Source organism: Chenopodium album, chromosome 8, assembly GCF_948465745.1.
Source record: "Chenopodium album chromosome 8, dcCheAlbu1.1, whole genome shotgun sequence".
Lineage (NCBI taxonomy): Eukaryota > Viridiplantae > Streptophyta > Magnoliopsida > Caryophyllales > Amaranthaceae > Chenopodium > Chenopodium album.
The window spans coordinates 2,492,632-2,771,455 of NC_137841.1; the positions used below are offsets into that span (position 1 = coordinate 2,492,632).

Consider the following 278,824-nt stretch of genomic DNA (forward strand, 5'->3'; position numbering starts at 1 on the left):
ATTTAAAAATGGAGGGACTATTTCATGAAATACTTTTGTTGACGTTTTTTAGTTGAATAATTTAGTAATTTGATAATATTTTTCATTTTGAGATTAAGGAGTTTAATTTAACTAAAAGCGTATGTAAATCAAGCATGTTTGGTGGAGTTGGTGGAAGACACCTTTAGTGACCTTCAAAAAAATTAAAAAACTTCAAGTCTTACCAACTATAATTGTCTATGATTAGGGCAATCTCTGACCTCCCTTTTTCTTAAGCGTTGACCCGTGTAGCTAAGCTAGCTTTACTTGTGAGAGGTCCTAGTTTATTAGTGTCTTTTAGTAATTTTTTTTTAAAAGGTGCACATATTTAAAAAAAATTATAATAAAATTACAAAATCAAGGATCGATGAAATGGAATGACAGTTAAAAATCATTGGCAGGATGATGGAAGATTCAACCACCATATAAAGGAGTCAAAAATCTCTGATGGGTAGCAGTATTACACGTGTCAGAAGCCCACAAGCTTTCTCAAAAAAACTTCAAGAAACAGGGGAAAAAAAATGATCCCAATCTTAGATCAATATTTCGAGTGCAAATTATAGAGGGCTGTATTTGATAATTTTCCTGAAAAATTAAAACAAATTTGTAAGATTTTTATTTTACATTTTTTAATATTGATTTTAAGGTTATTACATGCATTTTATTTACATTAAAAGTAACTGTATCATTCTTTCAAAAAACAAGTAATGTATATCATCTTCATACAGATTAATTATGCAGATTTAATATTTTTAGGTTCATCGTTAAAGGTATGTTAATTGTATGGAGACATTGCATTATGTCATCTTATGTTGCAGGAATATTGTTAGATTTTGTATTTATTGATCTTCATGATCACATGTTTTTGATTTTTATTCTTCTAAAGTTCTAGGAGTTTGGTTAAGACAACGTTTTTAAAATATAGCTTTCATTTGCTAGAATAACCACATTTTAGGTATGGCCTCGAACCAGCCTCGAGTAGGAGGATTACTTGTGCATGATGTTTGTTCTACATTACGAGGGAAATTCAGATCTTTCAAAGCTGATATGTTTGTAATTTTTAGTTGTTCGCATTGTCTTGACTCTTGAAGCCCCCTGTGTACTCATACGATCTCATTTGCTTTTACTCCCCCCGGTCCTTAGGTTCTTACTAATGAAATCAATTTGTTGTATGCAGTTTGCGTTCTTTATGAATTGCAATGGACACACCAACCATCCCGTTTGAAGGTATAGCTAGAGATTTTAAGGGACGATTACCTTTCTATAGACATGATTGGCTTGGAGAAACTAGTATAAAGTAAGTTTTTTTTACTCTTAATACCTCAGAACAAGATCCTCTTCAGTTATTTAAATGAAGTTTTCTGCTGTTTCAATCTCATTCTAGTAAAGAAATGGTCTAGTAATTGGAAAGGATTCTCACCCCTTTTTCCTCGAAAAGAGGCTATAAGATGATTTATATCCCCTGGCTCAACATATGCAGGATATTGGCTCCAACAACTTGTATATTTTTTGCGTCTGCTCTTCCTGTAATTGCATTTGGAGAGCAATTAAGTAGGGATACAGGTATGTTGCCTAGTGAACTATAGTCATTTGAAAAAAAAAACTCGATCTTCTGCATTTCATGTTGCTGAATTGGTAATATTCCTTTGTTGTTAGATGGAAGTTTAAGCACAGTGGAAACACTTATTTCAACGTCTATTTGTGGAATCATTTTCTCTATATTTGGAGGGCAGCCGCTGCTGATTTTAGGTGTGGCTGAACCTACAATAATCATGTACACTTACCTGTACAATATATCGAAAAAGAATGATAAAGTGGGGAAGGAGCTTTTCTTAGCTTGGGCAGCATGGTGAGCTAGAAACTTCTGACAGTTGAAATGGTTAGGCTTCAGTATCATGCTTGACTAAATATATTACTGATATATTTCTTCTGTTTGTTATAGGGTATGCATTTGGACATCCCTCTTCCTGTTCCTTCTTGCAATTTTTAATGCTTGCAATCTCATTAGTAGATTTACGAGGCTAGCTGGGGAGCTCTTTGGCATGTTGATTTCTGTTCTTTTTATGCAACAGGCGGTTGAGGTATGCATGGATGTAAACAAGAGGAATATGCATGCGTAAGTATATTAGTTTGAATTGATCATTTGATTGAATTGGCTTGTTTATTTGGCCAATGGCAGGGTTTGCTTGATGAATTCCGCGCACCTCATGGGAGAGAGCATAAGGAAAGGGGTGATGATTTCCTGATGATTTACGTGAATGGCTTGCTTGCTCTAGTCTTCTCCGTTGGGGTACTCTTTACTTCTTTGAAAAGCATAAAAGCACGATCATGGAAATATGGCACAGGTATTCTGAATTTCCCAAGGGGTTTGTCTAGTTTATTGTGAAAGCTTAAATTTGTCTTTAGCCACCTCAATTTCTCCTTTTGCTGCAAAACCTCCCTTGATTTTTCACAGTAACAGTTGGTATTTTGTCTTGTGAATAACAGGATGGTTTCGGAGCTTTATAGCAGATTATGGGGTTCCCTTCATGATCGTTGTATGGACAGCATTGTCATATGCTATCCCTAGCAGACTGTCTTCTGATATACCCAGGCGGCTTGATATTCCATCCCCTTGGGACTCTGCCTCGCAATCCCATTGGACAGTTTTTAAGGTCAGTGTTCTTACAGAGAAAATGCCATTAGCCTAAGTGACTGAGAACTATCTGCAGCAATTTTTGTTGATAACTGGATACATGCTGCAGATTTGATTAATTTACGTGTAAATACTTCACAAAATAGATTTTTTTGGAATGCAGGATATGCCAAAGGTCCCCATTGTCTACATCCTTGCTGCTTCTATACCTGCAGTGATGATTGCAGGACTTTATTTCTTTGATCACAGTGTCGCGTCTCAGATGGCTCAGCAGCAGGAGTTTAACCTTAAGAAACCTTCTGCTTTCCACTATGATCTTTTTTTACTTGGATTTACAGTAAGATTATTTGTAAGCATTTTCAGTGCTCACTGTTTCGAAAAAAAAAAGCACCTTGGCTGAATAATCTCTGTTACTATTGTCTTTACAGACTTTGATCTGTGGGTTACTAGGACTCCCTCCGTGTAATGGAGTCTTACCGCAAGCTCCTATGCACACAAAGAGCCTTGCTGTTCTGAGGAGGCAGGTTAGTGAGCATCTTGAGAGGAATAAGAAAGGTAAAAATAATCAGCTTCTCATATGATTTGAGTTCAGTTCTTATACACTGTTAATGGACCACAGTTGATCCGAAAGAAGATGATAGCCAAAGCTAAAGAATGCATACAGCAGGATGCTAGCAACACAGAACTGTATCAGAACTTGAAAGATGCCTTTTTAGAGACAGAACCTGTTCCTAATGTAGGTGTTTGGTCTCATGTATAAGTATGTTTTACAAAGTAAATTTAGAAAAATCTCGGTATGACACGGAGGAGGCTGATATCGTACAACTTTTTATTGACAAGTAATGTCATTTCTCTTCTCGCAGGAGGCTGCTGTCTCAAGAGAACTAAGAGGGTTAAAAGAGGCTATAATGAGTCACAATGGGTATGTGAAGAAAATTGATCCGGCTAAGCAGATTGACATTCACTTACCCATCAGGGTATCTGAACAGAGATGGAGCAACCTGTTGCAATCCTTACTTGTTGGCCTCGCTGTTGGAGCAATTCCCATCATAAAAAAGATACCTACATCAGTTCTATGGGGATACTTTGCATTCATGTCGCTTGATAGCCTTCCTGGAAATCAGTTTTGGGAAAGATTGCCACTGCTACTTGTCACCCCAAGTCGTCGATACAAGTAAGTCTCCTTTGTGTTTAAATTTATAATACAGGTAAACATGGGAATTCCGAATTCAGTTTGTTTGGTCAACAATTTTTTTTTTCTTGTGCTTATTTTTGGAACGATGTTTGACAGAGTTTTTGAAGGAAACCATGCTTCATTTGTAGAGTCAGTGCCATTCAAGTATATCATGACATTTACAGTGTTCCAATTAGTATACTTCCTATTCTGCTTCGGAGTAACATGGATACCTATAGTCGGAATTTTGTTCCCATTGCCATTCATCTTTCTAATACCTATCAGAGAATACTTGCTTCCTAAGCTGTTTCCATCTGAGTATCTGCAAGAACTGGATGCTGCTGAGTACGAAGAAGTCATCGCTGTACCTCACATGTCAATGAACGCCAGAGATAAACGATCTATATCTATAAATGTAAGTCCTTTCATCTGATGTTTTCTTACAATGTCATCTTACACATCTTTCCTGCTCAATCAGAGCTAATAATTTCGGATTTCCCATCCTTTTTTTTTGCAGGATTGTTTAGCTGAATACCAGGAAATGGTTCTCTCCAATGCCTAGCATTCCAGCAACGGTATGTTTGCTGCTATGCTCATGCTCTCTTAAGTGATACATGATCATCCTTACTGAACTAATTCTGACTAAATTAGCCCTCTTTTGTTCAGCCGAGTATAATACTTTCTGCATCATGAAGTGTTTTCTAATGAGCTCGACTTGATTAACAATATGCTTTCTGTAGCCTGAAGGCTTAATTGCTCAGAAACAGCAAAACAATACAACAGGATACACCCTCTTAGATCTATATTAAATTAGTCTCACCAATTTTTTTCATGATTACATTCATATTTGGGTTTTTCTATATAGTAACCCTATTTTTTTTTACTTTTCTACGTTGTGCCCTAACATATATCACTTTCTACACTGTAACCCCAATATGTTTTTTGTTTCCATACGGTAACCTTGCCGCTATCCTGCCGTTAAAAAATTCTGTTAGTGGGGCTCACTCTCCATTATTAATATTTTTTATCGATTTGCGCGTTAAAAAATATTCCGTCAAAGGTTTCGGGGGCTATTTTGGTTCTTTGGGGACTAAATTGAGCTCAGATTTGGCAAAAAAATAACGTAAATGCCTCGTTTTGTGTGTTAAAATGTGAACACGTAAATCGAGACATTTCTTAATAAGCAATTTTTTTCATGATTACATTCATATTTTGTGTGTAGCATTCATTAATGACACGGTGCATGACTTTGTGTAAAAACAGGAACCAGAACCAATTGATGTAATCGATGATGGTGATAGGACTCTGTATGACGGGGAAGTATTTGATGCCATGACAACTCGAAGAGGCGAACTGAAGCATAGAAGTATGAGTTCTCGTAGGTTCCGAGGAAACTCTTTTACTAGATATGAATAGTTACTCATGTACAGAGCTGTGTAATACTGAGAATCTGAGATGTTCAGAAGTAGTTACTAATTCTAGAGATGTTCAGAAGTAGATACTAATTCTAAAGTTCTAAACATTAATGATTCGTGATCTAACTTCTTGATATGCCCCTACTAACATCGCGACAGGAAATAGAAACGTAACTATTGTAAATGGTATCAGTTAAATCATATCAGGTCCTTAATAACAAGAGCTTAGGACAACCAGTTCCAAATATGGTTATGAATTCTCAGTTTCAAACTTGTGGTGTTAATTCTGTCAAAGTGGAATCAAAATAGAGCAATAACAAATGAATTGAGACCACAAGCAAAGAAGCAAAATTCTTTTGACATTTGAACTAGTAGATTACATTTCCAAAATCATCATACTATACATGATACAAGAACTGAAGTATAGAAAGGATAACTTTTCCTTTGCCTTATTCAGTTGAGCCGTTCCGAGAATGCCCTTACACATATCCCAATCTACGTAAAACTACACCAAAGAGGGTGTATCTACCCTTCAAGTATGGAGTATAATTTTGTGAGCTAGAAACTGGAATTTGTACTTGGAAAATAACAAATAAAAAATGGAAAAAATTACAAAAACATGTAAGCAGAACAAATCTATTCTATAGGTATTTCCTGTTTCTAAGAATATACGGCGCTCCAAATCCACAAAGCCATCCCTGGTAATGATCGGGGACACCAATTTAATCTCGGTATTTAGTAATCAGTATAGTACCATTCCTGAATAGGTCATTTTATAACGCCTTTTGATTTCCATTGGCTTTGCCAGGGTAATCTTCCGATCAATTATTGGCCAGGATTATGAATACTGTGACAGTCATGGTTTCTAGAGAAGATAGATGTTAATGGAAAGCTTACCGAGAATGAGCTTTCAAGGAATTTGTTTTTACGAACAGATGAGTGAGAGTTGATCACCATCTCTTATAAGATCGATTTCATCAATTTCAGCACCTTCTAGAGTGACTACTTTCGTACAATGACAATTAAATTTTTTGCTTCCGGTTTCAAGCAGTTCTTGCAGAGTCTTTGGCAACATTACAAGTTTTGTAGTCTCACTTTTCTCTGGGCATCTAAGAATTACTCTAGCAACTTGGTTCCCCAACATACTCGAGAAACCATTGAGATCAGTAGATTCACCTGCAAGTTTTTAGAAGTTTGTGATTAGTAACACAGACAGTGGGCAAACAATCAAATGAGCTCAATGTGTACATTCTGAATCTCTGATCATATCAATTAACAAAAGTCCTCTTTTATAAGCAGTTGACATAAAGACAAGAACTCTGTAACTCGTATTTTTATAAAGAAATCCATAAAATGCAGCATTTTTCATTCTTATGATTATTAGTTCATGGCTAATTTGGTATAAGGTGATTAAACAAATGGCCAGTTGATGCACTAAGTTGACAGTATTGAGGCCCAATTCACTTCAACTTATTAATAATAAGCTCCAGTTTAAATCATTTACTCATTAATTATCAGTTTTATTAAGCAAAATCTAGTTCTGATTGCTGCATACTAATTTTTTTTTTTTTTTTTTCCTTTTCTTTTTGTGTGTGTTTAAAAGAGCCTAAGATAAACTCATGTATTATTAGCCTATATAAAATAAACTGTAAAAATTCAAAGCTGGATACCAAAAACTATAAATAAATACAGAAGTTTGATTCAACCAATGCTCACCTCTAGTGGCAGCTGAGACAAAACCAAATAGTGAGTTTTGAAATGTGTCAACCTGACGCCTAGGGTGATTATCAACCTGCGTCATTTGAATTGTGTTTGGAGGAACATCTATTGTACCAGTACTCGGATACTTCATGATCCGAGCAGGACCAGCTCCCTTATCAGGAAATCTTACAGTTGATTCTAGGCTAGCTGCCTTTTTCTTAGATTCAAATAATGCCTTTATATCTTCTTTCCCTTGAAAATCTGCCAAACTTCTTGCTGTCCATCCATCCTCATCATACTTGTCAATATCTGCCCCTAGCTCTAAAAGGAAATTGACAGCTTTAATATCTCCATTAGAAACTGCAGCATGAAGTGGTGTAGATCCGTCACTCCCAGGCAATGTCAGATCTCCACCATGACGAACAATAACCTTTAGCAAATCCAGGTCACCCTGCTCTAATGCATAGCAAGCATATCGATATACATCACCCAAAGCTATATTGGAACCACGGTCTTTGAGTAGCTTGATCATGGAGTCATTCTTGGCTACTAGTGCATCCCAAAGGGGAATGCTCCCTTCAGAGTCTGTTTTAAAATAAAAATCGCATATAGTGGCTCATCAGAAGATTGATTTATAACAATAAAATTAGACTAATAAAAAGTATGAATCTCAATTGAGCATTAGGTGTGCATATTCTGGTCCACAACAGAAAATGAAGAGGAACAAAAGGCTCATGTTGGGCCAGACCAAATGTCTTGTATTTCCTCGTTTAAAAATATTTAAATTTGCACTTTATATACTCATTCATTTCTTTCTTTGTATTTTTTTTTAGTTACAATCACAATATATAGTTTGAATTCTATAAGAAACCTTAAAATGACAGGAGAAAAAATTGTGAAAATAATATAACCGCCCAATCCTCCAATTTCTGGTCTAGTGTTTCTTAATGGACAGCTATCCTTGCAAATCTCTACAGTTAATAAGAACATCCTCAACGCATCTATTAAGAAAAGAAGTATACAAATGGAAAGACCAACACCACCAACTATTCTAAGTCAAGTTTTACAGAATCGGCCAACATTTAGTCCAATGGGCCAGAGGCCACTGTTCCAAAGTACAACAGAAAATCAAAGAACACAGAACAAGCTTGAAATGAAGATTGCCAAGTGTTGTTTCACATATACCTTTGATATTTGGTTCTGCTCCATGTGCAAATAGGATATTTGCAATACTTTCGTTTCCGTTGGCAGCAGCGATGTGCTGGTGTATACATTAGCAGAAAAGGATAGTGAGTGTCTGAGTGATATAAAAAGGGTAAAAAGAGAAAGTCGTAGATCAACCACACAAACTTAGTATTGATAGTGTGTGCAATGTCATGAGTTAAGTGCACTGCATACCAGGGCAGTGCGGCCATTCATGTCTCTCTCATCAGGATGACAGCCTCGTTTCAGCAAGTGTTGCAACAATGGCTCATCATCTCTTGCAGCCGCAAAACATAAACTAAGAGGCAAATCCATTTGACCTTGAGCAAGCATTTTCTCAACATCTACCAGAACAGCTTGCATAATTGGATCCTCCTGAGTTTTTAAATGCTGCATTAACAAGCAAACATAAAACTAATGTTAATAAAATTGACTTTCTAATGTAGTGAAAACTTCACTACTTTTTCTAACATTCGGAATATCATGAACAAAATCAAAATAGGGTTGTTAAACTGTCATAAATTCCTATTTACTGTGATTATTGTGAATTATCAACTAATTGTTGCACATTAGATTACATGTCAATAAAAAAACTATCGCATATTAGATGACATGTCAATTAAAAACAACCTCCCAGTTTATCAAAGTGTAAACCTGTTTATATAATAAATCATAAATTCATAAGCACAAAAACCTCTAGAAAATCTGCAATGTAATATTGTAACCATCATACTGAGCCACTTGTATTATATATCTAACCCAACTTCCTAAGCTCCTACTGCCGAGACCCTACTCTTCATAATTTAATGCTTTTTGAGATAAAATTCTTGTGCTGATAAATATATTAATAGTGAAAAACAACTCAAAAACACAAACCTCGAGGAGGTTATTCATGATAATAGCTCCATCTCCAACATTAGCTTGGACAAGATTCAAAAGGGCAGTTCGATTTAGACGCAGTAGCTGACACAATCTCTTGGTGCGAACAGTAAAGAGCTGCGGTCTGTAGCAAAGAACACCTATCTCCCCACATACATCTCCAGCTTTAACCTCCTTAACAACCTGTAAATAGAAGTCTTCAATTAAAAACAGTAGGCATTACACAGAGTCTACCAGCATCACGTAAAGATAATTTGCAATATTAAATATCAAAAGCTTGCCTGTTCAACTCCAAGTTTCTGCACAATAAACTCCTGCAAGAAAAGCCTCAGTCAAATGCCAGAAAGTCTACATTATTTACTTCAGAAAGAAAACGAGTTTACAAGACAGTAACTATTTACAGCAACTTTTTTGGGATCTATATTGTGTTCTAATATTAAAAGAGCTACAGAAATCCAAATCCCTTTCTCGTGCTCAAAATCCTGATAAAACATCACTTGTGCAAAATGGACTGCATGGAACTTTTTTTTTATTTTATTATGGGTCTAGAGGAATAAAGAACTACTGTTCCAGATAGATGGGTTTAGAACCTCTGAACCTGTTTTTGAGAAAATGCCTTCCACTTTACCAGCTAATCTAGTTGTATATGCAGGCTTGCTTAGTGTTACCAGTAACATGCATTATAAATGAGAGTTCATTCTCACCATTGTGCCATGGACCAGCACATAGAGATCTGTAGGGGCTTCATTTTGTAAAATCACATCTTCTTTGGGAGGGAAGTACTCAGCTTTCATCTCTGAAACCTTAATTAGATAGGAAAGAAAATACACAGTTAGCAGCAAAATTAAGAGACAAGAATGAAAATTAGCAAAAATAAAAAAATAAAAAAATAAAAATCCTCAAGCATACAAGTATTTTAAAATAAACAAAGTATGAGATTAGAATTAATGTCAGAAAAGGACATCTCTAGTATATAGGACAAAAATCCTGTCGTATGATACTACGTATAGTGGAAATTCAGGCTAGCAACAAGAAGGGATTTTAAACATACCAGCTGGAAAAGCAGGTCGTTTGATACTCCGCGAAATAAGTACACCTTATCAAGCAGAGAATAGAAGAGATAATGTGACACACTTGATTTAATTGCCTTAGGAAGGGATTCGAGAACCTCTTGCTGTTGCAACCCTTCTGAATCAGCTCTGTATTTCAAACACAAGTGAGAGATCATTTGATCTTGGAGGCGAACAGGAAGCCTATTCCTTTGAGCAAAATTTGAAGCAGCTTGTATTTTGTCCCTCTATGAGTACACAAAACCAAAAATATATAACAAATTAGCAGCACACTCAAAAATCTGAATGCATTGCTATAACCATTGAGTTAATGAATAAGGAAAACACATCATCAGGTATTTGATTACTATTTGCTTCAAATAAATTTCTTAAGACCAACCTTGAAAGAAAGCACACAAGAAAGCAAGCAAGACTACAAGAGCAGTGAGAGAACAAAAGTAGCAAAGTGCACACTTACAAAATTTCTAGTTCGGCTAGTCCCATGAACCACCAAGTTTGTCATATTTCCTATCAAATATGCAGTCAATCCAAGATTGAAGAGCATAAAGAAAATGTCGAAGACCATCTCCCTTATATTAACAGGGTGCAAATCACCATAACCCACTGTTGTGAGAGTGGTTATTGACCAATAAATTGATGTCACATAAAGTAGCCAAAAATTTGCAGTCTGAAAGTTCGGAAATGAAAGAGCAATCCAAGTCTTTTTCGGGTCAGGATAATGGGCTGCAAGGAAAAAGTAGAAGCAGGCAGCACAGTGAACCGAAAAAAGAGTCACCTGCAAAAGAACAAGTTTATAAAATATTAAGCTGGATAAAAGTGAAATCTATCAACACCAATTCAGTTTGAACTTCTAAATTATACTTACACAAATTAGCTTAATGCATCGGATCCAAAAGTAGTTGATATTTCGATCTTTCTCTAATCTGTATATGAAGGTGGCTAACATAAGTGTGTAGAAATTTTGGTAATGTAGTTTCCATACTCCCAAGTTACAATGCCAAGAATTTACCTGGAGAACATCTTACTGACTCTACGAAGACGCCAAAGACGTAACATATTGAAGAGGCCATAGGCATGAATGCTGTCGGGGATGATTTTGTCAACAAGTTCAGAAGGGACGGTTGATATGAAATCGAACAAAAACCAGGTTCTTATGTACTTCCAAGCAATCAACCTTCGGTCATCAACCAGGAGATACGTTTGTGGATCTTGATATGCGACGAAGAAGGTCAAAATGATATCAATAGCAAAAAATCCATTAACAATATTATCGAGAATAGCTAGGCTTTTGATTGGTTTGTCAAGGAATCCAAATTCGAATGGAGACACCCATGATGTATAAAAGACCAAAATTACCAGAAACATTTCCCATATTCTGCACAAAAAAACTTGTCAGGATATATATAAGTATGCAAAATAATATAACCTTCATAAAATACTACATTACTGGAACAAATCTTTGTTTCACGCCTTGTGAAAGAATGAAAATCGATTCCAGATGCAAGCAAATCAATTCATGGTGCATATAGGCAGTGTCATGGGTGGTGGTCCAATAGTACCCTAGATGAAATAAAAACCTATAGAAGATTGTTTCTTGCCTGTTTTCCCTCGCTTTACAATATCACATCTTGCTTCTTATAACTCCAAAAAGTATTTTAAATTGACACATTGATAAGTTTCCATGAGAAGTCACAAAATCCAACAAATACTGGTGATCACAACAAGCCAAGTTCAACTAGCCTTTTGATCAACTTAACTGGACTTGTTAATTATGCTTAACTCAAGTTTGAAACAAGCTTAAACCAAATCAACTTCAGGCAGATCAAGGGTTGGAATGTTGGATTGACTCATTAAATTATTCTAAACTACATAAAGTTATTGTAAAATCCAAAAGATTATATTGTTAAAAACAGAGGTGAAGGGGACTGGATACCTAGTCAAAGTTGTACAAACCAGTCCCAGAACCATTTCTATCAGCCGAAGTCTAGTTCATAATGAGCTCGTCGAGATTTTTAGAATTTATTTATCCTACACTTATTGCTATGTACTCTTTCACTTTATTTTGGTTATTTTAAATTGAAATGTAACAATATTGATGCAACAAACTTACTCATTTTCAAATTAACTTCGTTTTACTTTCTAATGCTCTTCTGATTTATCCCATAAATTGCACACTTCTTCCTTTATAATCCCTCCGTTTCTTTTATTTGTCTTGTTAGCTTTTTTCACAATTCTCAATGCAATATTGTTATAATAGCAATATTTCTAAGAACGTATTACAAAAAATTATAAAATTTATAATGGTTCAAGCCATTATAGTCTTTCTAATGGTGTTCTTCCTTCACTTGGAGCTCGTAGAAATTGTGGTGTCCACTACGAATTTGGGAACTACAAATTCAGAAGAATCTAACTAGAACATAACTACGATTTGAAGACTATATATTCCGAAAAAAAAAAAGAAAAAAAAAATTTAAGCTGATTCCATTTATCTTTAAAAAAAACAAATTCTCATATTTTAAAATCCATCAAAGCAATTAGATGGCCCATGAAGGGTCTCAAAAACCACAAAAAATACATTGTCTAAGCAACTAAATAAAATACAAGTCCTGCTCCTGTCTTATTATGGTTTCTAGTAGACTTGCCAAACCTAGTCCAACCCTGATCACTCGACCCAAAACTAAACCATATTTGAAATTGGAAACACGATTGTAACCCGAACAAAAGTTTGATGTGCTGCCTTAAATTGACAATTTTGATGACTATCATTGAATATCTATAACAACAAATTAAAAAGCATACATTAAGATTATATTTTATACTAGTTTCAAACTTTCAACCACTAAACTGAAAATATATTGACCCAGAACTTACCAAACCCAACCCGGATATTTCTAGCACCCGCGTATGACCAAATCACCTAGACTAACTGACTCAAAAAACCCAGTTCAATTGACCACTTTACTTCATTTACTAGCTTATTAGTTGACCAGTATTTTCTGTTTTGGACCTGAAATTGAAAAAGGCTTAGCCATTTTTAGAGGTTCAAACCTTGATACTAATTTTTGATTACCCCTACACAAATCAGAGTTCATAACTTTATTTAGCTAGTTAAAATCCCAAATTATAAGCATAATTCATACGGAGTAATTCATAACTCATAACATCAACCTTAATTAAAAGCCAAAAATCACACAGAAAATTAAAACCCACCAAAAATAATTCAATTCCAAACAACCTGAACTAATGTAGTAAAATTACTCTAAAACCCCAGATCAATTCTAACATATTACATGCAAAAAACAATACAAATGCTCAAAAGATTCAAAACCCAGATGAAATTTCATACTAAAATCAACAAAACTATACAAAAAAAATAAGATTAAGATTAAAGATTAAACCTATAACGATGATTAAAGGGTGAAACAGTAGAACGATGGAGAAAAGCACCCCGATTGCTACGAGCTCCAAGTGAAGGAAGAACACCATTAGAAAGACTATAATGGCTTGAACCATCAATTGAAGTTGGGTCAATTTCAACTTCCATAATATTTTTACCACAAATTGGAGAATTAAACCATGTTTTCATCTCTCAATTTAGCAATTTTTCTCTCTCCTCTGTTTCTGTTTTTTTTTTTTTTGGTAATTCAAAATACCCTGTTTTCTGCAATATTGCTACTGTCCGAGTTCAGTGGTACGGAGTATCATTTTTCTGGCATTGTTTTTGTAGGAAAAGTAGAGAATTATTTTTTGTCTTAAATCTGAAAATACTTTTTTTGTTTTATTCTTAAAATAACCTTAAATGGGGTATATTAAAGGCTGCCTTTTTAAGAAATAATAATAATAATAAAAAAATTAAAAAATGGGTATCAATTTTTTGACTTGGGGTCTAATGGGCGGCTATCTTAGTTGAAATGAAATTACGAGGAAACTCAGAATAATGGCATCGATGGACTTCCATGTTGCTTCCATTAAGCCGAATTTATTTGGGTAATGATTCGATTCTAAACTCGAAAACATAATCTTTCAAAAAAAAAAAAACTCGAAATCGTAATTTACTAGAATTTATTTAAAATCACGTGTTTTTCGTTATAATAAGTACTGATATAAAGAATCTAATTTGAGTTATTGTCAATGTGTGTGAAATGTAACTGTTACGTACGTTAATTTGTAGTTCTTATTGATATAACTACTCATTGATAATCGGAGAAAAAATTGTGATTATTGTATTCAGTAATATAATTTTGTTAAGAAAAATAAATAAAAATGCATGCTTATTATTAATTTATCATTAAGCAAGTATAAAAAAATGTATTTGTAATTGATTGGGAGTATTGTGGAAATACTATTGAAACAATTAATGTTTGGTGAGAAGTGTCTTTCCTCTTATTAGAAAAATATGTAGTGTAATTGACATAGGCCAATTAAGGACTGGCATATATGAGTTGAACTAGATCCCAAATTTTGGAGTTTGTGATGAGCTATTAATACTATTATCTTTTGGGTTGATTTTTCGTAATATTAAATGACACCGTTACTAAATCTCTACTTCTATTAAAGTAACATGAAAGGATTTATTATTTGATAAGGTAGATTGAATTGAAACCAAATCTAATCTAGTAAAGGGTGTGTGCTTGAATGGGTTCATTGATTGTGAAGCCATGTTTAAGGTTAACGAACTCTTTTATAAAAAGTAATGTAACGTACGGAGTACTAAACTTTCTACTTCTTTTATTTTCTTTTACTTATGAAATAAAATTTAGGATGTGTATTTTTAGGATGTATTTAGAGAAGGTAAACAAGCGACATTATCAAAATAATTTTAATGTCGAGCTAGGTATTCTGCATATAAATCAATATATTGTATGTCATGTGGTTGTGTTGTAAGTAAAATAAAATGGATAAAGCGTGTGTTAAAGATTAGATTTTTTTTTTAATTTTTAAAAGCACATTGAATGTTTTATTCATCTTCAATTTCATTTGACAAATCTAAAATACGAGAAAATTCCAAGTCCTAATCATGTGATTTTTTATTTGACCCATTAATTATGTGTATTATTGCAACACAGTATAGTGAATTGAATCTACAAGAAGTTGTTTATTTTGTGTTGGTAATTGGTTGATGAATTAAAAAAATGGAAAATTGAATTTCTTAGAAATTAGATGCATTCATGTCAAAGTAGAAATGTATACATGCAACGTAACCCAAAAAAAATTGGCATTTACAAGTACATAAATTTCGTAGGCATTGGAACTTGAAAGAATTTTAATCAAGATGGCTAGTAGAGTAGGAAGTCCTAATACATCACCGTTAGACACAAACAAAATTGCATAACAGCCTTTTATACTAAGATGTTTTTTTAGAATGACGTAATATTTATGAGATCCTTTGTAAGACATGTTTTGTTTGTTCAAGGTATTGAACCCATGATCTCACTCTAAAATACTACACCGCCTTTATATTTTTATACGGAGTAACAATTATGAAACTAATATAGATATATCCTAAAATTGGGCCTTCTAAAATTTAATATCGAAGTCTGTTTCGTCGATCACTTTGCACATCCCAAAATCGCTACTTGGTTAGTCTCCTCAAGTCATACAAATACGTGCGTGCAAATACATCTATACATGTATTATTTTTAGGGTGAAAAAGTCAACTTAATAAGAAACCAATTATCTATCTTTCTATAATAAATGATGATTAAGTTTGAATAATACAAAACCTATTGTTACAAATTTACCTAATGATTTCTATACGAGGATCATATTTGTAATAATAGCGTCTTGTAATTTTAAAAAAATAACTTTTTAAATGACTACTTTTGTGAGTCATTGTAACCCTGCAAGCATGTGATCATATCTTAATTCCCCTCTCTCTTTGATCCATCTTACGTATAAGGTGTTTTTATGATGGTGAGATATCCCGATAATCTTATAATTAGGAATAATTTTCACGTTGGTCAAATAATTCATACTCAAACTCAATTAAACCTGAATTTAGACTTCTAATCCAAAATAAAATTCATACCCAATACCCAAAACACCCAAGCTTTTGTACGTGTTGAAATACACGTAATGTTCCAATCTAAACAAGCCGGACGATACTTGATCAACTCAATGCAATTACCATTTTTCATGTCAAATGTCATATACACATAAATGCAAACAATTTCAATTGAAGTGCAAAGTAAAAATTACAAATCACAAAAACGACGACGACAACAACGAAGAGGTACCTATAACGGGGATCAAAAGGGGCAACAATGAAGCGGCCAAGGGCATTACCGCGATTGCTACGTGCACCAAGAGAAGGAAGAATGCCATTCGAATAATGGCTTGTTCCATCTATTGAAGTTGGAGCAACATCACTTAGTTTATCTGCACATACTGAACTCTTCCAAAAATTGTTCATTTTTACTCCCAAAATTTTTTCTATATATTATTGTTATCTACTTCTAATTCTCTCTCCCTTTTTTTTCCCAATATTTCTTTCTCCCATTGTTCATTTATATGTCTAGTGGTTTTTTCAAATAATACAGCTATTTTCTTTTTAAATTTGTGAGATAAGTAACTAACTCAGATCATCTTAACTTAAAAAATAAAAAAGGGGAGGTTTTTCTGATAAACTATTGTAAATGATTGAGTTGACTTCTCCCAGACAGGTAGGTGTTAACTGCTGCTAAGTCAAGCTACAAAGAAATTATTTACATATAATGTAAGATTATTAGCAATACGTAATTATTAGTTTCTCTGTCCCCTATTTATTTGTTTGCCCCATTGCGTTTAGTGAGCCGTATTTTAAAACTTTGAACACATATTATCACAATCATGTTAGATTTTGCTCGGAGGATGCCCCATTTTCTCATGATGAGAAACAAATTTTGTTTCTCATATAGTATTTTCGTAAATAAACCAGCAATAACTTCATTCAATTAAAGTTGTTGATTTATTCACAAAAATGCCCCCATGAGAAACAAATTTCGCTTCTCACCATGAAAAACAGGGAATTTCCCTTTTGCTCGATTTGTTTCAATATCTACAAAAATGTTTTAAGTCGTGTCCAGGAAGCTAAGGGTATGTTCTTATTTATTGAACTGAGCTGATCGAAATGAACTGAACTTAATATTTTATGAGAGAAGGAAATTAGGAACTGAACTGAAAACAAGCTGAAGAGAACATGCCCTAACTATTAAGAGCTAAGAAGGGAAACTTACAGGAGCGCTATTCTAAAAGAGTTGCTTTTTATTAATGTTAAAAAATAAATTATATCTATATTATCTTTCAAATGAAAGTTAAACTCGGTTGTCAAAATTTTTTTTAAAAAAATTAAACTCAATGTCAAACAAATTAAACATTCAGCTCGCGACCAACTCGTTCAATTAATACCCACAAGACAACTTATTAATATATTTTTTTTGAGGCGATATGCAAAGTTGTCTAAACTTCAACAAGAGGTAGTCAAGAGCATTTGTCTAATTAATACTCTAATTAGGTCCATGGGAGCAACTTATATGTATTCTTTTCTTACGTTAATTTTTGGGTTTTGCATTGTACAATAATAAAACCTTAAAAATTAAAATAATGACGATTAATTAGGAGCGAAATTATTAGATTATGGAAGCTATGTGAGCTAATAATAATATTTGAAAGAGCATTAGCAATGTCCAATAGTTTATAAGTGCGTGTCAATCTAATAAAAGATGGTAAGTAGTACTGATTCAAAGATTTTACAAAATTTTCAATGCTTCGAAGAAGATTCTGTGTGCTGTGTTGAAAAGGTGTAGTTTAGTGCTCCCCACTTTTTGCCCCTTAAAATTAAATAATCTTATCTATATTTCACGATTTTGTACATATTCTAAATTGTTTTAATAAAATAAAGTGTAATTTAACTAAATAATTCATTATTATATTTGGAAATTGATACCAAGAAGTCCAAGATTGAATAGTGTTGCTAAAAAATAATAATAATATTACTGTTTTTCTTTTATTTACAATAAAGGGGTATTTTATGTGAGAAATTTAAAATTTATTTGTTGCAAATAAAAAGAAACAAAGGTAGTAATATCATTTCAATTATCGTTAGTATCTTTATTTAATTTTCAATGTTCAATTTTTTTTTAAATGTATTACGAAAATGCAATTGTGATGAATCTAATAGGATCACAACCTGTAAAATTGAGATTTAGTGGGAAATAAAAAGAGCAGATCAAGAGAATGGGAAAATAGTTAACGAACAAAATTAAAGAGGAGAAGTGGATTCCAAAACTGAGTTTGGGGTAAATTTTAGGTAAAAATTAAAAGACACCGTCACTCAAAGCATTTGAAAATATTACTAGAATTTAAATTTTTTGAGATTCTCTACAAAAATTGATATTATTCCTAATGGGTTATAATTACTAGAACTGGTTTATACTTACAGATTTTATTTTGACTCTAGCTACTAAATACAAGATATAATTTCTAGTTCCATATATATTGGCCTCGTATTTTTTTAATTGCATGGTCGTAATGATGACACTAGGTCGGACTTATCCGAGGAATGACACAACCTAACACGAAAAAAAAACACGAAAGGACACGGCACAACACAACATGATACGATGAGAGAAGCACAATAAGGTATGTATGGCTTGGCACAGCACGGCACAACACATTATAATCAATGAAATTTAATTGGTTTAATTAGGAACACAAGCATATATAACCCAAACCGACAAAGTGTAGTGGCACGTGGGTTTGGGTCATGCATGAGCAGGCTGCCTATTCAAAAACTCCAACTCGACACGACAACGACACGTAACTTTTGGGCTAGCTAGGCCGTGTATTAGGCCTTACCAATTTCAAAGCACATGATTTGTCACGAGGCATGATTCACAACTATCTTTATATGACCGTGTATAAAGAGTGTGAGACTTGGTTGCAAGTAGTGACCTAAGGTTGTTGCCGTAGTTGGAATTGGTTGAGATCATGACCATTATTTTCTTGTTTGCACATGTAACTAACAATTGCATGCTAAACGTACATTATTGTTGTGTAATGGTGGAAAAATCTCTCTACTTTGTTTGTGCTAAATTTAAGATTCAAGTCAAGGTTTCAAATTGTCTGCAGTTGTATCTTTGTCTTCTAACAGTTTGACCATTGAATTGCAACTTGTCTCTTCTTTAAAGAGCTATATTACTTCGTTTGCGTGTAATTGATGAGACAATGCCTAGTTACTCTCAATTTGTATCTTTGGTGATGGGTGGCATTTATCCATACTCCCTCCATTAGTCATTGCCTCACTATTAGTCGTAGCCTTGTAGGTCAAAATTAAAGCACACACTAGTCTAACAAGATCATCTGTGACTATATATATTTTGAGTTATATAGAGTTTTTTATCGAGTGTCACTATCACTTTAACACTCTTAACACTTTAAAGATTCTTCATTAACATAATTATATTAATTAAAATAATTGTGTAACTTAGTATGTGCCTATAGACACACATTGACAAACCGTTTAATTACTATTAAAATATTATATTTCATATTTATTCAAAAAAAATAAACATATTCCATAAGCATTGGAATGTCAACATATTCTTGAAGGCATGAAAATGTTATTCTGGGTCAAAAAGTCAAAAAAAAATGTGTTTACATCTAAATAAAACAGTCAAATAGAATCAAACTGCGTATAATTGTGATAAAAATATAAGTAAAAAAGTAAATGCCGTCAAAATATTATTATTGTTATCATCAAACAATGAATTGGAAAAACTATATAAGTACACCAAAGTATGATACACTGCATTTAATTTTTGAAAGGAACAGAGTTGAAGTTGTTGGCCTTTATCAAATATTCATTTTTGTCGACCTAATTGAGTGCAAGTTGCCTATTTATTGTACATGCATACGAGAACGACTGTGATTTTGACATTATATTGGTGGTTGACTTTTATTTTCATAAAATTGGATTCAGGACAGAATATCTTTTATGCAATTTTCAGATTAGATAATGATCCATGCACCATTTTAGAATGAAAGGAAATAAAAATAGCTAGGCTTCTTATTATGGATAAAAACCTATTACTCCATTTTAAAAATATAATTTTTAAAAAAATATATGCTCATCAACATGAACAATTACCGCGGTCGTAATTGTAATATGCTGACTACCATATTATTTCAAAGATAAACCCATTATGATCGTTTTTTTTTTAATTATTATTATATGGACACAATTAGTTTTCTAATATTTACAATGCAAAAATAATTTTTGAAAATTGTAATCCAACGTAAAATAAATATTTTTTAAAAAAATTATACGATTATAATAAAATTTATATAAATGAAACTAAAAGTTTGGTTAATAAAAAAAAATGTTGACAATTCTATACCAAAAATAAGTTATACTTCGTATAACTTATTACTTGGAGGAAATACATCAGTTATAAATTATATGATCATTAAAATATCATATTTGTCATATTTCAAACTATCACTATTATTAACTTTAGAAAATTGATGGAGAAAGCACCACGTCAAAGAAGAAAAGAGAAAGTTTACTTGAAAGGGAAAATTTTATGGAGTAATAATTTAAAATTCTATTTTAGAAATGTTTGTATTGCTTTTGAAATGTGAAGTTAGATGCAAGGAATTGACTAGTAAATTCTTCACCGCCCTAAATAGTAAATACAACGACCACATGCAACTTCATGGCACACTTTCCTTTGCTTATGTAACTTGCACCAAAATTCTTGCAAATACGTACCAACAATTCCAAGAATGGCATCACCAACAATTAACAAATCAATAACCAAGCAAAGCTTAATGGAGTTAGTGGGAATTCATCTTGTAACTTTAAGATCACAAGTTTGAGCGAGGGCTGTTTAATTATAAATTGGTCTAGACCGAAAAAATGGACCGGACCATCTCGGACTGGAGTCCGATATCCGGATGTAGAAATTTATTTTTTCAGTTTTCGGTCCGGTCCGATCCAAAACCCTATAAAACTGGTCTTGGACTGGAACGATTTTTTTTATTAAAATTGTGCGTGAAACCTTAAATAATGGTTAAAATTATCCTTAACAATCTTAGAAAACTCTAAATTTATGAGCTTTTTTGTACTAAATACACACAAAAAAAACACGTTAAAGTGTAGATTTTCCTTTACTTTTTTCGAGTTTTTCATAAAATTATTAAAAAATTACAATTATTTTACAAAAATTCTTATTATCAGTCCAAAGTGGTCCGGTCCGGGTTTTGGATCGATTCTTTCGGTCCTGTCCGGTTTTGGTTCTAGCTTAATCAGTCCGATTTTCGGTTCTTAAAATTCTAATTTTTAGTCCGGTCTTGGATCGATGAACATCCACTAACTACAAAATGCTTGAAAGTAGAGGGATTTCCTTACCTCCCCGCTATACTCTCAAGCGCTGACTAAACTTGTGAGAGATGCCGGTTCGGTAGGATCCTTATCTTACCTTATAAAAGTAATTAAATAAGGAGCTCCATATTACAATATTATTTTACCTCCTTAAATTTGTAAGGAGTATTATTTTGTCTTGGTAATTTTTTACAAAAAAATTAACAATCATTTTGATTAGATGAGGGTAAAAGGTGGGATCGTTTTGGGAATTCGAAAAGGTGGGATTGTTTTGAGCAGAAAAGGTAAAGGTGGATTATTAGTTACCAATTTTCCAATAAATTAAAAGAAATTGGACAAGATTTACAAATAGTACGTCATTATTGTATATTTAATCTATTTTGCAAGAACGTATATATAATATAACCATAAGATTAAATGGACTTAAAAATCCAATCATGCAATTGAATATGTATATAAGGCATCTAAAATGCTTCATATTATAATGACATGCTTTTTACAATTGTATATGTACTTATCATAAATATTACAGATAGCTAGGAAAATTTTAAATAATTTCTACAAAGTATAACATATATTCTTTTTTTTTTTTTTTTTTTTTAACATTATTTTTGAGGGAAAAGTATAACATATTCTTCGTACTATCATATGCTATTCTAAATTAAAACAAAGATAATGTCGTAATTAACTACTAGGTTAGCACCCGTGCAATGCACGGGTTTCACAAAAATTTAACTTTGGATTTTTGTTTTCACATTTTTTTTTTGAGCGCAAAATGTTTATAAGCTCACTTTAATTGACCTCAATTATGCTAATAACGCTTATTATTTTATTAATAAATGTCAATTTTTTGTTGTCAAATTTTTTTTAAAAAAATGCTAATAACTCCTATAAAAACTCCAACTACCTACTATCAACCTAAATTACCAAAATAATAGGTACCTATTTAAAATTAATTACCTAAAAAATACTTCCTCTGTTTTCTTTTACTTGCAACACTTCCCTAAAAAGGACTTGTCACAATACTTGCAACACATTATAAAAGGAAAGTTCCTTTAGGGAAAACTATGTTATATCCTTTATTTAAAGCACATGACACATTAAATTACAATCCTAACAACCACTCATTTTATTTTAAAGTTTATTATATCATGTAAACCCCACCTTTCTTAATTACCGTGCTAAAGGGTGTGTTGCATCTAAAAGAAAACGGAGGAAGTAGTTATTACCTATTTAAAATTAAATAGCATTTTGTTTAAAAAAAAAGCAAAAATTAATTGAGCGGGAAATCTTTTCATGAGATAGCGCCACGTATACAACTTTGAAAAAAGATGACATCAGCGGTTGCTACTTTAGTATTAGTTATAGATAGATTAAATAATTATTAAAATTTGTAAAGAACTAAAGACAATGTACTAGTAAATGATGTACGGAGCCAACGGAGGTACATTGAAAGATAGAGACCATTATTAGAAGTATATGGACTACCGGTACAAGTAAAATTGACAATAGTACAAAAAAACAATTTCCTTTTTAATGACAATTAATTTAATTAAAAAGAAAAGGATTTGATGACAATGCATGTTTTTTTAATTATCTTTTTTTGTAATTGTATTTTAAATTATTAACATAGTTTGTATTACAACACTATATGTTGGCCACTCGATTAAAGTTGACTAATAAGAGATTAACTGTCAACCTGATAATGATCTTATAATATAATAATAGTGATCATATATTTTTAGGGCGGCAATTAATTTTATAAATTATACAAAGATTAATTATGATTTAGCCATTACTAGTAGGATTTGGACATGTGAATGAATGTATTATATGGCCTCTCATTTCAAGAAAGATCAATATCAATATCAATTTTTTATTTTATTTTTATGTTTTCTTTTTATTTTATTTTTGTATAATAAATTTAAGGACATTATTAATAAGGCTAAAGGTGAAGGAAGCCGTTGACATTTCCTTATAAACGTAGGGCAATAATAAGGCCATCCCATCCACATGATGACTAAACATACTATTCTCTAATTATGAGCTCATTTATAGAGTGGATAATATATCCTAAATCATAATGTCATTTTCTTACCAAATCAAGTTGTTCTAGGCTATATCTAGTACAATGCCTTATTTGTTTGCTTAAGACGTGGATCTGGCCATACGTGTTATAATGTTATATACAATTTTATATTTGAAATAACAGATATGTGTTTTTTACTTAGTTTGATGAGCTACTTCTTAATTCTTATATTGTTATTTGTTAATTGATTGTATGATGTAATTATTTTTTGTTAGGCTTACAAGTGACTGAAATTTTTGGCATTCTTCTAGGGTAACTGAAATTTATCAATTTTAGTATTACGTAGAGATTTAATAAATGATCTTAATGCAAATTCCTTTTGTTAATAAACCTATTGTTCCAACTCAAAAGAAAGGATATGATTGGGATGGTTAAGATGGATTGACTTTAATAAACAAGGTTTAATTTCTTGTTGATCTCAAGTATCAGTAGTAATGGTTTTATGGAAATGTAGAGCAATACAACATTGTGACAAACCAAAAGATCAATCTTAAAAATCTTATGTTTGTTTGTTTTGTTAGTGAACTTTGTCCAAAAAAAAATAAAAAATAAAATAAAAAATAAAAGATAAAAAATAAATAAAAAATAAAAAAAATCTTGAAAGCTAGATACAACTTATATGGATAAAGTTGTCTAGCTACAAGCCTTCTTGATAGAGCTAGCTCAAGTTGAGAATCATGAGATATTAAGCACGGATTACTAAGATTAGGAGTGTGTAGGCTTCGAATTGAATGGACTCATCCAAAGAGCTTAGAGATAAGACTTTTTTTAGTATGAAATGGCTAAAGCCCAAATCAAGACAAGTATGAAGTGGCTAGCTAAAGCCCGAATCAAGACTTATTAATTCCAGTTAAAGAACTAATTAACATGTCAAATGGTTCAAATCAAGTTAATTAATGCCATATACCTTTCCCGTTCCTTTTTACTTAATCAATTGAGACTACATACACTAACAAAATCTCACATACTAGTACATAATCTCATTTGCTCATTTAATTAACAAATGAGTAAATAATATTTTTACTTATTTATTGACCGAATGAGCAAATGACCCCGGGAGTATGGTACATCCGGCTGTACATAACAAACTCTCCATATATATGCTTTCCTTATGTATATACAATGAAAGATGGTCAAAGCCTTATATGTAAGTAGCTAGTGCAAAAGTCAAAGCGAAACAAGAGCATAAAAATAAACATAACAAGTCCTATAGAAGTCCGGTGGACCAAACAATATTACGAAGAATACATACTTGACGAGTACTATACTCGTACTAGCTAGTTAATTTAACTTGATAGTTGGTTAGGTATGTTGTATGTGTAAATTTATTTATTTATTTATTTATTTAAGGATGTTGCATGTGTAAATAAATTTAAAAATAATCCGATTCAATATGATTTGAAAATTCCGATTTAAATTTTGATTTTTATGGACATAATAATTTGGCAACCCAACTATAATACCCGAAGGGTTGAATCAACACCTTTTTGTTAATCCGTGGTTTATACACACGGGTGTACAGTGCTCATCATACACCCGGATAAATAAAAAAAGGCGGAAAGAACATCCTGTGTTTCATAAAGAACATACATGTATTTAATAAAGAACATGTTTGTATTTGACAAAAACATGCATTACCAAAGAACATAAAGATATAATTAAAAGAACGAGATAAAAACTTAATTAAATTTTCTGAAAAATTACACATTATTAACGGAAAAAAATTAGAGGTGATAAAAAATCTAGTAGGGCCGGGCCATATCATAATTTATCGTGCCCAAACCCGTAGAAAAGTAGCGGGTTTTCGGGTTTTTTTCTAACCCGATTTGAGTTTTAACTAAAAATGCATTTTTAGGTTTGCCCAAACCCACCCTATTTCGGGCCGGATCGGGTCGGGATGCGAGTCATGCCAATGTTGATCACCTCTTAAAAAATCCTTACCAAAGATATCATTTTTCCAAAAAATAGTTTTCTATCTCTCCAAAAAAAATTCAACTTCCCTTAATAATTTAGTTTTTTTTTACTCTAATATTATTTTCAATTAAAAATAATTTAAGATTCAATATCAAATTTCAAAATACCATATGTTAAAAGAACATAATTTATATTGTAAAGTACATATAGTTAATACCTAAATAACACACTAATCAAACTCAAAGAATATACGATAATAAAAGTAATTTAAATATGACATATGATAATAAAAATAGAATTTGGGCGTCACTACGACCTTAAAGAACATACACACCAAATTCAAAGAACATACTTTGTATTATTAAACCCAAAAAAACATATATGTTTATCAACATATGTTAAATAACATAAGTTATAATGTAAAGAACATATAATTTTACTCAAAGAACACACTGATCACACTCAAAGAACATATTAAAGGTATGTTCTTTGCCAAACATTGGTATGTTCTTTATCAAACAATATATGTTCTTTCCGCCTTTTTTTGTTTATCCGGGTGCACTATGAGCATGGAGCACCCGGGTGTATCATCTAATTTTCACCTCTTTGTGCAATGGGTATATAATTAATGCAATAATATATGCGTGTCTTGCTTGCCACTTTTAACGCATTATTTCATCCCTTCATTGCTAATGTTCGTTCTCTATTTTAGAAATTTATAGCTGCGGAGTACATATGGTTAATAAACTCATATTATTAGAATGTTTGTGGGAATTTGTCATATCAGATCTTAAATCAGAAATTGAATACAGTACATATCAAATTTACAAGATATACTAGCTATAAATGTTAGATGATAGATGGTATAATACAAATGTTAGATTAGTAGATTATGAGGTGTTGTTATACAACGGTGTACTGTGATAAATTGATAATCAAGCGTATCTGTTATCCAAATCAAGCTAAGGAAATTATTATAATAAATTAATATTAAGTATAATAAGTAGGTACTAATTAATAAACATGCAACAAATAATGACTTGTATCACCAATCACCATGGCTTGGCCTGCTAGTTCGTAGACGGTTATACCTAATCCTTGAAGCTATGGAATCCCATGCACTCCACATGACTTGGATGAAAAGCGAGTGATGGCTTCTCTCCTCATTATACTCGGGCTCGGCATTTTTTAGCACAACCTTAATGCCTTGATTAACAGTATAGATGCCACCAGACGTGAGGGCAGCGATTGAGGCAGAACGAATACCACGTGGTGCCCACATGGTAGCACCACCAATGGCGAGTGAGATTGCTTTATCCGTCCAAACGGTCCTCTGACCACGGTATTCATAAAAGAGATAAGACGGAATGTCAATTGCCAAGAAAAGACCAGCAAAAAATCCTCCTGTGCGTAAAGTGTTAAAACGCATTGCATTGATTCCGCCACCAAATTTTGTTCTGATTGACGGTGCTCTATGGGCAAAACCCTTGAAGAAGTGGCAGAAACTCCCGCCCAAGGTGCCAACCATGAACCCTGAGCCGGCACTTTCAGCAAAGTATTCAAAGTTATATTCTCGTCTTTCTACATCAAACTCCAAATAGATGAAAGATCTATCCATAGGTTTTTAACCTGTCGAGGAGTAACATGAAAGGGTTGCTATAAAAATTTCAATTATCAAACAAATTTTAAGCTCATAATTTTCTTTTCTAGCAATATAATCGATGGTTTTGATATCTTTCATACGTAGTAATATTAGTAATTAGAATCAATAATTGAGATTCTCGAACCCTACCTACACTTAATAAATTAAATTAAATTAAATTAAATTAGATCACTAGATTGTCAAATTGATAAGATGAATACTAAAACAAACCAACGCTAACTTACCTCAGAATCAGCTTCGATAGGGTATACAAGTATCAGAAGGCCTCGATAGACAACGTCAAGTGCGATGTGAGTGCGCTTCAATGGTGAACTGAGAGAGAGAGAGAGAGGGGCAATATGACGAGGCACTTAGGCAGGGTTATGCATGTTCACCCCTTTTTTTTTCCTTAACAGAACAGTTCAATGGGTTTATTTATAAACGAAAAATTTGCCTAAAACTATCTTTTAAATACAAGATTTTGCAAAAAATTACCTTATTAATTTTTTTAGGGTTTTTCTACACAATAACCCTCCTTATTTCACTTTTTTTACGTTGTGCCCCTCCACATTGTAACCCGCAGGTCAGTGGCGGATCCAGGTTTTAGGGAATGGGGTACAAAATTAAAAATTAAAAAAAAATCACAAAAAATACTTTTTTTACAAAAATTTACAAAGTATAATAAGGGCCTGTTCTCTTCCGTTGAAATTCAGTTCAGTTCAGCTCTTAATTTATGTCTAATGATATTGCTAATGATATAAAGCCAAATTTCATTCTTATAAGCTCTTATTACAACGACGACGACGACAACAACATCAACAACAACAACAACAACAACAACAACAACAACAATAATAATAATAACAATAATAATAATAATAATAATAATAATAATAATAATAATAATCAATAAGTAATAAATAATAATAATAATAATAATAATAATAATTGAAATAATAATAATAATAATAATAATAATAATAATAATAATAATAATAATAATAATAATAATAATAACAACAATAATAATAATAATACTAATAATAATAATCAATAAAAAACAATAATAATAATAATAATAACAACAATAATAATAATAATAATAATAATAATAATAATAATAATAATAATAATAATAATAATAATAATAATATTGATATTGATACAATTCATTGTTCAAATGGGTTAGATACATGTAAGTGTTTTGTGTTCTTTTGTCATAATACTATTTTATTTTTAAATTAAATAGTATATGTGTTTAAAATGTTTAGAGGTTTCAAGTTTTTAATATATTTTCCATAAATTTTATAATTATATAGTATATTTTTCGTAAATATTTTAATATGTACATTTGTATATACACATATGTATAGTAATAAATAATCAATAAATAATCAAAGATCACTAATCCATAGTTAAAAATCACTAATTAATCAGTTCATCAGTTCAGTTCAGTTGAGTTCAGTCGTCAATCGGAATAGCCCTAAGTAGGAACTTCGTACTAATTAATAAACATGCAACAAATAATGACTTGTATCACCAATCACCATGGATGAAATGATGAACGAGTGGATCGGGTGATAATTCTGGTGAAATAAATATATAAATACAACTTTGCACTTTCATAATTAAAATCAAGATTTGAAAAAAAAATGATCAATTTATTTTAACTTTGTTACATCCTTCTAATACTTTTTCCTTTTTACTAAATAAAAAACAAATGTCAATTCCTGGTAAAAAAAAAATGTCAGATCCTAACATTATAATAGACATTAAATTATTAAAAAAGATATATATTTTTATTTATATATATATAAATTTAATGGGTGGATGGATGGGTCGGGTGATGGATCGGGTGATGGGTTGGATGAATCATCATCTGAATCCGACACGATCCGTCTCCCGACACATTCGATCATCATCCATCCATCACCCGCTTAACTTCGGATTTTCATCCATATATTTGGATCGGGTGGATGGTTATCCATCGGATTTGGATGATATTGTCACCCTTATGGCTGATTAGGTTGTTGTGGCAGACTATTGATAACAGTACCTAAGAGACCGCCTATTATATTTAGGCGGTCTCTTTTTGTATCAGTTTTTTTTTTTTTTTTTTTTTTTTTTTTTCACGGAATGGCTGGGGGTATAGCTATACCAAGACTTCGAAAATGGGTTGTTCGGGTCAGGTATGGTCGGGTTAGTCAATTTCGGGTCGGTCAATTTCAGGTCAATCAATATTCGGGTCAGGTTTGGGTTGGGTTGGGTCAATTCAGGTCAATGGTAATTCGGGTCGGGTCGGATATCGGGTCAACCCTTCGGGTTGGGGCGAGTTCGGCTCGGGTCAATTCGAGTCGGGTTAGTCTTCGGGGACAATTAACGGGTCAAGTTCGGGTCGGGTTGAGTCCGGGTCAGGTCAATTTTCGTCTATGTTAATGTAGAAATTTGACCAATAATATATTATAATTATTAATATGTATAAACTATAATAGTTGAATATTAATAATATATTCATTAGACAATTCCAACAGTACTATATACACAAGACGGTATTGTTTCATGTGTATGATCACTATCATTAATTGGTCAAAAATTCAAATTAGACAAAGTGAATAGTAGAAAAAAAAATCAATTTAACACTTAAAAGAAGAAGCTAAGAGTAAAAGTAGTAATAATAATAATAACAAAAACTAGTGTTCCTAATCAAATGGAACTCTTTATGAATTACGAGTAATAAATTACATACACAGTTCAATAGTATTATTATTATACACATAATACTATCCTATTTAATTTAGGTTATTTTTTATAAGTGTTTATTTAGGTAAAGTAACTAAGCCCTAAATCAGTTAGGTCATTTTTGAGTATTTATTAATTTTGGGTCAGGTCATTTTGGATATAGTTCGGGTCGCTTTGAGTTTCGGGTGTGTTCGGGACAATCAATTCGGGTCAAAATAGGGTCGGGTCACTTCAGTTTCGTGTCACTACGAGTATCGGGTCAATTTCAGGTCAGGTCAAATCGAGTATCGGCTTTAGTTCGGGTCAACTCCACTTCTGGTCGGGCATGGGTCGGGTCGGGTCAGCTTTATGTTTGTGTCAATTTCGAGTTTACGTATTCGAGTCAACTTTGGGTCACGGATCAGGTCATTTGGGTTGGGTGTGAATTGTCAGCTCTACGCATGTACCTTACTCTGTGTACGTACCCCCTAGATCTGCCACTGTCGTACGTACATTGTACATGTATTAATTAATCAAAAAGATCAGTTTTTTTCAACATTAGGAACCCTAATGATACATGTTATGTTATTATGTATATGTATCCTTGTAATTTATCATATCTAGATAATTTTTAAAGCAAAAGTAATCTATAGTACTAATCAATCATCATATAGCTAACATAAGTTGTGAGGGTTTACAAGGAAGCATCTCAATCCATGATTTGGACCCTAGGGTTGATAAATCTCAAGATTGTAGGAAATGCATATTAAGATCATATAATATGAACACTAGACAGTCATATAAATTCCCATGACAGCCTTGAGTTGATGGTGGAGGCGTATGCTGTAGAATAAAATTTTGATAGTTAAAACTTAAAAGCAAAGTGGTCTAAATTTTTATAGTTAAAAGCAAAGTGTTCAAACCACCGAGATGGACTCTCAAAGCTGTCGTTGGGGTGTATCGGAGCAACTTCGGCATGTCGGGTTCATAATGGTCTATAACTAAAGATTATATTCTCGATTATGGACTAATTTTCATAAGGTTTCAAGAAATGTTATTTGGAATCATATATAACCACTATTTGGTCATATAAATTTGTGTGGTGACCTTGAGTTTTATGGAGGCATAAGCTGTAAAAATAAATTTGATATTTTAAATGCAAAGTGAAGAGTTATGACTATCAGGGAGTCTTGAGGTCTATCGGAGCAACTACAACATGTTTCTTTAATGGACCCGCAATAGGTAAAAGAAATTCAAAATTAAAGGCGTCCACGATATTGAATTAATTTTAGAAGTTTTGAAACCTGGTGTAAATTTTTTTTCGAGATTATAAGGAATATATCATAGGATCATATACTGTTTTTTAGAACCGTATATGACCTCTAGTCAGTCATACAATGTCTAAAGTTAGCACGACACAAACTTAATAACGGGGTCTCAAAAACCAGTCTAGTTTCAGTTACATGGGTTAACCTTATTAGTTATTATAGCTTACATGCATGTCCACATAAGCCAGGCCCAATTACAGAATACAAAAACACTCGTAATGATTTCAAGAAAGTTAGTTATGTTTTTAACACAAAAGGGAAACTATATTAGATTAGGATGGTATTAGCAAAAGATAGATAATTAGAGCGCATGTGTAGCAACCCCTAATTATCTATAGTAGCCTTAAAGCTATCCGAAGGAACAAAAATAAGAGTTTGAAAGTACAAGCCAAAAGAAATACTAGCAATAAGAACTAAGTTAACTAACATCGGACAACACATGCTTATCAAAAGGTGCTGATGGAGAAGATTTTTTTTTTTTTTTTGATGGAGAAGAGTTGATCACCAGATTAGGCTGCTGGTAGGTTGGGAATCTCTGATGCATAAGCTTTAAAGACAGTATAAGGAGGGTATTTATAAGGGACTCTTTCACCCACCTTAAACCTTGTCTTCCCATGATAGCTAAGATATCGGCCACAAAATTACAAGACCTGTTAGCATGGAAGACAAAAACAATCCAGTTTCTTTTGAGCAGAGATCGAAGCAACATCCCTAATGACATTTCCAAGGTCACTGTCTTCAAAGGATTTAGGATCCTAGAGCATTTTAGTCAGAGCTTCAGCATCAGTTTTCAACTCTAGCTGTTTGGTATCTTTACTCCAAGAAGTGATCAAACCCTCCCTAATGGCAAGAAGTTCAGCAGTAGCTGCAGACATAGCATTGAACCTTATTGCAAAACCAACAATCCATATTTCTTTATCCGACCTTATAACACCTTCTCCTCCTGCATTATCAAAGTTCATCCAAGAACCATCTATATTGAGCTTGTAAAAGCCTTGCTAAGGTGGAACCCAAATCCTAGCTGATGAGTTCACTGAAGAAGAGGAAGGTCTATCTATACTTCCCTAAGTTAAACTGTTAAAGCCAAAGTATAATTGTAATCCACAAAAAACTTGTTATATGTGGACTGGAGAAAATCCAATTTTTGTTCAAAAATTGCTACATTTCCGGTATTCCAAATGTGCTAAATAACCACAGCAAATAAACTTTTCCATTTTGAAGTATTAGTCAAGTTGAAATGTAACCAATATAATCAGAGAGATTAGTATTGTAAGACTTTTGAAGATCAATGTTAAGATGACTGAAAATTTTGAAAATCAAAGACCAAAAAGCACTAGAATTTGGGCAATGTCAAAAGATATGAATTGAGTCTTCCATTGGAGCTTTACATCTTATGCAAATTGGGTCAAAAAAATTCAATTTCCTCCTAAGAATAGCACCACGAGGTAAAATATCTCTAATTAAGTTCCAAAGGAGCAGTTTATACTTGTAGGAGACTTTAATTTTCCACATATTTTTCCAACAGACTCTAGAGAGGAAAGTAATGTTTAAAATGAAAGAGGGAGAGGTAGAATTACAAGCAGATTTTATAGTGAATTTTCCAGACTTATCAAGATTCCATTGTAAAAGATCAGAAACTTGAACAAGTTAGGAATAGCTAGAATTAAAGAACAAATAGAGGTAGGGATTATATGAGCAACACTGTCAAGTTGCCATTCATTGTTTCGAATTATATCAGAAACTCTCCAATACCCTTTAGAGTTAGGAATTTTTAGATTAGGAATGAGGTATAAAGGAGAATCACCAATCTAATGATGATACCAAAGGGAAGTGTCCCTCCCATCTCCTATATTAATTATAATTCCTTTCTTAAGAATATCTAATCTCTACCTTTTAATATATCCTTCCAGATGATAGAATTAGTTTTTTTAACATTGTAGTCTATAAAGTTAGAGTAATTTAAGTACTTATTTGTCATGATCTGATCTTAACCCATAACTTAGTATGGTTAGTTAAAACTTTCTAGCCAAGTTTAATCATAAAAGACAAATTCCATCTTTTTAAATCCCTAACACCTAAACCTCCTTTGGCCATAGGGTAGCAAATTAAACTACATTCCAGTTGGTTCTGGGAATGTATTTTGAACGATTAACCCTATTCCAAAGAAAGTGTTTACATTTTTTTTGAAGATCATTGATGACGTGGTCGGGTCTAAATCTACCGCAAGTGTACGGGTCAATTACAGTAAATATAGGGTGAGCAAGGTATCGTATCCACAAGGAGGTCTACTCAAGTACCAAATTAAGAAACTAGAATATTATTTAGACGACGAAAATATGAGAAAAGTAGTACTAAACTATAAACGATTAAGGCTTGCAAACTAATAAAACGATAGACAATAATAAGAAGTAGTTCTAGGTTTCGGGTTTCGCCAATTACTCTCTATAATGAAATTAAACTAATTGCAGGGTTGAACATATATAATATAACAATGATCGAATTACCAATAGTATGTAATCTCCTCTTCCAAGGTAGAAAACGCATATTTAAATCAACATTATGTCTACTTCCGTGATCACAACAATTGAAATAAACTCATTAAGAATAAGAATTCAGAAGGACCACCCCAAGTGTATAACTATTCCTAAAATTATACTACTTGACGTTTGGTAATCCCACGAACTAGTATTGAAATTTCACTTCCGCTAATAATCCAATACCTTAAACATACAATCAATTGGCCAGATTAAAAGTACGAATTAAAACAAGATTATCAAATTGCATTCATATAAATCAAACCCAAACAATATAATTCAATTCATTGATAAAATATAATGGACTACATCCCTAACCTAGAACAAAGAGATTTAGCTAGACATGGAGATTAAGAAAACACAACTAATTGATGAAGAATTGATACTAATAAACATATTAAATCAAACCAAAATCAACCAATTGCATAAACTAGAAGGATGAAGAGTAAACTCCAATTGAAGTGGTTGAACGCTGCTCTTCGTCTCCTGCGTGTGTGTTGCTGCTTCCTTCCCCCCCTGCTGCTGCCCTCGATCCTCCTTATATCAGTAGGTCGATCTTGAGGGTTTTTCTACCAATCCTTCGTGCGTGTGCAGCTTCTGTTTCTTGGGCCTTTAGGAGTTGGTGGGTATTAAATCCCACTACTACTACTTTGGCTTATATTGTTGCACGTGAGTATATAGTGGGCTTTTGTTTCTATTGTTTTGTTTAGTCTTTGTAAGTAATAAACCTGAAACAATATGAAAGTTGAAATTTTAGTAATTCCTTTGTCAAAATCGTATATAAGGGGTATAATTAAGTAAATGTTATCAATTAAGCTCAACAAAGTAAATTTCATGATAAGCTATTAATATCTATATATAAACACATAATTTATACTCTAAAATAGAGTAACAATGATACTATTAAGTATATAAAATATGAACTTATCAACTCCCCCACACTTGAGATTTGCTAGTCCTCGAGCAAATAATAATAGATCATATCAAGAATTTCAATTTCATTTCAATATTAGTTTATTGTCACAATCAACAAGAATGGATCAAATGTGATATGAAACAAGAATTAGCACCCTCATTGACCAATCATTCTTACCGCTTCTTTTCCCCAAATTTGAATTCACCCTAGGGATGCTCAACCATTTAGCTCATGCCTCTCTTCGGTTTGATGACCCTCGTCAAGACTTGTACAAAATCTAACCCTCCACCAATTTGTAGACCAATAGCATATATAGATCAAAAGGACTTTCATATGGTTGTAGCGAGGCTAGGGTTAAGGGTGTGAATATTTAGGAATGTGGTGGTAAAAATGCCAAGCTAAAAGAGTAGTACACAACCTTCAAAAATAGAGATCATATTCAACTCTTACGAAAATAACATCACCGTACTCCAATTTTTTAAACTATAACCCTTTTTTCATCATATATTCATCATTTTCAACTTATTTCGATTATATGACATTTTTTTTTCTTTTTTTTTTTTTATCAACCCTTTTCATTTTTTTTCTTTCAGGGCTCATTTTCATTTTTCCCTTCTTTTCATACTTTCAATTTTTTTTTCTATTACAAAACTTACGACATAACTCAATAATAACTTCACTCATTTTAGCAAGGCATAGGTAAAGGCCATAAGCTTGTAATGTAGGATTAGCCAAAAGATGGATATTACGGCACAACAGGGCTAAGCAACGGGTAAATATGTAAAAGAAAAAAAAAATGAGTGAGCCTAAATTCTGAAGGTTCTAATCATGAAAGAAAAAAAATAATGCCTTTATCATTTCTCATACACCTTGGTCTTTGATCTCAGGAAGCTAAAATGCAAGTCCCAATTTGAGCGATCAAGAAGAAGGATAAATATGTAGAAAATTGAGTCTTACGAGGTTCGTGGCCCTCCTTTCGGGATTCATCGCATAAGGGAAAAGCAATCCATCTTACCACAAAGTCACAAAAATTGTCACAACCAATGTCAATGAAGGACTTATGCTATCTTTGCATACCATGTATATTTTTATTGATCCAAAACAAGTCAATTAGTGACAATAAAAACAAAACTCTTTTTTTTTTTTCAAGGAAAATTCTGCAGAAAATTTGGCAGCACTTCCCTTGAAACAGGCAAAAATCGAAATTTTAAACTCATTGGAAACCTGCACAAAATCCCAGCCATGCTTCATACATGGCAACACATAACAAAACTAAGTATAACTCAAAACACAGAGGGAATTTGCAGCAATTTCTGACCTCTCCCCCACACTTAGGGACAAACATTGTCCTCAATGTAAATAAACAAAACTGAAAGGCAGGAAGTAGGTGTATTTATAGCAGCCAAGGACACAAGAATTTTGAAAAATAAGCAAAGAAAGAGACAACCTGATGGAATTTTAGGCTTATTGTTTGTAGCAGCTACTCTGGTTAACAGCAGGTACACCACATAAGCAGATTCTACCAGGCTATAGCTTGCAAAGCAGTAGTTCCTTTCTCTTCATTTAAAAGTGTCCAGATCACCATCTTATTTTCAAAGCTGAAAGAAAACAAAACAAAAAAAACAGAAAAGAAAAAAAAAAGGAATGTGAAAAACAAACAAAAACCAATAAAGGAAATGGAAAAGAAAAAGGAAAAGAACTTGGGTTGCCTCCCAAGAAGCGCGTGTTTTAAGTCACGAGCTTGACTATTTTGGTGCTTAATCTTCAGTGGGTTCTTCTAAGGAGTAAGTCACTCCTGTAGGCACCATCTCATCAACCAAGTAAGGTTTAAGTCGCTGACCATTCACCTTGAAAACTTCAGATTTTCCTTGTATTTCAACTGCACCGTATGGATAAACTTTCACAACAGTAAATGGACCAGACCATCTAGATCGCAACTTTCCAGGAAACAATTTCAAGCGTGAGTTAAAGAGTAAAACTTTCTGTCCCACTTCAAAAGTCTTGTGATTAATGTGCTTATCATGCCAAAGTTTAGTTTTCTCTTTATATGTTTTAGCACTCTCATAAGCATCTAACCTAAACTCTTCTAATTCACTCAATTGTAGCAATCTCTTAGCCCCAGCAGTCTTAAGGTTCATGTTTAACTCTCTTATAGCCCAAAATGCCTTATGCTCTATTTCTACGGGAAGATGGCAAGATTTTCCATAAACTAGCCTATAAGGAGACATGCCTAAAGGTGTTTTGAAGGCTGTCCTATACGCCCATAATGAATCATCAATCTTATTAGCCCAATCCTTCCTAGAAATGTTCACGGTTTTCTCTAGAATTTGTTTTAACTCTCTATTAGCAAGCTCTGCTTGACCATTGGTTTGAGGATGATAAGCTAATGCAACTTTATGTTTAACCCCATACTTTCTTAAAAGAGAATCAAGCGGCTTATTACAAAAATGAGAGCCTCCATCACTTAAAATCGCTCTAGGAACACCAAATCTAGAAAAAATATTCTTTTTAAGAAATTTCATAACAACTTTAGAATCATCAGTGTGAGTAGCTATAGCTTCCACCCATTTAGAAACATAATCAACAGCGACTAAAATGTATCTATTGTTATGGGAAGAAGGAAAGGGGCCCATAAAATCAATTCCCCACACATCAAACAACTCAACTTCAAGCATAATATTCATAGGCATTTCATTTCTTTTAGATATGTTACCTACTCGTTGGCACCTATCACATTTGCTAACATGATCTCTAGCATCTTTGTACATAGTAGGCCAATAAAAACCAGATTGCCAAACTTTAGCTACTGTCTTATTCGTACTAAAATGACCACCACACTCTAAAGAGTGACAATGATACAATATGTTATGAAATTCTTCTTCAGGCACACATCTTCTAATGAAACTATCAGCACAAAATTTATATAACAAAGGCTCTTCCCAAAAATAATGTTTAACATCCCACAAAAATTTCTTTTTCTGGTGATAGCTTAGATTTGAAGGAATAATACCACTTACCAGATAGTTTACTAAATCAGCATACCAAGGAATACTAGCAATTGCCATCAATTGTTCATCAGGAAATGATTCATTTATAGGTATATCAGAATTATTATCAACTTCCAATCTAGATAAGTGATCTGCAACAGTATTTTCAATGCCTTTTTTATCTTTAATTTCTAAATTAAAATCTTGTAGTAAAAGAATCCAACGAATTAATCTAGGCTTAGGTTCCTCTTTACTTAACAAGTATTTTAAGGCAGAGTGATCTGTGAAGACAATTACTTTAGACCCTATAAGATAAGATCTAAATTTATCCATGGCAAACACAACAGCAAGCATTTCTTTTTCAGTAGTTGTGTAATTTAATTGAGCATCATTAAGCATTTTACTAGCATAATAAATTACATGTAGCTTTTTATCTTTTCTCTGCCCTAAAACAGCACCAACAGCATAATCACTTGCATCACACATTAATTCAAAAGGAAAATTCCAATCTGGAGCTATCACAATAGGTGCTGAAATTAACTCTTGCTTTAATTTGTTAAATGCATGCAAACATTCAGAATTAAAATCAAAGGGAGCATCTTTATTTAACAAATCACATAGGGGTTTAGAAATCTTAGAAAAATCCTTAATGAAACGTCTATAAAAACCCGCATGGCCTAAGAAACTTCTAATTCCCTTAACATTAATTGGAGGTGGGAGCTTTTCAATTACTTCTATTTTCGCACGATCTACCTCAATTCCTTTTCCGGAAATTTTATGTCCAAGCACTATACCTTCTTGTACCATGAAATGACACTTTTCCCAGTTTAAAACTAAATTAGTCTCTTCACAACGTTGCAAAATCAGAGAAAGGTTACCTAGACAGTTATCAAAAGATGATCCAAAAACAGAAAAATCATCCATAAACACTTCCATAATTTTCTCTATATAATCAGAAAAAATAGACATCATACAACGCTGAAAAGTAGCTGGAGCATTACATAAACCGAAAGGCATACGACGAAAAGCAAATGTACCATAAGGACAAGTAAAGGTAGTCTTCTCCTGATCATTAGGAGCAACAGGAATTTGATTGAAACCAGAATATCCATCAAGAAAACAATAATAGTCATAACCTGCAACTCTCTCTAACATTTGATCTAAAAATGGCAAAGGAAAGTGATCTTTTCGAGTTACACTATTAAGTTTTCTATAGTCTATGCAAACTCTCCAACCAGTCACTGTTCTAGTGGGAATTAATTCATTATTATCATTAGGCACAACAGTCATTCCACATTTTTTAGGTACCACTTGTACAGGACTAATCCAAGGACTATCAGAAATAGGATAAATTATTCCTGCATCTAACCATTTTAAAACTTCTTTCTTAACTACTTCTTGCATGTTAGGGTTCAATCTTCTTTGACTTTGAACAACAGGTTTATAATCTTCTTCTAGCAAAATTTTATGCATACAAACAGATGGGCTTATTCCATTAAGATCAGAAATAGTCCAACCAATTGCTTTCTTTCTTTCTCTTAAAACACGCAAAAGTTTATCTAATTGTTCATCAGATAGTGAAGCATCTACAATCACAGGCAAGGAATCATTTTCACCTAGAAAAGCATATTTTAGATGTGATGGTAGAGGCTTTAACTCTAAAGTAGGTGCTTGCACAGTAGAGGGAGGAGGAAGAGGATTACCTTTCTCAAGTTTCTCAAATTGATTACCTCTTTTCTTCCATGGAGGGCATGCCTCTAAAGCATTGGCCATTTCCAACACCTCAATATCATCATTATGGGATGTACCTGCACTTGTTAGACATACTTCAAGGGTATCTTTAGAAATAGAATCAATCATTTCTTTATTTAATTCATCAAGCACATCAACTCTAAACACATGGTCAGTAAAAGAAGGATATTTGGCAGATTTAAATAAATTGAATTGCACTTCTTCTTCACCAATTTTAAAAGTTAACTTGCCATTTTTAACATCAATTACAGTACCAGCAGTAGCCAAAAATGGTCTTCCGAGAATAATAGGCACGTCAACATCCTCATCCATATCAAGAATAACGAAATCAACAGGTATAATGAATTTACCAACTTTCATTAGCACATTTTCTACTACACCTAGAGGATATTTAACAGACCTATCAGCAAGTTGCAAAGAAATAGTAGTGCGTTTTAAATCATTTAAACCAAGCTTCTTGTAAATAGACAATGGCATTAGAGACACACTTGCACCTAAGTCACATAAAGCTTTAGAAAAATTAACATCACCAATAGTGCAAGGAATAGAAAAGCTGCCAGGATCTTTTAATTTAGGAGGAAGCTTATTCTGAATTACAGCACTACATTCTTCACTCAAAGCAATAGTTTCATAATCTTCCAATTTCCTCTTTTTAGACATGATTTCTTTAAGAAATTTAGAATATGAAGGAATTTGCATCAATGCATCAGCAAACGGAATATTAACTTGCAATTGCTTAAACATTTTAAGAAATTTTTCAAATTGATGATCCACTTTATTTTGCTTAAGCCTTTGGGGAAAAGGAATGGGAGGTACATAAGGCTTAACAGGAATAGGGGTAGGATTAGAACCATCACTGCCTAGTTCAGGTTGCTTTTCAGGTTCAACTTCAGCATTTTCATCAATTAGTTCTTTAGCTTTGGCTTGAACACTTACATCATCAAGGGTTTTACCACTTCTTAAGGTTACAACTTTGCATTGCTCTTTAGGGTTAACCTCAGTTTGACTAGGCAGTGTTCCTTGGTTTCTAGAATTAATAGCATTAGCCAATTGGCCTAACTGAACTTCCACATTTTTGTTTGAATTAGCTAATTGATCAACCTTATTTTCCAATTTTATGATTCTCTCAGAAGTAGCATTAGCAAGTTTTTCAATAGCCAATTCCCATGAGGGTCTCTCTTGTTGTGGTTGTTGTCTTTGAGGGAAACCAGGTGGATTTTGTGGTCTAAGGTTATTACCTTGGTTTCCTTGATCTCTCCAAGAAAAATTGGGATGGTTCTTCCAGCCAGGGTTATAAGTATTAGAGTAGGGGTCATTTTGTGATCGATTATAATTAGAAACATATTGAGCTTGTTCAAAATTAAGACAATCATTACTAGCATGTGCACCCCCACAATTATCACAAGATAAATCAGGACTAGAAATAAGACTAACATTACTCATTTTACTGAAAATTTTAGTCAAGTTATCAACCTTAGCATTTAACATGTTAATACCATCCACATCATACATCCATGTACTCTTTTTAGCAACTGACCTTTCACTAGAACAACCATAATTATTAAAAGCAAGTTCTTCTAATAACTTATTAGCCTCTTCAGTAGTCTTACTCATTAAAGCACCACCTGCTGCAGCATCTATAGTACTTCTAATAGAGTGATTTAAGCCATTATAAAAAGTTTGAACAAGTAGCCAATCAGGTATTCCATGGTGAGGACATTGGTGTTGCAAATCTTTAAACCTTTCCCAAGACTCATATAATGACTCTAATTCATTTTGAGTGAAATTAGTAATATCATTACGCAATTTAGCCGTTTTAGCAGGTGGGAAAAATTTATTTAGAAAAGCTTGAGATAAAGAAGTCCAAGTGGTAAAAGGATCAGACGATTTAGAGGACAACCATTTTCTTGCCTTATCTCTAAGTGAAAATGAAAACAACCTAAGTCTAATAGCATCTTCACTTACACCATTCATCTTAATGGTATCACATTTTTCAAGAAAATTAGCTAAATGTTCTAATGGACATTCCACAGGTGACCCACTAAACTGATCTTGCTGAACAATATGAATTAACGCAGGCTTAAGTTCAAAATTATTAGCTTGGACAGAAGGTCTTACTATACTTGCAGAGGTTGAACTAGCATCGGGCATTGCATACTCCCGTAGCATCTTGGGCGGTGAATCTCCCATGTTTTCTGTTTCTGAGAAAAGCGACTCCAAGTTAGGAATTACAAATTCTTGTTCAGAGATTTGGAGTCTCCTTAACGCGTGCAACGTTCTTTCGATTTCTGGATCAAAAGGAATTAGAGGACGATTAGTGCGTGGCATACACTAATATAAAATAACAATTAAAAAGTAAACTAAAATACTGTAACTAAAACAGAAACTGAAACTCAGAGATAGCAAAATTATAGAGTAGGCAAAATTTTTTTTTTTTTTTTTTTTTTTTTTTTTTTTTTTTGTAAACTGCTGCTGTGTGTACAGTAGCAATCTAACAGTGATATAATTTCCAGACTACCAAATACAGAAAACAGAAAATACCAGCAGCAAAATTTATTTTATTTTTTTCAGACTCTAAACGACACAAAACAGAAAATAAATAACTAATAGAAACAAAATAAAACTGGCAGAAACTAAAATAGAGTCTAAACTAATACGAAAGTTTCTATGGTATGATATTGAATTATTGCCTCCCCGGCAACGGCGCCAAAAACTTGGTCGGGTCTAAATCTACCGCAAGTGTACGGGTCAATTACAGTAAATATAGGGTGAGCAAGGTATCGTATCCACAAGGAGGTCTACTCAAGTACCAAATTAAGAAACTAGAATATTATTTAGACGACGAAAATATGAGAAAAGTAGTACTAAACTATAAACGATTAAGGCTTGCAAACTAATAAAACGATAGACAATAATAAGAAGTAGTTCTAGGTTTCGGGTTTCGCCAATTACTCTCTATAATGAAATTAAACTAATTGCAGGGTTGAACATATATAATATAACAATGATCGAATTACCAATAGTATGTAATCTCCTCTTCCAAGGTAGAAAACGCATATTTAAATCAACATTATGTCTACTTCCGTGATCACAACAATTGAAATAAACTCATTAAGAATAAGAATTCAGAAGGACCACCCCAAGTGTATAACTATTCCTAAAATTATACTACTTGACGTTTGGTAATCCCACGAACTAGTATTGAAATTTCACTTCCGCTAATAATCCAATACCTTAAACATACAATCAATTGGCCAGATTAAAAGTACGAATTAAAACAAGATTATCAAATTGCATTCATATAAATCAAACCCAAACAATATAATTCAATTCATTGATAAAATATAATGGACTACATCCCTAACCTAGAACAAAGAGATTTAGCTAGACATGGAGATTAAGAAAACACAACTAATTGATGAAGAATTGATACTAATAAACATATTAAATCAAACCAAAATCAACCAATTGCATAAACTAGAAGGATGAAGAGTAAACTCCAATTGAAGTGGTTGAACGCTGCTCTTCGTCTCCTGCGTGTGTGTTGCTGCTTCCTTCCCCCCCTGCTGCTGCCCTCGATCCTCCTTATATCAGTAGGTCGATCTTGAGGGTTTTTCTACCAATCCTTCGTGCGTGTGCAGCTTCTGTTTCTTGGGCCTTTAGGAGTTGGTGGGTATTAAATCCCACTACTACTACTTTGGCTTATATTGTTGCACGTGAGTATATAGTGGGCTTTTGTTTCTATTGTTTTGTTTAGTCTTTGTAAGTAATAAACCTGAAACAATATGAAAGTTGAAATTTTAGTAATTCCTTTGTCAAAATCGTATATAAGGGGTATAATTAAGTAAATGTTATCAATTAAGCTCAACAAAGTAAATTTCATGATAAGCTATTAATATCTATATATAAACACATAATTTATACTCTAAAATAGAGTAACAATGATACTATTAAGTATATAAAATATGAACTTATCATGACGCTATTAGGTAATTGGTTTGCATGGCGTAGACAGGATAAGAATTTAGATCAGATTTAATAAGGCTACATCTTCCTACCATATTTAAAAGTTTAGCTTGCCACCCTCTAATCCTAGAACAAGTCTTATCTAGAAGAGGGAAATAATCAAGATTGTTTAAACGTTTGTGAGAGATAATACCACCAAGATACTTACCAAAATTAGTAGTATTGGTAATGTTACAAATGTCACAAATAGATTTTCGAACATTATAATTCATTTTCCTAGGAAAGATCGATAGCCGGAGATTTAAGGATATTAATAGATAGACCTGAAATTTGTTTAAAGTGATCAAGAACATCCATCATGACTTGAATATTAGAGGAGTCAGCTTTACCAAAGAGAAACACATCATCCGCATAAAGAAGATGAGAGATGTTAATGTCTTTGGCAATTTTCATTGGCTTCCAATCTCCTGAGTTAACCTTATCTTGAATCATTTTAGATAATCTATCCAAACATAAAACAAAAATGTAAGGAGATAGAGGGTGTCCCTGACGAATACCTTTAGAGGGAGAAAAGGAGTTAGTTATCTCACCATTCCAAAGAAGGGAGATATAAGGAGTACATATACAACTAAGGATAAGATTAACAATGTTTGAGGGAATGTTGATACTAAGAAGGGTGTCTTTGATGAAGTTCCTTTCCAAATTATCAAAAGCCTTAGATAAATCAGTTTTTAAGGCCATCAAATTGACTTTTTTAGAAGCTTTATTAAAATGATGGGCAATCTCTTTAATAATTATAACATTATCTTCTGTAGATCTACTAGGAATAAAACTGGATTGAAAAGGATAATGAGATCATCCATAATAGGTTTCAGCCTATTAGAGATACATTTGGTAATTAGTTTATGGTAAAATTGGTATAAACCATCTTTTTTGTCCTACTTTTTTGAAAAAACCACCTTTTATGTATTTTTTATTTACCAAACCACCTTTTAAGCACCTAAATTTTTTATTGCACCACCCCTATTTCAAATCTAACAGATTGCATCTCAACCATCCACTTCCAAATCATCAACCACAGCAAAACCTTCCCTTCTATCTCAATCATCCACATCAATGATCTCAATTTAGAGTTTGAGAATAACCAAATACCACAATTTAATTTTTGTAGCAAAATTAGTTTGGTTTTTTTTTTTAGAATTTTTACTCAATTTAGTCATGCATTTATATAGAGGGAAGGGTCAAATGTTTTTGGGGTGAAAAAAATACATGATTTAGGAGTGAAAGACACAAGTTATGGGCCCCTTTGACGTCTTAGTTAAATTTTTCTTCAAATTTTGAAGTAGGATGGTGCAATAATAAAAAATTTAGGTACTTAAAAGGTGGTTTAGTAAATAAAAAAACATAAAAGATGGCTTTTTCAAAAAAGTTGGACAAAAAAGATGGTTTAGACCAATTTTGCCTTAATTTAAAAAAAAATAAATAATATAACCCAATAGGCCTAAAATCTTTTATAGTTAAAGGACTATCACACTTGGGGATAAGAGAGATGTATGAATCATTAATAGAAGAAGGGATAGCCCCTTTAGTGAAACAGTCTGCTATAAAACTAATTATGGTAGTGCTTAGAGAAGTCCAATGTTTCCGAAGAAAGATAGGTTGAATCCCATTAGGGGACTTGATGGGATCCATTTGTAACAAAAGAATATTAATCTTAGAATCAGTTAGAGGAAGACTAAAGCTAGGGCTAGAGCAAATAAGATGAACCTTAGGAAAAGAATAAAAAGCAAGCAAATAAGAATTAACAATAGTGCATTTGAAGAAATCTATGTAATAAGACCTAGCCATAGATTTTAAAACATTTCTGTAATCCATATTCCTTCATTATTTTAAAGAGTTAAAACTTTGCCCCTGGTTTTTTTTTAATATTAGCAATTAAATGGAAATACCTAGTATTACTATCTGCATTTTTCCTCCAATCAAGACCTGATTTTAAAGCCCAAATGATTATCTCAATTTTGTAAATATGATTTAGATTAAAAAGCAGTTCTTTTTCCAAATTAGCTAAAAAGGAAGAAAACTTTTTGGCTAGGGCAATTTGGATACCATCAATCCTAGCAATTAATCTTCTTTTTTTATTAGTTATATTACCAAATATATCATGATTCCAAGGCTTAATATTCATTAAAAATTCATCTCTTCCTTTAACAAAATCATGATTATAAAGATCCCAATTATGCACAAAAAAAACTATTAAAATCCAACCAAGCTGCTTTACATCTAAAAGGGTAAGGGCCCCCTTTACATTCACCAAATAAAGAAATTAAAATGGGATAATGATCAGAATGATTTCTGGCAAGGTGAGTTACCTGAGTATTTGGGTAGGTGTTTAGCCAGCTCGGGTTCCCCATTTCCCTGTCCAAGCGCTCATGAATTAATTGAAGCCCCTCCTTAACATTATGCAGGTGAAGGGGTTTCCAGAGAAACCCAAATCGACTAGGCATGCAGCATCAGCAAGCTTGTTCAAATCAGAACACTAGGATTGTCTGAATTTGAGCCCTCTAGATTTTTCAAATTGGCTAGTTACCTCGTTTAAGTCTCCCAAAAATAACCAAGGAGTGTCATCAGGAGGAAGATAGGATCTCATCCCAGTCCATAATTTATGCATTTCAGAGGGCGAGGAAGGAGCATGAACAACAGTAAGAAGAACTTCTTTACTGTTTGGAGAAAATTTGAAGAGAGCATGAAAATAATTTCTAGTGATACCCTCTTGGTATTGGATAAGCTCAATACAGCTCTTGTACATAATCCAAATACCACCACGAAGACCATTGGGTTTGATAAACTCAAAAGCATCAAAACCAAGCAATTTAGCAACATCCTTAGCTCGACATCCATCACTCTTAGTTTCAAGAATGATGAAGATACTAGGTTTGTGAGTAGCAATTACCTCCCATGCATGGAGGACAAACTCATTTCTAGTAGCTCCACGAACATTCCACAATACAATCTTCATATCAAGATCAAGAAAAGGGGGAATCGGCTTACCATTACAAAAGAGGGGATCAAATTTATCCCATTCTTCCATGACATTGTTCGACCCATCAAGACAACGTCGTGCATCTTCAATGGAATTATCATGGAGTCTAATTCCCTGGTCGTGTTCGTTGTCTCCCAAAAGTTGACTTCAACCGGCAGACCCACCACTCCCTTTCTGATTCTGAAGATTTTCATAAGGTGATCTGGGCTTTCGAGGTCTTGCTCGCTGTTTGCCGACGAGAGAGTGATTACTGGTGGGTTGAGAGAGGGAGGAATAAGAGGATGATTGGGGTATGATGGCCATGCAACCTGTTGCTGATACCAAGGGCGGAGAGTTGGTTGCAGGTTTGTCAATGGTGGTAGGGAAGGCGGAGATGGGGCTATTTGTTGGTTCATTAGCTTTGTTATTTGAAGTTGAGTGTTGTACATCAATTCGATCTTCGCTGGAGTTGGTTGAGATTCGATCGATGACCATAGAAGAGAAGAGTGGTAGTGGGGGGGGGGGATTATGAGCAATCTCCCTGATTTGAGCTGGAGTCAGAGAGTTGTTGAACGGGAAGGTCGAAGTTGGAGTAGGGGATTTAGAAAGGGATTGAATGGCATCCTCATGGGAATTGGTTAAACAGGGGTTACAAGGAATCTCTGTAGAGGGCGGAGAAAAGGAGATGAAAGGGGGTTTTGAGGAGATGGTAGACGGATTCGTGATGACGGAGAACCCCAGCGGGGAATCTTCACCGATATCCGCGATGGGCGAATTGGGGTCATTTTCTGTTTGTTCTTTTCCATGGCAAAGGGGTTTCAAAGGTTTGGTTTTCTTTGAGTGATTGATACTATGAGTTTAAATTCTGAGAATTGAGGTTTAAATGGACGGAATTGGTAAAGCTTTTGGTTTTCGCCATTGTTAAAGGCGAGTTAGTGTTTGCCAAATGGCAAGAAAGTTCTGAAGAGAAGGAAATGGAAGGGGAAGAGGAAGCGTGTAGGTGAATTAGGGAAGATAAAATTGGGAGATTTTGTTTGTAATTTTCAAGGAGGGACTCATCATTGCTATTGATTATTTTAGTTGTAGAATTGTTTTCATCGGTATTTCAGTGGAGTTTAAGATACTAAAGGAAGTGACCTGCTAAACAACGCTCCTTTTTACATACTAACGCCTCCTTTTTGACATGAAAGGACGATATTGCCCTTTGTGTAAGTTGTAGTGTATAATGGTACAATATCATTTCAGACTCCTCCACCTACTACGACGTGGTAAAAAAAAAAAAAAAAAAAAGCCCAACACTATCACATCCAACACTGAAAGCTTCGTCAGAGGATTTTGTAAGTCGTCGTACTTTTTTTTAAAAAATTTTGAAACGGATGTTTTTTTTTTTTTTAATTGATTAATTAATCAAATTTTATTATTGTAATGAGGTTTTTAGATTTTGTAGGAGAGTTTTTTTTTAATTTTTGGCTACTGGATTGGATTTGGGTAGAGAGGTGGTGGTGTGGGCCGGGTCTTGTTTGGGGTTTGGCAGAAGCCCATTTTTTTTCTCGACAGAATTTTAGTTATGTTACGAAATGTAACTAACTCATGCTGAGTCACCCTTATATTAACCGATTTCTAATCATTTAATGGAGTTGATAATCATTTTGTACTGCTTAAACCTCTCTGTTTCCTCTGTTTTCTTCTACTTACAACCATGGCAGAACCTTCAAAACAAAACCCAGAAAAAATCTTTAACTTCAAAATAACCCCATTAAACAAGTTTAAACTAGCAATTGATGTAAATGTAGTTGATCTTACACCTCCAAACGTCAATTCTAATGATGCTGGTTATCTCGTCCTCAATTCTGCTGCATTGCAGGATAATTTCCAAGGTCGCAGTAATCACCAAGTTGCAGAAAGTTCTAAGGATGATTCCAACACCATCTTTCATGATAAAGATTCTAACAAACTAAGCTTCAAAATTGGTAAAATCTTTACATTCAAATTCAAGATTTTTTTTTTCTTTTTTTTTTTTTTTAATGTAGTGCAACATACTAATGCTTGAATTCTTGTGGATGGTATGATAATAATATGTATTGTTGTTGCATTCTGTACTTATATTTAGATGCAATAGTTTTTTATAGTCAATATAAATTTGGATATCGAATGCTCAAATCAATTGGAGCAAATCATAGTTATATTGTTAACAAATATGTGTTTTTTTTAACTTAATTTAACGAGATACAACTGATATTGTTAATTGATTGTATGATGTAATTAATTTTTGTAAGGCTTACAAGTGATTCAATTTTTTCGACACAAGGTTATCCAAATTCAATTTTAGTATTATATGTAATTTTAATGGGTGATCTTAATGCACATTCCTAATTTTAATAAACCTTTTAATCCAACTCAAAAGCGACTATTTGGGATGGTTAAGATGGATTAAAAAACAAGGTTTAAATTCCTAATGATCTTAAGTATCAATAGTATGTGTCAAAAAAAAAGTATCAATAGTAATGGTTTTATGGAAATGTAAGGCTATACAACTTGTGATAAACCAAAAGATCAATCTTAAATCTAGAATCCTTGAAACAACTTATATAGTTATATCTTATATGCATGAAGTTGTCTAGCTACATGTCTTCTTGATAGAGCTAGCTTGAGTTGAGAAACTTGAGATATCAAGCACGAATTACTAAGATTAGGAGTGTATAGGCTTCGAATTTACTCACCCAAAGAGCTTAATTATTAGCTAATAGTTAGAGATCACACTTTTCGAGTATGAAGTGGCTAAAGCCCAAACCAAGACGAGTATGAAGTGGCTAAAGCCAGAATCAAGACCTATAAAATTCCAGTTATGAATCTTATGATCCTAGCTAGACTCATTTTCCCTAGCCAATTAGCCATAAAGCCAAGAGCTTACCTGAGGAGCAAGTTGGCCATTAAGGTTCATGTCAGATTGTCAGGAACTGTTTATGTCAAATGGTTCAAATCAAGTGAAGTGGTTTGGTCTCAAAATACTCGCCAAAATAAACTTCCCCTGTTCATTTTTACTTAATCTGTTTCAATTATCATGTTTGGTGATGCATAAATTTAACCATATTACTAAGACCAATATACACTAACAATAACCCACATGAATATGCTTTCCTTGTGTATATACAATGAAAGATAGTCAACGGACAATATGTAAATAATGCAAAAGCCCAAAAAAAAAAAAAAAAAAAAAAAGTCTTATAGAAGTCCGGTGCTGTACGCCTGTGTTTGGACCAAACAATAGAATACATACTTGACGAGTTCTATTATCTTTGAATCACATTGCTCTTCAGCTCTTGTTATCACATACAAGAGAAACCTGATCGCCAGCTCTAACAAGTTCAATCTGATCAATTTCGGCTCCTTGTATGGACAATAGTTTAGTGCAATAGCACCCAAATTTTTTGCTACCAATTTCGAGTATTTCCTCAATTGTGTCGGGCAACATGACGAGCTTCACAATTTCACTTTTTTCTGGGCATCTAAGTGTTATTCTAGCAGGTTGCTTTCCAGTCCTAACGGATTTGTTAACAAGAGCAGATGTTTCACCTGAAAAATAAGAGTTTTGTAATTTGGAACTCACATAAAACCAAGTATGCATGCTACTTTTTGAAAGGGGTTAGGTTTCATTATTATTGTAAGACAAATTTGTGTACGGCCTACAATACCATGCGGTATGGTTCAGGCCGACATAAGGCCTACACCTTCCTGTAATAACCATCAAAGGAGAGTAACTAACAAGCATCCATGATAGCGGTCTAATATACAGTCTAACTCTTATTGGTGGTGATTGAGAATATACACATACATAATTGTAAGGATAATTACAAAAACACTCATTATATTCTGCTTATATTCTCTACCATGCGGCCTCAGGATTGGTTCTTTCCCGTACCATTTTAAATTATCAATAAGTAGATAGGAATATGAACCTTCAACCTAGCTCATCTATATACAAGCTATGCCATCATAAAGGCTATGTCCAAAAAGTCCATGCAATTCATGTTTGAGAAATGGAGTAGAGATAAGTATAGCAAGAAAAGATTATGCACCAATAATACTCACCTCTAGCAGAAGTAGATACAACTCCGAGCAGTTCGTTATGAAGTACATTACCACGATCTCTAGGGTGCTTGTGAACGTTAGACATCTCATGCGCACTAGGAATTGGAGTAGCATCAAATAATGCTTTAATTTCTTTATTCCCAGAAAGATCTACCATTATTCTTGGTGTCAGCCCATTTTCACCATCTTTGTCAATGTCAGCCCCTAGCTCCAACAAGAACCTAACAATAGCAGGGTTTCCTAAAAGAGCACCTAAAATATCATGAATGTTGTAATAGCACCTAAAAGAGCTTTGTAATTAATAACAAAATACCTTTAATGTTTGGATCTGCTCCGAAAGCCAACAGGATAGCAACACAATTTTCATTTCCATTTGCAACTGCAATGTGCTGGAGAAGGAACAACAGAAAAGGAATGCAGAAAAGATTGAATATCAACATTCTACTTTCACAACCAATTCAATATCCAAAGATATATATAGGAAATATTTTCAAAGAGTATACAAGAGGTCAAGTTCACAATAACGGGTAGCATTATGTACATACTAGAGAAATGCGGTCTTCTGTGCCTCTTTCATTTGGATTGAAGCCTCGTTCTAACAGAAGTTGCAAAAACCGCTTGTTTCCTCTTGCAGTTGCAAACAATAAACCAAGAGGCCAATCGATTTGACTTTGAGCTAACATTCTTTCAATGTCAATATGTAGAGATTGCATCACTGGATGATCCTGTATATTCAAATGCTGTGCCAACAAGAAAATTGGTGTTAGTACTCTTACACATGCATGCTAAAGTACCAGTTATATGTTATGAAACATGCAAGAGAAAGATTAATGAAAAAATCAAGCAAGAATACAAATTTTACTTGGTTCACCAAAGATGAGTTGAATCGTCTACATGACTGTGAGATAAGAGTTTTATCGATCATATTACATATTACAAAGCAATGTAAAACCTACCTACCTATTGGAGTTTATGTAGTACTACCTTTAAAAAAAAAAAAAAAAAAAAAGCAAACCCATGGGAGTCTTCAAACTTTTTGATGGGGACTAATTATTTCAAGGCATATTCTAACACAGTATTTGCTAATTACACAGTGTAATATACGAATAATATAAAACCCATGTCATGATGATTATCTTGTTTTGTAATGTAATCAACATATAAAACCCATAACCCCATAATTCTGTACAAACCTCAAGGAAATTATTCATGATAATTTGTCCATCTCCGGCATTTTCTTGAACAAGATTCATAAGGACAGTACGATTTAAACGCAGCAGCTTGCACATTCTCTTGGTGCGAAAAGTAAAGGGTTGTGATCTGAAACAAATAACACATTTAACAACCTGTCGATTATATAAAATGAGGGCTTAAAAATATATAGAATTTGCAAATCAAACCCATTTATAAGAACAAAAAAATCTTGCCTCGTAGACTCCTTGTCTGCAAACAATTAAATTCTGCAAGGAATACAAGCAAGTTAAAAGCCAAAAATAATGTACGTGTTTAAATGTTATATGTTCTTTGAGGCAAAAATATGCAAGAATAACAATAACAATAATATGGGTAGTTCTCACCATTGCACCAGCGACTACCACATAAAGATCTGTAGGTGATTCATCCTGCAAAATTACATCTTCATTGGGAGGGAAGTACTCCACTTTCACCTCCGAAACCTTGTATTATGAGATGGTATTATTATAATACAGTTATAATCTATGTTAGTAAAGAGGCAACAACAAAACAAGAATACAAGGTGCATGTTGGAGGAATGGCTGATCAATCTTGTTCTTGATGCGCAGATGATTAAAGCTTGTCATTAGTCCATCTAGCTAACTCCTTATAACCCCTCTGGAAGATGGCCTCTTAGGCTCTATTTTATTCAGCTAATTTTGTGTGATTTTATTTTCAGTACTCAAACTATTCTGGACTTATATTATTTGAACTTGTTGGAGCAGAAGTTATTAGTAAGTGTGACTGAATTTGTTTTTGTTGCATCATATGGAGTAAATTTTTATGTCCAAACTCATCTGAATTTACTTTTTTTTTTTTTCTTAACCTCAATATTGACTTATTTAGACTTATTTGTATGATAAAACAAGAAAAAATATTAACTACATGGTGGTTTAGGTAACAACGTTATATGCAATTTGTCTTATAACTTCTCATCACCACTCTATATTTCCTCTTAATAAATGGAAACACATGACGTTAGATAATTACTACCTCCATTACAGGTTATGTGCAACGATTAGACATTTTCCCTCTCTGCTTTATGTCAAATCGTTGCACATAACCTGTAACGCATGTAGTAAAAATGATTAAAATGTTTCAAGATAAATCTGCATTAGCATAGACATCAGCATATCAATCAATCAATCAATCAAAGCCTTAATCCCAAAAGTGGGGTCGGCTAACATGAACCAAATTTGATTATTCCGTGTAGTCATCAACATAAATCTTTCTCCTCCATCCCTTACGATCCAAAACTTCATCCTCACGTAAATCCATGCACTTCATATCCTTCCTCACTCCTTCCAACCAAGTCATCTTTGGTCTCCCTCTTCCTCGTTTAATCCCTCCATGGTCCCACTCTTCCACTCTTCGCACCGGTGCACCCTCGGGTCTCCGTCTTACATGTCCAAACCAACGCAGAGACATCAGCATGAAGTTTCTTAATAAAATTACTTATAATCTCATTAGCATTGCCTACCAAACAAGCCGTGAGAGATTAAAAGTGATGATCCAGGAAACATACCAGTTGGCAAAATACGTCATTTGATATCCCGCGAAACAAGTATACCTTATCAAGTAGTGAGTAGAAGAGAAAATGTGAAATACTTGATTTAATTGCCTTAGGAAAGGATTCAAGAACCTCTTGTTTTTGTAGCCCTTCTGAATCAACTCTGTATTTCAAGCACAAGTGACTAACTATTTGAGCTTGGAGGTAAACGGGAAGCCTATTCCTTTTAGCAAATTTCGAAGCAGCTTGAAGTTTGTTCCTCTGGCATTCAAGAACCCCATATATATGTAAGTCATGAATATCATTTTAACTCTAGCTATTTTGTTTAAATATAAGAATTCAATTTTTTGAACTAACTAGGATGTAATAAATCAGTTAAGACCAGGAAACTTTTGCTAAAAAAAAGTGACCTCGATGTAAGCTAGATAAAGTGGCCAAATGTGTAAACATTGCAGGGTAAAAAGATTTTGAAGACAGGGATAGTTTGTCAAACATAGAACAATACAGCAAAGTGAGTAGAACAAAAAATAAAATTTATACTTACGAAGTTCATGTTTACGCTGATCTGATGACTGACTAAGCTTGTCATAATTGCTACCCAATATATAAACAATCCAACACTAAATATCATGTAGAAGATGACAAAGATCTTCTCCCTTGTATTCACAGGATGAATATCACCATAGCCAACTTTTGTTAGTGTACTCATTGACCAGTACATGGATACCACAGCACAATGTACCACAAAAATTGTAACCTACAAAAATGATAACATAAAATCTTGTTCAGGTTGGATTGTTATTTGTTATAACAGATGGTGGAGAGGCAAGGGGGAGAAACCCACTAACAATGCCACCTAAAGTAAGCTTTTATACTAATATCAACTATCTATTGCCCCTATTGGAGGACTGGAGGAGTAGCCTACTTGAGTTATAAAGTGAAAGGTTTTTACTTTATCTTTCAGCGTGGGACACCTAAGACTCACTTCAGTTAACAGTGTATTAAATGATTAAGAGATTACTGGCACTGAAAACTTCCAATACCACTTACGAAAATCACTTTGCAGATTCGAATGAAACTGTAATTAAACATTCGGTCTTTCTCCAACCTGTAAATGAACAAACCAAGTTAAATACTTCCTCTGTTTTCTTTTGTGCGCAACATACACTTTTGCACACTTCAAGGAGGAGTGAGCAGTAGCACAAGTGTTTATTGTACACACTTCAGTCAATAATTAGCCTTAGTCGAAAAAAAGAGTACCTGGAAAATTTTTTACTAACTTTACTAAGACGCCAAAGACGAAGCATAGTGTTAAGTCCATAGGCATGGACATTGTCCGGAAGTATCGTCACCACAAGTTCTTATGTATCGCCAAGCAATCTTCTTTCGCTCATTCACTGTAATATAGGAGTATCTATCGATGTAGATGTAGGCGATAGAGTTTAAAAAGATATCAATGGCAAAAATTCCATTTACAATGTTATCGGCGATAGCAAGGCCTCTAATTGATGGTTTTTCTAAGAAACCAAATTCGAACAGAGATGTCCATGCTGTGTACAAAACCAACATTGCCAAAAACATTTCCCATGCTCTACATGCATTGGAAAAGAAAAAAAAAAAGAGTGTTAGATCATGCCATTTCACTACATGTAGTTGCCAAATGATTGCTAATGGTCTCTTGCACAGGAAAGATCAAAAGCTGATAAAATATAATGAATAATTCTCTCTGTATTGAATACAAAACGATAAAGTGTGCTCGGAATTAGTATTTTCTCATTAGATATGATCAGAACTTATATTTTTAGTTTAAAATCCTTTAATAAGGTGAATTAAATAAGGCCTAAGTTTTAGTTAAGTAAATTGGTGAGAGAGTCAATGGTGGACTTAAAGTTACTTTTGCAACAGTAAAGCAGTGATCTTAAATAAGGAGTATCAATAGTGGGGAGTATTTTAAACGAGGGTTCTTAATCTCTCTCCTATTCCACGTCATTAACAACTCTTAATAAGAGTCACCCTTCATATAAGTATATAACCAAGTGAATACACTAGCTCCTACTTAAGAGTTACTTTGGCTAGTTTTGTACAGATTTTTATGTTTTTTACTTATATAAAATCGCATGCAAAATACAACAATAGTAGTAATAGTCATTTTTTGCTTAGTCAACATATCTCTTATTTACAAAAGTTGTGCCTTCATCAATTGTAAACTCCAAACTAGAAACTCCCATTTCATTACCTCTTAAACTAGAAACTTGAAATTACTTTGTGATTACTTTGGGTCTGAAATAAGGGTTTCATAAGGGGGAAATTGAGGGAAAAAGAAAAAAAAGGTAACTTAAGTTGTCATTTTTTTTTTTTAAATGTCCTTTCTCACAAGGTCGACCACTTAAAAGGACCTTTCTCGCAAATTTTCCTAAATGTAATCCCTCATCAAAGTCCAAACTAACTAAAATAATTTACTATCTATGTATTTTTTTTAATTCATGAAAGCATTTTTTTTTTTTTTTTTTAATATAGGCAGGGGCCGGGTTATAACATATGGAGGAACAAATTGTTAAAGATTACCTTTCAAGCAACACAAATAGTTGCTTCGTATAAGAGACTTAAACACTTTATAAGATTAATTAAGAGGTACTATTTATATTATCATATATTTTGAAATTTAAACTCCTCAAACTTATAAAGCGGACTATTTTGATGCCACAACTGCGCAACCTATAGTTAGCTAATTTTTTCGTTTTTATATTCAAGATTAATGGCGTTGAATGTTTCAGTATGCTCCAAAGAGATTTCTATTGTCAAATACTTAAAAACCAATCGCCTACTTTTCATTTGATTAGTGCCAGTTTAGTATGGTTGCATTATACAAGTAGCTATTAAAATTGGAGGTTTGCGTTTTAAAGTAACTTAGGTCAATACGACAAAACAGATTAATTTTATATTAGGAAATGTATACAATGTTTGTTTATGACCTTGAAATTAGGGATGTGGGCAAAATATTCTAATCCGATCCCTCCATCCCTAAATAATCTTTTCATTTGTACCGTGTACGTTTGTCGAAGAAAACCTTTGACAATAAATATCGTTAATTATCCATTATATAACAATTAAATATTAATAAATTATTTATTAAGACGAATAAAATAAGACCCAACATGACTATGTTATATTTTAAATATGAAGAATAATTTAAAAAATTCTCTCACCTTATAAATAGTGTCAAAAATTACAAATGAGAAAAACAAAAAGAGACGGAGAGCGTAAAACCGAAATCTGACCCCCAAAAAAAAAAAAAAAAAACAAACCAAACAGAAAAAACAGGCAACCAAACCAAAATAATAGGGCATGTGTGGGTTGTTTTTCTTTAAAAGTTAAAACGTGTCAATCACCATGTAAAAAAGAACTAGGAAACTCGCCATCTTTGCAAAACTTTAAACTTCTTATGTCGCACACTATTCCAATTTTGTACAAGATAATATGGTTCACAATCTTCACACCATAAAAAGAGAAAGCTTGAAGAAATTCTGAGAATGTACACGAGTAATTTCTCCTTCAAAAAGATGTTTTACATACCATGTATGTAAGTATGATAATATATGTGAGCAGTTTCATAATCACTAAGTTCATTCCACAAGTATTTTTGCTCATGTACGAACTTTGGACTCAATCAACAAAGACGAATACAAGACTCAAGCCTGGACTGGCTTTTGCTAGCTTAGCTTACATTATTAGTCTTGTCGTCGCATACTAGATTAAGATGATCACCATCTCTAATGAGTTCGATCTCATCAATCTCAGCTCCGAGTGCAGAGACTATTTTAGTGCAATGGCATCCGAATTTTGTGCTACCAATTTCGAGTAGTTCTTGAATTGTTTCGGGCAGCCTAACGAGCTTTGAAGTCTCACTCTTTGCTGGGCATTTGAGTATCACTCTGGCAGATGGATTTCTCAACGTCGTAGTGCTTGTAAAATTGTTTATACTAGTAGATGTTTCACCTGCAATACGTAGGAAGTTTGTGATTTAGATGTAGCAACAATCAATAATATGAATTCGTTTTGTGTCATATTCTAGTGTTGAGTCACTTAGCAATTAGGTCACTTTTGAGTCTATTGGATTAATATTAGAAAAAGTATATTAACTAGCCATATTAATTTTCAAGTGCAGTGTTCACATGGGCCGGGTCAAATAAACTTCGTCGAGTTGAGACAGACAGTTTTTTCCAAGTCTATTTGTTATGGGCTAGGCCGCTAGAGTGTGTTATATTAACCTGATTTTCCCTTATTAGAACTTATAAAAATTTATTTTAGTTGTAATTTGTACTTAGATAACCTTATCAAAACTTATTTTTCCTGAATTTAAATTATCTGAACTTATTAGATTTGAAATAAGTGAAAATAAGGTGAACAGAACATTATGAACCTAGCATTTTCTAGAATGATTTAATGCTTCATTTTGAAGGCATGTATATATGATCTTATTGAAAAAAAATGGATGATCAATTGTTTGAAATGGAGTAAAGAATAGGAAAACATGTAATATGAAATGCTTGTTGTGCACACTCATGCTCACCTCTAGTAGCAGCAGACACAACTCCAAATAGCGAATTTTGAAAGACATTAGGCCGACCTCTCGTGTGAGTGTGAGTTTCAGGCATCTCATCATGAACACTAGGAACCAAATTAACCTTCTCCAATAATGTGCCAGTACTTGGGAACTTCACTAGGGAAGTAGTAGAACCAACGTTTTTATCAATGATCACTTCATGATCTGATTTGAGGCTAACCCTCTTTGTAGTAGTAGTACCAAATAATGCTTTAATCTCTGCGTTTCCATGAAGATGAGCCAATATCCTTGGTGTCACCCCATCTTTATCATGCTTGTCAATGTCCGCGCCATGCTCCAAAAGGAACCTTACAACAGCTACGTTTCCATTTGTAACCGCGGCATGAAGTGGTGTAGTCCCATCGCTCTTAGGCAACGTTACATCTCCCCCATGTCGTACAATGTTTTGTAGTAGCTCTAGGTTGTCTTGCTCTACAGCATAGCAAGCATAATGAGGTACATCACCGGATGCTAGAGTTGCGCCGTGGTCAACTAGTAACTTAATCAAAGATTCAGGGTGCTTTCCCATTATTGCATCCCATAATGGAACATATCCTTCTGAGTCTGTATATATGAAAAAATAAGTTAATCATCAATCACTCATCAAGTCATCAGGAAAGCCCGTGCCCTTTTTGTCATGCTGACTCTTAATACCATGTTAAATGAGTAATTCCACTAAAAGTTTAAGCTGATGCGTGGTTGATGCCTAGAAATAAGTTTTTATACTCTTTATCATATAGCACATTGATTTCAAAATATACCTCGGATATTTGGATCAGCCCCATATGCTAGGAGGTGAGTCACACAGTTTTCGTTTCCATTGGCAGCTGCAATATGCTGGAGAAGGTATTTCATAGAATCACAACTAATGTATGAGTAGTGGAGATTATATCATATGATAAACTGTGTACAAAAATACTAATAGAAAGTGTTGGATAACTCGTTGTAGACTCAGAGTAATCTCAACATACCAGAGCAGTGCGGTCTTTGAGGCCTCGTTCATTTGGATTGGAGCCTTGTTTCAACAAACGTTGTAGCAATGGCTCTTCTCCTCTTCCAGCAGCAAAACATAAATCAAGAGGCAGATCTGTTTGACCTTGAGCTACCATCTTTTCGACATCATTGACAACAGATTGCATTAATTCATCATCCTGTGCAGTTGTTTTCAGACGCTGTGACAGCAAGAAAAACAATGTTAGCAGTTAAAGAATGCAGGGGTAAGTATCTGCAAGATCGACGATAAATAAGATCAACATCAGCACTTGTCGAATTTCAGCATAAATCCTGTAGTGTTGCAAAACAAATTATGGAAACTACAGAGTTACAGCTTTAGTACTTTGTTCAAAAGTCACAACATTTTAACGTGTGTATATAAATTAGTGTGAGATGATCTCGCCTAAAACAGGCTCCAGCAATTTACAAACCTCTAGGAGATTACTCATAATAATTGCTCCATCTCCAACATTTGCCTGGATAAGATTCAGAAGCGAAGTACGATTCAAACGCAGCAGCTGACACAGTCTCTTGGTACGGACAGTAAAGAGCTGTGGTCTGTAACAAAGAACACCAATCTCTCCACACACCTCACCAGATCTAACCTCTCTAACAACCTGTAAAAAAAAAACTTCCAACAATAAACCAAGATCTTGAAAAATGATTTTTTGAGTAATATATATGCAATTATATCTTTAACAAAGTGTTACCTCTTCATATCCATTTTTGTTGATAATCAACTCCTGCAAGGAATAAGCGCGTAAATCAGATGCCAAAATTAATCTTGTTTCTATAAGCTATCAATATCTTATAATGATTGAACTCGGATAAAATAAATGTCTGTAAGAGAATGTAAAATAAGGTTTTCGTCTTACCATTGAACCAGTGACTAGCACATACAGATCTGTAGGTGCTTCATTCTGTAAAATTACATCTTCCTTGGGTGGGAAGTACTCTGCTTTCATCTCCGAAACCTAACAACACCAAAAATAATGTCATAAGTAATTAACAAGGACTTATTACACAATGTGCCTGTCAAAATGTCGTTAACAAGATGATAACAACAACAACGAAGCCTTAATAAGTTATGATTCAAGAGACTAACCAGCTGAAAAAGCAAGTCATTGGACACTTCGCGAAATAGGTACACCTTATCAAGCAGTGAGTAGAAGAGGTAATGTGAAATACTTGATTTGATTGCCTTAGGAAGAGATTCAAGAACCTCTTGTTGTTGTAACCCTTCTGAATCCGCTCTGTACTTCAAACACAAGTGACTAACCATTTGATCTTGGAGACGAACCGGAATCTTATTTCTTTGTCCAAAACTAGAAGCAGCTTGAAGTTTATCCCTCTATTGTTGGTACAAGAAATATACATATTTAGTCGTACTAATTGGAGACGCATGAAAATATTACTCAGACTCTTCATTTTACTTCAAGTGCCCAACTCATATCTGTGACACGAGTATGAGCACTTGACACTATACCAAATCAAATTAATAAATAAATTAACCGAGTCTGACACTTGAACACGTGCCTAGTAAATAAATTAGCAGACTTACAAAGTTTCTGGTACGGCTAGTTCGATGAACCACTAAGTTAGTCATATTTCCTATCAAATATGCAGTCAGTCCAAGATTGAAGAGCATGTAGAATATGACAAAGATCATCTCCCTTAAATTCACAGGATGTAAATCACCATATCCGACTGTCGTGACAGTGGTTATCGAAAAGTAAATTGATGTAACATACAATAACCATAGATTCTGAGTCTCAAAGTTCTCGACTGTAAGACCAATCCATGTATTTTTCGGGTCAGGGTAACTGGCAGCTAGGAGATAGTAAAAGCAGGCCGCCGAATGAACCGTGAAAAGAGTTGTCTACAATGAAGCAAGTATATCATACAAATTTAGATACACAAACACATAAAATTTTAATCCGAAAGAAAAATAATAAGGCGTCATTGAGTTCTAATTACTCACACAAATTAGCTTGCAGCTTCGAATGAAAAAATAGTTGATTTTTGGATCTTTCTCTAATCTGTGAATGAATGATAAAAAAAATTTCAATTAGATTACTATCGTGCACCATATATACTTGTTTCACGACCTCTTTAGCAGGCAGTAATAAAAAGCAGTAAAGAAAATGAATATGTGTGAATTACATTGATATAAATTCTTTTATATCACGTTAATGAACCAACTCAACTAAATATTTAAATTTATGGTTGAAGTTCGTGATTAATTTATTTACTGTATCAGATCTACTAAATGAGTCGTAAGCGTAATACACAAAACTTACCTCGAAATCATTTTACTGACTCTACGAAGACGCCAAAGACGTAGCATACTAAACAATCCATAGACTCGAACGTTGTGAGGGAGGATTTTTAGAACAAGTTCAGAAGGAATCGTCGATATAGTATCGAAAACAAACCATGTTCTAAGGTACCTCCAAGCAATCTTCTTTTTGTCATCGACTAGAAGGTATGTTTTCTTATCGAGGTACGCGACGAAGAAGCTCAAAAATATATCGACAGCAAAAAATCCATTGACAATGTTATCGGCGATAGCAATGGCCTTAATTGATGGGTTTTGTAGGAAGCCGAATTCGAATGGAGATGCCCATGCCGTATAGAAAACCAACAATACCAGAAACATTTCCCATGATCTGTATACATAAAATTGTTGAGATTAAATTTAAATAATTGATCATAAGAGTATTTGATTTGTCCCAAAATACCATAATAATGCTTGTTTTGTTGTGTGCACACATGTTGAGCTTCGAGTTTGTTGACTACTCTTGTGTTGAACCTGACTCGAATTGACCTGACCTTAGCGTGCTTAATCAAATGGTTAACTCCTTAAGACTTTAGCTAGAAACTAAAGTTAGTTAGTTACCTTACATTACTCCTTCCACTTCATAATGATTGATTGATTATCTAGTTGACTTTTCTTTAAATTTTATTGAAAACAAAATTAATTTAAATTTCATTGAAAAATGGATTTGTAATCATATATACCAGGTAGAAATAATACAATCATCTAACTCTAAAAATAATCATCATTAATGTGTTAATTATCAAATACTACATATAATATTTAAACATACCTGTAATTTTTTTTTTCATTGAAACAAATTTAAACATACTTGTATAATTTCAAAATGTTCCGTATATATTTCCCCTAGGAAATACGTATAACAACCAAGATGATGAAGCCAATTAAAGTCGAAGTCAAAGTCTACGAACATAGGAAAAAGGCTCAATTTGAAAATTCATACAATTCTTTTTAGCCATTTGTAATTTGTAATATCCTTGTGACTCATTTGGACCAAAAAATTAAAAATAAAACATACATGAAAGAAATGTTACCTATAACGGGGATCACGGGGGGCGATGATGAAGCGACGGAGGGCGATGCCTCGGTTGCTTTGAGCACCCAAAGAGGGCAAGATGCCATTGGTGAGACTAAACTGAGTGGTTGTACCACCAGTTGAAGATCGGTCTCCCTCGTTCAAATTTTTCCCACACACTGAACTCTTTACCCAACTATTCATCGTTTTTAAAACAAAAATAAAAATACAATTATTTCCCTCCTTTTTTTTGCCACATCTTTTATCACAAACTACAATTTCATTTTCTTTATATTGGTATCTTTTTATGTGAACTTGAAAGAGACTAAAAAGAATTTTTGAAATAGTCAACTTGTATAGTTGTACACTTGTACTTCATTATTTAGAAAGATTAAAAAGATGCCTTAACATTATTTTATTTTATTTTTTTTTATAAAAAAAATCTCTATGTAATGTTGATTTTGATGGGTTATAGTTGACTTAATTTGATCTGTTAAATATTTACTAAACTCTTTTGGGGACGGCTTATTTCTTGTCAATTACGTGTATGTAATTAGGATGAATGATCTAAGAGTTAGTAAGTGTTCCATACAAAGTGTAGAAGTTTAATTTATAATCTTATACTTGAATACTTAACTAAGTAATGTATGTTTGTGTGAAATGAAAATTATATATGAAAATTATATAATAGTCGTTTGAAGTATGAATACCATAATGTTTTAATGAATATGCAGTCAATTTAATTGACTTATTTTTCTCAAATTATAAAGTATATTTCTTTATTTTTGGTATAAAATAGTATCATCAACAATTTTTATTTATCTAATTTTTAGTTTCATTCATATAATTTTGTCCATATTTTATAATTTTTAAAATATAATTTATTTTGTGTTAGATTAAAATTTTAAAAAATTATATTTGCATTGTATATATAATGTGTTCATATTATATTGTAAAAAAAGAGACCTATTATGATAGTCATATGTTAAAAGACCAACTCAACCAAAAGCTTAATCTGATGGTTGAGGCCCAGGACTATGTTTTATACTCTATTGGTATCAGAGCTAGGTTTAAATGGTTGAGACCCATGAATATGTTTTATTTATTTGTTCTCTGTTATAACCTCTATTGGTAGTAGACGTAATAGTAGAAAACAGATTAATAAATTCCTTCCTAAATATTTTTCTCTGGTTTGGTTGGTTATTTGAAGCTTTAATTGCTAAAAGTTGATGTATTAGCTAGATGTCGGTGGTATCAGAACCAAGTTGGGTTGTGTCGTGATCTGAGCTAGTATTATGGACAACTCACATGTGGGGGGGAGGGGGGAGTGTTGAGCCTATGAGAAAAACCACATGTGAGTGAAAGTATTGTCCCACATTGAAAGAATATAAAAGTGAAGAGAAATATTGGGATGTGTATCCCACATTGAAGAAAAGAGAAAGTCGTGTCCACTTTATAAGGCTAAGGGGCTACTCCTCTAATTGTCATATGGTTTTGAGGTGGAACCTCCTTGGTCGTATAAAGTGGACAGTTGTAATGGGTGTGGCCCAGGCCCGTTTATCATCATATCATATTTCAAATACACGAGACTTGATTCTATTAACCAGTTTCGGGACTGATGCTTGAATTACAATGCTTTGTAAATTAGCTATTTATACCTAAGGATTTCTAGTTTATGGGAAAATACAAGTTAATCTGCCACATAAACGAATTTTTGTTAATCTGATGACATTTTTGTAAATATATCGAAAAAGCAGGGTCATTTATTCAGTACTTTTGGTGAGCTGTTCAATTACTGTTTGCTTTTTGCTTTTACTATTTGGTGAGGAAATTACACATGTACCCCTCAACTAGTATATGAAAAGACGCATATACCCCTCCACTGCTATTTGAAAAGACAATTATACCCCCAAATAAACAAAAATTTGTTTATCTGAAAAATTGACTGGATATCCCTCCTAGTTTAAATGGATATTGGAATAATACTGGTTGACTTTGGCTTGCTTTCTTAAATTCTTTGAGTGTGCCCTACAACTTCTAGGCTTCTTAGCAGTCTGGGCCCAACACTGACTAACCTGTAAAAATTACTTTCTCTGTTACACATTATGTGCAACAAATTAAAGAGGTGTGCACATTTCCCAAGACAAAAAATTAAAAGGCATGATTAACAAAGTGGGGGCATGTAATTAGAGTAAAGTGGATGGTTATTTAATTCATCCCACAAACCACCCACCAGGCCACTAAACCGCCCACACCACCACCCAGCAGGCCACCCGACGCCCACCCCACCGAATAAAACCACCTTAGCCACCACCAAGATCCCAACATCCGCCCCGGCCACCTCGTAAACCACCAAGAAATCACCCATAACCAAATAAACACATCCAAAGAACCTCACCCATCATCTCGAAATCGTCGTACCCGCCTCGAAATACCCATCTTCCCTCCTCGAAGGTGGTGGTTGAATTTGAGGGGAGATGAACAAAAAGAGGGGAGATCGGTGCGGTGGTAGTGGTAGTGGTGGTGGCGGTTGAGTGGTGATAGTGGACTGGTGGTGGTGGTGGTGATGTTAGCCATTGAAGGTGATGGTTGAAGAAGATGGTTGAACGAAGGAGGTGCTGAGAAATAAGTGAGAATAAAACTACAGGGGGTTGATTGGGGTTGATTGGTTGAATATGATTAGTTTAGGGATGAATTAGGTAAAAATCATTAGATTAATTTGAGTTATTAATAACTTAATAATATTTGCTTTAATGTATACCTTAATAGTCTAAAATAGCCGCCTCCCTCTTCTCTCTTTTCTCTCTTCTCTCTCCTCTCTTTAGGGTTTCAATTTTCTTGGTCGTTTAGGCCGAAAATAGTCTAATTTCTTCGGAAATTAGACTATTTCTGACCCTTTTCTTCAATTTAATTTGCTTTTTTGTTATTTGATTTGTTTTGCTTTGATTTGTTCTCTCTGTTTGTGAGAGTCTGTCCCAATTTTTTTGGGTTTTTCCCAATTTTTTGGGATTTTGATTCTCATCTATGGATGAGAATTTTATTTTTAGGGTTTTAATAATAATTGAGAAGGTGATTTGGATTCATATGGGTTTAGGGTTCGCCATTAACTCTACGATCAAAACATCAGCGCAGATTGCGAAGGTCTCTACTTGGAAAGATGCAAAGACATCGAAAATCACTACTCGCGTCAAGTTTGAAGCGGTGGAGTGTGAGCTATGCCCGATATGCAAAATAGTTATGATTTTGATTGTAAAAGTTATGTTATTTTCTCTAGATTTGTGGTTTACAAATCTTTATTATTGTTGTAGATGTCGTATGGCTATTTATTAATGATAACATTCTTCTTCTTGTAAAAAAAAAAAAAATTATTTGCTTTAATGTGTTAATTGAATTTTAGTAAGGGCATGTTGGTAATTTTATTTTTAAAAGTTTACTAAAATAGAAAAGTTTCAGTTTGTTGCACATAATGTATAACTTCCGTTTTTAGAAAATGTTGCACATAATACGTAACGGAGGAAGTATTTCGGTACTAATATTAGAGTACTCCGTATAAATAAAACGTTGTAAATTTCGTACTCCGTACTATGAATTAGCTAGTATGGTCAACATTTAACCAAAGATAGGGGTGGACAAAGTAATTTCTCGGTCATTGTCTCTGCTTGTGTTTATGGGGCAGCGACCCCAAACTAAGAATGAGTTAATGATGGCTATATTAGTACTGTACTATTTAGTATGATTAAGTCATAAATATGGCCTCCCAGATTGAGGAGGGCCAAATTAGACTGTTATGGACTATGGATATATTTGAAATATAGAATTGTATGATAAACAATTGGTCAAAGTTAGCAATTTAGCAGAAATCCAAACAATTGTTTGGTGCAATGCTGTGATCAATGCTTGCAAGTTCTCCCAGTATACCAGATTGTGTTTTAATTTTGAGACATTGTTAGATTCGTCTTAATGTGTGATGTATATCAAAGTACAGTATTACGTCAAATCTTGCTTTGAAATGCAACGGGATATGTGGTAGTCCGGTTGAGGTAAAAGTCACCATTACTAAGTACTAACTATCAAGTATATTGTTTTCTTCACATAGAGGCAAATTAAAGTTGATCACTATATCTAATTAGCTCGGTCTCAATGACATTAGCTCTGCCTAAAGTACGAGTAATAAATTTTAATTTGATCACAATGGAATGGACATAAACAAACAAAAATATTAGCATTATATTTTGAAATTTAAATTATTACATCTCTAAATAATAATAAAAAAAAAAACTACTTTCCTAAAGCTAAGTCCACAACTTTATCTAACAACTTTCCTAAAACTCTTCCTAAACTTGCCATTAGAACACTTGGTACAACATAGTTGTACATACATTATAGACACAATTAATCACAAACTGTTTATTTGTGTTATCTTATAACCTCATGATTAATTTTACATTTCCTCGTAATTTTTTCATTATACAAGAAGTATGGATCATTTAGAGATCGAATTGTGGTAACAATGCAATATTACACAATAAAATTGGACCACCAATCCCTATATTGGTGATAATATACACGAATCCTACAAAACTTGTACCAAATAATATTGGTGATAAACATTATCATTGCTAGCTTTCAGGCATATTGATTTCTTCACATACGAGGCAAAGTTGATCGCCATCTCTAATTAGCTCAATCTCGTCGATTTCAGCTCCGTCTAAAGTTGTTACTTTAGTACAATGCCGTCCAAATTTTTTGATACCAAAATCAAGAAGTTCTTGGATGGTCTCAGGCAAAATAACAAGCTTGGTTGCATCGCCCGTTCCAGGGCATCGAAGTATCACTCTAGCCGGTTGGCTTCCGGAGAACGGGGTGCTTAAGTAATTACCCCCATCATTTTGTGATTCAACTGAAAATACAAAGCATTTCACAAAAATTTACACATCATGCATAATTCTCATCTTATATAAAAATGTACTTATTCCCGGACTTTAACTAAAAGCTTACTCGGATTGTTTTTATATTACCTCTAGAGGCAGCAGACATGAACCCAAACAGGGAATTCCGAAACGAGTTAACCCTACGACGAGGCTGCTTGTCAGCCCAAGTCACTTCTCGTGTACGTGGAGTGACATCCATAGACAAATCAGCACTATTAATCTTCTTCAAAGTAGGACTTGCTTCTTTCTCAGACCCCTTAACATTAGATTGTACACTACTCTCGTCTTTGGAACAAACTACCGCCTTTATATCTTCATTCTTAGCATCATTAGCCAAATCCCTTGGTGTTGTACCTTGAATGTCTTGCCTGTCCATATCCGCCCCGTGTTTTAATAGGAACTTGACCATTGTAGAGTTTCCATTATGAACCGCGGCATGAAGTGCAGTGCAACCATTGCTCAAAGGCAAGGTTACGTCTCCACCATATCGAACAACATCCTTTAGTAGCTCAAAATTGTCTTGCTCTACTGCATAGTAGGCATATTGAGCCGCATCGCCTGATGCTAGTGTAGCACCCTGGTCTACTAGAAGCTTGATCAAGGCCTCTTGCCTCCCTACTATAGCATCCCATAGTGGAACATTCCCTTCTCTATCTGTATAGCGAAAACTATGTAAATGGCATGGTTTTTATAATTAAGCATAATCTACACAGAAAAGTCGAAACACAAAAAAAAATATACTGGTAAACCCAAAATTGCTGATTTATTTACGAAAATATCATACTAACTGAGATTTTTTGATAATTTATTTACAAAAATGTCACTGGATAACCGATTTTTGTTTATCATGATAGTAAACTGAGGCTTCCTCCACTGAATATGTAAGTCTAGCAGGTTGTTAACGTACCTTTAAGGTTTGGATCGGCCCCATATGCAAGAAGGACAAGGGCACAATTTTCGCTTCCATTAGCAGCTGCTGTGTGCTGGTCATATGCATAACCAGAAAAGAGGCAACATTCAGAGTCAGTTAAGTAACAACATGATATGTATGTCGTAAAATGCAGACTTGGAGATGAGTAAATTCTACATACCAGAGCAGTACGCCCATTAGTATCTGCCTCATTTGGATCAGACCCTCGTCTCAGCAAATGTTGCAACAACGGTTCATCTCCTCTTGCAGCTGCAAAAGATAAACTGAGTGGCAAATCCATTCGGCCTTGAGCTAGCATGTTCTCTATATCTCTGAGAACAGATTGCATCAGAGGATCTTCCTGCGCTTTTAAATGCTGCGCCAGCCATCGAATAGGAATGTCAAAGATCAGTAACTACTAACTATAATATGTTTTCATTTATACTATTAATCAACCATTGAATTGAAAGCAGCTAAATATAAGTGCAAGCATACAAACCGCTAGAAGATTGTTCATGATAATTGCCCCATCCCCAACATTAGCCTGAACAAGATTCAGAAGAGCAGTACGATTCAGACGCAACAGCTGACACAATCTCTTGGTACGAACAGTAAAGAGCTGTGGCCTATAACAAAGAACACCTATCTCCCCGCATACGCCTCCTGAGAAAACCTCGTGACCAACAGACTGCAAGATATATCTTCTATCAGAAAAGTAGCCCTATCAGCTCGAAAAAAAAATTACAAAAAGAAAGGTCTAAAGACATGCCTGGTGAATTCCATTTTTTTCGACGATAGATTCCTGCAAGGGTTGCTTAAATCAGAGGCCAGAGATATGATAAAACTAGTAATAGGCATAACAGGATTGTAAAATATTAGATTAAAAACATTAGTATCACTCCAATAGTGATTGTGTTCAAAGTACTGAGATGATGAATTCGTCTGTTTAATTATATGCATAGGTTCGGAGAGAAACTTTACTCACCATGGCACCAGAGACAAGTACATATAGATCAGTAGGCGCTTCATTCTGCAAGATCACGTCTTCTTTGGGAGGGTAGTACTCGGCTTTCATCTCTGAAACCTTAAATAGATGAAATAAAATCATCATTCAAGCAAATGTATTTAAGAAATAAACACAAGATTGAGATTTATACGCTTTACTCGAATAAAAAGCACATAGTTTACAGTCAAAACATTCCAGTAAACTTTCAATTATAGTTTTGATTAAATCGGGGACATACCAGCTGGAAAAGCAAGTCATCTGATACTCCGCGAAACAGATAAACTTGATAAAGCAGCGAATAGAAGAGATGGTGTGAAATACTTGACTTGATTGCCTTTGGAAGAGAATCAAGAATCTCTTGCTGTTGCAAACCTTCTGAATCAGTTCTGTGTTTTAAACACAAGTGAGCAACCATTTGCTCTTGTAAGCGAACAGGAAGCCTATTCCTCAGTGCAAAACTGGAAGCAGCTTGAATTGTGTCCCTCTAACTCCAACAAAAACCCGAAAAACAAATGACAAGTTAGCATCAGAACAAACTATACATAAAAAATTGACAGTCCTTAAATATTCTGTTTCTGAAATCAATTATTTTTTGCAGCATTTGTGTCCCTGTAACTCAAACAAAAACCGGAAAACAAATGACAAGTTAGCATCAGAACAAACTACAGATAAAAATTGACAGTGCCTTAAATATTCTGTTTCTGAAATCAATTATTTTTTGCAGCATTTCTCAAACAAAAACCCGAAAACGAATGACAAGTTAGCATCAGAACAAACTACAAATTAAAATTGACAGTCCTTGAATATTCTGTTTCTGCAATCAATGATTTTTTGGCTGCATTTAGTTGAATTTAAGCATTTGATAGGGCAGTTAAGATAATTGCATTCAACTTTGCAACAATTTGTTTTTTAATTCATACAAAGTGTCATATTTGAACAACAAACAAAGGGAATGTTTTAAGGAAAAATATTGAAAACAGCAAAAAAAAAAACCAAAAACAGAAGTAATGCAAGGGCTGCCATACAATACATAGTATGTGTGCTGTAATAAAGAAGAAGAGCAACGAGCATACTCACGAATTTTCTAGTTCGGCTAGTCCCATGAACAACTAAGTTTGTCATATTTCCTATCAAATACGCGGTCAGTCCAAGATTGAAGAGCATATAAAAAATATCAAACACCATCTCCCACGTATTCACAGGATGCAAATCACCATAACCAGTTGTTGTGAGTGTTGTGATTGACCAGTAGATTGATGTCACGTAACGCAACCACAGATCTGCATTGTGGAAGTTGTCCATTTCAAGACCAATCCATGTTTTTTTGGGGTCAGGATAATGGGCTGCAATGTAATAATAGAAGCAGGCAGCACAGTGAACCGCGAAAAGAGTCACCTATTAGGACACATACAGCAGTAAGCTAAATGAGAAAATTCCCGGTAATAGAGAATTCATTCTTCTCCTAACAAGAATCAATGTAGAGCTTCTGAAATGTACTCACAGAAACTAGCTTCAAGCATCGAATCCAAAAATAGTTAACATTTTTATCCTTCTCTAATCTGTCCAAAAATGAAGGCAAAAATGTTTTAAATTTTCTAACACATTCACATGTCAAATAAAACATTAGTTTCCGCTTTATAACAAGGCTAAGAAGATTACTTGGAGAACATCTTACTAACTCTGCGAAGCCTCCAAAGGCGTAGCATGTTGAATAGTCCATAGGCCTGGACACTGTCAGGGAGAATCTTCTCCACAACTTCAGAAGGGACTGTTGACACGAAATCAAACACGAACCAGGATTTCACATACCTCCAAGCAATCATCTTATGATCATCAACAAGGTTGAAAGTTTGTGGATCTTGATATGCAACAAAAAAGGTCAAAATAATATCAATAGCAAAAAATCCATTCACAATGTTATCTGCAATAGCAAGGCCTTCAATTGGTCTTTGTAGGAATCCGAATTCGTATGGAGACACCCATGATGTATACACCACCAAACATACCAGAAATGACTCCCAAATTCTGCATAAAAATATAATTCAAAAAAAAAATTAGTCCAATAATATGCAAACTCAATAAACTAGTACATAAAAATTGTAAGAATCTAATTAGAATTAACATTATTATAGTATTAATCATGAACACAACTTTAAAACCCTATAATAAAAATGATCAAATTAGATCAAACAAAAGATTTACAAATCAAGATAACAAGAAACCATTATGAATACCCAATATTTCAACATTCTAAGATTTTTCTTTTTTTTCTACATACCCAATAAATCAAACAAAAACCCAATCATCATAACCAAAAAAAAAATGATTATAACACCAATAGAATGAGGTCAGCTACATGAACCAAGAATTTATCTCGTGTCAACTCTTTCACAAACATTCTCTTACACCATAAGGATCAATCATTCAAACATGCCAATCTCCATGCAATCAAAACAAAAACAAAAACAAAAAAAATTCCCAAGAACAAAAAAGAACACCACCCTACCTATATTCGTGAAGAAAAGGGGAGACAATGTAGGATCGAAGCGCGATACGACGGTGGCTTCGAGCACCAAGCGAAGGAAGAACACCATTAGAGAAACTATATGTGCTACTTCCATCAATGGAGGTTAACTCAACACTTTCATCTATGCCTTTCTTTTCTCTTCCTTCACCCCCACATATAAATGTTGAACTTAACCAATTTTTCATCATTTTTTTTTTCTTGTAATAATTTTCTTCTCTCAAAATTTGTGATTTTATTTCTCTAATTCTCTTTCTTTTTTTTTTTCTCAAACCTTAGATCCCCTGTTTCTGTTTTCCCTCCATCTTACACGCTTAGTCTCTCTTTAAGAGTCACTATTTTGTGGTAAGATCACGGGAAATAAAATCTTGGTTTATGTTACCGACTTACCAATTCTAATTTTAATTTTACAATTTAAGTTTAATTTATTTGTGTATTGTTGTTACAATAATTCTCGAATTTTTCATGGTTTATATAACTAATTAAAACCGACCCTTTATTCTTCGATTAATGATTTGAAATTGTTGATGCTATTCTCGATATTTTCTTAAGACATGATGAAAATTGGACCAAAAAATAAAAGGAGAAATTATGTGTAGTTGGAATCTCTTTTGGATTTTTTTTAAAGGGTGGACGATGATTTCCGTGAGTGTATTCTAATTCTATATGTATGTGATGATTCTTGCTTGTTTGATTTTGATGGTTGTGATATTTTTGGTTATTTGTTAATTTAATGTTATCACCTGATATTAGTGATTTGTTAGCTACTACGTACGAATTTGTAAAGTTGGCCAATGATGATGGCAAAAAGTAAGGGTACACGGATGATCAATGATCAAAAGCAATGGGAAAGTTACCAATTTAGTGTTTTGGTGCTTTGGAAAGAAATGAGTTATGCCATCCTAACGCAAAGGCACTATACTATTTCGGTGAGCCGTGAGGTCCGCTTAACCGTGCCAACTCTATATTTCGTGGTTGCATTTTGGCTCACCTCGTTATTATGAAAATAATTCACATACAATGATACAAATTTGAACCAATTATCATTTTATATAAAAGAAAAAAAAAAGTTAAAGGATATAATAGTCCAAGCACTAGTCATAACAGTTATTTCAAACTTTTTAAAAGACGAAAATTAATTTTTATGCTTCAATCAGTCAATTCACATATCGGGTGTATTATATTGAAAGTTTGTAACTAATAATAAGTAAGAAGGAATAATATAGCTTTGAGACAAAGTTGGAAAACTTTTTATTTGGCTTGTTGGACAAAAAAAAGTTGATCTTTTTTAGATAAAGTTTGGATGACTTTTGAAACATTGGGGTATGGCCAACTCACAAAAACTATCACTAAATTGAGCATATAACATAAGACTAGAGGTGGTATGCACAATGCAGGGCAACAAATATCAATCGTCCAACTTCAGCATCTGCCACTTGTTAGTTGTCCGTTGTCTTAACGAATAACTATCTGAATTTGACCTCACTCGGTTATAGGGGTGTTCAACAACCACTCATTTAATAGATCTTGTGATGATAAAACGGTTTTATTTTAAAGTTTACCCATATTTATTGGTAAGATAATATGTAAATTGGTAATTTGACTATGGGCATGTATGTAGTCACGTAGGCAATAAAGATGATGCAAGGGGAGGCTAAAAAACCCTACATTTTAAGTAGCTTTGGTTTTGTGAAAACAAAGATTTCAGCCATGTTAGTAGATGCTCCACAAATAACCCTACATTTAAGTATGTACCAAATATTTACATCACATCCGTTCAAAAAAAAAAAAAAAAAATTACATAACATAACAGAAACTCAAATGTCCTAAATCCATATTCAACTATTATCTTAATTTTAGGATATAATCATTACTAACTTAAACAAATTAAATGTTAAGAAAACATCATCTCATCTGGTCATCTTTGTGCATTTTGAAAAGTAATTATATTGTCTTAGCAAACTAAAGTTGGAAACTTTAAATGCATGTGACTTTAGTGAGTTTGTAATAGTGGTTTAAGACTAAGTAAAGTTGGGATGCTCTTAAAATCTTAAATATTATTCTATCTTTGACTAGAAGAAGGAATATGTTGGGGCATTCTAAAAGAAGAAGAAATATGTTGGGCCAGAAATTACCCTAAAGTCACAAAATAATAGATACAAACCATGAGGCCATAATATTTAATAACAACATTGAACCTTATTGACAATGGATTCCTTTTTTATTTATTTATTTATTTTAATATCTTTTTACTCTATTAAAGTATCTTATGTTTTAACTATTTTGTAAGACAATAATTGTCCAACCATGAATAACTTAGGACCTGTTCTGTTAAGATTATTTTTAGTTCAGTTCAGTTCAGCTTTAATAAGTTCAATTGAGTTCTTAATTTCCTTCTTTCATAAAATATTCAGTTCAGTTCAGTTCAGCTCCAATAAGTTCAATTCAGTTCAGTGCCTACATTATAAAGACTTGTTATGGTAACCATTACGAAATACTTCATTATCTGAACTTATTTTTCCTGAAATAAATACAAGTAAAAAATAATGTGAGCCTATATAAAAATTGATTATTTTCCGTATTATTTTAAAATCGTTTCATACAAGATTTTCAGTTCATAGTTTTCATCCCTTATTTCCTAGGGCTTTACCTTGTATCATCACATGGACCAAGCCCAACCAATGCAACAACAACAAAACACAAAAAGGGCCGTATTAAACTTAGCCAGAAAAATCCAATAATTTCCAGAAACTCCTGTCAAATTAGGGAAGAACATCGAACCAGAAGAACAAGAAAAATCCCTCATTTTTAGAGAGAGAAAGAGAGGTAATTAGCTTAGCAAACCTACAAAAATGGCGATTGCTACTGGTTCATCTTCATTGTTGAAGGCTCTTCTCAATCCTAAGAAGAATGTATTGGCTGCTATGCACAAGAGTTCCGTCGACCACCGTCTTCGCAAATATGGTTTGATTTTTTTTTCTCTCTCCTCTTTTTTTTTTGGCTGATTTTGACCTAATTTTTGTGATTGATTTTGTGTTTTTTGATTTGATTGATTTTAGGCTTGAGATTTGATGATTGTTATGATCCAATGGAAGATCATGATATCAAAGAAGCCCTAGATCGGCTTCCTCGTGAGATTGTTGATGCTCGTAATCAGCGTCTTTTGCGTGCTATGGACCTTTCGATGAAGCACGAGTACCTTCCTGAAGATCTTCAGGTTTTCTCTCTTGCTTGTTTGATAATCTGATTTGTATTTTGTGATTTTTGGCTTCAAATGCGTTTTGATTTAGGGTTATAGCTTTGATTATTGCGGAAACAAGTATATATTGGATGAGTAATTACTTCTATTGACGGTTTTATGGATTAGTGAATTGCATTGTTGGATAATTCTGTAGATTGTGAAGTTGATTTTGCAAATGAAACGATTTTGTTGTTATAGAATGAGAAACATGAATCAATGTTTGCTTGAAATGCTTTGTAGGTTATTATACACTGATGGAAGTATATAGTGATAATTACTTTTAAACTTAATTATTGTTATAATTTACTTGCTAGTTGCTACTTGTGTTTCATTTGGAAGACATTACTGAAAAATAGTGAATAGTTTGTTAATGAAAATGTGGAAATGGATAAAGCAACATTTTTTTGGGGGTTCTAGACCTCACCGATTGATTCATACTGAATAATCATTCTGCTTGTATGTGAGCTGATTATACTTTGTCTGTTAAAGTGTCCAACAAACAACTAAAAAGTTAGAATTGCCAATGGCTTCAATTGGTTGTTGATAGGAACAGGAACTATAGTTTGTATTTTGGACATAAAATTGTAGGTCCCTCTTAGTTCATAATTATTACTGCCTATTGATTCTTAAAGGATATATTCTGGCTGTTGTATCAAGAATTTATTTTGCAAGTTGGAATGCGGTATTTAGGATATGCTAACCATCTAAGACCCCTTGGTGGCTGCGTGGGAGGATTAGAAGTTGAGAGCTTTGGTGAAATTGGGAGAGATAGGGATAGAACTCATAAGAGTTTAAAGCTCAAGTATGCTAATAATTTATGTACGCTTGTCGTTGGATTTGGAAATTCTGATATAGTTATGGCCTTGTGGCGTTCTTTATGGAATGAAGGGAGTAGTTGATAATGAACTTGATTGACCAATGAGTCGATAAAAAAATGTAAGCTGTCATTTTATACCTTCTTTAAACTTAATTTCTTGAGATAAATGAGGAATTGTGTTTCTCCTTAATCAGTAGTATATCTATGTTGGATGAATAAGATTCATGAGTCACGTCTAAGGTGTTGACACCTAGGCTGAATGTTATTTACTGAGATTAAGTTATTCCATTGTTGGTTATTTTGGAGTCTTTCAGCAATTTGGTAAGTAAGACAGTTAGACAACTATTTATAGTTAAATAGATGGTTTCCAAGTTGGAAAATTCCTCACTCGGACCATTTATTGTTTCTGACATGCTCATTTTGGGTTGGTGCTTTTATCATCTCCAAGCCAATGAGAATAATTAGCGCTTCTTTCTGTGTTCTCACTTACCTAATGATGAGTGGTTTGAGGATTAATTTTGGATAGTGTATATTTGAGTTGGCGATGTCAAATTGGCAGACTGGTTGTGGAAATTTTTATTTATCTGAGATTACCTCTCCACACTTTGTACTTGGGATCTTCCATGCAATTTTCCTTTTACAACAAAGGTTTTGGGGTACCTGTAATTTGTAATTTTTGGCGAAGGCTGGCAAGATTCTTAAAGAGATAGGTGACTTTGTTGAAGTGCATTGTATTATTTGTATACAACCTCCTGTGTTATCTATGTTTAGAATACATCCCTATTAGTCTTGTAAATAAGATGGAAAAGAGTGAGGGATTTATCTTGGGAAACAATGTGCTTGATGAGGGGGTTTCATTTGGTGATTATCCTTACACTTGGCATAAGGGCTATATCTCTTATAGTGAAGCTCTCAAACGGTAATTTGTTTTGAAGATTTGCTGATGATGAATGTGCTCTTTGACAAAAAGTCATTGAGGCCGAACTTGATAACATAGGAGGTGGAATTGAAGGAGGACACTCACTCTCATGGTGGTGTTGTCTGGAGCATTTACAATCTTTGGGGAAGTTGGGTTATTATAGTGGTTTATTGGTGTGCTTTTGGCATAGTGCTTGTGGTGAATGACACTTAATTTTCCTTTCCCTAACCTTTGAAGGGTGTCATCGCTTAAATCAAGTTTCAATGGGTGAGGGTTGTTTCGTGTTGTGGCACCCACATAGATCTCCTCAATTTCTGAAAATGCAAATTTTGCCTATATGTTGGTCTATGTCAAAGAAATTGTATCGGAATTTTTTTTTTTTTATAGAGAATAGGATAGGAAGAGGAAATTTAAGATAAAAAAAAAGATGCTGCATACATGTAAGCTGATATCTTTAGCTATATGGTGGTGTATTTGGAAGAAAATGATCAGTGGGTTTTTGAGAGAATAGGTGTGAGTTCATTACATGAGAATCTTTCAAGTTAAGGTGAAGTGGTTCAATATTAATATAATATGTCACTCAATGATTCAATGGTAGAATTTGTGTTATTATGTAGATTGAGGCTTGAATTTTTGTGTATAGGTTTGGTCTGTGAGGTTATTTAAAGTGATTCTTTCATCCTATTCCTCCATCAATTTGACATTCCTTGGTGTCTTGAATATATTTTTTTTTTTAAATACTTTTTTCTTCAGTCTATAGTCCTAGAGATTATAAGTCAAATATTTGTCTTCTTTAATAGATTTGTGTGATGTGCTTCATTTTAGTATCTTCACAAAATTGCATTATGAATATTATGAGTAGAAACATAGCTGGTATTATGAAGGTAACCATCAGGATGTAAGATCATTCTACAAGTTAGTCTTTGGAGATAATTGCCCTTTAATTTTGATTGCTGTTTAAATAGAGTTAGGTTCATTTCCATAATGTAGTTTTTTTTTCCTCTCATTTAAAACTTGCAAAAACTTAACATTGTCATACATGTTCCAAACATTGTCATATAACTCTTTAACTAGAGCCTAGAGGACCTCCATAATGGAAAAAATTACAGTGGGGGTGGGGGGTGTTGGACATTATGGTTTTGGCCATGAGAAGAAAAACCATAGGAGATAGAGTTGTGATGAATGTTTAATTTGAAAGATAAACTGCTCCTCTTAAGACTTTGAATTGCTGTGGAAGGCATCTGATAATTATTTAATTGGAGGGGAGGGGTAAATTGTAGCTTCTTAGAATATTAGTTCGGTGCTTTATCACTGCTTCTTGTGACTTGGACCTAGGAAGTCCATGCAATATTTCTTGTTCGTTCCAAATTCTATCAAGGCAATATCCTTCAGGTATTAGGACTCTACTCAGGATTATATGTGAATGTGTGGAGACAGAATATTTATGCTGGTTTATGAGCAACCTAAAGTTAATTTTTGGTTATCATAATGTTCTTTTTCACGGAGTATCTGTTATAAACTGACATAACTTGACAGATTTTGTGAGGTGATATAATGTGGTACAATGGTGATCATGATTGTTAAACCAGAAATGTGTATAAGTAATCAATAAACACAAGCAATTGAGAGGCTTGAACTTTCCCGGCAAAATAAAACTTATAGAGAACTCTCATCAACTTTCATCTAGTGATCTCTCTCTTAATCTTCAGTTATTTATAGTGCAAACTCACTGCTTGTTTTCTCTCCAATCCAATCCTAACAAACTCAATATGCACTACCTATAAAACCCCTCCCCTTTGATCGGTTCATTGCAGTATTTGAGTTTTTAGCTGGGCCTTGTGATAGAACTTTGCTAATGTTTGCAACATTTAAACTTATTGATGTTTTTGGAATTTTTTAATCTTCTGATAATCCTGAATTTGGTGTTCGGAATTGCTAGCTGGGCATAGCAATAACTTTCTGTATAATTGTGCATCTCTTTCTTTGTGTCAGATTCCTGAGTAAAATATATTTTTGGGCTTCATTTGATTTTATAACATTTGTGTGCTTTGCAGGCAATGCAAACACCCTTCAGGAGCTACCTTCAAGATATGTTGGCTCTTGTAAGTATTTTTTTTTTTTTTTTTAATTTTCACACTATTGCTATGTTATTTGGGTTAAATAGATTATTAGTTGTTTGCTTTCCCTTTGTTATGATGTATTGTTATGTATTAAACCTGCCAGTGGGGATCCCAATCTCTCAAGTACATGATGATGTTGAGTGAACATAGGTTGACGAAGGTTGTTTTACCTAATGTTGATGATAAGTCTCACAAATAAATGTTAAAATGTGATTGGGATTCTTGCCACCACTTGAATTTGTTTTATGGCAAGAAGGTTTTACAGGGATGTGCATGTGTGATAAGTGTGAGTAATACATGCAATTTAGAGCCGAAATGATGGAGGTATATTAGTACTTAGCAAGTTTGTAGGTTGAATGGACTTAAGTCAGGTGCTCTGATAGCCAAATGGCATTAGATGTGTTCGATGCTTGTGATTGGGAACTGGTACAATATATACAAATACTTGGATTGCATCTACCTTTCCTTTTCTTCATCTTCATCTCTAGTTAAATGCTTTCTAAATGTTTCTGTATCTTCAATTGTGGTAATTCCTCATCCTTTGGCTGTTAAATGTTGTTGCAAGAATGAAATTATCCATTTATTTTCATTAGATCAAAATTTTCATTTTCAAACTTACTACTCTAGTTAACCTTTGGCAATCCACGGAGTGCGACAATAAGGAGACTAGAACATTGTCTTTTCCTTTGCTGTATGCTTTCTGGCATAAGAAGTTGTTTGACAGTGTTGTTGCTGGTGGCTGCAGGTGAAGCGTGAGAGAGAAGAACGTGAAGCTTTGGGAGCTTTGCCTCTGTACCAGCGATCAATTCCGTAAGCATGTCACTGCCTGTTGCAGCTGTGGCTGACTTTTGAACTGTATTTCATATGGTGTTTTTGAGGGTAATATGTTTTTTTTCTAAAAAAAGGGCATTCAGTGTTTCAATGAGAGACTTTTGCCTGTTTCTCTCCTTGTGAACAATTCATCTTGCTTTAAAACTTGCTCATTTAGAAGGCATTATTTTGGATTAAATTATACTCCAAATGCTAAATAATATACAGAGTACTGAAATCATGCTTCAAAACTTGGGAGTTCAGTCTATGTTGAGTTTATTTTGACATTCTCATTTATGAACCTCATCATCAAAGCTAGTATGCTGCCTTTTATAGTATGATGTGCTGATGTTTTTATGTTGCTATTTTCCCGTTTCTTATGTGCCCTTCACAATAATAAATATAGAAGTACTGGTGATTGTAGTTAAAATTCCAATCTTTCTGAATCGAATATTTGTATCTAGAACTTCAGTTAAAACCTGTGCTAAAGTGGATCTGGAATACATGGTTTACATCAAGTGCTAATAGCAATGTGAAGGGAAGATAATTACCTTAAGGAGCTCATGTGATGAGTTACAACTTACAAGAGAAAAAAGGAGACCTAAACTTGCAACAAAACATTGTGAATTGGGCAAAAGATGCTTAATTCTAACTACAGTGCATAATTTCTCTTAAAAAAACAAACTGATTGTTGGAAGCAGAATTGCGTGGTGTGCGATCCAAACTTACCATTGCTGATTTGCTGTATTGTGTTGTGATCTCGTTGGTGTAATCTGTTCATACTCTCTTGTCAAAGATCTCTGAAATAATAGTTTTACTCTATAAACATAATCAACACCGATAATATGATAGACTTTGTGTTGATATTGTAAAAACATCATCTATGAGGTTCAACAAAAGAGATGCATTTGTCAATGTAGTGACAAATCTAAGATAACTCAAGGGATAGACTATTCATAATTTGGCAACAAAAAAAATAAACTAAACAATTAAAATTTATCAAATAACGTGTAAATGTGACAAATCAATTTCAAAAAACTTAACAATTTGGGGAATGGGTTTCAGAGTTTTGTTGTCATGTCCCTCGCTGCCTATGTCACTTTTGTTTTAAAAAATTTTATTTTAATTGGTTAGATTTACAACCCAAACTTCATGTTACTCAACAAACTTCATGTGAATATCTTTATTCAACAAATTTCATGTTACTCGCAAAAAAAATTGTAAAATGAAACATACGAGTATAAGAAAGTGAGCCTGTGTGTCCATCATTCATTCACATAGCGGGAAAAAAAATATATGACCGCTAACAAATTCTATCCGTTAAACTATCTCTCTCCCCCCCCCCCCCCCCCCCCCATATTTCAAATATTAGGTAATCTCCCCTGTTTTTCTTACTTTCCATCCTCTTCTCTCAACTTTCTCTCTCTCTTCTCAATCTAAATTATTTTACATTTCTGTAATAAATATGCTTGTTTTCTTTAATAATTATCTGAAAGCCATCAACAATTTGTTCAAACTTCACTTCCTTTTCCGGCAACATTACAGTATAGTACTCCTTCCGATCCTTTTTGTTCTTTAAACCCAAGTAATAAAATGGGAGAATCAAAAGACACCCACGTAGTAGAAATCCCAGTAAACCAAGATCAAAACCTGAAAACAGCAATCATGAATCATGATTCAACAACACCCAATGAATGGAAATCTCAAAAAGTCCAGGCCATATACTCCATCTTAAACTCTGGCAAAGAGAATAACACCTCTTCGCCCGTCGAATCAACGTTAACAATCCAATTTAGAAGTTAACATATGAAGCAAGGTGGTTTTCCCGGCATTATTTAAACCTAAGAAGAAGATCTTTGCTTCTTTCGGCCATAATCCAAGTAACGCAAGAACATTGTTTTCCGAGGCTGAAATAAGGAAACCAAGAACAAACCTTGGGATTTCAGAAGTAATTGAAGAAATCAAACAACAATCCAATTAGACCAATTTTTAATACTACCTCCGTTTTTTATTATGTGCAACAAAGGGTATTATTTGTGAGACATAAAATATTTTTTTGTTGCACATAATAGTTAGGGTTAGGTCTACAAACCTTAAGAATTGAGCATGATCAACAACAGCTTCAAGATGGCTAAGATTAAAAAAAATATAAGAGAGAAAGTGAAGGAGAAGTAAGAGATAACCGTAGATAAGCTACAGTAGCACTATTGCTTCTGATTTGGGTAATTTGTTAGAGTGCTTCAATTGGGTTTTGCTGTGAGGGTAATTATTCATCAATTGCATTTGGGTTGTTCAATCTGGAATATTGCTCGTTGTATCAAATTTATTATAATTCAAATTTTGCGTCTGATTTCTATAATTTTTACTAAGTATAGTACGCCGACGAAAATCAGATCAAAACACGGACGACGACCCCAACAGCCAGTCTAAACAACCGAAACCCAATTTTTCAATTTTCAAGTGATCAAAGAAATAATACCGGATGTGATCTGCATACGATTTCAAGCAGCAAGAAGGCTTGAGATTGAAGTTCCGATAAGTAATACGGAGTACAATGGTGAATAACAGTTAAATTCAATGAATTTCACTGATTGCGAAGACAATAACGGGTAGGACCACTATGGTTAAAGGGCTTTTGGTCTAACGTTGTTCTGTGGTAGTAACTTTGCAAAATTGTCTGTCATGAGCTATTTACGTAAATAAGCCCGGTTTATCTAGGAGATGAACTGGGGCCTGCTCTTTTTATTAATGGTTGTAGATTAAGGATTGTAGATAATGTTTGTAGATAAGGGAAAGTAAAGTTATAATGTCCTTATTTTGCTACTGAACTGCTAATATTTCTCCTACTCCTAATTTATCAGTAAATCAATCAGTGAGGTTTGAGTGAAAATGGCAATCGGTGAGATATTTCTCTCAGCGTTTATTCAGGTACTCTTTGAGAAGCTGGCTAACCTGGCTTCTGCTGGGATAAGCCCTTATCTGAAAAAAACGAAGCAAAGACAACACAAAAGCATCGGAAGATGGCAGCAAGATCTGAGATTGATAGAAGCAGTGCTAAGTGATGCTGAGCAACAGCAACTCCACAGCAAAGCTGTGAAAGTTTGGCTTCAGGATCTCCAAGACTTGGCCTTCGACTTGGAAGACGTCTTAGATGAGTTTGTAACTGAAGCTCGAATTCACGAGTTGGGGAATGATGCTTTACAGGAACATGACTCGAGATTTGGTTGTTCACCCTTCTGTAAGGTACCTTGTACAATCCACATCTTTTTCTATCTCAGTATGATGTACACAATTACTTGTCTAGTTAATATTGGAAAAAAATTCAGAGCTCAAAGTCGCAACTAACAGATCTTGAACAAAAATGCAAAATTTAATACTTCCGTGTCTTGTTTTCGTTGGTACTAAATCCTCCTGTATAAATGCAAAACATATTTGATTTACAGAATATATGTAACTAGATTGTTTAGATAATGACCGAGCCATGCTTGGGTTTTAAAACTAATACGAAGTACTCCCTCCGTCCCTAAATTACATTCCTTTTTCTCTCTATTATGTGAGGAATTAATGCTAGAAAGAGGAATGTAATTTAGGGACGGAGGGAGTAGTAATTGATTATTTTAAATACATAAATGTAAATCAATTTATAAATCCATAAATTAATAAATAAATGTAGATTAATTTATATCAAGTGGGTAGAAAAATGTGCATAACAATAAATAGTTAGATAAAAATGCTCTTAGGAAAATTGATAATTATGTAAAGATCATTAAAAAAAATGATAAAGCAGAGTAATATTCTGCTTTAGTATAAAGTAATAGATTAACTACACAATAATCATGTACTTTTTTTTTTTTTGAACAAACACAATAATAATCATATACTCTATTACCTTAATTAACTTTTTGGCGGAACTAATTTCCTATGTCAGGTTCAGGTACCAAGCTTTCTAGCCAGTTCTTCTAAAGCTTCAAAATTAAAGAGTGCAAATTATTCAGATACCATTGAACAGATTAGCAGCCGCTTGCAAGATATTCTGACCCAGTCAGGAAGTTTAGGTCTCTCACCCCAGACACAGTCGAGAGAAGAGCAGCGAGGGCAGATATCAACAGACTCAACATCTTTAGTACGCGAGCCACAAGTGTATGGAAGAGGTGATGAGAAAGATGAGATAATCCGGCGGTTATTAGAGGATGACCCATGTTGGGAGAACTACATTGTAGTTCCTGTTGTCGGAAAAGGAGGCATTGGAAAGACCACCCTTGCTCAATGTGTTTACAATGATGAGCAGGTTAAGAATCACTTCGATTTTAAAGCATGGGTGTGCGTATCAGATGTGTTTGACGTCAAACAGATAACGACAACAATAATCAATTCAGATAGTTCTACTACACGTAATTTCATTGATCTTAACGAGGCACATGTAAAGTTGAAGAATCTGCTAGCAGATAAAAAATTCTTGATTGTTCTTGATGATGTTTGGAGTGATGAATATGATCCTTGGGACAAACTTCAGACCCCATTTCAAACAGCGGCAAAGGGAAGCAGAGTCTTAGTCACAACAAGATTAGAGAGGGTAGCAAAGAACATGCTTAAAAGACCAACTCAAAGCCCAATCATTTACTTAAAGGGTCTCTCAGACGATGATTGTTGGCTTCTGTTTCAGCAGCATGCAGTTGTAGATGACAACCTGATTGAGATGCGGGATGAAGTTGTGAAGTTGTTCAAAGGATTGCCTTTGGCTGCTAAATCTCTAGGAGGTCTTCTAAGAAAAAAAGATAAGAGCAAGTGGTCAAAGATATTAAAGAGCAACGTATGGAGTGAGGAAAGTGGTGTTTTGCCATCTCTAAGGTTGAGTTATCATCATCTTCCACAGCATTTGAAACGCATATTTGCTTACTGCTCGATATTTCCTAAAGATCATAGATACGTAGAGAAGGATGTTGTTTTGATGTGGATGGCTGAAGGTTTGCTGCATGAGGATGCGGAGGAAAGCATGGAGGACAAAGGTCATAGTTATTTCCTTGATTTGGTACAAAGATCATTAATGGAACCAAGTTGTCCAATTCGATTTTTGCACTTCAAAAAGTGTTTCATTATGCATGACCTCATCCATGACTTGGCTCAATGGGCTGTAGGTGATGTTGGTTCTACAACGGATATCAAAAATATTTCTTCAAGAACTCGTTATTTCTCCTGCACTAAAGAAGTCATGGAAGACCAACCCTGGACTCAAGAGAAAATTGGTCAATTGCGAACATTTGCTTATTTTGGCAGTCAGGTTCCTACAATACATTTGTCAGATTCCAGCTTCCAAAGATTTCATTACTTACGCTTGCTGTCTATGGCTCACATGGGGATCACAGAGTTGCCAAATTGTATTGGTGATCTGAAGCTCTTACGATTTCTTGACCTCTCATTTAATCCTGAACTGAAGGAGTTACCAGAATCAACCAGCAAACTTTGCAATCTCCAGACACTGCTATTGAGAGGCTGTAAATCTCTCAGGAAGTTAGTCACTAACATGGCACACCTAACTGATCTTCGTCACCTGGACATTGATGAAGATAGTGCTTTGATGGAAATGCCCCTGGGGATTGGGAGATTAACAAACCTGCGGACGTTGACAAGATTCTTCTTGACACCAACGTCTGGGTTCAGGATCAGTGAGTTGAAGAACTTGAAAAGTCTCAGGGGCTCACTGGATATCTTTGGCCTCCAAAATGTGGTCAGGAGTGAAGATGCAGAAGAAGCCAAGCTGCATGAAAAATTGAGCCTTGAAGTGTTGAGATTTTTTTGGGGAACTTCTACTTATGAAGTTGGTCAGAAGACTCAGAACATTGAAAGAGATGTACTTGACCAATTGCAACCTCAGAAATCCATCAAAGAATTACAGTTGAAAGGGTACAAGGCCTTGGTGTTCCCTGCTTGGTTGGGGAATCCCTCTTTCACTCAGATGGTTGTCATACGACTGGAGGACTGTAAAATGTGTGATGACTTACCACCATTAGGGAGTCTTCCCTCGCTGAAGGAGCTTTGGGTAAAAGGGATGGATGGCGTTAAAACTGTAGGTCCTGAATTTTATGGTATTGGTTGTTCAAATCCGTTTCCTGCATTAAAAACTTTACATTTTGATCATATGGAGTCTTGGGAGGAGTGGTCGCATCCATCAGTTGACAATAGCAAGGCATTTTTCCATCTTGAAAAGCTTGAAATATTATGGTGTCCATTGTTGCGTGGTGATTTTCCTTCCACTCTTCCATCAATGAAAAACTTGAAGGTTGATGACTGCCGTAAGCTGAGAATCTCACTTCCAAGCTTGCCTTTGCTCCGGAAATTGGTGATAAATGGATGTGAAGAGTTATCTAGTAGTGGAAATGTCATATGCTGTTCAAACAGCATAATGCTCACAAATGTTTCACAATTTACAGGGATTCAAGGCTTTTGTGTACCAGGAGTCAAATCTCTTAAGGTTATAGGCTCCAAATCTTCAGTCGACTGGTGGCGATGTTCTTCAGTTGAACTGGTGAATTATCAAACCTTGAGCCATTATGTCTATGGGAATTTCAACGAGCTTACTTTTGTCGACTTAAGAGACTGCAAAGAACTGACTATGTTCTTGGAACATAGTTGTCCATTGAGTGTAAGGCGTCTTAAATTTTACGATGACAACTCTTTGAAGCAGCTATCCTGGTTAACCAACCGAATCACTTGTCTTCAAGTGCTTCATATTGAAAGGTGTTCATCTCTGAGCACTATTGGTGGTCTGCCCGTAACTCTTGTCGAGCTAGTGCTCAAAGATGTCAATATAGAGCAGCCGGCGGCTGAAGAGTGGGGACTTCACCTCCTTACTTCTCTTAGACATCTTGAACTCGTGAACATTGGAAGCTGCATAGATTCAGTAGAGTCGGTCCCAGGTTCGAATTTCCTTTTCCCCTCTTCCTTGTCGAGCTTAATCATGCACGGCTTTCCAAATTTGAAATCTTTGTCATGCCATAGCCTCCCCAAAATTAATTCTATAAAGATTGGGAATTGTCCTCTGTTGAGCCAAGGATGCATACTGGTTCCTGATGGATTTACAGTAAATAGTAACCGATTTCATATTCCTTATCATGACTTCATAATCAATGAGATCACTTCTGAACATTGTGCCGTTTATAATCTTGTCACTGAGGCAGCATATAGATTTTTTCAAGATTTGTGATAGATATTTGGGTAGCTTTTACGGAGTTAAACTTTCAGCTAATGTTGTAGTTGTGAAAAGAAATTTGTTTGGTAGGTTTTATTGGCACAGGGTTATGAATCTTGTCTCCTTGATAAACCTTAAAACATATTCTCTACCTTCAACAGTGTATGCATTTAACCTGAAATGTTTCTCAGAGAAACTCTATACCTATGAACTTCACAATAGCAAGCTACATCCCTTAATTATAACTTCAAAATATACGAGGTACAACATAATTTAGCTTTAAAATAGGCTCGTGATTTTTCTGTTGAATCAAAACTTAAACTATAAATCTCAGGTTAAATGGATTAGAGATTGTGATAGAAATACCACCTACTTTCAATTAAGTACATATAGCATTGGAGGAACAAAATTTCAGCAATTAATTCTCAGGTTAATGGAGAATGGTTGCATATATAGCAAGGATGAGGTCCAAGCAAACACTGGTAATTATTTTAATAACTTGTTCAACAATGAAGACGTGCAAGATTATGATGAGCTCCCAAGTGATATTTTTCGGAATTTACTTCAAGGGATTGGCTTAGTTTTTCTCCTTGACCTTTCACAAGATGTTAAATTGAATTGGTGGTTAAGAATATGGGATGGTTAAGAATATGGGAGCAGTATAAAGAGTAACTACCCATAATTTGACAAAAAAAAAACAAAAAAAAAAAAAAAAAATTAAAATTAATGATAAAATCATACGATTAAAAATGCGTAAATGTGGCAATTTTAATTTTTACAAACATTGAACAATTAACAATCCTACCAATTGGTTGTTGGTGTAGTGGTGATTAGGACTACACTTAGTAGGGAGGACTCCTGTTCGATCCCCCGCAACAACAATCGGAAGGGGACTGGAACCTAACCACCCAGAACTGATCCACGAATCCGGATTAGCCCAAAGGGTGAACCGGGTGGAACACCAAAAAAAAAAAAAAACAATTAACAATCCTAACATTTTGAGAAATAGGTTTTGAGTTGACATTTTGTTTTCCTCTCTGATTCTCTCACGCATTCGTGCAATTCTTTATTTCTTTTAAAAGTGGGAAATTAATATTTATATATCCCTGTCTTCGCCAATATACCTTTCACGTCTGTATTAATTTTAGTTGATAAGATTTGCAACCCTATCTTTAAAAACAAATGTCTCATTATCATGTAAATATCTATTCAACAAATTTCATGTTACACACAAAAAAAAAAAAAAAAAATGAAACATATAAGAAAGGAAGAGCGTATGTTCTTTATTTCTTTTAATTGTAGAGACAGGTGTACATGTTCCTCGCTGGCTCCGCCACTATATCTTTTAAATCTGTATTTTAATTGGTAAGATTTGCGATCTTAAACTTAAAAAAACAATGCCACAAATACCATTGTGAATATCCATTAAACAAATTTCATGTTACAGAAAAATTGATTAAAATGTATAAAATGAAACATACAAGAAAGTAAAAGCCTATGTGCTTCATAATTCATTCGCATAGCGGTTACACAGCGGGAAAAAAATATGACCGTTGTCACAACTCTCATAAAATGTGACCGTTAACAAATTCTATCCGTTATCTCCCCCATTTCAAATATCAGGTAATCTCCCCTGTTTCTCTTACTTTCCATTCTCTTCTCCCTTAAACTTTCTCTTCCTCACTCTTCTCAATCTAAATTATTTCCCATTTCTGTAATTTATTTCCTTTTTTCTTCAATAATTATCTGAAATTCATCAACAATTTGTTCCAATTCCAAATTCAGTTCCTTTTTCGGAATCTTTATTGTATAATACTCCCTCCGATTCTTTTTGTTCTTCAAACTCGAGTAATAAAATGGGAGAGTCAAATGACACCCACATAGTAGAAATCCCAGTAAACCAAGATCAAAACCTGAAAACAGCAATCATGATTCAACAACACCCAATGATGGAAATCTCAAAAAGTCCAGGCCATTTACTCCTCCTTAAACTCTGGCAAAGAGAAGAACACCTCTTCGCTCGTCGAATCGATGTTAACGAATCCAAATTAGACAATCTCCGCCGTGAGATCTTCCACCTTTGTCTCTCCTTTCTTGTTTTCCATGCCTTTGTGACAACCCTCCTCTTCACCTCCTCCTGCTCATCGTCTATCCAAGGGGCTCATTCGGGTTTAACCCGGTGTCAGAAATGGTGGGTGCCGTCCTTTCTTGGGGCGGCAACCTCGGTGGCAATAGCGGTCTTGGTGCAAGTGAAATTGTGGAGGTATTGGAAGGTGACTGAGAGGTTGAGGAGGGAAAAAACAGATAGCCGGGCGCTCGGCCGGGCGGTTCAAGAGCTGAGGATGAAAGGGGCTAGCTTTGATTTGGCTAAGGAGATGAGTTTTTGTAACATCAACTATAAGATTAAGAAAAGCTCAAGTGTTGAGATTAAATGGAAGCCTAAGATTTGGTGTTCTAATAATTTGGTTACTTTTTGCTTAATTTTATTTGCAGGACTTGCATTTCCTGCTCCTAAATTGTTTCTTTGCATAATTTGATGGGGTTATTAAGAGCTAATTACAGCAATTGGTATGTAATTAATTAATTAGGAAAATATTACTGATCTTAATTTATTTTTTTTCATTTTTTTTTTTTATAGATTTTGATTTTTGTTTCTTAATTTTTTATTCTGATTTTTTTTTTTCAGGAAAATGTTGGACTAACTTGGAAAAAATTGAGATTTGAGGGATGAAGCAATGTGGTCCGGTTGATTTTTTATTTTTTTTTTGGAAGTAAAAAAGATTGAATTTGATGTACAAACAAAGCAAGTGACCACTACTTGTGTGCTTGAGAGATTAATTTATCAATTTTTTGATTCATATAATTTGATAGAAAATAATGAGGAATATATCAATGATATTTGATTCTTAATTACATGGTGGATTTTTCTTTATTTGTAATGTTACTCTTATTTTTTGGCGGTACTCGTATGTCCAAAGTTAATTCACTCAATTTAATATGATTGTTATACATATACCATGAGTCAATTTATTAAATGACGTAGACAAACACTTAAAACTCTTTAAAACAATATATATAAATTCTTCATTACCGTTTATACGAGTACATTTTCCATAACATGGAAAAGTATGCCAACACTACATTTCATTGTTCAATCAATTTTACCTAATAAAACTATTCTTATTTATTTTATATTCAAGATTAATCAAAAACCTGTACTACCTATGAAAAAAAATTCATAAACTGTTGATAACAAAACACATTTAATGATTTGACATCAAGGGTGTACATAATTTGCTAAAACAAAACATTCTTTATTAGGTGAAACTCATATAAAACTTCTTTCATCTAAAGTGTCAAAATCTTACTAAGTAACCCAACTCAAATGATTAATTGATAGATTTATGTTACATGATGGAACAAGAAGCATTAGGGTTATCATCACTAAATAATTGAGTGTATTTCTCATGAGGACCATCATTATTATTACCAGCATATGCTTGAGGTGCATTCTTAACATAGCCAGAAGGTGCTTTCTTGTCATAAGCTTAAGCTGCATAAGGGTATGCTACCATAGTGTATGGGACATATGGCCAAAACTCGGCTCACTTTCCTGTTCTCTTCACTTTGTTTAACACCCTATTCGGCTCTACGTTTCCGGTTACTGTTACTTTGCTCAGCTTCCGGTTCACATCCACGGATTTCACTCCTATATATATATAAGCATACGCGGACATATTAGTAAATTTGATATTTTGGCAATGTAAAGTATAACAAAGCTCGATCTCTAAAAGCACTTTAAATATTCGATGTCACAACTTAGAATGCACAAAGGAAATGATACAATCAATTAAGCCAACTACACTCTTCAACACGCATATTTATTATTAATAGTAAATTGGTCAAAAAGTGTACAACTCTAGTCCTTAACACGTTCATTACTATGTTTTAGGATTTATACATACTACATGCTTAAAATTAAGATATTTATAACTTTCTAATAAAAAGTCTCAAAAATTACTTTTTAATTTAGCAACTCTTTAAGACAAATTATGACAAATTTTCTGATATCTTTTGATACATGAGAGAATTAGTGTATGCAAGTGATCAAATTAGTGAAATTAGGGAATGTTTAGTGTATGTACATTTGTAGTTTTCTTACAAATATAAATTCACAAACCAAGTGGTAAATAAAATTAGAACATATTAAATGTATTTACCTTTGATATGAATAACAGAGTTTCTGACTCTTCTTTCACAACCATCGCAGTCCATTTTCACCTTGATCTCAACAGTCTGTTGTCACATAAATGGAGACTACGCTTAGTTAGTACAATTTTCGCGGTTCTCATTATATGATTCATATACAACTCTAGTCCTTAGACATCAAAATAATTACTTCAAACCAAGTAAAGAAATAAAAGAATAGAGGGACTAAACAAAAACATGAACAAGAGATCATAAAATTATGAACATTGTACAAAAAAAAAAAATGAGAAAGGTCACCTGCATTGGCTTACGTTTCTTATGCCTAGGGATCGAAGCATCGAAAAAGTCCAAGATATGATTCAAGAACCCCATGTCTTTCTTTCAATCTATCGCGCTTCTCTTACTGATGTCAATGCAGATACAGAGAAAAATACAATCAGAAAACTAGCAAGTAGTTTGCAAGTTGTAATTCTGTTTTGACTTGTTTTTTGGATGTGATCTAACTAGCAGCCTAGTATAAATGCATAATAAGCCCTTAAAAAAGCTAATTTTTGGGTGGGCTAAAGATGGTAGAAAAAAGCAAGTTGTGGTCTCAAAAGAATTATTCTTCTTTTTGGAAAGTAAAGCTAAGCAACCATGTATGGAGGGTTTGGAATAAGTTGATATCCATGGTCCCATTATAAAATCTTATGGTAAGTTGCATAATTCGACGTCTATTATTATAGAACACAAGTATAATTGTAGTATTTTTGACAGCTAAAATCGATAATATACATGTGTATGATTCAACTAACTAATATGCCAATGAAAATGTCAAAAAGTATTGAGAATGTTACAAAAGTTAAGTGATGTAGTCATAACAGATCAGAACAGAATCTGATGAAGAGACTAGAAAACGCTTACTTATTTTGATCTTAGTCAGAACACTCTTAAGAGATCAGAATCTATAGATTGAGACAGTCATCATCGCGATCAGCTGAAGTTAGCTTCTGTCATTCTGATCTCAAGCTGACTAATAATATACTAGTATACATGTACATGTAGTCTATATCCTCTGCTAGATTATTGTTATGTATGACTCTGATTTATTGGGTTTCGCCGAAGCTTTAAAGAACATGGCATCCTTATGATCATTGGTAGTTTTGATCATCCAAGTTAGCTATGTTTGAGTTAGTACTTGAAGCTAAGGATTAAATGAGCAAATTGCTAAATGATGCATGGAAATTTTGTTAGCTATAAATGAGCAAAGTTGTTAAGAGTCAATAGCATGTGTAACCAAGTTGCTAAAGATTAAATGAGCAAATTGTTAGATGAGTCAATAGCATGTGTGACCAAATTGCTAAATGATGCAAGGAAATTTTGTTAGTTGTTGTAACATTAAAACCTCGAGAAAAATTAGGATACCTAAATAAAGTTGGAACTAAAGTGATGAGATTCTGTAAAATAAGTCCAGCTAAAGGATGGGCTTAAACTAACCAAAAGCACGTACGAATGTAGTTATGTACATGTAACCAAATTCACTTGTGGTAAAATATAGAATTCGATTAGTTATCAACTTATCATGTGGGATCTGATTAATTAATTTAAACTACAATGTCATCTAGTAACTTATATTGTCTTTTTAAAAATCTTTTTTTCTATTAAGTTGGAATCCACACTCATTCATCCATTTTGCAACTCTACTTTTTCACTTGCATAAATTAATGTGCGTATAAATGGATATAGGCAAGTGAATCTCAAAGTACTTGTGCATTGAAGCCTTTATCGCATACTATACACAATTTGATGAGAACTACTGTACAAGTGTACTAGTTGATCACATGCATTAATGGTTTACTTAGCTAAGAAGCTTAAGATTTGACAGATAGAGGTACTTTGGAACATTATCATGTGTTCGGCGTTAAATTGCCACAAAAACTTTTCATGATCTTTTAATGTGGATAATAGTCATAATACTATTATAGTATTATTAGTATGCTATCTTAAAATAATACTTGTAATTATCATAAATGTGAGCATGTGAGCATGTCCGTATCCATCAAATAATAAATGGTCATGGAAAATTATACACACGCCTTTTATAATCTTCAACTTCCAAAGATTTACATACACCGTTGTACATAGATACGGTATAGACATACTTGTATTCATACGCGTAACAAAGCTCATATGACATGCACATTGGTTGTCCATGTAAAGACTCTAGTTTAATCTTTTTCATCGCCCATATAAATTTTGAGGTAGGAAGTTTTATCGACTTAGTCAAGTCTTGCATGCTATATGTAAATACCCATACTATAGTACATATAATATAATTATGTTTCATAAGTATATATTAATTCATCATGCATGCACATTGATTGTTCCATGTACTTAGTCGATTATACGTAAATTCAAGTTAAGTCAATTAGACAAGGTTAGCCCCTAAATTCAAGTTAAGTCAATTAGGTTAATTAGCCCCTGATACGTATGTTAATTATGACAAGACATGGATGCAAATCACTATAGTCATCAATCTCATTATTGCCGATATCTTCAATTATTAAAAAGAATAGTTTTGTAAATCAATCAACAATGTGTATGTTGTTGTATAGGTGCCAATTAAAGACAATGGTTAGCTTCTAATAAGGTCTAGCCGTCTAGTTGGATCTGATAGATTATTTTTTATCTTCACGTATATCAAATCTTGGATCAAGTCACTTCAAATTAGGTCGGGATATTTTAAATTGGGTTAGTACTTGACACCTCTAAGATTATATCCGATCCCATAAGAGCTTGAACAATTTGGAAGAATCTAAGGACTACCACAAGAGGTGGTGGTTCATCACGTTGAAGAGGTACTAATTATCACATGAAAGTGCTCCCTTAACCCCCAAATAAATGGTACGTGCTAGTTAAAGCTTGACCACCATCTACTTGATTGCTTGAATATAAAAATTTATGACACTAGACATATCAAATCAATGGTGAAATTCTCTATTAATTATCTGAAAGTAGGGTAAACCTAAATATTAATTGGAACATCTTCTAATTCACTTTCTAACAAAATGTATAGTACCAAACTACCAATATAATTCAATGAGAAATTTGTGACATTATCATCTAATTGGAGCATAATATGATGAACTATATGATTCCTATATCACAAACAAACAATGGAACACAATTTATCTACTCTTACTATTATCAATTGATTTTAGTATGAAACCTCATTAGGTCTTGTTTGTGGACCGAGCACTCCTCCTCTTTATATATATTGTCCATATTCGTTACATATTGTCTTATTAATATTCATTTCTTAATTTCATATGGTCTTAACATTTAACATGACTTTCTCCATCACAAATAAAAAATAGAATATGGGTTTACCATGGTCCATACTTAATTATCACTAATTCAATCATTTTAAGACAAAAGGACTTAGAAAAGGAAGAAGAACAATTACTAGGATTGGGTTTATGGCTTAACCATTGGGCCTTAATGCTTGGTAACTCACAGAGAGATTTTGGTGGGCCTTGTGTTCTATTTATAACATTTTTACAATGCTGAGTATTTTTATTTTTAAGTTGTTTTACTTTTTTTAATGCTAGTACTTCCTCTATTTTATTCACTTTATTTTTAACTATTTTTTTTATAACTACTATATGCGGAGTATAATAAAATATGTAGAGTAGTTGTGATACATCTTGTTGGATTCATCTCAATATTTATATTTTGAAAAACAAAATAGTTTCAATGTTATAATTATAAATTGGTAAAAATATGAAATCTGAATGAAACAACTAAAATATGGGTGATGTAAATCTTGTTTTTCACTGATTTACTTTACAAATACTACCTATTTATCAAACATTCAAAAATAAAAAAAAATAATTGTGTCAATTTGTCAATATTAGGCATTCTATACAATGAAGTAGCTACTAACTACTACAGTAGTACAAAATAATTACCAACTTTCTTTTTTATGAAAGTCAAGTGGTAAATTATATTAAATTAAGTTCTGTCAAAATTTGGAGATTTTAGGGAAAGGAGTTCATACAAATTCATTCCTCATACGTATTAGTATCCCACCTAGCTAAAGATGGCTCTGGCCCGTGCCGGATCGTGCCTCATGCCAGACTGCCAGGCCCATGTGCTTCAGGGTTAGTTAGGCCCAGCCCATGGCTCAGCCCACGAGTTTCATGTCGTGTCGTGCAGGGCCGAAGTTTTTCAAAATATTGGCTCGTGCACGACCCAGGCCCACATGCCATCCTACGGGGTCGTGTCGTGCTTGCGTGCCTAAGCAAAATTACATTGATTTTAGCGTGCTTTGTCATGTTGAGCCTAGCCGTGCTGTGCCTTATCGTGCTTCTCTCAAATAAAGGTGGCTCACGGCCCATACACACAGTACCCGTGCTATACCGTGCATTTTTTCGTGTTCATGCCATGCTTTTTCCATGTCGGGTTTCGGGTCGGGTTGGCCCGACCTAGTTCCATCTTTACACCTAGCCACAGTATGAGTAACAAATAACTAATACAAATCGTACGTAATTCTAATGAGTAACTGTGTGTAGCATTAGATAACTGATAACAACAACGTTCATAATAATAACTACTTCGTATAGTAGAGGGTCATAATCTTACCAAGCCACTAGCTAGTTTGCTACCTTATCATGGGACATCTTTATTCGACCCAAGGCCATACCCAAAAATGATGTAGAAGATAAAACGAAAGCCATTTAAATTTTTATTTAAAAATAAATAAATAAATAAAAAATAAAAAAATAAAATAAAAAACTCCCTAAAGTTTTTTAAAAGAAAAAAAAAGTGAAAAGTAATTGATAATTTTAACACGTGTATGGCCATCATAGGTACAACACCTAGGTTAAATATAATTGGACCCACTAATTTTTGTAATGCAATGTGGATTGAAAACCAGAAGGCCCAACTTAAAGACAATTAATAATTGACGTCATGATTAATTTGGCTTGATTAGCGAAAAGCCGACTCTCAGTATTTTGTGCATAATCTTTCGGCCCAATGTTTATTTGCTAAGTGCAAACTTAGCATGTGGTTGCTTCTTTTATCCTATAATCCTATGTCATCTATTCTAACACCCTTCCTATAATCCATTATCCATGCAAGAATTAGATTAGTTAACGTTAATGATACGCTTTATTCATCTAATTGTACTGTAATTTATTAATGGTAATAAGTGGATTACTTGAATTATGTTCATTCAAACGTACTTAGAGTCTGTCTTGATTAACTGAACTGAGCTGAACAAAACTGAATTGAACTGAGCTTATTGGAACTGAACTAAATTGAACAAAAACGAAACTAAACTAAACTGAACTGAATATTCCATGAGAAAATGAAATTAAGAATTGAACTGAGCCGAACCGAACTGAAAATAATCTGAAGTGAACAGACCTTAGTACATTATTGTGAGTAGTCATTTTGTTTGATTTCATGTCAATTCAAATTTTTAGGATACAATATGAAATTGCCTTAAATATTAAGTTATATATGAACTTTTCATAGTAACTGATACATATTACACATTAATAAATCAAAATATAGTGTGATGGAGAAATTATTAAAAAAAAAAAATTACATACACAAAAATAGCGTATTTATATAAGATGACTTGTTGTCCGATGATTTATCTTACATATTTCAATTCTTTAAATAGTAAAAGTATTATTCTTAAGTATAAGTGTGTGTTTTATTCACCTGATGTTTACTAATCAACTGAACATAATAAAATTAATTTTAGTTGTAATTTAAAGATAATTAACTTTTATCAGAACTTATTTTTTCTTAATTAAAGTTATTAGAGCTTAAATAAGTTGAATAGAACAAACGTTTAAATCTTTATATACCCGCATGTGTCATAGAGGTTCCGAGAAAGAAACAAAGGGAGTCATGGATATACGGCCTTAAGATGAGAGCATACATCCACAATTCCACATGCACTTCCTTAGAAATGGATGAGGCTGGAGTTTAAAATTGGCCCACCCTCAGATTTTACTCATTTATCATACATACCCTGAATTAGTATCATACACAAGTTTACAAATTACTAAAGGACTTAATTTGTATAATTTCTGATTAATGAAAGCCCAACCAAAAAAAAAAAAAAAATGGACTCAATTCTCAGTATTACTCCATATATTATTTTCTGTCGGTCTATTTCTTTGGCCCACAAATCTTCATGACACGTTCGATGTTCCCCCTCTCATTAAGATTTAAGATTAGCAGATGAATTTTTATTTTTTTTATTTTTTAAAGATTTCATCTCATAGTAATAGCTTTTGTCACTTCTATTTCATAAATTTACTATTACATACATATAGGGCATGTTCTTTTCCGTTGAAATTCAGTTCAGTTCAGTTCAGTTTAGTTCAGTTCAGCTCTTAATTTACGTCTAATTATATTGTTAATGATATAAAGCCAAATTTCATTCTTTTAAGCTCTTATTACAACAACAACAACAACAACAACAACAATAATAATCAATAAGTAATAAATAATAATCAATTAATAATAGTAATAATAATAATAATAACAATAATAATTGAAATAATAATACTAATAATAATAATCAATAAATAATAATAATCATCAATAAATAATAATAATAATAATAATAATCAATAAATAATAATAATAATAATCAATAATTAATAATAATAATAATAATATGTACATTTGTATATACACATATGTATAGTAATAAATCATCAATAAATAATAAAAGATCACTAATCCGTAGTTAAAAATCACTAATTAATAAGTTCAGTTCAGTTCAGTTCAGCTGAGTTCAGTCAATCGGAACAGGCCCATAGTCTCACAAGTTTGATTAGAGGGGACCTTTCATCGGGGTCATTTGGGGCCTGACCCCCACCCCCCCTTTCCTCTCTCCCTCTCCCCCTAAGATTAATTAGTTTATAAATTTAAAGAATCAATTTCACTTTTAAAATATTAGGACATGGGGATTAATTTTAAGCAAGAGGTACATTTAAATACAAACACGAACATCTAAATATGAAACATGTCACATGTGTATTATATATTTATATGTGTTTATCATGTGCTATGCACATCTTAACATAAAATTTTCTTCAAAAATTTTGCTTTTGAGAGATTTTTATACAATTGTTTGGCAGTCGGATGCAAAATCAAAAATACAATTTTTATTTTACTTTAAGGTGCTCCTTCAAATGTATTGATTCGTACGACTGTCTTTTGTTTTGCAATGGACCAATCTCCTCCTGCGATTCCTATTTCTGCTACGTTTTTAAATTTACTCTTTTCTAATTTCTATTTTACTTATGCCAAGTAGTAAATGCATTAAAAAAATTCAAACTAGTACTGGTAATTGTGAGCTTTATGTAACGTTATAAATTAATAGCATAACAGTAATTTGAACAAGCAAAAGAATTACTGACACTGTATAAAGTGTAAAAAGTGTAGTGACAAGGACGAGACAGTAATTGACAACTTAAGTAGCGACACCCAATTAAATTTCCTACATTATTATAGAATTCATAAAATCTACTAAAGTGGATTTGATTAGTGACTAATCCTATATGATCAAGTTTTAGTCAATGACATCGACTCACATATTGGACTTTCACTTTGCAATTTTTTTTTTTTAAGAAAAATAAATATTAGAAAACACTCCTGACGATGGGAATTTCTAAGGTATTAGTAAGGATAGAATTGGTTCTCTTCAGCTTATTTTCTGTGCACTGCAGTTTCTAATTTTCTTCTCTTTTAAAATATCAATTTAATTTAATTCAGTTCGGTTCAGTAAATCAGAACGGACCATTGTTACAAACTAGAGTTTATTATCTGCTACAAACTAGAGTTATTACAAACATCAATATTCATATCATTATGTACTAAACGACCCACATTATCCAATCTGCTGCACGATTTGACTATCAGTAGACGTGCTGGATATCCTCCAATTGCGAAACTAAGGAGAGAATGTCTTCGATAATATGCGCGATCTGCCAATGTAATACCCAAATGCCTTTTTATTGAGGGCATGTTCACATTTACTAAACTGAGCTTAGCTGAACTGAACAGAACTGAACTAAGGGCCTGTTCATATTTACTTATTTTCAGTTCAGTTCAGCTGTTAATTTCCCTCTCTCATAAAATATTCATTTCAGCTTAGTTCAGTTCAGTTCAGTTCAGTTCCAATCAGTTCAATTCAGTTCAGTTCAGCTCAAATCAGTTCAGTTCAGTTCAATTCAGCTCAGTTCAGTAAATATGAACAGGCCCTAAGCTAAAATGAATATTTTATGAGAGAGGGAAATTAAGAGTTGAACTGAACTAATTGGAGCTGAACTAAACTGAACTAAAATCAAGTCAATGTGAACATACCCTGATTTGAATAGGTTATCACTTTCAATATCAATATTTTGAATGCCACATTGAAGAGCTAGTTGGATTCCTTTGTAAATAGTCGTAGCTTCCGCTGTAAATACTTTGGCGTTGCTGAGAATAAACGTAAATGCCTAATAAGTTATAATAAGAGTTATTGAATTTTAATAATATTATAAGCTCAAACAAATTTTTATAGGGTAATGTTATATGTAACTCTAAGGACTATATATAAGCATTAAATATTATTGAGATCATATATATCTTTGTGTGATTTGGTAGAATATTTAGAATATTTACCATATATTTATCTTTTCTAATTTAGTTATTTTCCAAAGATCCTAAGATATCTTATGATACTAGGACTAGGTTTGGTATTGTATCTGTATATATTTCCCAAGGAAAATCAATGAAAGGCAAGCAATTCCATTCTAATAATTTCTAATTCTCTCTAATTTATTATGGTATCAAGAGCAGGTTAAATTCTACTTTATCAAATATACTCTTGAAAATTGTATAAAATTAGGAATTCATGACAAAAATACGTGTTAATCAGTGTTATTAATGTTTGTATTTTGATGATTTCTTAACTTTTTACGGTTTTCATGTGTGAATTCAATGCTTATATGTAGCCCTAAGGGCTATGTATAACATTTTCCATTTTTATAAGTAGAAATAAGTTTGGATTAATTCAATCGAAAATCAAATGAATAAAACAAAAAACTCTTGGCGCATAGGCTCTATGTATTAAGAATGCAAATAAGATGACATTTTTGTAAATAGTGGGAACCTAAGGCTGGAAAATATGATGACAAAAATAATCACTACATACATAATACAGTACATAAAAAGTATTATTCAAACAATTTATATTTTAATAGTACATTATACATGTATAGTAGTACACAAAAATGTACCACTAAACATGAGAGAACATATACTACCGTACCCCAGATTGCGTTCCCATATACATGTCAAATACATAGGCTCCATGCGCGTAGATGTACTCGAATAAAAACCGCAACCTCAAACCATATACTTGTACTATAGCTCTTATTTTAAATAATGCAAAAGGACAAGAAAGCCCTCCTTAGAAAAGCACACTATCCCTAACCAAAACCCAAGAATTGTAAATAAAGCTTAGCCTTTTGCATAAACTTTCCAAAAAACAAAAGAAGGTTGATGTTATGATGCAAGAAAGCATGTGAGCTTTGGGAACATCTGTTTCTTTACATACGGAGTACTCGTAACATACGAAAGAATAAAAGAGGCCCATATATTGCCCAAAAACAAGGCTATTTATCAAAAGTCTTTAATTAAATGATATTCGAAGTAGACAATATCTCCAATTTCATCAACTTCAGTAGAAAACAACAACATTAATCAATGCTTTAATATTAACCCGTTTTAAATATACGAAATATATCAATGTGACACTTCAAAGCACCTCAACATTGCTTAATTTTACACCAAACATAATAACATTGTCATTTTCTATTTTCATTAACATGAATACAAAACTAGAATTATGGATTTCCACCTCCTTCTCTTAAAAATTGTCTCATCCATCAACTACAGTCGCTTAATTAATGGTTGCATAAAATGAGTAAGTAGTTTTGTAATTAGCATGTTATGTGAGATTGAACATATATGGTGCAAAGACAAAGAAATAGTTTAGGGATCATGTTGATTGACTACAAAAAAAAATTGAGACAAACCCAAAGTTGTCAAAGAGATGAAAAATAATGGAAGCAAATTGAGATTATCTTCCCAGGTGCGGAACTGTCACGAGATAAGCACAAATTGCCTGTGTGACGTCTAAATCCCAATGTTTAAGCCAACATTTCTCATACGCAGAACAAGTATTATATACAATTGAGTGAGGAAATTAACACACAATGAGAATACTAACATATACCAAGATACAACTCATACAAGTATCAATTTGGATACCATATATGTAGAGTTTGTCAAAACATTGAGAAAAATGTCAGCATATGAATATATAATGCTCCTTAAATCTATTATGTTCGCCTTATTTTCACTTATTTTTAATCTAATAGATGACTAAAATAAGTTTAGATAAGTAAAAATCATGCGAATAAAACACACTTTTATTAGACCTAGTGAAGGATATTTTTTGTGCTTAAAACTAAAACAATTGAATTTAGGTTATTTGTACCATAATGTCAAATATTTGAATAATTTGATCGACAATGTTATGAACAATTGAACATCATCTTACCCTTCAAATCACTAGTGATAAAATCTCATAATAATAATAAAAATAATAAAAAAAATAATAGTTTGATAAATAGTAAGTCCAAAAAAGCACCATGGTAACCCCACATCCCCTGCCTCCACATTCCACGTGAAGATCGTCAGACATAAACATAATGGCAATTTCTGTAAATTTGGACCATTTCTAAGGGCTTCTTTGGGTATATCCATGCATATAAGCACACCTCTTCTCACTTCTTCTTTGCCACTCTCTCTCCATTTTCATTCCCCCTGTTTTCTCTCTCTAAAACTACCTTCACATTACATTCACTTCATTTTCTCTCTCCTAATTTGGATATTATTAAGTGGCATTTTCAGTATGGTTAATCTTATTTTCCTGTCGGTGCTTCTAGCTCTTGCCACGTGCCCCTTTGTCTCTGCCTTTACTGATGGTAAAATCTCTCATTTTTTCTTATCCATTTAAATTATTGTATGTTGTTTGTAATTGTTTACTTCTATGAAATTTCATTGGCGTTTTGTTGTTACATAATTCACCACACTAATATGGAAAACAATTAGTTTATAAGGTCGTGTTTTCTTCAAGTTTAATAGCGTGCTTATGCTATTATAAGGAAACATAATTAAGAGTATACATGTTTTAAGTTTTTAAGGTTGTGTTTTCTTCGACTTATATTATTACGATAAAGTATAATTAAGGGAATAACTCAATGTCACATTTTCCTATACTATCCAAAGGTTGTTATCAAACTAATGTCAGAGTTATGAAGGTTAGTTAGGTAGTCATTTATTTCTTTATGTAACAGAGATTCTAATAATATATAAGGCTTGCCTTCTATATATAATGGCTATGTTATAATAATGGTGTTAGTGAATCCTTACCAATTTGAACTACAAGTCATTTTCAATATTTAAAAGTTACTACTATGTGCTTTTATTATGGAGTACTTAATTTTACCAAATTTGTTCCAACACTTCAATGCTTTATTAGCTTGTACTAATGAGTATCGTACTCCTTACAACAATTCTTGACCCGTGAAACAAACACTCTTAAAATCTTACGTACTCATCTTGTTCGAATATATGTTGTCGCGAAACTAATTTTAATCTTGTTGCTATGAAACTGATTCAAATCATATCTATTATTACGATAGCATGACTATTAATTTCAAATTGAGGAAACAATTTTATCTTTTTGTTATTATTATTATTATTTTTTTTTACTATAAAGTTTCATTTATTCTTGCACATCTAGTATGAAACACACACATAAAAGGCAAAATGGGACTACATTGATGTGGAGTGTGGACAATCATTAGAGTTGGGTATTTAATACCACTAGCCATGTCGCAAATGTCACGTGGTGGCCCTAGTAAGGCAATTCTAAGATAGATTAATCAAAATTTTACGACGTTGATGTATACACAGATAATTTATATATTATCTGCCTACATAACTAATTTGTTTTATTTATATAATCCGTTACTCAATGTTGAAGAGGTGTAGTTTAGTTAGTATCTTAAATTTCGTGACTTTATCCTCGAGTTTGGGGTGTATTCTCTTGAAATACGGGTATCTTTATCTAACTACAGTATATAATTTGTTTGGATTTTATTTAGAAATATTTAAAATTTGAATTTTAATGTCCTATATAAACAATAATGTGTACATGCTTGAAATTGAGCTCATACAATTTCATTACCCTACCAAAAAAATCTTGTACATAAGCCAAAGACTAGAATATAATGAGATCGACAAAAAAGAAATTACAAGAAAAAATTAAAGTTTTGTAGCAGAAAAACATAAAGGCCGACAAATATTTGTCATTATTTCTAAGTAAAAAACAAACTTTAAAGTATATCTTGATCTTATAACAGCCGAAATCTAGCATATTAAAATTATTAAAAAAAAAAAAAAAAAAATCTTCATATTCTAACTGCAAAATACAGTAGTTATGGATGCAATATGTATACTTATCCTATACTCATACTGTCATACATATCCCTAGTTTTTTTTTAGCTAGATACGGAGTAGCTGTTCTAGAAACTACTAGCTTCTACTTTTTGGCTGAATACGCTCTGAAATTTGTGTTCAAAGTTTAAACATTGAACATCACTTTTGAATAATTGTTGTTTTAGACTATTATAGGGTGAGATCTTATCTCAACATATATTAATTAACTAAGTTAAAGTTTAAAGGAAAGAATATGTCTGTGTTTTTAAGAAATACGTATAAGGAATGAAATTAGGGTATGTTATCGTACGTTTATTTTGAATTCAATTAAGCTCTAATAAGTTAGTTCAGTTCAGTTCAGCTTCTAATTTCCTTCTCTTGTAAATACGGAGTATTCATTTCAGTCCAGTTCAGTCAATGAGAATAGGCTCTTAATCCTTAGTAATTAACTACTTTGAAGAATTAAAATTATTAGAGATCATGCTCTCAAATTACATGACATGAGGTGGCTAATTAAAATTGGAAACCATAATTATACAATGCATCACTAATTTTTTTGGATTGCAATTATTTTTTTCATCACAACATAGACCTACACAGTATGTATACGACAATTATTTGTTTCTGATATGTGACAATTATTTCCGAACATTCTAAAAATAGTATGTATACGAACAGGGTATAACATAGTCACTCTCATATGATTTCAGGATTACTACCAAATGGTGACTTTGAGAAAGGCCCTAGGCGATCGGACATGAAGGGCACGGTGGTAGTGAACAGGCATTCCATACCAAACTGGGAAATCTCCGGTTTCGTCGAGTACATAAAATCCGGCCAAAAACAAGGGGACATGTTGCTAGTAGTCCCGGAGGGAGCCTACGCCGTGAGGCTCGGAAACGAGGCCTCGATCAAGCAAAGGGTGAGTGTAACAAAGGGAATGAACTATGCCATAACATTTTGTGCAGCAAGAACTTGTGCACAAGAAGAGCAACTCAACATATCAGTGTCCCCTGAATTTGGTGTACTTCCTATGCAAACTTTGTATAGTAGCAGTGGTTGGGATTGCTATGCTTGGGGTTTTGTAGCACTTTCGAACCTTGCTGAGCTTGTTATCCATAACCCTGGTGTTGAGGAAGATCCTGCTTGTGGTCCTCTTATCGACTCCGTCGCTATGCGAGTTCTTTACCCTCCTAAGAGGACTAACTGTAAGTTTTCTCATCGTTGCTCCTTTATTGCTTTGTTCGAAAGATTTCCTATAGAACGGTTGCATAATATGATTTGTATTAGTGACACAATTTTCTCACAATCATCACCTATGTTACTCCAATATATATGAGCTAGACACACTTTAATTTGGACTAATTTTCATAAAATAACCAATTTGGAAGCTTAGGCACGACCCTTTGTTTATCTGACATGAGTATCTGAGTCCACTAATAACGTAGTTCTTGACAGTCTTTGTTTGCTTTTTATGATTTTAGAGGTTGGTTATTTGTTTTGGTTGATTACTACTTTGATAAAATTGTGAATTACATAAATAATATATATGTAGTATATTGTAAAGAAACAAAAAATAAGCTTGAAATTAAGCGGTGCTACTTCTGACAATGAGAAGGAATTATCATCTGTTGGTGATCGAAATGAGAGCTAGCTAGTTGGATGAAATAAGACAAACTTTCCTTGTTATTTCTCATTACATTGATGATTTATGCTATTCAATCATATGGAATATTTATTAGGTCTAGATATTATTCATTTGTGTATGGAAAGGCCACGTACAATAAATGAATACCATTCTATGATTCTACTACCACGTTCTTGTTAGTTAAGATTACACTATTACGTGATTATCGATTTTAGACAGAGGCATTAAGTATTTTATTCATTAGAAGGTTAAATAAATAGTTTTTTCCATTTTATAATAGCACACAATTATTAAAGAATAGGGCTATAGAAAACCTACACAATATATTGGCATAGGATTAAAATCATGAAATTAATACGAGTCTTCCATTAGAGTAGACACCTATGTTGATATACCACATGGTTGTGCCTAGTATTGTACATACCTAACTAATTTGTGGGCATATATAAATTATGAAAAAGCCGCTATATTAATGAGCTTCATTATCCTTCATAAATTTCAATGTTCACACACATGGTGATTGGGACATTTATATTTTGTAACATGTCATGATTTTAAATTTGTCATTGAGTAATCAATACACCACATGACCCTCCATTTAGCTATGTTGGTTGTTACATATATTGTGTAAAATGTCTACATCATTATGAAAAATTACAAAGTTAAGAGTAGATTTGTCGATGCTAAATTACAATTTTCTATCACATCTTTCGCTTAATTGACAACTCCGTATATGTTTCCTTGTATATGTTTCCTTGTATATGTTTCCTTATTTAGTTTGCACTCTTAGAGATTATTCCGTATAATATGTCATGTCATAATCTAGTAAAATGGACTAATTACGTGATTGAATACCATGTCCATATACTTGGCTTTAGCGTGAATTTTTTTTAAGTAAAGCCTAATGTAATGGACCAAAGCGAGTTTATTTTAGACTCAGCCTGGTCCATGATTAGTTCTATGTCTATGTATGCGGATGTACAATAAGTGTAGTGGTGATTGAGACTACACTTGGTAGGAAGAATCCGTGTTCGATCCTTCACAACAACAATTGGGAAGAGATTAGAACCTAACCATCCAAATCTGATCCCCGATCCGGATTAGCCCAAAGGGTGAACCGAGTGGAACACCAAAAAATATACGAAGTAGCATAAGACGGAAGTGAGAATCAATCCAATATATTTAGCAACTGAAAAGGAAACTCTAACCACTTTAGTTGTCCCTCATTGTTGTGAATTTTTTAGCCATGTTGGCTTTTTTTTTTTTTTTTAATTTTCTAACTTTATCCTAACAAATGCAGTGAACCTAATGAAGAATGGTAACTTTGAAGAAGGTCCATACATCTTCCGCAACACAACATGGGGAACCCTAATCCCACCAAACATCGAAGATGCACATTCACCACTCCCTGGTTGGATGGTCGAGTCCTTGAAGGCGGTCAAGTACGTAGACTCGAATCACTTCTTTGTGCCCTCAGGTCGACGAGCAATAGAGCTCGTCGCAGGGAAAGAAAGTGCCATTGCACAAGTTGTACGTACCATCCCCGGTAAACGTTACACTCTAAGTTTTTCCGTTGGTGATGCCAATGATGCTTGCGCCGGCCCCATGGTCGTCGAGGCCTTTGCAGGCAAAGACACTATCAAAGTCCCCTACCAGTCTAAGGGGAAGGGAGGGTTTAAACGAGCCGTGCTTCGCTTTGTTGCTACCCAAGCTAGGACTCGAATCATGTTCTATAGTACCTTCTACTCGATGAGGAGTGACGACTTCTCTTCACTTTGCGGCCCTGTGATTGATGATGTTCGACTCCTTAGCATTCGCGGTAGGCCATGAAGGTTGAAGAGTTAACAAAAGGGTGTATGAAAATCAAGATTTTAATTACTACTACTAAAGAAAATATGAAGAATTGTTAATTTGATTGGAAAAAAGAGTGGTAAAACTTAGGTTTTTTCTCTTATATGCGGAGGTAATTATATGTATAATGCAAAGCAATGTATTTTTGTGTTGCGGAGAAGCATTTAGCAGAGATAATTCTATCTTATGCATGTTTTAAGTTTTATATTTAGGGAAGTATTTTCGAAATAAGGAGATATCTAAGTATACTAATGTAAAATAATTGTATGTTGGTCATGAAATTTGGGGTTTTCTTGTATGTTTATTTGGATCTTGTAATGCCAATTTTAATTATTAATGAAAATTAAAGCATATGTATTTAGCTTGATATTTATCTAACATTTTGATCCATAAATTCATCATTGATTTGTCTCACATTTCTAGTGATGTGATGATTAATTGTCTTTGCATTTATCAATTTTGATTCAGCTCATTTTATTTCGACAACAATTCACATCTTGTACTCATAAATCTTCTCGCAAAATAGTGTATATGCACTCAAAAGCATAGTATGTTTTATGCATCTAAATCACAATGTTTGAAGACATAGTTTTGTTTTATTGATATATACTTCGTATAGTTATATGTGAACAGTTGAAAATTAACACACAAAACTAACATCTTCATCCATACATATATTATATATATCTATCTATCTATCTATACTATATACTAAAGTAATCACCAGAGTTATCCCTTAAGTACACATGTCACAATCACAACAAAAATTTTCCCGCCCAAATATTTTTTAGCTTTTTTTTTAAATTTCTTTTTTTCCCTTAAAAAATAACATGATAAAAAAAATTTAATGAAAAAAAACTTACAATAATTTATAAAATATTTTAAATAATGTATCTAACATGAGAATTTTAAGGATAGACATGATATGAATTCAAATTCAAAAATAAAAAATGTTACATATAAGCCATTTCATTTAAACTAACTCCATTTTAATTGAATTTTATTGATTAATTTATTTATTTTATTTTCAAGTCTTATTATTATAAATCCGTGCATTTGCACGGGGATAAAACTAGTATATATATATATATGATCAACTAAGAAAACTTGAACAATTAACAAAAACTTTTGATACAGAGAAAACACCGATAAAACGTATCAACAATCAAACAGAACTTTAATCTACTTAGTCAAAGGTGAACATGTGAAATTGTGAATTATGTAAAAGTCAATACGGTGAAATATTTGTAATTAGAGCAAAATAATAAAACAATTACAATATGCTCTGCACGAGGTATATAAGTAGGTAACGACTTGGAGGAATTTTTATATACACCCAAATGCGTAGTACATCCAAGGGTTGTCATTTTACTCATAAAAGATGCGTCTGACATTATAAAAGTATATTAAAATTTTCAGCGACTTGCAATCGCATAGGCATTATTACAAATTTTCAAAAATTAGAATTCATGGCTCACAAGTAGCCCTGTCAATTCTTAACCCGACCCAACTTGACCCGATTTCAAACCCGAATTACTAAGAGATAACCTGAACCTGACCCAAAATTGATCCGATTTGGCCTATTTTTTCTTAGAGGAAAAAAATTGACCTATTTATCATTATTGTTACATCCAAATAATTCAAATCACTTTAACCAAACAATCCAAAGTTTAACCCGAACCTGATTCGTTGACTCGAATTGACATGTCTACTCTCAAAGTCACAAGCATACCTCTCAATCTCTCATGCCATGCCAAGCTCAAAAACGAACTAGTGATTTATCAAGCCCAACTCATACACAACTAACACAAGCAACCCAAAATCCATCTAATTTTCTCAAATAAGCCCCATAATTAACTCCTCTAAAGTCCATTTAACTTGTGGGCTGGACCAAACTTATTTCATATATCCAGCCAACCTGCATGTTATTCTGGAGAATTCTAGAACAACAACCAACTCTCACGTATCACACACACGTGTCACACCGATTCAAAAATAATTAAAGAAAAAAAAAAAAAAGAAAGATCTAAACGGAACAAAATTCCCCTAAATCCAACGGTGCAGAATCTCGCGTTGGGCAAACGCCACCCCCTTCTTTTCCTCTTCAAAAATTCAAATTCTATTTTTACAATTCCATAAACCCTTCATATATAACCCCATTCTCTAACCCTAGTAGTCTTCCATCCCCCAATTTCTCCTTCTCTCTCTATTTTTCTCTCTCTTCTGTTTTTCCAGCTCAAATTCGTAATAATGGTCAGTTTTTCTTTTTGATCTTTTTGAATTTTTTATTTCATTAAATGGTTTTTGATTTAATGTTGTTTAAATTTGATGTAATCGGTTGATTTTTTTTTCTTCTTAATTTCTGATTTTGATTTTTGATTTTCTGAGTTTAGGCTTTGCCGAATCAGCAAACTGTTGATTACCCAAGCTTCAAGCTTGTTCTCGTTGGTGACGGTGGTACAGGTAATTTTATTTAGATTTTAACTAAATATATAAATTTCTGGGAATTTAGGATTGATTTATGCAGAAATTGGTGATTTTGTGATCTTGTTTTTGAACTTTTTGAGTGTGATTTGGGTTAGATCTATGTGGGTAATTTGTCCGGGTTAAATTTTCGAATTGGGTTTTTTTGGGTTAATTTTTTTGATTTGTTGCGAGTGTGAAAACGAAATTTGGAGAATTTGTTGATTTGGGATGTGATTGGATGTGCAGGAAAGACTACATTTGTTAAAAGGCATCTTTCTGGTGAATTTGAGAAGAAATATGAACGTAAGTTTTGTTAATTGTTGATTATTATTGCTAATTATTTGATTAGATAGGTGAATAATTTGATGATTGAGGTTATTTTGATTGTACAGCTACTATTGGTGTCGAAGTTCATCCATTGGATTTCCACACTAACTGTGGGAAAATCAGATTTTACTGCTGGGATACCGCTGGCCAAGAGAAGTTTGGTGGTCTCAGAGATGGATACTAGTGAGTCATCTTTATAATTACTATTGAATTGTTCAAATACATGTGTTTCAATTTGTATGATGTCTCGTGATTTCGATGAATTCGTTTTCAAATTGTGATGGATACTAATGAGTGCTCTTTGTTGTTATAATTGCCTTTGAAATGATCAATTATTTGTGGTTCAATTCTATCTCATGTTTTCGTTGCAATGTATTCAAATTGTAGTCCGAAGATTGTAAATTTGATGTAAATGATAGACATAGGATTAAGGAAGTGTAATATGTAATGTGAACTCTTCTATTAGTGTTCACTGTTGGCTTCATGTTCGAGCTATATGTGTGAATACTGATTGTGTGTTTGTTTGATAACCATTAGCTTGAATGTTGTTTACTTTGCGTGGTAATGATAAGCTTGATTGAATTTTGATTGAATTTTACTTTATTTGCTAGGTTTATAATCAAAAGATAATACCTAAATGTTTATGCTTTCTTTGTGTCATTGAGAATGGTAATTAGTTCCAACTGTTGTTTGATTGGTCATTAGGAATGCTGTCTTGTTTGTAGAATGTTAATGCTCATATTTTTATGCAACTATTTTTAATTTGGTATACTTTGAATATTTGTTCTCATAGGTTTGTAATAATCATTGTTTTTGTTTTACAGCATTCATGGTCAATGTGCCATTATCATGTTTGATGTGACTGCTCGATTGACATACAAGAACGTTCCAACCTGGCATCGGGACCTTTGCAGGTGATTTACATTAATTTCCGTCAATTTGGTTGTTTTGTGGCGAGTGTCTAATCTTCGTATGTGATCATGTATCTAATTTCAAATTGTTTGCTTCTCATCAGGGTGTGTGAGAACATCCCGATTGTGCTGTGTGGAAACAAGGTTGATGTTAAGAACAGGCAAGTGAAGGCTAAGCAGGTTACCTTCCACAGGAAGAAGAACTTGCAGTACTACGAGATTTCAGCCAAGAGCAATTACAACTTCGAGAAGCCCTTCCTCTACCTTGCCAGGAAGCTTGCTGGGTACGTGTTTGTGTACGAATTTAAGTGAACAATAGGCATGCAAAGTAAACTATGGAGTTGTTATTGATAATGTTTTTGATGCAGGGATGCCAACTTGCATTTCGTTGAGGCAGTAGCTTTGGCTCCTCCAGAGGTGGAGATTGACTTGGCCGAACAGCAGAGGTATTGATCAGTTCCATGAATTTGTTGGGTTTGGTTGCGAATTTGTGCCTGATATTCTTCAGTTAGTGAACGTCAAGAGATTGTTGTGGCTGTCAGATTAGCTTTTATTTAGACTATTAACATATTGTCATGTCTGTGTTTTTATAGGCATGAGCAAGAGCTTGCTGTTGCAGCTGCACAACCCCTCCCAGATGATGATGATGACGCATTCGAGTAAATTGGAAGATCATCTTTTTTTCGGTCTCCTTGTGTGTTGAATTTTCTGCCGTCCCTAAACTGTATCAGTAAAGATGAATTTTCTTCTTTAAGGGTTTTGGATAGGTAGTAGTAGAGAGTTTGGGACAGTTGATAATGTTTTGTTACCTTATATTGGCTGGCGAGATCTACATTGTATTAGAAAGGTCAGATGCTCGATGTAGAGCGTGACTTCGATGAGACTTGCTTTGTATGAATGTGGGAAGTATTGGATCCCAATTTTATCATTTGCGTTTTGATTCTCTCGCTAGTTTTCTGCACCATGTTAAGTTGATCTTGATCTAATTTTTTTAAAAGAGTCGAGTGTTTGTTCAAATTTGCATGCAAAATTGATCGTTATAGTCGGTTATCATTGTGCTTCAACTCTCGCATCATATTATGTACATATATTCGTACTAGATTTTGTGATTGACATCAGCTTAAACATTAGACATTAGAATGGTTTTCGATATAATCTATCCATTTAACCCTTTTTGTTTGTGAATTTGTAAACTAAAGAACACAAATGATGCGTTTACTGGATTACTTGCACGCCATTTTTCATGAACACAATGACCATTTTGCTGATGAATGGCAAGACTTGCAAGTTGCAACTAGCACACCATTTCATGGACCATAGTATTGAGACAAAGGAGTGAAGCTTTGACAAGATGGTTAACAATAAAAAGAATTTGAGTAAAAATTAGACATACTACTAAAAATTAGTAGTATGTGATGATGAGGTTTGGGACAGAGTAATGGTACGTCTAAATGTGACTAATGTGTAGATAATTCTTCATTTAATATGATAAATGTTAATCTATCAAAATCTATTAAATATTTCCACCAATAATAAGCTACCGATATTTGAATTTTAATAAATAATTCTACTAATTATAAGCTATAGCCTACATGTTATGATTAATGATTTGAAGTAAATCTTAGGGTCTGTTCTGATTTGCAGAGCTAAATATAAGCCGAAGAGAACATACCCTTACTTATTAAACAAATAAACAAGCAATAATCTTTAATAGTGTTGTAAAACTCATTTTTTATTTTCGAAAAAAATTACTACTCAAATAAGTAACTAACGCGGAATAAAAGTTACTTTTATTTTTCCATCCGTAAAAATAAAAAAGTAAATTTTAAGCTCGAGGAGGGAGTTAGTAACATCGAATATGAGATATAGTTACTATTTTGAACTAAATAAAAATTAAATTTACTCCAAAATTACTAAATTAGTTAGAAAAATTAAGAAGATAGATTTTTAACCTTGAATACAATCCTACTCTGTTCATGACTCATTAGAGTTTCCAATTGCGTGTTCAGTTGAAGAACAACCTTGCTAAAGATTTTGCCTCAAGCTAACCAGATTTTTCGATTTTCTCAAATTAATTACGTTTTTCTCAAGTAATTTCTCCTATTAATCCCCAAAAATTAATTTCAAAAAAAAAAAAAACCCTAATATTTGTGCTAGTAATTAATCAATCGATCAATTATTTTTGCAATCAATCAGCTTGTTGTGCACAGAAATTCGGCGTTCTTCCGATTGACGAAGTAAGTTATTGTATTCATTTTCTTCTCAATTTTTTATTCTGTTGCTATTTATTTTTTAGGTTTTAGTGATTGATTTTCTTCCGATTGTATGAAATAATTAATTTCTGGAATTGTTTTTTCTGTTTTTTGTTAATTGATCGCTACTTGAGCAGTAACCCTAAGGTTTAAAGAATCAATTCGTTGTTTTTATTTGAAAAGCTATATTTTTACTTGCATTTTACTTTAGTTTTGTTAATAAATGTTATTTATTGGAATAATGTGTGATCATGATCTTGTATTGATTTTTAGTTTAAATTCTTTGAGGTTGTTGAAATTTTGTTAAAGAAGGAAATTATTGATGTATTTATTTTCAAAAAAAGGATATTATTAGGAAACTTCAATGAATAAAATGCTTTTTATATGAAATTTTATGTAGTGTTGTTATTCTGTTTAGTACTTTTTGATTTGATGAGTAATTGTAATTCATAATTTCTGATCTTAATTTGTGTTGTTTGTTCAGATGTTAATCAGCGATAAGTTGAATATGAGGTTTGATAGAGGAAGTATGGTGGAGGTCTTTTCTAAGAAGAAGGATCTTTCAGGAGGTTGGCGGTGTGCACAGATTGTGGAGGATAATGGAGATGGTTATACGGTGAGATATTATCGCGGTGCTGGAATAGCTAAAGACGGTGTTGACAAAGTATCCTCGGAAGCAGTCCGGCCTCGTCCACCACCTGTGACGGGGTCTAGAGTTTGGGCTGTTGGTGATGTTGTGGAAGTTCTGGATGATGGTTATTGGAGAGTCAGTATTATTGAAGAGGTTTTGGAAAATGATGATTCTTATGGTATCCAGGTGATCGGATCTGTGGATGAGTTTAGAGTGAGGAAATCTGGTGTAAGAGCACGGCAACAATGGAAAAATAACCAGTGGTTTCCTCTAGAGAAGGTAAATATCTGTTATTAATTGCTGTACTGAGTATCTTTCTTGCGTGCAAAACAATGTCAAATTTCTCTAACCATTATTAATATTACTTGCTTATGATTGCTCCTATGGTTTCCTTTTGCTTGCATGGTTGTTTGTACTTAACATATTGGGGTTATACTGATGATTTCTGTTCTGTAATTTCAGGATTCTGGAATTGATAAGAAACTGTTATATAGGGTGCAGAAGTTGGCTCAAATGCAAACACAAGGTGACTTTGACGTTGTGAAAGATCAGGAATGTGTCTTGCTGTCCAAGACGCAGAAAAGGTCATTCGTGGATGATGCTTCTCCGGAGTATGCTCAGAAACGAAGGGCAGCAGAGAAGGAGGTTAAGCTTCGTGCTGTACCAGACTCGTATTCTTTCAATGGGAAGGTACAGACACCTGATAAATTTAGGAAAACTCATGGTAAGGATAAGGAGCAAATATCTAAAAGAACAACCAGTAACACTAGCCGTAGAAACCATGATGATACCAATCCTCTTGGTAGAACCTCTGAAACTGATTCTGTTCAATGTGAATCATCTGTTGCTAGTTGTAGCATTGGTGATGCAATTTTTGATAGGTTGATCAGCCATTCCTCAGCCAGCTGTAGTCAGGAAAGGGATTATTTTTGTAGTGACGCTGAATCATTTTATCATAAAGGGGGAGATGAAGCAGTGTCTATTGGTCAGTCAAAACAGGAAGATACTTTAAGATCGCATGAGCTAGAGTTAAATAGATACCGTAGCACCCTAGAAGCATTATATGCATGTGGTCCTTTGAGTTGGGAGCTGGAATTTTATCTAACAAACCTCCGTCAAAAGTATTCTGTTTCAACAGATGAACATTTAATGGAACTAAGGAGGTTAAAGTCTAGTACAGGCCTTGGTTTGCCTTGTTGCTAGGTAAGGAGGTTATTGTCAATTTGAGTGCTTGGGTTGAGTTTATTACTAGCTGTTCTTACCTTAATAGCGTATAGATACATGACACACTTTTCTGGGCCCTCTAAGTTCTGTTAACTACTATCCTGTGTAAGAAAGTTGGGAGGATGTTCAAATTGTACATTCTGAGAATTGTTAATGCGGTTACATATTGTGGAGTAGAACATTGATTTAGTTTCTAATAAAAGTTGTACAAATCTGTTAAGCACACATGAGACGGTTTAATTGACCTTCCTAGAAGGGGATGTTAAACTTCATTACTGATGCCTTAGGTCTTCCTCGTTCTTTGGGTGGACATTGCACTAGCTCTTGTATGCTTTACACCTTTTCTGAAGCAGACAATAGTTTTCAAATTGTACATGTTGACAGCCATTGTTAATGCAGTGAATAAATGTTTGTTTTACTGGGAATTTTCTTGCGTCTATTCTTTTGTAGAAGCTAGTAATTCAGAATTTGTCGTAAATCTTTGTTCCTTCTAATTTCTAGCTCTGCGATTACAGTATGCAGACATCTAGGAAATAAACACTGTACATGCCTTTGTTTATTTCTTTTTAATACTTGCAAACAGCTATTGCTAATTGTATTTGTATGCTTTCTATATTTAAGTGTTTGTGACTTTGCGGTATAGGTCATGCGTTTGGTAACACACAGTTGGATGCAGAAAACTGCAGTCCATTGACAGAGCCAAGCTCTAAAGAGATCATGTTTCTTTTAACCACTGAACTTCGTTATGATTTTACAGAAGCATTGTGCTTCAAGAATTTGCTGAAGTTTGAGGGTGAGAACATCAAACATCAGGATATTATGCACACTTGTAATTTTAAAGCAGATTAAAGTTCTCATCATGTCATATTGCAAAGTTGCAAACTTGCAACGATCAGAGTTGCTGGTTACGAATCCTGAACTTCACAGCTTCTATCAGCCTCTATGGTATTGGAAAGTTGGTGACTGCAAAGCAAGAGCTCTGATTAAGCTCACTTTAGACTCTCGTTAGAAGAGTTGCTTGAATCTTGAATTGTAAATGTGTAATACTTGCATGTATCTAGTACAAGTATATACTAGTGTAAATGTTACCAAGTTTTAGAATTGAGATATTACATCTCAAAATCTGTATAATCTCTTTTATAAATTTGTTTGATCTAACAAATTGTGTCTTGTTCTATCTTTATCAAACACAATTTTAAAAAGAACACACTACATTGCCTTTTCTTCTCTATTCTCTACAATCAAATACACTTGAATGATCAAAAAATGATGGACCATCAAACATCACATTCCAAAACCAAAATTTCATCAAGCAAAAATTCAAGTACCAATACTCGAAACATTACTATCACTACTACTACTAATTTCGGACTCCTCAAACTCCTTGATCAAATCAGGATCCACATTCTCCTCAGGTTCCCATGTCAGATCCTCATAATCAACCCACTTCACCAAATACTCTTTTTTACCATCATCCCCGACCCGCTTCCCGATAACCCCTTGGGCCTCAGCATACTCAAGCCCATCCTCAAAATCCCTCAGCAAATCTTCCCCAATAAACCCAACCTTAACCCACTCATTCTCTCCCCCATCTCTCCACTTCACCAAATACTCCAAATTCTCCCCTTTCCCTCTTTTCTCCAAAACCCCCTCAACTTCTCCATATTCATAAATTGCCCCCTCTAAAACCTTCACCACATTTTCCAACCCCAATCTCCTCCCAAATTGCATCAAATTCCCTTTGGGAGTCACCCCCAGGATCTCCTTAGCTAAATCCAACGGTGTCCGTCCTTTATCGTCTTCCGCCTCGGGATCCGCCCCTGCTTCTACCAACGCCCGGGCTGCTTCGGGCCGGGCATACCCCGCCGCCATGTGTAACGGCGTCAGCCCGCCACCTGTCACATCCCTCTTATCCACGTCAGCACCATACGTGGCAAGCAGCCTCACACACGTGTCAGACCCGAGCCCGGCCACAAAGTGCAACGCCGTACGTCCATCAGAGTCCACCGCGTCCACGTCTCGGGCCGAGTCGGGCCGGGCCAGGATTTCCTCAAGCCCGGAAGCGTCGGCCTTCTTGGCGGCGTTCCACCAGGGGGACTCGAACTCCGAAACGACGTCGGATGCGATGAAGTTGGCGGGGACCCAGGTAGGGGCAATATCGTCTTTCCACTCAATGAGGTACTCCATGGTGGTGGGGGAGGAGGGGGAGACGCGGCTGCCGATGATACGGTTGACTTCGCCGTATGATTCGTCTTCGTTGAAGGAGTCGTAATCGGTGGATGAGGTGGTGGGGGGTTGTTGTTGGTGGTGGGGGAGGAGAGAGAAAGTGATGGGGTGGTGGTGGCGGAGGAGGAGAGGGCGAGGAGAGAGAAAGTTGGGTGGTGGTTGTTGTGATTGTGGTGAGGAGAGAGAGAGTTTGAGGAGGCGAGAGAGGTGGGGAGTGAGAGAGAGAGTGTCCATTGTTGTTAATGGGGTGTGATTGATTTTGTGAGTGAAGGTGTTAAGAATCCATGAAAATGGAGGATGAGTTTGTTGGGAGTGGAAATGTGAGAGAAGACTAGAAGAGTGTAAGGGGAGTTTTAGCGGGGAAGATAAGAAATCATATCCGTTTTGTGGTTGGGATTGGATTTCCCTCTTTGTCAAATCTTTGTTGGACTTATTTGGGTAATACGGCGGGGTAACAATTAACAAAGAATAGAGCGAGTTACACTCTCTCAAAAGCTTGGTTAAAACTCGTTGCTTAACTTAGGTTCTGTTCATGTTTACTAAACTGAACTGATTAAAGCTGAAATGAATTGAATATTTTATGAGAGAGGGAAATTAAGAACTGGACTGAACTGATCGGAGCTAAACTGAACTGAATATTTTAGGAGAAAGGGAAATTAGAAACTAAACTGAACTGATTAGATATGAACTGAACTGAAATTAAGTAAATGAGAACAAGCAATTGAAAAATTGTCATATTTAGCTTGATAATCTTGGTGAGCAACTTTTTAAATTTTATACGGGTAATGGAGTAATATTTGTTCATATTCAATTATAACTCACTTAAAGCTTGAAAAATCTCTCTAATATCTAAAACTACTTCAATCGGAGTATTCTGTGCAAAATTTGAGTGATTTGATTATTATGGAATCTTAAGCATTTGATTTAAATTTGTTTATTATGCATTGTATATATTGAAAATAAATCAATTAGACTTACGGAATACAATAATTTAGAGGTGTCATTTTTAAATTTTATTTTTAAGGCAAGGAAAAAAACATTAGAAAACATCTTCAATTATCGTCTTTGATAATAAACTAATACAACAATTTAGAGGTGTCAAAACTAACCCAGACAACACAATCCAATCTGACTCGAAAAACCCAACTTTAAGTTCGACTCGTATGAGCACAATTATTTAGCATGACTTATCTTTGACATAGATTGACCCGACCCTACATCACCAAACCCAATTCAAATACTCGAATTAGGACTTCTAAACACATAACATGATACATTAAGCTAATAAATTCCAAACTTCCAATAAATTTTGGGGTTGTTCTAATTTACATAATTAAAATAAATTGTTTATAAAACAATAAAATTAGGAACCAAACTGAATTGATTAAAGCTGAACTGAACTGAACTGATTAGAGCTGAACTGAATTAATTAGCGTTAAACTAAACTAATTAGAACTGAATTGAAATTAAGCTGAAAAGAACAAATTCTTTGCTTTAGCAAGCTTGAAAGCAACAAACTCCCCTAAATTAATCGAAAGTGGCCCATAAGACACACACAAAAAGGCGGGAAAACATTATTCGAAGGCGCCAAAAAAAAACAAAACTTATAAAAAAGAAGAGGAAACAAAACCCTTCTAATTCCTCTCTTTTTCTCTCTCATCCTCCATTGAAGCGTACGCCAAATTCTTCATCGAAGCGGCTTCATAGCTTTCTCACCGCCATTGAAACTGATTTTTAGGTAAGATTTATTTAATATTTGATATCAGTTTTACAATCTAGGGTTTAATTTCACTCCACTTTCAATTTAAATCGTCAATTTAGGGTTTACTTTAACACTAGTCAATTTAGGGTTCTTCTATGGTAGATTAATTGAACTATTGGTTAAAATCACTCAAGTTTTGAAAAATTATTACTACCGATTTTGCTACTAGCGTGAAATTATATTGATATGAGAAGATTTGTATCTAATTTATCGAGCCTAATTTGATGATTGAGTCAAATTTGGTTACTAATCTGTTGCAGAAACCTTAAATGTTAGGATGAAATTATGAAATAGTGGTCATTTTTGCAAGTTCGATCATGATTGATTTACCAGATTCTATTAATGTATTAGAATACTATAGAATTTGGTTTGCGCGACTTAATTTAGCAGTATTATTGGATAATTCTATTATTTAATTAGGTTCTGAATCTAAGGTGTTTGGTATATGCTTGCAGAATATGGATACATCAAATCCTGCAGCTTTCGCCAATGGAGAATCGCTTCGCTTGTATGTTGGGCGGAAGGTTCGTGTAGTTGTACAGGTGATACAATCTGATGGAGGTTCTTTGATTGGGAAATCAACTGATGATCATCAGCTCGTCATAAAGGGTTCGCCACCAACTCAACCACTTACCAAATATGTTGAGGTTATTGGTATTGCTGATAGCAATCAATCGGTTCTTGCTGACATAATAACCAACTTTGGTGATAATTTTGGTTAGTATAGTGAGCTCCTCTCCTTAATGTATTAATTTGTTTGGTTGTTTATCGTGTCCATAATAGATTGAAATTGCTTAGCTTGATTTGCGAGAAATGACACATCTATAAATCTATAATTGTTGAACTGTATGGAATTATTTGTAGGTTCAGTGATTCACATATCCTGTCTACTGTCTACAGAGATATAACTCCGATAAGTTGGAAATTTTAGTTCTGTCCTTGTGTGTATTGTCTGGTGGCGTGCTCTTTTTTGAAGTATGTTATTATGGCTTGAATCACGCGTTGTGTTATTGTTATGCTCCCGTATCATATCCCATCTCCTACTGCCTGCTTTGCCTAAGGGGAGGTTTGGGGTTGTGAATTTGTGATGTACTGATGTGCTCTAGCAGTGTCTAGGAATTGATGTGCTGAAGCATTTTACCTTGTTAGGTATCGAGTATCGACAAACTACCTATAACCAAAGGGGAAGTATAAAGGTGTGTGGAGTGGTGACTCTGTACATATGTAAAATCTGAATTCTGATCAGAGACTACAATATAAATGTGTACCCCAGGCACTATTTTGACAGATATAAACCGATGTGTACTGATTAATGTGTTGGTAACTGTAATTAAATCATCAAGTATAGGTTTTTTTTGCTCGTGTTAAGTGTATCTCCTAGATATCAAGTCGTGCTGTGCTGAAGACAATATTTTGTTGTTGCTGGCTTTGCTGTTGACTCTATAAATGATGTGTTGATTGACAAAATATATACAAAAGTGCAATAACATTTGCAATTCTAGTATATGGTACAGTGACTGATGTAGACTTGATCAGGACTTTTGATATTTCATTGATTTTTGTAAATTTTAATACTTTTATTTTTTTTCGGGCTTGTTGCAGATCCACAGAACTATAATCAACTGTGCCAGCTTGCTAATGGGGAATACAAGCACTTGTTCATATGAGCCATGATAGCTATTGGCCTATCCATTCTCTAGTAGTAATCTGATATTTTTTTTGAGGGAGATGTGGGATTTCATCTTTAAAAACCACCTGCTTTTTGTAAGCCTTGGGAGCTTGAAGTACTATGTAGTTTATCATTCCAGAAAAATGGCAGGGTGAAAGTGGTACATCGTATATTACAAATCAATGTACTGGCATTTTCTTTCTTTTCAAGCAGACTATGTTATAAAACTTTTACTCTTATGACTCAAAATCTATGAATGACAATAGCCTTGATCTTCAAGTTTATAGTAAGAAGGCAGCCAGGCTATTCGGCTTCATTTTCTCCTTTTATAAAGATTGGAATTTGTTGTGATATTAAGAAACTTTTTGTCAATCAAAAAAAAAAAAAAAAAAAAAACCTTTTATGTTAAAAAATTGAACTGATTTTACGATATTGCCTACATCTACGCAAATTTTAGGTTTTTTTTTTTTTTTTTTTTTTTTTCCCTCCTAGTTTTCTCTAATTATGTAAAACTATATTTTACTACGTAATAACTTTGTGAAAAAAAGTATATAAAATAAATAATAATTGTATAAACTATATTTTATTTAACATTCAGTATTATTAAATAATCAATTGAGTTTCCCTCAAAAAAAAAAAATCAATTGAGTTTAGAGATCCGATTTTTGTTGACGCATATTTCTTATAGGCAAAACAAAAGATGGAAGTAAAAAGGTTGACAAAACAAACCCAAAACAAGAAGATAATACTTGGCTTTTCTGCAGAATGGAAAACAAATTATATAACTCAAAACTAATCAAATTGAATACATTAAAGTATAATTACAGTTCTCTGGCATGCTTTACCATCAAAGATTTTAAGCTATAATCCTGTACTACAAAAATCATGCTGCAACTAGCACCCTGAGTCATCTTCAGACAAAACAGTAAAAGCCTAAAGAAGATCGCAGGAACCGCATGCACAGAGTCTTGCTACATTCTTCTGCAGATGTCTTAAAAATTTCTTCAAGCTAAGGGTAGAGATCTTCAAGTTGGAGAACTGCCAAACAAGTACTTCAGGTTGCAAACTGTTGTGTGTAAAACCTTACACAAGATTATCCTCATCCAACTGGAGTTCATCGCTGCCAATCATTTACATGATACTTCGTTTTTTTTTTTTAATACAAAACATTTCTTGTTTTATGATTGCTAATGCTCAACAATTCCGTTTAATTATAAATAAGCAACAAATATTCAAAAATTGATACCAGAAAAGTATGAATTAAGATGAATCTAACAAGACTCCACATGACTATGTTTTTCCATTTGAAAAAATCACCAAAAATGAGATTGTACAGAGTGCATAATGATGTAAATCTAAATATGTTTCATGTTTCATCTTAAAAAATGGAGGAAATAGGTACTGCAACATCATAGGAGTACAACTGTACAAGGCACTTCCGCAAAATAAGAGGATCATCAAGGCTCCACATTATCAAACACTATAACCATCTGACTACCATCATAAATTCTGATGCCTGGTTTCAAAAAGAGGGAGAGGTTACATTTTTTTACCTTACTTTTCCTACGTACATCAATAATAACACAAAGCTCAAGTTTCTAAAAAATTCATTTTACCAATATAAGCAGTACTTGAACCATAATGCACAAACCTGTGATTCAGTGGGCATGCATAATAGTGAGCTTCTCAGCACCCAGCAAATTAAGAACACATAATCTCATGGCAAAAAGAACCCATAAGCGGAGGCACCTGATTGGGAATTAGAATAACCTCAGATTATTTGGCGGCAGAAAATTGCATGGTCACTGAGGAGCTTAGCTCAGAGCCTCAGACATGGACCGAGATCCTATTTTCTGTGCCACTGCCCAACAGATGCTATTAGCAAATCACACATATGGATATAACAAAATGGAAACCATGAAATTTAGGGAAAAAAGTATACAACCAATATCTCTATCAGCAGTTCAGCACACATTGTAAAGAAGGCTAAAAATTAGTATTCTCAAAAATCCAGAGGTCCATGCAACAGCTGGTGTTGCTTATGTAGAAACTAGGAAAATGCTCTAGAATAAGATGGCGCAGACCACACCTCCAAGTTTAAAACGGAAAATGACCTACAACATCCCAACCCCAACATCCCCAAACCCACCCCCGCCCCCCCCCCCCCAAAAAAAAAAAAAAAAAAAAAAAAAAAGGTAGTCTACACATAAAACAAATTAATATCAAAGATAGACAGCTTATTCTAATCCCAGGCCTTTCTGCATATGCACATACATGGAAATATATATTCTGAGCACCTAATTACAAACTTTGGTTTGCCATTATTTACATCCAACTCAGCAAACAAAGACCTTCTAAGTTAACTAGTAGAGATGCCCAGTAATTACACTTCTTATCTCTAGCTATGTTAATTACGTTCAGATCATACTAATACTCAATTTCAAATTCTTCAATCACTTGTAACAATGTTTGTCAGAATCTTCAAAATTTTGAGGCAATATATTATTCTATAATTTAAAAGAAAAATTAATGCCATGTCTAAAAGATGACCACCAACTAACAAGGCCGAGCAAGGGATCTTTAAAAAGCATATTGTTCACAGGCCCCGAAGGAGCTGTTCAGCTTCAAGTAGTTTAACTTAAAAAATCATTTTTTTACCTGGAATGAAGCACAGAAAACAACATAAAAGGGATTAATCACAGCCTCCGACATGAATTGCCTCATTCACAAAGGAGCCATTGCAGATGATGCCCCTTTCTCAAAACTACAGAGGAGGTGGCTAACCACAACATCATCCTTAAGATTGTGGCAGTAAGGCTTACATGTCTGGACAGCTCCTGAAATATGTATGAGAAGCATCAATAATAATTATAGAAGTATCAAGACAGCTAAAGAGAGGCTAGAAACATTACTTCCAAAATAGATAATTGATATAAGATTTTTCAAATGTATATGAATATTGTAAGTATGCAAATTTCATGACTGCATCAACAATGGAGCATATGTACAGTTTCAAATGTCACCCACTTCTTACAAGGCACGAGGTATCAATGAACTTTACAAGACCCAGTGCAATTAAATAATAAGAAAGAACATCTAAAGCTATTGACAACTCACACCAAGAGACCTTAACCTCCTCAACTCACTCAAATGTTCATCATTTGAAACATAAAGCTTCATACGAAGGTTTGTTAAAGCAGTTTCTTGTTGCCAACTTAAAGGACCAGACGCATACAAAGTTTCTAGAACGCATCGATAACCATATAAATCTAACTCATGTGTTTTTAATACATCTCCCCTTTCTAACTGATCAACACACATTTCTTCCTCTGATCCCAAATGACTATGTGAATCTGCGTCACTACAAAGAGAAGCACTATCCTGTCTACTTCCTGCAGAAGAATGGCTGAGCAACCTATCAGAAATGGCATTAGTGATGCTACAACTAGCAACAGATGACATAGAACTGACACAATCATTTAGCCCCAGGAAATCATCATGATTTCTACTGTGAGCATTATTAGATCGGATTGTTTTCTTAGTAAAATTTTGCATAGTAACTTTACCAAGATTTCCCCTTTGGTTTGTAGGGTTTTCTACCTTTCCAGTGAAGGAATATGCGTCACCATCAAGCTCAACCGCATTATCTACTAATCTTCTTTTCTGGGAACACTTGGAATAAACTTTGGCAGTAGATGAATGATCAGAAAAAGACCTCTTCAATGATTTAGGTGGCAAATTGGATTCTGGAACTTCCTGCACATGGGATTTCTTGTGCATCTTGGGCGCCAAATCTTCATGATATTCAGAATCCTGCATTAATAGAACAAAACAAATAAATACTTTGTACAATTTTACATACATGAATTAAAAATCAAAATACACATAGTATACAATTATATATAAATAAAAATAAATAAATAAATAAATAAAAATAAAAAACCCATAAAAACCCATAAAAATCTGTTAGTAGAATGTAAACAGCCAGGATAAACAATTGCAGTTCTACACAAAAGCAAACTAGTGTAAATGTCTATAAACAATCAAGATGCATAAAGTTCACTTTACAATTACACATTAAACAAATCAGAATAGTACCTTATCTATCAGAACCCACTTGTTCTGCTTCCATTCTTGTCGTGCTCTGATACTAGACCGATTAACTTTAAACTCATCCAAAGATCCAATCACCCGGATGTAAAAATAATCATCTTCCAAAACCTCATCGATCACGGAAATCCTCCAATAACCATCATCTAATACTTCTACAACATCACCAACAAGCAAAATATTAGTACTCTTTGATGGTCGGGGACAAGGCCTGACTGCATCAGCTGGAACCTCGTCAACACCATCCTTAGCTATGCCTGGGCCTCGATAATATCTGACAGTGTAACCATCTCCATCATCTTCTTCAATTTTTGCACACCTCCAAACACGTGAATGGTCTTTTTTGGACAAGACCTCCACCATGGTTCCTACCTTAAACCTCATGATTGATTAATCACCAAATAAAACCTGCAAAACCAGAAGAACAATAAAGTTTAGCAAACGACATTCGAATTCTACATAACAATTATCATATCAACTCAAACATTAGAAAGAACAATAAACAGTAACTAATATATTTAAAAATACAAACAATCTGAAGGAGAATGAAAACTCAGAATTGTTTCAAAAGAATTCACGCACAATATCTGGACAAAAATTCAAATTAATCCACGATGACCTTTCTTGTAATCAAATACAATGCACAAGAAGATACATAATAGAGTTTCAGATTATCAAAACAATCAATACATTCAACAAATACACAAAGTATCAAACTACATAACATCTAAAATTCGCTGAGATTAATAGTTTAATCGCTAATTAGGGTTAACTTATAATTCATCAATCATATACAACGAGACTAAAGTAATACATGATGCATCATGCTTATACTGAAATCCAAATAGAATAAAAGAAAATTCAGAGAAACAATATCAATTCATACTTTTTCTAGGGTTTCAATCGGACAAAAAAAGACAAGCACAAGAATCAGAAGAACAGTACCAAAAATCAAAGAAACAAACTCATACAAATTCAAAAAATCAAAACGTCGATTAATTACAAGATTCACATACGACGAACAGCGATGAATCGGAGCGAAAAAACAGCAAAAATTAAATCTGGATTTTGAAATAGAGAAGACGAATTGTAAGAGAAACGTACCTTGAAAGAGAATTGAATAAGGAGATCGTAAATTCGAAGAACTTCCGATTAATTGATTGAATGAATACGCAATTAGTTGCTTGAAGAAAGAAAATTAGGGTTTGATTAATTTGAGATTTGGTAATGAATGAATGAATGAAAGAGTAAGAAGATAGTTGAAGAAAGAAAAGCCAGGTAGTTACAGATAGGTCGGTAATTGCCTGCTTGGAGTTCAAGCATAGATTAACCTATTTTCGTTAAACTTCTACTATTGGACCCTAAAAGCCCAAAATACTCTTACTTGCCCTATTTTTAGGTATAGAGTAATTAAATTTAGGTCTTGTTCACTCCACATTTAAAAAATTATTTGGTGTTTTGTACTCGTGTTTAAAAATAAGTAAAAGGAAAAAATTAAAAGGAAAAAAAAAAAAAAAAATCTTTAATCATTAACAATACTTTATTTATACGTAGTATCTTACTATTATATCTTGTTCAATTCACTTTATTTATGCTGAGTTGAAATAATTTTACCGGATTAAAATTGATTTTACTAATATCAAATCTATCTATCTATCTATATACTATACTAAAAGACAAGCGCCTCAATGTGAGACTGACAAATGTCTCATTATGATTCGCTGTCTTTTATTATACTAAGATATTTTGTAGAATATTATCTTACGTCTTAAGATACACTAGATTTTTTTTTTTATAAATTTTTTAATTTATTTCCCAATTTTATGTATAGAAGATTTCTTATTTCTAAGGGTATTATATATATAATCAAATGCAAATTACCATAAGTAAATTTCCTATATATAATATTAGAATAGTATATATACTTTAAATATCCTTTTTTTTTTTTAAGAATATATTATCTTAATCTGTAAGATATTTTAGATTATTATCTTTATAATGAAAGAAGATAATTCCTCAAATATTAACAAGCCTATCAAATGCATTATATACACTGTAAACTACGTATGGTAAGATACAAAGTAGGCCTAATTTCCTACAATTTATGGAAGACAAATATACACTAAGCATAAATAACTATAACTTAACGGTAAGCTATAAAGTAAGCAAATATATACTACGTATGATTACTATCTTTACAAAAAAAATACATTGATACTTATAATATATTATGTTACATAATTAGATCGAAAAACGGCAAAAATAAAATATAGTTAACATATTAAAATCAAATCATATATATTCAAATAATAAAATCGGATGCAATATTATTTTTATTATCAGCTATATAAATATTAGTCATATCATATAAGTCGTAACAATTTTTATATCAAGGCATATTATCGAGGTTAATATATTGTTAATGGCGTTCACTATGATATCTGACCTTATCCCTTTAAAAGAATCATGGAGAATAAAAGTTCGTATTGTGAGGCTATGGTACCAACCTGACTATTCCAATCCAAAAAAAATTAACTCACTTGAGTTAATTTTAGTTGATGAGAAGGTATACTATTATAGGTTCATAAAGTTTTTGTCTTTTAGATGTGTTTAATTTTTGTAATATGTTTACTCATAAATTATAGTGCAAAATTGATTTTGATATGATAAACGCAGGGATCCAAAATACAAGCAACTATCAAAGAATCACTCATTCGACGATTTGAAGGTCTTGTGAAAGAGGGCACTTCCCGTTTTATCTCTAGCTTCGGAATGATTACTAATGTTGGCAAACATTGGCTACTAGCCATGCCTATAAAGTGAACTTCTATTATAGGACTATTGTTAGGGATTGTGAAGATGCACAACTTCCTCAATACGGATTTGATTTTGTGTCCTTCGAAAAAATCCTTAAACAACAAGTCAATGAGGTGATTTTAGTAGGTACGATACATTGTATCAATTTATTAACCATTTTTTATAAATTTCGTATTTTATAAAATAATCAACTAATATTTTTTATAAATAATTATAGATGTTATTGGAGAGCTTACCGGCATGGGTGATCTTATCAATATTTCAAAAACTGATACCCCAAATCATCAATTCGAATTAGCCTATATATACTTCACATTATTGATTTTTGTTATTATACATATAAGGCAGTAACTTATATAATGTAATTTTAAATATTAAAACTCTTTTTTATGTGTTGACTTCAATTACAATTATCTTGTATTTTGTAGCAAAAACAAGCTGACTGGTGTATTGTATGGAAAATATGCTGAACAACTTTCGGAGTCTACTACTAAAGATGACATCCAAGGACCCATAGTTGTAGTACTATAATTTGCTAAGATTAAGATTTTTAGAGGTGATATTTTATTATATATATTTATATATTTAAATTATGATAAGTAATTTTTCGTCTAAATTTAATAATTGTATTAACCAAATTACCATGATCATAACTTTTCTAGATGAAGTTTCTATATCAAATTCGTTATGGGCGACAAAATTATTCATCAATAATGAGGATATACCTGAGGTGCAAGATTACAAACGAAGGTATTAGACATTGTTTATCATATTGTACATTATTATTATTTTCCAATTTAATTGAACTAATACATTTTTTATATTTTTTTTAGCGTTCAAGGTGAAAAAAATTCACAATTGCATGTAATAAGTCACTTGTCAAGTCAAAATTCACATTCAATATCAGATGAGTTCTTAAATTTGAATGAACGAAAGCAACTAGACGAGATTAGTGAGACTAATGAGGTAAAACATATAAGTTTTATAATTCAAAATTTTCTGATGGAAATTATATTGACATTAAAATAAATTATTAACTTTTTTTAATATTTTTTTTACATAGGAATGCTTTTGTGTGACTTATGCTACTATTATTGCTATTGAATATGATAGCAAGTGGTATTATAACTCATGCAAGAATTGTAACAAAAAGGTTAACTATGAAGGTGGTGGAAAATATTGGTGCAAAAAATGTGACTCACACGTCAAATCTGCACCACCAAGGTAATTGGTGTTATATTATTGAATTACAATTGATATTAGATTTTAATTAGTATTTATTAAAAAAAAAAAAAAAAAAAACTTATGTCAGGTTCCAATAACATTTTCTACAGGTATAAACTTACAATAATAGTAGAGGATGATAGTGGAACTGCCAGTTTTGTTATGTTTGATCGGGAAGTTTATCAAATTTTGCAAATATCTGCAGTGGATTTGAAAGAAAAGTTATCAAAGGTGTATAATTTTAATCACATTTTTTGTTGGCTTTGTATATACTCATTATGATAGTTTTGAACAATGATAGTAATTATCAACTATTCTAAATTATTTTGCTTCGATTGATTCTTTAATAATTGTGACAAATATATATATTTTATATATTTGTAGGATGGAAAAGATGATTCATTTCCTGAAGAACTTGACATGCTTATCGATAGGAAATTTTTGTTCCGATTTCATATATTTAAACACAATCTTAGTCATAGTTGGGATAAGTATACTGTCCTAAGAATAAGTGATGATGAACAATTGATTAAATCATTCTTGGATGTCAATGGTGGTTTGCAGGTAATTAATAATTCATGTTATTAAATTCAAAAAATATTTATCCTTAATAAAGCTTTAACGTATTATTTAATTTATCATGTTTCAGGGAAAGGATGTGGAAATTGAGTCTATGGATGAATCAAGTAAATCTTCTGTCGAGAAAGATAAGGTCATATATTAAAAATCTACCACAATTCTATACTTTAATTTTTTATTTTTTTTTTATAATATGTATTGATATATATACTCTGTATTTGTGTCTTGTAGGAATTGGCCACCGTTATATGTGATAATGAAAACCCTGATGTATCCTTTATCACACCAACAAAAAGACCTCTCGATGATGCTACAAATGTAGGGATTGATGATGAAACAAGTTCGGCACAACGCTCTACTAACAAAAAGAAGGTCGTAGTTAAGATTGAAAAGGAAGGCAATACCAACAATGGATGATTTTTAGCTACTTTTAATGTTTTATATAATAAAAAAATTTAGGATCTCTTAATAATGTTAGAATTTTGAATACAAAATAAATTGTCTACATTATGAGTTTTTCAATGACTATATGGAGTGTTTCTTTGAACGGTTTTATCTTAATAACATGATAATCTTATTAATTTTATATCTTCTATTTGTATTAATAGTATGATATTTTGAATGTGATAATCAATGAATATAGTTTATATTAGATTCCTTAACCATGTGAGACACTAATGATAATGAGCCATATTTTTTTTATACATAATGGACATTTAATTGCGGATTACATCAACAACTAAATGTCCATTATGAAGTTTTTTTTTTAAGGGTTTTTTTTTTTTTTTTTTTTTTTTTTTTTTTTTTTTTTTAATTTGGTAAAAAAAATTATATTTATATTTATATACTATACTAAAATACAAGTGCCTCAATGTGAGACTGACAAATGTCTCGATTCGCTGTCGTTTATTAATTTTTTTATAAATTCTATACATCTTATTTTAAATAAATACATAAATTAACAAAAATTCTCATGAAATCAATTTTTTAATATCATACTATATAAAAAAAAACACACACACACATAACATCTAGCATGTAAGTGACTGGTAAGATAGTACCCGTCAAAAGAAATAAAATTGTATACTAAGATATTTTGTAGAATATTATCTTACGTCTTAAGATACACTGCATTTTTTTTTTTTTATAAATTTCTTAATTTATTTTCCAATTTTATGTATAGAAATTTCTTATTTCTAAGGCTATTATATATATAATCTAATGCAAATTACCATAAGTAAATTTTCTATATATATTATTAGAATAGTATACTTTGAATAATGTAGTATACAAAGAAGTATTTCAAAATTTGCCATGAGAAGGTATTACTCAACACTAATTAATAAATAAATTAATATTCATTATTTGCTAACGTTGTTTTAAATCTAAATTGTTAAACTCTCTAACTTTTTTTGTAATCAATTTTTACATTGCAGTGCTACAATTCATGGACTTTTATTAATGCCCAACAAATGGACGAAGTAGGTAGAAATTGAAAGGCATTAAGTATTTTAATTAGATTTTTGTGGTTAGAGTCGAATAATTTAATTTTTATTCAAACAGTGTATGTGTTGGTCTGGAGCTTTAAATTATTGATTTGTTTATGTTATTTTTTTTTCTTCGTATAAGACAATTATTTATTGCATGATTACTTATATGATCAGGAAGCAAGAAGTTTTAACAAAAACACTTCTACAACAACATATCGTTCACAGTATACAGTTCATGATAGTTTTGTTTCATATTTTTATTACTCATAAATTGGATTAATATCGCATATTATTAGTTAATCTTATTTAATACGGATTTTGTCTAAGCTTGGTCTAGTGATAAGATTATCATCTTTCAACTTTGAGGTTGGGGGTTCAATCCTGACTAGTGACACTTTGAGGTGAGGATCCCTTATCCCCTCTCACTCTAAAAAATGTCTAACCCGCAAAAATTAACTCAAAATTTAGCTAATTGGAGTAGAAAAATGTACAATATCTCACAATAACTCCATAGACCGTAGTAATTAAATGACGCTTTAAAAACCTACATTAGTACTAACTCACAATAATTCCTTAGTAATTAAGTGACGCTTTAAAAAGAAATACGGGACATGTAAAAAGGGCCGGAGACCGGAGAGAGTATCTAGTATCTACTTGTATTTGTTCATAACTTGATACTCCGTACTTGACAAGAAAAACAGGCGCTGTGTAAGTCGTAAGCTTGTTGGTCCATCAATGGAGGAAGAGGGTTTTAGCAGACAAATCAATGGAGATGAGCCTCTCAAAGTCCTCGAATTCTACAGTGGCATCGGCGGCATGGTTTCTTTCTTTCTCTTTCTCTTCTCTGTATAACTGCTCTTTCTTCCCTTTTACTGACAGATTTTGCTTTGAAAATTGAAATATAGAGATATTCGCTCATGAAATCTGGGGTTAACGCAGAAGTTGTTCAAGCTTTTGAAATTAATGATATTGCAAATGATGTTTATCAGCATAATTTTGGGCATCGCCCTTTTCAGGTATTGCCTTAATAATACTTGTACCATATTTTATCCTGTCTTTAAATTGAGTTTATTGGCTTGTTTCTGATCCAACTTCAATTTAATTGCGCACACTTTGTATGAAGTACTGATTCGGTCCGGATTTAGTTGTCACATTACGAGTTCAAATTATGGCGGTTAATTTTGGATGGTGGGAGTAGTAGTTAGTGTTTTGGTTAGGACATTTTGAAACTTTTAAAGGTTTTGATTGAAATCTCATAGGAAGGAAGTAAGACTATGTATAAAATTATCGTACTTAGGTGATATTGTGGAACTTGGTTGAAGAATGATTTCTAATTGCATCAATTTCCTTGTATAAGTTATATAGAGTTAATCCTAATGGCTTGCAAGAGAATATGAGATACTATAGAGAAGTGATGAAAAGCATCTTTGTTCGGAGGGTTGGGATGATATTTGGTAGGGACATAGGAGGGCTGATGTAATCATTTTTAAGAGAGGATTTTAAGTCTACTCTTAGGGCATGCTTAGATTGGGGATTTGGGGCTAATGTATTTAGCGAGTAATTTAAGGAAAAATTTAGGAGAATGAAGGGTGGACGAATATGGTTGTAGATGATATAAGGCAGTGATTGTTTAAAAACGAAGAAGGGGAAAATATACCCTCATTTGGGGGTAGTACATTACCTTCCTCTCCTCCCCGTATTCCTGCATTGTATATATCATCTCTTATACCACAACCTAAACTCATTACGGAGTATTATTCTCTTTAATTTGACTCCATTACCCTCTTATTGCATTACCCCTAATCCAAACACATCCTTAAGGTATATAGTATGCAGCCAATGTAGGAACATATTTTGAATGCCAGAAATTTATATTAATCCTTTGCCATGCCCTTTTAAATTGGGTCCACTCTCAATGATGGATTAATCCTTCCCAAAAACCTAGGTTGAGCTCACATCTCAGTGATCTCACCTATACATAAAGAAAGAGCCGTTCTTGTTTCGAGACATTTAGGAATTCCCTAGGTCTCATCCTTCTTCAAGTTTGAATTTGTCAGTGTTCAATTGCATATATCTTTATACATTAGCTATTCATAAGATGTTTCTTCTGGCCATATAAAGACTTTATTATTAATTGTTTATGTAAAAGTATTTGTTTTAAAATGGTGAAGGTGCTTCATTTATTCAACTAAGGCTTCTTATCATGTTGGGTAGACTTCTTGAATTTCCTTTAGAGCACTCTTTTTGTAATCACACAATTATCCAGCCGTGGGTACTGGCACCTTGCCCACTTGATTTAGGCTGAATTTGCTCGCTTGTTTGAGAGCTGAGTTTGATCTTCAGAAACATACCCTGTGAAGGTTAGCCGTATTAGGTGAATTTGGGTTTTTTTAAATCAATGTTAACATAAATTACATGGCTTATTCATTTTTATTTTATGCAATCATGACACCAGGTCATCTACACCAAAGAGTTTATAATCAGAAATATCAACTGATAAAATTGATTGCCTTATTCTTTTCAACAAGAAGAAACATAAGTAGATAGTATTTAAAGTTTTTAAGAACCAACATTGACCATTTGTCTTACTCATGATAAACTAATAAAGAATAGAATAGGTTAGCTGAAAGTCTAGAAATTAATGGATTTAAAGAACTGAATTTGTCAGAAATATCAGTTATAACCCGATGGTATATTGCTAACTGCTTTTTAAGAGATGGGGTACTCAGAAAATAAGATCCAACAACATAGGAACCATCATTTGTTTTACTGTGTCTCCTAATAAATCAGGTGTTACAAGATTCTGACTCCTTACTACATGCTGCAATGCTCTTCTCAACATCATCTTTCTAACCAACCGTCTTTTCTGTGCTTCAGAAACTCTTCCATATTTTATTTTATAGTTTTAATTATTAAGTTCTCCGAGCTTCAAAAATATGAACTTTTGGATACAACTGCTGGTTGGTATTGAAGTGCTTCTTTTTGTTTACAGGGTAACATTCAAAGCTTGACTGCAGCTGATCTTGATAAATATCAAGCACATGCTTGGCTCCTTTCCCCGCCATGTCAACCTTATACGAGACAAGGTGGATGGTCTAATATTTGAATAATAGCATGTTTTTCCTGGCTTTTGTCTAAATAATCTATGTGCAGGCCTCCAAAAGGACTCAAGTGATGCTCGGGCATTTTCCTTCCTAAACCTTCTTGAGCTTATACCTCTGCTGGCCAGTGCTCCACTCATGCTTTTTGTAGAAAATGTCGTGGGGTTTGAGGTATGCTTCATAGGATTGAATATAGGCATTTAGTGGTTTCTTATAACAATTTTTTATTTAATTCTTAAACCTTTTTTGTTGCAGACATCTGATACTCATAACAAGATGATTGAAGTATTGACAAAAACAGGTTATCTTACTCAGGAGTTCATTTTAAGCCCGTTGCAATTTGGAGTGCCATATTCCAGGCCACGCTACTTTTGTCTGGTAATTTCTACTGTCTTTCCTCTCCTTTCTCCTTTTCATCCTAAAATATGCGTGAACACACTTTTTCATGTGTGCATCCACACACTTTTTTTCTGTTGAATATGGCTTGGTTAATTTCAGAATGGCTTGGCTTCTTCATGATCTTGGGTACCTGAGTCCTTTTTTAGGTGTGGATGTTGTGAAGTGTGTATTTATATATGCAATAAATTAACAGTTTTAACTACTTGGTTAGTTGGTTCATATGATCCTGTCCTTCACAGTTGAAATTTTGTGGTGACCCTGCTGTCTGATTGTCGTCAGTAATGCTGCAAATTTGTTTAATCAATGAGAGTCAACTTAATGTCTTTAATTTAAATAATGCGCGTGGGTGTAGTGGCACGCAGGATCTTCAATGATAAACTGCCCGCTAGTAACTTTTTTTCTGGTAACACATTTAGTAAGGAGATTTTATAGTTACATTTGGGCTTTATAGTTGGTCTTAATTATTCAAAGCAATTTGCCAAGTTTGAAAATTGAATTATATGTAGACATATGCAATTCTTTCTGAATATGTTCCTCATAGTCTTATCCCCTTTATCTTCTTTGCATGTTCCAAATAGTGTTCAAGCGTAGTTGATAATGAATCATGAAAGCTTGGATGGACAAATGTTATAGGGACTGAGGAGCAGCGAATATTGTCAATTTATGCTTAAAGATGGAATTTTTGTGGTTTCTGTTTGGTCTGTGGGCTGGGTTTGATGATATATATATATTTTTTTAAAAAATTTTTGGAATTAATTCATGATCGTCATGGTTTGTCAATTGTAGGCGAAAAGGAATCCTTCATGTTTTCAATATCCAAGTTTTAATAATAAACTACTTTACACACCAAGCGCATTGTTTGGAACTGATGATGAGTTGACAACCAATGCACCTGAGCAAATACCTGAGATTCAGGATTGTATGCTCATGTCTTGTGAGCCTGTACATATGTTTCTTGAATTTGACAATTACAGTAAACAAGATACAACAGAATCAGGATGTTCGGATGATGTAAATTGTTCTCCCAATTTATGTAATTCTGCTCAAAGGCTGGACATAAAGGTTGGGGCTGATGGCAACTCAATGGATCAGTATTCTGTTCCTCTGAGTTTGATAGAAAGGTGGGGAAGTGCTATGGGTATCCTGAATTCCTGATCTTTTAATGACTGCAATAGCTTTTATCTGTGTTCCAGATACATTCTGCATATTTACCACCTTGGTTTATTCCTTACAAAATAATAGATATTGTATATCCGGATTCAAAGCGATGCTGTTGTTTTACGAAGAGCTATTATCGTTATGTCAAGGGTACTGGCTCCCTTTTGGCAACAATCCAAGTATGTCTTCTGCTGTTTTACACTTTCAGACTTGCTATTTTCATGCCCTGTTTATTTGGAATTTATTTTGCTATACATCATATACATATGGTACATTGGTGTATAAAAAATGTAAACTTAAAACAAGCAAAATAACATCTGTTTTGCTATTAGTAGCTATGGCCGCTTTGTTAGGGCTATCTAAAGTTTTTCAGGGTTCTGGTTCAAAGGATGATGTGGTCAAGTCAATCTAGAATTAATTTGATTTGCAGGTTGATGATGTGAAGCTTCCCTTTAAATTGTCAGAATGTATTCATGCATTTGTATTATGTAAAAATAAATATTTATTCAGTTGAATAAATAATAGCATATAACTAGTACACTATATACTATAATTAAATGAGACAAAGTCTCTAGCTCTTGTGTAATTTTGAACTATATAATTTGAGGCTCATGTAATAGATGATGGGTTTTGCATCGTGTTTTTACTCTCGTACTCAAAGTGTTATCTGATTAGTTTTGTATAAGTGCATCTTTTTTCGATCAGAACTGATGTCACCTGCAACACCAAGCAACTGTTTTTTTTTTGGTACCTAAGAAGTACTTTTCACTTGATAAGTGACTCGTATGAAGGAAAATGTGTCCATATGCTTCCTCAATCAAAACTTATAAGTCTAGAACACAATTGTAATTTTTTTTAAAAAAAGGAAAAATAAATGATGAACCCTCTATGGTTTGGTTACAGTCTTAGCATTTTGCTTGGATCAAACTATTTTGGATGTAATGACAGTTCCAAAGTGGCTGTTGGCAAATGAATTTGTTTAGATAGTTTAGCTTTGCAAAATTTGCTATTGAGTACTTGTTATTTTTGCACTTTATGCAGCCAAAGGTGAAGGGTAAAGAATCTTCATTAGAGAGCCAGGGCCTTAGATATTTCACCCCGAGAGAGGTTTGTTTCTCATCACATCTCTTGTTTATTTTTCTTGTTGTTATGGATTAAAAGGTGGTATCTTGTGGTGTCATTAGGTTGCCAACCTGCATTCTTTTCCGAAGGAGTTTTCCTTTCCCGAGCATGTAAGCCTCAGGCAACGGTATGTTATACTACGTTTATATCTTTATTCATTTATTTGATAATTTTATTCCGCGTATGCTTTTGAAGTGAGCATAGGATACTGGGATGGATCTTGTTCTATATCTTGCTCCTCTGTCTTTTAGAAAAGAATCTCATTGCCCTAATAGTAACACTATCTTGCTCCTCTGTCTTTTTAGAAAAGAATCTCATTGCCCTAATAATAACACTTTGCACTTTGACATTACTTGTTAGTAATTTTTCTTAAAAATTTTCATTGTTGAGTACATATATGAAAGAAAATGCATTATTGTGTAAATTTTTGTGATTTTTGATGTGTATGGAATATAGTGTGGACAATTTTCTCATGTTGGTAACATAAATAACCTGTCTATTGAGTATCAAGTTGGATAGGCTTGGTTCGCTGCTCTATTAGTGGTTAACAATTTACTAGCTGTTAATGGATAACTACTACTTTGCTGTCTGTCTGATTGAATAAGGTGTGGCAAATTGTTCAGTGCTAGTTATGGAAGTTTTATGCAATTATCATAGGTAAAGAGCAATTTATCAAAGGTAAGCAGTAGAAAATACAATTAAGGTTATTGAGATATAATTATGAAACGGATTAGTGGTTTTGCCTTGTTAAGCCACTCCCTACGTCCTTAAAGTATGCTCCATTAGCATATTGCAACTTTGTAAGAGGTACTTGGAGTATTCGTACAACGATGTAGGGAGTACTCCACTAGTAGTGTCATATACACAATACACCTTTAATGTATGTCAATTTCTATACCTGTGTATCTTTCATTTTGTAACCTAATGTTTTCTTCAACTTTTTAATACTTGTGTGCTATGACTCTCTACAGTTATGCGATGCTTGGTAACAGTTTGAGCATAGCAGTAGTTGCTCCCCTGATCAAATACTTGTTTGCTGATTCATCTTGATGATCAGCTATGGTAGCACCATATCAGTAATCTGAACTACCTGCATTACCCAGCCTCGGTGTGGGAGATGCATATAATTCTACTGGCACTCAATCTGAGATCGAATTGCATGTATGGTATCATCATGATACCGAAGGAAGCAAGCTAGAAGAATGAGATACCTTAGAATTACCTGTTGGGGTTTATAATTTTGATGGGTACCTGAAATACTATAGGATCAGTCTGCCTCCATGGCAATGTAACCCTTTGTATAAGTGAATCGTGTAATCCAATTTTGTAGCTGTAGACAATTTTCATGATCTTGTAATTACACTTGCATAGTTTCATGATTATTGAATTAATTAAACACTAAGTATGTTTTAAATATATTTGAAGATATATTCATCCTTTCTCTCTCCAAAACCCTAGCCTCCATTGTTGAATTTTGAAGGGGCTTCCATCGATTTTAATCGGTGGAAAGCCCCAATCCTTGGTTCTTTATTGTTTTTTTAGGTTTATAATAATACTTCCTCCTTTTGGGAGGAACTTTTCTCCCTCGAAAGAAAGGGTTTCCGATCTCCTTCGAAAGACAAGGGTTTTTCGACCTCCTTCGAAAGACAAGGGTTTTTCGACCTCCTTCGAAAGACAAGGTTTATCTCCTCTTTTTGAGGGAGAAAATTTCTTAGTTTTGAATCCATGGTAGCAGATCTAATGGATTGTCGTGAAATTATTTCGTTGGTGAAATAGTTATCAAGTTTTCGAATACGAACAGATGAATCAGAAGGAAATCATCCTCACGGCTACAAAGGATCGTTAGATTGTCTCTCCAACAAGGCTGTAATTTTCAGCGGTATAAGCGGGAGATGCTCCGCAGTGCAAGATCTACTCGACGATCGTAGTTTTTATGAAGGAAAATTCTATTTGATTCTATATCTTATGTATTTGTTAACGTCGAATCTTTATTGTAAATGTCGTATGACTTTTAATTAATGAAATATTTTTGCTATTCAAAAAAAAAAAAAAAAAAAAAAAAAAAATTTATGTTCTTTTGTTAATTCTTATATGTTCATTTAGAAATACTTATATCAGATGCCCTTCAATTTTATTATTATTATTTTTTTTTGTACAGATTATATTTGTTTATTGAAAATTGTAATAAAAATTTACAATTTATACTATACTATGCATTCAATGATTAATGTAACTAATGAATGATTAGGAATTAGCAACAATAATATACAGTTTATGTTTTAGACAAATTAGAAGATTTTTGTAATCCCTTTTTTTTTTTTTTATTATTATTATTATTTTTTTTTGTAACCCTACTATTTTTATAAATTGTCTATTTTAGGACGTCATGTGGAGGTGATAGAGAATTCATATGAGAAAAAAGATAAGTTTGGTTGGCAGTGGTGGAGCCAGAAATTTTAAAGGGACAATGGAAGACATCGCATGACGTGACAAAAATGTTAGGAAAAAAAATTGACACAAAAATAATTAAATAGCTGAAGTTGAATACTTGACATGTAAATAATTATTAAGTAGTCGGAAAAAATGATGATTTCCTTCGGATATCATTCTTTCTAGTAGGAATTTTCGAAGATCAAGTTGTTTTCATGTTGTCTTACATTAGTTTCAATTAAGTGAATCATTTGGCATGTCATGAATCAATTACTAATTTACCATATATAATTTTACAATCAAATCATCAAACAACTTAAATTAAATAACTAGTAAGTTAACAACTGAAAAACCTTTATATTCTAATAGAATAACATAATTTTATACTCTGTAATATCTAATTCAGGGATTTAAATTTCAACATACACCTCAAGTAATAATCCAATATATACATACAAAATTTTATCATTCAAACAATTAGAAATTACTCAATATTATAACCGTAGAAAATATAGTATGAATTTTATATAGTGCTTAACTAACTAATGATTGCAAAAAAAAAAAAAAAAAAAAAATCTTAATATAAATACAAGTTAGAAAAAAAAAATTGATTAAAAAATGTTTTTTTTTTCTCGAAAAACCTGATTTTTTTTTTAATTTTTTTAAGTGGGGGGACAACTGTCCTCCCTTGTACCCCCTCCCTCCGCCACTGTTGGTTGGTGTATAAGGTGACAATTTCTATAGGGTGGCGCCGTGGAGGTAGTGATTATGGTGGAGTGGAGTTGTGCGTAGGGGCGAACCAACGGTGGTCAAGTGGTAGAATAAATTTAAAAATAGGCACAAAATTGTTATTACATATTGCAATATGAGTATTATTTTTCAGCTCAATCGAGATTATTAGATCATTAGTATGACACAAATATAGAGGTTACTTTGTTATTTTACAAACGACCAGATATGGTCGGTCGGACGCAAAATGTTTGAGAGGGAGTACCATTAACTCATTAAGTCCATAGTGAAGTCTTACAAACCGACTCACAGGGTCACAGCTGACGAAATTATCATCAACTAAATTTTTTCGCAAACTCCTTTTTTTACGAAAAAATATAATTGAAATTACCACCATTCTCCCTCTCTTTTCTTCTCCATTGTCGATTTTCTCTCTCCTCCAAGCTAGTTTAAGCAGCGTAAGAAAGAGATTGTGAACGCCAACAAAGGTACCCTCTTCTCCCCTTTACCTAATTAGCAAATTAAAGGTTCAATTTTTAGGGTTTTTAGTTTTATTGTAATCGTTCTTTGAGATTGTTAAATTTCAATAAAAATGGATGATTATCAAGAAATGGAGAAATTTGGGATGGATAATGATTTTGAGGGGGGACAGTATATTGGGGGTGAATTTTTTTATAAAAAACGCAAAGAAAAATCAGTTCAATCTAAGGATCAATCACTGTATGGTATATTTGAGGGTAGTTCTTCAGAAGAAGATGATGATTCTTTTTCTGGGAAGAAGAAGAGGAAAAAAGGGGGGATTATTAAGAAAGCTGATTATTCGAAACCCGTAAATTTTATATCTACTGGGGTTGTTGCTCCTAGTGAGGAGGTAGAGCTTAATGAGAAGGAGGGTGTTGAGAATCCTGAGGAGGTTGAGGAGGAGGGTGTAGATGGGTTTAAACCAGGGCTCGGGTTGGGTGCTGGGGGGAATGTTGGAGTTGGGTTGGGGTTTGGGGCCGGTTCGAGTAATCGAGGGGAGAAAGGGTTGGGAGGTAGGAAAGTTGATGATGAGAGGGTAGAGGATGATGAGGAGTCGTTCTTGCCGACTGGGTTTGGGAAGAAGATTAAGGAAGGGGCAGAAAAACGGCGTGAGAAGTCGAAATTGGTTGGGGTTAGTAAGGGGAGTAAGTCTAAGTTGGGGGCAAAGAGAGGTTCGGATGGGGTGGAGGGGAATGTGGGGGTGTTTGAGAAGCACACGAAAGGAATCGGACTGAAGTTGCTAGAAAAGATGGGGTATAAAGGTGGTGGGTTGGGGAAGAATGCGCAAGGTATTGTTGCTCCTATTGAGGCAAAGTTGAGGCCAAAGGGTATGGGGATGGGGTATGATGACTACAAGGAGAGCAAGAATTTGCCGAATTTGGATAATGTACCTCCACCTCCTGAATTAGAGGAAAAGCAAGTGTCTTTGAAGAAAGAGGACAAACTCTGGAAGAAACAAGCTCGAGCTCGTGTTAAGAAGAAAGAGAATATTCTCACTGCAGATGAGTTGTTGGCTATGAAGGAGGAGGCACAAGGACCAGAGTTGGTACTTCAGAAGGTGGTGGATATGAGGGGACCCCAGGTTCGGGTTTTAACAAATTTGGAAAATCTGAATGCTGAGGAGAAAGATAGGGAAAGTGATATTCCCATGCCAGAGCTTCAGCACAATATCAGATTGATAGTAGACTTGGCAGAGCTTAACATCCAGAAGATGGACAGGGATTTGAGGAATGAGAGAGAAACTGTTGTTGCATTGCAGAAAGAGAAGGAACTGCGCCAGATTGATGCTGCACGGCAGAAGAAGCAGATTGACTCTATGACAGAGGTATTGCAGGTCCTAGATAGTATTGAGGAGGAGAACACATTGGGGAGGTTAACTTTAGAGTCCCTTGCAAAATCCTTTGGAGACCTCCAGAGGAGGTTTCCAGAAGAATATAAACTCGGTAATTTGTCTTGCATTGCTTGCTCACTTGCTCTTCCTCTGTTAATTAGAGTGTTTCAAGGATGGGATCCACTTCAGAACCCATCCCATGGCATGGATGTTGTAGCTCTGTGGAAAGGTTTGTTGCAGGGAGATGAAAATTATGATATTTTTGAGGATGCATCAACCCCGTATTCACAGTTGGTGGCTGAAGTAGTGTTTCCGGCAGTTCGAATAGCAGGAATAAACACTTGGCAGGCTAGAGATCCAGAGCCTATGCTCCGATTTCTGGAATTATGGGAGAAATTGCTTCCGAGTTCTGTGCTACAGTCACTGCTTGATATGGTTGTGATGCCCAAGTTATCTGAAGCTGTGAATTCTTGGGAACCTTGTAGGGAAACAATACCGATCCATGTGTGGGTGCACCCCTGGCTTCCATTACTTGGACAGAAGTTGGAGTCTCTCTATCAAGCTATCCGTATAAAATTAGGAACAGTTCTTCATAAATGGCATCCTAGTGATATGTCAGCCTATACTATTTTATCACCTTGGAAGATGGTATTTGATGCTTCAAGTTGGGAACAACTAATTTCCCGGTCCATCCTTCCCAAGTTGATAGATGTGATGAAGGAATTTCAAGTCAATCCTGCTAATCAGAAACTTGATCAGTTTTACTGGGTCATGACTTGGGCTTCTGCAGTTCCCATTCATCATATGGTTTGCTTACTAGAGATGCACTTCTTCAACAAATGGAAGCAAGTTCTGTACCATTGGCTTTGTACAAGCCCAAACTTTGAAGAGGTTTTGAAATGGTACAGTGGATGGAAAGATCTTTTTCCTAATGAACTTTTGGCCAATGAACGGATTCGGAAGCAGCTAAACCAAGGCCTGGAGTTAATGAACCAGGCTGCTGAAGGTTTGGAGATGGTTCAACCTGGTGTGAAGGAGAACATTAGCTATATGAGGGTGCAAGAACAAAGACAATTTGAGGCTCAGATGAAAGCCGCTCAGCAAACAGATGATGTGCCTAAGACCTTGAAAGAAGTTATTGAGGCCTATGCTCAGCAGCTAGGCTTGCTCTTCAAGCCTAAACCTGGGAGATTACACAACCATCACCAAGTATATAGCTTTGGTAGTGTAAGCATTACTGTGGATTCCTTGCATCAGAAAATCTATGCTCAAGTCCAGGGTGAATGGTCTTTGGTTACTCTTGATCAACTTCGACAGATGCAGAATGTTTCTGGTTCAGGACGGCGCTGAGTTTTGCTGGTCAGCTGTTGCGCCACCCCCCTTTTTTGTTAGGTGTATAAGATAATGGTGCTCGACAAAAGATACTTGTGATCCCCCAGTTGGTGGAGCATACTCTTGCATTAGAAATATTACAGCTTTTACCACTCCTTTCGAGTCTTTATTATTGACTTCATTTGTTTTTTGCAGAGGATGGTTCATGTTCACATTCAAACATTAGATTACATTTTTTTTCCCTAGTATTAGCTCAGTACAAACAAACTGATGTTTCATCCTGGGTTCCAGTTCCATAGCTGTATGACAGTTAGGGGGAATTTTAGAAGTTTAAATCATTATATGCTGGTCAATTAGATTATATAAAAATACTATTTAACAGCTTTCATAAGGTCTTACTCAACTGTGTGTCCATTTCATGAGTAGCTTGTTCCATATCGTCTTTTTCAAGAAACAACTGAACAATATCTGAGACTGCCTTTGATTTCTGTATACTCCATATGTGCAATGGAGTTTTTTCCACTTATGCTCCTTTTGTATGATTATGTATCCGAGATTTATGTCGCTCATTACTGTTAATGGTTGCGCGTTATGTGCATATTACTCTGTATTGTAGGTCTTTGGTATTGGTCAGCCAAGAAGTAAAGCTCTCAATTTTGAAAGAACTGGATGAATTGGTTTCGAAATTGAGTTTTTAATAGCAAACTGACTCAGCTTATGAACAATATAAGAGTTTTAGTCTTTTACGAGTATATAATATAACGAAATAGGGGCTGCTGATGGAAAAGATGAAGCAAAATATTGCAGTGAAAATCACAATATATCATAGATTGGTTTGTTCATCTGGGGGATTAGAACCTGGTTATCACTGAGTTTGGTTGTCTTGTTTGATGAAGTCGTATCTTCTCCAATTGAATGCTCTAAATTGCCCCTGTTATTTGCTTTTACATTTCCAAATCTGATTCAGAAGCTATTTTGATATACTGTGTTGGGTGTCCATACGACCATACAGATAGAGAAAATTTTGATATTTTAACTATGCATTAAATGACATAATAGCTGACCTAGCATCAAATCTAGTTACAAATTCATCTGCAGACAGGGTGAAGTATAGGGAGGCAAATTGAATTATTTAATGGGGGAAGATATCATACCAACATTAGATACTACCATATTACAAGAAACTAGTATCAAATTATCTTGAGCGAAGCTTGAGGACCTGGGGATGGGTTCGACTTTCTTGGACAAACACGTCTTTTTTTTTTTTTTTTTTTTGATGCAATGGGCAAACACATCTGTAGCCTTGAGTACACTTGCTTCTATGTCCATAAAATGAAGATTTGACTGGCAGCAGCTTCCAAAGCAAGACAGTCTTGTCAAGCAATGCTGCGCCTTCTGGATTTAGCACTCTATGATAAAAGCTGTTGTTTGTAGGTGATTTCTTGCCAATCAAAGCTAACAAGGCTCTGAACACACCTTATAATGAAGATGATGAAATCTTAGTCCAGGATATGATATGGTGTTCCTGATATTGAGGATTTTTACCATCTTCTTATCTGCTCTGCACAGATTGCACCACTAGTAAGGAACCTGGGGATAGTTTTAATAAGATTGGGAAAATATTTAGTGCAAAAGACAAAGCTGACTAGTAAAAATGCTGACAGCAAAGTGCCACAAGTACTCTTATCTGGTTTCTAGAGCCTAGTCCTAGAGCTTGATTTTTCGTAACAGGCATTTAGGCATAAGCAATCAAGTGCCTAAATTATTCAAGTTATATGCAACCAGTGTATAGTTGAAAAGGCCTATACCAGAATAGCAATGTTACAGACAGAATACACAAATCGAATTTGAGATGGATAGATATATGTAGTCCAATTAGCACAATAAGTGGGTGCTTAATGAAAATTATCCAAACAAGAACCTAACTCTTATCTTGTTTGTTAATATATGAAGTTGATAGCATGGTTTATCTTACACGCCACTCTTTTTGTTTTTTTCAACATGTAATTAGAAGTTTTAAACGATATTTATTGTAGTTTTAGCCCATACTTGTTCATTTGCACCAAAATTTTCAACATGTAATTAGAAGTTTTAAACAATAAATTCCCTTTCTATCGGTCATTGAAGGGGAGTGGAAGCAGTGATCCTCTTTACCTCTGCATAATTATTATACCCTCGTCGGCGTAGATTCCGGATAACTTCCACTTCATATTTTGAAGTACTTGTAACCAAACTCAGAACTAGTCATCCCCTCTTCCCAATCACCCATTTTACGACCACCAAAAACTACCTGCTGGATACCAAGATACCTGCACCAGATACAACATTGCTCACTTAATACGGACATAATGTCATAATGATGTCAAAGCTTTATATAACAAAATCATTAGAAGCTATGATGGCCTAGATTTATGTCACAAATTTACTGATAGCTTAAGTACAAATCTTACTCTGAGCTTAACACAGTCAAGCAATTCAGCAAAACATCTATGGCAAAAGCATCAGCTGTTCCAAGGTCTACCCTGTTAAAATCACAAATTGAAGATGATTAGCATCATAAGCTATTTCAGAGATTTAGGCAGAAGTATGCCAAAAGAGCCTACAACTCTTACCAAAATCGTCCCCAATTATCCTGAAATTCAACATCACTAATATCATGGAATGAAGAAGGCATCACTTTAAGAGCTTTGTCAGCATCATACAGGGGATCATACTCCATTGAGGTACTCGCCAACTAGAAGTGCACAAAAGATCTTTAATCAATACTAAGCTCATCAATGAATTTTAAATTCTTAATACAGCAAATATCAATGCTTTGAGATCATTGAAAAGATAATAATCTAATATAGCTGATGAATGGGAAGCTTTCATGCTTTGATTGGTTCCTTCCCCTAGAGTCTAGATAGTCAGACAGGAGGGGATAAGATTGATGAAAATAAAAGGGACACAAAAATAACCTTTTCTACATCCTTTCACACTAAGACAAGCCTATATGTGTTTCAAGAAGTAAAAAGATTAATCCTTAGTTTACCACTCTTCATATTCCAAGAGTAATCTTACAGCCAGAGAAAACAAACTGCCTCCCTTAACAAGTTTGTCGTATACTCGTATCACTCTACGACCTATGGTTTTGTCAACCAGGGTTCACCTTTCTAGTGCTGGGTCAATAATTAAACAGATGTATGATAAGAAGTAGTATTGATGTGTCATAGGGGGAAAAAAAAAATCTTTTTCTGAGCATAGAGAATCTTGGATTCAAAGTAGCAATGAACAACATGCTCAGGAGCAAATCTGGGATTTTAGGATGAAACATGCAGCTTCAGCACACACTATTTTAAATTTTGTTCAGTTGTATGCGCATAGATAGACAAAGTTGCATAAACTGTAAGGTTATCCCAGGGGAGAGTGTGGTCACCCAACACCGGCTATTGGTAATGACTATTCGTCTGAAAGAGAAGGCGAAGAAAAAAGTTAGACAAGAAGAACCAAGGATAAGATGGTGGACCCTAAGGGATGCAAAAGCTAAGGTTTTTACAGAAAAGGTAATTGAAGAAGCGGATTGGGATGGAGAGGTGGATCCGGACATGACCTGGTTACGAATGAAGAACTGTTTCCTAAGAGTGGCCAAAGAGGTCTTAGGGGAAGTAAGGGGAAGAACTTCGGTACAGAGAGATACTTCGTGGTGGAATGAAGAGGTGAAAGCAGTAATTAAGCAAAAAAGGGAATGCTATCAAGCCTTAGGAAAATGTAGGAGTGATGAAACCTTTGCAGCGTATAAGGAGGCTAAGAGTAAGGCAAAGGCAGCTGTTCGCCAAGCAAAAGAAAAGGCATATCAGGAGGTTTATGAAAAGCTTGATTCCAAGGAGGGAGAAAGGATCATTTATAAGATGGCAAAGAGAAGACAAGAGGCAAGGAAGGATATTGGCATGGTGAAGTGTGTCAAAGATAAGAACCAAATGGTCCTAGTGCAAGAGGAGGGCATCAAGGACAGGTGGAAGGGGTACTTCGATGAATTATTTAATGGAAGTAATGGAGTTGTGATAGGAGATACCTCTATGAGTGATGAAGAAATCAACATGGAGTATGTGCGAAGGATTAGGAGAGTAGAGGTGGAGATTGCACTGAGGAAGATGAAACCTAAGAAGGCGGTTGGCCCTGATGGGGTACCGATAGAGGTGTGGAGGTGTTTGGGTAAGATTGGTATTGATTGGTTAACAAACCTTTTCAACAAGATATGGACGGCTACAAGGATCCCACAAGATTGGAGGAAGAGCACCTTGGTCCCGGTTTATAAAAACAAAGGAGACGCTCAAGATTGTTCTAACTATCGAGGAATTAAGCTTATGAGCCATACTATGAAGTTGTGGGAAAGGGTGATTGAACAAAGGTTGAGGGCATGCACAAGCATTTCAGATAACCAATTTGGTTTTATGCCTGGGAGATCTACTATGGAGGCAATCCATTTGATAAGACAAATGATGGAGTTTTATAGGGTAAAGAAGAAAGATCTTCATATGGTCTTTATTGATTTAGAGAAGGCATATGACAAGGTGCCAAGAGAGATACTTTGGTGGGCAATGTTGAAGAAAGGTATCCCACGAAGGTATGTAGACCTAGTTAAGGATATGTATCGGGATGTGTCAACAAATGTGAGGACATGCGGAGGGTTGACAAAAGATTTCCCTATTACAATCGGATTGCATCAAGGGTCTGCATTAAGCCCTTTTCTTTTTGCAACGGTTCTAGACGAATTAACTAGACCAATTCAAGATGAGGTTCCATGGTGTATGCTGTTCGCAGATGATATCGTTTTGGTGGATGAGACTAAGGATGGGGTTAATGTCAAGTTGGAGCAATGGAGGCAAAGGTTGGAATCTAGAGGGTTTAAGCTAAGTCGGAGTAAGACTGAATATTTGGTATGTCGTTTTGGCACTCAGAGGGGGACAAGCAATGAAGTGGTGAGTTTGGATGGAAAGGATTTGACCATGAGTGAATGTTTTAAGTACCTAGGGTCGATCATCCAGAAGAATGGTGACATTGATCAAGACGTGACCCACAGGATTAAGTCAGGGTGGCTTAAATGGAGAGCGGCCACGGGAGTGCTATGCGACCGCAGCATTCCCTTAAAGTTGAAGGGAAAATTCTACAGGACTGCCATAAGACCAGTGTTGCTCTATGGTACAGAATGTTGGGCTTCTAAGAAAGAGCATATTAAAAAGATGGAGGTTACGGAAATGCGCATGTTAAGGTGGATGTGTGGAAACACTTTAAGAGATAGAATCAGAAATGAGGTTATTCGCAAGAAAGTAGGTGTGGCGGGCATTGTAGATAAATTAAGGGAAAATCGTCTGCGTTGGTTTGGACATGTAAGACGGAGACCCGAGGGTGCACCGGTGCGAAGAGTGGAAGAGTGGGACCCTGGAGGGATTAAACGAGGAAGAGGGAGACCAAAGATGACTTGGTTGGAAGGAGTGAGGAAGGATATGAAGTGCATGGATTTACGTGAGGATGAAGTTTTGGATCGTAAGGGATGGAGGAGAAAGATTTATGTTGATGACTACACGGAATAATCAAATTTGGTTCATGTTAGCCGACCCCACTTTTGGGATTAAGGCTTTGATTGATTGATTGATTGATTGTATGCGCATTGTAAATTAAGAGATTGAAAACAGATGGTGAAAACTAAACCATCGCAATCTCTCAGGTTATACTCAGTGCCAAGCTTAATCAAATCATTCTACAATCTCTTCTCCCATGGCTTACTACAGAGAATTATATTGTATAATCTGTCCAAGTTGGTTCGAAAAAAAATTATCACTGCAGATTGAATAAATGAATACCACTATAAATGTGTATGAGTTAGGCCCTTAAGGCTAGTACGGTTAAATTTGATTGTTCAACTATTTTACACAATATATTAAGTGGAGGGCAATTAAGCAAGGTTTTTATCATCGTGCAATGTTAGCCAAAGCTCTTAAATAGTTACGATGTTTGCCATACTGAGCCCACAGATTCTTGCTTTAAATCATAACTTCAACTTTGTAAAATAAAAGCCCAAGGTCTAGGACAATGTTGGTCTTTTGTATGCAAGAGTCTATCCAATGTTTTGTATTCCATACCAATGTCTCCCCAGAGTTTCTTACAATTACAAGGATAAACATTTTCCCACAAACTTTCAATGGGCAAGACCGCAAGATGCAAGATGCGTACTACACCTATTGCTAATTAAGCCAGATACATTAGTGAGGAGATACAACTTCATGCTCATAGAATCAAAGAGCATGACCAATGACTAGTCCTGTTGGCAAAATATATCAAGTTTTGGCTTAGCAGAGATGCAAATGAAATAGTTCTGAAACAATAAATGCAGCTAGTTGAATTGCAGATTGGAAGAGTAAATCCTATGCAATCAGCATGCTTATTAATAAATCTGATTGTAACTATCAACACTATACAAGCTGAATAAACACACGATTTAAGATTTCAGCAATCTAACGCTCTCACTTCTCCAAACGAAGGAAAAATAGAAAGGAAGGTACCTGTAAATTCGAGGAATTAAAAGCCCCTAAGCGTCCCATTACATACCAAGCTTGAATAACCTAAGATATTAACAACATTAATGAGTTGTAGCTAGAACAAATAGTATATAATGCATGTGAGAAGGATCTGGGAGAAGATGGATCCACATAGCCGAATGTTAAGGTCCAGTGATTTAAAAGCGACAAAAAAAATCACTTACACTTCCAAACAGATCGACATCTCGATCGGATGGTGAACCAAATAGTTCCACCCAGATGTACGAGTCTAGAGGATTGAAGCTGCCAAGGTTCAGGAACAGTGAGAAAAGGGATAGAGGAAAACAGCAACAGAAAAATTTTCACCATACAAATAAATCCCTCAACTGTACTCAGTATATAAAAAGAAATAGTTGTTACATAGATATCAGGCATACAAGCCTACAATTCAAATGCTTGCACATGTAAGTATATGTATAACATTCTTTATATCATTATGTGTATAAAAAACTGAAAAAAGCTACAAGTTCCCCACTGACAAGAGTATCTTCAACAAGACAATAGATTACAAAAAACATGACAGCTACTGAGCTAAAAGCCTTGTACAAAAGTAAGTTACAGATGCTAGTTGGTTCTTCTTGAATAGAATTCATAAACAAGAATGATTCTTTAACTAGGGTGTAAGGAAGTCTGTTTACCCTCTACAAGAATGTGGAAGCATCCCGGTGGTCACTTGATATAAGTTGGGTAGTGAACTGTCCCCCTGCCTCCATGTTGCTTATTTAGAAGGACGGCACCTTTTTATGAGGGTCTGCTACACGTAGTTGTATGAAGGTATTACAACAGTCTCTCTTTTTTTTTAGAAAACTCATTTATACTTGTCTCACAAGTTCAAGCTTGAGTCAAAGAAAACCTTTTCAGATTACTTCCCCTGTCCTAATTTTTTTTACTGGTTTTTACCCCCAGTAAAAAGTTTATCTTCTTAAGAAAGACATCAATATGAGCACAATTAGCACATGTTATGATAATTAGTCATAAGTTTCCAAAATTGCCCTCATTAACAAGAGTTAAAATCAAAGTTACCTACTTCCTCCGTTATCTATTAATTGTTACATTTCCCTAACTTAGAAGTTTTATATTAATTCCAACATTTCTATTTCTAGTATTTGTATTCTCTCTATCTCTCTCCTACTTATGATGTATGTCTCCCCTACATGTAGCAATCAAACTTTTTTTTTCAGGAGATAAAAGTTTTGGGCATCTCAAAAAAGAAAAAAGTTTAGAGCAAAGGATGAACAAAGTATTACGCATCAACAAAGTATAAATCAACTACAGCAAAAGACACAGATATGGAGATAGTTCTGGAACAAAGCTTTCAACTTACTCTCTAAAGCTGACTTTGAAGGCAAGAACAGAGCCTGTCTTGGATTTTTTGATATCTCTCCCCTTCTTCCTAACTCTTTCCTCAACCTTTTTAACAATTTAAAATGCATTAAAGAATTTCCTTGACCGAAGCAAGATATCAGCATTCAGCAAAGACTAACATAATGATACAAAAGTAATTGATGACCAAAATAAAGTTGTCCAAGACATCTCAAAATATTCATACTTCATTTAAAATTTATAAGACAACCAAGTAAAATGTTTTGGTTCTACAAGTCTTTGTGATATACATTACTTAAGTGTTCCTTCAAAATTGGAAAACAAGCAGACCAACAGTTAGAAGCTTTAACTAATGCCAAGGGCCAAATAGCCAATTTTACTTCTTGATTATCAACAATTGAGACATTGGTTTGATTCTGTAAGTTGAGGAAGAATTCAACAAGTTTCATATTTAAGGAAACTGGAACTTGTTCTACAATTTAAGGATATTTCCTTCCACAAAAGGGAACAAACTTAGGACAAGAACTCCAATAACATAATCACTTTAGACTTCATTTGTCAGGGATAAAGCATTAAAGATTACCACAAAAAAAAAAAAAAAAAAAAAAAAAAAAAAGTATCCTCACAGTAATACAAACTGTTTTAAGCAACAATTTCATTTTTTTTATTATTTTTTTTTTTTGTAAAATACTCTTCTACAAAAGTTGCTCAAAAAACCCATACATCTGGTTATCAATTATTTATTAGTCCAACCCAACTCAAATGTGATGAACAACACCAGGCAAGTTTTAATGTACACTCCCTCTTCCCAAAATTAGTTCATCACACTGTCCTAACCTCTCATCATACAGAATTCAATATGATACAGAAATTGTCCCTATACAAAAGTAGTGTTATTTTCACCCTTAACCAATTTTCTTAATTCTATTAAGGATATATTAAAATATAGTCATAAACCATGATAGATGACCATTTATTCTAGACATTCTAATCTGATTTATCTCGCTGATTTCTCATGCAATAACCTGATCTGATTCAATTTACAACTTTGTACATAAAAGTTCGTCGAAATTAGCAGTTCAAATGTGTGAAACAATTTACAAGAACATGAAGTTGCACAAGTAAGTAATACGATTAGCAATTTAGCATAAGCAATTATCAAATTAGCAAAAATAAAACACCAAATTCATTTAAAACATTACAATTAAATCGTTCATCGCACGAGCTTGAATGCTAGTAGCAAGCACGGAGTAATACAAAAGGGGGCTAGAATCAGAGAAAAAGAAGAGTACCCTTTTGCGCATAAGTTCAGGATTACCAATACTATCCCCAAGTACTGCTCTAAGCTCTAAATCATTCTTACACGCATCTTCTAAAACCCTGCTCATCATCATAATCAAATAACCCCATTACAATTTCAACTAGTGTGTGGCCCAGACAATGCCCCGAGTTGTTTCAATGTCACATTATACTATTCAATTTCTTATATACAAACTTCGTAACGAAAATTAGCAAACAATAGAACAACATAGTTGTTTAGCGAAAAGTAGAAAAATTACTTAGCCCAAGAAGGGTAATTATGGAGGCGGTCATGTTCTCTTCTGTGCTTCTCTTCACGCAATTTGACGAGCCTTCTTCCTCTAGCGCTTGTTCCTGACGCTTTCGCAGCAGCTTCAGTCTTTCTCTCTCCTCTTTCACCATCATCTTCATCTAAGCTGTCGATTGAAGCGGAAGAAGAAGCTTTAATGGCGGTGAAATTGGTAATTGGATTACAGAGGATAAGAGAGGAGGTCTTCTGCCATGGAAGATTGGGAGTGCCGCCATTTTTAGAGCAAGATGGAGGTGGGAAAGTATGGGGGAGATAACAAGAACAGCAAAATGTTTGCATATTTTGCTCAAGTTGAGTTGCGAGTTTGCGACATGGTGTATTGAACAAGGTGTTGTTTAAGTTTGTATGACAATTGGTTTGATGAGCGGCTATATTTGGCCGAAATATCTAATGCAATCGTTGTATTTCATAATTTTATGCTGTAGAGTTGTGATTAACTATAATAAACGAAGTACAAAGTAACTAATTACTCGATCAACAAGAAAATTATATATTGTGTTAATTATATATATTGTGTTAATTTTTTGAATAGCGGTAAATGAAAAATGATCGAAATATTAGACCAACTTTCTAAAATATTGCATAAAGTATGTTCTCTAGTTTTATTTAGCATTGTACTAAGATTGTATTATTATTTATTAGTTGTCTAAGTCTTAGCACTATAGCAAAACTCTTATAAGATCACATATTTAGTTCATCTACCAGACTACCACCATGCACCCCAAAGGTCTACCAATTCTATACTGTCCTTTGTAGTTTGTACACAAAGTGTACCCCTATCATCTCCTCTATTTTTAAAGTTCAAATGTTCAATTCGAAAAAAGACCTCTGCATATCCTGGTGATTACTGAATCCTTTCTACGATGTTACAATCCACCCTCAACTTAATAAAAATGGAACATTTCCTTAATATCAAAATTAATCCACAGAAAAATAGCATACAGACTGTACATGATTATAAAACTGTAACAGAAACTTCTTTTCAATGTATCATATCAGAAGCAACAAAAATCTATCGCATAAATGAAAGCCATAAGTCATTACTTGGGGATAGCACACGTAACTTTACAACTGAGTAATATAAAAAAATGAGGGAAGTGTGAGGAGATGAAAAAATTAAGCAGGCTTAAGATGCCAGAGGTAGTTGCCACTCATAACACTGTAATTTTCATCACCTCTATTTAAGATCCATGCCTTGATTGAGAATTGTCTCCAGAACTATGTGAAGAGAACAGGTTAGGATACGTGAATTCTGGATCGTCATCCATTGATGGTATTCTCTGAGGTTGATTAGGGTATGGGGCCTCTTGTTTGAAAGTATGCTCTCCAGGTGGATAGGAATCAGACTCCAGACTAGCTTCATCACTAGTAGCATGTTTTAAAACATTTGAATTCTGGTCATTTCCAAAGTGTTCACCAGAGACCCAAGGATTGGAAACATCATCACCTGAAGCATTTCTGTCATCCAGTTGTAGTTTTTCAGTAGCAGCTGACAGATTATCGTTACTAGCATGAAATGGATTCTCAACATCACTATCAGGGGACTGGATGCCACTCTTACTCTTGGAAAATTCAGAAATTCTGGCCTCTGCAAGACTAGCAGCTGAGCGAGCGGCTGCTGCAGCACGTTCAGCAGAATCAGCAGCAGCATTGGCAGCTGCTAATACATCACGAAAATTTAAGTAATCATCACTTTTGGCTTTTGAAGCCATTGAAGGTGGTGGGGGTGGACTGCTTTCTTTAACAGGAAGTGATGCTGATGGCAAAGAGGACGGGGGTGAAATGAAAGGCAAAAATTGTTTAGTCTCCCCAGGAGTGGCTGAAGACTTGGGGGGTTCATGCTTGGCAGTCCATAAAGTGTCCTCAGTATCAATGTTAGACTGTTTCAACGGGTCACTTTGCGGGGGAGCAAGTACTTCAGCATCGGCACTTGGCCTCAGTGATCCCTTGGGAACTTCAGGAAACTCTAATTCGTCAAAACTTTCTTCAGATCCAGAAGGCTCAGCAGCACTTTCTTGAACTGAAGTAGATTGCATAACTTCATCATGTTTTTCTTTTGGAAGTGGAACTTTGGAGCCACCGACAAACTGTTTCGGTCCATTCTGTGAAGAACAAAAGCATCTATTATAATCAAATAGCACAAAAGAATATTTCAAAAGTCTGCAGAGTATAATACTCACCAGTAAATCTTCATGGGACTTGAAAAGTTCAGACTCTGAAGGAGATGGATCCCATTCTAATTCATGCTCTTCGGCAATTTCTTTCAGCAACTTCAATTTCTTTTCCGCAGATGGAGCACGGACAGACAATAGCTCTACCAACTGCACCGTGATTAAAGCAGCTGTTAAGATTCTTGTACATACGTAGCAACTAGCAAGTCCTCATTCATATACAGTATAAACCACAACAACAATAACAAAAATAAGACCTGCCGGTTAACACCACAATCCGGCATAAGCTCTGTAGCAGCTGCAACGAATTCTTTCCCATATTTGGCTGCAAATGACATCTGAACTTGCAGCAACTCTGGCAAATCTGCACATCTTGGTGCGGCAAAACAAATACTAGATATGGCCTCTTTCAAGTCTAGTGGACATTCCCTGAACAAAATTATTAATAGGTATCAACAACCAAAACCAGACGGTTTATTAAATTTAAGAATGCTCACAAAACAAAAGCACATGAATACAAGTATTATACTAAAGAAACATAATATCATGTTATGACTTTAATGGAACAGACGGGATAGTAACAGAGATGAATGCATCAACTGCTATACTTGCAAAGTCGAGAATGAAGGATGTCAGCCTGTCAGGGCCATAGGGACAGATATTGATGGCTGCATGGCGCCAAAAAAAACCTTGCATAAAATCCTTTACAAATTCAGAATCCAAAGAACCACTCTAACATCTACCATAACAATGATGAGAGCCTAGCATGGGACACGTCATTGGAGTGGGTAAATGGAAGTCTGGTGTACCAAGCCTTACCCCAAATCATGCTAGACTAGAAATGAAGCAATTTATGAAAGCCCATGGAGTATCTAGAAAATGTAGACAGGAGAAAAAGGGTATTATAAATAACAAGCAGAAACAATAGGCAATTTCTAAGTAATTTATGCCACTATCACCCACCTGCCTATTAAAATTGATTTTAAGAGAGCCCTAGTTGTTTGTTTATCAATGAACATCAAGGTTGGGCTGGTGCCTGGTTAAATATAAGGATTAGTTACAGCACTGATATTGATTATTGGCAGATGGATCAGAGAACTCAAGAAAAGGAAACATTTTCAGAAGTTAAGTTACTCAGATACCCAATTAGATTGTTCCATTGGAGTTTTCACCAATTTATGAATAGGAACACTAGAGCATGAGTTTGAAGTCCTTAAAAAAAATGACAACTAGTACATTTAAACTAAGGGACTGCTATTTAAATTGAAAGCCTCCATTAACAGCAGAAAAGCATACCACCATTTAGAATTTTAGATAACTCTCAGGAATACCACCATTTAGAATTTTAGATAACTCTCAGGAATTAGGAATTATTAGCATAAAAAAAATATATGGCAAACTGGACGATCAAAGAAATGACACAAAGCAAGGAAACTACTCCTATGACACACAGAGCTATATGTGCAATGAAACAATACCCACAAGGGCACAACAGAATTACAAAATCAGTGTCTAGGCCACAAAAACAGCACAGCAGAAATTGCCCTGCCACCCACATGCAAATTAAACTACTCCTATGGCACACAGAGCTATATGTACAATGAAACAATATCCACAAGGGCACAACAGAATCACAGAATCAATGTCAAGGCCACAAAAACAACAGAGCAGAAATTGCACTGCCATTCACATGCAGATGAAAGAAGATCTTGGCATGTAAAATCTTAGTTGGTAGGCTTCCCTGAAAAAACAGATTACAGCAAGAAAATTAGGTTTGCTAGAAAGATACTAGAGTTTGTTCCAGATATTTAGACAACTATCAAGATTTTCTACAACCCAATTATCCTGCATGCACCTCATGATGCAATTGGCTCGAGGCCTGCAAGAAAGTGGATCTGAAAAGCAGATTAATTTAATATTTAAGAGACATTGCTTTCAACCGTCATAAGCATTATGAGCAAGCTCATGTATGTATATAATCTTGTTCATCCTAGCAAATCTTTTTACTTTGATCATGGCTGTAAAGTATTGCAAATTAGATCAAATTGAGAATAACTGATAGAGCTCAAAGATAAAAATGAAACGAGTGTAATCTAGGTTCCTCGGACACATCAATGAGACTAGTGTTTGATACAGACATACAGCTAAGTGTCCAGGTCTAAATTGGGCTTTGCATTATATGCCAAAAGTGACACCACAAGTGTTAATAAAATGTTGGTGTCCAGCACCTGCAGTGCAGACTTACGTAAAATGAAAAGAGAGTAACATAGGTCATAGGGTATAATAGCATACACAGTGGCAGTGTCCAGGTCTCAATTGGTTTTGCATTATATGCCAAAAGTGACACCTCATGGATTAATACAATGTTGTTGTCAAGCACCTGCTGCACAGACTTAGGTGAAATGAAAATAGGGTAACATGGGGTACAATAGTATACAGTACCAAAGAGGTGCATATTAATCATGTTAGAAAATTATAATTAACCACACGAGGCTAAACAATAAGAAGTTGAAATATAAAGAAGACGTGAATACAATCATTTTTCCATCGTGTTTTTTTTTTTTTTTTTTTTTTTTTGACAGGAAAATATGAAGAGCCTCATAAGCGCACCAAAAGGCTAAAAGTTGTAACTACAAGGGTGGACAACAGCCCCAAAAAAACTGCTTTATACCTCCAACCCTAAGCTGAAGGCAGATATCAAACCTCAACCAACTAACTTTTTTAACAAACATCTATACATAATCATCAATATAAGGGCACAATGAACAAAAAGGAGTGACAATAGCCACAATTGTGAGGAAGTCACTCCTAGGTCATAAAGTTAAGCAAAACAAAGAACAATACAGAAAAACGGTGTAAAATATATAGGTGTAGATGTTACAAGTGTCGTTCCAATAGGTTATTCATAAACCATTTCATTTGAGTGATGTCCTCCCTCACGATCATGTCAAAGCTCTTTAGCAATCTATGGCAATACACTTATACCTATTTCCTTGGAAATTCTCTTTGAATACAAGTCATTCAAATGCTTTCAAAAGATGAGTCCAGAGAGGTAATACACCAAGAGGCAACTTATTTCAAAGAGTGATTACACCCTCCACCCCCCTCCCCCAACCCCCCAATTAATATAAATAACTATGATCTTCTAAACAAATTAAACTTGGAACTTCTCTTCGATTTAACACAAATAGCCCCTATTAAAACCATCCAACAGCTGGAAAGTTTTTCCATTGAAGTCAAGAATGGCAATGAAGATATGATGACACTTAGTGAATTGACTATTTAAGTTACCCAGATTCAATGACGAAATAATCAAATCTAGGAGGAAGCATTGGAACAGAGAGGCTTGAAAACTGATACATGGAAATTGGAATCAACTATGAGGTTTGGCCTGTAAAACAGCTTCCTGAACAGGCCTTGGTCTGCTTTTTGGTGTTATTTGTTCTGTTGCAGATTTCTTATCTTCTTATATATCTCTTATTTGTTCCAGTAAGAATTATTTTACTAATCTCTATCCACCAAGTAGTAATCACAACTTGAATACAATTATATTCTCATGTTCCTCTCAATATTTTATTTACTGTATTAAAATAATTTTCCCTTTATCTAATGCACTAAATCACAGTATATTTTTTAGGAAAATTGGCAGACAAGGGGTTGGTTATAGCCAAATAGCTTAGTGGCCTTGATAAATCATGTTCTATCAACATGGTTCAGAGTCAACTTACAACCCAGCTTCTACTTGAATGGGGAGAGGGAAGGGCAGGGGAATGCCCACAGAAGATTGGTATTTAAAAACTTCAAAACTAATGATGATAGAATGCTCAAAAGTTAACACGTATGATGATTATTCAAGGCTAAGGATTTGGTCAGGTGTACCTTTATCAAGAACAACATACCTTAAAGTTCAAACACTTAACTGAATTTGACAACATCAATTATAACTGGATAAACTACAAGTGAATTGGGAGGACTGAAAATAGCAACTTTCTCTTTCTTTTACAATCAATTTAAAGGGGAAAGAAATAAACCTTTGAGACTCGATAATGGGAAGGCGGACAGCAATAAGCTCACAGAACAATTCGATGATCTCTTGAGCTGCCATCATATTCTCTTCTCTTACTATATGCTCTACCTGAAATACAAATCAAACACAAAGGATATTTATAATTGACATAACGAGAAGCTAAACAATGTTCTTTTAAGCAACAATATAAATCACAAATGCAGCCCAACAACACTAACCCGAATACGAGCAGTAGCTTCTTGACCAGTCTCAAGAAGCTTCGCAATATCCTTGCGCATTTGCTTAATATGAAGCTCTCTCCGATTCCTCAGCAACTTAATTCTTGGAATCGAAAGTTTCAGTAACGTTTTACTGCCACAAAATTTGACCCAATTTATAAGAAAATCCATCACAACAACATTTCTCCAAATTTATAGCATTAAGTAACCCACAAATCATAAGCTCTTAAAGAATTCCTAAAACCCACATAAACACCCCACAATTCAGCAAAAAGTCGTCCAAAATTTTGAAACAAAATCAATTTTCCCAACTTCACTAGCTAAAATTGGCTTAATCAATACAATAATTAAGCAAAAACAGCAGTTCCTTCATCTGGGTAAGATCAAGAACGAAGAAATGAACACAAGAGAAAATTAGAGGAAATGTTACCATTTAGAGCCTTTAAACCCCTTAGCGAAGAAAGAATCAAGCATCGACATGATCAGATGAACAAATCAAGCTCAACCCAATAATCCAGTCACAATGAAAGTTAACCTATATATCAAAAAAAAAATTGATGCCCAATTCAATACAGGTATAATTCAAGTATGAACAGAACAAACAAAAGATCCCCAGAATCCAAAAAGTTGTAAGAAATGAAAAGAGGAGAGAGAAAGTGACCAACTAGGTTCTTATGTACGCTGAAACTTAGGAAATAATAGCGAGACACCGTGTAAAATCCGAAGGAAGATGAGATTTTTAATTGGGATTGTGGAGTAGTTCAAATTGCTTACGAATGAAGGATCCTATCTGAGAGTAAGAAAGCTTAGATGATGACAAGATCACATATAAACTTCAAATGGTGGGACTATAATCTATAGTACTGTACTCCGTAACAAAGACTACAAACAAGGTAACGCCCCGCGAAGCTGCCCGCATAATGCTGCCAATCCCGTTGTCTCGAGGTCAATCGACTCTAGGTCATATCCGTCTAGGGTCCGATTGACCTATAAATAAAATGGTTAAAGATGATAACTCTTTATAATGTATGGTTTACGAATACGAGTATACTACTATAACAAGTTGCTTTTACAAATGTTTAACTGCGGATTGCCCATGTCAGCGTGAGCATGTAAATTGGATTATTTGTTCTTTTTACCAAATTTACTATGACTATTTATTAAGTTAATGGTTCACTCACTCGAGTAAGTCGCTAGTTTTAATTAGCGGTTAATTATAAAGCACAATGGCTAATTGAATTATAAAGAAAAATAGTAATTATCATATATAAGCTGAATGATAACATCTATTGTGTCTAGGATATCTACAAACTAGATGATATACTATATATGTTCTATAATAATATCTATAAATGGGGATTGTTTTAAAGTGTGCCTTATGAAGCTATTCACGCAATAGCTTATCTTGTATTTAATGTTGCAAAATGGACTCACTATAAGTCTGGTATCACATAATACCTTTTCTTTATTTCATAACCCGTGGCAACGCCATATATATAATTTAATCATTGAAATATTTAGTCCAAAATTTAATTGTTTAGGACAAGTCCAAGATACTAAAGATAAAGACATGTTTCATAGCCTATTGCAATCTAATACAATTGAACGAAGTCTTTAAAAAAACTTTGCCCTACTCAAGTAGAATTAATGAAACTAATGTATAAAGATTGTCCGACTTGATCTATAGTACGATGTGTCAAAATTATAAGTACAAAAGAAAAGTACAAGTTTTTCAACTTGAGAAACATATCATGTATCTCAAAGGAACAAATTTGTGACTTTAGCCAATAAGTTGGGGTTAAAATTGTATGTTTGTCTAATAAATCATTGTATTGAGGCAAATTCAGAAGAACTTTAATGGAGAAATCAACCACAACAATCAGCTTCAATGTGACATTTATATATTGTTATACACGCTACTTTAAAAAAATAAAAATAAAAAAATAGAAATAAAAAAACTATGGCAATGTAGCTAATGCTATTAAGGGCCTATAATGATTTATTGAAAACAACTAAACTGAACTAAATTGAACTGATTTGAACCGAACTAAACTGATTGGGGCTGAACTGAACTGAAATATTTGACTATGGATTAGTAATGATATTTTTTTTGATACATGGATTAGTAATGATATTAATCCACCAATAATTATGAAAAATAAAATGAAGTACAAAATTAATCCACCAATAGGGTTTTTTTTTTAAAAAAATTTATTTTCATGTTAATTAATGCTTGTGAAATTAATCTACCAAAATAGTTTGACTTTTAAAAAATGAAACAAAAACAAGCCAAAAAAAAAACAACGAAAAAAATATCCAAAAATAAAAAAAAAAAATTGAAAAAAGGGAAACAAAGACCCGAAACTACACACTTCCATTCCAAATCAAAAAAAAAAAAAACTTCGCACTTCCACTTTTTTCTCCTCACTTCGCTATTACACATCGCGCTACACAACCTTCATCTCCGTCCTCCCGCCACCCTAAATCCAAAAAGCTCCTACATCTTTGACTACTATTAGCTGACGTTTGATATAAAGATGAACTTAAAAAGATCGACCAAAGGCATGCCTAAACTAAATTGTCATCAGCAATATCATTAGCTAAATCATATAAAACAAATAAATTAGCAAAAGAACTGAACTAATTAGAGCTGAATTGAACTGAAATTAAGCTGAATAGAACATACACTAAATGACTAAATTAAATGAAGTACTTAGAGCCTGTTTTGTTCAGCTTAATTTTAGTTTAGTTTATTTCAGTCTAGTTCTTAATTTTCTTCTCTCATAAACAATTCATTTCAGTTCAGTTCAACCCCACTCAGTTCAGTTCGGTTTAGTTGTTTTCAGTAAATCGGAACGGGCCCTTAAAAAGTGTAATATGTCAATTATTAAGGGACGGAGGGATTTTGCTATGGGATTGATAATGTCCGATTTGAAACGGTTTTGAACACCTATACTTAGGGGTGGGCATGGGACAGGTACTCGTACTGTTAGTAAAAATGGTTCGGGTACCCGATAACCAATATCACTAAAAGTGATATCCATAAATTGAACTGATAAGTACGGGTATCCGGAGTCTGCCTAGGGGTGTAAATGAATCAAGCTGATCAATAAAATACTTGGGTTCAAGCTCGGTTGAAGCTCGTTCATGTTCGTTTATTGATAAATACACCGAACTTGAACAAATTTTGAAGCTCGTTTAATAAGTGAGTTTGAAAATGAACATAGATATGCTCGTTCATAAAATTTCATGAACAACTCCTTTTATCTATGTTTGATTTATTCACAGTTGTTAATTTAATTATGAAGTTTTTTTTAATAATTAAGATTTAATTCTAAGGTTTATGAATATAATTTAATTATTATGCTAATTTAAAGATTTTCAAATGTCAAAAGTACAAAGCTCATTAGAGAACCTTGTTTATTACTAAGCTCGTTCATGAAACGCTTGTTAAACAAGTCTTTCACGAACCGTTCGCGAACATATGATAATCGAAATGAGCCGAGCTTCAACAGATTTTTGAGCTCGTTTGAAAGCTCGGGATCTATTGTGCTCGGATTCGCCTAAGTTAAACGAACTTGAACATGAACAAGGTAGTACTCGGCTCTGCTCATTTACACCCCTAGGTACGTACGGGGTACCCGGATTTTCGGATCGGTTATCGGGTACCCAATAAGGTTTCTAATTGTGATAATTAAACTTAATAAATTAGTAATTATGATATTTTTTAACACTAATTAACAATAATATCAAATGATCTTGACCAAATTATTAATAATATTACTAATCATTGATATTATATAGTGATTATGAAGTAAAGTAAGAATTTAAATATTAGAAAAATAGATTTAAGTATAAACAAAAAAAACAAACAATTACTTATTGGATCGGAAAAGTAACTGTTAATTTTAATATAATACCAAAAAACCATACCCGATAAAAATTATCAAAACGAATACCCAAACCGTTATAATTATCGGATCAAAGACCTTAATTTTCGAAACGATGACAGAATGGTTTTTCGTTTTATTGGTAATTTTGCTCAACCTACTAAATGGCTCAACTCACAGTCTCACAGGACATACGGAATTACGGAGTACTCTCTATTTTAATTTTTGGTTTACCCTGTGTCCTATTTTCACCCGTTTAAGCTTGTGCTTTTGCCGCTGCAACTCCTTCTCCATTGAAGCGTACTCTGAATCCTCCATTGAAGCGGCTTTTAAGCTTTCTCCATTGAAGCGGCTTTTAAGCTTTCTCTACTACACTGAAGCAGGTCAAGCAGCTTCAGAGGTAAGCCGTTTCTTTCTTTGTTACCTCTCGTATGAATGTGTGATTGAGGAGGGTAACAAATACCCTTATCCTCTTCAATCAAAAAATTTCTATTTCTCTCCTTCATTTTCTCTCTACTAGCTATCTACACTACTAGCTATCATTGTTGCAGTTGTTTGTAATTTTTTTTAGCTTTTAACTATTTTTTTTTTCATTTATATACGGTGATTTTATTTGCTTTTGGTTGAAAATTTGTCATCAAAAACTATTTTGTGAGTAAATTATATTATTGTTGGAACTTTTGTGTATATAATTGTTCAATATTATCGATAATATTGTTGATTATATTCGGGGGTTAGTTGATACATTGTTTTTGTTCAATTTTGTATATTGCATTAATGCCTACCAGGTGTTTGATGAAATGCTCAATAGAGTTTGAGTGCTCTTTTCAGTTTTTATCCCGTCTTCCTCCCTTTTCCATTCTATCTCGCATATACTTTCCTTAATTTATTGATTCAATAATTGTGATTCAGGGTAAATTTTTGGCACATTCAGACATGGGTATTAGTTACTTTTCAATACCTTTTGCATGATTAGTTGTTAGCTAATAGTGATCATCGATTTAGCATTATAGCTAACTTGTTTTTATGGTATTTTAATAATTGTATGTAACTCAATCAAGTTAAACAAAAACTTTTGCATGCCCCCGGTTTACAATAATTTTATTGTACATCGAACATTTTAACGAAAAGTGACACTTTTTTCTTAAAAAAGTTACCTTTTTTTTTTACAAAAGTGACCCTTTTTTTGTACAAAAATGACCCATATTTTTACAAAAACGACCCTTTTTTTCACAAAAGTGATCCTTTATTTTTACAAGAGTGACCCCTTTTTTTTTCACAAAAGTGTCCCTTTTTTTTTTTCACAAAAGTGACCTTTTTTTCCACAAAAATGACCCCTTTTCACAAAAACAGAGTATCAAAATCAACAAAAATAAACACAAAATTTACAATAGTCATGAAAAAAAATACAATCACTCAAACAAATCAAACTAATAAAGATGGAGATCACATAACATCAAAAAAAATAAAATAATAAAAGAATTAATCAAGAGTTCTGACATTATCATTGATATAGTGAACTTTATCAATTCATCTCGTAGGTCGTAACCCCAAATCAACCCAGAAAAGTAGTGAAGAAACAAAACCTAGTTATTGTGGTATCTATCATTTCTCACAATTGATATAAAATTAAAGGGAAAAACAATTGAATTGATTTTGAGTTATATAGATTGATGTATATTGGGAATCGATTGGGATGAGAGAGAAAGTGGAAAGAATTATGAAATTTTCATTAAAATTTGAGAAAGAGAAGATTTCAGAGTAGTGCAAAGGAGTGATTTTTTTAGTAGAGGAAGATGGTCGATGTCGTCAAGTATCAGTTTTTCTATTAGGTGCTATATACTTGAAGAGGAAGATGGATCTTGAAAGAGGAAGGAAAAAGAAGTAAAAGTAGTAAGTCTCTGGCCATTCAATAATTTACTGTAAACCGGACTTTTTGTAAAGTTTGTTGCATTTTCTAGGGATTCCTTTCTATTAGGTAAACCAAACAAATGAAAAGGTAATAGTTAAATGATTCCTTTCCCCCCTCTTATTTGTTTCCTTTCCACTCCATTTCCATTATCCGAACCAAACGCCCCCTTAATCTATCTAAGGTTCTTCTAAGGCGGATTGTTGAACTATTGGTTTAATTACTGAACTTAGTAAGGAGTATAACGATCAAATTCGTTGCTTGAAATTTTCTGTTCATATTATTAAGCTAGAAGAAATTAACATGATTTTTGGAGCATATTTTGATAATTGAGTCATATTTGGTTGATTATGTGTTGCAGAATTTTGTTTATATAACCCATTAATAGTTTAATGTTAGGTTGGAACTATGAAAATTGACCTTTCAATAGAAGATAAAATTTAATGTATACAACTATGTAAGGTTAGTAGAATGAAAGGTTCACTTTAGGCTGGTTATTTATTAGTATTTGTAGAAGATAAAATTTAATGTATATAACGTTTGATGGAAAATTTCAAATGTCACCATTACTTAAAAATGGAGGAGTTTTCGTATTTGTTAGTTACTTTGCATGTCTTTTCTTTTTCAGTTGTATGTCCTAAGTTTGGTTCTTTTATCTTTTCTAGGCTTGCAATCAGTGATCAATGGCCAAACGATTTAACAGGAGTCAAGGTACTCATCGTTACACTATACGTTGTATGTATACTTTTCTTAGGTTGTATACACTATACGTTCTTATGTATACTTTTCTTAGGTTGTATAATGTTTATTGGAAATCTGGTTTGTAATTTCAGAAAATTGAATTTGTTGACATTTCTTGTATAGTGTATACCCTATGAAAGGCTGAAGAGAAGTGCAGGTGGGTTCTGATTTATTTTGAGTGGTTTTTCAGGTCGTAGACCTTTTACCAAGCTCAAGAGTTCTGGAACAATTAATAAGAAGAGTCGTCAAGCCGAACCCATTGATGTTAGAAACAAATATCCTGGTTCCCAAGGTTAGAACTGCTTACTTTGTTTCTGTTATGGAGAATTGTATTTTTCTTGATATGGAACCAAATGTGTTTCAACCATTGCTCAAACTGCCTCCATTATGTGATGAATTTTCCAGCCTTTTATCCCCATGATACTTCAGCTTCGTTTGGTTTGACGGAAAACATTTTCCACAGAAATTGGAAAATTATTTCATAGAAACATTTATTTAGAGAAAAATAACAATTGTAAATTAGTTTTCTTTGTTTGGTTTATTACGAGAAAAAGGAAGATGGTTTCCAAGAAAATGTTTCCCCTCCAAACAAACACTTTCTCATGTTGCTTACAACTTTTTGTGCTTGTTAATCAATTTTGAATCAGATGATAGATACAAGAAGCATGTGAAGACTACAACTTTTGAAGATGATGTAGAAGAGGATGTAGAGGAAGAAAATGAATACAATGAAGAAGAGGAGGAAGATGAAGATGAAGATGGAGATGAAGAGGAAGATGAAGAGGATGAGGAGGAGGAAATAGAGCCTCCAAGTGAGCCTTCTGTTTTTGATAATCTACTAAAGAAACTAGAAACAACTAGCAATTCACGTGCTGAGGTGCATCAGAAAAGGTAATTGATTTTATTTTTTCTATGGTCAGTAGTCTCCATTTTGTACGTATTATGGAAAGCTGTTTGTATATGCTTATATTTTCAACAGTACAATGATGTTTGACTGTTGTTTGCTGTTTCAACTTTTTAGAGCTGGTTTATTTCTACCCTGCATTAGTGATTTAGTGGTACATTGGGCTGACAGTTTGGACAACTACCTTTACATGTTATATTTTGGAGTAGTATTTCATTACATGAGTTGTATGTTTAATATTTCATTGGGCAGACAATTCTGAATATCATCCCCTTTTTATGCCATTCTACGAAATTACTCCTGCTTTGAAATAATGGTTACACTTCACTTTTAAATAGAACCATTGGAAAAGTAAGAGGGAGAAGTGAAAAAACTGTAATATTGTAAGAAAAGAATAATAGATTAATGTATAGTAGTGGTAGAAAAAGAGCAATAAGCTAATAAAAGTTGGCCTAACGCTTAGAAAGAAGTAATAATAAAATGTGAGCCATATATCCCAAAATATAAAAAGTGAAAATTTAACAACTACTTCCTCCGTTCTTTTTTAGTTGACACGTTTTGACTTTTGACACTGTTTATGGACTCTACTTTGACTGATTTTGTGATTTATAGTGATGATAAAACATAGTCATATGGGCTCTTTTTAGAATTGTCTCATTGTCTATTTTCATAAAACCAACTTTTTATAAATTTTACTTGCTATAATTAGATATATAAATTGTTTAACTTATGGGTTGGTAAACGTGATAAAAAAGTGTCAACTAAAAACGAACGGGAGAAGTATTTTAAAAGTAATTAAAGGCAAAGTTTAACTATTATCTCGAAGTGGCAATATATGTAAGCCTAAAGAGGCTCTTGTAAAAAGTTAAAATCACCTTACTACTTGTTGACCAGGGTGAGAAAGAGGGGGGGGGGGGGGGGGGAATGAAGAATTTTGTTATCATGATATTTATAAGAAAATATTTGGATGTTATATTGATATGATGTAAAGAAAGACAAATTATGAAGGGAGGTGATTCTGAAGAAGAGAAGGGGGGTTGTATGAAGAAATTTTTTTATCTTGATATTTATAAGAAAACAATTTGGATTTTATTATATTGATGTATTAGTGCTTCAATATCATGTAGAGGAAGAAAAAGTATAAAGGGAGGTGATTCTGAAGAAGAGAGTGATGACGAGGACGATGAAGAGGATGATTTCAATGGTAACTTGTTCTCAATTTGTTTTGTATACTTCTTTTAGTAATCATTAATGCTTATTTTTGTTGTTTACTGGTTCATGTTGATGATCAAAAGAGTGGTGGTGCTCAATGGCAGGGCCTTTTGAAATTTTGAAAACAATGTTTCAACCTGTCTTAACTGGTTAGGAATTGAGTCATGTGCGTTTGAACATTATCAGAGAATTAGATATTGTTCATAATTAGATTGCCTTAGGTTATTGGTGGTATGAGGGTGCAACAATGAGTTAAGACTTAAGAATAGCTAAGATGAATATTGTGGTCAATGCTGGATTAGAAGTCCTTTTAACTGTAAAGGAGTTGCTTGGAATGACATACTAAATACCAAATGGAGGATTATGCCTTTTTGTCATTCTACTTTGATTTTGTAGAACTTGCCTTCTTGTCTCTCAAGATGCTGGTAAAACCATAAAAGTTCATGTTGCCATAGGTGGGGTTGGATAAGGATTTTTATGAAAGAAGTTTTGAACTCATGACTTAATTGACTAACATCAAGTCTCCAATGTATCATCTCTGCCTGTTGATAAATTTATTTGGAAGGGCTAAAGTTTCTCTTAAGGTGGGATCTTTTGTGTGGACTTCGATGTTGGGTATAATTAACACTAATGATATGCACCAAAGAAGGCCAAGGTTGGCTATATTGCCGGATGTGTGCATGCTGTGCTGTGCATAAAGTGAGTCTTGCTCATGTAAGATGGCAATGAATATGGAGGAGTAAATCTGGGTTTCAGTAATTTGGTGTTCAAGAACAACTCTTAGTGTTGAACATGACTCTTATTGTTTCCTGCTAGAGTTTGACCCCCTTTTTGCTACTACTGATTTAAGTATGTAAAATCTCCAATGGAATGCATGGGATGCACTAGCTTCAATCGACAATCCTTGGAAGCCCAGGTCTTTGTCTCTTTTATACCCCCTGGTCAATGGTTGGTAAACAACTAACAAGTGCCTGATTGGCTTTGTGGAGGAACCCTGGACAGTTGGACTCTAGAGCATCCTTTGCTAGATTCTGATATCACACTAGTGTCTTATTGTCTCTTGGAAGGCATTGTGTTTGTGAAATTGCTATTACAAGGTGTGGATTGGCTGTTTTGAATATTGGATTTTTTACTTTTGTTTATTCTTTTCTGCTTCTGTTTTTGTCTTGGAGTACAGTTCGTAGCACTAATCAGTTGGTTTTTTCCCATGCTTTCTTGTTCTCTTGCTTTTAGGCTCTGATGATAACATTGACAGAAATAGTGGGAAGGGTGATGCCATTACATCGAGTGATGATGAGCTTACTGACGTAACAGTAGATGATGATTTCTCAGATGCAGAGAATGGATTAGGAGAAGACATTGCCGAGGGTCTTTCTAGTTCATCTCAAAGCCAAAGGTGATATACATACTTTAAAAATCATTACAAATTAACAGTGTATGTACAAAACTTTTACAAAACTTCTCTTTTATTTTATATAAATAATAATTTATAGTTATATGAACAAGTTAGTGAGAAGTTTTTGTTATTGCTTTATATTTTAGAACTGGCAAGTAATAGTACTCTGGTTTCCTAAGAGAAATCTAATAATTCATTGATATTTTAAGAGGCAAATAAGATAGAAAAGTTAGTTAATTGGTCAGATTATATTATGGAGGAATATTTCAAAGTTGTTTCTGTTCGGTTGTAGATAAGTGTGGAAAATTGTATTTTTTTTCTTAACATGTAATACTTGGTGAATGCAATTCTGGAATATTCGTATATGAAGCTTGTTGAGATGTTGAAGCTGTTGAAGTGGAAGATAAATCTAAATCAAAATGGCATTCTCTTCTTTTTACAACAGAAATTTCATGCTGTTTTCTAATTTTTATTTTGACCTTGGCATTATGTCTACTCCTAGTCAGAATTGTTTGAAGTGGAAAGGCTTGAATAGAAATGTGTGATAATTGCCATTGAGTGTTGCAGGTCGAATAGATTTGAAATTGGAGTGAGTTTATATTGTTTTGTGATGCTTTAGTGTTGATATATTTCTCTGGGGGTTATTCTTGCAGTAATTTTGGTATTCATATAACCCACAAATTGTCAACGGAAGACATTGAAAAATTGTTAACGAGGAAATGGAAGTATAAATGGAATATGCCTGCTTTAGAATCAAGCAATTGTATATGGATGGGCACTGGAGATAGTTTACAGAAGGTACCTGCTCATCCTCTTATCAATATCTTTTGTGCGCCAACTTTGATGTGGAAATGTTGCTGGTTGATCTAAATAACCTACTAAAATCCACGTCCTTACCCTTTTACACTGTGTCATGTTTTATGGCTGAATAGCCAGATTGGGGAAAAGCAATTAGGGGTCAATTTCATATTTGTAAAATAAAAATGAAAAAGGCTCAGACGGCATAAAAGTAAAACAAAATGGCTTGGGCGGAAAAAGGGTAGTGTACTAGTGTGGCTTTTACAGAGCCATTTTTGTTTTAATTATACTCCGTGATAGTCAAAGTGATGCACTTAAAAAAAGAACAAAGGGATAATATCTTTAATTCTTGGAAGACACTTCTTTACTGATCATTCTGGATCTATGCTCTTCCCTCTTGTTTTCTTGAAAACGAAATTATTCGCAGTTATAACATATTTACAGTTAAAAGAGCATAAGATGGTAACTCATTCAAAAGTATAAGTGTGTTCAGCAGGTTTTTGGACCTTAACATTGATTTGCGAAATGTTTTAGGATTCCGTTGCCACTGCCCCTTTTGGCGTCAAATTAAAGCTGTACAAGCACTGGTTGGAGGTCTACAACAAATCTGGGGGCATTGATTTTCAGTCTTCAAAGCAAAGAATGTTTTTCTCTCTTTGTAAGTGAATCCTATATGATGCACAAATTTAATCTTTCATCCCTTTGTACAAATATGTTATTTATTGTTGGTCAGGAAGGCATCTTTTTTTGTTTTTTTTTGGTCGGGGGGAGGGGGTTGTAGTTGTTGTGCTGAGATGACTCTACTGAAAATGTTATTACTGTGGTGTGTATAATATAAATTAATTATGCCCTCCCACCTCCCAAAAAAAAAAAGGTGTAAAGATTAGATTTGAAAGATGTCATTGGGTACTTTTAGTTTGTTAAATGCATGATTTAGGTGTGCTAAAGCAGTAAGATGCAAATCCAGAGGATGATTTTCTCTAGGGAGCTTCAAGGTACTTCTGTGTAAGAGGCATGTCCAGGTGCCTATTAAAGTAGTAATGGTGGTGTGTTTCCACCCCCCCTAAAAATACAACAATTAATAATTCCTGTGTTAATTTAGATATGGTATGGTAGGTAATATGGATATTATTGAGATTTTCCAAATAAGGTGTTCCAAAATGACATACAGTATATTATTGCAGATAGTAGCTTTTTGATTAGCCAAGGCACACTGCTTCACCTCTTATGTATTTCTTGGATTAAGGGACCCATATTGACTCTGTGCACCTCATGCCTTTTAAAACAATCATAAAAAATTATGACACCAGAAAGGAAAATGTCTCCGATGTATTTAACTGGTACATAAAGTTATGAACCTCATGAAGTGCCCAACTAGTATCAAGCTCAAAGCAGGGCTGACTGAATATTTGAATTAAAGAAAAAAAATGTTTGTATTTACTTTACGATTGGATGAAAGTTATAAGCCAGACCATTGGAGACCACTGATTTTAATTATTGACTGTGTTTCTGTAGAAAAGGCTTGTCCATCTTTGTGTAGCAATCTCTGCTCCTTAATTTTATGTGTGAACAATATTGGTTTTGCACCTCTTAGCCCTTTGGACTGCTGTCAATGCATTTCTTAAACATCTCAAAATGATATTTAGTTGGGATTTGTGACTAAAACATGTGTCATTCGGTGTTTGAATGGTATCTTATTTTCTTGGGTTAAGCTTCACAATTTTAGAAGAATAGTTTACTCCATTATTTTTGTTGGTTATACTGTTTTCATTTGTTTTCTTGTTAATTATATACTTCGTATTTTTTTTCTAATTTTATTTAACTTTTATCCTCAACTTATTACCCCACCCAAAGTCGCTTTCTTTTTTTCTTTTTTTTATACCATCCCCACCTCTGTTTCTTTCTTACTTTTACTTTCACAAACCCCACACTTGCCTTTTGTCTTTCCTACCCTCCTTGGATTTCATTGCTAGTTTGCTACAATAACTTTTATTGTTAGTAACGAAAAAAAACCGATTCATTTTTTCTTCTTCTATGCATGAGCACATGTTAGAAGCAGTGAAGCACATGTGGACCTTAGTGATAATTATGTCAACTCTTTTCATGAAATTCATCCCTTGAAGATATATTTTCATCCTTTTTCTCCAATTTTCCATTGTTGCTTTGAAATATTCTTGACTCTCTCTATTATTTATTCCTGTAAATGATAAAAAAGATGTTTGGAATGCTTATAGTTTAAGTTTCTTCCTACTAGTTTATCAGAATGGTAGTATGTTACCTTACATAGTTATTTACTTGCTGCATAATGTGCTTGTTTTCTAGGCAATAGCTATAGAGATATACTCCACCATCACAAGAAACCCTTCTATCAAAAGGGATCAGATGAAGACTCAAGTACCATGGATGCATATATCATGCATTCGGTAAGTGATCCTCTCAAGTCTTCATTTATTGACTATGAATATCATTCTTGTTTTTATAAGAATATTTTTAACACAAAATTCTGTGACATTGTGTTTCTGCTTGTGCCCTTTTCTGTTCAGCTTAATCATGTTTTCAAAACAAAGGATATTATCTCTAAAAATGATGCGAAATTATCCAAGAATCAGGAAACTGCTAGAGAGGAAGTAATAACTAGTGATAGTTTCCTTGATCAAGGCTTCACTCGGCCAAAAGTAAGTATTTGCATTCTTAACCTTTACTTTCTATATTCAGCCAATTTATCAATAATTCACTATTAAATGAAGAACTACTGACCGTGATGTTGAGCAAAGTTTACTGTAGGTGTAAATCTGAGTTTACTGACCTAGATCAGTTTCCTATTTGCATGGGAACTATTGTGATTGCTTTTTTTTAGTTGCCTGTATTGGAGTGTTTTTTAATTTTTTATTTTTTTTTAATCTATTTTTTTATAATTAAAATAGCTTCTTTTAATCTTCTTTGACTTGGTCTTATATGAGCCTTCCTTTATGTCTGAAGTGACAATTATTATGATTTTTTAGAATGTGTATATGTTTATTTGAATATATGCAGAATGAGGCAAAAAAAAAAAAAAATGTTAAGAAAAAGAACAAGATTGACCACAGCTCTATATCTTGAAGATTATGTCTGGAACTATTAAGCTTCTTAGTTTCATTTGTAGCAGATGGAAAATTGACTATGTACCTGCAATCTATGATTTATATTTATCTGTTTTTTAGATGTGTTCTGTAGCCGAAATAGGCAAGAAGGAGCTTCTTGGTACATCAACATAATCTAGAAGCTTTCAGTATTAATAGTACTAACAGCCTTTAGCTGAACTCTTGACAACTGAAATTTCTCTTATGAAATCTTTGCTTTAAAATTTTATTCTTGATCTCTTAAACTGTGGGATCATCATGTTTCTTTTTCAAATTTTCTTTTTCTTTATTAGTAATTATATATCATTTTTTTTTTCCTGACTTCTGCTATTCTTAATCTGCTTATTTTAGGTGCTGATACTGCTGCCTCTAGCAAGCATTGCTCTTCGTTTCATGAGGAGACTTATACAATTGACGCCTTCAGCACATAAGGTTTCAGATTTTACTTTAGTATACTCGTATGTTACATTGGGCTGAGGTTTTGCTGATCTTATGTTACTATAATATAGGCACAAAAGTTGTACACTGATATATGTTCATACACATGTAATGCAATTGTTAGAGGTATAGTCAATTATCTGCTGGGGGTAGGGGTGAAGGGAGGATAAGCTGCAGAATAGGTGACAGGGTAAAGTCGTATCCCCTTATAAAAAATAATTACCTAAATCACTAACTAAGGTAGATAGGGAAGTAGGGTCGAACTCCACAGGGAAACAAGTCTTTTTAAATCGAATTAATTATTATACTCTAAATTATCTAAGTAACCAATATTTTTAGGTAAGAATTCTATACTACAAAGAATAAGTTTAGGGAGAAAAGAATCAATAATAAGGAAACCTAGGGTCGCAGGTTCACCAATAATTAATATTCCGGGATAGAACGAAGTAATTAATAATTAACAATGCATAGATAACATGATTAACAGGCTCTCGCAATTTATTAATCAACATAGATCTAAAAGGCTCTCGCAATTTACTAGACCTAAGTTCCTATTAAAAATAGCCTTTAATATTAAATCAACATCTGCTCGATTCATCAATTCAATATTGCTAAACATTCACAATCAAATTACATTTGCTCAATTCATAATCTAATTGCAAAGAATTAAAACAATTCAATAGGAAATTATCATGCAATATCAAAAATCAATAATAACAAACTATCCCTTCATATTAATTATGGATCCCCATAAACCCTATAATTAAACTACTCACTAATCATCATAACTAAGCCAATCAAATAAATAATTGAAAGCAGATGTGACAAAACCTAGAATAGCAGATGCTCACTGATTTCGAGTTGCTCCGAGATGTTATTTCAAGAGTTTGTACCCTCATAATAATTGGATTTCCTTACCAAGCAGTTGATCAAATTACCAACTAACAAGAAGTTTTTCAAGGTCACCATCTTCTTCTTGGAAGCTTCACTATTAAATAAGCACATGTTTCTTTTGCAACTAATCGAATAAAATGGTCACAGGATTTCACACAAATTTTTACAGTAGCAAATGGGCTAGTTATGAGAAGTTGTCTCGTTGACTTCGTATAAATTTTATCATTTAGCAACATCATCATCATCCTTAGGTTTTCAAAGACCTTTAAATTTCAAAGTAATTAAGGGAAAAATCAAAGAGACTTGTCTGATATTCCAGAGATTTGATACAAAATCCTGTTTGTATCCTTCAATATTTTATATGATGATTAAATGAATAATATGGAACTAGAAAAGTTTGTTAGACAGTAATGACACGAGAGGTACGCAAGTGGGCCATGAGCTATGAATGTAAATTATTTTCAATATTTAGCATGAACCTGGCCCATGTGCCGGCCTGCTTTTCTTCTAACTACTTTACCAAAAATATAACATTTATTAAGGGAGCCCAGTGGGATGACCCGACACATTGGTTAGGTCGTGCATGGGCTTTATGGAGGACCAGCATGAGCCCGGTATGACATTACTATTTCTTGGCCCGTTCTAGGCATGAACGACTTGAGCACAAGGCACGGTGATATGGTACATGGGCCTACATGGCACGACCCGTGCCCACCTTTATTGACCTGCTTTCCTTTTACCCACTTTCATAATTTCTATGCCTCCCCTTATGGTTCAGTATAGGAAGTATTTAAAGTTGTTTTAAGTAAAAATTATGAAAGTTGATATTTTGTAAATATGCATTGAGACCAACCCAACGATATTTACAAATTAACATTTATAGTGTTTTGTATCTTAGTAAGAAAATATCATGAATAGTGCAAAATAAATATTGTTTAGATTAATTAATTGTTAGAGAATGGAGGAAGTATTAGTTGGCTATGCTAAATTGCTAACTCTAGGCTAGGGTCTAGAATTTGATTTTTCTAGTTGGCTATGCTATGTGTTTGTAAAAACAGAGAAGTTAACTATAATGATCTCTGAGAGATTTTCTTTCCATTGTTAGGTCAATGTGGAGTATATGGATCGGTTCAACAAGGACTTTGGAGCTGATGAAGAAGATGATGATGATATTGAGGCTAAGGATTCAAAGCTCAAGAAGCCTTCAAAACCTTCTGACTATCAGGCACTTTTTGGTGCTAATAATAATGACCATTTTATGGTTGGGATAAAGTTTACTAGGTATTTTGATCTTGTTATTATCTCTTTGATTGTCTTAATTCTATGGTAACATCTCCATTCTCCAAGTTCAATTTTAGAATCTATAAGGCTGCAAAAATAACCAAAACATGTGCAGAGGGTGCACAGAATGATAAAACAATTCTCTAAAATATAGGTGCTTTTTAGGTGTAATTTTTTAAAAAATTATTTTAATTATGTATTTATTTATTTATGTTTTGTTTTTTGTACATGTCCTGCTGCCTTTTTATTGATTCTAAGTGCTCTAGATGTTACATCCTAGAGAGCTTGGGCTAGTGCTGTTTCCTTAGTTAATATATTAGTTGCTTTGTGAAGTAATATTGATTTCCTGTTTTGCACTGACTATATATGGTACTTTCAAGTTAGTGATCATCTCTAGACTTATTTTGTGGTTGATTTACAGCCTTAAATAGCTAAAACACCCCCAAATGCTTTCATAAAAACAAATTACCCATTTTTTCGCACCATAATATGATTTGGTCTAAAACCTTGAGTTTAAGTGGATTATAGCTTGAAAGGTTTATGTTAAATTACCATATGGATGGTTAAAGGCATTTCGTTCTACTTAAATATAGGGTTTAGAAAAAAATAATTATGGTAGTTATGATACAAAAAGATTATTAGTATCAGGTATTGCTCTAACTTTCATATCATTTTTGGTCCTATAGTTCACTGCAGGCTCTAACTTCAAATTATTTTTGTTAGTTTTCTCTTCTGGATGACGTCAATAGAAGAATATATCACAGCCTCTCTTACTAACTTGAATGAATGTATGGACATTTAGATCTCTTTTGCCCAAAATGGAATGGGCAGGGTTATGAACTTATAATTAAGAATCTGATAATCAAGTCGATATCAGGAGTCTGGGGGGAAGGGGAGTTGCAGTGTCACGAAACAATATAAATATAACAATCTTGCTGGTGAATACCACAATGATAACAAGTGTATCTACAAAGACAAGTAACAGAAACAAAATTCCACTCTTTTAAATGCTGAACACGTTAAATAAGAACTACATTTCAATTATCTAAAGATATGCTAGTGTTTTGTTTTTAATGATCACTTAATTGTTTTTTCTTTTTGAAGTGACTTGTAATGCTGGTAGGTGTTTATAAGAGTGTATTTGTCCAAAAAAAAAAAATACCCTTTTAAAAGCACTATTTTGCGAAAAAAAACCTTTTTGGTTAAGAAAAACAACCACGTTCATTTTTTTTGCGAGAGGAAACCTATTTCCCTAATTACCCTCTAATTAACTTAATTAGACTCTAATTTCTTTTCATTTCTTCTAACTAACCTCTAACCCACCAAATTACTAAATAATTAGATTTAATTAATATAGATAAAAACCACCACCATCTCCCCTTTCCTCCTCCCTTTCCCTTTCCCTTTCCCTCTCCCCTTTCTCCTCCCATGGCATCAACTCTCTCTCCCAACGAACCCGTTATTTGGATCCCTCCACCTCCGGTGACCTCCTCTACTGCCAGACGACCCTCCCTTTCCCCCTAATAACCGCCCGACAACCATCTCCTTAATTTTGGAAAACCCTAGAAGGGGTTTTTTAATTTTGTGCATCTTGCTTGCAATTGATGCTTGTTTTGGCTTTGATTATGTATGTATGTGATTCTAGGGTGATTTAGAAGCAAAGTGCAATTGATTTGGACTTAATTTGAGCATGTTTGAGTAAATAAGGCCCAAAATTTCTAAGGGGGGTGGTGGTCGGACAAGGGGGAAAGGGAGGGTCAATTGGCAGTGGAGGTAGGTGCGGTAGGTTGCCGGGGGATCTGGACCACGGGTCCAGTTGAGGGGGTTGCTTCCAAGGTAGGAGGGAAGGGAGGAAGAAGGGAAAGGGGTGATTGGTTGGTGGTTGGGGTGGTGGTTATTATTTTTATTTTTTTATTTTTATGTATGAATTAAATCTAATTATTAAGTAATTGGGTGGGTTAGAGGTTAATTAGAAGAAATGGGAGGAAATTAGAGTCTAATTAAGTTAATTAAAGGATAATTAAGGAAATGGATTTCCCTCTCGCAAAAAAAAAAATAAAAAATAAACGTGGTGGTTTTTTTTTTACCAAAAAGCTTTTAAAAGGTTTTTATTCGCAAAATGGTGCTTTTAAAAGGTTTTTTTTTTGACAAATTTTCCTATTTTTTAACTTCATTTGTTATTTTATTTTATTTTATTGATATATTACTTGGGCTTGGAACCAGTCACTTGAATTTTGAAATTCCGTTAGAACCTGCCTTTTTTTTTTTCATTCTATGCTTTTCAACCAGGCCAAATCGTCTTTTCCCAATTAAGATTCACTTGTAGCATTTTAAGGAAGTTTTTGCTGTAACTAAAACCATGAATATGTTTAGATGAAATGTTGGTTCAAATTGTTTATACTTTGGTTGGTTGAACCAATTAATTTCAGATTGCTGTTGATATATGATGAACAATAGCCATCATTTTACTGTGATAAAGAAATTTATGGTCTTCATTTAGAGGTTGTTAAGCAGAACACGCTACATATCTTCATATTTTTTGCTCGTGTCCCAAGGTTGATTTTAGTTTTCTAAGCTTAGCAAGTTTTCTTTCTTTGCCAGAAAAAGTATAAGGTTGTACAGTGACTTCTATTCTTCGGACATGATTGTTGCCTCACCTCTTGGATTGATTACTGTAAGCATATTCATCTCATGCAATTTTAGTTCAAGTTTATATTTGGGTTGTCTAACACTCCAGCATGAAGGGTTTTAATCATGTTTTATCTTATTATAATGTATGAGTGAAGGACTGCAATTTTTGTTTGTCAGAAAATTGGGGAAGCTGAGGCAAATAAAGAAAAAGATGTTGACTATCTTTCTTCAATAGAGGTTATTTTTCAAATAAATTCTCAGTACTTTGATTCATTCTTCTAATAGTTATCCGGTGGTTGCCAAAAATAATATTTGGTGTTTGTCTTCATGGGCAGATTCTAGTCGTAGATCATGCTGATGTAATATCTATGCAGGTATATTGCCTTTGTTTGGTAACATGACAACACTTTCATCTCTCTCTCTCTCTCTCATTTTGTCATACATATATGCAGAACTGGTCCCATGTAAATACAGTTGTTGAACATCTGAATCTCCTGCCTTCTAAACAACATGGTGGTGATATCATGCGTATCAGACAATGGTAACCTAGCAATTATTGTTTTATACTGTTATTAATTTATCATCATATCTTTCTTATACCTTAATAGATGGTAATTTTATAAGCTCATAGTCAGAGTTGTTTAGTAGATGTCAAGTTTTATAGTATTATACTATTATATCTGCACTTGAGGACCTTTAATGAGCAAGAGTCTTTACCTATTGTGCAAATATTTAATTTTGCAATTGGGTTTCCTCCCATATTTAGGTACCTGGATGCACATGCACAGTTTTATCGACAAACAATTATATTAAGTTCTTATTTGAATCCAGGTAATGGTGTTTCTTCATCTCTCTAATTCTACTCCGGTATTTTATGTGCTATGTTAATCAGATATTTATGACCTTTTGAGCACTTATTTGATCTTGTTGGTAGCTTTTTCGAGTGAGGTGGGGGCCACAGTTGTATGATAGGTTGAGGTGGAGAGGACCTTGGTTTGGTTAGGCGGTTTAGGACTTGAAGTTGTAGGGCACTAGGGCTTGGGAAGGGTGGCGGTTTTTAGGCCAAGGGGTCAGTTGTTAAGACTCTTAAGAGACAGGGTTTTGGGTTCCAGATGGGGATGATGATAAATATCTATAGAATGGCCCTTAGGTAACGGAGCCTTTATCCAATTTCATGGGTACAAATTGCTTAATTTTCCCCCTCATTAGGATCCTAACTCATCCATCATAGATTCTATGAAGGACGTCGCCATATGAAAAGCTGATAATTGAGCCCAGCCTTTCAAGGGTCATCACTCACCAAGTTGTTTTGAGTGTACCCTATTGTTGTGTTGGCTTAGTAATCTTCTACGGAGTACGTTGTAGGGTTTAAATTTTTTTTTACTACGTGTATATTTATTGTATTTATTAATACTTTTTCTTATTATATTAAGCATATACACATTTGATTGTCTTTTATGTATGTGATATTGTGATGTCTGAATACCTATCAATTTCTGTGATGGTAATTTCTATTTATATGATATATTGCAGACATAAATGCTTTGTTCAATCGTCATTGCCTTAACTTTGAGGGAAAGGTAGAGTCATTTTTCTTGTAAACTTAGCTTAGCATCTTAATTTCCATCATGTTATATAAATCTTTATCTAAATCTAATCTAAAGGGTGCATATTTTTCATAGACACCTGATCTAATGTGATCCTTCCTTCTCCAGCTAAGGTTGTCTTGTGAACACAAAGGTGTGTTGCCGAAAGTTATCCTGCAAGTGAGTCAGGTGTGTTTCTCTAACTTAAAGGCTCCAGGCTCTGTCCTGGCTCTGTTCAATATGGATTCAAAATTTTGTCTAAAGCCACTTCTTGGACGTGCCAATATTACATCCAAGAATGCTTATTATTGAATGATGGGATAAGTTTTTTGAATTTCTTATACGATGATAACAATATTAATTCAATCAAGCAAAACTTGTCAACCATGCGTCCATGCCCTCTGTATCAGATTATAAGACATTGTAATCACTTTTTCACTTGTTAAGAATATGGTACTATTTAATTAAAGACAGATTAGTTTTGTATTTATAAAAATTGCATGGACTGTTTAAAATAATCTATAACCTGATGCTTTTTAAATAATCGGTTCATGTAGCCGACCCCATTCCACTTATGGGATTAAGGCTTTGATTAATTAATTGATTGATTTGTTTTGAAACAGAAAATTCTAGATAAAATTTGGTATTGAAGGATTAAGTGATATTAGAGGATAATGAATGTAACGTGTCTCAGTCATTTCCACACATGTCTAAGTTGTGTCAGTGTTAGACTCTTACCAAAGACCTTATGGCTATGTCATATGTACCATTTGCACTCTTATATGAGGACTCCAAAGGGTTTATCTTGTGTTTCTGTCAAAGTTTGAGGCTTTGAGTAATGAAAATGGGATATATTTTCTTAATAAGTGGGTGTTTTTTTTTTCTTTTTTTTTTCCCTCTCTTAAATTAAGATAGGGTTTATTGAATTATGCAAATATGAAGCTATTTTAGATACATTAAATAATTGTCTTTAGTTTGGTTTTCTTGGGTACCTTGTATGTGTATGCATTTTGAATTGAACCTATGGTTCTTCATTGACATGTGGTGCTTTATGGATTGGCTTTTTGGGTTAAAGGGGGAGCTTTGGCTGTGCCCTGCTTCTTGAATTGTCCTTATCCAGGTGAAATGGGTTGGTTTTGAGATGACCGAAGAGAATTAATCTTCAGAAATGATTGGAGGACCGTATAATCCATTTTAGAGGTTATTTGGAATCTCATGATGTTTGCGATCTCTTTATGGTCCTGCATCATCCACCAGTGCTTACCAACATTTTTTCTTTAGGATGTCTATCTGTGATTGGAATGCTTTCTTGTAATTCTCTTATTTTTAACTATGGTTTCCCACTTCATATATTTATATTTCTTTTTCCTATTGATCCTTCTCTTTGTAATTCTCTTCCTTGTAATTGTGCCATTTTTACACCGAAGATCTCAAAATGATCTTCTAGTTCCGGGGAGAATTCCAATTTTCTTGGTGAAGCACCTAGCGTTACATCATTCCAATTTTAGGCTAAAACCTCTGGTGAGGAAAAAATCTACGAGAGTGTAAAGGGCACGTAGGCGGTGAATCGGGTTGAAAGTGAAAGTCGCCAAAAATGATTTCTGTGCTTTTCCCTGATTGACTCGACTCGAATGACCTGACCCGTAACCCGAAAGTTGACCCGAAATCATTGACCCGAAAATGACCCAAACCCGAACTAACCCGAACCCGACCCGAAATAGAGTTGACCCGAACATGACCAACCAGATGACCCCACCTGAATGACCTGACCCGAAACCCGAACTTGACATGACCTGAAATGACCCGAAACCCGAAGTGACCCGACCTGATTTTAACCCAAATTGATTGACCCTAATCGACCCGACCCGTAGTGACCCAACCCGAATTGACTCGAATCCTAAGAGAATAGGGTGAAATAGTGAATTACTTAGTTTGGGGCTTCTTTATTTCCTACGTAATAGGCACTCATGATTTTTTTTTTTAAATTTTTTTTAACGATTTTACTTTATTTTTCCAACTATTTTTTTTAAGTAAATTTATCTTAATGAGCGGACACAAACCCGACCCGAATAGACCCGACCCAAATTGACTCGATCCGAATTTGACCCGACCCAAAAATGACCCGAAAATTGATCTTAAAAATTGACCCGAACTTGACCTGAAGTGCTGACCCGATTTTGACCTGAAACCCGAATCAACCCGACTCGACCCGAACCCGACCCAAACATTTGCTGACCCGAACTTGACCCGACCTGAATCCTACCTGAATGACCTGTTTGCCAGGTCTACTCTTCCCAGTATTATAGGTAACCCTCTCTTACAAGTTGTTGCAATTCACCTTGTTTCAGGTTGCTCCCACTGTGTACATGATCATAATTTTTTCTTAAACTCCCTGAGCCTGTGTCTAAGGGAGATATCTTTATTTCAATTTAACCAACACGAAGTCATTGTTTACTACCTTTTGCTTGGGATGCTGTGATGTGGGCTTAACAGTCATCACACTCATATATGAATTTATCCTTACTTAATATAAATATCATGCCTTCATGCATTAGGATTGTCAGATTGTTTGCAGGTCATGATCATTCCTTTAGTATTACATAACTCACTGATATTTTTTCAGCATCTACCATCATCACAATTTTTTTTTTTTTTTTTTTTTTTTTTGTTTTGTAGGTTTATGAGCGCTTTGATACTGATTCCATAGTGGAAGCTGACGATGCTCGTTTAAATTACTTTATCAATAAGGTTTGAACATTTGCGATGCATTATTTTTAGCTCTATCAAGTGAGAAAAAAAGATCATATGAAAAATAATGATGTGTTGTCAATATTATATTAAAGTGGAAGTTACTACAGCAGGTTTCCTCCTAAACATATCAATGATTTTAATTAATGATTGCATCACAGATGTAAACAAGGATCTTATTGGTTGTTAATCAATTGACCCTGCATTGGATTCAGATCTTAGTTTAATTATGAAAACCGAGCATGGCTCAGTTATTAACTAATACCTTCATGTGATGGGTGTTATTGTACTGTTATATAAATCAGGAAAGGGGGTTTATTGGTGAGTTTAGCTTATGAGATAATACTTATTTGTTGGAAGTAGAAGCACTATGCTTAACAGGATGCGAGGATATTCTTATTGTTGCATGCACCAGGTATTGGTGAATTGTGATACTGAGTGAATAGTACACCACAGTTGATGTGAAAATAGTTGACAAAAATGAGGGCATAGATTGTGAAGGTAGAGGCTTGGGCTTGGGTGGAGGTGGTCCAGAGTACTATGATACAGGGCGGGACGAGAACACGGAAAATTAATAAATGTAAAAACCTGGTACGGCAAAAAAAAATCTAAAAATTCAGAATTTTAAATCCATGCATAAGTGATTACTACATATTCAAAGGCAATTTAAAGTTTTGACAAACATGTAAATAAACAAAGAACATCAATCTTCAGCAAGCAACTCATATTCCAACTCAGGCTCGTCAAGACTTCACCCCTTTTTTTTTGCGAAATACTTACTCTGGTTTTTTTTCCCGCATAAGCTGTTTGTGTAGTTGGCCCTGATATTTGATGTATTATGGCATCTAGCATTTAAGTAAATTTATGGAGGATGCTGGTAAAATTTTTAAGTATCTATATTAATTTTTCATGACAGGAAGTAGTTCTGTCTTTTTCATTTTCTTATTGTACTATTCAAGTTTAATTCGAGTTTCATCTTATTCTTGCAGATATTTCCGAAGATAAAAAATTCCATTCAGGTATATTGACTCTTGTTTTGTATCTAGATTCTTATTCTATTTTTTTCATAATGTTGATCAAGTGAATAATTTGTTAACTTCTGTACATGTCATTGCACGAGTGACTAGTCAATTTACCTTAATTCTTTCATCAAAAATATTTTACAGGGTGGAATTATGCTATTTATAAGCTCTTACTTTGAATTTGTTCGCATCCGGAATTTCTTGAAGACACAAAATGCATCTTTCTGCCTGTTGGGCGAGTAAGTTCTTAATAAATATATAGTTGCCTGTAACAATTGACTGTCTTTGAATATTGAGTCTTTGCAACATGAATCATGATCTAGAGATGCATTGAGAGTTTTATTAACAATATTTTATGGTGGTGGTTAGGTATACAAAACAAAGTGATATATCTCGTGCAAGAAATTGGTTCATTAAGGGACAGCGAAAGATCATGCTCTACACTGAGAGAGCCCACTTTTACCATCGTTACAAGGTAAATTCTGTTTGTTTAGGGATTGAGTGTGCAATACTAGATTTATTAGAAAACACTATTAGGAAGATCACTATCACATGCTGAACTTAGCATAAGAAAACAATATACTAAGAGGGATGAAGTATCTTAGCATACTCATACTTTTCAATGTGGGATCAAAATATGTTACTCTAACAATAGTTTCCTTACTTTCCCCATACTGATATATCTGCTGAACCTTTGATTTGTAGATCCGGGGCATCCAGAATCTAATTATCTATTCTCTTCCAGAGAGGAAAGAGTTTTACCCTGAGGTAAGTGTATCTTCAATAGATTGGAAGTTTCCTTTTGATTTTAGGGGTTAATTTTTTGAAAAACAGTTTTGTATGTTTTGCTCTATAACCCTGACTCCGAATACAAAATAGAAACCTCCCTGAGTCCACGGTATTTATCCGGTATTATTTTCAGGTTCTCAATATGCTTGAAGAAGGATCCCATAACATGACTTGTACAGTACTCTTTTCGCGTTTTGATCAGCTACGGGTAAGCATCTTGCATTCTTGCCACCTCTTTGTATTCAAATTATGCAGAGGATTTTACTTATACCAGTTTGTAGAATGCCATATTGCTTATCGGAAAATAAGTAAAAACAAGTAATATTACTTATCGGATTTGACATATGAGTTCCCAAACAAGTATACAATGAATATCATTTTGGAAGTGTCCAAGATCTTAACCAATAATATTTTACCAGTACTTTTTGTTTTTTTTCAATAACCTGAAGCAATATTAAAGTTTCTCTTCACAGGAAAATTAGAAAATCTTAATCAGCTATATTTTCACAATCTTAATCAAACAATATTGTCACGAAGTCTGAAGACTGAACTCACTAGAGCAAATCTGATTCTTCATGTACTGTAAAAAACTAATTTTCCATTAATATCTAACTAGTCAAACCCTGTATATTTTTGGCAAAATCCCGGTCACTGGGTGTCACTAGGGCTAATCAATAGTTATGAGCTGTGCTTTTGCGGGGCTGTTCTCTGTCATTCTTGTGTTTGATTCTCTCTCTGCTGCCTATTCATAATCTGATCGACTTTATGTGATTTCTTGCTCAGCTGGAGAGAATTGTTGGAAGTGCTGCAGCAAAGAAGATGACATCATCCGAGAAGGGCCTCTTTATCTTCAAATGAGAGCGCTTGCTGCTTGGCTTTATGAATTATAGCTGTTGAGCTGAGATTTGCACCTTGAGTATCAACATAGTTGGTGCACTAATTTTTGACATGAGAATGATCGTCCTTTAAATCATAGGATATGTTTGGTGAAATAGGAAGGTTTCTTTTTCACAGAATTGTATCTGTCTGTATGTTAGAGCTACTAGCACATTATCTGGTTGTTATCGGTATGTAGGCAAGATTGCCAGAAAGATCTTCATGAAAGGAAAATTTGGTACAAATATTTTGCTATCAGAAAATGAAATTGTGGTGCATTTTATCATCGGGCCCCATTTCTTGCTTAATGAAGGAACATCTTTGCGTCTTTTTTCCTGCACAAAAAGCATAGAGAATTCTTTTCCTGGGGAATAAATTCGTCCTCTTTTTATTTTAAAGGGGTTTTGTGGCTACTGAGTTCTACTTGACTTTAATTTTATTCTAACCCCATTGCGTAAGGGTGTCATGATGCCAAAAGTTTCTAAGGGTAACATGTCTTGCAGTCTTGGCCTCTTGGGGTTATGCAAAATATCAATGGATTCGAGTATTCAACGCGCTTTCACTATCCATTGATCACTCTCCTTGCCCCATTGTACATGCTTGTGTTTAACATCTCGGGAACTTAATGCTGAAGGTAATAGATTGTCAAAAGAATACACATGGCAACCAAAATAAAGTTTAACCAACGCATTGTTAAGTTCGTTGTTGAAGTGGCAACCGTTAAACCATCTATGTAAGCTTCCAAAGGAGGGAGGAAGGTAGGTATTGCACATTAAATTCTATAACAATCAGCATTTGTTAACAAACAACATAGCTCATGTGTGCTTGGTCCTCATCAACCAGTGATATTAAGTGGACATTCTGGACAATAGGATCAAAGCAAGAATAGCATTGCAAATTAAACAAAGTCAAGGAGCCCTACTTTAAGAAAGTCCATGTTAATATTTGAGAATATCAAACAAGCAATTCATGTATATGAACACTGAAACCGTTAAATATAAATAAAATATTAATTCATGTACTCTTTCTGTTTTCTTTTATTTGTATCAGTTTGACCATTAATATCTTTACATGTTAATTATTAAAAATTATATTATGAAACTAGACATTATGACAAATCTAATGATATATTTATATAATAACAATTATTTATTCTATAAAGGTGAAAAAATTAAGTCAACTATGGTATGTGAATAGTGTAAAAATCAAAGTGATGCATTTAAAAAAAAAGGAGGGAGTATATGTTAAGCTCCTTTTTTTTCTTTGTTTTGTTTATATTTATCTATACACATAGTCCCTATTTTGTCGCACCACATCATTCGAATCCTTAACCTCTTATAACATATACTACGTATGACTATTTAACCATCTAAGCCAATATCAACTATATTATTTCTATGGAAAAAAAAATCATATAAGTGCAACAGGGTTTAATTAAAAAAAATTAAAAACTATATTTAAAGAATAACTCAATTTTGGTTTAACAGTGACAATTGCAGTAGTGAAAAGCCTTTTGCAAAAATTGTCGATTGTACATCTATAACAGTAGGAACCCGAGGCAACACCCGGGTTCACTCACTAGTTTAATATGAAAATATGAATATTGTCACCAGGCCACAAAACCATTCATTTTTTTTTTTTTTGACGGGAAGCACAAAACCATTCATTATCAATTCAGTTATTTTATTTTGGTTTCATGATTCTAAAAGTCATGTACTCCCCGTTAGAAAAACCACATAATTATTTATATCTAATAAATAATATTTCAAGTTAAAGCCGAATAATAAACTACCTGTATTAAATAATGATACCGATCAAACTTTACTTTTAATTATTCTACTATGTAGCTAAACAAGGTTCTGGAGTGAGATTTTGAAATATAACAACACTTATTGAAACTAGGGTAGTCAAAGTGTGCGTTGTCTAGTGACTAATGTTGTTATGTAATTAAACCATAACCCCCATTAAATAGAAATTTTAAAATTTATTTTCCCATTTTTTATTTTATTTCTAATTAATTGATGGGTCTTAAGAAAAATTAAAAAATTACACATGAAGCTAAGAAGTTAAACAAACATTGATAAGAATAATCTTCTACTTTTTATAAAGTAAGAAAAGCCATCCATCTAATCAATATTTAACGTGACTCGAATCCGAATTAGTCAGAGTCTACTAGACACTCGAAAATAATAAGCCAAATTGCCAAAAATAATTAAGGTGGAGTGGTGGACACTAGGTTATTCTTATTGCACACATACACACACTCTCTCCATCACTCACGCACTCTCTCTCTCTCTCTCATTACGGTGGAGCAGCAGCTGCCATTGTTGAACTGCGTGTTCCGTCTCAAGGTAAAACCCTAATTTCTCTTCATCTATCTTTATTCCTTTGATCGATTTGTAATTTGCTATTATTCGTTTTTCTAAAATTTCTCATTCGTTTAATCGATTTATGATTTCTGCTACATTCTAACTCCGAATTGTTCCGCTGTCACCATTTTTTAGGTTTGCTGTAATTTTTTATGCTAATTAATGCCTAATTTTAGCTGATGTAGAATTGTTCCGATTTCTGCGATTGGGGAATTGTATTGGGGGTTTAAGGTTTAGGGTTCATATAATTTTGATGGATTATGGGTATTTTTTGGTTGTCTGGTTTTTTTATTATTATTATTATTTTTTTTTTGTAGCATAGGTGTAAATGTTTTCAATTTATGTTGTTCAAAATGTGTATATGGGTTTTTGTATGATGTTGGGTAGGAATTATCTTGTTCTTGGTTGGTGTCTGTTGGGTTCATGAGCTGAAATTGAAAATTTTCTGATATTTTTGGTTTAATTTGGTGTGTTTGCTGTGTAACGGATAAGCTCGTAACAGTCTGGACTGGACGGCAAAAATCTGAATCTCATTCTGGTGTTTGACTGTGTCATTAGAGCAAAATCTGCCTAATTTTTCATTCACAAACAAGGAAACTGCGAATATATGGGCACACATTGTGTAGTATTGAAGGTGGAGGAAGAAAATTTGACATTTTTAGTTTGGTAGTTGGTGCTTGGTGTTGCTTTCTCATTGTAAAATCACATCACTTTGTACTTTTGTAGCATGCATGCACGTATCTTAAGTTATGCTATTAAATTGTTGTCAAACAATTTCCCTAAGTGCTGTTAGGTAGAGAATTTTTGTGATGCTTTCCAATAAGCATTTGTCAAGTGTAACTTGCTTTCTCATTGTAAAATTGCGTCACTTTGTAGCATGCATGTAAGTATCTCAAGTGATGTTGTAATATTGTTTTCAAACGGTTTCCACAAGTGCCGTTAGGCGTCAGGTAAAAGATCGTTGTTTTTTTTTCCATTAAGCATTTGTCCTGCTTAGTGTACCATTGAGAGTTCAAGAGAAATCTAAGTTGTGTCAATATTCGTATGTTTTGCCTTTCTGCTTCATTTGTCAATAGTTTATAATTTTGTGGCTTTTGTTATATTCTCAGTGAGCCTGTTTTGTTGCTCTATAAAGCTTTCCTATGAGTTTTGGAAATGAAACTTCTTATGTATCAGATAGATTATTAAAACTAAGAATCTAATTTGGTGAAAGCTGGCCTTATATTTGCCATTTTTTTTCGCTGTGTTGAATATTATTTTGTGTATATGCTGATAGTCCTCTTTCTTTGTGTTCAGATTAATATGATTAATTTACTGTTTTAGGATTCTTCTATCAATATGGTTATTGTTTTGTTAGTCTAGGAGATGCTTTAATCTGCCAGGTTGCTCAAATTTTCTTTCATTCATTTTGTAGTTCTTGAGTTTGTATCTCTTTTGTAACAGAGTACAGGATAACTGGCTTGACTTTTAGGCACCAGGAGGGAGATATGGCCAAGAAGAAAAACCCATTTGTTTTTTTGGATGTGTCTATTGATGGAGATCCATATGAGAGGATGATTTTTGAGGTACTATTTTCCATGAAACATAATTGAGTGCTGACAGGAGTGGTGTTAATGTGTTATGGCTGTTATCTATTTGATGACTTTGCCCCTATTGTCCGTCTACTTCATTTTTCCTTTGATTCTCTTGAGAAGCATTTTCGCAATGTTTTTTCTCTTTATACCTTTTATTGAAACCTAGAGATGTTAATGTTTAATGCTTTGTTTCTACAGCTCTTTACTGAAGCAGCTCCAAAGACTGCAGAAAATTTCCGTGCGTTATGTACAGGTAATAACCATGTGTTTTATTTCCTCCTTGTTGCTTCCTTGTCTTTGTTGATTCTCAAATTGCAATTTTGATATTGGTTTTTCCAGAACTATTCTTTTAATATATTCCATGAATGTGAACACAAAATGGTACGGCTGCAACCTCTTTTTTGTTTTGTTTTTTCATTTTGTTTTTTAAATTCAAAATTTGGTGCATTTTGTGGCTGGTTGTTTCACTGGTCTTGGTTATTTTTTGTGCTTATGCATCCATATAAAGCAGTGAGCTTTTCCATTATGCCATTTATTTGATAGTTATTGCTGGAAAATGGGAGGTCATTCAACTAGCGGTTGTTGGTCTGTTCCGTGTTTATACAACTTAATAAAGCGGTGAGCCTCCCCACTGTTATGCCATTTAATTTCCGAGCTCTTACTAGTAATTGGGAGGTCGGTTGTTATGATAGTAGATTGAGTGATTTTGTAAAATTTCGAATGTCTGCATGGTTTTCTTTCATAGCGTATCCTCTGTGAAAATTGAAATTTGTGATGTTATAAATCCACCACTCAGGCCTATATTTGAGTTGAACAAATTTGTATCTACAGTTACTTACAAGAAATACAGATATTGCATTCCATTGCTGTTCATGGGTTGACTTTTAGTGATGATGGTACTCTAATTCTTATAGCTTGTGTTGTTTCTTTGGATCTTTTAATTGCTGTTTTTATAATAACTCTATTATTATGGCTTTTTTTTATTGGTGTTATCATATTTAAGATTTAACATTATATAGTCGTTCAATCTTTTAAATATGAAAGAATTTTCTGAATTTCCAGGTGAGAAGGGAGTTGGCCCCAAGTTGAGGAAGCCCTTGCACTACAAAGGGACCTTTTTCCATCGGATAGTGAAGGGTTCTATGGCTCAGGTATCTTGGGTTGCATTTTTGCTCTTTAGTCTTAATTGTATTCTTATTCTTCTCTTTATTATGATTTTCTGCCTGAACATGAGCTAGAAGTGGTCTTCCTGTTTCATTGGTGAGTTATCGTTGTTTATGCTGTAGGATACAGGGCTGATGGTCACACCTGCTTTTCTAATGATGTAGTTTTAAGGTTGTATTTGCTATGTTTTTTTTCCAGCATGATTTAGTAAAGGTTATTTGCTTTGTACCTGATTATATACAAAAAAATTTCTTTTCTGATGATTAATTGATGTTTGTTCCTATTCTGTAGGGTGGAGATCTCCTCAGAAAAGAGGGTATGTGCTGTTTCCATACTTGATCTCTCTGTATCATGACTATACTCTGAACTAAAATGCTCTTTTTATGACTGACTGAGGCTGAAATATTTTGAAAAATGTAGTTCATTTCATGGCAAGATAGGGGATACATTGAGAAATTTTCATATGTGCCTTTTCGCTTTATGATTGCAAATTTTACTGTTATATGATTGTCTGTATGATACTACTATCTTCCTAGGTGTTCTCTTCCACCTAGTTGTAATATAAGTTGATCCTTTCGTGTTTTAAAAAGATAGGGAATACATTTGAAATTTCCATATGTATTATTTTATACTTCCTCCGATTTCTTATAATTTACACACTTTCCTATTTTGAATGTCTCCTTTTAATTTGCTCGGTTCTAATGTACTATTTTTAGAATAGGGGCCCACCTTCTTACTTTCACGAATAATACCTTTTATATCATATTTACTTTTATTTCTCCAATATTAAATGCATTTCTTGGTAACCATGAAAAGCTAAGTGTATAATTTAAATGAAAAGGAGGGAGTTTTATTGAATGCTTATAAATTTTAACACCTGTGTTGTGACCCCTGAATGTCAATGCCCCCAGTTTGACAGTATTTTAGGCATGTGATTTTATTGACTGAGTATTATATAAGTGGATTAAAGTTAGGATAAACATTCTTGGCTCTTGATTTCTTGTTTGTGAATGAAAAGTTTATTTCTTATTTGGCTATATTTTTTATGGTATGCCTTTTCTTGTTCTCAGGCTTGACATTCCTTTTTTCATCTGTATATTGCAGGTTCAGCTGGGGAAAGTATATATGGGGACAGATTTCCAGGTAAATTTTTTACTTTTAGCGTAGCAACAACCTTAAGCCTTGAAGTGATTTGCTCTGATAACTGCACATTACTCTTATCCTTAAAAGATAGCCACATTAGAGTTATGTGTTCAATCATTTTATTATAACTTAATGTAACTTCCAATAAACAATTGTAGATAGTGTGCTTTGAACTCTAAATTTAATGTTTCTTATGTAGGGACAACTGAAGTACTTAATTTTATTCTCTCTCTCTCTTTTTTTTTTTTGGCTGAACTTGAGGTAGAAATACAAAAACCTTAAGTGGTATAATATAAATGGGATCAGATGGAGACCATGGAGTTGGCTCACTCAATTAGCTGGCTGACAAGTTTAACAATATTAATTAATTAGTTAAGTTAGGGTTTGTAATGCATTATCAGATGTTCAAATGCACGCGTTAATCTCCAAACTCATTCTTGGTGTGATAAACCTTGCCATGTCATCACATCGAGAAGAATTATCATATGCTCACCCTTAAATTATCGGGTTATACTTATAGGTCCGAATGCAGTTATTTAGTTTTCCCGTTATAGATCTATAGTGCAATCTGTGCAACACCGTGACTTTATGGCTTTCCTATGAAAGTAATCATATCTAGAAGAAAGAAAGAATAAACCTGTACACCCGTATATTATTGGGTTATAAGTCCGATTGTAGTTATTTTATTTTCCCGTTTTTAAACTATACTGCAATCTCTGCAACACCGTGACTTTATGGCTCTCAATCCTGTTGCATTGTAAGGTCTGTAACCCACTCGACGACATATTCGTATGTATCTTAGTTTGACAAAAGTAAATTTTGAGGAATGAATAAAGAACAGCTGTGGTTGATGTATCCCGAGTCTTAACTTCTTGGCTTACTTAGCTGAGTTTGGATAATGGCTGTGTGTATATGCATGCATTGAACACATGAATGTATTAATTTTTGTACATCGTTTTTATCTTATATGGCTGAGTACTAGAATTTTGCCAGTGTCATTGCTCCATGGTTTGTTTTTCGAGTCTTGAATAGATCTTCTGCATAATTTCAGATGAGTCACCAAAGCTAAAGCATGACGAAGCTGGTCTATTATCAATGTCTATTGCTGACAGAGATGTCCGTGGTTCTATATTTAGTCTTTTGTTCAAGGCTAATCAAAATTTGGACAGGTTAGTTTTCACCTTCACATGTATGATAATGTATGATGGAATGTTGATGTTTGGGACTTGTGATTTGACAAGGGAGCACATTTTTCTGGTTCTGTTATCCTTATATAGATAGATACCTATGATATGTGTAAATTGCCTAGAGATTGCATGCCTTAATGCTCCCTTTTTTTCTGGCAGAAAGAATATAGTGTTTGGGAAGCTTGTACATGGTCATGAAGTTTTGAAAAAAATTGAGGATGCAGGTGATGAAGATGGAAGTCCAGCTGTCACAGTTAAAGTTTGCAACTCTGGTGAATTGAGTGAGAGTGGTAAGCACTACTTGATTCTATCATGTGTGTGACGTACTGACGTGGAAAGTTTATTGAATTTTTGCATCTTAATATTCCAGTTTGGATATCTCGAGCTGATTTATTGATGGTTTGTTTGGCATCGCTGTGGTTTTCTGTTTTTTGGTTTTCGAAATCATATGATATATGTCATATAATAAATAAAAAATTAGTCAAACTTGTTAAAATTATGATAATGTTGAAAACAGAAAACAGAAAGTGGAAACACCTTTTTCTTGTTTCCTGTTTTTGGTTTTTTGTTTTCAAAAAAACAGAAACTGAAAACCAAAAACGATGCCAAACAACCCCTGACTTGTTGGTTGTGATTATAATTCTGTCCATTGTTATCTTCTTGATCTATTCCATGCCAAATTCTACTCTGTGACATGCAGAAAAGAAGAAACTTGGTAAGAAGTTGGGAAAGGAGGCTGGTTCGGAGGCTTATAGTCATGAAGCACGACGAAAGGGGAAGCATAAGAAGTCCCTGCGAGATAGAAGAAAGAAAAGAAGAAAATACTATACATCCGAATCAGATGGTTCTTCTGATAGTGATTTGGATAGTACGGAATCCGATACAGATTCTGAAACTGATGCATCCTCATCAGATGTCAGTTCCTCTAGTGATGACAGACGAAAGAAGAGGAAGAAATCTTCTAAGCGTGATAAATATAAACGTGGGAAGCGCAGAGATAGACGACGTGATAAAAAGCGCAAAAGACATGACAAGCGTTCAAAACGCAAGTCAAAAAGGTGATTTATTCTAGAATATTAAAATCTATCTCTTATGGCTAATTGTAATTGAGGTCAATATTGCGTGAGGTCATATCCTCTTTTGATTTACTTGAATATTTTGCAAGATACTATTTAGAAAAATTTCTGGTGAGAAATTGGAAATTCCTTGTACTTTATTAGATTTATATTTTTAATATAGTTGTGCAAAGATGTGATTTATTTGTGGCTATGATCATACGATGACAATTAGAAGGTTTTTTTTTTTTTTTTTTTTTTTTTTTTTTTTTTTTTTTTTTGTGCCACATGTTTTCCATGCATCAGGTGAATGACCACCTGGCACTCCAGCCTCCCCTTTGAGTTATTTTTGCAAAAATATTCTATTGATTTGTGATGTGTGATCTTTATTCATCAAAACGTACTTAAATATATAGAATATGCTTTTGATATAGTGTTTAAGTCTTGTTGACTCTCTAATGTTGTGTTGAAGGGCGTCCGACAGTCTAAGTGACACTGACAGTGAGAGCACCGAGGAAAGCTCTGAGGATGAGGGTAATGCAAAGGACTTTAATCAGAAACACAAGGATGATATGCAGAAAAATGGTATCATAATTTTCTCTTAGGATGTACCTCGAGTATTTCTGTATCTTAACCACTCTTTCTTTAAGTCAAGCTATAATTGTTCTATTGATCCTTCTGCTTGCGTTGAACTATAATTAAGATTCCTTCTTTTGTCATTTTTAGTTCAATGCACATATTTGGATATGGTTATCATAGAAAGTGCTGGCTGACTGGCTGTTGATTGGTTGTCTACATTCTGCAAGTTTGTACTGTGTGACCGTTTGCTCTTTTGATACTTATAACTTCCATCACCAACAATTGTTATATTGAGGCTTGTTTTTATTTATTTTTTTCAAGTGTACTTTGTTGTGTCTGACACTAGTATTTGCAGCTGGGGACCATCCTCCTGTGGTTGAGAATGCTGCCATAGTCAATAATCACAAAAGAAGTGAAGAATCTGATAAGTTTGATGAACTTAGATCAAAAACAGAAAATGGAGAGCAACGAAGCAATGGCTATGACAGAGATGCAAGATCTGGCAGAAATGAAGATAGACAGCCTGATGTGGTGGAGGACCACCCAGGAAAATCTAGGTCTACAATCAATTCTTCTTACATCTCTAGTCTTTATGCTTACCAATTCTTGCTGGTATTTTATTAAAAGTTGATGAGCAGGAGCCGGAGTGCAAGTCCTAAAAAGGCTATGAGTAAAAGTATGAGTATCAGCCCCAGGAGTATGAGCAGGAGCCGGAGTGTGAGCAGAAGTCCTAGTGCTAGCAAGAGTCCCCCTCCAGCTGTACAGAAAAGTCGTAGTGTTAGCCGAAGTCCAGTGAGGAGTGCCAGCAGGAGTCCAGCTAGGAGCCTTAGTAGAAGCCCAGCTAGAAGCCTCAGCAAATCCCCAGCTAGAAGTCTGAGCCAAAGCCCACCACGAATCCGTCCTCGACGAAATGCCAGTGTAAGCCCTGTCACGTCCCCACCTCGAAGAAGTCCCAGTGGGAGCTACCGAGGAGGCTCATCCCAGAAATCAATTGGCAGAAGCTCAGGACGAGTCGGCAGGAGAAGCAGTCCAAGCCCTGTTCGTTCTCGTAGAAGTGTGAGTCCGGTTAGATCTTCTCATAGAAGCTTAAGTAGAAGCTCAGGGCGAGCTCCATCAAGAAGAGTTGCTAGCCGTAGTCCTGTTAGGTCTCCGAGGCGGAGTTATCGTCGTAGCTACTCCAGAAGTCCTGGCCGACGAAGCCCACCTATTCGCCATAGGAGTATGTCAAGAAGTGCTTCCCCTGATGGGTCACCAAAACGTATTAGAAGAGGTAGAGGTTTTAGTGACAGATTCTCTTATGCTCGAAAATACAGGACCCCTTCTCCTGATCGTTATCGGTTTGGTGGCCGTGACAGGTACTGCTTCCTATAACTATGTAAACTATTGAGGCCTTTGGGTAACTGTAATTCCAAAGTATTAATTATTCCATACTTGTTTACATTTTAGGTATCCCAGTTACAGAAGATATTCTGACCGTTCTCCGAGGCGTTTCCGGAGCCCTAGAAGATCACCCATAAGGTATGTAGTGAGTATTACTGTTACCTTGGAATATTTACTAACTTGAAGTGGAAATTTTCTAAAATGATGCTCTGAAGTTCAGGTTCTTAGTGATAGTTAGTCTCGATTGGTTAGATTGAGTATTATGATCATAAATTATTGGGTTTACATAAATACTGTATTACTGTACTACTTCGAAGAACCTGAAAACTTTTTTGGTTGACTTGCATGGGTGGGCTTATGCAGCTATGTGTCAGTGCAATCTGCCAATATGTGTGAAATATCAGATTGAATTCATCTGTGTTTTGCCTAAATATAAAATATGTGTTAACTTGCTGGCTAGCTGGACTAAGTATAGTAGGGATCTTAACAAAATCGTTTGGCATCGTAAAAATGCATGTGGTTAAATAAAATAAGTTCATATCTGACCTGTGAAAGGAGCTTTGTAGCTTGGCAGAAGTGCATAACTGATCCAGTCTCGATTGCTTGATCTGGCACTTGATTTGTTGATTTAACCCAATAAGTTTGCTACCTAAAGAGGAATAAAACCGACTCAAAATTAGCCAGACCCACGGGAAATGTTCCCAGAGTGCTAAACTGATTTTGACTTGACCAAAGTTAGAAAGGATCATATCATGTAAACAAGAACACCTTGAATCCAAGCTGGATTGAATGCTAATCATTTATTTTAACTTAAAAAATCAAGTATCTTCACAATAAAAAATTTAAGGTACACAAATGTACAAAACTTTGTGGGGAGTGGGGATTATTGTATTAGATAGAATATATAAGTTATATTCTTAATTAATAGTCCATTTAAAGTCCAAAACCATCAAATTTGTGGGGAGTGGGAACTGTAATTCGTAGTATTAAATAGAATATATAGTTTCTTTCTTACTTGGTAGTCCTGACTTCTATAATATTACATATTAGCAAGGAATTCAATGTCCAAATCATCAAAGAAAAAAGAAGAGTGTATGATAAATATTAATTCATGGACATATCATATATACTCCCATATATAGGTAATACTTGCCTAAAGCAATTGAAAATATCAACTACGAAGTACTGTTTTCATTATGTGTAGTAACTGTAGCTCTTGAACCTAGAAAAACTGGAATTTGGCTAGAGTGTAGAATTAGTTCCGTTGTTATAAAGATATTGGAGGGTAAAAGTGACAAAAAGAAATGTTTATTTGATAAAAAATTGTGCCATGAGTATGGCCCTAATGAAAAAGACTAACATCTTCAGAGTGCAAGTGTGCATGCTTTGTGTTAAATACTCTGGGTTCTCTATGAAATAACAAGAGAGGATGAAATGATGATGTTAGTAGGTGTGTTCAATGCTTTCATTTGGGTTTTTATATTTAACTTTTTGAGGGGGATGAGTGAAAACTTTGTACCTGGAAATTATCTCCTTTGTTGTGATTCCAAACCTCATGCACCATAGACCCATAGTGACCAATTAAGCTCTGTTTATGTTTAGTGTGAAAAACTTTACTCGTAATTTTGTGGATCCATTCCTTAGCAATGCATGGTGTGCGTAAGAGTGAAAGTCTTTTGTTGATGGTTAAATATATTAAGAGCTGTTACATTCACAAATCTTGTGATACAAGTAGTGACTACCCACTTGTAACCTAGTTCTTTTAATCATACTATATGATGATTCTGAATGTTGCATTATGTTGGCCTGGTTGCTGGCCTTTAGGCAGTTTCTTAACATTATGATAGGGTATTAAGCTTTAAGCTGTTTTTCTGCACACACCCTAGTAAGGGAAACCCTGTGGGCATAGTTGTAGTTTGGGTAGTAACCTTCTGCATATTAAATTTGATCTTTCTCAATCTCCAATTCTTGAGGTCATTGTTGTATGCTTATTTCACAGATATAGAAGACGAAGAAGCAGGACAAGAAGTCCAAGCGTGTCACGCAGTCCACCTTACCGTCGTCATTATAACCGAAGCCCCATTCGAAGTCGCTCTCCAAGTGATCCTCCCAGATACCGTGCATCTCCTCGTGCTGAGAAGCGGTTGTCTTCTAGTCGAAGTCGAAGTCGAAGCAGGAGTGCATCAGCCTCAGGATCCTCTAAGGGCTCCCCACCTCCAAAACGAGCTAGCAAGGATAGGTCTCAGTCTAGGTCATCATCTGGCAGTCCACCAGGGAAAAAGGGCCTGGTCTCTTATGGAGATGGCTCTGCTGAGGCCAGCCCTAGGTAGAAAAGTAGCTTTTGAGATTCTGTGCATTCCTGCACTATGGTAGTTGTCCGGTGGAGGGTGTGGCCAATTTCACATTGTTTTGGTTACTCTTTTCGGTTGAGCATATTTGAGGCAAATTTATCTGTGGACTTTGTGATTAGTAGTGCTTGTTTGTTTAGTGTATGTCGAATAAATAGATTTTACCGGATTTTGGTCTTAGTTACAGTATTAGATTCTGTTAGACGGTGTCCTGTCTCGGTTAATATAATCATGTGAAACAATGTATTAAGTTAAGTGTTTTGACTCACAATGAATCCCGTACTGTTTTATTTAATTTGTTCACTCGTACATTGGATGTTATAATTGGTCTTTTTCCTAATGAATTATGTTTCCAATGATGATAGGTTATAATATGGGTATAAGTATAATATTATACGAGTTAGTTACAAGGTTAGTGTGATTAACATACGATCTTTTTGTCATGCATTCCCGATGAGATGGAGGAACGCTAATTAATAAATTGTCATTGTAAACACTTACTCTCTCTGTTCCTATTTTTTGCCCCATTTGAAAGCCACAGTTTTCAAGATGCGTTATAGAATATCTATAATTTATTTTCATACATATAAAAATTATAAAAACTTAGTATTAAACTATTAATAAAAATATATAATGAGATGAATTTAACAAGATCTCACATGACTATATTCGCTCTTATAAATAAACGGTAATATATGATCAAAGTTTCCTAAATTTGACCCTAAAAGTGTTAAATAGAGGGTCGGAGGGAGTAATATTATCTCTAATTTCGTAATAATACAACAACAGAATTTTTTTGAAGGCGTACAAATTGTGCCATGTAAATTAAGAGGTTCAAATTACATTACAAATCATTTATCATTTCTATTATCCATTATCAATTCCCGAAGGGTCATTACTGTACAAGACATAAAGGGAGACATAAAATAAACTAGAGATGAGTTCCCTCCAAAATATACTACTGTAGCAAACTAGTCTCATAAAGTGGTATAAAGAGCCCTCAATAACATTTGTGTAGATGAGAATTGATCTCGTGTTTAGGGTTTTAAGATGTTCCGAAGAAGAGTTGAAAACACATTTTTCGTACCATATAATGGTTTATGTTTTTCCGAATCTCATTAGCAATATTATAGGTTATACGAATAATTGTTTCCATATTGATTTCATTATTTGAAGCTTACATGTAAGAGGAAAACAAATAAAATCTTATTACTTATCGAGATTAATTAAACAATGTTTCAAAAAAAAAAAAAAAAAAATTACTTAAACAAGACTCCGCGTAATAATAATTTGATATTTAAATGAATATCAATATTTAAGCAAATTATTCAAACCTTAACCTCAAAAAATAAAAACAACCATTTTAATGAAACAAAAGCAGTATTCAAAAACATAATCGATCTCTATATACGTTAGTCAAGCATGGACACATCATATTCCATATCTTAGTTTGATTAATATTATTAATATATGACTTTTACACCTCCCATGACCTCCCCACTAAACTAATTACTAATTAAAATCAAAGTTAAGCAAATTAAGGATTAACAATTATATTGCATGACAAGAACAACCCACCATCCACTGAAAATTAAAGTAACTCCCTCGATATTAGCTTCACAAAACATGTTAGATTCTTGTCTTTTCGAATATAAGTAAAACATGCAATCCTCTTAAACACGTTTTCTCTTTAGAATCTGTCCATTTATAAACTAATTAACTTAAAAAACTTTATCATTTATCAAATTTTATTTAAGCCATGTAATTATGGTCCCCTCAGTCCCTTAATGATCATATTAGTCGAAATTTCGAGACAATTAGTGAAATGTATGGCTCTACAAATAGTTGTACCTATCATATATTCAAAGGGACATATTCATAACTTTGAAGTGTTACACTAATCAAGGTTAACCGTGGCATTCGACGAACACGTGGAGTAATTATGGGTTGATTATACATTATTTAATCACAATTATGCCAAGATCATATAATATTCCATGGATCTAAACACATTTTTGACCATGCACAATTTAATTTAATAGAATTAGCTAGGTGTTCTGGCACCAACATACACAAGCCAATTTTAGACAGTGGAAAACAGGGAATCTAATGAGATTTGACTTTATTTTATGCACTTTATCTTACTTGAAAGCATATTAATAAAAAAAAAAAATTATTAAATTAAACCATCTCATTAAGGAAAAATAAGAAGCACTTTAAGGTATGACTTTTTAGTTCCAATTTCTAATTTGAAGAGGAGGTATAAAAGGGTTGACATGTTTAGATTGATAATCTAAAGTATTAATCCAAATTAAAAGGAGTTGACATATAATTTGTAAGGATAAATTTTGTGCACGTAGACTTGATTAATATTGGTTGCTTTATGATGTATATAAAAGTGAGCATCTTCTTCATATTATATTTAATTTGTAAGGATAAATTTTTGTCATAATACTCATAAATGGACTATGAAATTGTAGGTTGTGGTAATCATTTTTAATTTCTTTTCAAAACCCAACTTTTAGATTATTAAATACTATAAATTCACCTTATGATGATGATAGATATATTTTGTTTTGTTTATTTTTAGTAAAAGATGAGTTCCCATTAAGGATATAGTGATCTTAGATCTGAGCTGGTTGTACCCATCGATAAAGAATTTTAAAAAAAAAAAAAAAAATCCCGAATGATTATAGATTCCATCCTAAAATAATTGACAACAACTACTTATAATTATAAGTGCTCATCTTCTCTTAGGGTCTGTTCTCTTACGTTGAAATTCAGTTCAGCTCAGTTCAGTTAAGTTCAGTTCAGCTCAACTCCTAATTTCCTTCTCTTATAAAATATTCAGTTCAGTTCAGTTCAGTTCAGCTCAGTTCAGCTGAGTTCAGTCAATGAGAACAACTATAGAAGAATTAAAATGTGAGTTTAACATAGAACCCTAAAAATATGAACTTATCAAATCATCCAAGATCAGATAACTTAGTATATTAACAATTGCTTTATAAGAGGTCAGCAGAAATAAAGGACAGCCCATAATTAAAGAGAGGCAAGAATTAGTGTTAGAGTAATTTAATTTATTGTGAAAAATATGGAAACTGTATGGCTTGACTACGATGAATAATAATAATGTATGATGTAGAAGTACAAAATGACATTTTAGGGAATACTTTTACAATTATACGATACAAGTATATGTTAGACCTTGAACATGTGATAATGTATTTTCAAAGCAACAAAAGCATTTTGAACATTAAATTACATTTTTCTGTATTGGTAAACAAAGTGTATTTTAAGATATTATTGTTGGACTCGGAGTTGTATACAAAACTCAAGATTGGATTCTGTTTTTATCATTTACTTTTTATGGGTCCCTCCAAACCAGGAATAAATATATTTTGTTAAAATAGTTTCGTGCATGTAATGTTGTAATGATCACAGTCTAAAAGCCGAAATTTAATTACAAAAATGTTTAAAATGACCATGTAAATATCAACAACACAAATCCTTTTGTTAATGCATGTATTTCATGAGGCAAACCCAGGCAATCAGCCTGATTTACAAAATTTTAATCAGGAGCTTATGTGGGCCCCACAGCGTACTGCATATTAATTTTATAATATTTTGTACTTTTCGTCTTTAAGGACGGATTGCTACCGTTACTGTGGGCCATATAACGGCACCATTAACGTCGTTAAGAACAAACCCAATTGAAATTGAGAATAACTTAAAAAAATTCGACATTGTATTTTGGAACTCCATTGACATCTTCATTCAGATCTGTTTTCCCATCTTTGAGGGCTCTGAAGATGACATAGGTAAACAAAATAATTCTTTTTAACAAACAATGCATGCTTTAACATTACAGTAAAACATCAATTTCAAACCAAATATGCCAACCGCAAATGAAATACTGCCGCAATCAGAATATCAATATCAATTCGTGAATTTGATTCTATAATTATACATAAACGCATTAATAATACATGAAATTCACTTACAGCGAATCCACTAAGCCAATGAACTACGAGCGACAGCTGGTATGATTTCAATTCAAAATTCGACAAAGTATGAATTGTTCGAACATGTGAAAGGTGGTCTTCAATTGAAATCGCCAGGTATTACAAATTGTTGACTAATTTCGAGCGGAGAAGATCCCAATTGCATTATACGACATCAGAGCTCGTCCAGGAATGTACTACAACAGTCGAAATTCGTCGGAAAGGATTATCTCCAATCGAAAAAAAAACAAGGGTAATTGAAATTGGGAAAGTGAAAAAAACAGAGGTAACGACATGTTACTTCGTTGACTGAGGAAGGCGTTAGTAAAATATTATCAGTTAACCCAAAGGTTTCAGTGATGTTACATACTTACCCCTCACTTATTAAGGTTAGTTACCAAAATACCCCCTGATGTGCGTTGGATGTAAATCTGGCTGATCAACTAGTATTTTCTCGTATTTCATGCATATCTCAATATTCAAGCAAAAAATTTATATTTAACCTTGCTATGAAGTATCCATCAATGTTAGATAACCAAAATTGCTCTAAAATTAGAAAAAATAAAATCACATTTTGGCTGGATAGTTAGTCCACCAATGTGCTAGGTTTGTCACTACTCCATATAGGCCATATTACATGGGTTTGGTAATTGGTAGGGCAATTTTACTAGATAAGGTAGAACAGATTCTTATGTACAGTATATCACTGTTAAGTGGGTTAACAAATCAAATCATTGACTGATTCTATCAGTAAGGTTAATAACAATGCATTTGATATATAGATTAAAAAATATATATTAATAAATATTATTAAAGTTAACACAGCTAGTACTAGATAATTTACCAAGCTGCCAAAATTTGCAACAAGTAATGCAATAAAACAATGGGTAATTATTCTATCTTAACCCAAAATTATGCATGAATTATATTTTAGCATTAAATTAACATGGCTGGAATCCACTAGAGCTTGGATAATAACACAAGCATTATAATAAGCAGCACAAAGTACTACTCTCTCTATTACTATTTTTTTTGCTTCATTTGACTATGCACAGTCTTCAAGACATGTTTTAAAATGTCTATGTATTTATTTTCATACACGTAAAAATTATAAAAATGTGATATTAATAAAATATATAATGAGACGAATTTAACAAGACCCTTATGATATATTATAGTTTATACATTAACAGTAATTTATGGTAAAAGTTTTCAAAGTTTGAGAAAAAAAATAGCAATGGGACAAAAAAGGGGGGGGGGGGGGAGAGATAGATGGAGTACAATATATATGTCAATAACTCAATATAATAAGTAAACCGTAACATTACCAATACCGCTACTCGTACCTCTATTTCAAATTACTTTCTACTCACTTTATGTTAAATCATTGTAAATAATTTTAAAGGCTAATTGACCAGATTAGTAAATAAAAAAGACCCTTAGCGACAATTTGGTAAAAAAACTTACTCTGGCGATAAATTGGTAAAAAAACTAACCTTAAGCGACAATTTGATAAATAAAATAATCTCAGGTGACACTTAACCCAAAAAATACAAAAATTTTCGATAAATTACTCGCGAATGCTTAATATAGTTCGTTTTTCTTGTCATTTTACCAACCTTTTTTTTACGGAAATAACAATTTGAAGAAAAAAAAACGTTAAGTATCAATTTTCACTTAAGTTTCATACCCCTTATTAACGAATTTTTTTTTAAAAGGGGTTGGAAATAAAAAGGGATGACATGTAAATTTAATATTTTAAATGGAAAAAATAAATTTAAGAACACAAAAACAAATTAAAATAAGATTTTTAAAGAGTTTGTCAGGAAAAAAAATAGATTTTTTGGTCAAAATGTCACCGGAGTTTATTATTTTTACCAAATTGTTGCACATTGTTAGCTTTTTGGAAAAGTTGCAAATTGCAGCCATTTAAATTTTTTTTTGCAAATTGCAGCCCAAAAGTTCGTATAAATTGTAAATTGCAGCTCGATTCAATTTTTTCATCGGTTTACATGTTGAAAAATCTTCGATTAAGGTTTTAGGGGTCATTTTAACCCTTAGGACCCGAATTGAGCTCGGAATTAGCAAAAAAATAATGTAAGTATCTCATATTTACAGTTTCCCACAAATCGATACACTTTTGTTACGCAAAACGAGATACTTGCGTTATTTTTTTGCTAATTCCTAGCTCAATTCGGTTCCATAAGGCCTAAAATGGCCCCTAAAACCTTCATCGAAGATTTTTCAACTTGTTAACCGATGAAAAAATTGAATCGGGCTGCAATTTACAATTTATACGAACTTTTGGGCTGCAATTTGCAAAAGAAAATTTAAATGGCTGTAATTTGCAAATTTTCCTAGCTTTTTTTACCAAACTGTCGCCGGAGTAAGTTTTTTTACCAAATTGTCGCTAGAGGTCTTTTTTATTTACCAATCTGGACAATTGGCCTAATTTTAAACGCGAGTAGTATGTGTTAAAGTGACCATATCACATTTGTACACGAACCATGCACCGTGGTGGGTTGAGCCAAACTTGGAAACAATTATTCTAAGGATGTAGCAGAGTGCAGTAGTGCACACGTGTGGTAGGGCAATCTGCTGCTCTCGCCTGGTCTCTCCCGGTGGACGAAACTATGAACAGTAGAAGCATTAAGCCTGGAGGAGAGAGAATCAACACTCTCCTTTCCTTTCTTTTTTTTTTAATATTATTTTTTGAGAATTCAAATACTGTAAATTTTTTTATTTTTGATTGTAAAGAGAAAACAGAAACACTTATGCTTTGAAATTTCACTTTAATCATACACCCAAATTCCAGGTTAGTACCCAGAAACTTTTAATCAGAGATAATACCATTTACATTGTTTTAACATTTAAATGTTGATAGTATGAAAATCCCACTTCATTTTTTGCTATGTTTATTGCATTTTTACTTGGAATATTTGAATTTCTGGAATTTAATTAATGGGTATTCATTTATTCAACCATTATGATGAATATGTACAAAAAATTATGGTGGAAAAAACCCAGAATTGAAGAGATTTTTATTGCATAACAAAAATTATAAGTTTTTAGTTGTTAAAAGTTAATGAAAATTTGTTATTTTTATTGAAAAGTTGTTGTTTGATTTTTTTGGGTTGGTAATGCTTTACCAGCTATAATACAAGCACGGATTCTATATATAATGTGCAAAAACTAAGACCATGTTTGGTTGGGTGGCTAGGTCAAATTTTTGATTTGTTTGTGGATTCTCTTTTCAAAAAAGGAGTTCTACTTTTTTGGGTTTTTTTTTTAGAAAAAAACTTTTCATCATCTCTTCTTTTAGCCTCCAGAAAATTCATCTCTCTTGTAATTAATACTTAGACCTTAATTAGTGCTTTTTATCTTTCTAATTAGTTTATTAATTTAGGATATTTTCTGAGTTCAAGGTCGGTGAGTGTGTGTATTATCATGGTCTATGATGTTGAAAGTTGGCTAGAGGTGATTCAGATTCTTGGGTTTATTTCCATTTTGCCCCCATTTGTTTGTATAAATAGGAATAGCCAGGCTTGAACTTTGTCATTGTGGTTGAGTGGTTAAGCAAAGATGAATCCATGTCGTGATGAATTTCGCGGTTCAGGTTAGTTAATAGAATAGACGAATCCATCCTTTTAGGATTACGGCTTTGGCAATGTAGTTTTTGTAGTAGGGTGGTCAATAGAAAGTTTTTTAGCATTTGAATTAGTTATTTGTCCTAAGAATAATTGGAAAGTGTAAGAAAGTTGTACATTTAAGGAAAGACTAAAGAGGGGGGTTGATTACCTGGTTTGGGAAGGAGAAGAATTGAACCTTTTTGAAGTAATTTATTATAAGGGATTTGTTGCCTAGTTATTGTCCTAATGGAAACTTATCTTGGTCATTCATATTGGAAGTGGGATATTAGGATGGAAACTAGAATTTATTGAAATGAAGTCAATGAGGAAAAATTACTTTTCGTTGTTGAAATTCCCTGTTATTGTTTCAGGTAGTGAGGACATTGAAGAGGCTACTCCTATGACAACGAATTTGGAATTTGGAGGAACTCATGTTGTCAGGCCTAAAGGGAAACACCAGGCTACAATAGTTTGGTTGCATGGAATGGGTGACAAAGGCTTGAGGTAGTAACTTCAGTAAACCGTTCAATGAAAGGCATTCTAGCGTTTTGCTTTTTGCTTCAATATTCTTGCCCATTCTTAAGTTAAATCCTTGATAGGCTGACAGCAATGATAAGTTATCATTCTGTAATTGTTACTAATCAAACTTTGTCCAGGAAAACCTGATTTGCATGGACTAGGTTGTTTTGGGAGTATATTTTTCTGATTGATCATACACGCATATGCTTTAAAGCATATAGTGTAGATATCGTAAATCCACTAGGATAAGTATGTGTTATGCTGACCTATACCCAATAAGAAAAAGGCAGGAATATGTTTGGTAACAAAAAATACGGTGTGTTAATCATGCGCGCTAGCTGCTAATTTGTTCCGTGCTTTTTAAGAAACCTTCTCAAAAATCCCCTTCTTGTTTCGAACTCCTTTGAGAATAATTCCTTCCTGAAGTCAAACTCAAAAGTGTTGGTGAGTCATATTGTTAATACCTGGCATATAGGGGACCGCAGAAACACTATCTTGCAAGGTCCTCTGAACATGTATGTCCAATTTTAACATTATTCACTCACAGCATGAGCAAAACAGAGAAGGCTATATTCTATTTCATTTTTGGTTGTCTTTATATGTAAACAAAATATTCTACTGCTCTTGGAAAGGCATATACCGTGCTTAAGAGAGTATTATTTGATGGACCTTCTGTAGTTTTAAAGTGGTCCAAATGTGTTTCTTGGTTATTTTATGTTTTTTTTTTCAATATTGTTAACTTTGAAGTCCTTTGAGTGCTTCTCCATCTAAGTAGGCTGGATTCTTAATTTCATACAAAAACTAACACTGATATTCTAATGCTGCAGCTGGTCTCAGCTCTTCGAGACCCTTCCCCTTCCAAATGTAAGTTTGGGCAGATTTTTCCCAGAAAATTTGTGTATTCAGATAGCAAAGACTTCCATTTGCATTTTTCTTATACTATTTGTGAGCTCAGATTTTATAGTATGATAACCATGCAGATTAAGTGGATTTGTCCAACTGCTCCTACTCGCCCAGTTGCACTTCTTGGGGGATTTCCATGCACTTCTTGTGAGTACTGTGGCTATCATTTCTTAGTCACTACTGGCTCTAACACTTCTGTTTTGGTATCTACAGATTTCTAGTGTGTGTATATTTAACTTTAGAAGTCTTGGTATGATAATGGCAGGGTTTGATGTGGAAGATATGTCGCAAAGTGCTCCAGATGATTTGGAAGGTTTAGATGCTTCAGCAGCACATATCGCCAACCTTCTGTCCAGTGAACCCTCTGACAGTATGTGTGTTTGGATTTCAGTGTTACATGATAGCTTAAAGGCAATATAATTTTGGCTCTAGGTCGTTTTATACATGAGCGATATCCCTCTCTTGTCATTTAAACGTATTTGTTTATAACTTGTTGAAAAACTTTTGACAGATTCCTACTTTCTGTTTACGTTGATTATTTCTCATACTTATCTGTGGTTTCCTATTTCCCCCCTCGTATTTTGTATGTTTTCTGAATATAAACGCTGCCTGACTTTTACTTTGTCAAATCAATTTCCAATTTTCCATCTATTACTTGCTGACAAGAGACCTTTATTCATATTACAAAAATCCTTGCTCTTCATATTCCATTTTCTTAAACTGTCAACATGTCTCACCCATATTATCATAATCTAGCTTTTGTTTATCTGTTTTCTGGACCTGCTATTAGTGCATTTTACCTGTATATACCTAGTTGATCATACAAGATTAGCGGTGAAACTTGTTACTGATTGCCAATAGTTTTTTAGCCCAATTATTTTTTTAATTAGTGCAACACTTATCTAAAGGTGATAAATGAGATCTTACGCTTCACCTTTTTATGTTATGTTTCCCTACTGAAGAAAATATAAATACCAATCAAGCTCATAAACTTCATCAACTTGTCAAAGCACTTCTCTTCTATAAATTGGTATTAACCTTTGAACTACTACTGCAGTCAAGCTTGGTATTGGAGGTTTCAACGTAGGTGCTGCAATCTCTCTGTATTCTATGATATGCCAAGTGTTAGGGCGATACAGGAATGGAAACCCCTATCCTATCAATCTCAGTGTAGTTGTTGGACTAAGTGGATGGCTGCCATGTTCAAGGTTTATGTACTTTATTGATATGGAACTCAAAACATTTTGTTTATCAAGTTGCATTTTTACAAAGTGGAATCTTTTTACATTAGAATCCTTGTGCTTAATCATAGTTTTAATTTCTCAGTTCATTGAAAACATGGATGGAAGAGTCTCAAGAAGCTCAGCAGCGTGCAGCGTCATTGCCCATTTTACTCTGCCATGGATCAGGTATTCCCATTTCTTTCTTATTGTGTTATTTGCTTGTCATGACTCGTGATGTTATCTTTTCTCTTGCATCTAATTCTACTAGTCTTTGAACTTTAAGACTCCTTTTTGTTTCATTTTCTTGCCCCCTTTTTTGGATGATGCCAATTGAACTTTGAATCTTTGTGACACGAAGCTAATTTAAGAATTTATTCCCATACATAATTTTGAATCTATTTTAACTTTTGATTCGATTTTTGTACTATTTTTTCGTAAGATACCCTTCATAATTCATGACTTTTCCGTAGTTCATACTAAAATAATTTATGATGATGTCTTATTTTGCATCTATTTCTTCTACACTTCAAGTTTAAAGATGACTTTTTGTTTCAATTTTTTTTGGCTGATGCTAGTTGAAAATTGAAGAAGGGTAACACGAAGCTAAATCTAAGATTTATTTCCATAAATAATGATTGCAATTTGCATATCTCTTGGGTTACCCTTTATATCCTATTGTTGTAAACTACAAAATACGGAGTAATATTTTGTAAACACTTAATAGTTCATATCACTCATTTACAAAGTACAATTAGTGCCACTTCCCTTCATGAAGTATGCACGTCTCTTTATCTCAATTTATCATAGAAATATTCTAAATACCTAACACTATGGATCTACAAAACACCCTTTAGCCTTTTCATCAAGGAGCCATAGTAACTCTTCGTCTAATCTTTGTGTTTCAGCTGATGAAGTGGTTGCGCACGATCATGGAGAGAAAGCTGTGGAAACCCTTACTTCACTTGGATTCCAGAATATTACTTTCAGGAGCTATGATGGGTACATGATCCTTGTATTAGCTACAACACTTACTAAAAGATGAACTTCCTTGAGATTTGGTCTTACCATGTTGATTTTTATTAAACAGGCTAGGTCATTACACCATCCCTGAAGAAACTGAAGAAGTCTGCAAATGGCTAACCACAGTGTTGGAGCTTGAAGGGACCCCTTCAGATTCCTAGAACCGTTATACGCAGTGATATGGAAGTAAACTAAAAGGCAAAGTACCTTATCAAGAGCAAAGCTAGCTAGCTATATGTTGAAATGCTACTAATAGATGGCAATAAGGAAATATATTTATAGTATATAATGAAAAACATGGTATAATCCTTGTATCTTGAAAAATATTATTCGCATATGAAATATATTACATGATGTTCTCTCTTCATAATCCTTGGACTATTGATATTTTCTACCATATGATGAGAAAATTTACTCTTTACTGTACTGAGTTGATCAATAAATCCGATGTAGAACTTACTTGTGTCTTGAATATGTATGATGAGAAATCGAGCTTGTTATAGATTGAAATACCAAAATCTCCCTTGACCTTAATCCGCAGTCTGCTTATTGTAGCAGGAGCAAAGTGTCAATCAATCTGGTACTTGAGGACTTGCAAATTTAATGTCTATTTACCAAATTATTTATGAAACTAAGACTGCGCAAAATGTTTTAAGTACCCTTAGTAACCAACCTTTAGTTAGCCACAAAGGTGGAACTGATATTTCGGCCCTTCTTAGTTGCCTAACTATTAGGCAATTAGCTAAACTCTTAGAAGTTCTGTACCCAAATCTTTTATGCCTTCTTATAGAACTCAGTTTTTCTGAGATGGCTGATGGAGATAGATGGCCAAGCTCATTTTGAGTCACCAAAATTGAGATAGGAAAAAGGCTTCCACAAATTATAGATAGATGTTCCATTTTACAATGGTTGAAATAATTCAAAATTTCTGAATTACAACTGTAGAACATCTTGTGACAGTTTATCAATTTGTGTACTAGTCAAATTTATTTACTCGCTTTCTTAAAACCCCTATAAATATTCAATTAGAGGGAAAAAAAGAATAATACCCCTAGGAGCAAAGAGAAGGAAAACTGAAAGGAGGTTACATCTTGAGATCTCGGCAAATACAAGCAGATTATGGTGTATGCGACCAGTTGGAGTTCATAATATCATGATGCAGCTTGTCAGCAGAAGACCCAGATAGTTGATCTCAAACAACAAATATTTTTTCCACATCTAGATCCAGAGTTCAGAAGACCAACCTTTGCACTCATTGGTGCAAGCTGTGATACACGAAATCATATGATGCCTGGAAAATCACATAAAAATTATTAGAGAATGACACAGCTCACCTGAATCTATTGATAATAAACTCCAAATATGTTCAGTGGAAAAAAAAAATTGATTCACTCACCTCAAACTGCATGTGAATAAGTATGAATCTGGTATCTAAATAAAATGTTTAACCTCTGTTGTCAAGGTTGCTGCTTTTAGAATACGGGGTAAGCGGAGGAAATGAAGGCACAGCACGCAGTACAAATTTGCGGCTACATTTTACGGCTTCTGAGGAATTAATATGATTGTGAGGGGGAGAGATCCGCTTCTTATTAGGGGAGCTCAGTTTTACAGATTTAATGGGGGTAGGTGACTGCTTCAGTATCTCAGGGGTGTCATCTTCAAATATGTCAGATTGTTTGCTACCTGTACCAAATTCTTTGAGTTCAGAAGTGGCCAACTGTGTGATTGGAGTAATGGGTGAGCTTCGCCATCGAAGAGAATTACTTGGTGCCAGAGGACCACTTTCAGCAAAAGACTCAGGCTGTGATATATTTCTCAAGATGCTATTTTTTACATCAGGTTTTGCCAATTGGGACGAACAATGTGCATTTACGGACTCATCATCACCTGCAAGTACTAATCTGTCTTCTGTGTTCTCCGGGCCTTTCTCTGCGTCATGAACACCTACATCCGTACATTTATTTTTTTCTAACAGTTCACCATGGTTCTGTGAATTTGATGGAGAAGCTGGGTTTTCTTCAGATGTCAACGTATCAGTATGAGATTCTGGAGGGTGCAAAAATTTCCTGAAGGGTAGCCGAGATTTGAGAGCATTCTTTTTCTGGCTGCATCAAATAAAGACCATGCAGTTAGTGAAATGAAACTTCAAAGATACAAGGACCAAAGACTTAAGGCAGATATAATCTTACTCTGAGCACTGCAATGCTGGTGTAATTGGTGTCAGGTTAGGAGAACTGTGCGCCCTACTGCTGACTAAACTATTATTGACAGTCATTGTTCCTTCTGACATTTCAACAGATGCTCTCTTAAGCATAATTTCTCTGGCAATATTGTAATCTGCAAAAGGAAAGCATCATTATTAATATTGAGCAGATAAGCTCAATGACAAGGCAACATAACTTCAACACAATCCATGCAATCAGTAACTTTCTTTTAATGCCCTCAATAACTGCAAGTTGTGTACATTAAGCAGGATGCAACTAAGCTAATGATAAATTCTATGTTTGCACCAAGTCTATTTAAAACAAGAAGCTATAAAAGAAGGCATAGATGAGACAATTTGATGGAAAAAGTATACAATTTGGCCCCACTAACATAGGTAATAAGTCCAGGTTAAGGTCTTGCTAAGAGATTGAAGCGTAGCAAAAACACATTAAATAACTATGATAAAAAAGCAAATTAAGAGGGAGTTTGTTGTAGAAACTCTACAAAGTATACCATTGATATCAAACAACACTAACATCATGAGCAGATTATGGTTATGGTATCATTTGGCAACCAGCAATAAGTCCCAAGTTGTTTTAGCATGTTTGACCGATTAAATAGAAGATTCTCTAACAAGCATTTGATAAATTACTAGTCAGGAGTTTTCTGTAAGCTTTTTGGATGCATATATTGACAACAACAAAGAAATAGATAAATAAATAAAACAATTTAATCTAAAATAGGTAAATAATTGGTAATCAAATGGTTTGTTGTTCATTTCAATATGCTCCTTCCATAGCATGTTGAAAAACAGCATACTGACCCCATCCCACTCTTCAATCTAATTCATAACAAACACCTCTAAAAGTAGATTAGCTAGTCAAATCTATTACGACTATTTAGCTTATGAACAACTCTGTTTGCTCCAATATACTATTTACAAAAATCCTAAAAGCTATAGGAGAACAGACAAGCTCCTGTCAACAAAATTTAACATAGCAGCTTACTTGTACAAAATAGTATAATTCAAATTAGGAATAAACCAGGTCTATGCAATATTTTATCAGTTTGTCAGCAACTGAAACAGTAGGTAGCTCCAAGGCCCTCAATAGCTGATGAGAATAAAAGACAATATTGACTCTTCATTATTCTAACATTGCACATTGCAGGATGACAATATTTATCAAGGGATGAACACTATTCCTTAATTTTTTACTTCAGCACTGATAAACCAGCTTTTGCAGGTCAGACCAGATCAAATACAAGTATACGATATTCCTTAAATTTATGGTTCAGATGCATTCATTAATGATTTATAGTTCTTCTCTGTTACTGATTCCTTTTGTGTTCACAATTTAGTCAAATTCTTGCTCCCATTGAACCATGTAAAATAGCCTCTTCATTTGGTTAAACTTTATTGTAAATCAGTAGGCTCTCCATGGTAATTATCAGAAGAAAATTTCCACTATAATTGTTACTGGTTTTATGCCAACATAGCATCTACACAAGAGTACAAGACTATGCACTGCACCCCTAGAAGATTTTCTATATAACTGAGCCTAATTTACAATCTTAGCTTCATTGTCCTTACCATAAATACACAACCTATATTAGATCGTTAGATGTGGCAAAAAATTAGATATATATAAATGCTCCACTCAGCTTTAAGATAGTAATTAATAAGCATAACCAAAAACCAATCCTCTTTAGATTCAATACTGAAGAGCAAAGTAGTTCTTTACTTCTTTATAGCAACCAGGCGCTAATCAAATTTAGCTACCACTTGGCCAGGCTATTTTATAATGCAGCATGACATGATTGTCGCAGCTCAAGGACTAAGCAGTGAGCAATCCAATCTTCAATCTACTTGAATTATTTACTCAGCCCTTGCATATGGGTCAAGGATGTGATGAGTTGATTTTCAAGTTTCAACATAATGAATATGCATAAAACTCTACGGAAATATCATCTTGCTATGTTTGGCATAGTAATGAGAATTTTTAATATTCTTTCGCTTGGATTTGTTTGGTCTGTTATGAAGGATATAGAGCCATCCCTAGGATAATCAAAAAACTTGAGACCCAACCAAAAAATGAGAAAGAGAAAGGAAGATCTTGAATATTGTGGAGTAGACCAGAGTGACAATTTATCATAGTACGGAATACAACAACAACAATCACAGCAACAGAGTAAAAATTCAATTGCTTGGTAAAAGAAAGTGAAGGAAAGGTACATGAATACAAAGTCTATACACCAGCACTAGCCCAAGAGGCATTAGAATATCAGATCAAGCACCACAAGTTGCTCAAGAGAGTATTATTACAAAAGGGATCTGAGTTCACATAAAAGTTGCTAGTATAGTTGTCCAAGACTAAAGAAAGTCAATCCAGATCAGACAGTTGTGTATGAAGAGATATAGTTGTGTGGATAGATCTCACCAAAATTAAGTGCAATAATTAGTCGCAGAAAAGTGGAATTGACTCGTTGGCCTAGTAGCTTGCTCAAATATAAGCTGATAAACTACAGACTCTCATGAAAAATGACTCCTAGTACTGTTTAAAAGCAGATTAACAAATTGAAAAGAGTTTGGCATAAACTAGAGATATAGCTGATCACCATTTCTACATCCTTTTCAGCTCTTCATTTAGCACGTGTGTTACCAATTACCATTTACATGACAACAAATAGATTAAGGTTTGACAAACATACATGTTAGTAGCAATAAAACTATCTAATGTGCTCTAAACCATCATACTATAATGGAACCAATAATGGGGAAAAAAAAAAGGTAAGATCAGTTTGCCATTCTATCTGCCTTAAACAGTTAAACTCACACCCACATTTACGCCCAGGCCCATGCCCATAGACATACCCACACCCACACACACACAAAGGGCAATAAAAACTTCTCAAATATAATTTACCTTCTCTTATTCCATATATATTTTTACATCCTTCACAACGGCATCCTTCAGAGCATCCAACATTAGCCTGTTAGTGTTAAAAGGTCAGCAAAAGACATAGGTATGTAGCACAAAGCCATATACTATATGAAAAAATAAATAATAATAATAATAATACAACAAAGTAAGGAACCATCACTGTTTGGTGGTAAAAGACCTGATAGCACTCGCAATATTTCTTAAGACACATAGATTTTTTGCAATTGCATCCTCTTTTATGCCTTGCCGAGGATGGAGTTGACAGATTGCTGACAACCTGCCGATATTGAAAACAGATAAGTAACAACTCTTCCAAAATACATTCATGATATAGGGCATATATAAGCAATGGTACCTTGCTGCTGGTAGGAGAAGCTGTGACAGTCTGCAAAACTTTTGGAGCAAAAGCGAGTGGATTTCTGGATTCAATTTGTTGTCTTGTCTCTAGAACTGTATCTTCATATTCAGGTCGATTAAAGCATCCTACGCAGGCACATGATTCACCACAGTAAAATCCCGCAGCAAAACAATCACAATAGCTGCAATCAAACCATCAAAATCATACAGGCAACAGTGAGTACAATGCATCACCAACTGAATTAAGTACAGCAAAGGGGCAAAAACACCTACAGTTTTAAACATTTGGTCTTTCTGCAATTACATCGCTTGGTTGTGTCATCATCCGTAGAGCTTGAGGTCTTTTTCCTGGAGGAACAATGTCAGAGTCCAAGCAAAAAGATTTATTTACAATTGACTTGTAAGACAGAGATTTAATGCTTGCCTCTTCGTATTTGGGCTTCCAAGACTAGACTCAAAATTTTCCACAAGATCTGAATTTAATGTAATCTTTTCATTTATAATTGTAGAAGCAGCATGTAGCTTTGTCTCAATGGCATTGTTAGATTGTTCGATAGCTTCTGAAGCTGTGGTGTTGTCAGACGACGGTAGTGAGCAGGCCTGATGTCGATCTATCTCCTCGGAGCTAATTAAAACTTTCCCAGTTACATTAGAGGCATCGACCTTTCCATCTGATTGATTGCTTGTGAGAAATAGCAATTTTTTTCTTTCCACTCTCATCACAGATGACTGCTGATTAGTAAATGCACTATCCGTTGATCTGGGGTAAACTACACTGTTCAGATGCAACCCTATACCTAGTGGCTTGGAGACGGCAACAGCATGACTATCAGTAACTGAAGAAACACAAGTGTCAACAGCAGGTTTAGAGAAGTTGTTCATTTGCTCACTCCCTAATTTCCCAGTGGACATATTAACTGATTCTTGAATCTGGGCACTAGAAATGGGGTTCCAAAAACCAGGTCCATCAACAGAATTTATCCTTTGACTCTCATCAAAAAGACAACGTCTGAGAGTGCCACGTTCGAAATGACTGGCCTGCATTAGGGTTAAGAAAGTTGTAGAAAGGTATAGTTATTTTCACAAAGAAAATAGAATATGAACATCAACTGACTTAATGACGTGAGAGAACACTCCACAACACTCACATGCATAGATCTCAAAAAACTTTTGCCTTTAAAATGTGCAATTAAGGAGAAAGACCTAGGAAAAACTTAAATAATGTATTCTGAGACGTAAACTTTGAAAATCAAATCGGGGTGAGAATAGACATATTGAGAGTTTGAGGAGGAAACAAATAGACCTTCAAAAATAAGCGGGGGTACTGGGGGAGGGTGTGTATCTATAATCACCTCATTGAAAGAATCTCCAGTTTGACATTTTTCGGATGTATGATCTGTCAACAAACTGGATGAGGCACCCGAACATTCAGAAGATGAAATTACATGCCGTGGTTCATTTTTCACCAGTCTAACACTGATTCTGGACTTTGCTTGTGAAATTCTTTTACCCTTTTGCAATGCAGAACCATTCAGGCCCAGAGTTTTGCCATTTCCAACATCTATTTTCTCCAAACAGCCACTTTCTAGAGAAGGTTGGGCATTGTCAGATTGTAATTTTTGTGAAGAATTTGCACAATTGCCAGGGTCGGTTAAGAATTCATCAAGGCAACCAGATGGACTGCAATGAGCATCCGGAGCTAACTTTTCAGTGTTGCAATTCTTTTGATCACCATAAGCCAAACGATTATGAAATTCAGGTTCTATTTTAACAGAACCACCCAGATCCCTTTCATTTTTGTGACAGTTGTCATGATCATGATCATGATCTTGTGAACATTCTGAATTAGGCCCAGAAGATTGTAGCTTCCTGAAGGCAATCAAAATCTCACTTACTTTCTGAAGCAATAAATAGTCACTAAAAAGAAATTTAAGGAAGTTTATCAGCAAAAAAACATGGTTACATGCCTGTTGAATAAATTTGTTAGTGAATTAAAGCGCGGTGATGTAAATACAAGTGGAGGTGAAGCTAGCCCAGGGAATCCTTGGGCAACAGGTCCACCTTTGACAGGCTGTATGGGAGATAGGTTGCTTAAGTAGTTGAATACAGGTGAATCCTGCAGAATAGAATTTATTGCAAATTAGACATTATAGTCGGATGACATTTGAATGTTAAAAGTTAATGTAGGTCACAAGCTATTCCCAACTTAATTTCCTTACGCCCACAAGTCCAAACAATAAGCATGGAGATAATAAGTATTCTGGTGCTTTCTTTTTACAGGAGTTTAAGAAGAACAGGCTAGACTTGGAAGCATGTATATAACAGCAAAAATTCCACAAGAGACTATCCATCCATATGAAAGAAAACATTTTCTTTGAAACCCTCACGTGCACACTTAGTCTCAAATAAGTCCCAAACTCCCAATTGATCTTTGTGTTTATTGTAAACTCAAATTGAAACCAAATGCTTTAAAGTGGGTGATCTGGCTCTTCTATCTTCAAAGTGCTTAGAAGGATTTAACATAAATGCTTAGGGTGTGCAAAGGCAGAAAGAACTAAGTAGTCTTTCATCATCAGTCAATACTTAAGGTGCATGAAAGAAAATGCCAACCATAACCCCTCGGAAAAATACATATATCTTCACCAACACAGAAGTCCATGGATGCCTCACAAAGTCGCAAATTTCCTGACTCCTAAGTATCAACTCACTCCAAATGACCATGGTTTAGTGAACCAGATTAGAATGAACCCGAATTACATGTCAAAATGATACTTCAATGTGGGCCACATGGCTCGTGATTCCTACATGACTAAGTTGATTTTATGAGGGTATAAGAAATGAGTATAACAACATAAGAAAAATAGTGCAACCGTCACTAATCATTGGTCTAATACCAACTATATTCCTAACCCTATGTATTTTAAGGAACATCCTTAGAACCTGATTGAACAGGTTTGCAGTACTGCACACCAAAAATGAGAGCAATGGACCCTGATTCTACTATATGATCAACAAACACATCTGACATTTGAAAGAAAATTACCCCCCCCCCCGGTCTTTCTTTCATGAAGGTTGGACTTATGGGTTTTGAACAGGTTTGCACACCTAAAATGAGAACAATGGACCCTTGATTCTAAAATGTGATCAACAAACACATCCGGCATTTTGAAAGATCATTACCCCCAACCTTTTGCTTGAGAAGGATGGACTATTGGCTGAAAGAAATCTTCCATCCGAGAGAACTCAAACGGACATTAATCCCAACAAGCTACACACTAAACTGAGAGCACAACCCCACTAATTATAACATGAAGAATCAATAGACCATACACTTTAACAAATTCCATCCTAAGTCCCAATTGTGTACAACATTTTTTTGTGTGTGAGGTGTAAAACATAATCATGGTATAGTATGGATATCAATCTGCAACATTTTCAGCTAATGCCCAATGGTCTATAAGAAAACACCTACAAATTTGATGCTACATCATATAACACTCGGAGACGGGAACGGGGACATTGGATTTGTGACTGCAGGAAACTTGGAGAAGGGGATGCAATTGAAGGGTCAAGGACTAGAATACTCATTATCATTGAGACATCCGTCAAACCCACTTCAAACCCTACCCACATTTGCACCAAAATCATCAGTTTCAACCTCAATTTGTTGAATACAAGTAGATGATTACCCCAATTAACAACAAAATGGAAGTAGATTAGCCGATGAAAGCAAAAACTACATAAAATTGGCAGTGGATTTTTGTGCAAAAACTAAAAGATCTAGCATTTGATTACTTCAAATGAACTTAAAAATCAACAAAGCACGCTGATTTTGTTCAAATTTAAACTGAAATTACCAAAATCAAAACATTAAATTAGATAGAAAATTAGTAGGAGAAAGAGATTGATACTTGAAAAGCAGAAGAATCTGATGGAGAAGGATTGATTAATTTGATTTTGCGGGTGTTAGCAGGAGTAGATTTAGATTCTGGAGTGTCCATTTTTGCGAAAAACCCTAACCCTAATTGAGAAAAGTTGCAGCTGTAGTAGAATGTTGAACCCTCATCACCTGAAACTGACTGCTATTAGTGAGGAGATATGTAGAGGAAGAAAAAGAGAAGAAAAATTACACTTGTATTTTTTTACTATTTTGAATTATAAAAATGGAGGGAGAAAATTATTTTTACTCATTTTTAATTATGAAAAAATAGGGAAAATAGAATATCAAATAAATAATGGATGGAATTGCCAATATAACTTTTTTTAGGAATAAAACATATATTTGATGATAATTTAAGTATATTATAATAATTTTTTTTACCGGTGAAAAATTATAAATGATTTTCATACAAAATGCTTTAAAAAATTAAAAGTTGTAAATTCCTCAATTATTATGCCATTTTTCTTTTTAAAAACAATTAATATGCCATATTTTAACAAAATTCTCAACATATCATCCATGTTTTTCTTGTAATAATGAAGGATATATACCAAAATGCAACTTTGAATATTGTCATTATTTTGTTGTTTTAAAAACTTATAATTAGATATTGAATAGTTCATCAAATAAGAATGCCGATAATAATTAAAAAAAAAATACTTTGTAGATTGTTTATATATGATGTGGACAAGAAATAAGATTAAAAGGGAGATTATTTCTTGTAGTTAGGGTAGTTTTATGTAATATCATGGAAATCATTCTAATTTAAGGACTTAATTAGAAATTCCTATTAATATTGCAATATGAAGAAATTATGCATTTTAAAACACATTCTATTTGATAAATATCTCCTCCCCCCCCCCCCCTCCCCTGGGCTAGCTAAACTTGTGAGAGGTGTCGGTTTACGTAGAATCCTTCATCTTACCTTAAATAACAAAAAAAATTAACAATTAATTTTAATTTACAACTAAAACAATTTCGAATAAGGTGCAATATAATTTTGATAAGTTTTTGTAAAAAAAATTGATAAGTTTATATAATAATCATATAATTTCAGATAATTACCAATTACTGAAGATCGAGTGAGTAAAATGTATCATAAGAGGACATTTAATTTGAGGTATTCAACAAAAGTGAAAGGAAAATAAAAAGGATAATCTATCGGTTATCTTCGCATACAATCATTTAAACACAAATATCGATAGCTAATTTTTTTAATGACGGTTGCTAATAAGAAATTGCCAGAGATCAATATGACACTTGATATAACAACTTCTGACCATTAGAAGGTCTGTAAAATAATTGATTATCTGAATTTATTGACCATGTATTGGCTGCAAAAATCGACCACATGGTTGGTCGCAATATACCGATATTGCTTCAATGGTCAAATACCAACCATCAAACCAAATAATAATTACCAACTACATTATCAATCGATAAATAATGTCTGATTTTGTAAAAAAAAAAAAAAAAAAGATAAATAATGTCTGATTTGAGTCATTGACTCATTGCACTTAGGATTTTGTTTCATAACCAATCAAAGTAATTAAGCCAAATTTCTTCTTGTACACTTGAACTTTATTTGATTGTATCAGCATTGAGATCGAAAATGTTTGTTCATACATATGGGCATAGTCATTCTATTTTATTTGAGTCACTCAGCATGTTGCTTGCTTGCAAAACTCAAAAAACTCTACAACCCCTCTCAAAAAGCTAAGCTTAAGATTGCGCCCATCATATATTTCACAAATCCAACTCCGCTTTCTTCTTTTCATAATAATATAATCCACGCATCTCATAAAAAGCATGTAATATGTTACTAAACACTTTTAGATCACTTACAAAATTCATATAAAATTTACATCCAATTCATGTGACTTCATGTTTTAGTATTAAGTCAATTCTCTTTTACTAACATATGCCGAATAGAATTTTTATGGGAAAAATAGGATACATTAAAATAGTTAGGGTGTGATGAATATATAATTAGGCTTTTTTGTGTAAGCAAAAGTGATTAAACAATCTCTAATTTGTATAAGAAATAGGTAAATGGTACGGAGTAACATGTTTAGACAAACTATTTACAGTGAAAATATTTAAATTGTTGCACTCATCAATTCTAGTAATTTCTATCCCTATCAAACTCTTTGACCCCCCCCCCCCCCCAAGGCCACCCCCCCCCCCCCTCCCCCACCACCAAAAAAAAAAATAAAAAAAAAATTCTATCCCAAACTCTGAAAACAAAGATTAATAAACACTAAACATAATCCTAATTGTATACAATTTATAACAAATCAAGGCAATTACTCTAACTAGATGTTGATTAACACAACTTAATCTAATGGCTTGCTATTCAAATTGTTTTTCAAAAGTATTCATTGTATATATAATACAACTAAACATAATTAACTATTACCTCGGCTTCATTTATTTTGGTATCCAAAATGGCATAAAGGTTTTTTTGTTTTTTTTTTTTCCCCTCAAAAGAAAAAAAATATGTATAATATGTAAATGACTAATTGGCCTATGAATATGTGTTTAGACTTTAAACTCCAATGTCGTTTGAAAATGTTAGTTATTCAAGGCCACACTTTATGCAACAACCATGCGGACCAATCCAGGAATCCAGCCCAGCTCTCTCGTCAAGTCCCAGCCGTACGTGAGCCTGAGCCGTCTAGCTCCCACGCTGCTCTTCGCAAAGTTGCGAATTGAAGCCCACTAATCTTAGCCAAACAAATTAAAGAAACACACATTACACGTTAAAAGGCCTTTCTTAACAACCAATTCACCAAATCTCAACTACATCAATCAAAGCCCACTCACAAATTCTCAATTTGCTTTGGTTAGTTGCATAGTCTTGCACACGTTAATTAATCAAGCATAATTTGTTTTAAAAGTAGTAGTAAGGAACACTCAAATTGTAAGATTACGCCTAGGGGGTGTTAACGAGCCAAGCTTGCTTGTGAACTGTTCAAGACTTGGGTCGGTCAAAGCTCGTCAAATTGTAAGATTACGCCTAGGGGTGTTAACGAGCCAAGCTTGCTTGTAAACTGTTCAAGACTTGGGTCGGTCAAAGCTCGTGAACAAGCTAGAGTTTTTTGTATGATAATTTGTTTTCATTTTTTTTTGTAATGAATTAATTATTAACATTTAACTTTGTTTCATATTTAGGACTCGAGATCAAAAATTAATTTTCAAAACTCTAGTTGCGTTCTCGCGGAGTGTTAGAAATTTCGTTCATGATATTTGTTATTGATTATTTATGTAGAAGAAGAACTAACAAAAGAAAGAGTTGTGCCCAGTTGATCTGCTAGATCAACGAAATTTGTTAATCTAGGGGTGTAATCGTCTTTTCATCTATCAAGTGAGGGACACATGCGTGATTTGCTACATAAAGTCAAAGACAAGTTGCATAAAGTTATCGGACATTTGTAAAAATTAAAGTGCAAAACTATTGGCCAAACTTTTGCACATATTTACATGATATGCCACCAGTTAACAAAATCTTGTTAATCTGGCAAATTAACTGTATTTGCCGCGAAAGAAACAAGAAGAAAATAGTCTCACATCAAAAGACAAAAAGACTTGCATGGACCTGGTCCACAATAATATTATTGTGGACCCGAGGTCTATACACACGCAACTGACTTTATATTGAACATAGTGACCATTATTTTTAACATAATAACCTTATTTTTAACCTAGTAACCTTTGTTAAAACTACTACAACGTTTAATAACATTGTGAACTTGAAATACGACGCTATAACCCTAATTTTAACATAGTGGCCTTTATTATTCATATTGATCACTATATAAAATATTTCATAACAAAAATAACCACTTAGGCCTATATATTACCAAAATGATTTTTATTTCAATATAGTGAACTTTTTTTATAGTTATAGTGACCCTTTTTTATTAATAAAACAACCATACTTTCTCTAATGTTAGTGGTCCACAATAAATTAGTGTGAACCAGGTCCATTTAAGAATTTGTAATCAAAAGATTGGAGCAAGGGATATAATTTAAGAGTTATAAGAGCAAAATTAGATTGTCTTTATTAAAAGTATGGCTATCCATTTGGGCCTTACTTATTTTGAGCTTAACAAGCCTTGATCCAGCCAAATTCTAATTAAATAAAATAATGCCAAATTCTAAAATAAGATATTTTTAGTTGAACAATCTGTGTATAAATTTCGAATGGTGGTAACTTATTCTTTACCTGATTTTGTTGAAGTGAATCATGCATCCACGTTCTTCTCACAAAGTATTTTTTCATTACTGATTTCTTGAAACTATTGGCAGACCCATATCTAACTGTCTTATTATGGGTGTAAGAATAATAATAATGATAAACCTATCAAGGAAAAGCAATGGAGCAATTTTTTCCCTTGATGTTTTGATGATCACACAAGTCAAAGTGTCAAACTTAATTATATTTGGAATCTAATGCTCTAATGTTTGTGTAGCTATGATATATGACAAATTAGAGACATATTTTCCGATATCTCATATCTCTAACAATATATGTTACAGGACAAGAAGAGTTGTTCAAGCTGAGGATCTTGGAGCAAAGAAGAAAATACATACATTCTATAATAGTTCTTTGCAGGAATTGAAGCTTCGGAGTAGGAGCTGAAGAATGAAAAGATTTTTGGAAGACTTGGAGTACGTAGAGACTTCATTAGAGAATCAATAAAGACTTAAGTATTTTCTTATTTTAGGATTTATGTAAGTGAAAGTGAATAGAAGTTTGACGCCTTAGTGCAATGTGTAATTAGTAGGTTTTTAAAAAAATAGAATTTGAGTTGCTTGAATTGAGGAAGCACTTGTTCAAGAATAATATATTTTCTGTTTATCAAAAATACTTTTTTTAATTTATTTTTTTTTTATCTATTTTTACTAAACTTGCGCTTCTAGCTAGTATGGAAGTTTTGTCAAGAATTACCAATTAAAACACGTGTTTTGGAAAAAAATTACCTATTAATTTTTTTTTAAAAAGAACTATCATAAAGTTGTAAAAAGTTTAATTAACACTACCACTCTAACAATTCTGGCTAGAATATTCGGCATGTAGGTTCCACTTTTTACCTTTATCTCATAAAATCACCATCTAAATTGACTAAATTACCCTTTATAAAGGTGAAAAGTGGTAAAAGTGAGACCCAAATGTCGAAGATTTTAGCCGAAATTGTTAGAGTGGTAGTGCTTGTTAAAGTTTTTACAATTTTGTGGTAATTCTTTTAAAAAACAATTTTAATAGGTAGTTGTTTTCAAAATACGTGCTTTAATTAGTAGTCATCCACAAAATTTCCTACTAGTATTTATTAAGTCTTTCTCCACTAAACTAGGAAAACTCTTCTTGTAACTTCCACGTGCCCTGAATTTTAGGACATAATTGAACTATTGGAGTTTGTAGGAGTTACACCTGTAGGCTTGCAACAAGTAGTAGTGTTTGAATCAAGCTATGGTTTTCTATTAATAGAGAAGTTGTTTTCTGGAAAAACTCACCTTGCTCAAATATATTCTCTATCGTTCTTGCTAGTTAAAGAGTCGCACTTCACTTCAACTAATAACTTTCTTATTTTCTTTCATTAGATTATTTTCTTTAAGAGTTGTAATTGGGTGTTAGGGAGTTTGAGTGAACTTTAGTGAAGTCGTGAGAGAAAGAGAGAGAAGAGAAAGAGAAGAGAAGAGCAGTAAGTTTAGGGACAACTTACTACTGGGAACTCTAAGTTCATTGAGGAATTTAGAGATAGAGTCTTTAGCCTGTTATAGGTTGATTGCCTTATTCTAGATTTCTAGTTAGGGGTGAAAGTTCGATTTACAGTGTGGTTTATAGCCTAAACTATAGCCCAAACCGAAACCAAACCACATCAATTCGATTTTGGGATTTTTCAAACCACACTGCACCATATTACTATTGAAACCGAACCAAACCACACCGTTTTAAATTTGGTTTTTCAAAAGAAAATCGAACCACACCGAAAATTTTCATCCTCTTCTTTTTTGCTCCATCTAATTGGTTATTAGCTCCAACATCGCCTACATTGGTTGACATTCTAGGACATAAAAATACACAAGTTTTATTATTTTTTTGGATTTATATATGTAGGGTAGAAATTAGTATTGGGCTAGGGTATAATTTGGATATGAGCCATATAATTCGGTTTGGATTTCGGTTTTTGAAATCTTAAAACTGAAACCAAACCATATTAATTTGGTTTTGGGATTTCTCAAACTGCATCAAACCATATTAGAAAAAAAAAAAAAAACCACAACATATTTCTAATTCGGTTCAGTTTGCGGTTTGGTTCAATTTTAAACCTCAATAGTTTCACCCCTAGTTCTAGTAAAGAATCTTTCCTAAAATCCCAAGTGATCGTGGTTTTAGGGCCAAAAAGTTTTCCACGCTAAATTCTCTCTATGTCTTTGAGTTCCTTTACCTAATTTTTCATTCCGCAAAAAGTTTTCTAAACTTCCCAATATTACAATTCACCCCCTCTTGTAGTATTCTTATAGAGTAACAACTTCATTTTCTAATCTTAGCTTGTTGGGTTAATAACTATAATTTGTTTAATTTTTGTCTATACATTGGCGAAACAATAAAGTAAATAAGAATATACAGAGTACTTCATATATGATTATTGATCACTTTAATTTAACAGCTAGTTTTATTTCTAATCTATTCTTCATTAATATACGATGTACTATGTACGAGTGATGTGAAAATGTGATATACGGAGTATATGTATGCATGCAATACACAAGTATATATTTTAGCAACCGAAAATACTTTTGGAATTAGTGTAAATTAATAAAGTACATGTTTCATTCTCTACAAGATTGACTAGTCACTAACTCACTATAGTAGCCCAGTAATGAAAATTGGCACGTTTGGTGAATTGCTTGGTGCACTCCATCAAAGTATGTATCTTGCCCCCATTTATGACTTTGGTATGGAAATAACTGCAAGCTAGAAGTGGGGATACCATAATTTAATTTAGGTCAATCACTCTCATTTACCTTTTCAATAGTTGCAACTTATAATTCAATTTTCAAGTTTTCTATGTGTATGGCTCTATGCTAGTGGGCTACACCATACCACATAGACGGATTTAAGATTTTGATTTGGTGGGGTACTTCGGGCTGTTCTCTTCAAATTATTTTCAGTTTAGTTCAGCTTTAATAAGTTCAGTTCAGTTCAGTTCAGTTCTTAATTTTCTTCTCTTATAAAATGTTCAGTTCAGCTCAGTTCAGTTCACTTCAATTCAGCTCCAATAAGTTCAGTTCAACTTAGCTCAGTTTAGTCAATCAGAACAGACCCTTATAATGTACACACTATTTTATTTTGGAGGGGAACTTATCACATATGCACGCACTATCATATTAATACAATATACTATGTATTAAATTTCCAAATCACAAAAACTACCTAAAATTGAAAAAAAAAAAAATCACAAATGAATAATGTAGTGCAAAACCCAAATCGAATTGCAAACCACACTATATATGGGCCATGGATCGGAAATCATGTAATACTAAGAATAGTCACTAAAGCAATACCTTTTGTTACTTGTAAGTAGTAAAGTAAGCTATATAGCATTGCATCAAATTTCTGTTTTGGTTTTTGGTAGCACGCATGTCATTCAGATCTAATGACGGATCTTGGCCAAAAATATTAGAGGGGTCGAATTTGAATATTCTACCCCTCGTTTAAAATTGATCACTATATCCTAATAATTTATAAGTAAAATATGTTAATCTAAGTTCATTAACTAATAGATTGCAATATTTTATCAGGTGACTCTGATGAAAGGTCCCCTCTGTTCAGGCTCCCAACATATATCTACTTTGACATAATTGACAACTTCAATTCATTCCCACATTATGGACCTAAAAAACCTAGCTAATTTTATTTGTAAATGTAGATTTTATTTTTCCTTATGTAATCCATAGTTTCATTGGTTATGGTTTCAAAAACATAATCTCCTTGCCTTTTACAAGTGTATAGTTTTATGGGTTCATGTTCATCTCCTAGAGAATGGTGTTTTATGATTCTTCCTTTTTTAAGATAGTAAGAAAGTTAGAGAGTTAAAGAAAAAATGGAAAAAAAGAAAAATGACAGTAAGAAAAAGAAAAGAAAAGAGAATAAAAATAAGTGAAGTGGGGGTATAATATGGTCAAATAAAACCTCGAAGACTTCTCAATTCCCATCATAAGGCATTAAACCCTCAACTATCTTTATCGAAACTCTTACCAATAGTATTTTTTTTTACCACCTTTTTCCTTTGATTTTGAACTAATAATAAAATTTACGAGGGAATAAAAATCATGAGTAGTAATAATTTCTTGTGTACGTTCCTAGAAATTGTTGCCATGCAACTTTCACGTTGTTTTGAGCCTCGTCTTGTTCACCGAATCTAACATGCACGAGCGACTCTAAAAGATCATATGTGAATTTACTCTTACATTATAAGCTAGTATAGGGCGGTATATATGTGCCATGTCCTTACGTGTTATAACATTTTCAAATTCTATAATATGGTTATCTAAATCTTACTAAACTTCAACTAATCAACTCAAATTCGAGCTCGATTATGTCTTAATTGGAGGTAAACTCACCCAAGTTGTGTTACTGGATTTCCAAATTTTGAACCCGAGACCTTGATTAATTATCAGGCTTGGAACAATCCCTTACGTACTAATAACTACTGATCCAACTAACCACTTGTTGCCTCATCTCATCAGTATGCATGGTACTTGAAATGCACATGTAAGATACATGTGTTTATCATTTCATGAGAATGAATCGATTGAATTATGGAAGCTTACTTATATATTAATATTTGATTGCTTTTAAGTAGTGAACAAGTTACTAATTAAATTCGTAGAAATTTGAATTTTTTTTGTAAGACTGATTGATTGAATCGTGAAAACCTACTTGATTGTATATTAATATATACAAGATATTAATAAGTTACATCTGAGCATATATAAAACTTAATGACATAATTAAGCTCGTAATAAACATTATTATGCATATATAATCTATATTCCGCACTTAGTTCAAGTTGAATCTCGATGTTTAATCGATGGTCTCTCATAACAAAAGCGTCTAAACAAATTCTTAAAAATTCTATCAGATAAATGGAGCATGCATGCAATATAGTCCACCATATTATCCATATATAATATATTCATAGGTAGGCATAGCATCAAAAGTTCTTAATATTGTGTGCTTAGTACGTTTTATGCGGGGATGAATATACTTCATATGATATTTGAAGTTTTGGCATATGAGCTATACGCCCTCCTACAGGTTTTTGAACCCTTTAATAAACAAAATATTTGAAATGTATAAGTTTCAGGTATGCAAAAATCATATATTATATATGTATGACGGAGCTATACGTTCCTAATGTACGTACTTTTTCTTATTTATTTGGTACGGTATACATGGGTTGGTATTTAGAATGATGAGATGCATGCATGCATAGAAGGGTTACTAAAGCAATCCTTACTAATTCTTTCTTTTATTATCCTCCATTCTTTCCTTTTCTTTTAGTCCATATTCTCCTTCTTATTACTACCTCTGTTACAGATTATGTGCAACGATTAGACATTTTCCCTCTCTACTTTATGTCAAATCGTTGCACATAACCTATAACGGAGGTAGTATTTCTATCTCCCTTCCTCTTAAAACAAACATTAGACTTATTCGCATCATTATACTTTCTTTTTTACCCCTCTAGTGAAACACCCCTATATGTATATACAAATTACCTTCAAAATAAAGTATGTACAGCGAACATTTGATGATGAGAAAAAATCATTACTGTTATTTTACTCTATTAACAATTGAATCTTCACAATTTAGCTTCTCACCCTTTCTCTTCTCTCTTGTTATACTTCGTTTAATTTGTGATTCATTCGTAATAGTAATTCTTTTTTTCTACAGTCAAATTTTATTTACATCATTAACCAATTCCGACTTGGCCCATTAAATATAATTATGACCAAATCACTTTAGAATTCCATTAACTGAAGTATCATGCATCTTATTAGACAATGAAATAATATAATTCTTTGTCTTCATTTAAGTGTTTACTTGTTAGATATATAGAGCAATGCCATGAAGCAAAGTGACAAAATAGGCCCCACAAGACACTAAGGTTTTGTTTGCTCTTTTAAATTTCGGCTAATGAGTGAAATTAGGGGTTGTCTAGGAACCCTTTTGACTTGTATGGGACATATATAAGCTTGAAGTACAAAAGAGGAATATTCAAATTGGGGAGCACCACATTATCAAAGGAGATATGACCCATCTTTATCATTAATTTAATTACCTATTAATTTATATATTGAGATAAGAATAAAGAGTAGGGTCTAAGGGGAAAAAATTACATTTAATTTTATGAATATTCATCTTGTCTAGACATTGCATTTGTATAGTTTGGATCTTTTTTATTTATTCTTTCTTATCCAATTCTTTCAATGAGAATAAGCAAACTAGATAGCTCAATCTTTAGTCACTTAGCTTGCAAGCGTATCTTTTCTTTTAGGTCTTTGAATCTATTTAGATTGGTCAGTGATGGAGGTCCTTTATATTGTGGATGAAGGAATTAAAAGATTACATGGAAACGGTTAAAGATCTAAATTTAGTTTGACTAGGTTTGAATTGAATCATAAGTTGAGAATACAAGGGCAATTGCTAAACATAATATAATTAGGAGATTTATGATTGACTAATATATATATAATAAAGTTTCCTTAGAAAAACAGGTATGTTAAAAGGTAGATTGAATACGAGATTACTGTTTCTCCTAGGAGTAGATCAGAAGAACTAGGAAGATACTTATTACCTTAGAGATTAGGCATAACTCTTGAAAAATTACGTCACCTTATAAATATAATTAGGAAAATAACAATTGAGATCATATGTAATTACTCAAGTATACATTACACATGCATGATTAGTCTCGCAATTTTAAGTTACATAATACATTTGATTTCATAACAAATAAAATACTACGTAATATTTTTTGACAACCTTTAGTACGATGTAAAAATTTCACAATGAAGTATGCATGTGCGTACAAACTAAGCCCATAAACACTCATAATTTAAAATTTTCCATATATAACATTCAAATTCCTAATAACACCACATATATATAATTGAAATTCCCTCAAAAAAAAAAAATATAATTGAATTCATACAATATAGTTTTTAAGCTAATTAAAGATCGATATATGCAAACTAGGGACCTGTTCTCATTGACTGAACTGAGCTGAATTGAGCTGAACTGAGCTGAACTGAATTGAACTGAAATAAATATTTTATAAGAGAAAGAAATTAGGAGCTGAACTGAACTGAAATGAACTGAATTTCAACGTATGAGAACAGGCCCTAGAAAGGCCGAAAAACTTAGCATATATACAAACCTAAGCTAAGTGTTATTGTCATTCCCAGGTATAATATTTCATCAATACTGATACCGATGAATAATATCTTACTGGCTCATTTGAGTTCATTATTGAAAAATTCAATCTTGCAAGTACAATTTCTTGAACAACATAAAAATTTAGGTAATCAATGATAATACTTGATAAAGAGCCTAGGTTAATCATAATTAAAATTATGAATTTTGATGCCATTTGATGTACAAGTAAATATTATAGATTTAGTTTCATGAGTAGCTCAACTAATAGTACACTATGATCAAGGGGGACTATACATTTGGTAACTTGTGAGCATCATACCTGGTCACGTGCCATCACGGGACACAAAACACTGGCTTGTTAAAAGCCATGCAAAAATTGCATAGGTAGAGGCAAAATTTTTGTATAATAGAGGACATACATACAAGTATATATGAAGAAACTAGCTAATTAAAGGGCAAATTTGTAATTTCACTTTAGTCTGCAATAGTGCCCTTTTTTTTCCCTTTCTTTTTCCCTATAATAAGCTTTATCAGAATTCAAAAATCATTTCATTTCCCTTCTTTGGAATCTAATCTTTAGTGACAATATGGTAATAATTCCTATACTTCTTTAATTACTAATTATATCCAATAAATTGAAAAAAAAGGAATTATTACCTTTGAGTTTATTTATACTATATAGTTTTGTAATTATAATTTTTTTTAAAATAATGTATAGTTTGGAACTTTTGATGTAAAATGTGATGATTCATTCAATTGTTCAAGGAAGCCAGCTCAAAGATTTGAAAAAGAACATTCTTTTTCTTCTCTCTCTAATTTCCTCTGCTGCCTCAAAATCTTCTCAAGAATCGAGGCTCTTCTGTATTCCTTTTTCCCTATCAATAAGCTTTTTTCAGAATTCAAAATTCATTTATCTCATCTTTGGAATCTAATCTCATATACTCACTTACGTATTTAGCCATACTACTACGTACGTGCTCCTTTAATTGCATACAAAGTACAATTGTACTCCACAAATCAGTTTATAGAATTGAAGTGTTACACTTAAAAAAACCGAAGAAATTATTTGATAATTGATATAACTTTGTACCACTTAAAATGACTTACACGGAGTAAATTATTACGAAATATTACTCTTAATGTCGTTTAATAATAAAACTCAATTAATTTGCAATGCTTTTATTTATAAATGAAGTTTGCCATTATCTAGAATAAGCAAGATACACTTGACCCCTTAAAAACCCTCTTTTAATTAACTTTTAAAAAAATATCCAAATTATATTTTTAAAAAAACTTACACTACACCGAATGGATGAATATAATTGACTGTATTTCTTAATTTGTACCCTAATAGTATGGCTAGCTTAGTTAGTGATGAAGAAACTAATTTTCATTTATAATTGGCTAAAATAATCAGACTCTACAAATTAGGCCGAATATTAATCTATTAAATATCAAATTATAGTTAAGTACGTACTTTACTCGTATATTAGATCTTAAATGACTCTATTGTATGTTAATCTTGAAATAATTTGTTATGATATGCCGATATGGTAATCAATATCTAGTATATTAATCTTCAGGTGACATTAATTTGAGTCAGTTAAATTTCAATCCTTAAAATCGAGTCTTTTAATCTCAAGTACATATCAGAGTTAAGGGTCTATTCTCATACGTTGAAATTCAGTTCAATTCAGTTCAGCTTCTAATTTTCTTCTTTTATAAAATATTCAGTTCAGTTTAGTTCATTTCAGCTGAGTTTAGTCAATGAGAACAGACCCTTACTTCAGGTATCACTATTTGAGTAAATTGCATTCATATGAGTCCGTCGATAGTCTAGCTACACAATCTATCTAATTATACACTTCAAATAAATAAAAAATCTATCTAATTATGTTTTATATTTTAATAGTTAGGAACTTTTAATGTGATGATTCCCATTATTCAAGAAGCCAGCTCAAGCATTTGAAAAGGAACATTCTTTCTCATTCTCTCTCTCTCTCTCTTCAGCTGCCTCAAATCTTCTCAAAAATCGAGGCATTTCTGCATGTTATATAAACCATGCTTAACCCTTCACAAACCAAACTCATTCTTTCATACCCTAATTTCTTTTACCTTTCTCTAAACCCCAACTACAAATTTCATCTCTAATCATTTCCTAGCTCTCCAAGGTAATTAATTAAGCTAGCTCTCTCTTTATTTATTATTATTTTTTATATTCATATAATTGTCTTCTTCTTTCATGATTTTTTTTAAGGAGAAAAATGAGTGCAAGTTGGTGGATTTATAGTTTTTTTGGTTTCTAAATTTGTCATTTTCTGAAAATTAAGGATATAAATCCTATTTTTTGTACCTTAAAACAAGGGATAATGGTCTCTTTAGGAGCTTCTATGACAAAATCAGTGGAATTATTACATAATTTTCCACTTATATTTTTTTAAACTACAAAAATAATAAGGCAATAGAAAAACTATGGGCTAGTAGCTTTTGTACGATTACCATTTTGGTTTGGTTGCATTGTCTAAGCATCTCCTAACATTTTCCACTTACATAAACAAACATACTTGTATATCGTATCTTTTTTATTCCCATAAAATAAGGATGAGTACCTAATTTTGGAGGCAATAAAGAAGAGTTTCCTTGTTTTTAATATCTTATATTAACATATCGCTTCCTAACTAGTGAGTTAGTTTTTGAAAAGAAGTTTCAGTATTATTTAAATTGAAATTCGTTTACATCATTGCTCGTGCTCGTGACACGTAATTAGAAGTGTTGTTGACCGAATATATATTTTTTGTTTTGAATAGGTAAAAAAAAACATGAGTAGGCCAGGTGATTGGAATTGTAGGTCATGCAGCCACTTGAACTTCCAGAGGAGGGATTCATGCCAGCGTTGTGGGGACCAACGTCCTGATGGCCGAGGCGGCGGCGATTTCGGAAGCTTTGGAGGGAGGTCAGGTGGGCCCTCCTTTGGTGGGGGTTTTGCAGGGCCCGATGTTAGGCCCGGTGATTGGTACTGTAGCATTGGCAATTGTGGGGCCCATAACTTTGCTAGTAGGTCTAGCTGCTTCAAGTGTGGGGCTTACAAGGAGGAATCTGGCTCTGGTGACATGGGCCGCTCACGTGGTTTCTCTTTCGGTAGCGGTCTTGGCGGTGGTGGACCGGGTGGCAGCGGTCGCTCCGGTTGGAAATCCGGTGACTGGATTTGCACTAGGTACGTAATAATGTTCCTTTTATCTTAGTATGTGTACAATTTCTTATAAATTTATAATTACATATAGTAAGCTAAGCTATACCGAGTAAAATATATACTACGTATACAATTCTATATTTTAATCATAAGAATTATGGTAGTACACTAGTATACAATTCTATGTATACACTATTGTTATTAGTAACTAAGTAACGTACATATATCATTATTACTTTATGTACAAGAAATGGAATGTAATGTTACTTATACTATATGTACCATGTAACGCGTTATAGGTCGGGTTGCAACGAGCACAACTTTGCTAGCAGGACCGAGTGCTTCAGATGCAGGGAACCAAGGGACTCTGGCAGTAACTCTGCATATTAAATGCATCGGTTCTTAAGTTTCAAAAAATTTGACGGTATGTATGTCCTTAATAATTCGCTTTATTTTAATTTAGATATTGTACGTACTTCCTCTGTCTGGAAACAATATTATTAACTATGTGCAATTGTGCATGCATATTGTAGGCTGATCGATCATTTGTTTTGTTTTGGCCTTTAGGTAATGCATGCTACGGAAGTACGAAGATAAACGAAGAATATCAAGTTACTACATGAGAGGGCTGAATGAAATTAATCTACTTCGAAAATTTTAATTTCCCTCTAGATTTTCCTTTCTTTTTTGAATTTCATTGTTAGGTCATATTCGAGATAATTCATGCTAAAAAACTAGAAGTTTTAGACTTCATGAGCTTATTATTAATTTTGTTACTTTTTGATGAGTTTAGTATGATAATCTATTTAACTAGCTAGTTATTTTGGTGGTCTAAGCTCATGTCACTTTAATTTGTCCCTTTATTTCCCTATTTTTTTTTTCAAATTTTTGTTTTTAAATTGGTGAGAGAATCTCTCAGCCATCATCTCTTTATGTAGTTGTTGATGTTCTACGATGCAATGAGAGTTTGAATATTATTAGTAATATTTGCAAATCCTTTTTAATTATTACATTTATTTCTTGTTTAATATAATCATGGTAATAATAATTTAGCATCAATTTCAAAGATGTATGCAATAATCCTCAATTCTCAAGAATTATTCTTTTGCTTTTGCTTTATGGGAATAAGCTTTGAATCATGACTTTAACAATTAACCCTGAACATCTCTGCAAAGTTGTTTAAAGCAAGTCACATTTAAATTATGGACCACAATTTCTTCTTTCGCTTCATGCAATGCAATTTGCACATTATTATCATTATCTTTCAATCAATAAATAAGAACAACATATACGTAATTAGTTAGTATTTAGGGCAAATAATTGTATCAATACAATATAATGTGCACTATGAAAGTGTTTATAATATAACTTTCAATGCTACTCCGACTTAATAATCAACATCAACTATATGTGCATGCAATAGGATGAACTGATTCAATAGTAAATGCGTATGTAATATAAATAGTCAAAATATTACATGAATTGATAATTAATCATTCATCTCACAGTCCATTTATGAGGATATGGTGGGACTTAATTAGGCCGGGTTAATTAGTAAACTAAAGTACTAGGATAATACAATTAAATCATAAACACTGTATATAGACCTGAATGCAGACTAAGGAAATGCATAATAAAGTAACATAAGGCGGTACTTGTTATACCTTTTTGAGAAGAGAAATAGATTGAGTGATAAAAGAAAACCAGCTCATAATATATAGTGGGCCAAATTAGAGTAAGATAACAAAGTTTTTAAAAAACATAATAGAGTAAAAGTGGTAAAAACTCTATAAAACAATACTAAACAAAAAATAGAAAAAAAAAACTATAAAACCAACTATACAATTGATACCAATTATACAATTATACAATTCATACAAATTGATACCAATTGATAGAATTAATAATTTTAGATACCAATTGATACAAATTGATACCAATTTATACAATTATACAATTCATACCAATTGATAGAATTAATAATTTTAGATTTTTTGTCAAAAAAAAAAAAAAAAAAAAAGATTCAAAATACCTTATATATGGTGGACTATAATCTAAAAGCCATTTACCTCCCACCATGTGCACCCCTTTAATTCCATTTTCAAAAATTAAAGTGGAGAAAAAAAAATAGAATCTGTTGCTAAAGCAAATAATCAAAATTATTATTAGTCAGAGGCAATAAAACAATACTTTTTATATTTTATTAGGTATATAATGGAGCTTTATACTCCGTAATAATTAATAATACGGAGTATAAATAAGGTAGCTAGGTACCTTTAATTTATTCTGTCCAAAAAATAAATCTCACTTGGAATAGTATATATATTTGCATGAACAATGATTGACAAACAAACGTTAAGATCGAGTACGTAACATCAATTGTATGTGTCACTACTATTACAACAATACAACTTCTTTTTCCTTCTTTAGATAACATCACGTTCAAGTAGCATGGGAGCCTTTTTCTTGAGGATTTATCAAATTAAATATTTAAATGTCAGCCTTAAAAATCTTGTTAACAACAATCATTGAGAGGAATATATCAGAAGATTTTATGAGGCTAATTATTTTGATTTAGGTAGGTGCTTCTTCCTGGGAGAACTCACATGTCAATGGAAGATTCGACTTGAATCCCGTGTTATTTAACTTTTTTTTTTGGGTTATTTTAGAAAAAATAAGTTTAAAATTAATTAATATAAGCTCAAGAAAAATATGTTTCTCTATTGTGAAAATAAGTTTATTTATATAGACAATTTCAAATAATTTAGATATAAAAATCCATGTAAATAAGTTATAATGAGATAAATCTAAACAAAATAAGCCAAAAAACCTCTATTGATCCATGCAAATCATATAGGAATAAGATACCTTCTAATAAATGTGAGGAGTCATGTTATTCTCCATGGATATATGTTATATTTGAGTTACTAATCAATTTAGATAGGATTACATTACTATTTTAATTTTGTATAGCAAGTATACATATACGAAGTATTTTTATTTGTTTTGAACATAAAAATAATTTTATTTTATTTCCTTATAGGTCAATTGCCTTGAGTATTATCTATTCTTTATTTTTAATTTAGTTAATAAGGTTTCATTGTTATTTTTTTTTTTGTTTTTTTGGTGAAATAATTAGGTTTCATTGTGTATGTCATTAATCCCCCCTTTATAGTGTAAAGAAGGTCTAAAACCCTTTTTTCATATTTATTTTTCTAATTTACATAGTAAAAATTTTGGAACGATTTCACGAAGTATATATTTTAAACAAAATTGATAGAGTTATGAACAACCATGGGGCTCTAAGCATCATATGATCTTAAGCTTTTCACCAAGTTGATCCTTTATTTGATATAATAGCAAGAACAAGTCTGGCAAGAAGGTAACAATTTCAGATTTCATCTACCATTCTACCCCTTCGTTCAAAGTGAAATTTTTGTAGTTGAGTATGAGTAGTAAGACACATGCATGCTACATCAATATTTCAAGTCTGAAAACACCCCTCTCATTGTAATAGAGTATATCAAACTATTATAATTTCAACTTAACTTTTTGATTGAGTTGGTCCTTTATTTGACAAAAATTATGAGAAAACTTCCTCCTTAAGGACCCGTATTATGGCAAGACTATGTATTTAATCACTAAGTTAATTACTCCAATAAGAAAGTGATCAATTGAATAAATTAATTACATCACTTTTAAAAAAAGAAAAACAATATAGTTACAATCATTAAGATTTTGCATGGCATATTAAACATATAGAAATCACATAGGATTCCAAAACTTTTAGGGCAGTTGCTTTTATCTGGTTTCATTCTCTGACCTCTTAAGAGATAGTAAATCTTTAAACTAGTTAAGTTAGTAGTGGTCAAAAAGTGGACCAAAACCATTGATTAGTTGTTGTTACTACCCTCCATTACATGACTTTTAGTAAGATTCTTTGTCTACCTTTGAGCATTGCTTGCTTTATGTTGCTTCATGTGCTCAATTGACGTTTGTAGTTTTAAGACTATCTTACCATATCATTTCATTTCATGTCAACTGGGTCCATTTTTTGAGGGGGCTACCCTTTGCTCTTATAAGGTAGCTTCGTTAAAGTGGCTTTGCATAACTTGAAGACTCTTTATATGCATAAATTAGTGTAGCAAATTATCGATTTGGTGTTTGAATTTAATTTAGTGGTTTTTCTTTTTTTATGCTACTAAATGAGGTGTTCAGTTTGTAGGAGACAAATCAATTCAAGACATATTCTAACAGTCTTTTAAGGAGTAGATCGATCAACTTGTCATATCGATCAAGAATTTCGTTTTGTCTTTTATCAATGACCCTATTTTCACATAAATTAAGGTGTCATTACTGTCATATAAGAGGTATACATGTTCAAATGAAATTAAGATGAACGAGAGCCAATTGATGATTTAGTTAAACCACAAAACTTGATATAAGGTAAATATTTTGAGAATGAAATCCATAATGGGCTAGCTATATGTAAAGAACATCATTAAAATAGGCCCAACATGTGACCCCAATAAACTAAGGTGATGAACTTAGTATTAGAACCCTACATGTATGATTGAACATGTGCCATGCAAATATTATCCGAATATTTCTACATAACAAAACTTTCATAAAAACATATATAGATTTTATGTTATAATCATTTCATATCCTAAATTACAAAAGGCGAGACAGTGTTATAGCTGATGCTAGATACACAATTATTATTCATCGCCAAAAAATTTCCAATCTCGAAACTTATTGCCTCAATAGCATTGATACACACTCTCATATAGCTCTCATGTTTAGTCGTCTACTCTTTGTCTTTCTTATATACCTTTTATTTAAAATTAGTCATCACGTTAATAGTATTATCTGAACTGATAATCTAATCATTGATTTAAATGTGGATAGTAATTGAGAAGACGTAGCTAAACTAAAATGAAGATCTTCCATCATTTTAAAATGATTAAAATCATAAGAGGACGAATTTGTGCACAAATTCGTTGGAACAAAGTGATTACAAACAATCAAATATAAATGATATACAAGTTTATATTGTGGACACGTCTAAAACATAAAATTGCATTGATGAGATAAGAAAGCGATAGACTAAACACAACTTTAATCATGAGACTAAGAAATGCGAATTTAGGCCCACAAAAGCAACAAGCCAAGTTTTGTTTGAATTCAGTGGATTTTATTCTATTTAATTTATTTATGACTTTTAATTTAATTAATTTTAATTAACACTGTGATGGTCAAAATGGGTAACAAAAACTAGGTAGCTTTTACTCTCATCTTTATATGTAAAGGAAAAAAGAAAATGGCTAATCCTTTTTGAGAATTTTTATTGCCCTCTTCTTTTTCTTTACAAATCCAAAAATTGAAAATAAAAGTTCTAATTTAGGTTGGTGGGCCGTATTTGACCCAATTTTATGATAATATTATGCATTGTTTGTTGTTGCTAACAATGCCATATGCTTAATGCTTTGCCTACTTGAGGGCCTTTGCTTTTGAGCTTTCTCGAAAGCCAATTACTTCTTTCTAAGGTCACTTTAGGTTTTGCATATACTAGAGCTATCAAATATGTCATATCGTTCGATTCTTGTTGGTATTAAAAAAAAAAAACCCTTTGATTCTAATTTGATGTGTTTATTCATATTTTTAAGGGAATTTGACGTGTTTAATTAAGCATGTTAGAACAACCCTTTTTTTTTAGAAGGAAGCATGTTAGAACACTTTATAATTATAATGCGGAGTAGTTAAATAATGTATGTATTTCAATAGACTTACATAGGGGAGAAAAACTTAGAGGTGATCATTGGGCTAGTCGGGCCAAGACCAAAAAATTCAGCCCATGTCTCAAGCCGGGCCAATATTCAGGCCGTAACTTATGTGCTCAAACCTGCCCAAATTAGCTGGGTCGGCGAGCTTTTTAAGCCAGACAAAAAAATAAACTAAAATTGCATAAAACCGCATTTTCAGGTCCGTCCAAGAAATTTAAAAACAGACCGGGCCTAGTTTTGGTCCAGAAAAATCTACCCGAGATTAGGCTGGGCCAGTGGGCCGGGCTAGCAATATGGGCTCACTTTGATTAGCTATAGAAAAACTTATGTTGACACATACAAATATACATCTAGCAATCTGGTTGACATTTAAAATTCTATGTGTTCCTTAATAAATATCTATTGCATGTAATGGTATGTTAAACTAGATTGACCAAAATGGAATATGAACTATAAGGACCGATGGGTATTCGATTGTTACAATAGTAAACTATGATAAATTTTCAAATTAAAGTTTATCTATAAACCCTTAGTGAAGAAGAGGTTGACACATATAAGCCAAACAAAATGTCATTATCTAAAACCTAAAATGGTAAATATTTTGGCCAAGCTTATATACGTAGTCATTCATCTAAGTCATGTTTTAGGAAAACGAGCGTTTTTTTCATACGTTAACATGTTGGCTCAATCTTATAAACCAAAGATCTAAATATTTATTAGATCAAAATTGACCCAACTAAATAAATCAATCCTATAAAAGAAATGCCCCAATCTAAAATTTGATCCAATACCAAACTAACCAAACTAAAATCGACTCCATTTGAACCTGAATCCGACCTAACTAAACCTGAATAATTCAAACTTACATAAGACATATATCCAAATTAATCCAGTCCGATCCAAATGACTCATTTGCCATACCTTGTTTGATACATTATATAATGGAAGGTGACAGTCGTGATAAACTAGAAAATGAATTTGAAGAATTGAAGATCTCGTTGAGTATGATTTTGACGCGAAGCATATTAGAGATTTTTGGGGGAAAACTTGAGCTATGTAGTTACTGAAAACTCTTATAAGCACCTGCATGGCTGCATGTCAGCATGTGCTCACTGCTTACTACAAATTGGGCCTTGCTATGCTTTGGTGACATGGGCCTTTTGGGTTTCAAAATTTGAAGTAGCCCAATCCTAACCATCAAATGGGCATGGCCACACGTATGAAAGTTTTATGTCATATTTGGATATTCCCAAAATTTTTGTCAAATATTTAAATTTTGACATTGAAAAATTCTAACAAAAACATTATTTTGAAAAAAGAGAGTATATTATAAATATACAAAAATATCAATACACGAATAAGAGTATAAGTATGTAAAGTTGAATGATATGGAGTATTACAAGTTTAATTTTCCACTCTACTCATTTGATCCGACATTGTTAATTTTGTTTGTACTTCCCTGTTCATCCATCTGCAATCACATAAGTCATACAAGTGCACTCATAAAATAATAAATATTTTGTTAAAAGACATGATAGGGTGATTATTTCTTAAATCATCATAAAAAAAATGAGTTAAACTCCAAAACTGAAATATATTAAGGTATGAAATATAGAGAGTGAGTGTATTAAAAAAGGGAGCAAGAGAGTGAGTGAATTAAAAAAAAAATTGAGTTAGAGAGACTAGTAACGCAGCTTGATCTCATTGTTTGTGAGCAATAAGTTTTTTAATTGGGTGTTTTTGTGTTTAACCATGGAAGGAATGGTTGATTTGGTGTGTTAATGGGTTCCCTTTTAACCCATAAAATTGGATTTAATAATCCTGTGAAAAAGAGGACAAAAAAATTGTTTTAAGGTAAAGATAGAGTAATCTTTACATGTGTGGATGGATGTCAGATAAATAGCAATCTGATTAGAGTGGAAGTCGTAATCAACGCAGAGACGGTTTCCAAGATAATACCAAATTGTTTTTTCTTTCGGCATACTCCTAGATAATATTAAGCATGTATGACTTATTAAAGACCAAATTCATTAAACAACTACTTCTAAAATTTAGCCACTACTAATTTTGAATCATTCAACTAACAATATTAAGGTATGAAATAATTTTTGTTATGGTCTATGGGATGGGTGAATCATATCACTTGTAAATAATGTTTAAAATCTTATAGTCATGCATAGGGGTGAGCAAAAATTCAGGGTACCCTGATATGGAACCGGAACCTGTTCGGAACCGCAGGTTCCAAACCCGGAACCTGTTGATCAGGTTCCGGTTCCGGGTAATAAAATTAAGAACCTGTTGCAACAGGTTCTGGTTCCGGGTAATAAAATCTTGGATCTAGAACCTGTAGGGTACCCTGTTAGTACAGGTTCCCTATAGGGTACATGAAACCGGAACCTATATGGTATTAAAAATTCTAGACAATTAGTGTTGGTTTGTTATGTTTGAAGTACTATACTAAAGTTGTAAGCTTTTATTGTGATCATCTATTTTTTTAAAAAAAAAATTGTCACAATTTATCAAGTAACTATTAAACTTACTTTGACAGACAGGGTACCCTGTTTAGGAATCGGAACCTGCAAGTTCCGGTTTCGGTTCTCAATTCTTAGGAACCTGTTACAACAGGTTCCGGTTCCGGTTCCTATTTTTAGGAACCTGTTGCAACAGGTTCCGGTTCCGGGTCCTGATATTTTTACAGGGTACCCTGCTACGCTCACCCCTAGTCTCATGCACTCGTACTACTTATCAATTAATTAACTCTAATAATTTAATAAAATTCATGCAGTACGTGTACACTGTACACCCACTATAATAAATTTTACAATTAAAGTTTAATTTTAATAAATAAGTCGTTTACAGCACAAGTACAAACTAGTACAAATCCTTAAAAACTCTTTGTTTTGATAATGTGAAAATGTGATGTTATGATCAGCACTGTCAAAACGGTTTGACAGTTCGAGTTCGGTTCGGTATTAAATCGGGTCGGTTTGAAATCGGTTTAAGTGTCTCGCGGGTCGGTTTTGGTTTGGTTTAAATAGTTATCGGTTCGATTCGGTTTCGGTTTATTCTTGAGCGGTTTTAATTCGGTTCGGGTTGTAAATGGTTTGGAAAGTAAACGGTTCGGTGCAGCCGGGTTGCAGTTTGTTAACGGTTCGGTGTAAGCGGTTTTTATACCGGTTCAAACAATTTCGGGTTGGAAACGGTTTCGAGTTAGAAACGGTTCGGTTCTTTTTCGGTTCAGTTTTATTTTGGTTTGGTTTGTTAACGGGTTTGCCTTTTATACAATTTAACGTTATTCGGATCAGTTCCATTTCACGTTTACTAAATTATGGTTCGGAACGGTTTTTTATTTCAAAAAGTCGGTTTTTAATCGGGTCGTTTGGATTCGGGCAGTTAAACGATTTTGGTTTGAAGTTTCATAGTACTTGCTAACCTTTTGCTGATTAACAAGTTTTATATCAAGCCGAGACTTCATCACTTCATATTTAGGCATTAAGCATTATATTATATACAAATTCTCATCGATTACAAAAATACATATCATGTTATTTCAAGTTTAGTCATACTGATCTTACTAGTTTATTACGAAGTAACGTAGATTATAAAAGTTTAGTGTATTAATGAATTATTATTATTGTTTTACTATCACATTATTAGCTGCTTCTTACTCAATCAACTAATTGATGTGTCATAATCATGATTTGATGAGTTATTGTGACGTCGAAATTACAGTTTGATTTATAGACAGTTCGGTTTGTAAGTGGTTCGGTTTATAAACGGTTCGGTGCAAACGGGTTGCAGTTTGTTAACGGTTCGGTGTAAACAGTTTTTACCTCGGTTCAAACAGTTTCGGGTTGGAAACAGTTTCGTGTTAGAAACGGTTCGGTTCCTTTTTGGTTCGGTTTGATTACAGTTCGGTTTAGAACTGGTTCGGTTTGTTAACGGGTTCGGTTCTTATACGGTTTAACATTATTCGGATTGGTTCGGTTTCGGGTTTACTTAAATATGGTTCGGGTCGGTTTTCGGTTATACAAAATCGGTTTTTAATCGGTTCGGTTCTCATTTGGGTCGGTCGGTTTCGAGGAGTTAAACGGTTTCGGTTTGAAATTTGACGGCACTAGTTATGATATACTACATGTGCATGACACATGAACAAACTTCTCAATGTAGGAGGCACATGGACAATTTGGTGGAAAAATTTAATGTTTTTAAAATTATAGATAATAACATAAAATAGTAGATGATAAAAAAACGTTGTAGGTGATAGTTTGTAAAACAACAACAATAGTAGATTATTATTGCTAAAAAATTCCCAATAATGTATTAATGATCAAACTTGGTATGTCTAAAAATGTTAGTATAATACAATTACGTTAATGATATCTCATGTCACTAATCTCGGAATTGAAGGCATATAACAATATAACATTGCATTAAAGGATTATGTTAAGATAAGGAAGAATATCTTAGGGAATATATTTGATATATTTGTGTTTATATCGTGTTATCTTTAGGTAGGATAATATTTACTAAATATTTCCTAAGATAGATATGAATTAGATTCCTACGTTGATTAGGTTTCTTAGAGATGTGTATAAATATTTGATTGATGATGAATGAGAAGAACAAGACTTTGAGATTATTTTGACATGGTATCATGAGCCAAGGCAAAATTCCAATTTTTTTTCGGTGAAAATTTACTGAAAAAAAAAACAGAATCAAAGAGAAACAGAGCTTTGCCGTGAGAGATGGGAAAGAAAACACCAGTAGATTTAATTTATTACCTCGGTTCCAGTGATGCTCCGGGGAATATAATCACGCCAATTCAATTGTGTGGTGACAATTATGATGAATGAGCTCAAGCAATTCGACGCTCATTAATGGCCAAACGGAAATTCGGCTTCGTGGATGGATCAATTCAGATGCCGAAGGATGAAAAGAAGTTAGAAGACTGGATTGCTGTCCAATCCATGTTGGTTTTGTGGATATCCAACACCCTTGATTAGAAATTACGATAGACAATCGGAGACTATGATGATGCGAGTATCTTGTGGACGAATCTCAAGAACCGATTTTGTGTTGTTAGTGGTACACGTGTGTGCCAATTGAAGACAGCGTTAGGTGCGTGTCATCAAGCGTCAACAGAGTCCATAGCTGATTACTTTGGTCGGCTATCGAAGATTTGGAAGGAACTTCTCACCTATACGAGGGTTCCTAAGTGTAAGTGTGGGAAGTGTGACTGCAACATAGTTACACAAGTCGAACAAATTAGAGAAGAAGATTATTTGCACTATTTTTTAATTGGCCTGGATGTTCATTATGCTGCAATACGGACCCAATTACTCGCACAAATCCCTCTGCCTAGTGTGGATATTTCTTATCAAAATGCGGTGATGGTAGAAAGCCTTCGTGAGGGAGGTGCAAAGGTGGAGAATGCGATGGCCTTTAAGGTTGATTCAAAACATAAACCACGGTTTGTGGATAACAGTGATAAATTCTGTAATCACTGTAATAGAGAGGGTCATGATGAAAGTGGATGTTTTCAGTTAATAGGGTACCCAGCATGGTGGGGGAACCGTGGCCGTGGAGGTCGAGGACAAGGTCGAGGTGGTGGCCGAGGAGGGGGACATGGAGGAGCAGGTGGCCGAGGGTCATAGTCCGGCGGCAACAATCAGGCAGCAAGCTCGTCCTCCTCTTCCCAGCAACATGTGCGTGCAAACAAGGTTGCGGGTACCAACTCTAGCAAGCAACAGCAAGGGTCAGTAAGTGCTGATGATGCATCAGCCTTGGTGGGAGTCTCGGCAACTCAAGTGTAGCAGATCTTGGATATTTTGAATCCAACTAATAGGCAATTGCATGGTAAGATAAATACAATACCTTGGATAGTAGATACAGGTGCATCAAACCATGTAACTTGTGATTTTTCGATGCTAAAAAATGTGAAGCAAATCCAGAATTGCCTCGTAGGCTTGCCAGATGGTCAGTCGGCGAATGTGGATCGATTAGGAACGGTGGTATTACCGGGAGGACTGATATTGGAGAATGTTCTTTTTGTGCCTCAATTGAATTGCAATTTAATTTCTGTCACCCAACTGAGTGATGAATCTAAATGTTCTATGCAATTTACTAACAAAATATGTGTTATGCAGGACCCGCAGTCGAGGAGGGTGATTGGTGTGGGTGAACGCGAGGATGGACTGTATCTTTTCCGTGGTGTCCCTCAATTGAAGCTTCTAGCAGTGGAAGGGGAGTCTTCGTTTGACATATGGAATCAACGGATGGGGCATCCTTCAGAGACGGTGTTGAGAAAGATTCCTAATGTGAGTAGTTCTTTTAGGAAACAAAATAAAGTATGTGATGTCTGTCCTCGTGCTAAGCAAACTAGGTGTAGTTTTCCAATTAGTGAAAATAAAGCAAGTCGTATATTTGAACTTGTTCATATAGATTTCTGGGGTGCATATTGTAGGCGTCGCTCGAAGTGCGCCGACGTTAAAAGCATGTGTGAATATGCTTGGCACTCATAGGAAGTGGGAATCGACATATACGATTAGGGACAAATAAAGTAGGGAGCTGCCAACAAGTTTTTTAGGAACTTGTAAACCCTTCACGGATCATAAAAGGCAACCACGATTAAAGGGACAACGATAGGCAACAACGATTGACCCGTGAAGGTTACACCCCATTCATAATCCATGAGATTACTAACTCCATATGGTTCGGAACCACGAAAGGAGGATCAGGGATGATGGTACGAAGTGAGTCATGGAGTCACATTCGCCCGTATTGGCCTCTACTCGATTCTTATAGTGAAAAGTGATTCCTGCGATCTCAAAGGCATACAAACAAAATATTCAATTCGCTCCAAACTATTATTAAGCTAAATTGGTTGAATATTAATGCAACACATAATTCTAAAATATTTGTGACCACTTTATTAGATAACAAGATTAAAAAAGAAACCTAAACCGGTCGTCCAAATTATCTTATTAGGCGTGATTTTCAATTACATATTCCCTTTAACATGCAATGTGGTGATCATAAAAAATAAAATAGAATTATCATTAATATTGGAAGCAATTTAACAATAATAGTGTTAGTCAAATTAAATATAAAATAACCTAATCATGATACTAGCAATAACAAAATAAAATAAGAGTAATTAAATTAACTAATTTCTCACATTCCACGCATTCCTTTAAATTGCTACATCATGAATAAATTGTTACTAACTTCAATAAAAATATAAATAAAATTGAAACTTAAATTAAATAAATGTAGATTTGATTTGGTCCAAACCCTCAGTTAATTTTAACTTTCATGCCTTGGTTAAAGTAAAGAACTTCGGTTTAAGTATGGACTCCTTGGAGTGCTTAGGAGAAGTTTTATGGAAGAATAGGGAGGCTAATGTTTAGGCTAAAGAGGGAGAAGAGAATTAATTTGTGATAAAGCTTGTTGATGATTGAAAAATGGGTGATATGACCTCTATTTATAGAGAAAAAAGAGGGGTCGAAGAATTAAGATAAGATTTGAATTAAATCGGAATAAAACTCGATAGACTGTTATTTTTGCGGTTTTTATTTTTATCATATCTTTTGATCCAAAAATTGGAATAAGATGAATAAGATATAGTTGGAAAGTTCTTGAAGTCTACTTTCTAACTAAATTAGAATCAGATTAAAATATTTTGTAGAAGTAAAGATATGGCCGAAATAGTGAGACGGTGTCAGTTTTGGATAGAGTTTGATATTTTATTCATATCTTGTCCGTTATAGCTCGGAATTAATATTATAATATATAATTGGAAATATAATTTCAAGGGCTATCCAACCATATAAAATTTGGATAAAAACTATGAGGCACGAAAATAATATCTGTCTATCTTTGAACGTCTTTCAATTCGAATAGAAATAGGACTTTCAAAAAAAGGAGTTTATTCAATTTCAAACTCTTTAATCTTATCTTTTCAAAAAGGATAATTAGGATCTTTTAGAAACTTATAGAAGCTTCCAATTAATCCTAATTGGTTTAGGAATTGGATTAAATCATTTGGACCCTCGACATGATCATTGGGTCGTAGGTAAGGTGGGCTTAGGTTCGGTTTGGGCTCAGTTTAATATTTTGGCCATAACTTATTCGTTATAACTCGGATTTGGGCTTATAATATATCGTTGGAATTAAATCCCCATCCAACTATTCAATCATTGGACCCAGATTATGGACCAAAATAAACTGGATTAAACGTTTTTATAAAAAGGATACGAAATGAATGATTTTAAAGGACACGAAATGAATTATTTTTGGTTTAAAGGCACGAAAAGAGGAAAATAAGTTATGGTTTGGGGAAATGGGATAGGAGTTGGGTTGGTTTTATGAAATGGAAATATGGATTAAGCACTCCAAGATTAAATACTCAACCCGACCAATAATAGCGGTGAAAGGTTGTTCCTCATCGGGTTTGGTTTTGGGGAGACATTTTTAGGTGTCTACAGAAGCCCCCACTTTGACTGAGTTTGTAGAAATGTCAGTTTCAAAAACGATAGTCAAAGTAGTCGATAGGGACGGAGAATGATTTAAGACGTTCTGCGATCCTAAATCACTCTGTATACGCTGATACCTGCAGAAAAATGTTAGCTCTACAGATAAAAGAGTAAAGGGATAGAATGCTTATCTGACACCAATTTATTGGTGACAAATGAGTTTGGTAGCTTCCTATGCTTGAAGGAATCCACCAGATGACGTTTGTTGAAATGCTTTCCATGCTTGAGGAAAGCCGACTAACGAGTTCGGTAGCTTTCTATGCTTGAAGAAATCTACCGGATGATACTTTCCATGATTGAGGAAAGCCGACATATGAATTTGGCAGTTTTCTATGCTTGAAGAAACCCACCGAATAATACTTTCCATGCTTGAGGAAAGTTGACAAATGATTAGATTGCAAGTCTCTGTGTATCGAGAACCTTGCGCCGTGAAATGATGGTGGTTCGATTATCCCCGAACGTGGCCTGTAGTTGGTCCGCTTGTCCCCGGACGTGGGCTGTAGATGGTTTGCTAGTCCCCGAACGTGGGCTGTAAATGGTTTGCTTGTCCCCGAACGTGGGTTGTAGATGGTTTGCTTGTCCCCGAACGTGGGCTATAGATGGCCCGCTTGTCCTCGGACGTGGGCTGTAGATGGTCCGCTTGTCCCCCGACGTGGGGTGTAGATGGTCCGCTTGTCCCCGGACGTGGGCTGTAGATGGTCCGCTTGTCCCCGGACGTGGGTTCTAGTTGGTTCGCTTGTCCCCGAACGTGGGCTGTAGATGAGACCTGCAAAAATAAATTTGCCAATGGACTCGTATATATTGTGATTGACTTGACCACTGACTTGACCAAGTTTGACTTGATGTGACATGACATGTATATGACTTGTGAGTGTGTGTGTGTATATGTGTGTGTGCAGACACAAGCAAACGAAGATGCAAAAGCAAAAATTTTCCGTCAATTTTTGTCATGAGTGAAGGGTACTGACTTTCTCCCGAAAAAGAAAGATGTGAAAATGGAACTTTTATTTTTGAACTTCCCTCGATGAGAAAATTTTGAAAAAGTTTTTTTAAACTTCCCGAAAAGAAAAGACGCGAAAAAAGGAAAGAGGTTTTGAACTTCCTCGTTGAGCAAGACAAAATGAATAACATGGATTGAATTGCTTTTCTTGAAAGTAATGTATGCATGATGCATGTCCTTAGGCCAGGAGGCTAAAGAAAATTACATCATGTGACACGATAGATGAATTAACTTAGGTCTTGGAGCTAAGCATCATTTATGGTGTAAAGAAACAATCTTGAACGTCACTTAGGTCTGGAAGCTAAGCACGTATACAGATGAAGTGATTATTGCATAATGAACGTTGCTTAGGTCAAGGAGCTAAGCACGATATGCTTTGTATGATTAAAAATCATTGATATATAAATGTTTCTCAGCACATTATGCGATGCATGAAACAATGAATTTTTCTCAGGTCAGGAAGCTAAGCAAGTATACAATGTTTCTTCTAATGAATGTTGTCTTTAAATATGATGAAACATGCACAGTGTTGAAACAAGATTTCATAATAAGGGCTCTTAAAGGGAAGGATGATTGATATGGATATGGATGTGTGCGTGAAGTGTGTGAATGTGATACTAAGGCTGGCTGCAAGGGTTATGGTGATGGAAAGAGTTGTGAAAAAAGTCAAAGATGATGACTCTTTAGGTTGGGTAGGCTAAATGATGTGGGTTCAAGCCCCCATGTCTAGCTCTAAATGGGTTGGGGTAAGCATTGGATATTCTTTGACTCGATCATGCATGAATATGAATATGAATGTGGCCGCACCTCGATGTGAGGTTGCCTACTGTAGACACCCATTTGTGTCTCCCCAAAACCAAACCCAGTGATGAGTACCTTTCACGTCGAATCATAATCGAATGAAACGAAAGTGTGGAAAGGTCTAGTGTTGCGGAAAGTTTTATTTCTTTTCTCTTCTCCCTGTTTTGGAAAACTTTATTTTAAGAAAACAGCTAATCCAGTTTGGTTGGTCCATGATATGGGTCCAATAGTGGTGTAGTTGGATGGGGCTTGCAAAGACCTTTCCAACGATATATTATAAGCCCAATTCCGATGAATATTGAGGAAGTTATGGCCAATTTACTAAACTGGGCCCGGTTTGAGCTTTATGTACGGCCCAATGATCTAGGGGAGGGCCTAATATGATTTATCATTCCTAATGCAATTAGGAATGGTTTTAGTCTTCTAGAATCTTCTAGAAGGTTCTTTTCATTCCTAATTCAATTAGCATTGATAAGTTGACTTTGTTGACTTTTTCAGAGTTTTAATCAAGATCAAATAGCATTTTCGAAGAAATTATATTATTTTATCCTCCAGTACGGTAAATTTATCAGATTTTCAAAAACGCGTTAGAATCAAGACTGGCGTCCAACCCCAGGCCTTGGCGCCAGGCGCTAGCCACTGGTGCCTGGCGCCAGCTAGCCAGGGTTGGCGCCAATCCTGTTTTGCGATCGTCAGACTCTGTTTTGTTAAATTATCTTTTTTGGCTGATTTTCTCTATAAATATCGTATCAAAAACTCCGTTTTCATTCATCATCTACATCTACCAATTCACCAATTCTCTCATTCTCAAGTATTATTTAGCATTCAATTCTTTTTTGCTTTCACATACAAAATTCCGCATTCACAAGATCTAGAAACACCTAGCCATATTCGAAGTTGCCTTCGCCCTAGACGTGAAAGGTTTTAATTTATGAGGGTTTGGTCCCAAATCTCTATTTCAATTATTTAATTTAATTTTGATTATTATTTTCCTTGAAGTTACTAATGTGTGTATTTTGTTATTGGAAAGAGGTACGAGGCATCAAAGTAAGTACTTTTATTGATCAATTGATATTATGATGTAGATATCATGTTTAGATTGTTGTTATGATATTCCTAGTATCATGTCTAGGGTAATTTTAATATTAAATATGATTTCTATGATGCTTTTTATTCTCTTCCTAATATTTATTCATGTTAGTATCATGTTAGGGTTAAAGATTTGATTTTTATCGCTTAGTGACATGCTAGGGTTTGTTATTAATCTTGTTAGTATCATGCCTAGGATCTTGCTATTATTATGCTTTAACATGATTCATGATTATTTTTATAATTATTTTGATTATGATTATATTTATGACATTATTATTATAATCATTATTCATGATGTTTATTATTATTATTGTTGCTTGATATTATATTGTTATTACTTGATCACCTTTATTGCATGTTAAAGGGAATTGGTACTTGTAATCATGCTTAATAAGATAATTAATAATCTTTTTAGGGTTAATTTTGATTATAATTCAAGTGATCGCCAATAATAGTTTATTTGTGCATTAAATTCAACCAACATAGATTAAACAGGTTTAGGGTTAAACCTTTGATTGCATGTTAATTAAAAAGCGCACATGAATACGATCAGAATAAAGTAGAGACCTATTATTAGGGCAGGTTCAATCTCTTTTAGGTTGGATTTGTACCTTCATCCCCGAACCCTTATTTGGTTCATGACCTTATGGAGTTGACGATCTCTTGGATCGTTAAGGGGTGTAACCTTCACCTCGTGAACGGTTTACAAGTTCCTAAAAAAACTTGTTGGCGACTCTTTTGCTCTATCTTCTTCCCTTTTTGACGCCACCGTACTTTAGTGTATGATCACAGTGGGGTTCAAGCTAGTGGGATTTAAAGGCTTGAAATTATTCCCTACAGTTTTTGGCGACTCCACTGGGGAGGATTTCTATTTTAATTCCTGAATTTGTTTCGGCAATGATTTAGAATAAGTGGATGAGACTCGAAAAGTTCTAAGTATTTCATGTGCGTAATTTTGATTAACATTATTGTCATATGCATAAAAAGGTTCTCAATGGAAAGACCATCCGTAATGAGTCAAAAACATAGGATTTTACACGTAGGAAATTTGAGAAATGTCTTTCACAACTAGGACTGAAATAACACCACGCGAAACTGGAAGATTTTATCGAGCACAGAAAGCTGCTGAGGCATGTGGGAAGTAGCGTCAGGGGCCAGAGCTTGGCGCCACACTTTTAGCTGTAGCGCCAGACGCCAGTATTGGCGCCAGGCGCTACAGTTAAAAGTTGGCGCCAGTCTCTGTTTGTTGGCGCCAATTTCCCCCAATACCGAGCCAGAAATATGCGTTCTAATTTCGACCGATTTTTCGTATTGTTTACTCGATCCTACTTCCTGATTGAATTTTTTCTCACTTTTCTGAAACCCATATGTGTTCTACATATGGACATAACCCTCTGGGAGTTCATGCTCCATCTACTCGATTGAACGCTCCTGGCAACAAAGGGTACATCCGAGATGTTGAATTCACCAAACCATGGAAGTGAGTTTTTTCTAAAACTCGCGGTGTCCCATCCATTCGCGCCAACCCTTTACGGTTAGGCTTCCGCGCGGTGCATCCGGACAATTAACCATGGACCCTCTATTGACTAAACCATATCCCGAACTTTAGAGAACTAGAGCCATGGTTAGGTTGCAAACGCATTGCATCATATTGTGCCTACTTGACTAATTGTGCATTATTTGTTGTGCATACTCTATGTGATTTTTCCTAACCGTTTGTTTGACTTGTGTTAAGACTAAATAAACTGATTAATGACTAAAGGAATTTGTTTAATTAATTAATTAATTAATTTGAGCTAATTAATAAACATAAAATCGAGTCATAGTTCCTTTAAGTCAACCCGGATTTTTATTCCCGTATACTGCACAAACGTCAACTTGTTTTGGTCATAGCCAGAGTTATAGGAAGAACTACGAGTCGTAAAGCCTATGGATCTGTAGCCCCGAGTTTTATCTTTAATTTGGCGTTGGTTTCATCCCAATCAGAGTCGCAGATCAAAAGTTATGACTAAAATACCACAGTCTGTCCAGTTTAATGCATATACGTGAAGTCTTAACTTAGTGTTTGCTTGAGTCTAGTCACATTGTCTAGCCACATGGTCATGACACGAGTCTTAACATGTCACCTACACTCACTAGTCTTAGCACACACTTCGAGTATGCATCACCATGACCATGTCTTAGGTTCATGCATAAGTCGGTCTTTTCCGTCATTTGAGTTGGGGGTACATTCTATTCCTAATTCTTCATATCCCTCCATCTAAATCTTCTTTCACATTCTATTCCAATCTTTCTTCACTTCCTCCATCCATTGCATGTTGAATAAAGTTTGAGTCAAATAATTAATAATGAATATCCCCAAATTCCTTTTCCACAGTACTCGGTCGAGGAGAGAAGGGCGATTAATCAAGGACAACCTCTTTATTCAAGTTTCACTTTTCGATAAACCGATTCGTCAAAAGAGGAAGGCTAAAAGGATAATGGCAACTCAAGAAGAAGTCAATGAGCTCAGGAACCAACTAGCTACTGTGATTGAGACATGATAGGTTGTCGTACACCTGTCAAAAATAAATTCCTAACAAAACCAACTAACAATGTAGTAGGGTAAGTAGGGTCGAATCCACAGGGAGATGGTATTCAATCTAACCTCTAAGAAATTGGAGAAACTAAACTATGCCATGAAATTGGGATAGGGAAGTAGTCTAAATTAAAATAGGAATAAAACAATTGATAAAAAGACTTAGGGTTGTGGTTCACCATGCTTATAGTTCTAAATCTATCAAATATCAATAACAATTCAATCAATCAATTATCTAGAGCAATTGCTAAGCCTACGGTCGGGTCTTAACGCTCTCAATTCAACATATGTAGTTCGGTCGCTAACATAATTAGAATTGCTAATTGTAGGTAAGCCTCTAAAAGTAAGATCTTTCGATTCAAACTCTTATTAACATGAATTAATCATACAATTGATCAGGTTGCAAGATTAACAACAAAACACTATCAATTAGAGAAATCAATAATTAAAATATCAATAACATCAATCAAGATTCATAGTATAAACATGGATTCCCAAACCCTAGAAATAAACTACTCTAACATGAAATAAATAATTAAAACTAAAACTAATAAAGAAAGCATAATCTAAAGTAAAGAAATAATATTACCTCTATAAATTAAAGTAACAAATTCAAGCACAAATCCATGGAGGAATCCATGGAGCTGTCCATGAAAAAACTAGGGCTAAAGAGAAAGCTAAAACGAACGTAAAATAAAAATATATAAAAAGGCATAAGGGAAAAATAATATCCCTTGAGTATTTATAATATCCTAAAACTAATCAAAAAATAATTAAAGAAAAGTAAAATATAAATTACACAAGTTGTCAAACGATTGGACGATAGAAGATGACGTGGCACGAAGATGCTCGATGGAATCGAGGGCCAAGCAAAAGACGTGCTACGATGCCCCTTGCTTGCTGCTTTCGTGGGTAAACTGGAGCTATAGCTCCCTGGTCGAGTGAGCTCTCGCTCGGGGCTGCTATTGCTCGAGGCCTATGCGAGCTACCTTGCGAGCTCTCGCTCGGGGCTACTGGGCATTGTGTCAACTTCACACGCTTGTAACTTCTGATTTATACGTTGTATATAGACGTGTGACCTACTGTTGGAAAGCTCTTCAAGTCTAGTTTCCAACGCAACTTGAATCACTTCAATCCAATTTGTAGAACTCAAGTTATGATCAAAAGAGTGATCAAAGGTCTGTTTTGCAACTTTACAAACCTTCGTTTTTCTTCGTTTCTAACTCAAATTCATTTCCGAAAGATGCATAGCAACTCTTGTGGATATTATATTCATTCCTTATGCATATAAATCTCAAAATAATATTGCACAAATATATATCCTTCATTGAACAACCTCGATTCATCGACTTTTCATCCTTTCATTGTCCTATTCAACTCCAAACACTATCTACGAAAGCGTCCAAATGTCTATCAAATCACCTGAAACATTAAGAAAAACACAAACGGAGCGTAATAGAGTAAAAAATAAACAACTTATGTATTTACGACCTAAAAAGCAACAAAAGACCTAAAAGCTACTATAAACTTAGCATAAACGTGCCTATAAACTCTATATAAATATGACTCATCAAGACAGTGAAGCTTCTCGCACTCAGGATCGATGATCCCGTGAAGCAACAACAAATGGACCTCATGCAAGAGATTTTAAGCAAGTTGTCTAGCGACTACAAGTTTCAAGAGCTTACATCACAAGGGGTATCGGTGGACAAAGATCTTCTTCCGCAGAAGTTCAATGCCAACGAAATCCCAAAATTCAAGGCAACGGATAATCCTTACTTTCATCTAAGAGCTTTTGAAACCATAATGAGTATTAAGGGTATCGATAAGAAGGTGTTTCCCTCTCTGTTCTCACTATCTCTTGAAACCGTTTGCCAACAATGGTACTTCTCCCTTGACAAAGAGAAAACCTCTACTTGGGAATCGATAGTAAACGCTTTCGTTGATAGATACAAGTGCAATATTCAAGTTGAAACCGACCATAGACAACTTGAGATGTTAAGACAAAAAGAGAATGAAGGTTTTACTTCTTTCTTTAATAAATGGAGGGAAACTTCCGCCAAGATGATTGAGGTCCCCACCGAAAAGGAGTCTGTGAGGATGTTTATCAAGAATCTCCAAGAAAAATATTCAAAGCACTTAAAATATCAACACAACTTGAATATTTTCAAGGTCGTTTATGACATCGGAATTGAAATCGAAGACGACCTCGCAAAGCAAAAAGCTACTAACAATAGTAACCACGGTGGCTGGAAAGGAAAGAAGAACGACAATTCTTCTTCTTTCGAAAAAGCCCACTCTAGTAATAATGTTAGTACCTTTGACCATAATGGTGTCTTAGCCATAAACAATCAAGGATCTAAAAGGAAACCCAGGCGAGAGTTTACACCCATTGGAATGACTTACGATGCTAGCTGCTTTCGATCGTCTCTATGATCGAGGATTAATGAAACCTATTGGCCCTATCGAGGATCCAACACCAGAAAATCGATCTTCGAGATGGAATCCAAATTCCTATTGCAAGTACCATCGAGGAAACGATCATACCACTGATGAATGCTACAGGTTTCAAAATCTCATTCAAGACCTCATAGAAGCAAACAAGGTCCCATTGCCTCTAGCTAGCGAGAAGACTGGGTGATGATGAAGCGAATGACACAAGACAAGAGGCGAGCTGCAACGACAAGATTTCATGGCCTCTTTTTCTATTTCTTTTTCATCTTTTCTTTCCCCAATAAGTCTAGCATAGGCACCTTTTCCTTTCCTTGGATTAATTTTGTAGATTCTTTATTTTCTTCTAATAAAATGAGCATTTATTTTCTTGCATATGATCATCACATTGCATTGCATCAAAAAAATTAAAAAAAAAAAAATTCATGTCGAATTAAGCACAAGGTATACCAATGATTTGAGGCACCCCTTGTAGCCACATCATATCTCCTTTCACCTTTCAAATTTACAATCTTTTCTTCATAAACCACTTTGAGCCTCGTCTAACGATAGACCTTCCTTTTTCAACCTACATCTATCTAACCTTGGGATGGGATGGTGTGAAACTTTTGCAATTCTAAAGAAAGATTGAGTTATTTCAAAAGATCAAAATAAATAGCAAAAATAAGCAAATAAATAAATAAATAAAAGTGTACAAAAGGGAAAGTGTTCCAATGTCTTTGATATGAAAATATCTTCGATAAGAACACGTCTCAGATTACGTCTCTTATCGAGTGCTCGGTACCGTGCCTGAGAAACATGAATGTCAAGTGAGTGATAGACCGCATGATCGGGATTGCCCACACTTATAAAATAAAATAGATGCTAAAGCAAAAGATAAAAGAGAGCTAAAAAAGAATAGATACTCAAGTATGAAAATACAAATATTCAAAAGCAAGGTTGCACACCTTGGGGGCTTATCTAGGGTCTTGAGCCTTTATCCCTTTTTTCTATAACCTTTAGCCTAACCACGTTACAACCCTTAAAAGACCTTTTTGAGGTATACACACACTTGTGCGAGGTTCGGCTAGAGCTACGTTCTGCCTGATTCCTAACGGATACATAGGCAACCTCACATTGAGATGCGGCCGTAATAAAAATGCATTCATATTCACATTCACACACTTGCACCATGATCATATCAAGGGATTTCCTATGCTCATCCCTATTTACTTAGAGCTAGACTTGGGGGCTTGATCCCTATATCATTAGCTTACCTAGCCTAAGAGTCACCACCATTTGATTCTTCTAAAAATAATATCTTTCCACACACTTAGCTCTTGCGGCCTAACTTTAGTGTCACTTTCACACACTGCATAGATACATGACCAAATATACTTCCCTTAGGAACCCTTTGTCATGGAATCTTAACACAACGCTGAAGCATGCCTTGTCATATCAACATCACGCAACAATCATAATCATCATTGCATCACGAAGTATGAAGTGCTTAGCCTCTGTGCCTAAGTTACCCAAATACTTTCATCATTGAGTCAACCATTGAGATAGCCTAGGATGAATTAATCCTTGCACCTTGAGAGATAGTATCAAATGACATTTGACTAAGCTCATTCAACATGCATCTTCAACACTTCGATTCTTTTTTCGCGTCTTTCTTTTTCGGGAGAAAGTCGGTACCCTCCATAAAAATGACGGAAATTTTTGCTATTTTTGCTTTTTGCATTTTTGAGTCGCACGATCACATTACAATGCACACACGAGTCATGTACACATTGAGTCATGTCGTGTCATATCACTTTGATTTGAGTCTAACACACGTGTCATTTTACTTTGAGTCGAGTCAACCTCGAGTCAGTCAATCACAGCGAGTCAAGTTTATACCTTGAGTCGTGTCAAGTTATTGAGTCAAGCAATGCTAAACCTTAGGTCAACCCTAAGATATTTAAAGAAATTGGCAAAGTTCTATAGTCAAAAATAAATACAGGTGCAGCAGAATAGGGAAGACCCTACTCCAATTCTTGGCGCCAGAGATATCTCAGCAACGACAGAGCTCGAAGCCTCTCAGAAAGGTGATTTCGACTTCATACAGCAATTTCGGGTTCCTTGGTACGCCAGTTAGCCCCTATAAGCAATTTGACATGATTAGTAGTCGGCTTGATTACAATTGCAATAAGTGATTGACCTGACGAAAGATCGTCTCACTTAGCTTAAGCGCCTAAGTATTGGCTCATTACAAGCACCAAAGCATCAGTTCAAAAGCAAGCACTTAAACGACAATATTTCCAAATATGGATTGTCGCGCATTCTTATTAAACGACAAAGTTTTCCAAAAATTGGATTGTCATCCCCAACTGACAATATTTCCAAAAATGGATTGTCGTGCATCTTCTTCAACGACAATTTTTCCAAGATTGGATTGTCATCTCTGGCAAAGTTTCCAAGCGTGGATTGTCGTGCTCCTTCTTTGTTTGGCAATTTTTTCCAAGTTCGAATTGTCATCGCTGGCAAGTTTTCCGAAATTGGATTTTCATACACCCAGTTCCCTATAGCAAAATTTCCCAAAGGATTGTTGTAGGTTTCTATTCATCATAAATACCGGCAAAAATTCCTCAACGTGGATTGTCATTCATTTCAGTAAGTGGCAAATTTTCCCGAAGTGGATTGTCGGTCGACTCTTTTTTGCAAATGTTCCAAGACGCGGATCGTCAATAGTGGCAATATTTTCCCAAAAGGATTGTCGCATAGCGTTGGCAAATTTCCAAGGTGGATTGCTTTCAAGAGTTATATTCCAAGATGTGGATTGTCGATCGTAGCAAAGTTCTTATGAAAGATTGTTACGAATCATTGGCAACTTTTCCAAAAATTGGATTTTGGCAAATTTTCCAAGGTACGGATTGTCGCTTCATCGTGACAACATTTCCAAGGATGGATTGTTACGTGGCATTGACAAATTTCCCTAAATCGGATTGTCATACATCATACAAGAGTTATGTTGGCAACTATTCCCAAAGAAAAGAGGATTGTCATCACAGCAAAAGCACCGACATACTGGTTCACAAGCAGCAAAGTACCGACGTACTGACATAGCAAACATTAAGAAGCAGTGATCTTTTCGAAGACTATCACAGCGGAAATTGGTAAACATATCAAAAATAAGCTCTTTGTTCAGAGACGAGTGAACATCGAAACAGCAAGGTGGCGTTCCCTAGATTGTGGAGAGTTGTCACAAACAACTGAGGATTGTTTCATGAGAAGCAATCTTCGATAGTATTCCCTTGGACATGGAATATTATCAATGCGGATGGAGATTGTTTCAAGAGAAGAAATCTTCGATGGTATTCCCTTGGACGCGGAATATTATCATTACGGAGAAGGATAGTTTCAGGCGAAGCAATCTTCTAATTTGGAAGCAGTTACAGGCGTAGCGGTTTTCAAGCGGGATGGTATTCTCTAGCTTGCAGGAGGTCATCAAAACAGTAAAGCAGCAACCATCGGTTACTTTCAGAGACGTGTGCTCGACAGTGCAAGATACACGTTTCTTAACTCTTTTATCTGTTTAACTAATGCTAGTTTTGCAGGTATCGGCGTTACAAGAGTGGTTTAGGATCGCAGAACGTTCTGAATCATTCTCCGTCCCTATCGATACTTTGACTGCTGTTTTCGAAACTTGCGTTTCTCCAAACTCAATCAAAGTGGGGGCTTCTGTAGACACCCATTTGTGTCTCCCCAAAACCAAACCCAGTGATGAGTACCTTTCACGTCGAATCATAATCGAATGAAACGAAAGTGTGGAAAGGTCTAGTGTTGCGGAAAGTTTTATTTCTTTTCTCTTCTCCCTGTTTTGGAAAACTTTATTTTAAGAAAACAGCTAATCCAGTTTGTTTGGTCCATGATATGGGTCCAATAGTGGTGTATTTGGATGGGGCTTGCAAAGACCTTTCCAACGATATATTATAAGCCCAATTCCGATGAATATTGAGGAAGTTATGACCAATTTACTAAACTGGGCCCGGTTTGAGCTTTATGTACGGCCCAATGATCTAGGGGGGGGGGGGCTAATATGATTTATCATTCCTAATGCAATTAGGAATGGTTTTAGTCTTCTAGAATCTTCTAGAAGGTTCTATTCATTCCTAATTCAATTAGCATTGATAAGTTGACTTTGTTGACTTTTTCAGAGTTTTAATCAAGATCAAATAGCATTTTCGAAGAAATTATATTATTTTCTCCTCCAGTACGGTAAATTTATCAGATTGTCGAAAACGCGTTAGAATCAAGACTGGCGTCCAACCCCAGGCCTTGGCGCCAGGCGCTAGCCATTGGCGCCTGGCGCTAGCCACTGGTGTCTGGCGCCAGCTAGCCAGGGTTGATGCCAATCCTGTTTTGCGATCGTCAGACTTTGTTTTGTTAAATTATCTTTTTTGGCTGATTTTCTCTATAAATATCGTATCAAAAACTCCGTTTTCATTCATCATCTACATCTACCAATTCACCAATTCTCTCATTCTCAAGTATTATTTAGCATTCAATTCTTTTTTGCTTTCACATACAAAATTCCGCATTCACAAGATCTAGAAACACCTAGCCATATTCGAAGCGCCCTAGACGTGAAAGGTTTTATTTTTTGAGGGTTTGGTCCCAAATCTCTATTTCAATTATTTAATTTAATTTTGATTATTATTTTCCTTGAAGTTACTAATGTGTGTATTTTGTTATTGGAAAGAGGTACGAGGCATTAAAGTAAGTACTTTTATTGATCAATTGATATTATGATGTAGATATCATGTTTAGATTGTTGTTATGATATTCCTAGTATCATGTCTAGGGTAATTTTAATATTAAATATGATTTCTATGATGCTTTTTATTCTCTTCCTAATATTTATTCATGTTAGTATCATGTTAGGGTTAAAAATTTGATTTTTATCGCTTAGTGACATGCTAGGGTTTGTTATTAATCTTGTTAGTATCATGCCTAGGATCTTGTTATTATTATGCTTTAACATGATTCATGATTATTTTTATAATTATTTTGATTATGATTATATTTATGATATTATTATTATAATCATTATTCATGATGTTTATTATTATTATTGTTGCTTGATATTATATTGTTATTGCTTGATCACCTTTATTGCATGTTAAAGGGAATTGGTACTTGTAATCATGCTTAATAAGATAATTAATAATCTTTTTAGGGTTAATTTTGATTATAATTCAAGTGATCGCCAATAATAGTTTATTTGTGCATTAAATTCAACCAACATAGATTAAACAGGTTTAGGGTTAAACCTTTGATTGCATGTTAATTAAAAAGCGCACATGAATACGATCAGAATAAAGTAGAGGCCTATTATTAGGGCAGGTTCAATCTCTTTTAGGTTGGATTTGTACCTTCATCCCCGAACCCTTATTTGGTTCATGACCTTATGGAGTTGACGATCTCTTGGATCGTTAAGGGGTGTAACCTTCACCTCGTGAACGGGTTACAAGTTCCTTAAAAAACTTGTTGGCGACTCTTTTGCTCTATCTTCTTCCCTTTTGGACGCCACCGTACTTTAGTGTATGATCACAGTGGGGTTCAAGCTAGTGGGATTTAAAGGCTTGAAATTATTCCCTACACCTACGTATCCGTTAGGAATCAGGCCGAACGTAGCTCTAACCGAACTTTGCACAAGTATGTGTACACCTCAAAGAGGTCTTTCAAGAGTTTTAATGTGGTTAAGCTGATGGTTTAAGGAAGAAAGGGGTAAAAGGCTCAAGACCCGAGAGAAGTCCCCAAGATGTGTAATTGTGTATTTCAAAGGGTCCATCACTCACTTAGCATTCATGTTTCTCAGGCACGGTACCAAGCACTCGATGAGAGACGCAATTTGAGACGTGTTTATATCAAAGACATTGGAACACTTGCCCTTAGACATTGTTTTATTGTTGCTGTGCTACTTTTTTTTTACTTGCTTTTTGAATGTTATACAATTACACACCTTCCAATCCCAGGGTTAAGTGAATGTGGGTTGAATATATAAGGTCAATCCTTAGACAAGGCTCAAAGTGGTTGGTGAAGAAATGGAATGTGATTGAACAGTTAACAGGGAATGACAGGGTTGGAAAGATGCCTCAAATCGTTAGTGTACTTTGTGTTTAGTTCGGTAATTGATTTTTTTATTTATTTATTTTTTTTTTGCGAATGAATTCGATGATCGATTGCAAAGGAAAGGATTGCTTATTGATGGAAAAGGTAAGAAATATGACACATAGACAGTACACATGGATAACAGGAACCTATGCTAGACTTATTAGGGGAGAGGGTTGAAACAAAAGAAGAAAAAAAGCATGAAATCTTGTATGGAAACTTGTCTTGTGCTTCGTCTTCATGGTTGCTTATGAATTACTTGTTACCGCTAGGGGGGACAAGAAATTTGTTGTTGTTGATGCTTTGATTAGAAGAAAAGAAGGAAGGAATGACGTTCCCCTTATTCTTCCAACTCTTAGTTAGTGATTTTTGAACTCACGTACTATGGAACAAAATGAGCTCACTTAATGCATTGACTCAATACTCGAATTGGAAAGGAAGAGTGTATGAAAGAATTTAAAACCAATGGGAAGTATTCCACTCATTCTTATTACGACGAAAAACGATGCATGCATGGTCCTAGTATACGATCATAAACAATATAGTGCATTACTCGAAGACAAAGTGTGTGCAACGACTCAACATGTGTGATGAGGTGAGTTTATTAAGACTCGTGGTATGATCGCATGGCTAGACATGAGGGCGTTGTGAAAAACAAAAGACCCAATGACCAAATAGCACGGAAAACTAAAAGACAAACTAACTTGATTAATTTTGTCCAATTTTAATGTTTATGCTATTTACTAGGTGAAAACGGTCCATTGGAAATCGTTATTCATAAATAAGATCAACCACAATCAAAGACAAAGAACACATGTTAAAATCACAAGAAACTAGGGGGGGGGGGACTAGAATTCTAGAAGAGTTAGGACTCATGGGTATAAAAAAAAAAATCTATAATCCTATGTTATATGAGTTGACACGGATTAAAGGATTTGTCTAGTACTAACTTTACACGAAAAGATATAAATTTTTTTTTTAAAAAATAAAACAAAAGAAAGTTGACGCTAAAAAGACACCTAAACCGGACAGGCTGTAGTATATCGGTTATAAATTTTTATCTGTGACTCTGATTGAGACGAAACCAACGCCAAATGAAATATAAAACCCGGGGCTACAGATCCATAGGTGGTACGACACGTAACTCTTTATAGAATTCCGGATATGACCAAAACAAGTTGAATCTTGTGCAGTATACGGGAATTAAAATCCGGTTGAATCAAAATTTTTTTAAAAAAAATCTATGGCTCGACTCTAATAATAAAAAAAGGGGTTTGATAAGATAAAAAAAAATAATTAAAAAAGTTCAATAAAAAAAATGTACACATAAGCATATCGTCACGCATGATGCAATGAAGTTCGCAACCTAAAGTCAAGTTCTATGTTCAACTATGGTCAAGCTTTTGGGTGTCAAAGGGTACCATGGTTAAGAGTTTGGACGCGTTAGCAAGGCAACCTCCCTTGAGGGTGTATGCCAACGGGCGGCTCCGCGAGTTCGTGATGAAATCGAACTCGACTCCATGGTTTGGGTGGATTTAAAAACTCGGATGAACCCTTATTGCCATGAGCGTTTTCGGATTGATAGAGCATAAATCCCCCGGGCTAGCCACATACGTAGAACACGTACTATTGTGGAAAAATAGGTAACCTAAAAAAAATCATATGCATATGTGACAATGCCAATTAAATCGCAGGAATACAATTCAAGAATCTTTCAAGTCTCTGTAGGGAAATATAGGTACTATGCAGCGGAAAAAACATGAATCATATTCATATAGCACCTAACCAAGGATCTCATGCACAACACATAAAGAGTAAGAATAATACCTTTGAAGCGTGATTCCACTAGCAATCGAGCAAGAACAAGGGAGACAAAGAACCTCAAATGTGATTCCTCTACTTGGTCCACAGGCACGGATTAAGACCTCCACTAATGCTAGTTAGTCGCGATCGAACTCTTCAATCGACCTTCTACGGAGAAGTATGATCAACGAACTAGTCACGAACCACCGCGAGCACCACCAGGGGTGGACGACCGCAAGTCCAAGGTGGGGGGGGGGGGGGGAGGGGAGAGGGGTGCCGTGAGAGAGAGAGAAGGGGATGAGGGTTTGGATTTTTGGTTGCCTTGATTCACAATTCACTGTAAGTTAATTGTAACTCCTGTATTTTACAACCCTAGGCATGGATCTTATTTATAAATCATATCCATAAATAAGAGTCCATGTCCAAGCCCAATTCCTAATCCCAATCAAACTACACTAGTCCAATCCTATTCATGATCAGTTAAATACTCATAAGGCCCAATAATGGGCCTCTTACTTGCTTAACCCAATACCTTTGTGTGTGACCTCATAGGATCCATTCTAGCGGGCTTTGGGCTATTTTACTAGCCCAAAGATCATCTCTCATAGTTTAGCAACAGATGATGACGCCCCAAGAGAACGAACTTATTATCTCCATAATAGTGGTCCTTGATATATCTAGTAATTGGACTTATCGAAGACATAACTCCTTCAATCTCCCACTTGTCTGAGACAAGTGCGCAATATTCAAATTCCTTAAGTCAATGTGTGTCGATTTGATAATATGATTGCATCTCATGTCGTGATCACATCGGTCCACAAATCTTTTCTTGAAAACTGAGTGAGAATTACAAAACAAATGGTTACTGTGTAATCCATTTGAGCACGACCATGCATTTTCTGAATTCTCCCTCCTCAAGGGGCCAAGACACATTCCTAATTAAATAGGTAGACTCTATCCAATCTTGTGGCAACCAAAGCTCCCACTCAATTTCTGAAATAACCGGAAAACACCCTTTATAATCTCCAGTTACGGGAAGACGTTTGAGTGTACCACAACCATAACATCCATTGAATGAAATCAATGTTCCACTCATGTCAAAGGAATCCACTAATATATCCGGAAGCTCTATACTTGAACTTCAAAGTAGGTCTTTATTTCGATCATGCATCATTCATGCATATCCATGTGACTGACCGAGCCTTACTATGCTCCTATAGCCCATGAAGCTGCGCTATCCAATCAATCTTACATGCTAGTCCATCATTAGAAATCATTTATGTCCAATTTAATGATTCTGAACTAGGAACTTAAATAATATATGGATTTTGTTCACATGTGGGGTTTCATTCACCAGGTCATCAACCTGATGAGCCCATCAATCCATAATTATTTTGGACATTTTATTTAATATTGAAAACCATCATTAAATAAGAGAAATAATAAAATTTCTGATTAAACATAATTCTGCAAATGAGTGTATTACATATGTAACTTATCTTTCTCCAAAAATAAATACAACTTCTAATTACATCATTTGCTTCAATCCAGCTTCACTAGCATGTTTCTCATGCTTAGGTAGTGGAAGGGGTGTAGTAAGTGGATCAGCGATATTCTCATCCGTATGAACTTTTCACATCTTCACATCTCCTCTGTTAACGATTTCTCGAATGAGGTGATACTTCCTCTCAACATGTTTGGATTTGAAGTGTGACCTAGGCTCCTTTGATTGAGCAATGGTGCCATTGTTGTCACAATACAATTCAATTCCTTTTTGAGCACTTGGTACGATATCTAGCTCAGTTAGGAATTTCTTTATCCAAACTGCTTCTTTGGCTGCCTCAACTGCAGCCAAATATTCTGATTCTGTTGTAGAGTCTGCGACAATGCTTTGCTTTGAACTCTTCCAGCTCACTGCTCCTCCATTCAGACAGAAAATGTACCCAGACTGTGATCTAAAGTCATCCCTGTCTGTTTGGAAACTCCCATCCGTATAACCTTTGACAACCAACTCATCTCCGCCACCATAAACTAGAAACATTCCTTTCGTTCTTCTCAAGTACTTAAGGATGTTCTTGGCAGCTGTCCAGTGTGCATCACCTGGATTTGCCTGAAACCTGCTACACATGCTTAGAGCAAATGCAACATCCGGCCTCGTACAAATCATGGAATACATTATCGATCCTATTTCAGAAGCATAAGGAGTGATAGCCATACGTCTCATCTCATCCGGCATAACCGGACATTGAGATTTACTGAGCGTAATGCCATGAGACATGGGGAGAAATCCTCTCTTGGATTTTGTCATCTCAAACTTGTCAAGAACCTTATCAATATAAGTCTCTTGACTTAGTCCAATCATCCTTCGAGACCTGTCTCGATGGATCTTGATTCCCAAAATGTACTCGGCGTTACCCAAGTCCTTCATGGAAAAACAACTCTTCAACCATTCCTTGACTGACTCAAGCATTGGTATGTCATTTCCCATGAGTAGTATGTCATCTACATACAAGACTAGGAAAACTATGCTGCTCCCACTAGACTTCTTGTATACACAAGGTTCCTCTTCACTTTTGAGAAAATCAAACTGTTTGATTGCTTCATCAAAACGAAGATTCCAACTCCTGGATGCTTGATTCAATCCATAAATGGATTTTTGAAGTTTGCATACCTTACTAGGATTTTCTGTATCTTCAAAACCCTCAAGTTGTGTCATGCATGTACACTTCCTCCGTCAAGAACCCATTCAAGAAGGCGGTTTTGACATCAATCTACCAAATTTCGTAATCGAAAAATGCAGCAATCGCTAGAAGAATCCGAATGGACTTAAGCATGGCTACTGGGGAAAAGGTTTCATCATAGTCAATACCGTGAATCTGTCTGTATCCTTTTGCAACCAGTCTTGCTTTATGGATGTAGGCATTTCCATCCTTGTATGTTTTAATTTTGTAAACCCATTTGCAACCAATAGGTTTTACCCCATCAGGCAAGTCAACTAGGGTCCACACTTCATTTTCAGACATTGATTCCATATCGGACTTCATGGCCTCAAGCCATTTATCTGAGTTAGGGCTCGCCAAAGCTTGCTTGTAGGTTGTAGGTTCTTCATTCTCCAATAAGAAGATTTCAGAATCCTCAGTTATCAGAACTTCAACAAACTGTTTGTTTCTGATTTCGGCAGACTTACGTGGGGTAGGAGCAACAATAGAAATATTCTCTCCAACTCCTTGAAGATTTTCGCAAGAACTAGGTTCAAGTGGGACGATAGGAGTCTCGCTAGTCGAATTAGATCGCTCCGATCGACTCATGCGCCCTCGCCTCTGATGTGGTGTTATCTACATCCATTTGTTGCTCGTCACGAATTTCTTCGAGAACCACTTTACTCCCACTTGGCTTTCTAGATAGGAATTCCTTTTCTAGAAAGACACCATCGCGAGCAACAAACACTTTATTATCTTCGCGATTGTAGAAGTAATACCCTTTTGTTTCTTTTGGATTGCCCACAAAGAAACACTTGTCTAATTTAGGTTGTAGTCTATCACCTTGTAAACGTTTTACATAGGCTTCACAACCCCAAATCTTGAGATAAGACAACTTTGGAACTTTTTCAGTCCATATCTCATATGGTGTCTTCTCAACTGCTTTGGACGGGCTTCTGTTTAGTACTCTGGCAGCTGCTTCTAATGCATATCCCCAAAATGATATGTGAAGATTAGTAAAGCTCATCATGGACCTCACCATATCAAGTAAAGTCCTGTTCCTCCTTTCTGACACACCATTCAACTGTGGCGTTCCTGGAGGAGTTAACTGTGAAATTATTCCACAATTAATCAGATGTTCATCAAATTCTTGGGTTAAATATTCACCACCACGATCTGATCGTAATGCTTTAATCGTCTTCCCAAGTTGGTTTTGTACCTCATTCTGGAATTCTTTGAACTTTTCAAAGGATTCCGATTTGTTCTTCATTAAGTAGACATAACCATATCTACTTAAATCATCAGTAAAAGTAATGAAGTAGTTAAACCCACCCCTTGCTTTTGAACTCATTGGTCCACACACATCCGTATGTATGAATCCCAAAAGGTCACTAGCTCTTTCACCTATACCCATGAAGGGTGACTTAGTCATTTTCCCAAGCAAGCATGACTCATAATTTTCAAATGATTCATAATCAAATGAAGAAAGAAGTCCATCCTTGTGTAATTTCTGGATACGCTTTTGGTTGATGTGACCAAGCCTACAATGCCATAGGTAAGTTGGGTTTGAACCATCTGTTTTCTGCCTTTTATGATCAATATTGTAGACATGGGTTGTATATTCTAATACATACAAACCATTAATTAATTTGACGTTAGCATATAACATACTTTCTTTCGAAATAAAACAACACTTGTCTCTTATTTCAAATGAAAATCCTTCAGAATCTAAAACAGGAACTGAAATAATGTTTTTAGTTATTGTTGGTACATAATAACAGTTATTAAGCACCAAAATAAGTCCAGAGGGAAGTCTTAAATGATAGCTTCCAATAGCAAGTGCAACAACTTTTGCTCCATTTCCTACTCGAAGCGTTACTTCCCCTTTTGCTAACTTCTTACTTTCTTTCAAGCCGTGCACGTTATTAACGATATGAGCACCACATCTGGTATCAAATACCCAAGTGGAAGATGAAGTAAGATTAATTTCTACAAAGAAAACATCAAGTAACTCTTTACCTTCTGTTTTCACTGGTGTATAGTGGGGATCCCTGGTGTATGGCATGGCCAACTACCGCAAAAGAAGCATTCGCTTCCTCTCCTCTTCAGGAACTCCTCAGCATGGTTAAGCAACAGATTGATCAATGTCACCGAAGATCCCTCATCATTATGAATGAGCTTGACAATGTCAAAACCATCATGGAGTGAGAACAAAATAATATCATGAGCAGAGTCATCATCGATCGGTTTCCCAAGGACATCCATTTGATTGAACATTTCAATCAATTCCCTTACATGGGCCCTTACTGACTGACCAAGCATGAGTCTTTTAGCCATTATCTTACAATGAACATTGTAAGCCTCATACCTGACACTGTCAGTCCAGGAATAGTAAATCTGAGGGATCGAGTTAACGACCTCTCTTACATTTTGATCATTTATGCCTCCACTTTCTAATGCTCCAATGCCACCTCGACAGATAGCACGAAGACATTTGTACAAGATGGTTAGCTCATAGTGCCTGAATCTTTTTTTCCAACAAGTTGGAATAGATTCTAAAATGAGCTCTCTGATTTTCTCTGCAGCTGAAACAATTTCAGCATGCCTTTCAGCTCCATACTTTTCTGTGTATTTGCTCTCAACAGGAATGTATAAACGAGATTCAAGCCCATGGCTTGTGAGAACATTTCTCAACTCTTTTTCCCATTCCCTGAAGTTTATGAGATTTAGCCTTAAGTTAAGTTTCATTGGTAAAATTGTGTTGTCGTATAAGTTATTCATCTACAAACAAAAACAAACGAGGCAAAGTTCAATAATTATGTTTAATAAACTTTTAAAGTACCATAAGCGATTATAAAACTGGTAACTTTAAAACATTCATTCAATTTAATTGATCCCTATTGAATAGAATGATTCCAAGATCCTTTATTTGTGCAATAATTGACCGGACTTTGGCCCTACCATCAACTATTACATTTTCAAGGTGAGTAAACTCTTTACTGATTACAACTCTTTGTAATTCTTGGTTGAATAATTAACCATCACATGTTTAATTAATTATTACCCTTAGCTTCAAGGTTCTAAACTCTTTAGGTAACCTTGTTGAGTATAACCAATCAAAAGTATAAAATTTGTTTTACCCCTACTCCCCTAAGATATAATATGACACCCTGCTTTGGCATGACCCATCATAAATATCAAAGGTTTCATCAGGTTTTTGAGTGGCAAAGCTACCTCAATATTACTGGGACCTAGATTCATTATGTTGTGATTATTTAGTGAACTCTAGCGCATCATCAAACAACATAAATAAAATCTAACATGCATAGTCTACTAATGCATAAATAAAACATGACATAGTATGGCCCCTTAATCCTAAGAAAACTAATAAAGCAAAAGCTCCCACTTGAACCTTCATGGATCTCATCCACCTTGCTCCTTTGGGCCTCCACTCCATGGATTCTTGGATTAACTACAACCTGTAATACTATTCTATTCTATCTACTACTTAAATAAAATAAATTACATAAATACTTAACGGTACGCAGACCGTATTTAGATTACAAAAATACGAAACGATGCACAGATCGTATTTAGAATCTATGGGCCATACTAGTCTATATAGCAATATATAACATCATATATTATAAAATGCCATATAATAAATCACTCATCATGCTTTCCTAAACTACAACATCGAATGTTCACAGTAAAGGAAACATGGCTCCTAAATATCTCATATTTAATTAATTACTGTAATTAGATAATATCATATATTATTCATAACCAATTATAAAATATCATATATTTTAATTTAGGTATGAGATAGAATCAAATCTTATTTTAATTATGGAAGATAAATCATATTTATTTTCCATGATTATCCTAACTTTTAGGAAATTCTATCCTAATTACTTGCCAATCACATATTTTAAATCAATTAATATCCTAAAATAATTATGGGATAATCACATTATTTAATCAATTATTATCCAAATAGAATCTTTTGCTCCATAATTATCCTATCTTAACAAAATTAACAACTTTAATTTTGTTAATTATCTTTTCAAAATCAAAACTTATCTTTTAATTTTTTTTTTTAATTTTGAAAAACCGATTTTATTCAAAATAAAATAACAATTTTTTTTATTTATTAAAAGCTGCGTCAGCCACTGTGGTGTGGCCAGTCGAAGCCGGCCACGGTGGCCGTACACCTTGCGGTGTACGCTGCCCCTGCAGCAACGCAAGGACAGCAGCAGCAGCAGCACACACAACGGGGTGGTGCACTGCTGCGCTGCCCCTGTCCGAACCGTGCCCAGCCCACCCTCCAACCTGGACCACCACCGGCGCGGCAGTCGCCGTGGCTGCGCCACCCAGCCACGGCTGCCGTACCCCAATATTCTTTTTTTGTTTTTGATTGATTTTTAATTTAAAACAAAACATTATTATTAAAATTAAAATTAATGTGGTCCATCTAATTTTAAAATTAAATCATATTCAATTTTGAAATTAGGGTTCTTCATGAATTTAATCCCAATTCAATTTAACTTTTAAATTAAATAGGTTGAGCATGAAAAATTCATAATTTATCATGAAATCAATTAGATTGAATTCTTTAAATATAAAACTATATATCGAATTAAATCAAAATCAAAAACAAAAATTTCATAAATTGGTGTTAATGATTTCGAAATTTTCGAAATATTAAGAGGGGGGGGGGGGGGTTCGAAATTTTCGAATATTATATTGCAATTTTCGGATCAATTTAGGGCTAATATGGAGCAAATTAAACAACTTTAATGATTTTATATTGTTAAATCACATTTAATATAATAATTGACCCATAATTAAATTATTCTCCCTCCTAATTAAATTAAAATTGTGGATTATCAAAGGTTTAATACTCAATATATGTAATTGCAAGAGGCTAACTGATACCACTGTAGGGAAAGATAGGTACTATGCAGCGGAAAAAACATGAATCATATTCATATAGCACCTAACCAAGGATCTCATGCACAACACATAAATAGTAAGAATAATACCTTTGAAGCGTGATTCCACTAGCAATCGAGCAAGAACAAGGGAGACAAAGAACCTCAAATGTGATTCCTCTACTTGGTCCACAGGCACGGATTAAGACCTCCACTAATGCTAGTTAGTCGCGATCGAACTCTTCAATCGACCTTCTACGGAGAAGTATGATCAACGAACTAGTCACGAACCACCGCGAGCACCACCAGGGGTGGACGGCCGCAAGTCCAAGGGGGGGGGGGGGGGGAGGGGAGAGGGGTGGCGTGAGATAGAGGGGGATGAGGGTTTGGATTTTTGGTTGCCTTGATTCACAATTCACTGTAAGTTAATTGTGACTCCTGTATTTTACAACCCTAGGCATGGATCTTATTTATAAATCATATCCATAAATAAGAGTCCATGACCAAGCCCAATTCCTAATCCCAATCAAACTACACTAGCCCAATCCTATTCATGATCAGTTAAATACTCATAAGACCCAATAATGGGCCTCTTACTTGCTTAACCCAATACCTTTGTGTGTGACCTCATAGGATCCATTCTAGCGGGCTTTGGGATATTTTACTAGCCCAAAGATCATCTCTCATAGTCTAGCAACAGATGATGACGCCCCAAGAGAACGAACTTATTATCTCCATAATAATGATCCTTGATATATCTAGTAATTTCACTTATCGAAGACATAACTCCTTCAGTCTCATCAACTCATCTTAATTAAATACCGATCACTCAAATCGATAAATAACCAAGAATCCTCCCCAGTGGAGTCGCCAAATTGTAGGCGTCGCTCGAAGTGCGCCTACGTTAAAAGCATGTGTGAATATGCTTGGCACTCATAGGAAGTGGGAATTGACATATACGATTAGGGACAAATAAAGTAGGGAGCCGCCAACAAGTTTTTTAGGAACTTGTAAACCCTTCACGGATCATAAAAGGCAACCACGATTAAAGGGACAACGATAGGCAACAACGATTGTGTAACACCCTAGAAATTCCTTTCTTTAAATAATCATTCTACTCTTTTAAAAATACGATTTAGGAATAACTAAGACATTACCGCCACCGTGAAAACGACTAAGGCAATTATCAAAGATACACAGCGGAAGACTCAAAATTAAAAACCGATTAAAAAAGTCAACCAAATGAAAATAAAGTTTAAAACCAAACGAACAAGTCAAATAAAATCAAACTACAACTTGGAACCATTAAAGGCCCTTATTCAAAAACCGTTCCCAAATCAAACCTTTATGTTAGTCCACACATAATATATCATAAATAAATAAAGCATAAAACACATTGTAATCTAATGAAAACTAATAGGATTCACTCTTCACTCATGCCCCATCATGATCATGCTTCAATACCTGAAAAGTTTATCTCTACTTGTTTCCACTACACTCCATTAAAAATGGGTCATCATAGGGCCAAGATAAAGACATGGCCAAAAACTCAAACACACACACAATCAGCAAAGCTGAGTATATAAGCGTAAGATAGCCACACTAACATGCTTTCACCTATCAACACACACTTACCTCATTGCACCTGTTCACAAACACACTAATCAACACAACAAAATGACTAGACCCTAATTAATTCATTTTGCATTGATTACGCATCGAACGGGTTTCCACCTATTAACCTCCCCCAAATAAATTTGAGGTTAACTGGCACGAGAGCTAACCGTGCCAGCGACAAAACCACACAAAGGTGGCGGAATTCCTGCGCATAATAATAAATATTAATAAAGGAATATACAACGTCATGTACTCCATTGGAAGTTATGGTTAAATATAAAACCCCATAACTCCCCCCATTGTTCATACTCAAGGTATATACGTTCCAAGAGTTTTGGTGCGTAATCTCTTTCACTTTACGTTATTTACATATTATTAGACTTGGTGATGACTCTCAAAGCATAATAAGTCAATCGACAATAATTATTCAATCAACACACATACCAATTTAAATTCTTGAATAATTAGTGACCACATATTATTTATTGTTGAATCCTTTTTAATTCTACCTCAGTGTCAAAGACACCTTAAACGCATAAAGCGTCAAAATCCTATCCCTCGATGTTAAATACACCTTAAGTGCACAAAGGCACCAACATACAATTTATTCCTTGTGTACATATACACTTATATAGCTCCTTCCTCATGCTTTAAGCATCAATAAAAATTATTTGAACCATAATAAAATTCCTTTTTAATATTCCAAACATAATTAAACATGTAGTTTAATTAATCATGCCTTCTAACATGCCATAAATAAAATTGTGGTTCAAACGCAACATGCCCAAAATATAATCTTCCAATCTAAAACCATCACAAATAATTCATGCTTCACAATTCAATCACAAACACCATAAATTCACAATTCCATACATAAACCTTAGCATGATTCTACTTGTAATCAATTACAAACAAACTTAGCATGATTGTACATCACAAAAATATGCTAAGTACGCGTACGTACCTTGAGTACGTTATTAAAACTGCCACGACTAGTAGAAATCGCTTACTTCAAAGTCTCCTACACATTAAATCCATAGTAGAGTATTAATATCCACTCTAAACAAATTTCCAGCAATATATACTATTTTAAAACCCTTCATAATTTAATTAGAATAAGCTGAAATTATATTTAAAATACCATAAATTAAGTCCCAATTAATGGGTAATTAAAATTTCTTCAAGAAACCTAATATCAAGTGTTCTACATAAAATTCCAGCACTTTATTATACTTAAAACTTGCTGTAATTTGGTTTCAAAACACTTAAAACAAAGGCCTACCCTATTATACATCATAATCTTTCAATAAATCATGAATCAAGAACCTAGGGTTTCAAAAATTGGGGCTTTTTAATTAAAAACCAAATCTGAAAATTAATTCACACAATTACAATAACCAAACATCAAAATTAAATCTCCAAACTCATAATTTATAATTAGACTATAGCATAGATTAGTTTTAGGTAATAAAGATTTGATTTTTAAAAAGAAAACCTTTTTTTTTTTTTTTTCGAAAAGGGGCTGCCGACAGCAGGGGTCGACGCCACTGCCGGCTGCCGGCTGGTGCTGGTGGTCGGCGGCCCACCGGTGGTGGTGTGCACGGCAAGAGGGGAAGGGAAGGAGAGAGAAAGAAAAAAAAAGAAAGAGAAAAATAAAGAGAAAAGGAAGAGAAGTTTACCTTGGGTTTTCTCCACTTTGGGCAACGTTGAATTGCCTCATAAGAGGGATATTTATACCCCTTCTCTATCTCCCCCTTTACCCTAAACTTTCCTCCTTTAGTTTTTCCTAATCCCTTCCCTACTAAAACTTGTTAAAAATAATAATTTCTTAAAATAAAACCCCAACTTCTGTTAATTAATTAATTAAACGACTTTTCCTTTTTTGTAAAATATTCCCAATTTACATGGGATAAATAATTAAAACATCATAATTAAAATGCTAGAGTTATTTAAATACCCTTATAAAATATATATATTAAATAGAATACGTATAAAATATATATATATTAAATAAAATACGTATAAAAATACGGGGTATTACAGATTGACCCGTGAAGGTTACACCCCATTCATAATCCATGAGATTACTAACTCCATATGGTTCGGAACCACGAAAGAAGGATCGGGGATGATGGTACGAAGTGAGTCATGGAGTCACATTCGCCCGTATTGGCCTCTACTCGATTCTTATAGTGAAAAGTGATTCCTGCAATCTCAAAGGCATACAAACAAAATATTCAATTCACTCCAAACTATTATTAAGCTAAATTGGTTGAATATTAATGCAACACATAATTCTAAAATATTTGTGACCACTTTATTAGATAACAAGATTAAAAAGGAACCTAAACCGGTCGTCCAAATTATCTTATTAGGCGTGATTTTCAATTACATATTCCCTTTAACATGCAATGTGGTGATCATAAAAAATATAATAGAATTATCATTAATATTGAAAGCAATTTAATAATAATAGTGTTAGTCAAATTAAATATAAAATAACCTAATCATGATACTAGCAATAAGAAAATAAAATAAGAGTAATTAAATTAACTAATTACTCACATTCCACGCGTTCCTTTAAATTGCTACATCATGAATAAATTGTTAGTAACTTCAATAAAAATATAAATAAAATTGAAAATTAAATTAAATAAATGTAGATTTGATTTGGTCCAAACCCTCAGTTAATTATAACTTTCACGCCTTGGTTAGTAAAGAACTTCGGTTTAAGTATGGACTCCTTGGAGTGCTTAGGAGAAGTATTATGGAAGAATAGAGAGGCTAATGTTTAGGCTAAAGAGGGAGAAGAGAATTTTTTTCTGATAAAGCTTGTTGATGATTGAAAAGGGGTGATATGACCTCTATTTATAGAGAAAAAAGAGGGGTCGAAGAATTAAGATAAGATCCAAATTAAATCGGAATAAAACTCGATAGACTGCTGTTTTTGCGGTTTTTGTTTTTATCATATATTTTGATCTAGAAATCGGGATAAAATGAATAATATATAGTTGGAATGTTCTTGAAGTCTAATTTCTAACCAAATTGGAATCAGATTAAAATATTTTGTAGAAGTAAAGATATGGCCGAAATAGTGAGACGGTGTCAGTTTTGGATAGAGTTTGATATTTTATTCATATCTTGTCCGTTATAGCTTTTTTGAATTAATATTATAATATACCATTGGAAAGATAATTTCAAGGGCTATACAACCATATAAAATTTGGATAAAAACTATGAGGCACGAAAATAATATCTGTCTATCTTTGAACGTCTTTCAATTCGAATAGAAATAGGACTTTCAAAAAAAGGAGTTTTATTCAATTTCAAACTCTTTAATCTTATCTTTTCAAAAAGGATAATTAGAATCTTTTAGAAACTTATAGAAGCTTAAAATTAATCCTAATTGGTTTAGGAATTGGATTAAATCATTTGGACCCTCGACATGATCATTGGGTCGTAGGTAAGGTGGGCTTAGGTTCGGTTTAGGCTCAGTTTAATATTTTGGTCATAACTTATTCGTTATAACTCGGATTTGGGTTTATAATATATCTTTGGAAAGCTCTTTTAAATACCCATCCAACTATTCAATCATTGGACCCAGATTATGGACCAAAATAAAATGGATTAAACGTTTTTATAAAAAGGACACGAAATGAATGATTTTATAAGGACACAAAATGAATTATTTTGGGTTTAAAGGCACGAAAAGAGGAAAATAGGTTATGGTTTGGGGAAATGGGATAGGAGTTGGGTTGGTTTTATGAAATGGAAATATGGATTTAAGCACTCCAAGATTAAATACTCAACCCGACCAATAATGGCGGTGAAAGGTTGTTCATCATCGGGTTTGGTTTTGGGGAGACATTTTTAGGTGTCTACACATATAAAATACCTTCCTCGTGTGGTGCTCATTATTTTTTAACAATAGTTGATGATTTTTCTAGAAGTGTTTGTATTTATCTATTGCGGAATAAAACGGATGTTGAGTTGATGTTTTTGAATTTTGTTGCTATGGTGAAACGTCAATTTGATCAAGTCATTAAAATTGTTAGAAGTGATAATGGCACGGAATTTAATTCTTTAAGAAATTATTTTTCGGAAAATGGCATAATATTTAAAATTTCGTGTGTGGGCACACCCCAATAAAATGGTAGAGTTGAGAGGAAACACCAACATATATTAAATGTTGCACGGGCTTTGAGATTCCAAGGGAACTTGCCATTAAAATTTTGGGGAGAGTGTGTTTTAGCGGCATGTCACTTAGTTAATCGAACCCCGACCCCATTGCTTGAGAATAAAACACCCTTTGAAATTTTGTTTCATAAACCATCGTCATATGACTATATTAGAGTTTTGGGTTGTTTGTGCTATGCTCATAATCAAAGGAGTAAAGGGGATAAATTTGCTAGTCGGAGTCGGAAGTGTATTTTTTTGGGGTATCCTTTCGGGAAAAAGGGATGGATAGTGTGTGATGTAGAAACTGAAGAAATATTTGTGTCCCGTGATGTGAGATTTTTTGAAAATATATTTCCTTTTAATAATGTAAATGTAGCATCATCATCATCATCGAGTGGTGCTATGCGAAGGGTTGATGTAGTAGATGGGTGTAGTGATGATGAGTGGGAGTTTGGGGAACCCACTGTGCCGGCTAATGGAAATCCAGCGGGAACTGGTAGCACTGACCAACAACCTGACCAGCCCGTTGGACTCCCATCTGGCGCCGGCAGTGGGGAACAACAGCCTGCCCAGCATCACAGTGCTGCGGGGCAGTCTCGGGGAGAGCAGCAGCAGCTGGATGCTGCGGGGCAGGCTGGGGAGGAGCAGCCGCAAAGGGGGGCGTCAGGTGAGCATGAGAGGGTGGCGAGTGAGAGTGTGGAGTTGGGGGGAGGACAAAGGCCAAAGATCCCAAACACTAAATATCGAGATTTTGTTACCCACACAATACGGAAATACAGTCCATCGTCAAGTAAGTCGACATCTATATCATCTTCCTCAGGTACTCCTTATCCTCTCACATATTTTGTTGATTGTTCACGTTTTTCTAAGAAACATAAAAAGTATATTGCAGCTATAACAGCAGGGAATGAGCCTAGATCTTTCAAAGAGGCAGTGAAACATGCAGGTTGGCGAGATGCAATGGTTGCAGAGATAAGAGCTCTAGAAGAGCAAGGCACTTGGGTACTTCAGAAACTTCCACCCCTTGGGAAGTAAGTGGGTGTATACAGAGAGAAACGTGATGAGCATGGGAACTTGTTAAGATTAAAAGCACGATTGGTGATATTAGGGAATCATCAGGTGGAAGGTCTTGATTACAATGAGACATTTGCGCCAGTTGCAAAGATGACCACAGTTCGAACATTCCTAGCAGTAGCAGCAGTGAAGAATTGGGAAGTGCATCAGATGGATGTGCACAATGCCTTTTTACATGGAGACTTGGAGGAGGAAATTTACATGAAAATTCCTCCAGGTTTCAATAAAAATAACTCTAATTATGTGTGCAGGATGAAAAATCAATGTATGGTTTGAAACAGGCTCCCAGATGTTGGTTTGCAAAATTAACTGCAGCTTTGAAGAAGTACGGATTTAAGCAATCCTACTCAGATTAAATTATTCTTTGTTCACATTCACCAAAGGAAAATTGCAGTTGAATGTGTTGATATATGTTGATGACTTGATTGTTGCAGGGAACAATAAAGAAGCCTTATAAAAATTTAAGGCATATTTAGGAGATTGTTTCAAGATGAAGGACTTGGGAGTATTAAAATACTTCCTAGGACTTGTGGTTGCGAGAAGTAAGCAGGGAATCTATATTTGTCAACGGAAATATGCATTAGACATTATTTCTGAAACTGGTTTGTTGGGAGCTAAGCCTGCAGATTTCCCGATGGAACAAAATCATAAATTAGCTCTTGCGGAAGGCAGAGTATTGGAGGATGTGGAGAAATATAGACAGCTTGTTGGTCGTCTGATTTATTTATGTGTAACTAGGCCGGATCTTGCATATTATGTTCATATTTTATTTCAGTTTATGCAGAATCCGGAGGAAGCACATTGGAAGGCCGCACTTAGAGTGGTGCGTTATTTGAAGAAACATCCAGGGCAAGGAATACTTCTTCGCTTGGATAGTGAATTGCAACTTGAAGGTTGGTGTACGTGATTCTGATTGGGCTAGTTGTCCTTTGTCTAGGAGGTCTTTGACGGGTTGGTTTGAGTTGCTTGGTTTTTCACCAATATCATGGCGGACCAAGAAACAACCCTCAGTTGCTACATCATCTGCGGATGCGGAATGCAGGTCAATGGCGGCTACGACATGTGAACTAAAGTGGTTGAAACAACTACTACGAGCTTTGGGTGTACAACATCCGCAGGGTATGAAATTATTTTGTGATAGCCAG

At 34.1% G+C, this 278,824-nt stretch overlaps 23 protein-coding genes, 1 non-coding gene and 4 pseudogenes across 38 annotated transcripts; 16 read left to right on the top strand and 12 right to left on the bottom strand.

Moving 5' to 3' along the window:
- Window positions 1–1,217: 1,217 nt before the first annotated feature.
- On the top strand, window positions 1,218–5,243 carry LOC145642576 (putative boron transporter 6; annotated as a pseudogene).
- A 335-nt stretch (window positions 5,244–5,578) lies between these two features.
- Window positions 5,579–16,616, bottom strand: LOC145555626 (potassium channel AKT1-like). Of its 2 annotated transcripts, none has more exons than XM_081617370.1 (12): window positions 16,332–16,616; window positions 11,105–11,470; window positions 10,961–11,018; window positions 10,553–10,870; window positions 10,077–10,322; window positions 9,730–9,828; window positions 9,307–9,339; window positions 9,023–9,208; window positions 8,342–8,536; window positions 8,129–8,204; window positions 6,959–7,528; window positions 5,579–6,418 (listed from the first exon to the last, which is right to left on the bottom strand). In XM_081617370.1, exons 1-12 carry the CDS (start codon window positions 16,505–16,507, stop codon window positions 6,168–6,170), a joined length of 2,574 nt encoding a protein of 857 aa, XP_081473496.1. In that variant the 5' UTR covers window positions 16,508–16,616; the 3' UTR covers window positions 5,579–6,167. The 2 variants fall into 2 exon arrangements, with proteins under 2 accessions (XP_081473496.1, XP_081473495.1); XM_081617369.1 differs by lacking the exon at window positions 16,332–16,616 and adding an exon at window positions 13,494–13,950.
- A 9,889-nt stretch (window positions 16,617–26,505) lies between these two features.
- Window positions 26,506–27,078, bottom strand: LOC145642577 (uncharacterized). Its single transcript, XM_081693776.1, has one exon. The coding sequence runs from the start codon at window positions 27,076–27,078 to the stop codon at window positions 26,506–26,508; it is 573 nt and encodes a 190-aa protein (XP_081549902.1).
- Window positions 27,079–35,908: 8,830 nt separating this feature from the next.
- Window positions 35,909–41,665, bottom strand: LOC145642578 (uncharacterized). The gene is made up of 3 exons (XM_081693777.1): window positions 39,940–41,665; window positions 37,474–39,033; window positions 35,909–36,969 (listed from the first exon to the last, which is right to left on the bottom strand). Exons 1-3 carry the CDS (start codon window positions 41,663–41,665, stop codon window positions 36,356–36,358), a joined length of 3,900 nt encoding a protein of 1,299 aa, XP_081549903.1. The 3' UTR covers window positions 35,909–36,355.
- Window positions 41,040–41,146, top strand: LOC145556946 (small nucleolar RNA R71). The gene has a single exon (XR_014092037.1). It is a non-coding gene; the product is annotated as a small nucleolar RNA R71 (small nucleolar RNA).
- Window positions 41,666–49,635: 7,970 nt separating the features above from the next.
- On the bottom strand, window positions 49,636–56,573 carry LOC145642579 (potassium channel AKT1-like; annotated as a pseudogene). The gene is made up of 11 exons (XR_014115698.1): window positions 56,533–56,573; window positions 54,415–54,745; window positions 54,205–54,262; window positions 53,699–53,911; window positions 53,170–53,415; window positions 51,988–52,087; window positions 51,605–51,789; window positions 50,957–51,151; window positions 50,725–50,800; window positions 50,412–50,663; window positions 49,636–49,895 (listed from the first exon to the last, which is right to left on the bottom strand). The product of XR_014115698.1 is annotated as a potassium channel AKT1-like (transcript).
- Window positions 56,574–56,771: 198 nt separating this feature from the next.
- Window positions 56,772–62,307, bottom strand: LOC145555628 (potassium channel AKT1-like). The gene is made up of 12 exons (XM_081617371.1): window positions 62,123–62,307; window positions 61,051–61,419; window positions 60,732–60,789; window positions 60,312–60,629; window positions 59,856–60,101; window positions 59,626–59,724; window positions 59,461–59,493; window positions 59,182–59,367; window positions 58,729–58,929; window positions 58,519–58,594; window positions 57,725–58,321; window positions 56,772–57,150 (listed from the first exon to the last, which is right to left on the bottom strand). The coding sequence occupies exons 1-12, from the start codon at window positions 62,305–62,307 to the stop codon at window positions 56,870–56,872; spliced, it is 2,649 nt and encodes an 882-aa protein (XP_081473497.1). The 3' UTR covers window positions 56,772–56,869.
- A 3,995-nt stretch (window positions 62,308–66,302) lies between these two features.
- LOC145641572 (potassium channel AKT1-like) lies at window positions 66,303–72,090 on the bottom strand. Its single transcript, XM_081692421.1, has 12 exons — window positions 71,457–72,090; window positions 70,610–70,975; window positions 70,452–70,509; window positions 70,028–70,345; window positions 69,189–69,434; window positions 68,930–69,028; window positions 68,714–68,746; window positions 68,444–68,632; window positions 68,126–68,320; window positions 67,942–68,017; window positions 67,122–67,688; window positions 66,303–67,003 (listed from the first exon to the last, which is right to left on the bottom strand). The coding sequence occupies exons 1-12, from the start codon at window positions 71,663–71,665 to the stop codon at window positions 66,723–66,725; spliced, it is 2,637 nt and encodes an 878-aa protein (XP_081548547.1). The 5' UTR covers window positions 71,666–72,090; the 3' UTR covers window positions 66,303–66,722.
- A 2,127-nt stretch (window positions 72,091–74,217) lies between these two features.
- LOC145641571 (cytochrome b-c1 complex subunit 7-2, mitochondrial-like) lies at window positions 74,218–79,737 on the top strand. The gene is made up of 4 exons (XM_081692420.1): window positions 74,218–74,438; window positions 74,534–74,691; window positions 78,506–78,553; window positions 79,317–79,737. Exons 1-4 carry the CDS (start codon window positions 74,327–74,329, stop codon window positions 79,383–79,385), a joined length of 387 nt encoding a protein of 128 aa, XP_081548546.1. The 5' UTR covers window positions 74,218–74,326; the 3' UTR covers window positions 79,386–79,737.
- A 2,408-nt stretch (window positions 79,738–82,145) lies between these two features.
- On the top strand, window positions 82,146–86,748 carry LOC145641573 (putative disease resistance RPP13-like protein 1). The gene is made up of 2 exons (XM_081692422.1): window positions 82,146–82,624; window positions 83,310–86,748. Exons 1-2 carry the CDS (start codon window positions 82,271–82,273, stop codon window positions 86,580–86,582), a joined length of 3,627 nt encoding a protein of 1,208 aa, XP_081548548.1. The 5' UTR covers window positions 82,146–82,270; the 3' UTR covers window positions 86,583–86,748.
- Window positions 86,749–87,974: 1,226 nt separating this feature from the next.
- Window positions 87,975–91,324, bottom strand: LOC145641574 (heavy metal-associated isoprenylated plant protein 21-like; annotated as a pseudogene). The gene is made up of 3 exons (XR_014115464.1): window positions 91,074–91,324; window positions 90,788–90,863; window positions 87,975–90,276 (listed from the first exon to the last, which is right to left on the bottom strand). The product of XR_014115464.1 is annotated as a heavy metal-associated isoprenylated plant protein 21-like (transcript).
- LOC145642580 (uncharacterized) lies at window positions 88,424–89,104 on the top strand. Its single transcript, XM_081693778.1, has one exon. It carries the CDS (start codon window positions 88,424–88,426, stop codon window positions 89,102–89,104), a length of 681 nt encoding a protein of 226 aa, XP_081549904.1.
- Window positions 91,325–101,651: 10,327 nt separating the features above from the next.
- LOC145641575 (BIIDXI-like protein At5g11420) lies at window positions 101,652–107,149 on the top strand. The gene is made up of 3 exons (XM_081692423.1): window positions 101,652–101,827; window positions 104,057–104,554; window positions 106,295–107,149. Exons 1-3 carry the CDS (start codon window positions 101,755–101,757, stop codon window positions 106,822–106,824), a joined length of 1,101 nt encoding a protein of 366 aa, XP_081548549.1. The 5' UTR covers window positions 101,652–101,754; the 3' UTR covers window positions 106,825–107,149.
- Window positions 107,150–108,953: 1,804 nt separating this feature from the next.
- Window positions 108,954–111,494, top strand: LOC145641576 (GTP-binding nuclear protein Ran-3). The gene is made up of 8 exons (XM_081692424.1): window positions 108,954–109,098; window positions 109,239–109,308; window positions 109,558–109,614; window positions 109,704–109,821; window positions 110,463–110,552; window positions 110,654–110,833; window positions 110,918–110,995; window positions 111,143–111,494. Exons 1-8 carry the CDS (start codon window positions 109,096–109,098, stop codon window positions 111,210–111,212), a joined length of 666 nt encoding a protein of 221 aa, XP_081548550.1. The 5' UTR covers window positions 108,954–109,095; the 3' UTR covers window positions 111,213–111,494.
- An 884-nt stretch (window positions 111,495–112,378) lies between these two features.
- Window positions 112,379–115,620, top strand: LOC145641577 (uncharacterized). Of its 2 annotated transcripts, XM_081692426.1 has the most exons (4): window positions 112,379–112,786; window positions 113,286–113,711; window positions 113,895–114,122; window positions 115,300–115,620. In XM_081692426.1, exons 2-4 carry the CDS (start codon window positions 113,286–113,288, stop codon window positions 115,348–115,350), a joined length of 705 nt encoding a protein of 234 aa, XP_081548552.1. In that variant the 5' UTR covers window positions 112,379–112,786; the 3' UTR covers window positions 115,351–115,620. The 2 variants fall into 2 exon arrangements, with proteins under 2 accessions (XP_081548552.1, XP_081548551.1); XM_081692425.1 differs by lacking the exon at window positions 115,300–115,620 and having other exon boundaries at window positions 113,895–115,292.
- A 129-nt stretch (window positions 115,621–115,749) lies between these two features.
- LOC145641578 (putative signal recognition particle 43 kDa protein, chloroplastic) lies at window positions 115,750–117,322 on the bottom strand. The gene has a single exon (XM_081692427.1). It carries the CDS (start codon window positions 117,114–117,116, stop codon window positions 115,977–115,979), a length of 1,140 nt encoding a protein of 379 aa, XP_081548553.1. The 5' UTR covers window positions 117,117–117,322; the 3' UTR covers window positions 115,750–115,976.
- Window positions 117,323–118,479: 1,157 nt separating this feature from the next.
- LOC145555629 (replication protein A 14 kDa subunit B-like) lies at window positions 118,480–120,574 on the top strand. Its single transcript, XM_081617372.1, has 3 exons — window positions 118,480–118,620; window positions 119,100–119,361; window positions 120,247–120,574. The coding sequence occupies exons 2-3, from the start codon at window positions 119,103–119,105 to the stop codon at window positions 120,309–120,311; spliced, it is 324 nt and encodes a 107-aa protein (XP_081473498.1). The 5' UTR covers window positions 118,480–118,620; window positions 119,100–119,102; the 3' UTR covers window positions 120,312–120,574.
- Window positions 120,575–121,050: 476 nt separating this feature from the next.
- LOC145641579 (uncharacterized) lies at window positions 121,051–125,734 on the bottom strand. Of its 4 annotated transcripts, XR_014115466.1 has the most exons (6): window positions 125,528–125,733; window positions 124,412–124,831; window positions 123,914–124,126; window positions 122,972–123,150; window positions 121,965–122,174; window positions 121,051–121,829 (listed from the first exon to the last, which is right to left on the bottom strand). XR_014115466.1 is itself a non-coding variant. In XM_081692428.1 (3 exons), exons 2-3 carry the CDS (start codon window positions 124,805–124,807, stop codon window positions 123,416–123,418), a joined length of 1,107 nt encoding a protein of 368 aa, XP_081548554.1. In that variant the 5' UTR covers window positions 124,808–124,831; window positions 125,528–125,734; the 3' UTR covers window positions 123,207–123,415. The 4 variants fall into 4 exon arrangements, 1 of the variants encoding a protein (XP_081548554.1); XR_014115467.1 differs by having other exon boundaries at window positions 121,051–122,166; XR_014115465.1 differs by having other exon boundaries at window positions 121,051–122,174.
- Window positions 125,735–127,883: 2,149 nt separating this feature from the next.
- Window positions 127,884–129,460, top strand: LOC145642581 (uncharacterized). The gene is made up of 7 exons (XM_081693779.1): window positions 127,884–127,990; window positions 128,074–128,206; window positions 128,304–128,464; window positions 128,575–128,695; window positions 128,849–129,028; window positions 129,114–129,176; window positions 129,275–129,460. Exons 1-7 carry the CDS (start codon window positions 127,884–127,886, stop codon window positions 129,458–129,460), a joined length of 951 nt encoding a protein of 316 aa, XP_081549905.1.
- Window positions 129,461–131,157: 1,697 nt separating this feature from the next.
- On the top strand, window positions 131,158–137,741 carry LOC145555630 (tRNA (cytosine(38)-C(5))-methyltransferase 2-like). 2 transcript variants are annotated; one of them, XR_014091523.1, is made up of 10 exons: window positions 131,158–131,352; window positions 131,439–131,549; window positions 133,526–133,619; window positions 133,687–133,805; window positions 133,890–134,012; window positions 134,820–135,154; window positions 135,276–135,370; window positions 136,233–136,298; window positions 136,376–136,440; window positions 137,285–137,359. XR_014091523.1 is itself a non-coding variant. In XM_081617374.1 (10 exons), the coding sequence occupies exons 1-10, from the start codon at window positions 131,269–131,271 to the stop codon at window positions 137,361–137,363; spliced, it is 1,188 nt and encodes a 395-aa protein (XP_081473500.1). In that variant the 5' UTR covers window positions 131,160–131,268; the 3' UTR covers window positions 137,364–137,741. The 2 variants fall into 2 exon arrangements, 1 of the variants encoding a protein (XP_081473500.1); XM_081617374.1 differs by having other exon boundaries at window positions 131,160–131,352; window positions 134,820–135,171; window positions 137,285–137,741.
- A 2,054-nt stretch (window positions 137,742–139,795) lies between these two features.
- Window positions 139,796–143,037, top strand: LOC145555631 (septin and tuftelin-interacting protein 1 homolog 1 pseudogene; annotated as a pseudogene).
- Window positions 143,038–143,669: 632 nt separating this feature from the next.
- Window positions 143,670–152,497, bottom strand: LOC145555632 (uncharacterized). The gene is made up of 9 exons (XM_081617375.1): window positions 152,114–152,497; window positions 151,847–151,934; window positions 150,556–150,641; window positions 149,396–149,474; window positions 149,196–149,255; window positions 145,269–145,390; window positions 145,107–145,178; window positions 144,811–144,965; window positions 143,670–144,246 (listed from the first exon to the last, which is right to left on the bottom strand). Exons 1-8 carry the CDS (start codon window positions 152,440–152,442, stop codon window positions 144,863–144,865), a joined length of 939 nt encoding a protein of 312 aa, XP_081473501.1. The 5' UTR covers window positions 152,443–152,497; the 3' UTR covers window positions 143,670–144,246; window positions 144,811–144,862.
- Window positions 152,498–153,158: 661 nt separating this feature from the next.
- LOC145641580 (uncharacterized) lies at window positions 153,159–159,406 on the bottom strand. The gene is made up of 7 exons (XM_081692429.1): window positions 159,245–159,406; window positions 159,010–159,114; window positions 158,580–158,712; window positions 158,366–158,469; window positions 154,592–154,763; window positions 154,344–154,484; window positions 153,159–154,265 (listed from the first exon to the last, which is right to left on the bottom strand). The coding sequence occupies exons 2-7, from the start codon at window positions 159,057–159,059 to the stop codon at window positions 153,345–153,347; spliced, it is 1,521 nt and encodes a 506-aa protein (XP_081548555.1). The 5' UTR covers window positions 159,060–159,114; window positions 159,245–159,406; the 3' UTR covers window positions 153,159–153,344.
- Window positions 159,407–162,686: 3,280 nt separating this feature from the next.
- LOC145641581 (protein NUCLEOLAR FACTOR 1-like) lies at window positions 162,687–185,121 on the top strand. Its single transcript, XM_081692430.1, has 26 exons — window positions 162,687–162,869; window positions 165,044–165,089; window positions 165,310–165,411; window positions 165,767–166,010; window positions 167,151–167,227; window positions 168,469–168,631; window positions 169,285–169,429; window positions 169,964–170,087; window positions 171,752–171,852; window positions 171,973–172,104; window positions 172,900–172,980; window positions 174,986–175,161; window positions 177,763–177,835; window positions 177,970–178,029; window positions 178,128–178,166; window positions 178,245–178,333; window positions 178,559–178,623; window positions 179,326–179,372; window positions 179,508–179,567; window positions 182,055–182,126; window positions 183,116–183,145; window positions 183,293–183,387; window positions 183,518–183,623; window positions 183,854–183,916; window positions 184,071–184,145; window positions 184,721–185,121. The coding sequence occupies exons 2-26, from the start codon at window positions 165,062–165,064 to the stop codon at window positions 184,793–184,795; spliced, it is 2,322 nt and encodes a 773-aa protein (XP_081548556.1). The 5' UTR covers window positions 162,687–162,869; window positions 165,044–165,061; the 3' UTR covers window positions 184,796–185,121.
- A 1,906-nt stretch (window positions 185,122–187,027) lies between these two features.
- LOC145641582 (uncharacterized) lies at window positions 187,028–197,952 on the top strand. Of its 4 annotated transcripts, none has more exons than XM_081692431.1 (14): window positions 187,028–187,164; window positions 188,626–188,747; window positions 188,955–189,009; window positions 189,819–189,907; window positions 190,212–190,236; window positions 191,025–191,063; window positions 192,115–192,232; window positions 192,410–192,540; window positions 192,951–193,308; window positions 193,778–193,890; window positions 194,231–194,441; window positions 194,523–195,239; window positions 195,331–195,402; window positions 197,264–197,952. In XM_081692431.1, the coding sequence occupies exons 2-14, from the start codon at window positions 188,670–188,672 to the stop codon at window positions 197,592–197,594; spliced, it is 2,337 nt and encodes a 778-aa protein (XP_081548557.1). In that variant the 5' UTR covers window positions 187,028–187,164; window positions 188,626–188,669; the 3' UTR covers window positions 197,595–197,952. The 4 variants fall into 4 exon arrangements, with proteins under 4 accessions (XP_081548557.1, XP_081548558.1, XP_081548559.1 ...); XM_081692432.1 differs by having other exon boundaries at window positions 194,240–194,441; XM_081692433.1 differs by lacking the exon at window positions 187,028–187,164 and adding an exon at window positions 189,300–189,374 and having other exon boundaries at window positions 188,663–188,747.
- A 6,390-nt stretch (window positions 197,953–204,342) lies between these two features.
- Window positions 204,343–209,111, top strand: LOC145641585 (uncharacterized). 3 transcript variants are annotated; one of them, XM_081692438.1, is made up of 9 exons: window positions 204,343–204,428; window positions 205,614–205,746; window positions 206,589–206,625; window positions 206,742–206,811; window positions 206,930–207,034; window positions 207,722–207,872; window positions 207,991–208,073; window positions 208,793–208,886; window positions 208,975–209,111. In XM_081692438.1, exons 2-9 carry the CDS (start codon window positions 205,643–205,645, stop codon window positions 209,066–209,068), a joined length of 738 nt encoding a protein of 245 aa, XP_081548564.1. In that variant the 5' UTR covers window positions 204,343–204,428; window positions 205,614–205,642; the 3' UTR covers window positions 209,069–209,111. The 3 variants fall into 3 exon arrangements, with proteins under 3 accessions (XP_081548564.1, XP_081548563.1, XP_081548562.1); XM_081692437.1 differs by lacking the exon at window positions 204,343–204,428 and adding an exon at window positions 204,955–205,229; XM_081692436.1 differs by lacking the exon at window positions 204,343–204,428 and having other exon boundaries at window positions 204,955–205,746.
- A 222-nt stretch (window positions 209,112–209,333) lies between these two features.
- Window positions 209,334–218,494, bottom strand: LOC145641583 (protein tesmin/TSO1-like CXC 2). Of its 2 annotated transcripts, XR_014115468.1 has the most exons (12): window positions 218,323–218,494; window positions 216,379–216,527; window positions 215,764–216,280; window positions 214,836–215,449; window positions 214,685–214,759; window positions 214,410–214,593; window positions 214,233–214,331; window positions 214,037–214,103; window positions 211,097–211,244; window positions 210,304–211,012; window positions 209,957–210,198; window positions 209,334–209,449 (listed from the first exon to the last, which is right to left on the bottom strand). XR_014115468.1 is itself a non-coding variant. In XM_081692435.1 (11 exons), the coding sequence occupies exons 1-10, from the start codon at window positions 218,410–218,412 to the stop codon at window positions 210,352–210,354; spliced, it is 2,604 nt and encodes an 867-aa protein (XP_081548561.1). In that variant the 5' UTR covers window positions 218,413–218,494; the 3' UTR covers window positions 209,622–210,198; window positions 210,304–210,351. The 2 variants fall into 2 exon arrangements, 1 of the variants encoding a protein (XP_081548561.1); XM_081692435.1 differs by lacking the exon at window positions 209,334–209,449 and having other exon boundaries at window positions 209,622–210,198.
- Window positions 218,495–231,824: 13,330 nt separating this feature from the next.
- Window positions 231,825–233,979, top strand: LOC145555633 (RNA-binding protein involved in heterochromatin assembly dri1-like). Its single transcript, XM_081617376.1, has 4 exons — window positions 231,825–231,974; window positions 232,611–233,017; window positions 233,293–233,417; window positions 233,561–233,979. Exons 2-3 carry the CDS (start codon window positions 232,623–232,625, stop codon window positions 233,381–233,383), a joined length of 486 nt encoding a protein of 161 aa, XP_081473502.1. The 5' UTR covers window positions 231,825–231,974; window positions 232,611–232,622; the 3' UTR covers window positions 233,384–233,417; window positions 233,561–233,979.
- Window positions 233,980–278,824: the final 44,845 nt, after the last annotated feature.

What these genes read in the sequence shown, in the direction of transcription:
- LOC145555626 (XM_081617369.1), bottom strand. Translation starts at nt 13,681, where the DNA reads ATGAAAACATGGTTTAATTCTCCAATTTGTGGTAAAAATATTATGGAA. An exon ending in TGCTGGTCCATGGCACAATG is followed by an intron (nt 9,340 to 9,729) that starts GTGAGAATGAAC and finishes CTTTTCTTGCAG; the next exon opens with GAGTTTATTGTGCAGAAACT. An exon ending in TGAATGGCCGCACTGCCCTG is followed by an intron (nt 8,205 to 8,341) that starts GTATGCAGTGCA and finishes TGTATACACCAG; the next exon opens with CACATCGCTGCTGCCAACGG.
- LOC145642577 (XM_081693776.1), bottom strand. Translation starts at nt 27,078, where the DNA reads ATGGATAGATCTTTCATCTATTTGGAGTTTGATGTAGAAAGACGAGAA.
- LOC145555632 (XM_081617375.1), bottom strand. Translation starts at nt 152,442, where the DNA reads ATGCAAACATTTTGCTGTTCTTGTTATCTCCCCCATACTTTCCCACCT. An exon ending in AATTACCCTTCTTGGGCTAA is followed by an intron (nt 151,935 to 152,113) that starts GTAATTTTTCTA and finishes GATGATGAGCAG; the next exon opens with GGTTTTAGAAGATGCGTGTA. An exon ending in TTGACTGTGTTAAGCTCAGA is followed by an intron (nt 144,966 to 145,106) that starts GTAAGATTTGTA and finishes TATCTGGTGCAG; the next exon opens with GTATCTTGGTATCCAGCAGG.
- LOC145641575 (XM_081692423.1), top strand. Translation starts at nt 101,755, where the DNA reads ATGGTTAATCTTATTTTCCTGTCGGTGCTTCTAGCTCTTGCCACGTGC. An exon ending in TGTCTCTGCCTTTACTGATG is followed by an intron (nt 101,828 to 104,056) that starts GTAAAATCTCTC and finishes ATATGATTTCAG; the next exon opens with GATTACTACCAAATGGTGAC. An exon ending in CCCTCCTAAGAGGACTAACT is followed by an intron (nt 104,555 to 106,294) that starts GTAAGTTTTCTC and finishes TAACAAATGCAG; the next exon opens with TGAACCTAATGAAGAATGGT.
- LOC145641580 (XM_081692429.1), bottom strand. Translation starts at nt 159,059, where the DNA reads ATGTCGATGCTTGATTCTTTCTTCGCTAAGGGGTTTAAAGGCTCTAAA. An exon ending in CCCATTATCGAGTCTCAAAG is followed by an intron (nt 154,764 to 158,365) that starts GTTTATTTCTTT and finishes AATTTTGTTCAG; the next exon opens with GGAATGTCCACTAGACTTGA. An exon ending in ATTGTGGTGTTAACCGGCAG is followed by an intron (nt 154,485 to 154,591) that starts GTCTTATTTTTG and finishes ATCACGGTGCAG; the next exon opens with TTGGTAGAGCTATTGTCTGT.
- LOC145642581 (XM_081693779.1), top strand. Translation starts at nt 127,884, where the DNA reads ATGATCATAACTTTTCTAGATGAAGTTTCTATATCAAATTCGTTATGG. An exon ending in GTCAAATCTGCACCACCAAG is followed by an intron (nt 128,465 to 128,574) that starts GTAATTGGTGTT and finishes CATTTTCTACAG; the next exon opens with GTATAAACTTACAATAATAG. An exon ending in CTTCTGTCGAGAAAGATAAG is followed by an intron (nt 129,177 to 129,274) that starts GTCATATATTAA and finishes TGTGTCTTGTAG; the next exon opens with GAATTGGCCACCGTTATATG.
- LOC145641578 (XM_081692427.1), bottom strand. Translation starts at nt 117,116, where the DNA reads ATGGACACTCTCTCTCTCACTCCCCACCTCTCTCGCCTCCTCAAACTC.
- LOC145641573 (XM_081692422.1), top strand. Translation starts at nt 82,271, where the DNA reads ATGGCAATCGGTGAGATATTTCTCTCAGCGTTTATTCAGGTACTCTTT. An exon ending in GTTGTTCACCCTTCTGTAAG is followed by an intron (nt 82,625 to 83,309) that starts GTACCTTGTACA and finishes TTCCTATGTCAG; the next exon opens with GTTCAGGTACCAAGCTTTCT.
- LOC145555628 (XM_081617371.1), bottom strand. Translation starts at nt 62,307, where the DNA reads ATGAATAGTTGGGTAAAGAGTTCAGTGTGTGGGAAAAATTTGAACGAG. An exon ending in GTCAGTAAAATGATTTCGAG is followed by an intron (nt 60,790 to 61,050) that starts GTAAGTTTTGTG and finishes ATTCATTCACAG; the next exon opens with ATTAGAGAAAGATCCAAAAA. An exon ending in GAAGCTGCAAGCTAATTTGT is followed by an intron (nt 60,630 to 60,731) that starts GTGAGTAATTAG and finishes GCTTCATTGTAG; the next exon opens with ACAACTCTTTTCACGGTTCA.
- LOC145555630 (XM_081617374.1), top strand. Translation starts at nt 131,269, where the DNA reads ATGGAGGAAGAGGGTTTTAGCAGACAAATCAATGGAGATGAGCCTCTC. An exon ending in TCAACCTTATACGAGACAAG is followed by an intron (nt 133,620 to 133,686) that starts GTGGATGGTCTA and finishes ATCTATGTGCAG; the next exon opens with GCCTCCAAAAGGACTCAAGT. An exon ending in GGCCACGCTACTTTTGTCTG is followed by an intron (nt 134,013 to 134,819) that starts GTAATTTCTACT and finishes TGTCAATTGTAG; the next exon opens with GCGAAAAGGAATCCTTCATG.
- LOC145641581 (XM_081692430.1), top strand. Translation starts at nt 165,062, where the DNA reads ATGGCCAAACGATTTAACAGGAGTCAAG. An exon ending in GCTGAGGTGCATCAGAAAAG is followed by an intron (nt 166,011 to 167,150) that starts GTAATTGATTTT and finishes AATATCATGTAG; the next exon opens with AGGAAGAAAAAGTATAAAGG. An exon ending in AAGAATGTTTTTCTCTCTTT is followed by an intron (nt 170,088 to 171,751) that starts GTAAGTGAATCC and finishes CTTGTTTTCTAG; the next exon opens with GCAATAGCTATAGAGATATA.
- LOC145555633 (XM_081617376.1), top strand. Translation starts at nt 232,623, where the DNA reads ATGAGTAGGCCAGGTGATTGGAATTGTAGGTCATGCAGCCACTTGAAC. An exon ending in GGTGACTGGATTTGCACTAG is followed by an intron (nt 233,018 to 233,292) that starts GTACGTAATAAT and finishes AACGCGTTATAG; the next exon opens with GTCGGGTTGCAACGAGCACA.
- LOC145642580 (XM_081693778.1), top strand. Translation starts at nt 88,424, where the DNA reads ATGGGAGAGTCAAATGACACCCACATAGTAGAAATCCCAGTAAACCAA.
- LOC145641582 (XM_081692431.1), top strand. Translation starts at nt 188,670, where the DNA reads ATGGCCAAGAAGAAAAACCCATTTGTTTTTTTGGATGTGTCTATTGAT. An exon ending in TTTCCGTGCGTTATGTACAG is followed by an intron (nt 189,010 to 189,818) that starts GTAATAACCATG and finishes CTGAATTTCCAG; the next exon opens with GTGAGAAGGGAGTTGGCCCC. An exon ending in AGATCTCCTCAGAAAAGAGG is followed by an intron (nt 190,237 to 191,024) that starts GTATGTGCTGTT and finishes TGTATATTGCAG; the next exon opens with GTTCAGCTGGGGAAAGTATA.
- LOC145555629 (XM_081617372.1), top strand. Translation starts at nt 119,103, where the DNA reads ATGGATACATCAAATCCTGCAGCTTTCGCCAATGGAGAATCGCTTCGC. An exon ending in CAACTTTGGTGATAATTTTG is followed by an intron (nt 119,362 to 120,246) that starts GTTAGTATAGTG and finishes GGCTTGTTGCAG; the next exon opens with ATCCACAGAACTATAATCAA.
- LOC145641577 (XM_081692425.1), top strand. Translation starts at nt 113,286, where the DNA reads ATGTTAATCAGCGATAAGTTGAATATGAGGTTTGATAGAGGAAGTATG. An exon ending in AGTGGTTTCCTCTAGAGAAG is followed by an intron (nt 113,712 to 113,894) that starts GTAAATATCTGT and finishes CTGTAATTTCAG; the next exon opens with GATTCTGGAATTGATAAGAA.
- LOC145641572 (XM_081692421.1), bottom strand. Translation starts at nt 71,665, where the DNA reads ATGATGAAAAATTGGTTAAGTTCAACATTTATATGTGGGGGTGAAGGA. An exon ending in CCTTTTCTTCACGAATATAG is followed by an intron (nt 70,976 to 71,456) that starts GTAGGGTGGTGT and finishes ATTTTTATGCAG; the next exon opens with AATTTGGGAGTCATTTCTGG. An exon ending in AAAAAAATGGAATTCACCAG is followed by an intron (nt 68,633 to 68,713) that starts GCATGTCTTTAG and finishes TATATCTTGCAG; the next exon opens with TCTGTTGGTCACGAGGTTTT.
- LOC145642578 (XM_081693777.1), bottom strand. Translation starts at nt 41,665, where the DNA reads ATGCCACGCACTAATCGTCCTCTAATTCCTTTTGATCCAGAAATCGAA. An exon ending in TGCTTTGAGTGAAGAATGTA is followed by an intron (nt 39,034 to 39,939) that starts GTGCTGTAATTC and finishes TGCTAGAAGAAG; the next exon opens with ATTATAAACCTGTTGTTCAA. An exon ending in AAGATGTGTGCCTGAAGAAG is followed by an intron (nt 36,970 to 37,473) that starts AATTTCATAACA and finishes CTTATCATCCTC; the next exon opens with AAACCAATGGTCAAGCAGAG.
- LOC145641576 (XM_081692424.1), top strand. An exon ending in GGTCTCAGAGATGGATACTA is followed by an intron (nt 109,822 to 110,462) that starts GTGAGTCATCTT and finishes TTTGTTTTACAG; the next exon opens with CATTCATGGTCAATGTGCCA. An exon ending in CTTGCCAGGAAGCTTGCTGG is followed by an intron (nt 110,834 to 110,917) that starts GTACGTGTTTGT and finishes TTTTTGATGCAG; the next exon opens with GGATGCCAACTTGCATTTCG.
- LOC145641579 (XM_081692428.1), bottom strand. Translation starts at nt 124,807, where the DNA reads ATGAGGTTTAAGGTAGGAACCATGGTGGAGGTCTTGTCCAAAAAAGAC. An exon ending in AGTGGGTTCTGATAGATAAG is followed by an intron (nt 124,127 to 124,411) that starts GTACTATTCTGA and finishes CTATTAATGCAG; the next exon opens with GATTCTGAATATCATGAAGA.
- LOC145641571 (XM_081692420.1), top strand. Translation starts at nt 74,327, where the DNA reads ATGGCGATTGCTACTGGTTCATCTTCATTGTTGAAGGCTCTTCTCAAT. An exon ending in ACCTTCCTGAAGATCTTCAG is followed by an intron (nt 74,692 to 78,505) that starts GTTTTCTCTCTT and finishes TGTGCTTTGCAG; the next exon opens with GCAATGCAAACACCCTTCAG. An exon ending in TTCAAGATATGTTGGCTCTT is followed by an intron (nt 78,554 to 79,316) that starts GTAAGTATTTTT and finishes TGGTGGCTGCAG; the next exon opens with GTGAAGCGTGAGAGAGAAGA.
- LOC145641585 (XM_081692436.1), top strand. Translation starts at nt 205,556, where the DNA reads ATGAAGTCAATGAGGAAAAATTACTTTTCGTTGTTGAAATTCCCTGTT. An exon ending in GTCCAGTGAACCCTCTGACA is followed by an intron (nt 207,035 to 207,721) that starts GTATGTGTGTTT and finishes CTACTACTGCAG; the next exon opens with TCAAGCTTGGTATTGGAGGT. An exon ending in TTTACTCTGCCATGGATCAG is followed by an intron (nt 208,074 to 208,792) that starts GTATTCCCATTT and finishes TTTGTGTTTCAG; the next exon opens with CTGATGAAGTGGTTGCGCAC.
- LOC145641583 (XM_081692435.1), bottom strand. Translation starts at nt 218,412, where the DNA reads ATGGACACTCCAGAATCTAAATCTACTCCTGCTAACACCCGCAAAATC. An exon ending in CTAACAAATTTATTCAACAG is followed by an intron (nt 216,281 to 216,378) that starts GCATGTAACCAT and finishes GATTGCCTTCAG; the next exon opens with GAAGCTACAATCTTCTGGGC. An exon ending in AAGACCAAATGTTTAAAACT is followed by an intron (nt 214,594 to 214,684) that starts GTAGGTGTTTTT and finishes GTTTGATTGCAG; the next exon opens with CTATTGTGATTGTTTTGCTG.